The sequence below is a fragment of the Pleurodeles waltl genome, chromosome 12, assembly GCF_031143425.1.
Source record: "Pleurodeles waltl isolate 20211129_DDA chromosome 12, aPleWal1.hap1.20221129, whole genome shotgun sequence".
In the NCBI taxonomy this organism is placed as follows: Eukaryota; Metazoa; Chordata; class Amphibia; order Caudata; family Salamandridae; genus Pleurodeles; species Pleurodeles waltl.
In genome coordinates this window covers 516,844,299-517,132,656 of record NC_090451.1, presented here as the reverse complement: position 1 = coordinate 517,132,656, position 288,358 = coordinate 516,844,299, and the positions used below count along the sequence as shown (strand labels likewise).

General features: G+C 45.3%; 1 protein-coding gene across 1 annotated transcript; it reads right to left on the bottom strand.

The window, feature by feature from the left end:
* Nucleotides 1-115,311: 115,311 nt before the first annotated feature.
* SPMIP8 (sperm microtubule inner protein 8) lies at nucleotides 115,312-270,929 on the bottom strand. Its single transcript, XM_069217389.1, has 8 exons — nucleotides 270,523-270,929; nucleotides 267,349-267,636; nucleotides 254,191-254,252; nucleotides 235,637-235,811; nucleotides 170,496-170,557; nucleotides 145,669-145,733; nucleotides 145,538-145,570; nucleotides 115,312-115,434 (listed from the first exon to the last, which is right to left on the bottom strand). The coding sequence occupies exons 2-8, from the start codon at nucleotides 267,551-267,553 to the stop codon at nucleotides 115,404-115,406; spliced, it is 633 nt and encodes a 210-aa protein (XP_069073490.1). The 5' UTR covers nucleotides 267,554-267,636; nucleotides 270,523-270,929; the 3' UTR covers nucleotides 115,312-115,403.
* Between the last annotated feature and the right edge of the window lie 17,429 nt (nucleotides 270,930-288,358).

Sequence of the window (288,358 nt, the reverse complement as noted above, 5' to 3'; positions counted from 1 at the left end):
AGATTCAATGTTGCCTTACTCTGCTGTGTAGGCCGCGATGTCGTTTAACAGCCATTTTGGTAAATGGTGACCGTTCCCTACTTGATGACAAAACCAGGTTTTCGTGACCATTTGACACGCTTCGCTTATTACAAATTCTTTATTGCTGAATATGCTTGACCTAAACAAATGAAATCTTAATATTTTTTGTTTTTATGATGGTCTCTGAGTTTAAAGAAAAAATACCACAGTAGAGTCACACTAGCAGACCTGGCCTGATTGACACTGATTTGCAAACAGATCAGAAGTGCTAAGAGAGAAAATCGGGAATATGTAAGGTGGTTAGTGCATATCCACATAGTCTGCAGTCATCAATAGGAGGTTGTTCTGGAAGTGCCTGAACTGCAGAGTAGGTAACCTGGGGTAATGCTGCCTTGATCTATGTGGGAGGAGTACCTTACTGACCCGCAGCATAAACTCTGCAACCAGTACTCACTTTCAGGGGATGCCGCAGGCTTGTATTCTGGCTCTACGGCTCCTTGTTAAATATGTCTCTACCGCCTCTTATAAAGCTGAGAACTCAGTGGGAGGGTGCAGTTTGGAGAGATTTGAGTGTTAAGGAATGGACTTCGATACTGCAACATCACCGGCTGGTGTCCGGAAACACCAGGGGGCATATTTATGAGAGTTTTGCACCAGCTTTGCTGGAGTGATGGCACAAGCAGTACTCTATAGCTATAAGATGATGCAGTTGCCAAAATGCGTCATTTTTTAAGGCTTGCATCGGGAAAAAGCTGTGCCTAAACCAGCTGTGCATCGCACATATTAAAATATGCAAGGTAGGCGCTCCCCCGCAAAATCGAACAAAAGTCTATTGGAGTGATATTTATGGGTTTGCTAATCTGTGCGCTAAGGTGAACCTTCCTGCACAAAAAACATTGCCCTCTCGCAAGTCCTGAAGGGAGTTTTGGGAAGAGAAAAAGAGAAAATACCAGCGTCTGCTTAGTGGACTGCAGAATCAGACTGGTGGACTCTGTACTGTGTGTCGTGTCGTGTTGAGCGTCAGAACTTCTGGTTTCTCCAAAAACTGGTGTGAACGGTCTGTTGGTGGAAGTCCGTTTTCAGTGCAAATGATGAAGCATAAAAGCTTTTAGGGTTACTCTTGTATTTATTTGGGGCTTTTTTGGAATGTTAGGTATATAACTGTTATGGTTGTAGGTGGTCTCCTCAGGCTCCCCTTCACTTTCAGCAACTTGTCTTCTCTCTTTCCAGGTAGAGTAGCTGGTGTATTTTTTTTTTTGAGCGCATTTGTACCTTGGCCAGAACAGCACAGGAAAAGAATCAGGTAAGTGTTTCCTTTTCTCCCAGGGGTTGGGATTAGGGAGGAGTATAGTGCTTGTGAGGGGAGAATGGAGGTGAGAGCTGTTCACCCGTGTAAAACTTCTGACTCCTTTGTGCTCCCAAATTTCTAAATCCATGTAGGGTGTCGGGTATTGTCTTAGTGCCCTTCTATACCGTCCTTTCTCTGTTCTGCTTTCCTTCCCACTCCCGTTTCAGTCTCTCCCTCTCTCTCTCCCTCTTTCTCACAGCACTTTTGTGTGACCTGGCAGACGGCCTCTCCCAAATATGGACCTACCTTGGACAGCCACGTCCCTCCTGCAAAGTGGCCAGAAGCGTGCGCCTGCCATCCCTCTCTTGTTCCTTGGACTCCTCCGCTTCACCTATCTTCGTCTGCACCAATCCTCCTTGCCTCTGTCATCTTTCTGAAAGTCCAGGTCTCCACTCCTCCGTCCTCCTGTGGTGTTTCTCTTGTCGCGGTCTCCTCCTCCTCCTTCTTCTTCTGGAGTCCGCCGTCGTCTTTTTCACTGCCTCCACTAACCCGGAAGTTGCAGAGACTTCTGGGTGACGGCCCATCCGTAGTCCTCAAGTGGGACAGGGGAAACGACCAGTTGCTGTCCGAGGCTCACGCCTCGTCCTTCCTCTCCGCGGCTCCCCTGCTGAAACGGGGTTCTTGGTTTTTTAGGATTACGGCTGCAAAAGAATTACTTCATTAATACATTGAACTTGCATAAACTATTGTACATTACATAATGTCAGGTATTGTTGACACATTGTGCATACGTTTCTACAAGGCTGAACAAGTCTCTTGCTCTTTTCACAATACTTTCAGAGTCTCTGAAGCAATGTCCAAACTCAAAAACAATCAACTTGACTAAAGGGCTTCTTTGTGTTCTGGCCTAATCTCTTGCCAATAATAGTTCTGATAAACTTGTTCTATTTTCAATCTCTTAATTCTCAGGGGAGTGCTTGTTACAGGAAATATGTCTTTCCTTAATGTCTGTTTAGCTGGATCTTGGATTCCCACCTAAACGATAAATCATGTTAGTTCTTAATGTCATAAATTATTTAAAAGACAGAGCTCTGTTTTGTTTCATATAAGCGATTAATCTTTCTTTACCTTGAAATGAAGTTACTCGCTTGAAATTTTCAAAAGAATCCAAACTGGGGTTTTTCACCTTTCTTATTTTCTCTCTTTTATTGGAAATCCGGTATTGTCAGCAGACGGTGGAAGAGGAGAGCCGGGGCTTTGCAGGAAGAAGACCGGAGGGCGAGTGTTGCCGGAATTTGAATGGGGGCTGTCCGGAGGACGAGAAATGCTGGAACTCAACTGGAGGCTGGTCGGAGAATGAGGAACACTGGAACTCGACTGAAGGCAGGCTGGAGAACAAGTAACTTGACTTGCACAGGAACTCGACTGGAATTAGGCTGGAGAACAAGGAACTCAACTTGACTGGAACCAGGTGAGCAGAGCAATAAGTATGAAGCCAAGTAAGGCCTCAGACACTCAAGCATCCTTAAATAATAAAATGTGTGCATGTGCCTTTTGGCAGCTGATTGCTTGTTAGGGAAATTAGCAATTATCCTCCTGATTGTGGCACATGTTCAATACAGATCACCTTGTGAAGAGCACATGTTTTAGCAGTTACAGTTAGAGCAAGTGGAAAGGCAGTTGGTTGCTTGTTAAGGAAATGAACAATAATCCTCCTGATTGTGGCACATGTTCAATACATATCACATTGTGAAGAGCACATGTTTTGGCAGTTACAGTTGGAGCATGTGGCAAACAGCTTGCACAACCAAGGCATTGGTTGTTGCAAACTTGATATTCAAGGATGTAATAAATATATACCCAAATAATCTGAATGTTGCAAGCAACAGCATCTTACTGTAATCAAGCTCTTGGATATGGTAGTGTACCCACAGGTATCATGCCACACTGACATATGTAACCAATGTGATTGATCACTAGATTTGTGTTGTAAGTTGACCAAATATCCTGCATATGAATCCATCAATGTTAAACTCACAAACCCAAAAACAATGCTGTCAAACCTGTCACACACCAGTAATTAGCATAGAATAAAATGCAACCAGAGCAAGTTGTCACAATGTATGACAGATTCAAGGTATACAATGTGAAAACCTAAAGTATTGTGTCGATGTCTGTAGTATACAGCTACTTGTATCTACATCAGTGTGTCCTATATAAAAGTGGCCCACATTGCCATACATATGTGTCAATCTAAGTTTAGCATGACATGTCTGACAAATAAAACATTAGCTGAAAGCTGACAACAAAATACATAACTATCCATGTCACATGTCGGAAATGCACTACATGTACGCAGCAAATTCCCATGCTAAAGTAAGTGAACAAATCAAAGGCTATGTCAGTGTCACGTAGGTAAGAAACAACATCAGATGTTTCAAAAGGACATACGTATGAGTGAGTGTCAAACAGGTTGGCACTGTCAGAACCTAGCAAGGGATGAGTATATGCCATAAAATCAGATCACTACTTTGTCACTTTGCACATGTAGTGAGTGCACATAACCTAAAGAGGTCAAGAACATTTAAAAATACCTATCACAGAAATCTAGTGCCCGAAAATGAAAGTCAGCATGTAGAAGTGTCCAAAGTATCAGGACATAGTCAACATTTGCAATGACATAGAGAACGTGAAGAGACATATGTAAACCAATGGTCAACTGTATATTGAAGATATATTGTTTATACCGTAGGAAATGTGTATGTGTTAGACAGTATATGTTAGAAATCGGGTTTTTAGTTGTCAAGGGTAGGCACCCATTCCAGGTAGGGGCCACTACTCTGGTCAAGGTAAGTCATATACACACTAAAAGAGAACTTGAGCTCACCCTCTGGTAGCTTGGCACAGAGCAGTCACGCTTATCTAATGAGGCAATGTGTAAAGTATTTTTGCAAGAGACGCAGAGTAACACAATGAAAACAACACAAAAAGACTCTGCACAGGTTTTGGAAAAACAAACAATTTAATTAAAAAACCAAGACCAAAAAAACAAAAATCCAATGAGTAGAAGTCGAGATATGAATTTTAGAAGAATAAAAGAGTTCTAGCACTTAGAAGCAAATAGCGCTTTATGTGTTACTTGAGGTTGTGCTGGACTAGGCAAAGTAAACCGTTCAAGCCAACCGCAGAGGAGCACAGGCCGGGTACCACATCGGCCAGTGGAATAGAGTACCTAGAACTGGGTCGCATTGATTTTTCCCATGCGTTGATGGCAGTGCACTGGTTTCCGAAGAAGAGCATCGAAGCAGAGATGCGTTTATCCATGCTATTGAAGGGATGTGTTGATTGTCCTTCGGCGATGGTAGTGATGTGGTGGTTTTCAGTACTGCATCAAAGCCTATGCGCAGGGAATTGCTTCCAGCAGGCCAGGGATGCGCCAGTCCATATGGCGGTTCCGTAAGTGCTGCTCAGACCCCAAGTGTGATGTGCTGGTTTTCTTCTCGCAACAGGGTCGATGCATTGGTTGTCACTTCCAGCTGGCAGGAAATACGTTGATTTCAGTGGTAGAAGTATCTGGGTCCGTGTCCAGTAAACCAGGCACAGGAGCGGGAGTAGAGACTTTGATATCCCTGAGTCTTTAGCAACAGGAGGCACGCCAGCAAGCTCTTGGAGATCACTTTGGGTTGCCTGGTAGAGTGCAGCTGTCCCATGAAATGGTAATAGAGCGGCAGGACAGAACAGCACAGCAGAAAAGCAGGCCTTGTCTTGCAGGGTGACGGTCCTTGATGCAGCACAGTAGTTCTTCTGACAGAGTCCAGTTTTAGGTCCAGAGGTATCTGATTTGGTAGGGTCAGAGAGCCAGTACTATACCAAAATGTGCCTTTGAAGTGGGGGTAACTTCAAAGAAGGGTCTTTGAAGTACACAAGTATCCTTTCTTCCTCAGCCCTGGCTCACGTCTATTAGTAGGAGATAATCAGCCCTTTGTGTGGGGACAGACCCTGCATATTGAGGTGTGTCATCCCTTCCCGCAATTCCTGCCCAGGAAGGGCCATCATAAGGCTTATGAATGCAGATGAGCACTAAGACACATCTAACCTTCCTGAGTTTGTGGCTGTCTAGAGGGAATGAACAAAGAGTAGCTGTCACCCACGCCAGACAGACAGGCTGCAGGCACACTGAGCTGTAAGAGCAGAGAAATGTACACTTTCTAAAAGGTGGCATTTCCAAATAGTAAGGTTAAATCCAACTTTACCAGTAAAGCGGATTTATCATTATCATTACAAAGATATGACACATGGTACAACTACTCCTTTATAATCAAGAATTATAGCTTAAAAGTATATTAAGGAATTCCCAATGTTAACCTATGAGAGGAGTAGGCTTCACAGTAGTGAAAAACAACTTTGGGAGTTTTCACTACCAACACATGTAAAATTTAAAGGTACTTGGCCTACATTTTAGTTACATAGCACCCTGCCCATTGGGCTACTTAGAGCCTACCTTAGGGGTGACATATGTAATAAAGAGGGATTTTAAAGCTTGGCAATGACTTTTAATGCCAAGTCGAGTGGCAGTCAAACTGCACACACAGGCTCTGCAGTGGCAGGCCCGAGACATGTTTAAAGAGGTATTTCAGTGGGTGGCACAATCATTGCTGCAGACCCACTAGCATCATTTAATTTACAGGCCCCAGGTATATGGTATACCACTTTACAAGCGACTTATAAGTAAATTAAATATTCCAATTGTGTATACACCAATGTTACCATGTTTAGGGGAGAAGCACATGTACGTTAGTGCTAGTCAGCAGTGGTAAAGTGCTCAGAGTCCTAAGGCCAACAAAAAGAGTCAGCAAAAATATGAGGCAAGGAGGCAAAATCTTTGGAGGAAGACCACCCTAAGGCTGACGGTTCTAACAGTATACATAACAGACATGGACAGGTATGTCTCTGTAGCAATGTGCATAATCATTAACAGTTGGATTTTTTCTACTTTCAGCTGGCCAAGGGAATGGTTTGCAGCCATGGGTCATGACCCCAATTGTTCATCCCCAGAAAAACAGTCACTGATCAAGACAAGGAATGTGCTTGAACAGACATTTGGGGCACTAAAGTCCAGGTTCCGATGCATGAACATGTTAGGGGGAAGATTGTTATACTCGCCCTCCCCCATGGTGTGCAAAATTATACTTGTGTGTGTGATCCTCCATAACAGAGGTGCAAGAACTAATGTCCCATGGGATTCTGATCCTGAAGAGACTGACAAAATGGAGAAGGGGGAGCTAAAGTGGGGTTGGCAGCATGATGTTTAGTGAACAGCACTAGTGCACATGACCATGTGGCCCTGCCTCACTGCAGGAAGCCTACTGGCCCACTCACCTCTTTAAAAGGTGTGTTGCTGTGTGTTACGCTCACCCCTAACCAACATCCTGTTGATCAAACTATGAGTGCATTAGACAAGCAAGTACAGAAAGCACGTGCTTGTGCAAGATATACACAACACATAGGTTCAAATTTGAAACAGTGTGCAAATGGTGAATGTGTGCATGCTGGTAGTGTGTGTTCACCTTCACACACTCTAGCACAGTCCAAAGGGATTGTAGAACCAAATAGTGTGCCGTGCCTGAGTATGTGGACTGCACATCATGATGTTGGTGGTAGCCTGATACATGTGGTTCACGGTATTGCTCCTCTAATGTCTTGTGACTATAAATAGAGAGGCATATAATGAGCATGGCCATACAGTGCAGGGCAGATAGTCACTCTTCTGCACGACTATGTGTGAAAGCAAAAGGGAAGTAATGTGCTGTATCTAATGGAATTCAAATAAATTTTGTCGTTTCCCCCGCGCCGGGGCTGTTTTGCCTGCCTAGGGCCAACGGAGGCATCTTTGCACCGTGGAGCAAGGATGCTTGTGTCACATGCAGGAACGTATTTGGGCATAAAGGTGCACGTTCCTGCTAAGTAAAATATCATCTGAGCCATATTCTGCCATTTATGTGTGCTGCAGAACACAGCACACATTGAAAAATGAAGCAACAAGGAGATTTAAAGGGCTAACTCCTTGTAATGCCACTCCTGGGTACGTTGTACTTCCTGGAGCATTCCCAGGTTTACTTGGCCTGGTAAGTCTGGGAATGTGCAATTTGTGTTTTTCTGTGTATTTTTGTTGTTAATTGTATCTGTTTTATCACTGTCTTGTCGAGTGTCTGTCAATTTAGGGGTTTCATATTTTAGGGGTAGGGTTTAGGTTAAGGGGTCTTATATTGGGGTATAGTTAGTAGTATTGCATTTGCCATGTCGGAAAAGGGTAGGGCCAAGAACTTGTCAGATGAGTTGGGGACCTGCTATCCCTCCTGACCCATTACCATGGTCACTGAAATCATGTGGCAGGAGAGGGCCAACTTATGCTGCAGGGTTGAGTGAATTAGGTGGCACGTAATGGCAAATTATGCTCTATAATGTGTCACATTTTGTAATAGTATTACTTCATTAGTTCTTTATTTTTAAACTTGGTAACACTCTGTGCATTGGTTGCACCTCATTAGTACCAGTTTAATACCCCAAATATAGCAATAATCAACTTAAAGGTGTCCAGTACAGCTTTGCAAAGGGCCTTCGTCTAAGAGGCAACATGTGTCACTGCATTTTCAGTAACTTTTGAACACTTTGAGCTAGAAACAATTTTTTTGGTAAAATCTGCAGATTATGCTGCAGATGATGGATTATGTGGAAAATGCGGCAAATCAATAGTTGGGTGAAACAGCCACTGTCGCATAGTTGCGGTGGCCCTGCCCATCACCTACCAAACATGCTGGCATCGGGGTAGGGTCAGCCAGGGATACCCTGCCAAGGCGCATAAGGAGTGCTGGGGGAGAAGGTGCGTAGGCACATGTCGAAGGCGTTTGAGACAGAGCGCACTGTCCACCAGCTCAAACATCGCTGGGCTGATGTGGTGTCTCAAGAGGGCGATCTGGTGGACCACTCTGGATTGGAGATTAGCTGCCCCATAGGTATGTATGTGTATACCATCTGCATGTATTTATGTTACTATCAAATTTAAAACATGGTGCACATGTACGGACGGGGCAGATCATTTATTGTGCTGGTTACAATAATCCAGTGTAATGCTATGCGATTTCCATCCCCCACCCCAAGGGGCTGTTCAATGGGTTGTGGGTGGTGTTTTGGAATTAATATGCATGTCTTTTGAAACATTACCTGATTTCACATATGTGTTGTGCAGGGTATGATCCAAACATTTTGTAACCCTGCAGAGGTGATGTAAAAGGAGGAATGTAATGTTCCATCTCCTCTAATGTGAACCTTTTTATGTGTGCTGAATTGTTCGGCACACATAGACTGAAATAATTGCCTCTGGCAGTTATATTTGTTCAGGAAAGTAGCCCTTTCATGACAAAATATTTACACCTTCTTCCAATGCATGCACCCCTTCACCTTGTGGCAAGTAGTGTGATTTGCGGCTAGTCAGCACTCTGTGCACCAGTGCCATGAATAATCTGATATGGTCCTTACAATGTTACATACAACGTAAACCTGTCCTTTTCCATCACAGCACTGCTTTGGTCTGCCTAGAGCCAATAGTTTCTCCCTGTGTCGTGGTGTAAGGGGGTCTGAGATGGTGCTGCCATCAGTACACATAACATCACCTGCATAAGGCATGCTTCAGGTATGTGATGTTAGATATCTATGAGCTTCAACATCCAGCCACCTCTACCATGCAAGGTGACTAGCTGCATCACCTTTTCAGACAATATATGCATATATGTGTCCAGCGTGTTGAATCTCCCAAATCACTGGGATGTCTTAGTACAGTTAATGTTAATGTGTGTATTTGCACTATTCACAAAGCAATATTCCAATTATTATCTTGTAGGTGGACCTGCCTCATACACCAGGAGCAAAGTTGACACCTTCCGGGATCCCAGCATTAGCAGTAAGTGTAAAGTACATGGTTGCAGCTCTGTAACGTTTGTGGGTTATCCATGATAGTGGTACCATTGTGATGTATATGGCGATGTATCAATCACCTGCCACCAAATTACACTTGGTGTACAAAAACAACTAAACTTGTACACAGAATAATGTTAAACAGAGAAGGACATATGTCAATGTGCATATAGAGTCAATGTATGCAGGCACAAAGGTAATATGCAGCTTTATTAGCTGTGGTGATGTTTGCACACTCACTGTTTTGATGCTTATAGCACATGTCCCATCATCTGGCGCAAAATCAACAGATGGTCAACATAATCTAAATTTGATAGGCAAAACATGGCACAGACATTACATACAAGGTTTCAAAATAAGTTGCAGCAAAGCTTACCACATACAGGGTTTCAAAATAAGTTGCAGCAAAGCTTACCTGGACATGGTTTGGTTGCCTATGTCCCTAATTGAGTGTGACACTGGTGCTGATGAGGTGTACCCAGACACTGTTACCAAGTGTAAACATTACTGTCTCATGATATCTTGTTTAGAGTAGGTATGTATCTAAATGCCACATATATTGCTTCATTTTGCATTATACTATACTCATGCATGCTGCATATGTTTAACCTATCCTGCAACATACGTTCAGTGTGGATGACTATAGGTGTGGTCAGACATTCATGCAGATCAATACTTAAAATGTCTGGTGACACCTAGCTGTTTGTGTATTAGTGTGTAAAATCAAAATCCAACTTGTTAAAGCTTGTATGACTGTCAGCAGACTAGCCGTTACAAACAAACAAACAATTCCTATGGCAGATGTTGCAAATATTGCTGTGATAGGCCACAGTATTTCCTAATCATTGATTTGAGGCATGACAGAGGACATATGACATATCAACATGTATGCCTGTAGTGGTGTGAGTACATTATCAGTACTATTTTTGTTTCATCAGTTACACAATTTAACCTGAGGTGTAGGTGCTATATTCCAGCTTCAGGAGTACTTGAGCATCACAGTAGTCTGTCATTCTTATGTGAAATGGAGTGACAGAGAAACATTAACACAGATGCCCTGAAGGTTGTAAGGATGTCGGCCTGCAACTCTGACTAACCATAGTGTTAGACAAATCATTACCACACTGACTGATGCACTTTGTGAGGGTAGGTGTCCAGATATGAGGGTTAAGGTCATATTGCTTGGCAGATCATAACAGGACATCAGGATTCCTATTTCTGTGCAAACAGAATTATTTGGAGCACATTGGGCAAAGGTCACTGATTTGCACATGGATTTGCATTGAAATGCCAAACTCATTGCCTTATATACCCTATGTCCCCTTTCTCAGAGGCATTCATCTAATGCAAGGTATGTAGTAATGTTGCTGCACTGTGTGAAAGTTCACATGCAGGAATTTACCCTGTAAGCAGCATACCGTCCATTACACTGTTCATCTACTGGTGGGCTAACTTATACTGGCTAGCAACAACACAGTCACCTTTGCCTCATGGTGCAGCGTTTCCTGCCTCATACCCCATAGTTCCTCTACAGATGGGTACTCCAGCATGCTTACACACACTTCGTTGATGCATTGCCAAATTTAAAATGTGTAGGAAAGCAGCTTTGGGAGAATGTGTGTACAGGCATTTGAAAATGTTGAGGTCACCATAGTATTGCTTCAACTGTATACAAGAAGCTATTTGTCTGCTTTCCTGGAATTTGTCTGAGGCTAAATTGTTGAGGTCTACTGCAGTTATGTCTTGCAGAAGGTAGTCAACCACCCTCTATGTATTGGCTACCTGGCAATGAGTAAATCAAGACAGCAATATCTGTTACCTTGTGTTACTCCATATGAATTATGCAATGTAGAAGCACACTACCTGGGCTTGCTTAACTTATCACAGTTCCCATATGTTATGAGCAAATTGCATACACACTTGCATGATGCAATTATAACACTAAAATGTCCATATTTGGACCATGTGTCCTATTACCTATGGACACATCATCAAGATTGCGACACATTGGTCATAAGTGAAACGGTAGTGAACAACTGTGAGACTACATTTCAGTATTGTATACCTACAATGCCAGCACATGAGTCAGTTTGCATTGTTTGATTAGGATAGGTATTTGTACAGAAGGCATATTGTCGGAATCCCTTTCTCCATATTTGGTGTTGGTCAGGGCTACCACATGTAATTGTATGACAATGTAAGCCTAGTCTTGCAGACTCAAGGTACATTTCCGAATGGAGCTGATACATTCTTCCTTTACCTCCCTAGATAACATGACAGCTGAGGAGGCAAAACACCACTCATTGCACTTAGAGTGTTACCGCCACATCAGGCATGCAGCCAAAGATTGCGGGAAGATGGGGGGGGGGAGGGGTGCTTTACGAAAAGGCCAAGTCAGAGGGGACATAGCATGCAGGAAAGTGAGCACACTTAGAGCTATCCAGTGACCCCACACATCTGGAGAGAGCCTAACTGCTGGCGAACACTACACAGCCCATTCCAGGCCAGCCTAATGGCTCTCATTTGGCAGCCACTCAGCTCATGCTTTCAACACCTGCAAATGGTTATTTGTTCAAGACCCAGGTCCTAAAGTGCTTACAGGAGCTGAAGGTCCTCATGCATGGCATTGAAGCTGAAATGACAAGCCTGCGTGCCATGATGGTGAATTTGCAAAAGTGCCTGGAGCACATCAGTGAGCAAATGTGAACTCTCCCTTGGACAGTCCCGTTTCCCTGTTCTTTACCTGTTGTTTTCATAGTTGTATTAATAGTGTATTGTATTAAATTATATTAATATAGGCATACTGTTTGGATTTAACAGGGGTATAATGTAGTTTAGTGTCAGTTTTTTTTTTTACAGATTTTATTAGGTAGTGCATTTTAAGTGTGTTTTTTTATAGTGTTCGATTTTTAAGCGGGAGGGGGAGTTAATGTTTAGTCTGCACTATAAAAAAAAAGACCAAAAATATATCTTTGTTTAGGATTACATATATAGATAGTGCATGTTTAGGATGTGCATGTTGTATGTATTGTGCTTATCTATGTGTATTAACCCCTTCGCTGCCAGGCCTTTTCCCCCCTCAGGTGCCAAGCCTTTTTTTGGCTATTTGGGGCAGGGCGCGCTTAGGCCCTCATAACATTTTGTCCTCATAAGCTACCCACGCCAAATTTGCGTCCTTTTTTTCCAACATCCCAGGAATTCTAGAGGTACCCAGACTTTGTGGGTTCCCCTGAAGGAGGCCAAGAAATTAGCCAAAATACAGTGAAAATTTCGTTTTTTATAAAAAACAAAAATGGGAAAAAAGGGCTGAAGAAGGCTTGTGGTTTTTTCCCTGAAAATGGCATCAACAAAGGGTTTGCGGTGCTAAAATCACCAGCTTCCCAGCTTTCAGGAACAGGCAGACTTGAATCAGAAAACCCAATTTTTCAACACAATTTTGGCATTTTACTGGGACATACCCCATTTTTACGATTTTTTTGTGCTTTCGGCCTCCTTCCAATCAGTGACAGAAGTGGGCGTGAAACCAATGCTGGATCCCAGAAACCTAAACATTTCTGAAAAGTAGACAAAATTCTGAATTCAGCAAGGGGTAATTTGTGTAGATCCTACAAGGGTTTCCTACAGAAAATAACAGATGAAATAAAAAAAAAAATGAAATTGAGGTGAAAAAAACAGCAATTTTTCTATACGTTTTACTCTGTAACTTTTTCCTGCGATGTCAGATTTTTTAAAGCAATATACCGTTACGTCTGCTGGACTCTTCTGGTTGCGAGGATATATAGGGCTTGTAGGTTCATCAAGAACCCTAGGTACCCAGAGCCAATAAATGAGCTGCACCCTGCAGTGGGTTTTCATTCTATACCGGGTATACAGCAATTCATTTGGTGAAATATAAAGAGTGAAAAATAGGTATCAAGAAAACCTTTGTATTTCCCAAATGGGCACAAGATAAGGTGTTGAGGAGCAGTGGTTATTTGCACATCTCTGAATTCCGGGGTGCCCGTACTAGCATGTGAATTACAGGGCATTTCTCAAATAGATGTCTTTTTTACACACACTCTTATATTTGGAAGGAAAAAATTTAGAGAAAGACAATGGACAATAACACTTGTTTTGCTATTCTATGTTCCCCAAGTCTCTCGATTAAAATGGTACCTCACTTGTGTGGGTAGGCCTAGCGCCCCAAAACACAACGTGGACACATCACATTTTTCCACAGAAAACAGAGGTGTTTTTTGCAAAGTGCCTAGCTGTGGATTTTGGCCCCTAGCTCAGCCGGCAACTAGGGAAACCTACCAATCCTGTGCATTTTTGAAAACTAGAGACCTAGGGGAATCCAAGATGGGGTGACTTGTGGCACTCTCATCAGGTTCTGTTAACCAGAATCCTTTGCAAACCTCAAAATTTGGCTAAAAAAACACTTTTTCCTCACATTTCGGTGACAGAAAGGTCTGGAAACTGAGAGGAGCCACAAATTTCCTTCCACCCAGCGTTCACCCAAGTCTCCTGATAAAAATTATACCTCACTTGTGTGGGTAGGCCTAGTGCCCGTGACAGGAAATTCCCCAAAACACAACGTGGACACATCACATTTTTCCACAGAAAACAGAGGTGTTTTTTGCAAAGTGCCTACCTGTGGATTTTGGCCTCTAGCTCAGTCGGCACCTACAGAAACCTACCAATCCTGTGCATTTTTTAAAACTAGAGACCTAGAGGAATCCAAGATGGGGTGACTTGTGGGGCTCTCGCCAGGTTCTGTTACCCAGAATCCTTTGCAAACCTCAAAATATGGCTAAAAAAACACTTTTTCCTAACATTTCGATGACAGAAGGTTCTGGAAACTGAGAGGAGCCACACATTTCCTTCCACCCCCCACACAAAGCACACACACACACACACATGATCCCTGGCGCTAAGTGCATTCTGCCCCTCTTGGGGCAGATGGGCCTAAAAGAACTGCCCAATAGTACTTTTTGTCCCTTTGGGGCGACCCTTACCCAAGGGGGTGCCCCAACACACAAAAGAAAAAAAAATCCCTGGCGTCGTCATGGTTTCTGCCCCCTCGGGCGACAGAAAGGCCAACAAAAAAATAGGCCAATCTGCCCCCAAGGGGGGGCAGAAATCGCCCTGATTACATTGCCCCCTTTGGGAAGCGACCCTTGCCCAAGGGGCCACCCCCCCACACTAAGCACACACACACATGATCGCTGGCGCTAAGTGGATTCTGCCCCCCTAAAAAAAAAGGCCGATCTGCCCCCAAGGGGGGGCACAACTGCCCAATAGTACTTTTTGCTCCTTGGGGGTGACCCTTGCCCAAGGGGGCGCCCCCACCCCAACACAAAAAAAAAATCCCTGGCTTCTTCATGGTTTCTGCCCCCCCTGGGGGCAGAAGGGCCTACAAAAACTAGGCCAGTCTTCCCCCAAAGGGGGCAGAAATGGCCTACATCACATTGCCCCCTTTGGGGGGGCGACCCTCACCCAAGGGGCCACCCCCACACAAAGCACACACACACAAATACATTATCCCATGTGCTATGGGGATTCTGCCCCCCTTGGGGGCAGAAAGGCCTAAAACAAATAGGCCTATCTGCCCCACAAGGGGGGCAGAACTACCCAATAATATATTTGGGCCCATGGGGTGACACTTGCCCAAGGGGCCGCCCCCCAACACAAGAAAATGATACCTGGTGTCTAGTGGCTATCGACCTAAAAATAAGGCCAATCTAAACGGCGTACCTAATCCTTGGGGGAGCGGCCCTTGCCCAAGGGGCCACCCCTGCACAAAACACACGCACACAGAACACATTCCCTGGTGCCTAGTGGGCATTCCTGCTGCCCGATCGCATCACGACCGGGCATCAGGAATGCTCCAAGAGACATTGAGGGAAAGGAAAACCCTTTCCTTTCCCTCAATGCCTCTTTCAGAGGCATATCCCACCTCCCCCCCCCCCAGCCCGGAGGTGAAAACTCACCTTCTTGTAGATGCGCTGGAAGCAAATGGCTTCCATAGCGTCTTTCACCCTTTCATGATGTCAGCACGCAAATGTGCGCTGTTGCCATGAAGGGGTGGGGGGAGGGGAAGGGACTCCCCTTGTAGCCCTGGCCTTAGGCCCTCGGGGGAGCGCTAGCGCTTCCCCCGAGGGCCGGTACACTGACGTAATGGTTACGTCTGTGGCACCTGAGAGGCGCAGCCATGGACGTAACCATTACGTCCGTGGCGGGGAAAGGGTTAAAGGGAAGGAGGCGTTGAAGTTTAACTTGTCATTTGTACATAGTAGGGAAGATAGTTTAGGGTAAGTTAAGATAGTGTAGGCCAGAGTTAAGGTTAGTTAGGACAGGCTAGGTAGGTGTAGGTAGTGTTAGGTTAGTAAAGATAGTGTAAGGTAATGTTAAGGTTAGTTAGTTTAGACTAGGTAGGTGTAGCTAGGTTAGATACCTTATATAAATCAAAATTCTTTAAACTTTCACTACTTCATCATAATTTCATAATTGAGTTGGTAGCATGGAGTAAGTTGAGTACATGATGTAGCTGTTATCCTGCATTCTTTGTAGGTACATTTTGGAGTGGCCTATGGAGATGTGTTAGTCTACCTTACATCTGAGTCACGTGTGGCACATTTTCCAACATTAGGCAATGTGAGTTATGTTATTCACAGCACAACACAGGTAGCATACTACTGTTGCACTCAGTATGAAAGTGATAGGGTGAGCATAGTGGGATGTGTTTGTCACTACAGATTACAGATTCCTGGTTGTGCTGGGACAAACTGGTGCCTACCACTACTACATACACATTTGAACCATTGTGCAAGTGGGTCGTTGTTGCTGGCTGGTTACAAATCATGAATGTGCCACACCTGCATGTAGAACCTCCATCACCACTGGCATTGAGTACTTGTTAAGTGTGGCACTTCATGCATGTGACCTTGTTTAACTGCTTGCAAAGTTTCAAGCCCATAAGTCTCCCATGTCCTCCTCCCATGGGGAGGTGTTGCTTTGTTCCTGGTTCTGTGCTCTGGATCCTATTCAGTTATATGTGTGTATATTGTACAATAGATGTCTTGTGATGTTGCACTTACACTCAAAACGTGAGACTTCTCGGGGGCAAAGGAATACATTTACCCATTGTAGCTTTGTACACCATTTATCAGTTGACACCACAGAACCCCAACAGTAATCTCTTGCATTTCTAGCATACTGACATCCAAGGTATTGGATTGCCCTTGTACACCCTTGTGTGTCAAGGGTAAGAAGCACATTTTGAAGGTGTCTGGCCATTAGTATCTGCCTATTATCAGTGCAACCATGATAATTTCTGTACTTTAGGATCCCTTCAGTGAGAGCCTTAAGGCTATTGTATGTGTTTGATCACAGTGTCATGTCCACTGAGCTAGATATATCTGGATGAGTGGAACAGTGTTATTGGCTCACATGTCTCACAGACCCATTTGTAGCAGGTAGGTGTATCAGGGTTTAGGTTTTAGGGGTGGGTTGGGGAGTTGGGGTGCTTAGGTTTTAGGGGAGAGGGTGGGGACTCAGGGTATTAGGTTTAAGGGGTGGGTTGGGGTGGTTTAGTTTTCAGGGGAGCGGGGTTGGGGTTGTGGTAATTTTGGGGTCAAGGGGTTGGGGTGGTTGTGGAGGTGGGAGGGTCGCGGTCATTTTTGGGGGTGGGGGGCTGGGGGGCTGGGGGGGAAGCATGCTAGAACCGTGCATGCTGATCACTAATGCCTTTACCAGGAATGCGTTTACAACTAAAAATCATTGTAAAGGCATTTGTGTTAAAGCCGTTAGTGATACCAACAAGTTTGTTGTTCTGAACTCGTTGTTGAGCCATGGGTGCTTGAAGCACTCATGGTTTCGAGATATAACCCACACCCTGACATTCCATTGGGAGACAACACATTCCACATTATGCCAACACAGTGGATGTACTTGTAGTAGGTGCATATCCAAAGAGAGCAGGTGATTGTGACTTTAGCTCTCTTCTTGAGGTGCTAAGAAGTGGATTCTGTTGATACACATCCACCATGGTATGAGTTGTCCTTTCTGCAAGAGACATATTATACTCTGTTTATAGGCGTGAATTTATTTACAAATGTGGATAGGTCAGCATGATCATTTTTGCAGGGCACCAACACCAACATTGATTGTGAGGAATGGATCTCCAGACAGAGTCCATTTGAAAGAGATGGCAAGCAACATGTAGAGGTGAGGAGACTTTCTGTGAAGAGGTACAAATTGCCAATAGGGAAAGTAGGCTTCTTCAACAGTCCACAAGTGGATAAGATTAACAGATGCACAACAAAAGGGTACAGTACTGGATGACAAAGGAGGTGGCATAATGATAGACACAGGACCACTGGGAGACTGGCCAGGGGGCACAGATATATATTACCTGGCAGTTCCACAGCAGAAACAGGGGAAGTCCACATTTTCCTCTCCTGATGGGTGTTGTGCCTCCTCTGCAGTTGGTGGTGTTTGTGTTGGAAGCATCTGAGAAAAAAACTTTAGGGCTGAAGATGTGGCTCCGCTGTCCCCTCCAGCATTTGTCTGTGCCGGATGGAAGGCAGCACAGCGCTAACAAAGGTCCGATGTTTTCTGAACAATACAACAATGTCGCTATGGAGGGCACCCGTTGTTGCTATGTAGGAGTCCAACTTGCGCTCCATATATCCCATGATCTTTAAAATGGGCCCCAGCTTTGTGGCAACCTCAATCTGGTGTCAGATGTTTAGGCCTGCTTTTCTTACCTCTGGCTCATGACACCAGCAATGTCAGCTAGTGAGTCATCTATACTATGGAGCCAAGGGTAAGAGCCTTTAATTGAATCACATGTATCCTTATTAGGACTGAGGCACCTACGGACTCCTTCAATGGTGCCTGCTATGGTCTCCATCCCCGCCCGCACCTTATCAACCGTTTGCTGCTGGACTCCTACCACTCGCCGCTGGAAGACAACTTGGGGGTCCTCGGAGTCCACAGCTGGGCTTGGATTGGCAGATGGGGCATGTCCTGTCGGAGGCGGTTCCTCTGGAGAACATGTGATGCTGTCACCCTTTGCCATGACCGGGGAAGGTGATTCTTTGGACTCCAGGAGTTGTTGGAAGGTGTCTTCCTACGTGGGGGGCAAGATGTCATCACCAACAGGTTGGTCATCCAGGACAGGCTGCTAGACAGCAGGTGATGTTTGTCCCTATACAATGAAATTGGAATATTTTAATGATGATCTATGATAGATGTTGACATAAGTAGTTTGGGTGACACACAGAGTTCATTTTCATTCACTTTGTTACACATAGATGTGTAGAACATGCTACTATAAGTAAATGAGGCCAAGTTACACTGTTGTCTTTCACATGTCAATATCTTTACAAACTTGCCATGCCACTGCTAATGTAGTTATGGAGCTAATCACAGTCAATGCAGATTATTGTATAGTATTGTCTCTTTGTTGTGACAGGTATTTATTTAATGGGTCCCGTATATTGCTTAGCCTGGGTGTTGATGGGAGCGAAGTTGCATATACTTCTGCCTGTATATTACACATTACTAAACACTTTGGGGGTTATTCTAACTTTGGAGGAGTGTTAATCCGTCCCAAAAGTGACGGTAAAGTGACGGATATACCAGCAGCCGTATTACGAGTTCCATAGAATATAATGGACTCGTAATACGGCTGGTGGTAAATCCGTCACTTTTCCGTCACTTTTGGGACGGATTAACACCTCCTCCAAAGTTAGAATAACCCCCTTTATCCATTGCTCTACCTTTGGGGATGGGCCCCTCCCTCATCTCCTACCCACCCTACTCTTGGTGAGAAGCATTGCAAGAGCTATACATCTATGCAGTGTCAGAAAATCCCTCACGTATACCAACAGTGCCACCCAGGGTTGACTTGAGCGCATAATCTATCATGTTGACACAGTATGATGTATATCTGTCCAATAGTTCTCTATGTATGGACAATTCTATGCCAAATGCCATGGGAAGTCTGTATCTCTTGCATCCTGTCTCAAAATTCTGCCATATGACTCAATGCTTGTGGTATGTAGTAGCATCTCTGGGTATACTGATAATGAATTAATCTGTGCCGCCCAATTATAGAGAATTTAATTGTCTGTAAGTTGCAATATGACCACTGGTCATCTGTGGTGTCCATCAGGAAATCTCTTTCCTATGTACCCCGTGGAATCAATATAATGTCCTCTTTTCATTATAGAAAAACATCACTAATCTAGTGAGAGCCCACATTGAAATGACTGTAGAAAGCAGCAGCATTGCTGGTAGGACAATGTACTCCTCAATTTGTAACACAGAAATTCATGAAGTGGTGAGCAGCTCACCCAATTCTTGATCCTTTGTATGGTTATGGATCTCCCTTCTTCACACACATTCCCAAAAGTATTTATCTTCATTCTGTCTAGCTGTACAATCCCCTTTGGTTCTTCTGCGAGTGGTGTAGCAGAGTGACCCACCATCATTGTCAGTGACAAATATATCCCATCTGTACCAGTGAGCTCCACAAACCTATGCCACATCCAAGTGCTGCAACTGTCCAGATATACAAATATTTGTGTTCCTTAATTTCTAAAATACTACTGAATTGATTTATGCCAAATGAAACAAAACACAATCTAAGGACCAAGGTGCAGCTTCCTGTCAAACTTGATGTAATTTCGATCAGCAGTTTTTGCTGTAGGCCTGCCTAAGAAGTCTATGGAAAATGCAGTAAGATTTTACCCCCCTTTGTTCTCGGACTCACTTAATGGATCAACCCCAAAACTTTCCAAGCACAAACTAGTCAAAAAGTAGCACACTTTAAGAAAGTTCCACGGAGGTCCGTGAAATGGGGTCAAAGTTATTAGCAGCACAAAAAATGCATTTCCTATTGAACAGCTAGTCTAGCTATAACTACATAGTGGTCACTGCCACCGGGTAATCCAGAATAACATAATTATTAAAAATATTTATTTTACATTATATTATTTTGAAAAAATATTTTAAATGTATATACGTGTACGAGATAAGGAATAATATGGCATTCCTCAAGTGAGAAAGGCTGAATAGACAGACAGTGAACATTGTGATGGGGCAGGCCATGGAGGCCCCTGTACTGCCCATGCCAAGTGCCTTGGGCCCACTGCGGTGCAACTGCTCATAAAAACCAAACAACCCGCTACAACACTATAAATTACTAATAACATTAAAAATTAAAAATAAATCACTTAAACTTAGAAACTACATTTTTTAAAATTAATAACAATTATACCATCAATACTGACAACTAAAATTAATATAACTAAAACTCATTAATAAAACAATACTTTTCACAACTATGATACTGAAAACAATATTAAAAACAACAATATTCTTAAAAGGGTATTACCTACTAAGAATTGATATTCTTTACATCAACATTCTATACCATGATATTTTTGCATCACTATATTTTCTGATATTTTTGAGCTTTTATCTAAATAGCCCCACTAGACGGCTTACCTCCAGCATGGTTGTCCTGGGGCTCAGAGATATGGCTCCTACCTGTCTTCTATGTTGTCCATCTTCTATTCGTAAGACAGCTGATTTGACTGATGTCCAATTACAGTTACGTGCCATGTGGAAAGCACTTCCCATGTTTCATGTGTCTAACACTTGCATCTCATCCATTACTTCTCTGGAGATGGCACATGGTCAGTAAGAATATGAAGTACACTGTATTTTGGGCTCAAGACTATAACATGATTGTTAATTGTATCTTGCAGACTGGTTGTAGATAGTCAAGAAGAGCATTCTTGGATACCAACTACCTGTGTTCTTATAGTGCAACTGGCATCATGTTTTCATCACTCCAGCTCTGAGAGGCCTAAAGTAGTGAAGGTTACTGGAAGGGTGAATACACTACTCCAAGGCTTTCCTCTGCAAGTGGAGGGGGTGATGTAGTCCTGAGGTGCAGTGCCCATCTTTGTTGCTGATTGGGACCTGCACACCATTGTGGAAAACACTAGAGATTACTTTATGTGAAACAATGCATAGTGTGCCCTCTTTGTGCTAGGATCATCAGCTGCAGCACAGGGTCTAGCAGGGCACTATTTTGAGGCCATCCAATTGATTAGGTATCAGATTGCATTCTTGAGGAAACCAGTACACTAAGATGCTTCCTTATCTCTGAAACTTAGAAATCAAGCATGTCGCATGAACTAGACAACTGCAGAGTTTTCTTTACTACCACCATTTCACTCAACAAAAAGCGGCACCTTTTCAAATCAAACAAAAGAGATTGTCACAGAGACATCAAATTATATAAAAGTTCATTTTACTTTCCAGTTACCCCACTTCTTTCGAAGACCATATAGATATTGTCAAAAAGGTCAAAATGCATTGACAACCCAATTCACTTACATCTTGTCTGTGGTGGTAAGGTTGTTGGTGTCATTCTCGCAGGTGGTGCCTCTTTCTCTGATGATACTGGCACTGTCGCAGGTGGTGTCTCTCCGCTGATAGTGGCACTGTTGATTGTGCTGTTGTTGCCGGAGCTACTAGCGCTGTTTCTATCTTTGATGATGTTGTTGGTGGAGTTGATATTGGAGCTGTTGCTGATTTTGGAGTCACTGCTGGGACTCTGGCTAGCATCCATGGCTTGCGAAGTAGGAGAAGGAATAGTTCTTCCTCCCGCATGTAACAATGCTGTCAAAGGTTATCCTGATGACTGCCTGACTGTGGAATATGGGGCAGTTCCTTCTGTGTTGAAGCAGGTGTGGCTGTTACCACTGTGAGACCAAAGCCCTTGAACAGTGATATCGAGGACAAAACAATAGAGGATGCTGACAGTGACTACTCCTGCTGCTGTGGTACTTCTCCGTGTTGAGTCATCATAACATCAGGAAGCTGCCTGTGCAGGTGACAGGACTTGGCACTAGCAGCGAGCTAGTGTCTGCTTGTCCAGAGCATGACTGTGATAACTGCAGTGGTGCTGATGAGGGTACTGCTGAGTTTGCTGTGGTAGTAGTAGTAGTGGAATCAATGGAACTGCAGCGAGAAGAAAAAAGATGAAAAAGGGAAAAAGCAGAACCTGATATTGTAACTAAAAGGAGGAGGGAGAAATGGGTCAGTAGGTTGTAGAAGAGGGACGGAATTTGGAACAGTCCTAGTCCTGGATGAGCTTCAGCTGCTGGCTAGCAGCTGAGCCTCCTGTCCTGAGTTGCTGTGGGCTTGATTCGGGCCCTAGTCATAGCCCCTGATGCAGGTGGCAATTGGGGAAGAAAATTGTCTTTTTAGAGCATCATAAATGGGATGATTGCTAGGAACCGATTGAATGACAAAAAGCGAAGTGTGATTGACATAGGATCAGAACGCCTAGCAGCGCAAAGAGCTCAGAATGAGGAAAGTGCACTGAATGAATGCTACGAAGCAAAGGAGTGACCTAGGATGACGGTCTCAAGGAGCGCCAGAAGGGCGAAGAACATGGAAAAAAGGTACATGCAATGATTGAATGCCATAAATCGGTGTATGAACTACACCGATAAGCACGAGGCACATAGATGCGGGAATGGGCCACACAAATGACAACGAGCCCCAGGGATCCTGAGAAGTGCATAGATGAGAAGTGAGTTGACAGTAAGAGATGATGGAGATAGTGAAAAACATATGAAAGGCCCAAAAATGGCTGCTTCCTTGCCTGCAGTAAAAGAATCCTGGCTTGCGAATCTGTAAAAATGGGTGGAAAAGAGTCAAATTTCGCTCTCACAGATATGAAAAGGGCAATTTCACCCTCCCCTATTCCTAGCATTCACCCCTACAGAAGTGACATCACTGATTTCCCAGCCGCCATCCTTACCTGATGTAACATCACTGCATTTCCTTGCAGCCACCTCTACATGAAGTGACCTCTCTGTTTTTCAGATATTGGGATGGAACGTCCCCTGCATGGCAAACTGGCATCTACTTGGAGTGTCCAGCTACATGTGAAATGCATTTCCTGACAATTATGTTGGATCTGGCTTTAAGATAGTTGTGCACAGACACCAAGGCCTAGGCCTCTCAGTAGTAATGCAAGATTCAGAACCTATTCTGTGACTTGAAGCGGCACTGGGCTACTGCGCGTATGCCCTGGGTGTATCACATACAACTTTGGTGGCAGAGCACAATATTACCATATTATGTGACTCAGTACTGTGACTTGACTTTTTCCTCTGTCAAGGAAAGGCAAGCCTATTAACTCCTTCCATGTAAAGTTCTGCTATACACTGTGCTGGCATCACATTTGCATGGAAAGTGCATGTATGTGCAGTAAGCGAGGACTACATGTGTGGTAGAAGGACTCTGTGTTGAGTAAGCCTGAGAACGGGGCTCAGGGGGTCCATTTTGGATACCCCTGGTTTAGCAAGGCAAAAGATGGAGGAGGAGAACTGCTTCTCCAGGCAGTGTAAGTGTATTACCTCTATCCCTGTGGCTCGAGGGTGAAGACCAAGACATTGAAGTAAGGGAGGATGGTTCCTCCTGCCAACTAAGAGGTGTAAACAATTTATAACAAGGCGGCAGACCTTCTCCATATATGCACCCAGGATCTGAAATAACATGCCCCTGTCCGTCAGAACTTCCCCCAGTGCTGCTCCAATTTATGAAAGAGTTGAACACTTACCTCTTTAAAGAACACTCCAGCACAATTAATTAAGTCCACAAACCAGCTACCTCTCCTATCACTCGTTAGCCGTATGCTTGTCTTTGAATCTATGCATAGCTACGCTGTTTTTTGGCTACATTCACTCTCTAGAACTATCATGTGTATACATACTTGAAGAAAGGGCAACATTTAGAAATTAAAAGATGAGCTTATGAGCAAAGACCTGTTATTTTATTTCCTCCTGGGCACTGCTATTTGATAGGTGTTAGGGGTGAGGATTGTGATAGCTTTTTATGTTGTTCAAGGTGACTACATTTCTATACAAGGCCTGCCCTTTTGTCTATTTCTGATTACTCTTCAGGAAGGCTGATTAGAGTGATCTCACACTTCACCGTGTCCATGTTTTAGATACTTGTGCGTAGCACTAGCCCCTCTGCTACCTGCTTTGAAACCATCACTAAGCAATAGACTGGGATTGAGGAGCAGTCTGAGAAAGACATTTGAAAGAGATGTGACCTAAATAAAAATCTGTATAAAAGTGGGATCCAAACCATCCCGCTTTGTTTCAGTCCCAAGTGCTTCTTGACCAGGGAGTGCTCTGAATAGCTGTTGTGTAACCAGGGCTGGTGTCTGCCTAGCAGCCAGTCTGCCACGTAAAGGGATCTCACCTGAAGTCTGCATTTTCTGTGGGAGAACCTGAGGCCCTGCCTGAAGTGCCTAGAAGCCTGTTTGCAAGCTGAGAGAGGGAGGGAGTATTCCTGTCTCTGCAGAAGAACAAGGACTTCATTGAAAAATGTTCAGATCTCCTCACCTTTTTATTCACCTGAAACACTCACACCCCCATGCAGAGTGTCCGCAACTTCCCAGACACTGCAAGGCTATAAAAGACAACCAACCACCACCAAGTTCATCAACTCACTCAACGTGGTATAGCAGGTCATCCCACCAATACACTCAAGAGGCCATTCTCCACCTCCTCTTGATGTGGACAACATTGCTTAGTGAAATGTAGAGCTAAGGAGGTAAACATTTTGATTGTCAAAAATTATGTGAAATTCAAGGGCTTTGTTTTGACAAATCATTCAAAAGATTGCTGGAAGTTAAAGAATTTTAACATAATCTAAATTGTGAATCTGGAGAGTGTCAAATAAAAATAAATGTATGGTTGATGACAAAAACGTACATTCCAAAACATAAAAGACTAAGAATAAAACTATATTTCATTGTGGATCAACAGCACACTTCCGTGAAGGCCACGGAGCCGCTAAGAGCCATCAGCTTTCCCTTCCAAAAGCCTGTGTTGGGCAGGCCTCTGTGGCCATGTGTACTCCTTTACGCCACACGCTGCCGGCTCCTGTGCCAAGCACAATGCACAAGTTATATGAGGCTTTTTAAAAAATATATATAAACTGCTTGCTGTGTGCTGCTAACTTCAACCCAGTCTTTTATCTGGGCTTTTACACTGCCCTAACGCACTGTATCTTGAATTATATTTGGGTTTCACTAATTGCCTGAGATGGTGACTGTATTGCTGCATTTATTCTCCCCTCTACCAGGGTGATTTAATTATGTATTGCCTCCATTAAAGTAGTTAGCTAGTTAGGAATTGGGGCAGCGGTTTCGCTAAGGTGTCTTTTCTATTATTTACTAAAGATATTTTCCTTCTACCCATGGTCAAGCAGATTGTTGATCACTACCAACAAAGAACAGGAATGAAGAGTATGAAGCAGATCTTTACTTAAGGGACCAAGAAGGGCCTGGTCTTAGCCTGGTCCACCCGGGTGTGTGCCTGGGTACGTCCTGCGCCATGGGCTTCTTGGCACGGTTGTATGCACCAGAGAGGTGCAGCTAGGCCAAAGCCACACTTCCTTCAGACCAGCAGAATTCCTTGGAGTCCTTGCCTCTTGTGTGCTCTTTAGCGTTCCACGATGCAGGCTACTTGGAATAGTTTTATGTGTCTGACCAGTGCAGCTGAAACAGGCCCGCCTCCTTCATGCCTGCCGGCTAATGGGCAATGGAGTCCTTGCCCATTGGGTGTCATAGAGCGTTCTGGCCGTGGGCTTCCTTGCATGGTTTTATGCATCCAAGGAGTACAGCTGAAACATGCCCCACCTCCTTCAGGACAGTGGGATTATGGCCATTGGAGTCATTGCCCTTTCAAGAGTCTGTGAGGGCAGTCATTAACCCCTACCTAGAGTTTTAGGTCTGTCTTGACTGTGCGACTGACACCTGACTTTTTAACCTACACCAATGTTATTCTCCCGTTCTTTGCTTCCACTCAAATCTGTTCCTATTCTATCTACATGTAACGCTTCACATTACCATACAACATTCCTTGAAAGCCAGACCAGCTGGTATTGCCAATGCTTGTTATTGTTAGTCTACACATAATGGGTTATTAACTTCATTTCTATTGTGGTGTCATGCATATGCAGTATTACACTTTTGGCACTTGCCTCTTCAACTTTAGAAGAAGCAACTACTTCCACATGCCGACCAAAAAGCCAGGAGCGTGTCATACAAGACTGCATGTATGATCTTTTGCGAGATGCCTGTGTTGCCCTGATAGCAGACAATGTTTTGCATTGTAAGACCCCGTTTAGGGGACCACAGGGCAGAGAGAGATACAGGGTGCCAACTATGGCAGTTGTGGCTGTTTGCCACTGGTGTCCTCGGGCCTGTCCTACTATGGCTCTGCAAACTGACTCTCAAGGTTGCAAGGGTGAGCACTCATAGGCCATTAAGGGAGGCAATTTCCGTGGCAACAAGCCAGAACTCTAAACCTAACCAACAGACACAATAACTCAAGGTCCAGCCAAGTGCTTGTCTTTTTTGCAAAAGAAAGTACTTTTCATCACACAACAGAACTAAATAATATACATTCCAGTTGTGAACATAGAGTAATACCACTGATCATGATCCCCTCTTCTTGGCACTACACCCTTTCTCTCCTGATACTCTCCACCTGAGTGACCCTCAGGTGCAGATTGTGTTCTTCCAGAGGTTCAAATGAGCAATCCGTTTTTTTATTACCTGTGATCCTTACACGTAGAAACAGTCTGAAGTCCTTGTGTTTGCTTGAACAGGTTGCATCTCCTCTGTCCTGACCATACACAGGGCCCCACAGTGATCATGAGTTGCTCCTGTAGTGGATGCAAGGGAGGTCAGGCACAGCCTCCATCTTCGTGTGCACATCTCCCTGAGTTAGATGAGTGCAACTTGATGGGATCTTGCTGAAGTGATTTGCTTCATCAACAGTAATGGCTCACATCTTGGATTGTGCAGTCAAGTCTGACAATAAGGCATTTGTTGCCTACCTCCAGGCTTATGCAGATGGGTTCCAAGGCAAAGCAATGACATTCCCTCTCCAAGCCAGTGCAAGAGGATGTGTATTCTTAGCAGCTGCAGCTTTCATAGGCTTATCGCCTCAACCTCCATGACTGAATATGCTGGGCGTCTCTTCCTGGACAGACTCTCTTCTTGCAGGGCCAGGCAGACTCCTTTCCTTTCACAGCAAGCAGGCAAACTCTAGATATTAGGGAGACCATCTGCAAAAACTACAGACTTCAGGTGGTGTACCCCCACGTATGAAAAACTGGCTGTCAGGCAGGCACCAGCCAAATACTTCGAGTACTCTGTGGGGCACTTCCTTCCATGGTCATGAAGAACATGGAACTGGAACAAAAGGAGGTGATTTGGTTCCCACTTTTATACACATCTTCGAGACAGGGGATATAAATCCATTGTCTCAACCTAAAGTACCAGTCTGGGGTGGTTCTCTTTTAAAGTGTCTTTGCCAGGCTGCTCCCCAGGAACAGTAGTTGTGTAAAGTTCTTCTCACAGCATATGGCGATGGGGCTGTCTTCAAGCAGAAGGACCGACAGCATGAACATAATGAGGTGTGAAGTTTCTGCACCTGCCTAATAGCCTTAGAGAGCACTAATCAGGGGCTGACAAAAAGTCAGGCCTGACCTAGAAATCTCCTTGTCTTGCACAACAGAAACTACAATTACCCTCTCACTCCTATCAGCAATGTTCAGGAGCCAAATAATCAACAGACCTTCGCTAACAGAACCTTCACGTAATGACTAAAGGTAGCTATGTATCTCCCTCCTCACTTCAGTGACTGGTTCTCACAGTCTAGGCACAAGAATGCAGGCATTACCCTTCTGTTGTTTGGAGAAGATGTCCTAATCTTCCAACTTCTTGTGATGAATATCAGTTGTTACAATGCAAGTCATTACATAGCAGTACATTACAACATGGTTTTTACTATACATGCCTTTACAATGTATAGTAATGAACCACAATGTAGGTTACCTGCAGTGCTTTAAATGGAAAAATAGAAGTGCAAGTACTCTGTAATAGAGTACCTGCTTGTTTCTGAGAAGTGCCGGTACTCTCCAATTAAAAGTATTACGATTTTCTTGAGATATGCCGGTACTCTCCCTCTCAAAATAAAAAAGTGCTGGTACTCAGTACCGGAGAGTACCGGCCCATTTAAAGCACTGGTTACCTGTACTACACAAGTTTTTGTAGCGTGTTTTATTAGAACATGTAGTAAAGAAAGGTGATCATTTTTAAATGGAATACAATTAAATTTCTAGGTCGCTCTTCCATGAAGATACTGCAGATATCTGACAACGTCTGTTGACTGTCCCCACCCCACCCCTACACTTTTGCCTCCGCATGCTCCTACATGCCCCAGAGTGGCCTCTCCTCCAATACAATTCCGATGCTCCAGGGGCACCTCCCCACACCAGGGGAACCAAGATTCCGACTGTGCTTTCATTTTTGTCTTTCTGCAAGTGTGGAATTGTGTATCGGTATTGTACTACAACTATAGTGTCCCCTAAACATTTACAGTCTTAGTTCATGATATGCTGATGTACTGCTATCCCATACTCCCTTTTCAGTGTCTCTCCCTTTGTTTGTATTGTATTGTGTTGCCGTTTTAAGATAAGATAAAAAAAAAAAAACTAATATAGCAATACCATTTCCACAAAAAAGGGCAAATGTTTTTTTGCAAAAAAATATTAAAATAGGTTTCTGTCACACAATAACTTGCTAAATTAAACACATTTTATAAATAAAAACACATTTACCACTGAAGTGCCTTAACACCTTTGTCCATCATTTTATCATCCGTATGAGAAGCCTGAAGTTTGTGAAGGGTGAAGAACAAAAGTGCACTTTGGTCTCTCCTAATAGTCTTGCACTCTATGCAGCCAAATTCTCTAAAAGTGGAAATGAAAACAAAATCAAACAGTAATAATACACTCGGTAGTTACAGATAGGATTGTGTTTCAATAGGAAATGCATTTTATGTGTTGCTAATAACTTTGGTGCTGTCTGACAAATCTCCACAAAACTTTCCAAAAACGCGTTTTTTGCTTTTTTGTCTAGTGTGCGCATGGAAAGTTGCAGGGTGATCTGTCAAGCAGGGGCTGAGAAAAAAGGTGCGCTCCCAAAACGCATTTTCCCTTTTTGTTAGACACAGCAACAGTCTAAAGTGATGAACAGATTTACACCAGATTTGGTAGAAAGCTAGAGTTAGGTCCGGGAAGAGTGTTGTTTGTGTTCTGGTGTAAATCCGTTCAGTAGTTTTTGAGCAATCAGTGCTCAAAAACGTTGTATATCTAGTGATGCAGAGCCTCTGTAGATCCCGACAGATCTCAATCTGAGATCTGATTGGCTGCCACCACCTCAACCAGGAAGTGGAGGCAGCTATTGTATGACTTGTGGCTCAGTCCTGAGTCCTCAAAAAAAGTTTTTTTAAAAAGAAAAGAAAAAACACAAGGGGGCAGGCTAGGGGTACATTACCCCTAGGCCTGGCGATAGGGTCCCAGATTGACCCTGCCTGAGGCAAAATACATTTTTTTTTTTTTTATTCTGAAGCAAATTTGCAGGGAATCTGCTGTAAAATAAAATAAAAAATACAGGCTTCCACCCGTTTCTATTAAAAGACCCTTTGGTGGGACAGGTCTGGAGGAGGTGCGGGATATTTTTTGATGCAGTTCCCATCTCCTCATGCCTCCACAATGCCCCGGGCACCCCACCCCCTGGTGCCGAAAACTTAAATAAAGGGGAGAGGGGCCGCATGGCCACCCTCCCCGAGCACCAGGAGGCCAGGGGGAGCCCTTCCTCAGGGGCCGATAACATAGGTAAAGGGAGGGGGCCTGCGCACCCCCCTCCTCAAATCAGGAGAGGCCAGGGGACCCATACCCCAATACCGTCTTCCAATTAAAGAGAAGGCGAGCCACCTAGAGACCCCATGGACCCCATACCCCTGGGCTGATAGCTCAAGTAAAGGGGAGGGGGGCTGCACTGCTCCAACCCCGGTCCAGGAGAGGCCCCTGAGACCCCATTCCCAGGGGACATCTTTCAATTAGAGGGGAGGTGGGCCGCACGGCCTCCCTCTTTGAGCCATGCTGCACCCCAAGGGACACCATACCCCTGGTGGGCTCAGTGACGTGTACTGGGGTCCCCAACCCCTGAGACACAGACTGATTGTTCTCCAAGCAATTATGACATCTATCCTCAAATATGTGTAATGCAGGGTTGAGTAGTATGTAAACTCAGGAGCAGAGGGATAACAGTGTCATCATCCATCTTTAAGTCCATGCAGACTTATAATGTGCATCACAGCTTCTCTAGTGTGTTTTATGCACATAGATCTTAACCCACCTGACATATCAGTCCCGGGGTCTAAGGGAAGCTTAATGTCCTATAAATTATAATATGGCCATGCCACCCTGCATGTTGTAAAAATAGCTAATTACACACTGAAAGACCATCCACATTACACCCATATATGTTGCATATAATCAATAAATAGTTACCTGCATTATACGGGCCAGAAACCAACAGCCCATCTTATCCTTTTTGATGTGTTGACACAGATAACCTGGTGATTTACCCAACAGGGCCGCTCCCCTGACTGGTCTTTCCTTTTCTGTGGCACCTAAAATGCCAACAGCCAGGACGTGCAGTCTATACAGCCTCCTTTTATAAGGTGTGTTTCTTGGAGACAGACTATCTCAGCCTCAACATAACACAGCTCCTCCCCTCTGAAGCTGCCCTTATGTTTAGACATCCTGTTTTCCTCTACTCTACCACCTCCCATCTTACTGGACCATAACCCTCTCTATCCTTCCTCCTGAACCCCGCAGGACATCTGGCCCTACTTAGGCTGATATCTACACCCTCCCGCTGCTATATGTGAAGGTCATACTCATTCCTACCCTTGCTTGCCGGCCTACTCATCCTTCCGCCCTACTACTTGCTAAATCTCACCTCTCAATTGATACTTATACAATCAGTAGTCTATCATAGACAATCAATATCAGAGGCACCCCATGTTTCAATTTGGTCAGTTTCTGTATTATTAATTTGGTAGGTTGCTGTAAAAACACCAAAGCCCCCACCACGTGGAGTGGGGTAATCATTTGTTACAGTTACCATTATCTCTCCATTGTAGCATGGCTAAAGTCTTACTGAACAAAGATACAGATCTGGTAGGTCATGCAGTTTGAAAGACTGGTTATCAAAAAATTAAGTTGAAGGGTATCCCCTCTTCTAATATATTTCAAAACCCTAAAAATATATGCCCATGCCCCAAAAAAATAACTAACCTAAAAATAATACACTCCGCACCCTTATTCATTATAACCATAGCAACCCTCCTCTAAAACTGTGCATGCAGTCAAGTTGCAATTGAAATTATAATACATTTCAAAACCTTAAAAACAAATACTTGCATACCTAAACAATAAATGCCCACATCCCAAAAATTAAATTTATTTACTCCAACTTCCTCTGACCCATCTCTGAAGCCTCAAACTCCTTACTAGCCCTGACCCATCTCTGAAACATGAAAAGCCTTTACTACTTTTTACCCCTACACATTCTCGAAACCTAAAATATCCTAACCACTACCCACCCATAAACTCAAAAAAGCCCTTACACCAACTCTACCCTGAACCTTAAAAATCCCTTATTACCTCTACCCATCCCTGAAACCTAAAAACCACTTTAGTACCCTTTAATCCTCCCATCCCAGAAGCTTAAAAACCCATTAAATCTACCAATCCCATAACTCTAAAATCTGCTTACCTACCTCTTACCCATACCTGAACCCTAAATACCCCTTACGAACCCTTACCCCTCCTCTACTCATCTCTGAACCCTAAAAACCGCTTACTTGTCGGACATGCCACCTGCACGGTGTCCCGGCTGTGCAGTCCCTTAAAGGGGTGGAGCACGTAGCCTTTAAGGCTGCGCGCAGCACCGGGATGCTTGCTCGTCGTCTATGAGTTAGCTCTTCCCCCGCTTACTCACTTTTATTTACCTGTTGGCGTCTCCTTTCTGCTCCCGGTGGTGTACTCTTGCCTACCTCTTCAACCTTCATCCTGAGTGCTTGGCAATCTCCATCCCTTCAGGACTGCTGCGGGTTTGTCCTCTGGCGTCTGGTTCATTGGGTTTCCTTTTTCCTTGAAGTACTTGTTAACAAACTCTTGTCGACCTGCAAAACACAAAGAAACATCACATTAAAGCTGCAATCTCTTCACGCTGGGTGATAGGTGTTTAATGACCTTAGTCATATATATTTTGTGTATGTTCTCTTGTAAGAGTTTTAAGCAATTAACAGTTCTCAGTTCTGTTTCATAGATATAGTGAGTAGCGAAATCAGCCAAAAGAAAACACCTATTAACTAAGGAGGAATAGACATTAGGTAATACAGGACAGGGTCACAATATTATGGAAAACCATATTGGTGAAAGTTCAAAGCTCTAAAATTGAGTTTTTTATTTTATAGAAGCTGGAAAGACAACCCTGACGTAGTCATGTGGGAGGCTGGTGTCTGCCTTGATTAAGCTTTGTCCGGGTGGGTCAGGCTTGACCATTTTTGTGGTCTACTTGATTCACAAGGAAGCAGGGAATTACTTTGTGCCCATTTCACTCCTGCGAAAAGGTAATAGCCTGAAAAGCCTGACATTACTTACCCCAACCTATCCTTACTATTTTTTGTGTTTTAACAACATATGTAGTAAAGGAATGCGCTTCAACAGCTTGTGTTACATCTGCATTTGTTTTAAAAACTATGTGCTAAAGGCTGCATGGTAAAGGTAACATACCTTTTGTGCTATGTCAAACCGGTTCATTCAAAATAGATCCCACTTTTCAGTATTCAGACTTACACACAGAGTCCTTTTAGAATTCATGCGCCGTATGTGCAAACTGTCCTCTCCCACATAAACACTTAACATGCATACTTGAAGTGAGCGAAAGTTTCAAAGTCTCAGATAGCAGAAGACCTTTACATGTGAGGGGTCAGAGCCACGCTCACACTGACACAGATAAAAAGTTCTGGTCACACTAAGAATCACAAAGTACAGTATACCTCTACCACCGCTTTATGTGCTAAATCCAGGACAGGAATAGTAGCTCACTATCTCTACGAGGTCACACTTGGTGGGTCCTTCAAGGTCACAAGACAGGTTCTGAACCTTTCATTGTCAGAGACAAGCCTGGCCATCTGCACACACACTAGTTTAGGGTGACGCAGGGGCAAAAATAAAAGTCAGGATATCAGATTCACAAGCAGGCTGTAGGGCACGTAGGACAGGGACACACACCTTTTTACCATGCATGGGACATTCCTGTTCACCATTCATTATCTTCTTTTTCAATGTCTTTCTACTGGAATTTTATGTCCAGTACTTCTTGGTGTGTGTCTGTAACACTGCTGATTATTTTTGGAACTTGCCAGGATACAGACGCTCTGTATAGATTCTTGCTGCTGGTTTCATTGATTTTGCATCATTGTATCCTTTGGGGTGTCTGGTGCACTGGGGACTCCAGTGATTTCAATTGCTTTTAGATGTTCTGGCATCTGGTGTCACGCCTCTCACACTCTGAGGAAACTGTGATGATTGAAGAGTACTTATCATCTGCTACTGCCTGAGTATATCTGCAGATGTCCTGTTGCTGACTTTGACCCCTTCCTTCTTTGAGGCTTGCCTGCTGTTACCACTTTCAATGTGTAGTTAGGTTCTTTATTAGTTCACATAACAAGTTGATCCACATCACTGTTAGCACATTTCCACCGCACATGCAGTGTACATATACCAATCAAAGGATTTCCTCACATTCCAAGTGTTTGGTCTCATCCAGTAAATCCTTCCTGGTTGTCAGTATCCACTATCACTGTTCATCCTAGTTGTAGTATACATCTGTAAGAGTCCATCACTGTGGTAGTATGCCTTCCCATACTCATCAATGCAGCCTTAATGAGGATCCCCCTGGTAACACATCTGCCATGGACCTCATATTTTACTGTGCTTATTAGAGCATCCCCTCACCAAATGCACTTCTTTTTCTATACATGCAGTGGTCCTTTCTTGGCCTGATGCTTAGTTTCCATAGTCTTTCTGGAGTATAATGGGTCATATGCAAGTAATTCAATTGGCAAAGACAAAGCGGTGCTGAGATTGCAAGGACCCGGGGTCCCTTCAAAACCTCCCTCTGCTTATCATCCTGTGCCCCTACATCTTCCTTTCATTTTGCTCGTAGAGCTGTCATTTGATCTGAGGCATTACCCACCAGAGAACAATACACCCCCAAAGTTCTGTGGAATCCTCTGTTAGCAGGTCCTCCAGTGAACTTAACTCAGCAAGGGGCCCAAGGGATCTTCTTAATGTGTCCAACATGCGACACAGATGGAGGAACCTATAAACTCGTTGTGTAATTCACAGTCTTCCCTAAGGTCTGCAAACAATTTCATGTGGATGCCTGACCACAGAGTGAACATGGAAGTGCTATCATTTTACATGAGGCACTCCTGCCTAGAATAGAGAAGCAATGTGAAGTCCACATCTTTAGGTCCTGACCCTTTCCGGGTATGGGAGGGTTTATATTATGCTCCCAGTAGGTAAATTCATCAAGGGATATCTGCATGCCCAGATATTTAAACCTGTCTTTTTAGGATTTCAGCTGTCAGTCCATTCCAGTCCTTTCCTCGAAGTGGTACCTTGAATGTGTACTTTTTTTGTCCCAATTCCACCATCAGTTTCACACTGCATCTACTGAAGAAACTGGCTAAGTTATTTTGATGAGTAGCCATCTAATGCAGCAAATAGGGTGTGATTACTGGATTTACTAGGCCAGATTGCCAATTAACTTAATCCTTCCAAGCTTTCTCTAAATTTTCTGGGTCACATGCTATATCCAACTGACATATATAATTAACGTACTTAATCCATTCTGCACAAGATCGGATTATACCCATTTTGTACATGTTTCTCTTCTTGCCAATGGTACCATGTAAAATAAAACTTTAATCTGAATCTCGTTAGGTGCTCAATTTAACCCCAGATTTTTCACGAACAATAAAATAGGCTAGCTTACCTTGGTCTGCTGTCCATTGACTTCTGCTAATCCCCCTACGTACATCCTCCCAGAAGGGCGATAATACAGGGCAATCTACAAACATATATATGTCATCCACTTTTAGTGATTTACACCTCAGGCATCTCTGTACCTCATGTATGAACTCAGCTAGATTCTGTGGAGTCCAGTAAGCCCTATGGAGAGTAAAACAATTAATCCTCTTTAATACAGCAGGTTTCACTATAGAATAAAGAGTATTCAAAGACACTTGCCACAATTATTTTAGCTCCATCAAGTCATCTTTCCACATTTTATACGGTTCTGGACAGTGATTGTCTTCAGCTTCAAGGACATCCCAGTACAATAGTGCTCCCTTTTTCTTCAATTTAGACCTATATTTAGTGAGATCTCCATGCACTCCACTGTCCTTCACAGACCATATTTGTGAGGACCACCATGACTGAAGAAGGAGGTACTTGAATCTAGACAGTTCTCCACTGATTAGTGCCAAGATTCTATCCCAGTCTATCAAGTCAGTTACATTTCTTAAGCCCCCTCCGTGGTTAAATCCTGCTTGTCTCTGCAATATGAAATACCCTCCTTAATTAGACCTATGTTTTGTAGAGCTGCCACTAACGTCTTTAGTCATAGTTTGTGAAGATATTTTGTATTCCCAAACTTATTTAAGAAATGGCTTTGATCTAAATTAGTCAACAATGCTGCATAGGCTACATTGCTAACATCCAACTGTTCCTAAACTGAAATGTACAGCAATATATCTGAAAATCAGGTAAGTCCAGGCCCCCTACAGCTAACGTCCTCCTAAGTTATTTTCAAGACAACCTAATGCCTTTGGATGCCTAACTAAAACTGCTTACTTTGCTCAAGATCTTGCTAATTTGATCCTTCGGAAACACTAACGGTATGGTGTTGAATATAAAAGTCAGTTTGGGAAGAATCATCTTTACCAAGTTAGCTCCTCCATAGATCTTTAATGGCAGATTGTCCCTTCTCCACTAACCGTTCTCACATGTTTAACGGGGAGGTCCTCTAAATTGGACATTACTTGAACACCCAAATATCCTACCTCTTCCTTAGAGTTCTGAAGTTTCTCCTTGATCTTCCATGACATAACCTCTGCCTTCCCTTTATTAAAGAAATAACCAAACATTTTCCCAAAATCTTCAGTGTAATCTTCTAATTTAGCTATTGAATAAAAAGGGTTACTAGCGTACAACTGTGAGAAGGAAGTGTGGAAATATGGCTTTGGAGGCTTGGTGAATTTGCATGTTTTCACTTTTTATTGTGTGAGTTTTGTCTTAATGTTCAGGGGTCCACTTGTATTATCCTTTTGAACAATTGACAGGCGCAGTGATAGAGTCTTGTTTCTTTCTCTTTCAGGGCTCAGAAGATGGCCAGCACCCTTAAAAAGGAATAAGAACAATGCAGTAATTAGTGTGTTTAATATCATAGTTTTACTGTCACCAAAGCACCCGTGTGTCACTGAAATTCATGGTTTCTATTTTCTCATCCTTTAGATCAAGTTATCTCTACCTATATGGCGTAGTCATAGAAAGTGCTGAGAGAGAGAGAACACCCCCCCCCCACTTTGCAAACACCACCAACAAAAAAATGCCCAAAATGTCTTCTGATCTCTTTGCGCTTGCTCTAAGTTCAGTCTAGCTATATCTGTATCATTAGTTTAGAGGTAAAAGGGGTTCCTTATATGGCAATATTTCTTTGGGAAAACCAACCCGTGAGACGAGCTCATGCATAGCTTTAAGCATTAAGGGTGGCGGTTAGGTAGCATATGGGAACAGCCTCAGGATAACGAGTGACGTAATCCACTAATACTAGTACATATTGACATCCGCTCAAAGAGGGTATCAACGGACCAATGATATCCATCTCAACCCGGGAGAAAGGTTCATCAATTATCGGTAGGAAAGTAAGGGGACCTTACAAGGTGTAGCCTAGCTATGTTTTTGATAAACTGGGCATTCTCTGCAGTATTTCTTCACATGGCTATAAACGCCTCACCAATAAAAAAATGTTCTAGGACTGCTTTCTCTGTTTTTTTCTGGCCCAAATTGATCCCCCAGTAGATGACTATGGGCCAAAAATAAGACTTTAACTCTGAAGGAGGTGGGAATGAGTAATTGCTTAGGCTAGGTATCTCCCCCTTTCTGATATAACAACCCTTATGTTTGAAAAGCTCAGGACCTACCACTTAGGGATCTTCTTCTACTTTAGCCACATTCCATGCCTCTCGGAACTGTGGTTCCTCCCTCTGGGCTGCACAAAAGCTTCTATCAGATCCCCAGATATACTATTCCCAAAGACTGGCAGCACCCTTGATATGCTTTGCTTTTCTGGTTTCTTTTGTTTCCTACTTTTCCGCTCCTTCAGAACAGGCCATTGGTTATCTTTCATTTGTGAAAACGAGTAGTCTCCCACCACGATTCTCCCTCCTTCCAAGTTTCCAGTACCAGATTTTCCAGGTTGGGGTAATCAGTGCTCACAATAAGGGGTTCAGGTAGCTGGGGTATCATCCCTACTTGTAAGGGTACAATCAGATTATTTCCATGTTGTAGTGTAATCCCAGCAAAAGGATACTTCTTTTTGTCCCAGTGGACCCACTGAATGTTCACTACCCCTATTGGTTCTGCGGATCCACTGGCAATGATCTTCAGTCCAATCACACTCTTGTGATAGTCGGTGTCCAAAAGAGTTGTAACAAGGTCCCCATTTACTTTCATTAGACAATGGTATAATAGTTTGGTTCATGAAGTGGTGTAGTGGAATTATCTTGCTATGCCAATATCCACTGGCTCCTCCTTTGAGGACAAAGCTGGGCAATGTGTCCCATACCCCCACAGTTATAACACTGGGATCTGGGTTGCATTAGGTCTTGAACTGGGTCTGGGCCTTATGGGAACAACCTCCAGTTTCCATGGGTCTACTAGGTCTCACAACCCCAGAACTCTTGCCTCTCCACCAGTTTTCCTCCTGTTCCTTTGGGTGATCTTGGGCCCAGCTGTAGGTGCTAGGGATTTCTAATTCTACCTCCAGAAATACATTACCATGCTGCTGTACCCATTTCTGTATGGGTGGATGCAATGAATCAAGGATCTGTTCCAAATAAATATTTTCATTATCTCATCCTTGGTGGCAGTCTCCTGGTTATGCCATCTATCCGTCATATCTGTCACCCACTAGTATAGGGCTCTGGGGGTTTCACAGATACCTTCCTTATTGCGTCCCAGGCTGACCAGGCATGCTTCGCTATCTACCCCAGCCTCTCTAAGATACTGTTTTTGTTATTGGGATATGGGGTAGTCCCTCGAAGATTGGTGGCCTTATAAGAAGTATGTAGATCTCCTGTGAGTAGGGGTCCTAAATAGTGGCCCCACCTGTCCACAGGCCGTGCTACCAACTGGGCCAAGAGCTTAAAGTTATTGAGGAAAAAATCGGGGTCTTCACCCTCTACATATTTTTGTAACACTACTGAGCGGCGGGCAGTGTGACCCATTTGTTGGCCTCACATGTCTGCCAGTCTTCTGATAGCCGCCTTCTGTGACTGTGCCACCTTATCAATTTTCTCTGCTTGACTTGTCATAGCTTTTTGGAGGTTCCCCCTGTTCTCAGTCGCTGCTGTTTGGAAACGCTCCATTACTTGCTGCAACCGTTGGTGTCCTTCTGCCGTCTTGGTCATCATAGCCTCCATTTCCACGAATTCCACTTCTGACACCACTTGTGAAAGGGAAGGGCAGAAATACGGCTTTGGAGGCTTGGTGAATGTGTGAATGATTACTTTTTATAATGCACTAAACTAAATAAAACACCAGAGTTTTGGCTTAGATTTCAGGGGTTCCATTGTATTACCTTCTTGAACAATTGATAGGTGAAGTGATGAATTCTTGTTCCTTTCTTTTTCAGGGCTCAGAAGATGGCTGCTGCCGCCAGCACCATCAATAAGGAATATGAACAGTGCAGTAAATAGGGTGTTTCTTAATATCGTAGATTTACTGTCACCAAAGCACCAGTGTCTCACCGGAATTTGTGGTTTCTCCCTCCTTTGACCGAGGTATCACTACCTTTATGGCAACGTCATAGAAAGTGCAGAGAGAGAGTGAAGCTCCCCACTGCTTAGTTAACACCACCAACTAAAAAATGGCCAAAATATCCCATGAGGAATGAGGTCAGGGAATTACAATGGGTTGTATTGCCTGGTTGTTTTTCTATAGTTGAGTACCCTGAGTGTCCTTTCTCCATTCTAGGCTTGGGGATTGTTAGCTCCAGAACAAGCTTCTGTTCATTAGGGGAATATGAGTCTAGTATTTATATAGTTGAGTGCCCTTTCTCCAGCCTAACTGACAGCAAGAGGGGAATTCCCTATTACCCCACTGGATCAGGGACAAAAGCAATAATATAAACAAAGGGGTATCCAGAAGGGATGAATATAAACTTAACTAACACAGTGAAAAGCTCAATTATTCACTAGAAAATGATTTCTTTTATTTCCAATTAACCAATTAAACTATAGTGTCCACAAGTACCTGTGCACCCAGGGAAATCTTATATACAACTAGTAAAAATATACAATATATACATATTATACATCACATAAATCAACGAACAAAAAATTCATTACAGCACCGTGAGAAAATATGATCTGCAAAGCCATACAATGACCAGCAGTCACAAAAGAAGGAGATGACGGTTATCCATGGAGCGTATCTTGCCTCAGTGAGAAAGAGCAATCACCGAGAAAGAGTCCGATACAATCTGTAATTTCTCAGCTCATAGTTCATAAATTCTAAGAGTCACTCCTCGAAAAATACAGTTGACACGTTTCGGCCTTAACAAATCCGGCCTCCTCAGGACAATAAAGACAGTGCCTGTATATACAACATACAAAACATTACCAAAACCATTATGGTTCATAACAGCTATACACACAACCAGGTGATAAAATACCACACCTGTTCACCAAAGAAACACCCAAGGTGCACAAAAGCAGATTAATGCCAAGTGAATGATGACCATGATGAATAAAAGTGCTTCCCAGCGCAAGAACCTTAACTACTAACAAAGTGGTTGCAAACAAATTACATATAGTCCCAGAGAAGGAAACAAAACCTAGTTATTAAAACACTTAAAACCTATGAAAGATATAGATAAGATATACAAAAATACGGAAAGTAACACATGCAACCATATATTTAAAAGGGATACATATGAGGGGCATATCTTTCTCCAGTCTAGGCTTGGAGATTGTTAGCTCCAGAACAACCGTCTGTTCATTAGGGGAGTATGAGTCTAGTAGTTATATGCACAGAGAATACATCGCTGTGGTCCATTTCTGATGCCAAAAAGAGTCTCCTAAAGTACTCGTGCCCCTTTCCTCCCCAGTCACACTTGTCCAACCCCTTCTCACTCACCGCACTAGCCACAACTCTCCAGAGTTGTGGCAGTCTGCTGTGTCCCGTCTAGTGGTGTCCACCACTCTTCAAACCAGACCTCCGGAGCCTTCTCTGTCTCTCTCTCCCTCTCTATTCACCAGACCTCTCTGTCTCCTGATCGGGGTTGCTCTGGGCATTCTCTATTTCGTCCTCTCGGCTGCACTGTTCCGTTGGCTCCCTTTAGGCAGGCAATATTCTGGAATGGAACCCGGCAGTCTGTGGTGCTCTGAACAGCCAATCCCCATCCTTTTTCAGTGGCATGGTCTCGTCCCCCCTCCTACTGAAAGGAGAAGTTTGTTGTCATTGTCAGGGGCTGGGTGCCTGCCTGCCATTTCTTCTCAAACTGGTTGTCCCTCTTTTGTTTAAGTTGCCGGCATTTGTGGTGCACTGAGGACAGAAGGGGGAAGTTGCCCCTGTGTTTATGCGATAAGAACAAGGTGCGGGGGAGGTCCATTCATAACATAATATTATCTCTATATAATGATAGTTTTACCCATATTTCAAATGCCTTAAATGAGGTGATGGTATTATTGAATCTGAACTGTTTGGTGAAAGGTTCGATATATAAATGGTTCAATCATAGTGAGAGGGGACAGCCTTGTCTAGTTCCACTCGAGACAGGGAAACTCTATTATTACCCTATTTATTAACACCCTGGCAGACAAAGCTTTATAGAGAGTCTGTAAAGTTTGCATTGTACTGTGATTGAACTCAGAAAATCCTAAGGACTTCCCACAAAGAGGTCCAGTTCACCCTATCAAAAGCCTTAGCAGCATCTAAGGCCACGACTGTCAAGGGAATATTAAACGCTTCTGCAATATCTATCATCCTAATCAAGAGATGCATTAACTCATTTATTACCGTCTTGGAAAGAAGCCCTTTGGTCAGGATGAACTATAGTTTGAACTACCCCCGCTACTCTTTTGGCTATAATACCCCTGGAGATCTTGCAATCACAATTTAAGAGTGATAGGTCTAGAAGAATCTGACCTTTTTGGACGTTTGTTGGGCTGAGATCCATAAAAGTGAAGATACAGGAAGATGGCTCTTAGCTATTTCTGGGATCAGTAAATTATCTTTGTCATGTGCAGCCTATTACTGTCCCAATTGCGATGACCCAACCTACTTAGGCACCTCAGAATACCACTTATTAGACCTTCCTACACCTATATTAGTTGGAGGATATTTCAATATAATATGAGACAAAGAGAAAGACAGGACATTCAAATCTAATTATATAAATTACCCCAAAACAGGGCGTCAATTAAGGGATATGATGAGAGAGCTAGCTTGACAGATAATTGGCGTAGAAAGTTTGGCACCCAGAAACGTTTCACTTTCTACAGTGAGAAACATGGGCACCGTTCTAGAATTGATTGGTTCATCCCTTTTTTATTTAATCATTTAGATAAAAAGGTCTAGCAGCATTACATCTTATAATCACATACTTAATAATGCAAGATCCAAGGTGATTGACCATTACTCCCCGACTCCCCCAATTCTTTAACTCCATATTATTAATCTATGTTTCGTGAGGTTCATGCTCCCAAATGGACTGTTGTTTCTGAATTGCCCCAAGTCTTTGTGCATATAATTTCTCTCTTGTTTACCCTTTCCCATTTTATGCAACCATGATCCGAAAGAAGGAAGCTCTACTGATTTCCAGTTTTGTAAAATTAAAGATTTGGCCACCAAGGATGCTATGAAGAACAGCTGTCGCTGTCTAACCTATAAGGTCTGTGTCGTTAAAATCCCCAAAAGGGCTCCATAGGAATCCGGAATTATTTACTTGAAGCTTCTCACTGGATCATTGAAATATTTTTAGCCAAAATTGTTCTAAGGTGGGACAAGTGAAGCACGTGTGCAGTCAATTCCCTAGACTGCTACCGCACTTGAAACACTCCCCGGAAATTGATGGACACCACTTGTGGATACTAGGAGGTGTATAATAGAGCATCCATTTTGCAAAGAAGGCCATTCTCCTAAGGTTGGCCACCTAATGGCTTTGTGTGCTAGCTGATTATAAAAATGGCATGTTCGCTGTTCTTAATCAATTAATCTTTATTTCGGCCAATTTGGCCATAAAAGATGTACACAAAAAACACACATATGAACATGTAAAACCATCAAGGAAGAGTAAACAGGAAACACATCAGATAAAAGACCATACAATTAAAATAAAAACTTAAAGTTAGATAGGAGCCTGCAACTTTAAAATACGGGTACGAATATGCCAGACATTGGTAAGGAATTTGGCTAGTGCAAACACAATTGGACCTGAAACATCAGTTTTTAAAATTCTGTACACCGGGAGGTACTCCCTAAAACCAAGGTTTCTAATAAGTGGTAGGAGCCAATATTTCCTGGCGGCCTTGTAAGTTGAACAAAACAAGACCACATGCAGATCGCTTTCCTCTGCTCCCACACATGTCGGACATAGCTTGGTAGATGGCAGTGTTGACCAGGAGCAGGTGTAAGATCGCAGAGGCAATGTGCCATATCTCCATTGGAGAAATAGCTTCCTGGCCAGCACAGGAGACATAGCATCCAGAACCCTCTCCAGGCGGTATGAGTCCTTGCTTTGCGCGAATACAGATGTTAATGACCCCTCATTCTTGCAGTCTAGGGCCATAGCTAATTTCTGCTCGTGGTAAGCACTGACCAAAGCTCTTCGTGGGATCCTTAGTGAGGCGTTAGCTGGATCCGACCACAGGTCAGGGAGGCCCAATTCCATACAGGATTTTTTATATATTTTATCCACGGGATCAGTAGAGCTTTAGGGTGGGTTAAAAACTCCCTCAGTTCCGCCCTATAAGAAGAGAGTTCTCCGGTGCTCCATATCCTTCGCCAGAAGACTATGGGTCTGAGACCTAATTCATCTGCTATTGGTCTCAGACCCAGATCCATCCTCAGGGGGAGGAGCGGAGTACTGGACGGGAGTGCTACTATCTGTCTAATGAAGTTGTTCTCAGTTATAGACAAACTGCAGGAAGCTGTGTGACCCCACAGTTCCGCCCCGTACATCAGAGCTCCTCTAGCCTGTGCCTTGTATATCTGGATAAGCGGCCCCAGCGGTCGATATGTGGAGCTTCTCATCAACCGAGCAATGCCGCCAGTGGTCTGCACTAATTTAAGATTAACCCTAGTCTGGTGAGTTCCCCAGGACATGGTTTCATTCAACGTTACACCTAGATATTCAAAGGTGGAGACTCTCTCTAAACGTGAAGCTCCCAGTAAGGGGTTCGGGCGTGATCTTGGGGTTGGGTTCATAAATATAAACTTGGTTTTGTTAGCATTGATTTCTAACCCCCTATCTGTGCAAAAAGCCACAAGAGAATCAAGGATCCTCTGTATCCCCATGGGGGTTTTGGACAGCAGCAGGGTGTCATCTGCAAACATGATTGCAGGCACCCTGCTGCCATTCAATTTTGGGGCATCAGTGTATTCAGTTCCATTGAGATGGGCGATTACCCCGTTGACGAAGGGGCAGAACAGGGTCGGTGCCAATACACAGCCCTGTCTAACCCCCCTGTCAACGGGGAATCTGTCCGTTAATTCCCTGTGTTTCCCGCACCTGACCCGGGCATAGTTATTATGGTGCAATCTCTTTAAAATTATCAGGATGTCTGGGGGGACCCCCATCTCAGCCAGAACACTCCAGAGTTTCCCTCTGGGCACGAGGTCGAACGCAGCCCTCAGGTCCACAAATATAGTGTATAAACTACCCCCTTCCAATATTGCTGCCCTCCAATAGATAACGTTCAGACGAAAAACCTGGTCCACTGTAGAAACTCCCTTTCTAAATCCCGCCTGATACGGACTGAGGGCACCCGTTTCTTCCACCCAGTCCTGAAGCCGATTCAGCAGTATCCTGCCAAACAGCTTCTGTGACACGTCAATTAGACTGATTGGTCTGTAGTTGGCAGGGAGCAGGGGCGAGCCCTTTTTAAATATAGGAACCACCTCTGCCCCCAGCCAAGTACTCGGAATTTCCATGCCACACAAAACTCCATTAAACACTGCAGCCAGATAGGGGGCCCAAACACCGGGCTCCTGCTTGAACAGGTCCCCGGGCAGGCCGTCCAATCCTGGCGCCTTTCCAGCTTTAAGTCCCATTAGTGCTACCTTCACCTCCCTCACTGTTATCAAATCCCCACCATACTCTACCAGTCCAGTACCGAAATCAATCTTAGTTTCTCCCTGCTCGGAGCTGTAGAGAGACTGGAAGTGTGCCTGCCACACCCCAGCTGCAATATTTGGTTCTATTGCCGAATGGAGGTTCCCCGACCCCCCGTTTACTACTCTCCAAAACATTCGGTGGTCTCTTGTTGCGAGGGAAGAGGTAAGCTCCTCCCACTGGTTCTCCTCCCATTCGGTTTTAGCATGGATGACCAGTTTTTTGTAAGCCCGTCTACTTTCTCGCAGCGTCTCTCTATCTGTTCCCTCCTTGATGCATCTGAGGAGTTCTCCCTTTGCCTTCCTGCAGACTGCATTGTACCATAAGGAGTTATGTTGTTGGATCCTCTTCTGATTCTGGACCCTGGTAAAAAGCTCAGAGGCCGCTCCCTTTATAAGGTCCTCATGAGCCTGATATAATTTCTCATGGTGGACTATATTGCCCACATCGTTGGCTAGCTCTCCCACTTTTTCCAAAATGGGGATTAAACCTGCGTAGAGCTTCGAAAGTTTCACTTGGCTCATAGCTAGTTTATCCCACCTGATTCTTCTCCTGTTATTGTCTAATAGTAGTTCAGGTTTGGACTTCCCCATGGTTGTTATGGAGGCCTTTGGCCCAGGATGGCTAAGATCGAGTTCAAGGGCGTTATGGTCACTATCCAGTCTCTCCACCACCCTAAAGTCCAGGATAGAAGACCAGTTCACTATCTGTACAAGAGCATAGTCCAAGCGGGACTCTCTTCCCACTCTGTTGTACGTGGTTTTGCTTGGTACATCAGACTTAATACGTCCATTGCAGGCTCTAATTCCATGCTTTAGGGTGAGAGCAGTAATCTGCAAAGCCACAGGCGTCCATGCCTTTGGGGAAGGTGCTACAACAGAGGGTACTGACCACCTGAACTCTTCTTCCATAGGAAATCCCTCTACGAGACCGACCAACGGCTCGAAATGGGAATTTAAATCCCCTCCCACTATGTAAGGGATATCTCTTGGCATTTCCGCTAAATATACTGAAAGCTCCTCTATAGTGGGGGATTCACGCGAAGCTCCCACTGGCCTGGAGTAAATATTTATCAGGGCAAGTTTCGCTAGGTTCGGCCAGGCTAATAAAACCACTAGGATATCATCTGATGGCACCGGTAGGCGTGAAGCCTGACATCCTAAGTGGGAAGCCACCCAAGTTGTGAGTCCACCAGAGGGGCGGCCCTTACCCTCCCACCTAGCCGAGATGGAAAATGACTCGTAACCTTGATGATTATAATCTTCCCTTGCCCAAGTCTCTTGGAACATGCAAACATCCCCGGACTCAATGTAAGTTATCCAATCTTGGGTGCCCAGTTTGCTGGCTAAACCAGCCACATTCCACCAAATTAGTCTCATGTGCGCTGGAGAAGCCACAGAACAGATTGCAGGGATGGAGTGGGGGGAAGAGCCAGTACCAAAGCCAGAAACTACACCAATTACTCTAACAGGGTCATTTTCAGAAGTGGATTCAGCCAGATCAGGCAGTTTACTGGGACCATTATCCAAGGTCACAGGATTTAAGTTCGAGTTTGGGGGCAGTCAGTCCACACCATCCAGACCATTCAGACAATTAAAACGATTGTGGTCCAAAAAGGGAGTCTCCGAAGGTCGATAAACTGGACGTGGAGCATATCCCCTGTATCTAGATCTTCGTTCCACCCTTGTCCAGTTACCTTGTGACAAGTCATGGTGCAAGCAAATGGGAGGGAAAAAGAAAGAAACTGGCAAAGTCTGTATGGTAGAATCCAGTGATCTATTTGACCCAGCACAAATGTATAGTACTGTTCCAGGGTCTCGAAAAGACACAATGATACAGTCCCCTGCTATTGATTTCCCCGACTTCCCCAACCATGGTACCCTTCTTACCATAATGATCTCATTGTTGAGGTGAGCTGGAAGAGGTCTGTTCCAATTCAACCATTTAATGGTTTTCCTCTTGAGTGAGTGATAGTTCTCATTTTCACCCAATTCTAGAGAAGGAACACCAGCCAACACCACCATGAGGCTGTTAGCCTCTGGTGGTAGGTCGGGTCCTCGTGGTCTATGGGCAGGCTTACCAGGGAGTATACGTTGGAGTGCTGGGCCATCTGTTTCTGATGGTAGGATGTTAGAGTTAGTAGGTAAAATTGGAACTGGGATAGCCATAAGTGGCTGTAAAAGAGGGGCGGCAGTAGTGCCCAAGGGAGACCCCGTGTGGATCGGTGGGTTTTGTATATTGGGGAAGGTTCCTATTGGTAGAATGGATTCAGTGGTTCTACTCTGTTTGTTGTCCAAAATTTTCAGGGTGGTTAAAGTTGCCTCCAGAGTGGTCAGCCTGAATTCTATTTTCTGCAAGCTCTCGCTAATGGGCAACAAGAGTGATCTAATTAAAGATTCAATGCTCCCCAAAGAGCTACCGGGAAGTAATGTGTTAAGTGGGCTCTTCCCTTTGTCGCTAATGGAAGCAGTGGTAATAATATTAGTACCCTTGAGGGGAGTAGCCCTCTGCACATTAACTAAAGGCCTGTCTAACATAGGTACGGACTTGAGTGACTTTCCAAAATCAGAGTGGGGGATCTTTTTCTTCCCCTGACCACCCCTCATCTTCCTTCTGCGTTTATTTGGTGGTAGGTCATACACCTCTGCCACCACAGTTTGCTTTAGCTTATTAATCTTGATTTTGGCTCTGGTGTGTGTTTGGGTGAATAAGTCAACTGCCGAACTACTGGCAACTAATAGTGGAGTGATGTCCGTAGTTTGTTTAGGAGGTGGGCCAGAAATGGGAGAACTATCCCGGAGTAATAGGGGAACGTCTTCTTGGGATGAAAGATCCGGGCTGCCATTGAGGGAACCTTCCTCTTGGGAGATAGGATAGGGAGTTATGTCACTGAGGGGCCTATTTTTCATATGTTCAATCGAGCGACGACGCTCTGTCCTACGCATCTCCAAAGAGGTTTCGATTCCCCCATCACCCTTTGCCGATTTAAAGTAATTGTCCAGAGTCCCAATGTTGGCTCCCCCCTCCTTCGCTGCTGTTCCACCTAGGGCTGATGATGGCATACCCAGAACCTTTTTCGTATACCAAGTAGGATCAAGGAAATGCAGGTGAAAGAGAGTGGGCCCAGCCCAGCCTCCTGCGTGCCCTGACGGCCACAGACGGTCCCGCCCTTGTCCCGGGCTTATCCCCGGGCGCTCCCGCGCGCTCCCGCGACGCGGAAGTAGCAGATTGAATTTATAAGAGAAAAGTTAAGCTATGAGTGGGGCGGGGCTTGCAGGGAGAGCGGCCAGGTGACAGGAGGCACGGGTTAACAGGACTACTGGGAAACGTAGTCCTGTCCCGACGCTCGCAGCCCTGCACTCGCCCAGTCCCTCACTGAAACTGTCCGTAGGTTTTGCACAAGCGGCTCTCACGCCGCAGCGGGACCCGCGAAGCGGGTTCCGCAAGAAGTAGAGGAGAGTCCAAAGGCAAACCAGCAGCAAACAGCAAGTCCGACGGTATCCCAGGGGAGTGGAGCTCAGAGGTGGTTTTTCAGGCTGTGAGTGGGGCGGGGCTTGCGGGGACTGCTGGGAGACGTAGTCCTGTCCTGACGCTCGCAGCCCCTGCACTCGCCCAGTCCCTCACTGAAACTGTCCGTAGGTTTTGCACAAGCGGCTCTCACGCCACAGCGGGACCCGCGAAGAGGAGAGTCCAAGGCAAACCAGCAGCAAACAGCAAGTCCGACGGTATCCCAGAGGAGTGAAGCTCAGAGGTTTTGCACAAGCGGGACCCGCGAAGTAGAGGAGAGTCCAAAGGCAAACCAGCAGCAAACAGCGATATTATACTCCGTGCGGTCGGATCGCTTTCAGCAGTCCAAGTGGTAGCACCACCTCATACAGCCCGGCATACAGCTCTAGCACTGAAGGAACCACTGTCAAGACTTCCTGTCAATGCATTCTAAATTTGAGACTGCCTGGTGAATAACTTGGGGAGGAGCAGCGAAAAGCGTTAACCGTTTACTTATGAGGCCTGCAATTTGTAGTGTCAGCAGGGATTCATGATGCTAGGGAGGTGTAGATTTGACGCTTCCAGACTAGGTAGAAGCAGTGATTGTTCTAGATGTCTTGGGTTTTAAGGAGATTCTTAGCGTAGTAGTAAGTTGCGAACCGAAGAGTGTCGCCAAGAGGCTCACCTTATGTTATTGTCTGCACCCGTTTTGTGCTTGGGATCCGTCCGCAATTTATTCTTCTGCTGCCTCTCTTCTCCTGAGGAGTGGCGTGTGACAGATTGATGTAGACCCAGGATGTCTGTGCAGGCAGTCCAATCTTTGCAGACTCTGTCTTCCTGGGGGCCACAGGGGACTTGGGGTGATGCTGTTGCTCAAATGCGCTCTTGTGGAGGGCATCCATGCAGTCTGGGCCTCCTTACAGGTGGAGTCGGCTCTCCGGGACTGCAGAACCGCGGCCCGTCGGGGATTTGTAGCTCCAAGATGGCGGCCTCCACTTGTGCGGCCGTCCGACAGGATTGTATACACGGCCCGGTCTTCGGGCCGGCAGAGGCACTTACTTTTGGCTCCGGAGGTCACGGATGCAAGCCAGGTCTTCAGCCGTCCCCTCGGAGCTGTTCTATCTTGCATCCTTTGGTTGCTTCTATTCTGGCTAGAGTGGCTGGGACCTGTGTTATGGAAATCTGTTGTAGCAGTGTATGATACCAATAGCCCATACCAGTTAATCCGCTTATAAAGTATGCTTAAGGAATATTGTTGGCTGTGGCATTCCTTGCTGGCTGAGTGTTTTAGATAAAATGATAAATCTGTATATATGAAAGGTGCAATGATGATGAGATCTCGGAATTCCCTCCCACCAAGTGTTCCCAAGATGTTGGGTTCCCTGCGACTATGAAATCCCTGAATTGACTAATTCCTACCTTTTCCCATTTCTTGATAATCTTGGTCCCTAACTGTAAACCTAGCAAGCCAGATTGCCTCAATTGCATAGAGAGGTGAAGCTGAGGAAAACAGTATTCATTCTTGAGTTGGGCATATTGATAAAGTATCATATGGGGAAGCTTATACCTGTTACGCTTTGGAAGTCTGGGCATCTTAAGGAAAGTGGAAAGTTGGACATTAACTTCTGAAAGCATTAACTTGAAATAGAAATAATTAGAGGTGTCAGAAGTCCTTGCCGCTCACGTCATTGAATCTAGAAATGCGGTCTGGTATTATTTTTTAAAATAGGGCCACGCTACCCCCCTCCCCACCCCTCCATCTTGTATACTCAGTTGTAGTGTGTGTAATTTGATGCAGGCTTTCTTTCTTTGACACATGAATTGGCGCAGCATCTGGTATACTTCTTTGAAATATTTTTGGGAACTTTGATTTTGACATTAGCAAAGACAAAAAGAAACATTGGAAGAATCATAATTTGGACCAAGGCTGTTCGTCCAATGATTGTAAGGGGGAGGTTTTCCCACTTGTTGAGAAGTCCCAGTGCTTTGTGCAAGGTAATTACATAGTTAGGCTGGTATACCTCAGAGAGGTTGCGCAATACGAATACCCCCAAGTACCTAACTACCTTTGAGGGTGCATAATGAGTCTGCATTGCACACGGAAGAACTGACGTAGAACTATTAAAAAGAGGAGCTTTTGACTTTCCATGATTCACTCTGTATCCCCCTAGATCTGTAAATATTTGGATTTTATTGAATGCGCTGGCAATAATCTGTTCTTCTGCGAATAATTATAGTATCATATTGTCTGCAAATAATTTGACCTTGGGTGCATCCTTAATGGCGACCTTGATCTGAATGTCCTGACGGAGAGCGTCTACCAAAGTTTCAATAAATAGGATGGAAAGGTCAGGAGACATAGGGCAGCCTTCACGTGGGCCCCGTCCGATTTATATACTTCCCGCCCTGATCCTATTCACTACTACTCTAGCCTCCATCCTACGATATATTTTCCAGCAACTGCACCGGTTTCATGGGGAAATTAAAATGATGTGAGCTCGCAAACAGGGCTTCCCATTGGACCATATCAAACACTTTTTCTGTATCCAGCATAATTATGGCCACCTTGATTTTATTATTTTAAAAGTAGTCTATCGTTTGTAATAAACAATTTGTGTCAGTTGATAAACTCCTCCTTGGGGAGAAACCCGGATTTGTCTTGATAGACTACTGCCTGCGCTAAGGGAGTTAGCCTGAATGCTGAATGTTGGCGAAAACATTTTAGTCACTGTTTAACAAAGTAATGGGACGATATGAACCCGGTCTCTCTACAGGCTTATCTTGTTTTAAAAAGCTTACAATCATGGCCTCGATAAAAAAAGTTTGGTATTACAGCACCTTCAAGTATTTCATTAAATAATGTTACTAGAAGTTCTGCAGTTTGAGCCACGAATACTGTATAGATTTCAACTGGCGGCCCGTCGCTCCGTCAAGCCTTCCCATTGGGAGATGTTTTAATGGCATCCTTTACTTCCTGTAAGGTTATTGGTGCTGTTGCTATGGCGTGAAGCTTGTTACTAACTAGCCGTAATCTTGCTGAATCTAGACACTCATTTACTTGCTCTAAGGAGGCCTGTGATGTAGCAGTATATAGATTGGTGTAGTGCTCTAAAAACACCCTAGGGGGAAAGCTAGGGCTGGGGGTTAAAAACACAGGTAGAAAGGATAAGCAATGGACAGGTGTTAGAGCTGATTTTGTTATGGAATATTTACGAGAGAACAAGATGATATTAGGATGAGTACCGAAACAATCAAAATAGCCTTGTGTAATACTAACAGGGCAAATAATAGCATCAAGCTCTGATCTGCGCTTCAGTAGCTCATGGGGTTGGGATCACAAGTAATTCTGCTTTAAGTAACCCAATTTAAGGCTCAATCGAAAGTTTGCCTCCCATGTGTTTTTCTCTCCTGCTGATGTGGTGGTACGAGAGGTGGCAGTGCTGATTTTTCACAGTGCAGGAGGGCAGATACAACAGGTGGTTAGGGACAAAAAGCTAGATGGATACTAGTTAGCCTGAGGATAGAGAACCAATTGCTTAATTTAGTCAGTTTCTGCAGACCAATTGAAGATTATATAACTTCTCTTGATGATGTATATAATCTCTTATCTATGCTGCAGGGTTTTATTGTCATAGGGGGGTGACTTTAATATTATACAAGATGTTAAGCGCCATTCTTCATGCAGAACCAAAGTTCAAAACAAACCCAGGGCAACTAGTCTTTTAGCTAATATGATAAGGGATTTAGCACTAGTAGATCCATGGCGCCAGGAGCACCCGTCTGTACAAGAATTTACCTGTTTCTCCAAGCTGTTCAACTTGGCATCCTGGATCGATTTTTTACTAACATCCTCTCAATGTCAAGGAAAAATTTGTCAATACTGACAAATCCCTTTTCCGATCATTTAGTTCTTCTACTAGATATAGTTATCACAAAAGGGGAGCTAGATAGGACACAATGGGTATGCAAATCATTAATAGTAGATCCTAATTGGTTGGCAATCATGCACCCCACTATTGAGGTTTTTCTTGATAGGAATAGAGGATCTGCTTCTACATTTGTGATCCGGGGAGCATGTGAAGCTTACATCAGGTGGGAAGCTACTGCATACCGGGCTCAAACCTATAAAGTAAGAAAGGCACGGACAGGCGCCTTGCAGCAGGAATTAGATCACGCAGCAGCAGCCCATATGACATTACACACCCAAATGTCTGGTGCCAGGTTATTACAAGCAAGGCAGGCACTAAAAGAACACTACATGTCTCAAGAACTATTAAACCATAATACATGCTTTCCAAAATTATTATGAGGAAAATCAGCATGTAGGAAGGTTCCTAGCCTGGACAACCAAGATAAGCAGAAACAATGTGTTAGTTAAGCCATATACGATGAGGTGGGGTGCCGGATGATGAATCAGCCTGAGGAATTAGTTCATTCTTGAAAAAGCCATAGATAATATGGTATTGTTCACCTTACAACTTTGCTGTAGGACCATTCAACTGTTGCGCTATGCCTGAAATTCCCAGCCAGGATTGGTGGGATGAGGTGGACACTGAATAAAGGGGGTCATTCTGACCCTGGCGGTCGGTGATAAAGCGGCGGCCAACCCGCCAACAGGCTGGCGGTTAAAAAAATGGAATTCTGACCCTGGCGGGAACCGCCAACAGAGCCCGCCACTTTAACACTCCGACTGCCACGGCGGGACAGACAAACAGCGCGGCGGTCACCGCCAACAGGCAGGCGGCAGACAATGTACCGCCCACCCTATCACAACTCACCAATCCGCCACCTTTTCTGGGGCGGGAGCCCCGCTGATAAAAACACGGCGGAAACAGACTACGAACGGGAAAACGCTCACCTCTATACACTCCACGAGGACGGAGGACAGCATGGAGCCCGAATTACACATCCTACCCACTCTCGTCTACCTGCATATCTACCACGAGTACGAACTCCGGCGCAGACGACAACGGTGAGTACCGCACCTACGACACAGGGGAGGGGGGGAGGAGGAAGGGTTACGGGCACACACATACGCATCACACCCACCCCCCAACTATCTACACACCAATTCAGAGCACCAAGTCAAAGAGACCCCACCCAAACCCCCCGGAATAACGAAAAGATATGATTCAAGTGAGAAACAACATTTATGTAAAAAATAGGTTCATTGAAGACATGGTAAAATAGGAAAATGATGCAAAAAAATTCAAATGTAAACATTGCGTGACCGAGAAATAGAGGCAGAAAGTCCCGCACAGTCACAGAAATTGCAAATGTCCGTGGGCCAAAGTGTATCAACACATGGGCAAAGCCCACACAGGAGACCTGAGTCCGTTGGAGAGAACACTGCAGGGGCATCAGATGACAAAACTACAGGCACCTCAGGGGGAAGGGAAGGGGGGGCACCACAGCCACATGAGTCCACGACGCCAGATCCAAGAAGGGGCCACCATGCCCACTGTTCAATCCTGGGGAGTGCAAAGCCACAGTCTCTCAAGTCTCTACAGTGGGTGGCTTGCCCACTGTCATATCCTGGGGAGTGCAAAGCCACAGTCTCTCAAGTCTCTACAGTGGGTGGCTTGCCCACTGTCATATCCTGGGGAGTGCAAAGCCACAGTCTCTCAAGTCTCTACAGTGGGTGGCTTGCCCACTGTCATATCCTGGGGAGTGCAAAGTCACAGTCCATCAAGTGGATAACAGTCTCCACAGGCAATGGAGGAGGCAGGGTGGCCCGAGTGCAGCGTGAACATTAGCACGACACAGAACCGGCACAGTCATTGGGCCAGCGGTGCTTGAGACGGCGGGGCCCAGCGGAGCGGTGCTTGACAGGAAGGGCCCAGCGGAGCGGTGCCTGAGACGGCGGGGCCCAGCGGAGCGGTGCTTGACAGGAAGGGCCCAGCAGAGCGGTGCTTGACAGGAAGGGCCCAGCGGAGCGGTGCCTGAGATGAAGGGCCCAGCGGAGCGGTGCTTGAGACGGCGGGGCCCAGCGGAGCGGTGCTTGACAGGAAGGGCCCAGCGGAGCGGTGCTTGACAGGAAGGGCCCAGCGGAGCGGTGCTTGAGACGGCGGGGCCCAGCGGAGCGGTGCTTGACAGGAAGGGCCCAGCGGAGCGGTGCTTGACAGGAAGGGCCCAGCGGTGCTTGAGACGGCGGGGCCCAGCGGAGCGGTGCTTGACAGGAAGGGCCCAGCGGAGCGGTGCTTGACAGAAAGGGCCCAGCGGAGCGGTGCTTGAGATGGCGGGGCCCAGCGGAGCGGTGCTTGACAGGAAGGGCCCAGCGGAGCGGTGCTTGACAGGAAGGGCCCAGCGGAGCGGTGCCTGAGATGAAGGGCCCAGCGGAGCGGTGCTTGAGACGGCGGGGCCCAGCGGAGCGGTGCTTGAGACGGCGGGGCCCAGCGGAGCGGTGCTTGACAGGAAGGGCCCAGCGGAGCGGTGCTTGACAGGAAGGGCCCAGCGGAGCGGTGCTTGAGACGGCGTGCCCTCTTCAGCGGTGCCTTTCTGGACGGCGGGGCCCTCTTCAGCGGTGCCTTTCTGGACGGCGGGGCCCTCTTCAGCGGTGCCTTCCTGCACGGCGGGGCCCTCTTCAGCGGTGCCTTCCTGCACGGCGGGGCCCTCTTCAGCGGTGCCTTCCTGCACGGCGGGGCCCTCTTCAGCGGTGCCTTCCTGCACGGCGGGGCCCTCTTCAGCGGTGCCTTCCTGCACGGCGGGGCCCTCTTCAGCGGTGCCTTCCTGCACGGCGGGGCCCTCTTCAGCGGTGCCTTCCTGCACGGCGGGGCCCTCTTCAGCGGTGCCTTCCTGCACGGCGGGGCCCTCTTCAGCGGTGCCTTTCTGGACGGCGGGGCCCTCTTCAGCGGTGCCTTCCTGCACGGTGGGGCCCTCTTCAGCGGTGCCTTCCTGCACGGCGGGGCCCTCTTCAGCGGTGCCTTCCTGCACGGCGGGGCCCTCTTCAGCGGTGCCTTCCTGGACGGCGGGGCCCTCTTCAGCGGTGCCTTTCTGGACGGCGGGGCCCTCTTCAGCGGTGCCTTTCTGGACGGCGGGGCCCTCTTCAGCGGTGCCTTTCTGGACGGCGGGGCCCTCTTCAGCGGTGCCTTTCTGGATGGCGGGGCCCTCTTCAGCGGTGCCTTTCTGGATGGCGGGGCCCTCTTCAGCGGTGCCTTTCTGGACGGCGGGGCCCTCTTCAGCGGTGCCTTCCTGCACGGCGGGGCCCTCTTCAGTGGTGCCTGTCCTGTCATTCCAGGGAGTCAGACCTGGGCAGGACTCCCTGCTCAGTCGCCCTCCGACCGTGCAGTTGCTGGACCCTTCGGTAACGGTGTCCTGGGCCCTTGGGTGTCCTCCCTCACACCCGGGATGGGGCTTGTGGGGCCCTCCTGGTACGCGCTCCTGCTGCCTGACTTCTCCGCCCTGCTGCCCTTGCCCTCCTTCGCTGTGGCTCTCTGGGCCTTGCCTCCCCTGGATGTTGTGGCAGGTGAAGTGTCCGAACTTTGGTCCTTGGGGGCAGCCGTGGCACTCCTCCCGTTGCGGCCCCTCACTTTCCGGGTCCTCTTTCCAGGGGGGGGCTGGCTGTCCCCTTGCTGCTGACCGATGTCTCACTGCTGGCAAAGGGGGGACTCCAAAATCCATGGACTACGCTGACACGTGAACCCGGGCTGGTGGTGGCTGAGGTGCTCTTGGGACTCTTAGCAGATGGAGGGGGTGGGTCAGGTGAGGGAAAGAGGTCAAGATTGGAGAGGTAAAACTTTAGGACCAAGGTAAACGGTAGGTGCAGTGGTTATGGGAGTGGAGGAAGAGGAGGTGGTTGCAGGAGAGTCAGGTGTGCTGTCCTTGGGGGAAGGTGCATGGGCTGCAGGCTGTCGTGAGGTGGTTGGCTGTTGGGTGGGTGGCTGCCGGCGTTTGTGTGTCTTGGAAGAGGGGGTGACAGACACAGTGGGAGAGGACACAGGGGACGTGTAAATGGCAGTGGGGGTGGTGACTGCACGTGTGCGGACTGTACTGGAGGGTGTGCTGGTGATGGGTGTACTGGCTGTTGGTGGTGTGCATGCAGGTGTGAGTGTAGACGTCACAGGGAGGGAGGAGGGAGACGAGGAGGTGGGGGACACAGAGGTGGTAGTGGCTGTTGGCATGTCTGCATCTGGGTGTTGCTTGGGTGAATGTTTGTGTGATCTGTGGTGCTTATGTCTGGGTGAGCTGCCCTTGGGTGTTGAGGTGTGTGCAGGCTGGTCTGATGGTGTGGATGGGATAGGCAGAGGAACAGGAGACAGAGACAGGGTGGAGGCAGTTAGAAGAGGGAGGCTGGAAACAGGGACAATGGCTGCCGTCAGTGCTGAGGCCAGAGAATTGAACGATCGTTGATGGGCAGACTGACCCGAATGAATGCCCTCCAGGTATGCATTGCTACGATGCACCTCCCTCTCTACCCCCTGGATGGCATTCAAAAGGGTAGTCTGCCCAACAATGATGGTCCTCAGGAGGTCAATGACCTCCTCACTGAGGGCAGCAGGGGTAACAGGGGCAGGGGCTGAGGTGCCTGGGGCGAAGGAGATGCCCGCCTTCTTAGGCGAGCGGGCACGGAGCGTAGGCTGAGGGGCTGCTGGGAGGGCGGAGCTGGTGCGCTGGGTGGCGGCTGTACCTTTAGAGGCGGGGGGCACGGATGTTGCCGCCACCGCTAGGGAGCTCCCATCCGAGGACGTGTCGGTGTCGCTGGTTTCACCACGGCTCCCCGTTGTGAAGCTCCCCTCGCCCTCCGTATCACTGGTGGCCTCGGTGTCTGTGCCATGGCCCACCGGGGCCTTGTGAGTCGCAGCTCCCTCGTGCTCCGGTGCCAAGTCTCCTCCGCCTGATGATGCTGAAGCACACATGCAAAAGAAGATAAAGAAAAAGGGTGGGGGGAGACATAATAAAAGGTTGAGTACATGCATTGTCAACACCGTTGGCGGAGAGGACAGACACAGGAGCCTCATGCACTAAGCCACGCAATCGGGGTACACTACTGAGTACTTGTGACTGGGCCAACAGGTCTAGGGACAACAAACGCGCACATGGGTGATGCAGGACCATGGCTAGCTGTACCTGTCATCGTACAGAGGTGGGGTGCGGGGGCACAGGGACATGGCTAAAGGAGAGGAATACAATACAGAAAGCGCCCTGGCCTAATGTCACCCACAGCCCTCCTCCCCCACCCAGGCACCTCCACTGCGCGTAAAGATAGCTGAATGTGCTGGTACTCACCCCCTTGTGTCTGCTGTGATGTCGTCACGCGCCCATCCAAATCGGGGTAGGCCACCCCCAGGATCCGGGACATCAGGGGGGCCAGGGTACGACTGGCACCCCTCCTAGGTTGGGAGGCCATCCCCGGCAGTGACTCGGCGGTCTTCCTGGTCCCGCGGCGGATGTCCTCCCACCTCTTGCGGCAGTGGGTGCCCCGTCTGTTGTGGACCCCCAGGGTCCGGACTTCCTTGGGGATGGCACGCCAAATGTCGATCTTCTGATGGGCGCTGACCTATTTGACATGTACAGGGTGGAAATTGAACTATCATCAATTTTCCGCATGATAGATGCGATTGGCCCCCCCTCCCCAACCTTGCCATGTGGCACATGCTCTCATCTGTCGTGCCTTGCACTCGTCATTGTCCCCCCACCCCACCATCTTACATCCACCATACACAACCCAGGCATAGCCCATTCAACGCGCACACAGTGTACTTACCTGTTGGTCTGGAGGACCGTAGAGTCGCGCATACTGGGGCAGTACCCCGTCCACAAGTTTCTCCAACTCTTCTGTAGTGAAGGCAGGGGCCCTTTCCCCAGTCGCAGCAGCCATTGTATCTCCCAGACCGAGGTCACAGCAGCACTTGCAGTATAGTTCCTCTCCTGTGGATGATCAGGTCTCGAGTGATTAACCAGATAGAAAATGGCGGTCACGCCCGCGGCGGCGCGTACCGCCACGGTGCGTTCCGCGACCGCCGGCGCAGCTAGTCATTGGCTCGTGAAACCCATAGGGTTCGATGTTAACCAATGCGGCTTTGCGCCGCGGTCTTCGACCGCCTACCGCCACGGTGTGTCACGCCAGGGCATTGACCTCACATCCCACTGTCACACTTCTCAGGTCAGGCAGCCGCCATTACAAGGGACCACAGGGCTTAATTACTACTGCGTCACACAGGCCTAGGCCTTGCATTGACACTCATACAAGCCATTCAATGCATTGACAATCGTGTACTGTGCAAGCTGGAGTTACGTACCTGTGGGTTGCTTGACTCTGTGCTCCATGTTGTCCTTCCTAGGCACCGTCCGCTGGGACTTGCGAGGAGAAGGATGAATCCTCCTGTGTACCGACCGCTGGTGGACCTGTCGACAATGGAGGAACGTCATATAATACTTCACTACCGACTTGACAGAGCCACTATACATGAACTGTGTGCCCAGCTGGAGACAGCACTGATGTCCCCCATCCGCCAACCCACAGGAATTCCCCCTCTGGTGCAGGTTCTGTCAGTCCCCCATTTTTTAGCAAGTGGGTCTTTTCAGACAACAGTGGCCATGTCATCAGGGATGTCTCAGCCTATGTTTTCTAAGATTTTGTCCAGAGTGTTGTCTGCCCTGACGAAATACATGCGGAGCTACATTATTTTCCCTGAGGAGGGTGATTTGGCCACTGTGAAGGCTGACTTCTATGCCCTTGGACATATCCCCAACATCATTGGTGCCATTGATGGGACCCATGTGGCCTTAGTACCCCCAAAAGACGATGAGCAGGTGTACAGAAACAGGAAAAGTTACCATTCGATGAATGTCCAGGTGGTCTGTTTGGCTGACCAGTACATCTCCCATGTAAATGCCATGTTCCCTGGGTCAGTGCATGACGCGTATGTTATGCGAAATAGCAGCATCCCCTATGTGATGGAACAGCTACAGAGACACCGTGTGTGGCTAATAGGTGACTCTGGCTACCCCAACCTGCCTTGGCTACTGACCCCAGTGAGGAATCCCCGGACCAGGGTAGAGGAACGGTACAATGAGGCCCATGGGCGATCTAGGAGGATCATAGAAAGGACCTTCGGCCTCCTGAAGGCCAGGTTTAGGTGCCTGCATATGACAGGGGGATCCCTAATGTACTCACCCAAGAAGGTGTGCCAGATCATCGTGGCCTGCTGTATGCTTCACAATCTTGCATTGCGACGCCAGGTGCCTTTTCTGCAGGAGGATGGTCCAGATGGTGGTGTTGTAGCAGCTGTGGAGCCTGTGGAGAGTGAAGAGGAGGAAGACGACGGGGACGACACGGACAACAGGGACACGGTCATACAACAGTATTTTCAGTAGCACCCAGGTAAGAATCCCTCACAGCATTTTACATTTACTTCTGGCCTCCTGCATCTCTACTTTCTGTGTTTCCCCCCAGTTCCTTTCAACTGAATTGTGACTTTCCCTTGGCTTTTCAGAGCTGTATGACCCACTGCGTGACTTCTGGTTTGTTCGGCCATGGAGTAAAGCAAATTGACATTGGTATGTTGTCATCACAATGTAACTGTACATTTTTGACCCGTTATGTGTAATACATTTGTTAAGAATACAAGCAGACTCCTGAGTGTTTTAAGTGCAATAAGTGATTTATTTAAAGTGCTACATATAGGTCCATGATAGTAAAACGGTGATGGGTGGGGGTGGAGTGATGTCCATGGCAGAGTCCAGTTCTCGGTCGCACAGGTGCATTGTCCATATGCCTGTGGAAGGATGGAGCAGGGGCAGTTCAAGGTTGGACAGGGTGACGATGTGGGACAGTGGAATGACATCCGGGGGGATCTTAGGCTGGCGGGGGTCTAGGCATCCTACTCTGTCTTCCTTTGTGATCTCAGGCTCCTCTTGCGGGGTGGTTGATCTTCAGCAGGAGGTGGGGTTCTGGTGGCCCGTCGTTGTGTGGGGGCCTCCTGTCCACTAGCGCCGGCGGAGGTGGTAGGCTGTTCCTGGTCCGGGCTGGTGACAGGGGCCCTTTGGGGTGCCACATGGTCCCGCAATGTGGTGACTATTAGGTTCAGGGCCTGGACGATGTTCCTGAGCTCCTCTCTGTACCCCATGTACCGTTCCTCCTGCTGTGCCTGGATCTCCTGGAACCTGGCCATTACCGTTGCCATCGTCTCCTGGGAGCGGTGGTATGCTCCCATGATGGTGGTGAGGGCCTCTTGGAGAGTCGGTTCCCTGGGCCTGTCCTCCCCCCCCCCCCCTGTTGCACTCCCTCCCAGTTGCCCTGTTTCCCCGGGCCTCTGTCCCCTGGACGGTGTGCCCACTACCACTGCCCCCAGGTCCCTGTTGTTGTTGGGGTGTTGGGTCAGCCTGGGTGCCCTGTAGTGGCGGACACATCGCTGATTGACCTGTCCTGGAGACAGAGGCATGGGCCCGCTGGGTGGGAGCGGTGCTGATATTCCCAGAGGGGGTTAGGTCTGCTGTGGCCTGTGTCTGTGTGTGGGGAACCGACTGTCCAGAGGTCCCCGATGGTCCGGGCTGGTCATCAGGTTCCAGGTCGACAGAGCTGCTGTCCTCACTGCGGGCCTGTTCTGGGGGTGGGATGGACATATCTGGACCCTCCTGGCCGGTGTGTTGGCGTTCGGGCCCTGAAGGGGTGAAAGAGTATGGTTATTGCTTCTGTGTGTTCCATGGTGTGCGATTTGTGGGTGCCCTTGTCCCCCAGTGCTGGCATTCCCTTGTGGCAGGAGTTGTGAGGGTGGTTTGTGGGGGGGATGGGTATGTGCAGTGGTCATGCATAGGTGATGGGTGTCCATGGTTTGTGCTGGCATTCAGGGTTTGGTTTTGGGTTGGGTGGGTTGTGCTGGTGAGACATTGGCAGGGAGGCTGTGTGCTGGGGGGTTAGGGGTGAGGGTGGGGGTGTGGGTTGGCATGCTGGTGGTTGGGGGGGGGGAGTAGTTGAGACTAGACTTACTAGAGTCCATTCCTCCGCCTACTCCGGCGAGGCCCGCAGGATGCAGGATGTTAAGGACCTCTTGCTCCCATGCTGTGAATTCGGGAGGGGTAGGTGGTGGTCCGCCGCCAGTCCTCTGCACAGCGATGTTGTGTCTGGAGACCATCGACCGTACCTTCCCCCGTAGGTCGTTCCAGCGCTTTCTGATGTCTTCACGGTTTCTGGGATGCTGTCCCACAGCGTTGACCCTGTCGACAATCCTCTGCCATAGCTCCGCCTTTCTGGCTATTGTGGTGTGTTGCACCTGTGTGCCGAAGAGCTGGGGCTCTACCCTTATGATTTCCTCCACCATGACCCGGAGTTCTTGGTCCGAAAACCTGGGGTGTCTTTGGGGTGCCATGGGGTGGTGTGGATGAGGTGTGGGGTGGTGTTTGCGGTGATGTGAGTGGTGGTGTGTGGTGATGTGTGCGTAGATGTGGTGTGGTTGATGATGTTGGGTTCCTGTGTGTGTTGGGGTTTTCGATTGCTGTGCTCGCTCGCTCGCTCTCTCTCGCCTTCTCTCCGATTTCCAACTAGTGGGGGTTTGTGGGTGATGTGGGTGTGTGTTTTATAGTTGCTTGGATGTGTGGGGGTGGTGTTTGTATGTGTATCAGGTGTGTGTATTTCAAATTGTCCAATGTGGCTGGGTTTTGGAGCTGGGTGTGTATTTTGACCGCGGCGGTGTGTACCGCCAATGGAATACCGCGGTTGAATGACCGCCGCGTGGATTCGTGGGTCGTAATGGCATGGGCGTGTTTGTGTTGGCGTGGCGGTGGAGGTTTGGTCATCTCCAGTTTATCGCTGCCCGCTGATGAGGCGGCCTTCCGTGGATGTCGGGTTTTTGGCGGCTTGGCAGTTGTGGGTCAGAATGACCGTGGCGGGTTACCGCGGCCGTAGAATGGCGGTCTTCTGACCGGCGGTAAGAGCCTTTTACCGCCGGGGTCAGAATGACCCCCAAAGTTTTATTGCTTGAAGAGAGCATCTGCAGGAAATTAATAGATAAGACCAAGGATTGTTTGGCCAAGAAAGGGGTTCAGCGAGTCAGCCTATTGTTTGGGACGCATATAAGGCCTATCTTAGGGACATAGTATGCAGAGTGTCACACAGACCGATCTTAGCATTACAAGGAGAGGAAGAGGCCCTGATGGATAACATTTGAAAAAAAGAAAGAAAATTCAGATGTATTCTGCAGCCAACCCTGGTAAACTAGCAATTTTACAGTCAGAATTAGATAATATGCAAGGCGACTATGAGGGAAGGCTGGTAGGGAAGGGACGAGATAGATGGAGAGCCAGTATCGTGTAACACTGTGAATATGGGGAGAATCGTGGAGCTCTGTTAACTAAGAAGACTAAGAGGAATAGATCCAGAAACGTTATAGACACACTAATAGAAGTTGACACAGAATGCGTTAACCTCCACAGGAGAAATAGAACATGAGATGCTGAAGTAGCTAGGATCACTATAGAAGGAAGACACCAGTCCAGCTGTAAATTACATTAAAGAATGGTTGCAAAACAAAGACCACCCAGTGCTAATCAGACCTCAGGCCAAAGCTACTGGTTCCGAAATTACTGAGGAAGAAACAAGCAGACATATTATGAGCCTTAAAAAAATGGTAAAGCATCAGGACGTGACGAGATACATGTAGAGCTTTATAAATAAGTTACTGGTTCCCCTGATCCTGGCATTGAAACTATAGTTTAACTCGATTTACCTTAAGAGCAAGGAAATTCCACCTTCCTGGTATGACGCAACCATAATGAATGCGTACTTTCCTATCTACTGACATTTCTCCTGCATTTTCGTTTATCAGGATATGCCCTTTAAACCCACCGTTCTGTTTGTGGAGAGAGATGGAGGCACCCCTACTTGTGAACTCATCATTTGCAAGGGAGAAATTCATATTTATTTATAAATTTGTGCATCACTTTGCTTGCCTTTGCTTTCTTTTTAGGTTAGTCTATCAGAGAGTGCAAGCTGACAGGCTGTAAAAGGCTTAACGTCCTTTCATTGTTTCACATTGGTTGGCTTTACTGTCACTCTCATGTGTATCTTCTTATTCAGTAGCTTTCTTGTGCATCTTGTGTTTGTCTGCCTCTGGAGAATAGCCTCTTTATCAACTCTGATTAGCTGGCTTCTGACCTTCCACTGCTCACAATGAGGGAACTTTTTTCTTTCTGGTTAAGCAGTCCATGAAAGTGCATCTGTTTTTCAGTTCTTTCATTGTCTCCCCTGTGTGCTTCCCCCAAATGTCCACCCCAGTGGTCTTTTTTAGGTTGAATATAGCAGTGAGCAAGCGCTGCTTGTCTCAACTTGTTGTAATCTATTCTGTGGGCATTAACCACGCCCATCTCAGGCCCATCACTTTCATTCGTTCCTGGGCCAAAATCCCTTTATGTTGTTGTAAATGCTTTACGTTTGTCTCGCCTTGAGGCTGGTTTGTTACCGCCTTGGAGACTCACCCTGGTACATGGATTATTGCACAATCGGCCATGTAACTTAGTGTGGTGCACTATTTTTCTCTTTTGCCTCGCTGCTTCACACTGCGTGGCCATATATTGTTTCTTCCTTTTCCTTGTTTTCGGGCATCTTGCTGTTTCTTTGCGATGTCTACGGGGTCTTTTTTATTTATTGCATTTTTATGTAACGCAACTTGACACTAAGGCATTGGAGCGCTTTATTTTTTTTCAGTTTTATATAGTGCAAACCTGATACACAGGTATTACATCGCTTTACATGAGCACAGGTTACATGAGCACAAAAACACACGCATTTTTGGTAGCAAGGGGAGATACGTGATTTGCCCAGAATCACAGGATGTTGAGCCAGCGCCGACAATCAAACCATGTTCCTTAGCTCCAAAGTCAGCACCCCTGGCCCTTACGCCACATCCCCTCCCCTAGTGTTCTTTGTCTGGTGAAAGTTGGGGCAGTCTGGGAATAACTCATTTTTTTTAATATAGTGCTTTGTAATACATGTTCTGCCATTTCATAGCACTGCAAAGCAGGTGCCTGTGACAGTCCCGTCACATACAGAAACATGGACACACACGACGGAGTTCGCAAGATACCCCGGGACACCATAGAGAGTGAGTTTCGAGGCCCAGCGCCTGCAGAAAAGTAGATGGAAGACGCTGACAGGGTGTGCTTGTGGCAGAAGAGAGGGGAAGCAGACGAAGCGGAAGAGGAGGACGATGGGAGGAAGGAGACGTCTGAAAAGACGCAGGACAGAGGAGTACAGAGAATGAGGTCGGAGGACTGACCGCCGCTGTCTATGCCTAAGGAGGACGTCGTGCAACCGACATATGGGGACGGACAGGCAGAATCCTGCACTTGCCCTGAGAGAGGAGGAGAAGGTGTGTCAGCTAGCCACATCCCTGGAGGGACGTGGCTCCACAAGGTACAGAGCTGCATATATGGTCAAACTGATCGGTTCTGGGGAAATAAAAAGAGGAGGGGGATGAGAGGAAAGGGGTGGAAAGACAGGAGCGTGATAGGGACATAAGAACGGGCAACAATGGTGATGGGCACTGACCTGATTGGTGAACCTCACAGAGTGGGAATACCAAGAAAGGGGCACCTAAGGAGTTACTGCACTGACCTAATGACCAGCCACCTTCCATTTGTCCCGGACCTTGCACTCCAAGAACCCTCCTTTCACAAGCCCCCTTTCATTATTAAGAAATCCCCGAAATCATGAAGAGGACATGTACTTAAAATTCCTTTTATTCCCCTGCTCCCATTTCTTGTGTTCCAGAGCTAAGGACTCAGCAAACAACCTCTACTTGAGAAAGAAGAGATTCGGAGCGAGGAAAAGAAACATCTAAGACAAGAAGATGCCTCATCCTGCGAGAGAGAGAGAAAGAGAGAGAGGGAAATCCAAATCATGAGACGGAGAAAGGAACAGTGAGAGATCAGACTGTGAACTAAGAAGCCCATAGACAGAATGAAAGCATACTAAAACAGTGTCCCTAACTTTCATTCTAGCCTCAAGGGTTGTTTTTCCTAGAGAAAAGACTGCAACACAGCTAATAAGGGAACGGCCCCCGCGACAGTGGTGTCAGAAGTGGGATTATGGAGGAAACAGAAGGGGCGATGGAGCATAAAGTAACCCTTGAAGATATGATTACACAGATAGAAGGGCAGAGACATTTACAGTTAATATTCGAAGGGCAAGTGAAGGAAGTCCAACAGGAATGGGAGAACCTGCAGAATGCTCTGAAAAGCCAAGCTACCTTGTTATACAAACAACCAATGGGCACACAAGACGGCCATCTAGCGACTTACGGACACCATTGCCAGTACCAAGGTCAATCCTAGTGTCCGGATCTCAGTATTATAAAAATACCAGCCAGGTGATGATCCGGACGTCTTCTTTACAAATTTTGACAGGGTGGCCACCTCCGCTACATGGCCCCATGAATGGTGGGGACAGTACGTAGCACAACTCCTCACAGGAGAACTGAAAACTGCCTACCAGGCCGTGAATCCTGGAGGAAACCACCCCTTATGACGAGGTTAAAAGGTCAATACTCTAACGACTGGCACATGATGTTGAGCACTACTGGGTAACCTTTTGTAAACTAAAATGGACTTCTCCAGAAAATCTTAGGTCCCTTTTCTGTCAGGTCCGGGGTATGGCGATATGGTGGTTAAAACCAGCTACGTCTACCTAGGGAGACATTATGAATAAAATATTACTAGAACTGTATCTAGAAGCCCTTCCTACCTCCACTCGAAACTGGATAAGACAACACCCAGATGTCACGGTATCCATGGCCATCGATTTGGCGTGTGCTTTTCATAGAACTACTAAGATGAAATAGGAAATGGGACCGGGACCCCAATGTTATGCCTGTTGAGAATGGGGACATATAGCCAGACACTGCCCTTAGAATCTCCCCAGTCCCAGCCCAGGGGGCTCCACAACACAGGAAGAAACGGGGCAGGTAGGGCCCTATTTTGTTATAACAAAAGGTTTATTGTATAGAATGGTGCAAAGGAAAGGGGAAACCATAAAACAACTACTAGTATCCACACCTTTTTGGCCTAAGGCATTGCATCTAGCTCATAGTCAAACAAGGGGAGCCCACTACCGGAGACATAAAACAGAAAAATATCTGTTGCAACAGTTTTATTGGCCAGGGTTTTTTCGGACATTAGGAAGTTTTGTTCTGCATGCCAAAGTTGCAAGCTCGTAAATGCTCCACAGATAAAGAAGGCACCACTACAACCCTTACCTATCATCGAGATACCTTTCTCAAGGGTGGGAATGAACCTTATAGGTCCACTAAGACGCTCCTCTCATGGATACAAATATATTCTTGTTTTAGTCGATTATGCCACCCGATATCTCGAAGTCATTCCCCTAACGGGTATGGCTACTAAGACAATTGCTCAAGGAATGATAGAATTATTATCTCAGGTGGGATTTCCACGGGAGCTGTTAACCGACCACGGGACTCCTTTTATGTCAAAACTGATGTCACAGATATGCCAACTCCTAGCGATCTCACAGATACGTGCGTCAGTCTATTATCCCCAGATGGATGGCCTCGTATAAAAATATAAATAAACTATTAAGTCCACCCTCAAGAAGATCACGTCAGAATAAGAAAGATACTGAGATAAAAAATAACTCCTGCTAGCCATATATGCCATCCAAACTCGCTCCCAGTCCTCCGCGGGTTACAGCCCTGTTGAACTAGTATTCGAATGCCAGCCCTTGACAGGGCCGCTGAGCAGTGGGAAGAAGAGGAATATGAAGGGTTGTTTTTCCTAGAGAAAAGACTGCAACATAGCTACTAAGGGAACGCTAAAATTATAAAAATATATATATACATATATATAAATAACCTAATAATTCATACACAAGTCCCGGAATACAGGAGCTCCATACAGCGGTCCTGGATGGGCTCCGAGAGGCCCTAATAAATCCTCCAACACTCCCTTATAATATCAGGAGAACCAGGACACCTCCAAAATGGAAATATTTCTTGAATTAATTTATTCCAGCATAGACATCCAACGCGTTTCGGCAACCGCCTTACTCATGGATAGATTTCAGCTAAAGTGCTCACCTTAAAAAACCAAATTAATCACAAACATAAATGACAGACAATTCTTAAATACAACAACCATAAAACACATAGTGCGGCGGCCATCTTAGAGTGTCCAAAAGAGCTAATTCGCACAGTAGTTTGTACCCCACTCTTACACAAGGTTAATCCAGTTTGTTCTAATTTCAATTCACATTCTATTGTACAATTCATCATGGTGTCATTAACCAACACATAAAATCTAATAGAAAGAGAAATACAATATTATAAAATTGGTTAATCCAACATTGAGGTATACAAAATATAAATATTTTCAAAATTTTAAAATTTAAAATTTCCATATATTTCTTATAAACCTTAAATAGTCTCAAATATTATAAATATATTATCTATTAGTACCCAAATTGGAATTGCTACCATTAAATCCTATAACGCCCAAGTGGGCATACATAAATTAGGATAACACAGTATTTCTTATAAACCTTCAATATTTTGAATGTATTGAATATTTGTACCCTTGTTGGAATTATTAACATTGAGTCTCATACCACCCAAATGGGCATATATACTTCCAAAAGGATTTCCTTAGAAAATATCTTGCTGCTCTAGATGTTATACAGCAGATCTAATTCATGTACTGGATCTTTTCAACCCACATAATTAAAGGTACACATTCTTCTACTGTGGTAATTAATAAAAAACCCAATAAATAATCACTTAAACCAATTTTACAAAAAAAAAAAAAAGAATTTTACACATTTTTTTTCTCATACATGTCACCATCACTCAAAGTGTTATTCTAAAAAAAAAGGGCCGCCTTGCCCCTTCACCTCATGTTAAAGAATATATACAAAATATCTACCCTAGATGGATACTCAACTCTTCACTTGAATTCAGCCCGATAGGGTCCAGTGTCTCAAAGTCTATTATATATCTAGACTCTAAAATGCGCAGCAGCTTCTCTCTGTCTCCACCCCTTTTGCTGATCTTTACTTGGTCAAGAACTACAAACTTTAGCAGATTCTCATTGCCAAAGTGTTGGCTATAGAAATGCCTAGCTACTGGATAATTCTTATCATAGTTTTTAATAGCTCGTCTATGCTCCAGAACTCTCTTTTTCGCATTGTGAATTGTACTGCCCACATACAACTTATTGCACGGGCATATCAGACAATACACACAATAGGACGTATTGCAATTGTAACTTCCCCTAATTACAAAAGTGTCTGATCTTCCTGGAACAGTCAATGTCTTGCAGCTATTGCTAGTCTTACAAGCTTTGCATTTCATACAGCAAACAAAACCATCCACTTTGGTGTTCTGTGGGCGACCTCCCAATGTCACGTCATTCCGGCATAAATTATCCTTGAGAGATCTACTCCTCCTAAAGGTTATTTGAGGATTATCTTCGATCCAATTTGTCTGAAGAGGGTCAGTCTGTAAAATATGCCAACTCTTACTTAAAATAGTGCGAACACCAAAGTGGATGGTTTTGTTTGCTGTATGAAATGCAAAGCTTGTAAGACTAGCAATAGCTGCAAGACATTGACTGTTCCAGGAAGATCAGACACTTTTGTAATTAGGGGAAGTTACAATTGCAATACGTCCTATTGTGTGTATTGTCTGATATGCCCGTGCAATAAGTTGTATGTGGGCAGTACAATTCACAATGCGAAAAAGAGAGTTCTGGAGCATAGACGAGCTATTAAAAACTATGATAAGAATTATCCAGTAGCTAGGCATTTCTATAACCAACACTTTGGCAATGAGAATCTGCTAAAGTTTGTAGTTCTTGACCAAATAAAGATCAGCAAAAGGGGTGGAGACAGAGAGAAGCTGCTGCGCATTTTAGAGTCTAGATATATAATAGACTTTGAGACACTGGAACCTATCGGGCTGAATTCAAGTGAAGAGTTGAGTATCCATCTAGGGTAGATATTTTGTATATATTCTTTAACATGAGGTGAAGGGGCAAGGCGGCCCTTTTTTTTTAGAATAACACTTTGAGTGATGGTGACATGTATGAGAAAAAAAATGTTTGTAAAATTATTATTATTTTTGTAAAATTGGTTTAAGTGATTATTTATTGTTTTTTTTTTATTAATTACCACAGTAGAAGAATGTGTACCTTTAATTATGTGGGTTGAAAAGGTCCAGTACATGAATTAGATCTGCTGTATAACATCTAGAGCAGCAAGATATTTTCTAAGGAAATCCTTTTGGAAGTATATATGCCCATTTGGGTGGTATGAGACTCAATGTTAATAATTCCAACATGGGTACAAATATTCAATACATTCAAAATATTGAAGGTTAATAAGAAATACAGTGTTATCCTAATTTATGTATGCCCACTTGGGCGTTATAGGATTTAATGGTAGCAATTCCAATTTGGGTACTAATAGATAATATATTTATAATATTTGAGACTATTTAAGGTTTATAAGAAATATATGGAAATTTTAAAATTTGAAATTTTAAATTTTGAAAATATTTATATTTTGTATACCTCAATGTTGGATTAACCAATTTTATAATATTGTATTTCTCTTTCTATTAGATTTTATGTGTTGGGTAATGACACCATGATGAATTGTACAATAGAATGTGAATTAATATTAGAACAAACTGGATTAACCTTGTGTAAGAGTGGGGTACAAACTACTGTGCGAATTAGCTCTTTTGGACACTCTAAGATGGCCGCCGTGCTCTGTGTTTTATGGTTGTTGTATTTAAGAATTGTCTGTCATTTATGTTTGTGATTAATTTGGTTTTTTAAGGTGAGCACTTTAGCAGAAATCTATCCATGAGTAAGGCGGTTGCCGAAACGCGTTGGATGTCTATGCTGGAATAAATTAATTCAAGAAATATTTTCATTTTGGAGGTGTCCTGGTTCTCCTGATATTTTAAGGGAGTGTTGGAGGATATATAAATATATTTAAAAAATATATAAATGCTATAAATAGGGAAAATCTCTATAATTAATTTACATCGACCTTGCCGAGATGAAGAAGTGAAAAAGCTGTGACATTCTCGTTCTGTCAAGACCTCTGCAGTGGGTATATTAACCAACTGACTTGAGTAGAGCTTAATAGTAAGCAATAGCATGTGCTCTTGATAACCTACGGAGGCTCACCAACCAAGCACACAGCTTAGTTCTAGGCAAGAAGATGGCGAAAGCTGTTGTCTCCAAAATGCTGGAACAGAGTTGTGACTCTATACTCAAGCACTTCATGACCTCAAGCTGGATAGCAAAATAAATCTAGCCTGTGGATGTAAATTGGGCCTCTTCAAATATAGTTCAGTTAGTGCAAACTCAATTCAAAGGCACTACAGCGCTTTACATGATCACCGGTTACATTACACAAAAACACATTCAGTTTTGGTAAGAAGGGGAGATTAAGTGATTTGCCCAGAATCGCAGGATGTTGAGCTGGCGCAAGACTTGAACCATGTTCCCAAGCTCCAAGATCGGCAGCTCTGGCCCTTACGCCATATCCTCTCCCCTAGGGTTCTTTATCTGGTATGTGTTGGTGTAGTCTCGAAATAACTCTTTTTTTTGTTTTTCTTTTTTTTTACATAGCGCTTGGTAATACAGGTTCTGTCATTTCAAAGCACCACAAAGCAGGTGCCATTCTTAACAAAATTGCTATAATTCATTAGCATTTGATAAAAAAGCTATGTCAGGAATGTAATCTGTGACATTTTCGTTCTGTCAAGACCTCTGCAGTGGGTGCATTAACCAACTGACTCGAGTAGAGCTTAACACTAGGCGACAGCACGTGTTCTTGATAACCTCCAGAGGGTCACCAAGCAAGCACATAGGTTAGTTTTAGGCAAGAAAATGGTGAAAGGTGTTGCCTCCAAAATGGTGGAAAAAGAGTTGCAACTCCAGATCCAAGCACTTCATGGCCTCAAGCTTGATAGGAAAAAACATCTAGGCTTTGGATGTAAATTGGGCCTCTTCAAATAGAGTTGTTAGTAGAGGCAGCCATTTTCCTAACCCTGTAGCGTGAAGAAGCTAACACAAGAGTGCCAGTGAGAGGAGCAGCATATCCTAGGGCACAAAAGTAGAGCAAACTCCATCAGTTCCTTCTCTCAGAATTCACTGGTGAACATGGCTTTGACAGTCTTTTCATGCTATTGCAACCTTGCAGATGCCACTTCCAGAAATGCTTTCTAAAACAGCACTCGAATAGCACTGTTTCCTGTTTGAAGAGGCCCCACCTCGAATACCCCCTCCACAGTCGCTGTCACAGGTAAGATGGAGAGCGCTTTCCCATCACCCTCTGGACTCCTGCGTGTAATATCATAGCCAGTTTGTAGGAGTGAAGCAAAAAACACTCCCAAGATGCCGGCCTTGTTGTGTCCTCTCTCCTGCCGTGACAGACCTGGTTGGGTTGCTGTGGCACCTGGCATACATCCACTACACTCCAAGCCAAAACACATAGGTAAAATACATTGTCATTTACAACACAAATAGCTCTATCACAAATGCAAGACCTATTGCATTGCAAAAGCTTGTTTACAATTTGCGCTATTGCACTATAATTTTTTTACCAACCCACTTAGCATCTGCTTCTGTGAATCAGTAAATAAAAAATTTTAAGCAAATGGTACCCATGTCATTCAGCTGGCACAAGCATGCATTCTAACACATACATGTGCATGCCATTGCACCTGGACCCCAGTGGAATGATGCACTATTGCATTCATTTAAATATACTTATGATGCTGTAGAGCAAAGCCATTAGGCCCCAAAGTCAAGACTTACTGGCTTTGCTAATACTTGTCATTATTATGACTTGCTATTCATCCATTCAGCACTAAACATTTATTCCGCCTTTGTGTAATTTTGTAAAGTGATATTAATAAAAATATTTAGCAAGTACACTAAAATAATAAGTATCTGCAAGTGTAGCTTGCTTACATATGATGAAACGTTTGTGAACAATTTGTGCTTTATCCCCTTACCTGCTGAAGCCTTCATCACCACACTGATGAGCCCCTTTATTGGGGGGTTTAGGACACTTTAAGCTTGAGCCTACATGATGTTTGCCCACAAAAGGTATCCAGGCCAATTTGCATCCCCTTTTCCCCAAAATCTTGGGGATTCTAAAGGTACCCAGGGTTTATGGATTCTCCTGGACAGAACTAAAAAAATACAAAATAGTGCATTTGTTCTGGAAAAATGGGAAAAAGTGTTGTGCAAGAAACTGTGTTTTCTCCTACCAATGGCATCAGCACAATGCTTGCTGTGCTAATATCACCATCTTCCTGCCTTTTAGGAACTAGCTGAGTTTTAAAAGAGAAACTTTTTGCCACTGTGTTTGCATTTTTCTAATTGGGGGCCCATGTTGCTATTTTTTGTGGTTCCCTTGCTTGTGTGGTGGTAACAAGAGCAAAACCTATGGATAAACCCAACAACTATACGTTTATGAAAAACAGGCACAATTTACAATTCAGCAAGGGGTCATCTGGTGAGATTGCTAATGGTTTTCAGAAAAGAAAAGAAAATGAAAATAATGAAAATAAGTAGAAAATAATAATTGCTGACAATTGTTTACTTTAGTCCCAATGGCTGATTTACAAAAGTAACATAGCTTAACATCTGTCAGATCCTTGTGGTTTCAAGGATGCATAACCTTTTTTTGTTGTTCATAAAATATGATACTCAGAGCCAGCAAGAGAGCTGCAGCTCATAATTATTTTTCATTGTATACTGACCATGCAGCAATTCATATGGTAAAATCAAATGAATGAAAAATGGGTATAAAGGAACCCTAGCTATTTTTTTAAATGTGAACAAGATATTTAGTTTAGTGCTAGTGGGTATCTGTATGGGATTACCACATACTATTGTGATTCATAGGGCATTCTGCAAAAAGTGATCTTTCTAACCGCTGCGTGACATTTGGAAATGAAAAACTGAGAGAATTCAAATTGGTAATAACAAATGTTCTATTATTTTGTGTCCCCACACTTCTCCCAATACAAATGGTACCCCACTTGTGCGAGTGGGTCCATCGCCCATGATAGGAAAGGAGACAAAACGCGACATACCAAGAGAACATTTTTTCATTAAAAAATTACCCTTTTGGCAATATGTATTGCACCAGAATGATGGCTTTGGCTTGGCTGCCATGGAAGGACACCTAACAAACTCAGGCATTTCTGAAAACTAGACACCAAGAGGAGTCAGGGTGTGATGACGTTCGTGGATTCCATTACTTTTTATTACCTCAGTACCCTCTAAAGCTAAAGCTCTGGCTAATAATATACATTTTCCTCAAATTTCTGTGAGCGAAATTTCTAGAATCTGTGGAGATCTACAAAATTACTAACATCCAGCATATTCACACTTCTGATTAAAAAATGATACCCCACTTGTGTGGCTGGGCTTAGCGCCCGCGACAGGGAGCCCCAAAACAAGACATAGAAATATCAAATTTTAGGCATGAAAATCAACCCTTTTTTGGTGATGTGGGAAACTGCAGAATTTGGACTTGGGCTTGGCCGCCAACAAAGGAATTTTCCTCAACCTGCCTAAACAGGCCCGCATGACCCAACACCCAGACCACTGGCTCCCCGTCCAGAAAAGGCACCTATTTAAGTTACTGACACATGCCAACAAAGCCCCCCGTGACCATGGACCAGCAAACATGAACCACTGCCTGAACTTCCACTAACCATCCAGAAACATTTGCTCCGCCTCCCTCACACTGACATTGTGCGTCCGCCACATCCACAGGGGAGGAAGCTCCTTTTCCCACCTAGTTGCCAGAGCCTGGAATGCCCTTCCTCTCTACTTACGAACATCACCCTCGCTGACGGACTTCATGAAGAGACTCAAATACCCTACTTTTGTTGCACAGCCAAGAGCCTGCAACAGGAACAAAGGAAAACTGTGACCATATGAAGTCAATGTGGTCTCTACATGGACCTTGGTTTGGTCAGTTCTTATCACAGGTGATAGGGCCATCCACACAAGCAGGGTACTGTGATTGGATAAGTGTGGGAAATAATATAAAGGTATTGTGTTCTCAGAAAGACAGTAGGAACAGAATAGAAAAAGAAATTGGCTTAATCTGCACCATTTTGGCTCAAAATTACCAAACATCCATTGGAAGGAAAATGCCTAAATATGATGTAAGTTTTGTTTTGAAGGTCTCCAGTTTTTGAGGGCCCCAAGCTCAGCTCTCCTTGTGCTGCTGAATCACTCTTCTTGTGCTTCTGTCTTCTCCTTGCTTTTCCCCTGTTTTTTGTGTGTCTTTTTCTTGCTTTTCCCTAGTTTTCACTGCTTTCTCCTTGCTTTTTCCTCCATTTATCTGCAGCCTCCTCATGCAAATCTGGACCATCACATCAACTCACTTCTGGAATTCTGAAGGGCCCTCAAGATCTGGCTGTTTGAATCAGCCTCTGGGACTTGCAAGCGCCTGGATACCCTGTTGGGTGATTAGCTGCACTTTACAAATCCTGATTGACCTAATATGTTGAAACCAACGTAATTTTTGCATTAAGTTTTGGAATGTGTTCTATGCATCCCTGAAACTAAAACTAGAAATTTCAAATGTTACTAATCTAGCAGACCAATGGGCATTTCCAATTTTTTCTGCTAAAATTCCTTGAGGGAAAACACTTAACTCACTGTAAAGGACATGTGGTATCTTAGTCTGTTGTCTAGGTCATTGTATTCGTTCTTAGCCTTGCAGTTATGACATATGTATGACACGTTTGTTCTAGATTCTTTATTGATTCTGTCTGTGATGGAAGAGAGGACACTGGGAGGTTGGTGAAGACCAACTGTTCTCTCCTGGACTTTGTAATTATATGTCTTGAAATTATATTGTTGGACAAATAAACGGAAGTATATCTTATGAATACTTCAGCCTTCGTGTCCATATGTAGAGCCACTTCAAATTTGGTGACGCAGATGGGACAAGGATGTGCTGGATCGTTACTTCACATCTTTTAATGTGGACTTGTGAGCCCAGGAGACCGTTTTTTTCTCCCTTCACGTGTTTCACCTGACCTTGGGATTTCAGGATCGTGTTCGGAGGTGAAATTTGGTAACCTGGTAACTGTACATCTGAAGCGCTGTGTGTGGCCATTAAAAGAATAATTGTCAAGGTTATCAGCGCGTGAACTGTAGGAGTTCATTCAATTAGCACTATGTAGTGTTAGCACGTGCTCCTGGCTCCCCAGCGTGTGATGCAGCGTCAGTTAAATACGCTTTCTGAAAAGGCTTCGGAACTTTTATAAAGAAGGCCGTGCTCGGCTAGTGACATAACCTTACGTAAAGGCCATTTCGGAAGTTTGCCTACCTTTACTCGTTTTGCCCCCGTGGGACAACGTCCTTGAGGATTATTGGATATCTTCTTGCCGAATCGTCTTCTTCAATTCTTTGGTGGATCGTCTATAGCATGGGTACTCGCAAACATTTTCCCAGCGGCCAAAAAGTTTGGTCTGTGACGTGCCTGGGGGCCGCATTGATGCCAGGGCGGTGGCAGTCGGGTGGGGTGACTAGGGGGATTGGTGGCAAGGTAGGTGTAGGGGAAGCAAAGGATATACATCTAGTGGCTGAAATAAACAATGGGAAACCAGAAAACCTGGAATTAATCCCGGCTTACCCACTTTTTCACATTTTGTGATCCTAGGCAGTTGTTTAGTGTCACTTTCCCTCCTTTTTCTGCATTATCACATTTAACATGACCTCGAAATACATGATTCATGGTGTGCACTGCCAAAACCTGCTTCTATGTTTGATTTAATAAACTATAATGTTGTTTATGTATGATAGGAACCCAGGCCACCCATAAAGTGCGCATACCAAGTGACTTGCCTCTTTAATTTACTATTGGTGGTGTTCTCAGGGTAAGGGAAATAATTAATGTTTCCAAATTTATGTTTGAAAACTATCACTTTAAAATGAATACATCTCAATGCACTGATAAAATTAATTGTACTAAGGCGAAAAGGTTCTGCATGTTAACCAAATACACTTAATTAATTTTGAAGAGACTTAGTTTTACACTTATGCGCCAAGATGTCTTTAAATTGAAGGCATTTCTAAAGTTAAGTGCAAGAGTCCCTAGTTACTTCCTTTCTTTAACACCAGTTAAGTTTGAAATAAATGATTGTGTGTGTATTTATTATGTGTGTATTTAATATTTTTGTTAGTGCGGAGTCGAGCAAACAGCTTCCCAGTGCTCCTGTTGCTTCAGGGGCCGCATGTAAAGGTCAGAGGGGCCGCATGAGGCCCGCGGGCCGTACTTTGAGTATCCCTGGTCTATAGTCAGTGCAGCTGACGGCCGTCTTGTGTTGCAGGAAAGACTAGTGTTGTCAATTGTTAATGCACCAGTGCCATCTTCAGGTTAACCTAGTGCTTGCAGCGATGGGTACACTTTTCTTCCTTTAGATTAGAATCTATTCTAGGGTGTTTATTATTAGTGCTCAGCAAAGTGTCGATCAACACACTTTAAAGACAATTTTTCGGCTAATCTCAGTGATTAGCATGCTTCAATTTCATCTGCACGCCTCAATTTCATCTGCACATCAACGATTAGCACGCTCTTTAGTCAAAGTGCTAATTTATTTTCGGTGTATTTTTGCGTTTCACTTACTACCTGCGTTTATTGGTGTGGTGGTAATTTCACCATTTGTTTTTGTTTTTCACTTTCTTTCTTCTCTTCTCTCTGTTGTATAGTATACATTTCAGTGTTACATTTAACTAGTTTATTCTTTGGTTAGTGAGAGTCATTATGATGCAATTAGTTACACCACCTACACCATTTCTCCAAGAGCCAGGGTAACCACCACTTAGATGGAGATTGTGTGTGGCTCAGATCATTAAATGCTTATTTAGGGGCCAAAGGTTTCTGCCTGATAGAAAAAATAAATTGTTGTACTATTATCTTGGTGTTGAGGAAAAAATGTATTTGATCATTTAACGGAAAATAATCCTGGAGAAGCTGAAGAGTTAGATGAATTTCAGATTGCAGTGAGACAGTTAGAAGTTCATTTTGAGGGCTGAGTTAATCTGGTAGTACGCAGACATACATTTTTCACTAGAGTACAAGCACCCTCTGAATCCATTGATGCATACATTACATCTCATAAGATGTTAGCCTCTTACTGCGAATTAGATAATTTTACATCACAGTTCATTAGGGATCAGTTAGTGTCTAGGTGCAGTTAAAAAAAAAAAATACAAGAAAGATTATTAGCATGTAAACATCCTACCCTGGATTAAGCGATTGACATTGCAAAAAGTATTGAGTCCTCCAGGGAAGACTCCAAACAATTGGAGTCTAACACACAACAGGTAGCCAGTGTAAATCAGAATATTAGCAAAGGACCAAATAGCAAGTTACAGCAGTCCGGACCAGCGCAGTTTAGATCAGCATTATCATTTGCAAATAGCCAAAGTATCACTAGACCTCATTGTTTGAGATGTGGTTCTCAAAATCATGTCCTCATTTAAAAACTGTCATTTACTTTCACAAGAATGTTGGAAATGCAACAAGATTGGACATTTTGGCAAAGTTTGTAGAGCAGCTAAATATTCTTGTATCTATAGTAGCAAAGGTGGTTCCAGAGGGATGCCCATTTGTACAGTCCAAAGTATAAAACCAAGTGATGATATGCATGAAACAGAAAATGTATTGAAAGAACTAGTTTTATCTGTTAATATTGTTGAGACAAGTGATGAAAGTTACACTAAACGTTACAGAGACCCATTGGTAGAATTTACCATCAATGATATAAGCATTCCTTTGCTTATTGACTCTGGTGCCAGAATAACCATTATTGACTTCAACAAATTTAATGAAAAATGGCATGATCAAGTATTACTACCTCCTGATGTAATAACTACAGCTTTTGAGGGGAGCAGAATTAATTTGCAAGGGTATGTTTGGGCTAGTATTGGCTTTTCCAACAAAACAATAAAAGGAAAAGTTTATGTAACAAAAAAAGGCATAAATGTACTTGGGTGGTGGCACCATGCTGATGTTTGCATTGTCATAAGACCTGGAAAATAACCACCTGTTTCTTTGGATAATTGTCTTGATATTGGTGGCGTAGTTTCTAAACAAAAGATACAAAGGATTTCTGAGTTTTCTAAAATTTTCAGTGACAAAGTAGGTGAAATTAAAAATGTCAGACATGTCATTAAGGTTAAAATGAGATCTGTGCCTGTCAAGCACGAACTGCATAGTGCCCCTTTCAGTGTAAGAGCCAAGTTAACAAACATTTTGTCCAAAATGCAAGAAGATGGAATAATTGAACCAGTAGATGCTACTTTGTGGTTATCTCCAGTGGTTCTGGTAAAGAAAAGTTTGGGAGAATTAAGACCTTTGTATAGATTTAAGAGCTCTTAATGATGCCATTTGGGTGGAAACCTTTCCACTGCCTTGTATTAATGATTTAATCACAACAGTAGGTCAGGCCATGGTACACAAAATTGAATTTGAAAGCAGCATACCATCACGTGGTATTGGGAGATGGATCTCGTCATCAAACTGCTTTCATAACGCAGGATGGTACTTTTCAGTTTGCTGCATCCGTTTTCCAGAAGATCATGGTCAAGATTTTGAAAGGGATAAATAATGTGGCGTTTCAGGATGATATTTTAGTATTTGCTGACACCGTAGGAGAACATGACAGCACATTAAGATTGGTACTGGAATCTTTGAATGAAAATTTTGTAACATTGAGGAAATAGAAATGAGTTTTTGCAGTCATGGGAGTGGAATATTTGGGACACATTCTCTCATCTGAAGGTGTCAAACCTAAACCAGGTTTCTTTGAGGCAATTCTGAAAGCTCCATGTCCCAAAGATAAAGATCAGCTGAGGTCTTTCTTGGGGATGTGCAAATTTTAGCCCAACTTTGTAAGGAATCACTCAGATTTGACAGAATGTGTCAGGAATTTATTGAAGAAGAACACGCATTTCATTTGGTCACCTTCATGCCAACACAATTTTGACCTTATTAAATCACATATGGTATCTGCACCTGCATTACAGCCTTATGTTGTGGTCGCAAAACATTGGTAACTGCAGATGCGAGTGCATATGGCATTGGAGCTGTCCTTTCACAAAAGGATGGAAACAAAGAAACAACCATTGGCTTTGCTTCCCGAAGACTAACTGAAGTAGCGACACCATACTCTATAATTGAAAAGAAGATGCTAGCTTGCACCTGAGGAGTGGAGAAATGTAAGCCATACTTATGGGGGAGATCTTTTTATCTTCAAACGGACCATCATCCTCTTGTATACATTCTCAGAGGTACCAAGATAACGAAATCTACTGTTAGGCTTGCCAGATTATCAGTGAGATTACTTGAATTTAATTTTAAAGTAGTATATATTCCTGGGGAAAAAATTGTAAAGCAGGCTGTTTGTCAAGGTTACCAATTGTAGTGGGTTCTTGTTACGACTTAGGGCTATGGTTATAAATGATTCCGATTACACCAGGGACTGTCGTACGTGCTCTTTATTTAACTTCTTGATAAAGGTGAACGTATAGATATAAGTTTGTTTAGATACTGTTTCTCTCTTTAGGTAATATCCTGGGGTTTTCCTTGATTTTTGCCACAGGGAATATGATATTTTCTTCTTCTTAAAGGTCTTCTTCGTCATGATATGGTGGCCTTCAGGGTGATACTGGACCTCTCCGTCCCAGGATAATGGTGGCCGTTCCCCAAAGAAAAGGAAAAGAACAGGTGAGTGTGGGTCTTTGGGGACTATTTATTATAGGAGGGTTAGTAGGCGGGTGTGCGAGGGTAGTGGTGGTGCAGGGTGTGTGAGGGTCAGGCTTTTAAGTGTACCGCAATCTCCACAGTGAGCTTAATCTTTACTGCAGGGCAATTCACTTTCTTTTGGGGGAGGGTGGTTATTTTCACCACTCCCTCCTCGTGAAATTAAAGGTAAGTGTGCACTCTGGCAAAGGTCCCTTTTTTCCATCCCTTCCTCCCGATCCCTCCCCTGCGTTCCCTTCTCGCTCCCGCCCCGCAACCACCTGGGTAAGAAATTTACCCGGAGGCACGATCATACCTGTGCTAGCCACACCCATCCAGGGATGTGGCGGCGCTGGTCGTGTCTCCCGTAGGTCTCTGTGGACGCCTCTAGGTTTCCTTTGCGGCTTCCCCGAATGGCTGGATTCCCTCGTCGTTCCTCTGACTCCTCACAACGTTTCTCCTTCGGCTCTGCTCCTTTTCTCTCCTCCATCTCCGTACTCCTTGTGTCCTCTGGCTCCATTCCTTCTCCGTCCTCCAACTCGAGCGGACCTTTCCTCTCCGGCTCCCCGCCTTCTGCTCTCTACGCGTCGCGTCGGGAAGCACTTTCGGGTGTGCGATTCCCAAGACGGTACCCCCGGGGCACTTTCTAGCCAGCTTAGGGGTGTGGCTCTGAACCGCTGCGGTGATCGCCCGGTTACACCAATAGATAACCAAAGAGAATATGAGGAGGAAGAAATCGAAGAGTATATGATTGCTATGGTTGAAGATCACAAAGTGTGTGAGTGTGTGCATGAATGGTGTAATGCTATGAGGAAAGATGAAGAACTACAGGAGGTTATGAAATTTGTGGTAGATGGTTGGCCCAAAGAAAAAAGTTTGAAATCCAACTTACAACCATATTGGAAAATTTCAGAAGAGTTGTGCATAGAAAGTGGTGTACTTGTTAGAGGTAAAAACCTTTGTTTTATAAGAAAAGAATCATTGAAACTGCTCATGCTGGTCATTTGGGCATGACAGATACCAAGAGATGGAGTGGCCTTTCATGAAATAGGGCAGTAGATGGATTGGTATGAGGATGTAGTCAATGTTGTATGAGTGACATTTGGTTACTTTTTTTCCAGAACCCAAAGTTGTATTAAGTCCAGAGAAGGTATGGCATAAAGATTGATTGATTTAATGGGACCGTTTCATGTGTTACTGTGCAAATGAAATACTTCATTTTAATGATTAATCAGTTGTCTACATGGGTGGAGGTGAAAGTAGTTGCTGAGCCTAATACAGCTAGTGTGTTAAAAAAAAATTAGGGAAGTATTTTACAGAGAAGGTAGTCCAGCTGAAGATTTTTGGGATAATTGGGGTCCAGTTTCTTTCGGCAATCAGGAATACAATTTGGGTGTATCGTACCACACCACACTCGATTATAAGGCAAATTACTTTTTAATTAATGAGAGGGAGGAAGGTGAGATCTTGTCTGTGTCCTGAATGGATGTTGTGTGTAGTTGGAGGTGGAATTGATGTACTGTCAAATACTGATAAAGCAAGAGTGGCGAGTGATCAAGCCAGCAGGAGGAGAGTTGATGGTGTTGTGGGGAAAAAAAGAAGATGTAAGAATGTAGCAGTAGTGAGAGTAGGTGATTTGATTTGCATTGAGGATCCTTTAGTTGTGAAGAAAGGTTTGTCTAAGTTCAAGGAACCCATTCAACTAAGAAGAGTGAGTGGAAATTCTGTGCAAATATCCAATGGCCAATGGTGGGATTTATCTTGTGTGGCTAACATGGATGGAAATGTGGAGAAATGTGGACATATTAAAACGAGGGACACAGGAGAGGAGCAAGAGGGTTCTCTCAGTGGTGGGAATACTCAAAGTAGACTGAAATGTAATTAACACTCCGAGGAGGAGTTCTCAAACTAAAGAATTACCCAAAAGACTCAGTGATTGAATATGTTTTCTTTAGTTTCTGTCTTGTGTGTTAAGGGGAAGATGTGTGGTATCTAAGTCTGTTGTCTAGTTCATTCTATTAGTTCTTAGCGTTGTAATTATGACATATGTATGCCATATATGTGTGTTCTAGATTCTTTATTGATTCTGCCTGTGATGGGAGATAGGACACTGGGGGAGGTTGATGGAGACCAACTGTTCTCTCCTGGGCATGGGCATGTCTTATAATTATATTGTTGGACAAATAAACAGAAGTATATCTTATCAATACTTCAGCCTTCGTCTCCATATGTAGAGCCTCTTCAGTACAGTAGACTAAAGCCTGTCTTAGAGGCCCAAGGTGGTAAAATAAAATGCACACTTGGCAGTTGTCCAAAAAAGTCTCTACATATTATGCATCTTACAACAAAAAATGAATTGATTTTGACTCTAAATCCGAAGATGCCTCTGTCTCTAGTGTTTTCAATGTTATTCACTTCGACCTCCACCCCTAAAAAACGAGGAGTCTATTTGCACCCGTAGATAGCAATGGTACCACCGGTGAAGTGCCACAGTGGGCCCAATAACGTGAGGCGGTCCAGTACTGGACCATCTCTTCGAGGATGTTGTGAAGAGGCACACGGGGAAGGACCGACAGCAAGAGTGAGCTCCGAGTGTAGTATGTTACACTGCTCTGCGCCGTAAACCCATTATGCACCAGTAAGCGGACCGGTACCCCTTTCGAAATTTTGTACTAGGGTTAGGTCCCCTCATTAAGTCATGGGAGCTGACAACTGGGAAACCACAATCTTCTATGAGCAAGCTCTCGTATGCCTATGCCCTAAGTCTTTCGTCGCTGCCATTCAGACACTACAGAACGCTCACTCTGTTATTAGCGTCAGCTCCCCCCCCCCCCCCCCATGGAATCACAGCCTCTTTCGCCGATTGGCTGCGATGTTATTGACGCCTGTTGATAGGCTCAGGGCTGGTATCTGTGAGCGTGCGGCATGGAAACGCGCCATAGACGCATTTTTGTAGCTCGTGCAGTCATTCTGGAAGTGTGTATAAGTGACTCGGAAGCACCCAGTTTATTAAATCTTTATGGTCTATCCGTTCGCTGTCCTCGCCACTGGTTCTTTAATGCCAACGGAAAGCCCGGTGGTGCTGGTACAGCAGTGTTCCTAGTGCCGCCCCTGTCTGCTCAGGTAAGGCAGGGAAATACTGCGATTCCTTTGTAAAGGTGTCCCGTTACCGCTCATGATTAAGGAATTCATCCCCAGCTACCAGTGATACATTTAACTTTGAGTTTTGGGATAAACTCTAGTTTCGATGCAAACCACAGGAACGCGGAGAGAGACAACAATATAAAAAAATGGTGTTTCTTAAAAGCCAACATCTTGGCAGAATTTATGAAATTCTATTAAAGTGTTCTGGCACACAGAGAACATCAGATTCCCTTTTCGGCAAAGTGCTGACGGTCAAGATAGTTGTTTTAAAACAAACCTACCAAGTTTCTCAGGTCCATGCGTAATGTGTTGATCCAATCCAGTTTTTTTTTTACTTTGAATTCTGGATCTTGTAGTTCCGTTTTATAATGGAATAAATTCAAGTTCCAGAATGCAAAGGAAAAACCTGGGCTTGAGCAGTACATCACGCAAGGACCTGAGAAACGTGACAGGGCTGGAATGATATGCGATATCACAATATTAAAGGGAGTGGGTTTTGGAGAGTAAATAATTAAATTTACTGGCCGATTTGTGACCGTAGCCATACTGGAGTATTAAGGGTTCCCCCAGCAAGGACAGAAGTAACAGATCTACATGGGGTCTGTCGAATGACACAGCACATGGCGCTGAATTTTAGTACCGGATTAGCAGTGAGAGCACAAGATCAAAAGTGTTGTTGAGGCGACTTGGGATCACAGTCCTGGAATAGCAGTGGGCACGAAAGATATAAATAAATGGAAGGAGGTGCACCATGCACATCAATGTCTCTATTGAGTATACATAATTGTACGTTTTTTTTTCTTCAGGTCTGGGTTTTGGAAAGGGCTCTTTTCTACTCCTGTGTAGGAGTTTGACCATGCACTGGTGGCTGGCAAAGCTCTCAAGTTGGGATATGTCAGACACGAGTAAAGTGCCCAGTTCATGATTTTGTACTTTTGTTTTTCTTATAAGTGCAGGGCTACATGTAGCTGTATATAACATTTTAATCTTAAATAGATGAGCTACTTACCATATTTATCACCATCTTCATGAATGTTGACAGAATTAAAATAACTATCTTTTTTCCTCCTAGAGCCTGCTTGCGCTTACCAAGGTGGGTGGGGTAGGGTAGTAGAGAGAGAGCGAGCGAGGGAGAGAAAAGCGTTCTAAAGTTTCACATGTTCATCTGTGATTAACTAATCCATTCCACATATTTTCCTTTGTAATTTTGTATAATGGGATAAAGAGGACTGCAGGTCCCAGTTTGCAAGGCAAAAACATAGACTGCAAGACTTATGCATATAACAGGGAGATCGAAGGACCATGCAGGTGATTCCTTGAGTGCAAGGTCTGAGTGGCAGGGAATATGGTGGCTGGTCTTGCATATGGTTGGTAGCATTGGCGTATGGTAGTCTTGTTTCCCATCTGGTGTCGGTTAGGCATAGGATGCCTCTTAATCATAAGGCGGTCTTCATCTCACCTGCAGTCTATCCATTTTCATGTGTCCATCACTCCAGGCATACTGGAACCATCCCTGACATGCATTGGACATCCTTGGCCTATGATGCCAGTACATGACATTCTGAACCTGTACATGTCCAGGTGAGGTGTAACAGTTGCAAATGATACTGCTTTTTTGGGGAATGTACACAGTATCTGTCCATGCCAGGCAGTAGTACATTAAGGTATTGAAAGAATGCAGTTTAATTTTGGGACAGAATGTGCATAATAGTAAAAGATAATTTCTGGTATTTAAGGCAAAGATTTTTAGTTTCAGGCTGTTTCAAGTTAATCTGAAGAGACACATTTTTAGTAAAAGGTAACATCTTATATTTAGAAAAATATTTTTTTTCTTCATAAAATTAAAAACTTCTGCCTGGAAAACTATGAATTTGTTCCAAAGTAAGTGGGGGACAAAGTAAATGCACATATTGCCAAGTACCACCATTACTTATATTACAGCGCCATGTTCTTGCTGTCAAAGTCCACAAATCTGCTTCTGTGATAGTTGTTTCTTCACTCGTGGAATTATTTCAGAATCAGTGGTGAATATCTTTTCATTACATTAGTATCTCTGTATGTAACCGTTTGCTGGGCCTGTGTTTACGTGATTGGTTTAACCTTTGGAATATGCCTGCTGACTGAGAACTGATTTTGTAAAATCTGTACCGTTTTATTATGGGGCTGAGGCTTTTGTTTTGACTTATGAGGCTTTCCAAATGTAATAACCAAATTTGTTCAACTGCCTGTGAAACCTAGAAAGTCATCTTTGGATTCCTTTCCCAAATTCCCACACAACTAGGAGGAGAGTCGAGCTCACTCAGAAAATGATTAATAATTTGAATATTTAAAGAGTGCTTTTTCGGAGTGGTGGTCTGTAAAACCCAGCACCTTTAGTTCTTCTTAAATAATTTGGGTTGCTAGATCCAGCAGTGAGCTCAGTATTCAGAATTTTTGTGGCAGGAGGAGAGGAGTAGGTCGATGTCTCTTTCAAGGTATGTCTTCTTATGCTCACATAGTGCTGGTTGTCATCTTGTTTACATTAGGGCCCGTGACATCCTTGTTATGCCGTTGGCGCCACAGTACCGAGTTCTTCTGATGGCTGAGTCTATACGCAGTGATCAGGGTTTCTGTTCTGATATTTCTTCCTGCACTGTAGGATTCATTCTCCTCAATGTCTGCTAGCCTCTTCGTGGTGGCATCAGGGTCCTGCTCCTCAATCTTGGGCTCTTTCTCTTGTGGCACTTACATCTTTTCTCTCCTGTCCTCCTGATCTGTGTCTTTAATAGCTTCCATTGTCGGGTTGCTGTTGAGTGCTTTTGGCTGCTTACATCTTTGATTTTGGCAATAAGCTTCCAGGTTCCAATCCTTTCCTGTGGTAAGGCTAGTCTTCGAATTCTGTATTTCCTAATTTTCACCAGGCTTAATTCCTGATCCTGCAATTAGGTAACAGAAATTCACAAACGAAAAGACACCCCCATACCACTAGGGAATACATTATTAATGTGTCCCTTGGTCAGTTGCCATATCAAGCCAGGTTCCCACCAGGGGAAGTTTAGTCAGTTATTTCTTAAAACAACCTTGAACCAGATAACACAGAAGATGTAACCCGTGTGCAGAAAGCTATGCAAAATCCTTCATGACTTAATTTAATAATTCTCTCGGTTTTAGATTCCCCACAGCCTGGATTACTTGGGTATTCATAGACATCTTACATGTACTCCCAACTTTAGGATCTAGTAGTAGTAATGACATTAATAGTTGACCAGCAGGGGAGTTCCTGAGGGGTGCAGTAACTCTGTCATACTCATAGAGACAGTCGACCACACAAATCTTCTGATCACCAGGAAGGGCTGGGATTGGAACACGTCTAGTATCAGATCTAGTTTTTCTTGAATTTACAAAAACACTTTGGAAAACAATAGAGGGCCGGATAAGATCATGTAAAGGGCCTGCAGGTTGTAGTTTGCAGACCTCTGCATTAGATCAAAAGAAGAAAGCATAGCATGAGAAACGGTATGTCAAGAATAAACAAAGAATAGACCAAGATGGGCCAGAGAAAGAGGATCGATGCAGGCCAGAGTCTAAAGGACAAAAAGTAGGTGAGGGACTGTCAAGAGAGGAATGGCTAGTGCAAAATAAAGAGATGGGAGGCCAGCAAGAAAGTCTGGGGAGGGAACAGAGGAAGAGAACGAAGTTAATATGTGAGAAGGTACATGGATGAACAAAGTACAGAGCCAAGGAAATAAAACAAGCAGGGACTGACTATATGGAGGAGGGGGCAGAACATGAGAAGGTAGGACAGAGGGCAGAGCAAAACAAATGGGTCTATATGTGGAGGAAAAATAGCTAGGGCTGGCGATTGTGGACTTAAGACAGAAAAGGTAGGCAAGGAACAGCACAAGATAGAGGACCAAGTGTAGAATAAGGAAACATAGAGCAAGAAAAGATAGACTAGGGCGACATAAGTGAAGATAGGCTGAAGTGTAACAAAAGTATATAAAGCTTGGGGTCTGATCAAACAGAAAGCAGTAGAAGGCAGGTTAGCTAGATACACAGGAGCCCTTCTGTTATTAGAAAACAATAAACATCCAACTTTTCTACAGGAATCAGAAAAAAGTCTACTGTTTTTTTAGGTACAACCCTCACCCACCAGGGTTACTCCTTGGTGGCATGTTTCATCACAGGGTTTCTTCCCAGTCCCTTTCAGAAAAGGGTGTGCTACTACCTGTGAGAGACACAGGAACACTTTTAAGTTTCTCATGGGATGACATTACACCATAGAGAAAGAGGGAAAGGTTCTTTATAGTTAAAAATATCTACCTGATGGAGTCCTGTCTAGTTTATTCCTGCCCTGAGGTGATGTGATTAAAAAAAAAAGAAAAAAAATGAAGAAAATCTAGAAACTAGTGGTTCAAATGGCCTCTGTTTCTATTGGTCGACATGTTTCTGGCCACTCTCCCCTGTGGCCGTCATCAGGACCTAGGGACTAAATCCATAGTATAAAGGATCCCCACCAACAGGATAAGGGACCAGTTTTTTTCCTATCACTTTTAAAGGGGTGATTAGTTATTCATTTATCATCCTTGCAATATATGGTTAGGGTAGAGATAAAAAGGGATTAAGGGCCAGATGTATGAAAGGATTTTACCCATTCTGTGTCTATGGCAAAAAGCTTTAGTACATATGGCCCTTGGTTCCTAGGTCCTGATGATGGCCACAGAGGAGAGAGGCCAGAAACATGTTGACCTATAGAAAAAGAGGCCATTATAACCACTAGTTTCTAGTGTTTCTTCCCTTTTTTAATCATATCACTCAAGGGCAGGAATAAACTAGACAGGGCTCCATCGGGTAGATATTTTTAACTAAAACGAAGCTTTCCATCTTTATCTAGGGTGTAATGTCATCCCATTAATCATACTAGTGAGAAACTTAAAGGGCTCCTGTGTCTCTCAAAAGTAGTAGCACGCCTGTTCCCAAAGAGGAACGGTAAGAAACCCTATGATGAAGCATGCCACCAAGGGGTAACCATGTTGGGTGAGGGGCTTACTTTAAAAAAAGAAAAAAAGAAAAAGCCTTACGATTTTTTTCGGATTCCTGTAGAAAAGTTGAATGTTTATTGTTTTCATCTAGCAGAAGGGCTCCTGTGTATGTAGTTTATCTTGAGGAGGATGAGCCCTTCTGGAAAAACATCTTTTGACCTCCCTTAGCGAAGTAGAAGGTAGATTAGCAACAAAGTGAGGGAAGGAAGATTGGAGAAGAGAGGAAAGTAACTAAGGCCAAGAACTGAGGAAGAGAAGGTACAGTTGGAACAGAGCAGCAGAATGTAGGCCATTGACAGAACAAGAAAAGGTTAGGGCTAGACTTGAAGCAAAAAGGCAGCTCTAGAAATCTTTAAAGACAAGCTACATACAACAGCAAGATAGAAAAGTAAAAAAGGCTTACCATTTACAGGGCAAATTGGTGTTCTGTCACCTATACAAATGTAGCCAAAGGGTACATTTTACAACACTATTCTGGTGGTAAAGTACGTACCTAGGAGCACTGTCTCTCAATAGCAGAAAATCATGTGTGCATCTATAAAGTAATTGTTTGCCCAATGTAAAACAGTATAGGGGTATATTTACTAATATTTCACGCAACCCAGCAGGGGATTCTACAAGGAGCTTTGATTTATGCTCGGTCTCTGAGCAAGCATGCTCAAGAAACCCATGATCTTATTTGCGACTTGCCATCAGTTTTAAAGAAACTCTGCAACTTGACGCAATCAATAGTAGCCCCTTAGATGGCGCTGAGAGCCTAGGATTCTGCTTAAGGGTCCTTCACAATCTTTTCCAGGCATCCTGATTTATCATCCTCCAGGAGTAGGCTCCAAGTTTTTAGCTTCACCTGGTTATAACCTGCCCCCCCCCCCAAGTTTTACGATATTCATATTTTACTATCTTAGGGGACTTTAATTTTCATTTGGTGTGCCTCAGTGATTCTGAAGTCATACATTATTTTTTTTTGACACCATGAGTCTTTTGGGCTTGCACAATTTAGTATCAAGTCCGACTCATGAACGAGGCCACTCTCTCGATGGCATCTGCACAAACAATCCTTTGCTTTTCACAGTTAACCCTAGACCAGTGAGTTGGTCAGACCACTCACTTATTTTCTTTTCTCTTGTTTGTGATTCAGAGAAGTCCATTCTAACTGAAGGTTCCATGACTATCACTACCACCTATAAATGGGGAAATAGTTATCTAATCCCAAGTTCCCAGTAGCTCAAGATAACTCTTTACCCCCCCCCCCCACTTCACAGGCCTTGTAATGGACAATGTGGAGATTTTTAATTGGTGGATAACTCTGGCTGCTGATAGTGTTTCCATTGATATTCCACCAAAGAGAAAGCCGAAATCACGCCCTTCAGCTCCCTGGTTTGATTCAGCTCTGAGAGAGCTACACCTCCGATGTAAGCAACTGGAGAAAAAATGGCGGAAAGCCTACCATCCCAAGGATCTAGATGTTTTCACGTCATCACTTAAGGACTACCAGAAACAGATAAAATTATCTAAAAGGTCATACTTCTCAGCACAAATAGTATTAGTTAAATTCAATCTAAAAGCAATTTGTAAAATTTCCAACTCATTTCTTAAACCTAAGACTATGGAGGGTCAATTTTCACCTTCACAAGATTTATGTAATGAGATTTCTCATTTATTTGGCAAAGATACAGGAGATTTGTATGATTTCAATCCCCCCTCCTCTTCCTCTGATTAATTCCGAAGTAAAAATGGCCTTAACAAAAGATTCTAACACGCTGACAGTATTTCACACCATTTCACTGGAACAGTCTCGCCAAGCTATTCTGGCATGTAAATCTAGTTCACCCAATGATCCCAGCCCTCCTATGGTCCTACACAATTTGGTGGCTATAGTCAACCTTGTAATCAATTGGATGTTGAACAACTCTTTGAGTCTAGCAGAAGTCCCAGAGGTCTGGAAGATGGCAGTGGTGAGACAACTTAAGAAGAAACCGTCACTTAGTGCAACTAACTTGTCCAACCTGAGACCTATCTCTTTACCAGCACTGAGCAAAATGTTAGAGAAAATCGTAAACTGCCAATTAATCTTGTTTCTAGAGACAACAAATGTACTTTATGCCTTTCAGTCAGGCTTCTGCCCAAAACATTCTACGGAAACTGCTTTGCTGCAGGTGGTTGATACCCTAAAACTTACACTTGACGAAGGGAAGAATGCAGTACTGGGCCTATTGGACCTGTCAGCGGATTGCAATACAATCTCCCATGATATCCTTTTACATTGAATTCAAGAGTGTAGAATATCTGGACCTGCATATCTCTGGCTGAAATAATTTCTTATCGCTTGCAAACAGATGGTGAAATTAGGACCCTAGACCTCAAAAGTAACTTGGGTTGCTGCTGGGGTGCCGCAGGGCTCATCGCTGAGTCCGGCCATGTTTAATATCTATATGGCACCACTAATTTCTTTTATATTATCTTTTGGAATTCATACTATTTCCTATGCTGATGATCTTGCCTATTGATAAATCTTCCTTGGGTTCAAAGCTGAACTTTAAAAACTGTTAAAGTGCGCTCAATAAATGGATGCAGCCCACCCATCATGTTATTGGGTGAAGCCAACAAATTTGCTCCCTCACTTCGGTAGCTGGAGAACATTCCTCCATCCCCTTCAACAGTAGGTATGGTTAGAAACCTTAAGAGTTAAGTTTGATCCGTAGCTGTCATTTCTCCCCCATGCTCTGGCAACTGCAGGTATTTGCTTTAACTTAATAAAATCGTTAAAGAAATGCTTTGTTCTTTTACCGTTAGCAGCCAGGGAAACAGTGGTGTACGCCTCTGTCACCTCCAGGCTAGATTATTGTCATAGCCTGTTTCCTGACTCCTCAAAACAAGTCCTTCATAAACTTCAGATTGTTCAGCCAGCGGCTGCAAAAGTGGTACTTAAACTCCCTAAGAGAACTTCTGCTTCAGCAGCCTTAAACTCTCTTCATTGGCTGCCAATCCATAAGAGAGTATGCTTTAAAATTATTTTGTTTACTTTCAGAGCCTACATAGGGATTGGTTCAAACATCACCCCACTAATAGACCATTAAGATCATCACAGGCCAGCCTACTGAAACTGTTTTATTTCAGACTGAAAACTAAAAGTGGCATATCCTTTACAGCTCTTGGAACGAAAGTCGGGAATTCTCTACCAAGATGTTTGAGGTTCATTGACACCAAACTTGTTTTTAGGAAATATCTTAATACCTGGGTCTGTGGGATCTCTGACTGCCTCTGCTACTCTTTCATCCTGTAAGATTCCCCAGATTCTATGTCAGGACCAGAGGCTCAGATTATGCTTTCTCTTTCTTTTACTGTTCCAAACAGCAGCCAGTCAAATAACAGTAAAACAAAAACGTCAATACCCATGAAGCTCATGATAATGTCACATGGTCCAATAGAATCCCAGGACCTATACACATAAAAGCCATGACCTCGACAGTCACTTCCTCTTTCATTGCTGCTCCGTAGCAGATAAGTACATTCTTACATTTCTCTTCTTATTGCTTGCATTTGTGCCGCGTTTATTTCTCTTTACTCACGCCATATTCGGCCAAGTTTATTGATTTTGCAAAGCTGTGGAGCGGGAGCGGACTACACGTTCTTCGTGTAGTCCTTTTTCCATTTCTACCGTCGCATTGTGTCGCGTGCGTGAGACGGCTTTTTTCACTTTCACTTTCAGGGAAAAGCTGGCTTGTTTTTCCTGCGACACAACGGTGATTTAGTCCTCCTGCCCTGCGGCCCATATTGTGCTCCCTAGACCCCCTATAGCTTAGCTTAGGGTTGTATAAATTGAAGAAGCTCAGCCTAGAGTGCTTTTACTATCCAGGCTGCTCCCTCCACTTCTTATAACAACGCTTTTTCAGTTTAGCCTGGCAGGGGTTTTCGCACTCCCCCCTTTGACCTCCTGAATACCTTTATTTTTACATATTTCTAATTATTTTCAGAGACATTTTTCTCTTACTTCAGGAGAATGGCTCAATGGCAGGGCGAGGAAGCAGGATATTATCCTGAAGATAACTTTGACCAGTTGGAAATGAACCTGGTCGAGGCCCTTGACACCAGGGTACAGCAATCTGTAAATGACGCTCTTGTTAAGGCAATAGGCCCCTTTTCCGGTCAGTTACTTGATTACGAGCGTAATCAAGGTTGGATGCCGTGTCCTCCTGCCCCTTCGAGCTCCCTAAATCCAGGGACAAGGGGAAACAGAGTGATTCCACAACTCCTAATGAGCAGGCTGATGCCTTTGAGAAATTACGCCGCAAAAGAACCAGCAAACATAATTATAGCACCAAAACAGATGCTGATACCTCTTCATCCTCTCATAACGACACCTCTTCTGATTCAGATGTGCCAGGACCCAGTAAAAAAGCTAAAAGACATTTGTCTCCTCCCAAGGTTTCAGATTTTGACCCCACCAAAATTGTTCACCTGAGGGCATCTAACTGGGTTCCTCCACCTGAAGTGGCCACTTTTGTACAATCACATTTGCGCAAAAGTTTTGACAAAGAGGTTTGTGCTCTTCTCCGAGCCGAATGTCCTAGACCTGATTTAGATGGCAAGGTGGCTGACACACCGGAAGTGGATCCCACTATGGTGATGTTTATGAAGAAAGTTTCTAAAGACCCAAAAAAGGGTTTAGACAGGGCTTGGTGTAATTGGCAAGATAAGCTTTTGGACATGTCTGGCCCACTCACTAAAGTTCTTGAGTTAGCCTCCCTCTCTAAGGCTTCTGGTCTGGCTGTGGATAGTGATATCCTTATTGGATGGGCACAGAGAGCTATTTGCCAACTGGGCAATACCAACTGTGTGATCTCTACCGAGCGCCGAGGTACCTTTTTGATTCGAATCGATATGAAACTCGATGATCTGGCTACTTCGGAAGCAGGTCCCGCAGCTGATGACATGTTATTTGGATCACCCTTCGTTAAGGAACTTTCAAGGTTTTGCTCTACCTACTCTTCCCTCGACAAAGCCCAGATATCCCTAAAAAATGTTTTTAAGCGTGGCCTTTTTCTCAGGGCCAGTCGTTACGGACCGCGTATGCCCGGCTGAGGAGCCTTCACGAGCCCTCCAGTTTACTATCCCAGAGGCAGAGGAGGCTGGTATGGAGAACCTTCAGAGGCCACCTTCTATCCCACCTGGTCTCAGACAGACGGGCCAGATTCCGCAGACATCCCAGGCGGGGACAACAAGGTACAATCCAGGACGCAGGATATTCTGGTGAGTGTTATTCCCTCTTCTCGAGTAACTTTGGGGGGCAAGGTCAGTTCTTTCCTTCACAATTGGAAACTGATTTCTGAAGATCCTTGGGTTCTTCAAATGGTGAATGGTTTCAGGCTGGAGTTTTTCAGTATTTCGAGGCAAATTCAGCCTCCTGCTCCAGTGTATTTTTCCCTAGCAGATCTGGCCATTATAGATCAAGAAGTGCAATCTCTGCTGGACAAAGGTGCTGTGGAATTTTCTTCCCCTCATCCAAGGGGTTTCATCAGCCCTATTTTGCTTGTGGACAAGAAAGGGGGAGGTCACCGCCTTGTTCTAAATCTCAAAGAGTTCAATGGCTGGATTTTATACAGACACTTCAAAATGGAAGGGATTCACATGTTGAGGGACATTTTGTTGGAAGGAGATTGGATGGTGCATCTGGATCTGAAGGACGCTTACCTTTCATTTCCAATTTTAGCCTCCTCCAGTTTCTGTGGAGGGGTCATTGTCTAGAATTCAGAGCTCTCCCTTCTGATCTGTCATCCGCCCCTTGATGCTTCACAAAGCTGTTGAGACCAGTAGTGGAGTCTCCTCGTGCCATAGGGGTACGTCTGATAGATTATCTCGACAACATTTTGCTGATGGCTGAGGACCCTCAGACTCTCCGGAATCATTTGTCGTGGACTATTCAGCTGTTGCAGGATCTGGGATTTAGCATCAATGTGCAGAAGTCATTGTTGAATCCCTCTCAGTTGATAGATTTTCTGGGTTTTCAAATAGATTCAGTGCGAGTCCAACTCATTCTTCCCTCTCCCAAGATTCGCAATATCAAATGGGAGTTGAGATCAGCTTTGGCAAATCAGACAGTGTCATTGAGGGCCATTGCCAGGATAGTGGGGCTTCTGTCCTCTTCAATTCAAGCCATTTTTCCGTCTCCCCTTCACTACCGGGCTCTTCAGAGGTTGAAAATTCAACATCTACGCAAGGGTCTTTCCTATTCGGAGCAGTTTCCCTTAACTGAGGAGGTACGTTCGGAAATCCTTTGGTGGTTGAACCATATGGAGGCCTGGAATGGCAGAGCCATATTCAGTTCTCTCTTGGACGTAGTAATAGAATCGGATGCCAGTCAGTGGGGCTGGGGAGTACGTTGTGGTCTGATTACGACAGGAGGTCGCTGGTCTCAGACAGAGATGAGTCTTCATATCAATTGTACAGAACTGTTAGCAGGTTCCTTTGCCATAAAGAGTCTCTCTCCCCTCAGGGGATTGTTGCATCTTGTTGAGGATGGACAATATATCGGCAGTGAGATATGTCAACAAGCTGGGGGGAACTCAGAGAGGGGGCGTGGCCTGGGACCAATGGAGCTGCACGCGTAGTGCGGCTCTCTCGGACCACAATCCAGGCCCGAAGCTTAAATCCTGCCATAATAACGACCGGAGGTCTTAAAAGTTGAAGAGAAGTGATTGGAGAATATACAGCAGGAGTAGAGACCGAGGCGATACATTTTGGGGCAGAGTTTACCAAGAAAACTCCCCCCGACAACTCCGCGGCTGCCGTGACCTAAAATGGCGGCAGCGACAGAGCAGTGAACCCGCTGCAGCCGCAGCCCGCGGCTGAGAAGGTACGAAGGTCCCGTGGAGGTGAGGGCCCCCACATCATTCGTTGGAGGGTACGAGGGGCTCAGACACCTTCGCCACAAACGGCGAGAGCAACAGTATGAAGCGGAACATCAGCGAAAGCGGCATAGCGTGGGGCCTTTGGGCCACAATCCAGGCCGAAGTTTAAATCCTGCCATAGTGACGACCGGAGGTCTTGGGGATTGAAGAGAAGCGATCGGAGAATATACAGCACAAGTAGGAACCGCTGCGCCCCACCCTGGAGCAGAGATCACCCGGAAATCTCTCCCCGAAAACTTTGTGGCTGCCGCAACCCAAAATGGCAGCCGCGACAGAACAGAGAGCTCGCTGCGGCCGCGGCCCTCGGTTGTGAGGACACGAGGGTCTCGTGGAGGTGGGGACCCTCACGCCATCCATCGAGGAACACAAGGGGCTCAGACACCTTCACCACCAACGGCGAGAACAACATTACGAAGCGGAACATCCGCGAATGCGGGTAAGGTGGCGCCCTCAGGCCACAATCCAGGCCCGAAGCTTAAATCCTGCCATAATAACGACCGGAGGTCTTAAAAATTGTAGAGAAGCGATTGGAGAATATACAGCACAAGTAGGAACCGCGGCGCTCCACTTTGGGGCAGAGATCGCCCCCAAAAAACTCCCCCCGACAAGTTCACGGCTGCCGCGACATAAAATGGCGGCCGCGACGGAGTAGGAAACCAGCTACAGCCGCGGCCCTCGATCCATTGAAGAGCACAAAGGACTCAGACACTTTTGCCACTAACGCCGAGAGCAACAGTACGGAGCATCAGCGAATACAGTGTAGGGCAGCGCCCTCGGGCCACAATCCAGGCCCAAAGCTTAGATACTGCCATAATAGCAACCTAAGATCCCAAAAAGTGAAGAGAAGCGTCTGAGACCTGTTACAATGGTAAAACCAAAAAAACAAGACAAATCACCAGCGGGGGACTCCTCGCACACTGAGAATCCACCCCCAACGTCCACCAGAGAATCGCAAATGGGGCACGAACAACAAGAAACAACTCTGGGCACTGTGCTGCTGGCCATTAAAGATTCCCGGGAAGCGCTTGAGCGTAAAATCGATAACCTCACCACAGATCTTTCCCTTTTGCGAGACGACCACCGTAAATGAAAGGAAACGGTGGGTTTGCACAAGACCACGTTGACAGGAGTGTTAGCGGGGCACAAAGGCTCATACTCAGAAATTAAAGACCTGACCACCCGGCTGAAAACATTGGAGGCAAAGGTGGAGGATGCAGAAAACCGAGCCCGACGGAACAACATCAGTCTAGGAATTTTGAATTCTTTAATTTCTGAGTATGAGCCTTTGCTTAAGCATTAAGCGGGGGAGACTTCCACAGACGCCGGACCCCAGATGCTACATCAGACGTTGACTCAAACTGCAAACAGTCCTCAATATCCTCCCAGGACCCTCTCGTCGGCTTGCCTTTGATCACCCCAGGAACGGCGGACGAGATTATCTGACCTCGCTAAAAGAACAAGTAAGCAAGTGAGCGGACAATTGTGGGGGAACCTCAATCTGTTTAGGGACATTGATAAGACCCAACCGTAAATATAGAGCTATAGGAACCTAGATGTCATTTCTTAACCGGCACATTACATATAATCGGGCCTGGGGGAGAGTCCGGGACGCTGCCTCTTGGTCTCTGGCACGCCTCCCTCCAATAGGTTGATAATTAGGATTACAATAGTTGGTTTGGACGGGGAGAGTTGTAGGTACCGGTCCTGGGGAGAGGGAGTTACAAAGGGGGTTTGATTTTGGTTGTTTTGTCTTCAGGGTTTATCAGGCACATCTATCTCGCAGCCCAAACGGTTCACACCTTAGATTACGAAACTCAATAGGTTTGTCCAGTAGTAGTAATAGAGCGGTGTTAGCGGACCACCTCCACACCCCTCCCTAAACTATGACCACAGAATACAAGATAATCACATGGAATGTCAGGGGCCTAAATAACATGTCCAAGAGGTACAAGGTTCACAGCTTTCTTAAACGAAGGGGAGTGCACATAGCTATCTTACAAGAAACTCACTTGTTGGAGCAAGAGATGAAGGCCTTGAAAAAGCGCTGGAGGGGACAAATATTTGCCACTAACCACTCAGCATTTGCGAGGGGAGTGTTGATATGGATCAGACCAGGCGTTCCATTACAGGTTCTTCATACCTTGATCGACACTGAGGGGAGATACGTAGTGATATCTGGTAGATTGGACGGGAGAGAGATAACTCTTGCGGGACTATACGCCCCAAATCACGAACAGGGAAAATTCCTAGACAGATTATCACTGATCATGAGCACACTTCTCACTAGCACTACATTAATAGGAGGAGACTTTAATTGTGTAGTGGATACCGCAATGGATAGATCGCACCCACCATTGTCACAATCCGTAACTCATAAAACAGCACTGCACTTCCAGCAGTGGCAAAAACACTGGCAATTAACAGATTGTTGGCGCAAACTTAATCCCCCAATAGAGAATACTCTTTTTATTCAGCAGTTCACGACCTGCATGTACGACTGGACACCGTTTTGGCATCTCCAGAGGTGCAATCTGTGGTGGCGAAGGCCGAGTATCTTGGCCGCACCATCTCGGATCATAATCCCTTATTGATCTCTTTGGCCTGGTGTGGCGAAAGACCTTTGATTCCCACTTGGCGCCTGAGAGCAGAGTCACTTGAAGACGAAGCTTTTAGAACCCAACTGGGCACGCAGATTACGGAATTCTTCGAGAACAATGCTGGAACTGCCTCGTCCAGATCTGTCCAATGGGAATCCTTTAAAACAGTGATCAGGGGATATTGTATTAGCACTACTGTGGGAGTACGGAAGGTGCTAGAGACAGAACTAACCGATCTCGAGAACTCCCTTAGGGAACTCGAACGTAAGCACCCATCACAACCCGACCTCTCAACACAACTAGAAGAGACAAGGACTAGAATAATAGAAACTAACACTAGATTGTCATGTTTCGATTACAAACAATTCTTGCAGAAGCAACATACAGAGGGTGACAGAGCAGGCGCCCTACTGGCATGGCTGGCCAAACCGCCCCAGCTTCAAACCATAGTGGTGGAGTTAGAGACCACCCCGGGTATAAAAGTATAGGGACAGAAGGAGATCAATACCACCTTTCTTAAATATTACTCAGAGTTGTATGCGCCTCCCTCTGAAGTACTCAGCGACGCTCAATTACAAGATCTGGGGAACCTCAACCTCCCGGCATTGAAAGGGGAAGATAGAATAGCCCTGGCGACTCCCATATCACTCACAGAAATAAAGGCTGCAATCCAGAGTATGGCAAGGGGCAAGGTACCGGGAGCAGATGGTCTCCCTCTGGAGTTCTACCTTACATATCAGGACTCATTAACCTCCCAGCTCAGCATCTTATATGCAGAGGCATGGAATAACAACAGCTTGCCTACTTCCATTACAGAGGCAATAATGATTCCCCTTCTGAAACCTACCAAACCCCCCACAGAAGTTCGATCATACCGCCCACTATCAATGTTGAACTTAGATTATAAAATACTAAGCAGGGTACTAGCTAATAGACTTCTACCATATATGTCCTCATTAATCCATCAGGACCAATCGGGATTCATCCCAAAGAGAAGCACTGCCCAAAATATCCGTCGATTGATCTCACTCCTTCATGCCCTACCCTCTGACGCAAATAGAGCAGTAATCATCTCGATAGATGTCGAGAAGGCTTTTGATAGCCTACGATGGGACTACCTCGAACAAGTGATGCTGCAGCTAGGACTAGGAGAAGGGTTTGTCAAATGGATGAGGCTTCTCTACACAAACCCCACAGCGAGAGTACGCACTGGCCGTACAATATCCCCTTCCTTTACCATAGGTAGGGGTACAAGACAGGGATGCCCGCTTTCACCTTTGCTTTTTGCATTGGCAGTTGAACCTCTCGCCCAATCAGCTAGGTCCCAGAGGTTCTACGAAGGCATTACAATCAATGCTTGGACGCATCATATTGCTCTCTATGCGGATGACATGTTACTCTTCCTCCGGAACGCAGAGACCGATCTACCAGGAGCAATGACAATGTTAGACAACTTTGGAGCTGCATCTGGACTCCGGATAAACTGGGGGAAGTCGTCCATTTTTCCAGCTGCTAGGGGTATCGAAGAACCAATGGACAATCGGGGTCTTCCGTGGTCCCCGTCCACATTCAAATATTTAGGGGTCAATATCTATCACTTCGCTGAGGATTTACTAGAAGGGAACATTCAGAGCACGATTAGGAGTATCAAAAACAGCATGATATTCTGGCAGACACTCCCGCTAGCGGTTACTGGGAGAGTTGCACTGATTAAGATGATAGTGTTACCTAGAATGTTATATTATTTTGCAAGCATCCCACTCATTATACAGAGGGTGGTATTTAAAACAATTTCGTCCTTGATTACAGGATTTATATGGGGAACCAACAGACAAAGGATAGCATTGCGCACCCTCCAGAGAACAACAGCAGAGGGTGGTTTGGCTGTTCCTGACTTTGAATTATACTATTGGGCGAGCCAACTCCAATGGCTGGCGCGATTCATCAGAGCACCCCCAGTGGGAGAAGCACTGAGAACCCCTCTCCACTGCCCCTGTGATAGAAATCTGGGCATTCTACTAAACCCCAAGAAACAGAATAAAACACTTCCGATAGAATGGGAAGCATCACATCACTGCTGGGAACAATACCTAAAACGAACACACACCAGAACACCGTACTCGCCAGAGGCCCCCCTGATCTGTATAGGAACTGTCACAGGAAATCATGTAATAGGGGGTATCACCCAATTCATGGCACTTCAGATTGACACCATAGGGGCTCTATATAATAACGGTAAACTGTGTACTTATGCAGAACTGCAGGAAAGGTTCCAGATACCACCAGGGCTGTTCCTAACCTTTAACGCAATTGCTAGGACTCTTCGTAGACAATGGGGTACAGGACTAGAAGAGCCCCCCAGACATAACACCTGTGACCAAATATGCACTATAGGAGACCAAGGGACGTTGATTTCACGGATATATACATCTCTACTAACCAGCATATGTCTTCCCTTAAATAAACTTAAGACCAAATGGCAGGGGGAACTGGATGTTACAATAGATGACACACAGTGGACCAGAATAACCACACACATATATACAGTTTCCAGAAATGCCAGGTTTAAATTAATAAACATATATGTTTATCACAGAGCTTACTTAACCCCCTATATGATATCAAAGATTTATGGTGTAGAAAATGCCAGCTGCCCCCGATGTGCAGAACTAACAGCAGGGTTGCTGCACATGCTCTGGAGTTTCCCACTAATCGGGGACTACTGGATGGGGATATTTGAAGCACTCTCCACTTGCACGGGCAGAACATTATCCCGATCAGCCATGGTGGTGGTTTTGGGAGATTTCCCTCGCCCCAGCAAGCATAAAATCACAAACAGATTCATAGACCTGGTTTTGATACTTGCAAGGAGAGAAATAACTTCACACTGGAAAGATTTGAAGGGACCACAGATAAATCGTTGGAGAAATGCATTAATCAAGTGGGCGGAAACTGAAGGGACAGTATTACTAAGGGAAACACTCAGGGGCCTAGGAACTAGAGACAATGCTCAGCACTGGAACATGATACTGGACAATTTTAGAACACCTGACACTTTTAACTCTGATGCAGAGGCAGATTTACCAGAATCAGATCATGTATAATTGATCAAGACATTCCTGTTGAAGATTGTACAAGAGACCAAATAAGTGATTAATTTGTGAACCGAACAAATACCTCTGTATAATTGATGGGAAGTACGAAAGGGGAGAGGGAGGAGGAGGGGGAGTTATAAAAAGATGGGAAGTTATTTTGTTTTTGTGTGCGTTTCATGCAATTATAAAGCAATAAAAGAGATCTTAAAAAAAAAAGCTGAGGGGAACTCAGTCCAAAATGTTGGCGGAGATAGCAAAGGAATTTTGGCATTATTGCCTTCTTCATCACCTGACTGTCACGGCAGTGTATCTCCCGGGGGCTCAGAACGCAATTGCGGACTGGAACTCCAGATATTTGAGGGACGCCAGCGATTGGAGATTGAATCAGGATTTCTTTCACTAGATCATTCTGGAACGGGGTACTTGCGACAGACCTTTTTGCCTCACGTCTCAATTTCAAGATTCTGATATTCTTCAGCTGGCGTCCAGAGCCGAAGGCTCTGGCGACAGATGCTTTTCTTCAGGATTGGAGACAATTTCGAGGATATGCCTTGCCGCCATTTGTGATGATTCCCTGGGTGTTAGCACAAGTGAGAAGACAGAAAGTAGAGATTGTGCTTCTAATCCCCCCTTTGGAGGGCTCAGCCTTTGTTTCCGGTAGCCCTGCAGTTAGCTTGCTCTCTCCCTCTTCTCATTCCGCCTCGTCGGAATCTGCTGACGAGTCCGGAGGGCGTTCAACATCCCTTGGTTCTTTCTAACCAACTTTGGCTGATGGCCTGGACGGTTTCAGGGCAAGATGGAATTCCCCAGGGATTTCACACCAAGCTGCAGATTTCATTAAACAAGCCTGGTCTTCAAACACGCATAAATGGTATGCTTCAGCCTGGCGTAGATGGGCCAGTTGGTGTGATAGACTGAATATCAATCCCATGGGTTCGGATGTTGACATGATTGTGAACTTTCTAGCAGAACTTGCCAGTTCGGGCCTTGCCTATGGTACCGTGAATAATTTTAGGTCAGCTATTTCTGCAGGTCATTCCAAGGTAGAGGGCAAATCAGTAACGGAACACCCTCTTCTCTGTAAGGTCATTAAAGGGATTCGTATGGGAGAGACCAGAAATGCTCTATATTAAAAGAAGTATAAATCATTTCTGCTCTCTCCTTGTGCTGACGTACTGTGTGCAGAATAGTACCATAGCATTACAGGCAGGATTGTTTTTGTGCAGGAAGGTAGGATTGTTTATGTGCAGTAAGTGACACCTCCTACACAAAAACAATCCATAGAGGCATTTTCCTCTTTCTGTGTGTGCTGCAGAATGCACCTCACATGGAAAGAGGAAATAACCAAGATAAATAAAGATATTTCTCCTCCTTATTCCTCACTGGGGAAGGCGTAGCATTTTGATTTGTTCCTAGGTTTACTAGCTTTAGTAAATCTGGGAATGTGCCATAATCTATTGGTGGATGCATAGGAGCACCCATGGAAAACCTCCTAGCTTGAAATGTAACGTAACACAGAGCAAGCAGCTGTGTAAATATTACTGAAGCTTTTATGTGTCCTTGAGAAAAACAAGGACATCAGAGGCTTGATAAATCTGGGCCTAGATGTATAGTCTTCACATATTTGTGCCACGAGACGCAGTGCCGATCTGATGCACCTTGACTCAATAGTAAAATGTGCACTGTCCATGAATAAATAATAACAGTTTTAAACATTGATCCAGGACTCTGCTAAATGCTATGGTGTGGCTGACCTAATGCCCTTTACTATACCTCTGCCTGCTGATAGACCATCTAAAGGTCCGTATCAAAAAATAAAATACTCTGTACCGATGCTGTCATATGCCTGGGTACTTCTGATAGGTATGTGAATGCTGGTTAAGCATTTTAGATTGTAACCAATGTAGAACAGTGCTGATTACCTATTAAAGGTAGTTGGTAACTGTATGAAGCACAATGGTAATTGCATTTATATAGCGCTTACTACCCCTGATGAGGCGTTGAAGTGCTTTTCGGCAAATAGCACGCTACTCTGGAACCCAGAAGGATTAGTGGTGGATTAGTATAGGGAAAAATGTTACAGTATTAGTTAATTTGAGCGGAGGTTATGCAAGTTTATTAGGTTTGAATAGAAAAGTGGAGGGATAGAGGAGGGACAAATCCAGAAGTGTTAATTGGGGGGCTCATAGTAACAGGATGAGGCTTGGGATGAGTTAAGGAGAGATGGCGGAGGAAGAGTCTGTAGAAAAGGGTTATGGAGATCATAGTAGTAGAAGGGGTTTTGGATGAGTCAAAGGTGAGATAAGTAAGGGAGAATTTAGTAGGGTTGTTTGGGAGATCATAGTAGTAAACTGAGGTTTGGCGTGAGCCAGGAGCAGTAGAGGAAGGAAGAGCCTAGGCAGAGCTATTCTGGAGATCACAGTAGTAGAATGGGCATGGGATGAGTCAGAGAGTGGGGATGGAGGATAGATTGATAGAGGTATAGGGTGATGGGGATACAAAGCAGAGCTTACAAGAGAATATTTCCCCCCCTTGTACAGTAGGACTAAAGTAATAAATATGTACATATATAGTAAGGAAATATGTGTAAGAAATAGAATAATGGATATTATATTTTGAGATTTAAAGTTGTGTTGTATAAACAGACTTTCAAGATTTGCAATGTTTGTAGTTAATTTATCTGTGTACTTCTCTAACATTATTTTATCTTTCCTCAGTTTTCAATAGCAAAGTGCTTGCTGATAAAACAGTTAAGATAACATTTGCTCATTGTGATAAAATGAAAGCAAGGATTCTTAAGTATCTAATCTAACAATTTATCTAGAAACTATGCAATGACCCATGAACATGTTAAACATAGAGTAATATACATATATATATGTATATACACACACATACACACCTACAGTGTATGCATACTTATGTGTACATATATATATACACGTACATTTATCCGTGAGTAAATATACATTTGTTAAACAGTATGTATATCTGGATATATATACATAATCAGATTATAAATGTTTACCATCACAGGTATATGTAGTCCATTGCTGTTTGGATATGATGGTTATGAAGGAAAGAGGCAACTCTTAAGTAGTCTTCTGAAGACAAGATAGTAATCTGTGGATCTTATATTTGGGGGTAATAAATTCCATAGTTTGGCTGCTTGAACAGAAAATGATGTACCACCTATTGTCTTTTTCTTGTATGGTGGTGTTTTGAGGTGGGGTGCAAATCTTGAGCTGAGGTTTATTTGTTAAATGTATTTGGTGATTTATTTTTTTCTTGATGAAAAGTGGTTCTATTGTAGTGAATCCTAGTTCGTTTTAATGGGATAACAGGAGTTAGCTTAGCTTCTGGCGTGCAGACTTGTGCCCCCATCGCCTAGTGACTTTTAACCTACTTAGCTTGCTCTGTTTTAGCTCATTTAATTATTTAATTCTTCTAAGATGGCTGCCTTGTTTATAGTTAGGCCACTTGTTATGCTTTGCATTATCAGTGTCACTGCGCTAAGGCATCAAGATCAAGCAACAAAGACAAACAAACAGTAGGTGTTCACACTTAGGGATTTTCCCTCTCTATACTTTCGAGGGACAGTTTATATTAATTGCCGTCCCAAGCATGTCTGTTATCTATTGTTTGGGGACACACCTACGTCAGGGGTCCTTGTAGATCTGTATAAATACATCGCACTTTAAACAGATAATCAGAGGGATTCCGACCAGAGGGCATCGCCACCATCGCTGATATCTATGCTGCACGTCGTCTTGACGCTGACCCAGCCTTCGTGTCCCTGCGGAGTCTGAGATAGAGACCTCATTCCAAGGTAACGAGGGTTGGGGGCTCCTCTCATGGACATGGCATTGGCAGATTAGGATTAGCAAACCCAGCTCTCCTTTAGGTAGGAGGTTAGGCCTCTCACATTAGGGTATTAGGGCATATTACATCTTGTATGTCTTGCTTATGCATTGCAAGATGGTGGGGGTCTTTGTAATAATGACTCTCGTCTTCAAAATTCTGTTTCTTGCATTATTCATTATCCTAATCATTGCAGCCCATGCAACTTATCGCAAATTGCAGTTATGTTAAATAAAATCTATTGAAACTCTACTGCATCGTTGTCATTGCCTGTGTTTGTATGAGACATGATCTATCTCTGAGAAAGGGGTAATCTCTGTTTAACCACGACACTCCCTGAGATGTCTTATTCTCAAGTCCATGCGTAAAGGCTGCCACAAATCCCCTTTTACTATTGTGTTTTTGTGAGGTGCTGCTATTGAGCCGGTAAGGTTGGGACAACAGTTGCGACTTGTTGTAGGGTAGGCATGGTGGATCCTCTGGCATCCGGTAACCAATGTAGTGCCCTCATAGCAGGGGAGATGTGGGCATGTGGCTTTACATGTAGTAATAGTCTGGCAGCCGAGTTCTGAATGTTATTGTTTTTTTCATAGTAGATAGTGATGATCCATGGTAGAGGCCATTGGCGTAATCTAGTGTAGATAGTACAAGAGCGATAGTAGCCTGGAACTTGTGTGGAAATCCGAGGTGGGGGAAGATGCGTTGCAGAGTTACAAGGTGCTGAAGCTTGATCATGCTAATTTGTCCACTCGGGCATTCATTGTTAACTTGGAGTCCATGGTAATTCCAAGGTTTTTAACTTCCTTACATACCTGAGGAGGTGGTCCCAGATCATCAGGGCAGGCGCACAGTGGGTCATAATTTTTCCAGTTGCTACATGTGAGTATTTCCGTTTTGGAAACATTCTGTTTGAGATAGCTCCAAGTCATCCACTGATAAATGACTCTCAGGCAACTGAAGATTTGTGAGTTTTCAATATTTTTGGGGCATTCCAATTTGAGGAGTATTTGTGTGTCATCTGCATAGTTGTAGCATGTGAGTTGAAATTAATTGATCAGTTCCGGTAATGACATCTTGTAGATGTTGAAAAGCATAGGTGAGATGATTGATCCTTGAGGGACCCCCTGCTTTTGTGAAGTAGGGTTTGGACAAGAAAGGGGTAGAATAGATGACATTTGTTTTGAAGATAGGATGTGATCCAGTTGAGAGCAGTCCCTTCTATGCTGGCTCAGTGGGGTCTTTGAATTAGGGTGTCATAGTCAACAGTGTCAAAGGTAGCTGAGAGATCCAAGAGAAGTAGTGCAGCAACTCCATAGCTGTCAACTATGTTTTTAAAATCATCCCAGATTGCGATGAGTGCAGTTTCAGTGGCCCTTCCTGGGCAGAATCCGGTTTGGTAGTTTGAAAGTATGGGGTTTTCTTCAATGAATTGTGACATGTGTGCGAATGCCGCTCTTTCTATCAGTTTGCCCAGGAAAGGTCTATTTAAAATTGTAAATGTAATTGGTCTGTAGTTGTTGTAGTCATGTGGGTCCAGGTTTGTTTTCTTTAATAACAGGCTTATGTATGCCTTTTAATGTCTTCAGGAAAGGTTCCCGTAGTTAAAGAATTATTGATGATTCTTCTTACTTGTGTGGCAGCAGAAGTAGATAAAAGAATGTTTTTGAAGATGTGTGCTGGACAAGGGTCAGAAAGGCAGCAGGAAGGCCTGCTTGTTTTGACAAAATCCATAAATTCACTTTGTGACATTTGTTTGAAGGAGTGCTGAGGCTAGGTTGGCTTACTCTTGGAGGGGATTTTAGGAAACAGGTTGGTGCTGGTGGTTTTCCTTTGTTTTAAATAGGAGTCCAATGTGTCTGCCTTGGTTGTGTAATGATTTGCCAGTTTGTTTGTGAATTCTTGAGTAATGGGATGAGTTCCTTCCATGCATTTAGGTTTTCGAAATTTGTTGAGAATTTTATAAAGTTCTTTATTTGCAGATTTAGCATTTTGAATTCTGTCTGAGTAGTACCTTTTTTTAGCTTTTTTGATTGATTTGTATAATCTGTTAAGTTTGTGTAGGTGAAGTTTGTCTTGAATGTTTTGTTATGAGCCACGTTCGTTACAGCCTTCTGATTTGCTGTATTATCTTTTTCAGTACTGTATTTCTCCAAGGTGTTGGTTTTCTTTTCTCCTGTGTATTTTATTTGAGTGGTATTTGGATATTGAAAGCTTCCTCTAGCCACTCAAGGTTTTTGAACAGTATTTCTTGTGTCTAGATCTGAATTGGCTGTTAGTTGTGCGTCTAATTCTTCAAAATTGAGTTTGTTCCTTGGTCGAAAGATTGATGTAGATAAGGTGGTCTTGGGTGTGTTAATTTGTGGTGTTTTATGTTGGAAAGTTACCAAATGGTGGTCTGACCATGCGACTGGTGTGATGCTTTGAATGGTAACTAGTTCTGGGTTTGCAAAAAATTACATCTAGGATGTGTACAGAGATGTGTGTGGCATTGTGTACAGTCTGATGTAGGTTCAATGTGACTAGGCCAGTGGTGATAGTTTTTGGATGTGGCATACAGGGTTGCCAACCCAAATGTTTAGGTCCCCAAGAATGCAGAAGTTGAATTATAAACTTATAAGGTTTGAAACTGTCTAGAAATGTGTCTGGGAATGTTGAATTGTTAGACAGAGGTCTGTAAAGGAGGAGACAATTACATGAGGAAGGTGTAGGGTTGCATCTAGTGATGAGGGCCTCACAACCTTGTATCAAAATGTTTTCTGTTTTGCTGAGATTTATTGCTTGTTTGAACATAATAGCAAGTCCACACCCTTTTTTGCCTATACGGTTTTGTGCAATGGTTTGATAGCCTGGAGGAAAGACTTCATGCAACACTATGGCCATGTCATCTCCCAACCATGATTCTGTTATGAATAGTAAGTCAGGTTGTGTGCCTGTGAGCAGGTCGATGATGTGATGCTTGTTTTGTGAGAGTGATCAAGGTACCGTTAAGTCATAGGAGCTGCTCAAATTTATCAAAGTTTAGCTCAGCACTACTCAATAGTTCCAGAGTGTAACTAGCTATATTGCTGTGCTCATTAACGTTTGAAGAGGAGCAGTAATCATATGATGGACAAGCTACTTGTCTGTCAGGGGCACTGTTCAATGCTGCCCCATTTTAGGAGGTAGCCAGTTCCAACAATGCCCAAATATATAAAACAGTTGAAGATCCTGATAACTATTCTGATTTCCATACCAGTTCTGCAGTACCCCAGTATGTTACCGCAGCAAGGTATGTTATGATTATTTGTAGTACTCCAGTCTTATCCGGGAGGGTATCTAGATGCTTGTAAGGTGGGGGCTGCACTGGCCAAGTCTGAGGTCTAGGTCAAGAGCCATGTCTTTGATTTCTAATGTTACAAGGACTCAGGAGGCTCCTCTGATGTGTAGAGGGTGGTCATTCTAGGGCTTGGGTGCAAGGGACAAGAAGGTGCAGCTGCCTCTTCCTCTGCAGATGCACGAGATGTGAGCAAGCAAGCAGTAAACTGACCAATTGTAGGTTCTGGACAGGGTGTGAAAAATTAAGCGGCTGTTGAAGTAAGTGGGGCCTAGGTTGTGCAAGGCTTTGTACATGTGAGGGGAGGAGCTTGAAGAGTGACTGTTTATGGACAGGGAGCCAGTGGGGCTCTTTAAGGGTCAAGGTGATGTGTGTGCAGGGTAGGAGTCTGAATGTGAGGCAGGCAGCTCATTTTGTATGATCTGAAGTTGTCTGGTCGATTAGGAGGTGATAGTGACAGAGTGTATTGCCGAAGTCCAGTTTGCTGGTGATAAGGGCACAGGTGGTGGTTGTTGATTGGGAGTCATTTGAAGATTTTTTTTCTGAGGATCTTTAGGGTGTAAAAACAGGCTGAGGCAACTGCATTGACTTAGCTGGTCATCGAGAGTTGGTTGTTGGAAATGGCTCTTTCTGCATGGTAATCCCCAAACCTTTTGCCTTTCTCCATCTAATTTTCTGACCATCCTTTTGTTGGCTTTAGGACTCTGGGCACTTTACCACTGTTAATCAGTGCTAAAGTGCATGTGTTTTCTCCCCTAAAACTTATTACAATTGGCTTACACCTATTTGGCTTATTTAATTTACCTGTAAGTCCCTTGTAAAGTGGTATACCATGTACCCAGTGCCTGTAAATTAAATACTACTAGTAGACCTGCAGCATAGATTGCACCACCCACAGCAGTAGCCTTTCCAACTTGTCTCAGGCCTGCCACTGCAGTGTCAGCGTGCACAGTTTACTGCCACACTGACTTGGCAAGTAAAACTACTTGCCAAGGCCTAATCTCCCTTTTTACTACAGCTAGGAGAGCCCCAAGGTAGGCCCTAGATAGCCCTATGGGCAGGGTGCTGTGTATGTAAAAGAAAGGACATATAATTGTATGTGTTACATGTCCTAGTAGTGACAAACAGTCTATTTCGTTTTTCACTGATGTGAGTGCTGTTCCTCTCATAGGTTTGCATTGGGAATTCCCTTATATATGTAGTGGTAATTTCTGACCTGTAAGGAGTACCGTGGGCATGTTTGAAGTGGTAGTGAGAAATCCTGCTTGTTGTTGTAGGCGGATTTTACATTACTATTTTAGAAATGCAAAGTGGGAATTTCTCTGCGCTTATAACTTTAGTGGTTTGCAGCCTGACTCCAATCCACGTCTAGGGCAGGGTGATGGCTCCACTTTGTGCATGCTCTCCAGACAGCCATCCATCAGAGTTAGGTGTGACAGGGTTACATCTGCATTCACCTTTCTCCTGTCTTCTCAACAAGGAGGGTGCCCTGCGCCACGAGGAGAATTACAACCAATTTGCAGCCCATGCTTGCGGGCAGCAGCCCCTCGTGGAAGCTCACATGCAGAGAAATCAAGCAGGGTTGCCCCGCCATTCTAACCCTAAGCCTCCACCCCCACCATATTCTTCTTTTGCTCCAAGTACACACCTTGGCGGGAGCGTGTTCTGCAGGACCCTGCGTCCCTATGTCCCAAATATGGAGCGATTCCTTGGCAGAGGCCCCTGGTATTTGTTATATTGAGGAAATCCCTTATATATGATTTGTAGTAGGCACACATGTACTCCTGCCGCCTATGTCTCTAAGCCTCCATCTAATAAGTCCAGAAGTGCCCCCAAGTATTACTGTAACCCTTCTGATAGGGACGACAGGATCTCTGTATTTATGAGAACCTACTACTGCAGGTTGTTTTGTTTTTGTGTTGAAATATGTGATGTGCATGGTCATGATCCTCTAGGTACCTATGGTGGGATGTAGTGGCCAATCCACTTAAACCTATAGTGGAGGACCTTTGGGTTGATTATCATGCCTTACTGTTGCACGACCTGAGGCCATAATACATGTCATGTTGATACTTGCATAATAATTATGCTAGCTAATGGTACATGGTGTTTGTGAGATTGCTGTGATAGTCTACCCGCTGTGCCCCATCCCCTGATGTATGAGATGTTTTTCTTACCCAACCAAAATAATTAGTACTGACCCAGGATTGGCATAGTGCCTGCAGTGGTTTATGAATACGGTCACTTTGTCTATGTTTTATGCACAAGATTCAATATACATATATTTGTATATATTTCAGTGTGGTGTCTCTTTTGTGGTGAATTTATTGTGTCACTGGTGTGAGTGTGTTGCGCAAACGCTTTAAGCATGACCTCTGGGATAAGCCTGACATCTCTGGCCAAGCTACCAAGGGGGTGAGAAGAGGTTATCTTTAGTGTGTAACTTACTCACTCTGACTAGAGTGGTGGTTCCTGCCTGGCTAATGTGCAATCCCTAGCCAACCAGAAACCCCATATCTAACAGTTGTCCACCACTATGCCCAGCTTTTTTGCTTGATTGGCAAGGCTGAGTGTTGGTCTGAGATCAGATGGCCTGTAGGGACAGTTCCATAGGGAAGGGTTCTTACCGAAGAATAGCACTTCTGTTTTGTCTGTGTTGAGTTTCAGGCAGTTGGTCTTCATCTAGCTGGTGACTTTGGATATTCAGGAGGTGTAGTTGGTCTAGGTGTTGGATGTTTTATTGGAGAGGGAAAGGATGAGATGAGTGTCCTTTGTCTAGGAGATGATATTGATTTCTCCTGAAAAGAGCAAAACAAAGATGAGGCACTAGTGTGGCCAGGTGCAGAGAGGCACAGAGCCATGAAGTGCCCCTCAGTTTTACCAGGGTAGCAGGCAACAATGTGACAGAAGGTACACTGAAGGAGAGTACAGGAGTAGAAAGGGTGAGGACACATCGAGATGAGGTGTACCTTTGCTCGTTAGGCCACTGTTTAGGCCTCCCAGCAACTAGTGAAGAAACATGAATCGGTCTTGGGTGCATATTCAGGTGTTTCGTAAGTCAAATGTGCATTTCGTTTATTCATATCGTGTGCAGACTCTTGATGGTGTAATGGGTAGGAAATACGTTTTGGAGTCTTGCTTGCTTAACCAGTGCAGATCCGGGAGCCTTTTCTTCCCCCCTCAGGTGGAGCCCCCTATGGTTAAGAGCAGTGCAACTGTCTTCTAACGTGGCCCCTGGGTTCAGTCCATTGTCAGTCAACAGCCCTGGTGCTTCTGCTTAGGTGCAGAATAGGCTCTTGTGCACTGTTCGGCTGGTGACAAAAATGCAGTCCTGTTTGAGCTGTTGGCCAAAGCAGATGTCGGCCTGACCAAGCTGAGACAATCACTAGGGCAGTTGCAGCCTCACCTTATCTGACACAATCACCAAAGCAGTTGCTGCCGTGACCAGTGGTCACAATCACAAAGGTAGTTTCAGCACTGACTTGTTCACCAAGGCAGTTGCGTTCATGTAGGCTTTTCGCTGTTCCCAACAGGAACCTCCTCCTAGATAGGAGGACCCTCTACGACATGGGTTGCTTCTGGTGTCCTTCTCAGCCCGTCCGCTTTGAGCTATTACATATAAGTTGTCCTGACAATTGACATGAATCTACTGTCACAACCTTCAGACACGTTTTGTTTGGTTCTCTTTTCAAATGCCCTTCACAGGCTGCTTTTCAAACACAGTCTTTGTTGTGAGTGATCCTTCTCCCAAAAGTTAGCACGGGCAGACACCAAACTGGTGCACTCCCAACATGGGCACAAAGAAGTATGAGGTTCCTGCACCTGGCTGTCTTTAGTCTCTCTGAAGCTGTAATCAGGAGTAGAAAAAAGTGCAGGCCTGACCTGGAAACTTCCTCTCTGTGCATAAAAGTAACTGCAGTTCCAGCCCACACTCCTCTCATCAACCAGATGGCAGTGCTCAGTAAGAACTAGTGAGCAGCCACTAGCTAACAAAAGCCTTCATGAAATTTCTACAAGTAGCCCTAGCTCCGTCATCCTCACTTCGGAGTCTGGATCTCCACAGTGTAGCCACAGAAATGCAGGGTATACACCTCCTGGGGAAGTTGTTGTGATACTTCAGTGTGTGTCATGCCAAACTAGGGGCTTCTAAAACGAATCCCAGTGGCATCAGCACTCAGACTAACTCATTCAATGTGTACTACTACTGCACACATGCTACATACACTACACATGGGCGAGGTATACCCACAGGATGTCTGCGCAGTGTACTGGGCATTCGCATCACATCAGACCTTTAATCTGTTGGCCCCACTCTTAGTAACACAAAAATAAGAATGATTGGCCACCCTCTCAATCTGAAAACATGTTTTGCTGTCACCAGCGTTTTATGTGGTACACCCAGGACAAGGACAGTAGTCCTCTCTCAATTATGAGGGCACTTTTGGTGTGCCTCTCAAGGTCACAGGAACAGGTACAGGGCCTGGCACAATTGGAGGGAGGCCTTAGGCATTGTACTCAAGCTTAGATTATTGCAATGCTATAGCCACAATTATTCAGAATACCAGATACACAGGTAGTCAAGCACCCAGGGAAGGGAAACACACCTGTATACCATGCATGGGACATTCCACTCACAACCTTGGGTCTGCTCTTTCCCATTTATGACTGTTCCCCTTAACTGTCACTGGTGCCATTTTTCCCAGTTCCCCCACCTTCTTTGAAACAATTGCTGAAAGCTGCGGTCCCCTACGCCTGGTGCATTTATGCCATAATCTACCTCTTTTCCCATTAAATAACTGGCTGGAGTTAAATGGCAGAAGACTCCTTTTTTTCTTAGACATAGACCCACTCTTATCTCCCAGAGGCCCATGAAGAGGGACTGTTGATAAAGGGCAAACTCATCTTGTTCCAGGAGTCAATCCAGCTTTCATGGTACCTCTTTCCCTAACGTATTTGCGGTTTCTTCTATTTCCACCTCCTGAATGTTTCTTCATACATGGACCAACTAACATTTGTTACTCACATCAAGTTTTTAGGTGTCATCCCCATATTGCACAGGCCAAATAAATGCCAAGAATGGCTTATTCTGATAAGGATGAAGTTCACAATAGCAAGATCCGAGTTCCATTTTAGGAAGGTCTAATGGACCTTCTTCATAGGTGGCTTCTTTTCAGGGTGATCCAGATGTCCCAAAAATGTGATGCATATTTCTCCTCTACCGGCAGTAATTTCAGGGTGTTAAGATAATGCATTTTAACTCAAATCTTGAGGCAGGTGCTCTGATATATCCACATTCTCCTTTGGCCACCAACCACAGTGGAACCAACCACTCCTCCAAATGGTAGGTAAAATCTCAATATGCCTCCTTACCTAGTTTCCTGTGCTCTGTGATTAACTTTTTAGTGTCATCCTTACCTTCTTTAGGGCCGTATCCTCCTTGTCCATCACCTTTCCTATTTGTGATTACTAGTAGTATTGGTAATGCTGCCTGCACAGCATCTGCCTCTTCTCCTTTTTTTACCTTTATCACCAACATCCCTTTTGCTTCACTACCTCACCAGACTACCCTTCTTCCGAGCCACTATTCCCCATATTTTCCCCTGCTTACTTTTCTGCGTCTCACCCTCTGATAATCATGGTACGCCACCTTTCATTCCTTTGTAACCCTACCCCTGCACACCCTAACTCGTGATGACTTTCCCTCCCCTTTCTCATCCTCCTCCAGCCATTAAAGGCTTCAAAATACTTCTCTTCATCAAAAGTTGTCCTTGGACTCCCTGCTGCTACAATCCACATTCCGCTCTTAGGCAAACCACTCCCTCCCCTTAACCCTCTATGCGCTTGCTGGTCCGTTGCCCTTTTGCCTTCCTTCTTTACCACATCTACCCAATGCCATGCACTTTACTTGGCTCCCTACCCCATACTCACCTGCACACTAGTTTGTTACTGGTAGCAGCCCCCACTGTTTTTGCAAACCCTTGCTTCCTTTTTCCCCAGTTTCCTGTTAATTGCTTCCACTAAAATGCTGCTGGTCTTCTTCCGATGATGGTATCTGTGTCTGTGGGATCTCAGTAATCTCATCATCTCCAGTACCCCTATTCGTTGCTCTCATGCTTCGTCTCCAAAATAACCTTCTTCATTAGGTTCTTCCTTGCATTTAATTTCCTACTACATGCCTGTTCCATCATGGCTCAGTCTTTTCCACCTACGCTTCCACTCTCTCCTCCTCACTGACTGCTTCTTCACCACTCTTCGGCCTTCTCGGCCATCCTTACCAACTTCCCAACAACTCCCTCAAAGGAGGTGGATTCTGCACTTGACCACCCTGATGTATTCCAGATACACCACAAAGTCCTTTCTTGAGGGTTTACCTGACAGGATTGAAAACCCACTGCACCCGCTCCCTAGCAGAAACAGACCCATAGTGAGCCCCCACTGCATATGCCCACTTGTATTCCCCCCCCTTTACAACCTTCCTGTCTCCAGCTGCTTCCTAATTTTGATTGCAACCCATGCTTCTTTATCCCACCACCCTAATCATCCTACTCCTTTACCTCCTCCTTGCAGGTTTTTGATGATTGCCTTTTCCTCCTTTTGGGAGCCTGAAAAAGATCTGTTGAGCACCCCATATAGGCTCCTGCTCGGGCCCCCTCATAAATCCCTCGGCCAGTACCTGTCCCAGAATGTAATGCGACCTGACCCTCTCACGGGCCTGCACTGCACAGGAAGTAGGACATGAGTGTGTGAAATTAGCATTCAATACTTTTGTATAATTACTCATTTGTTTTAATTTATGCGAAAATATGCATGATTACAGGAGAAGCAAATCTTACTGCAAAATGCACACTTGTGTTCATTTTGAATGCAAGGACGCATTCTGTGGTAAAACTATAGTGCAGAATAGACAAGCACCACAAATGGCAGCTGCGTACGTTCTGGTCATTTGTGGTGTTCCTGTGTGCGCTACTTTTCTTGCCGGTGTGTAACTGCACTTACTCCATCTGTCTTGCCCACCTGAGCGTCCCGGACCTTGGCAAGCACCTGCGGAGAGTAGAACAAGAGATGGTAGACAGGGGGCACAGTGAGAGGTCCTTGGTCTTGACCAGATGATAGAAAGTAATTTGGACAGAACATCAGAGAGGGTAGTAAGGCAGTGTGCATATTGGTAAAGGATTAAGTAATCACATGAAGCAAGGAACCATGTTTCAGTATTAGAAGTGTTAGTTATATTTTTTTTTTTTTGTCACAGTTTCTCAGTCTAGATGAATACAGCACTCTTAATTCATAACAAATCTTCAGCGCCATGGTTTGAGATAGGATAAACGGCTGTAAAAGGAAGAAAAACACATCAGTATAAAGAAAGTGTACTGTTAACAGATTAATAGCACATACAACATATTTACCATAACTCACTCAAGTAAAGGCAAACTAACGATGGGGACTGAAAGAAAATACACCATGATATGAAAGCACTCCTACATAAGAATATGTTCTACTGTTTAAAAAAAAAAAAAATTGAACACACTTTATAATTTATCATCAAATATCAACATAGATTCAGTAATAAACTAACATCGTATGAGAACATCATGGCTACATATTTTGGGTACATTAGTCTTGGACCTTTTTGATGAACAAGATTTTTTGACACTTCTTGCCCCCTCTTCCAGGTCAACTTCCTCATTCCCTCTCTTTGAAAAGTCATCTAGACACAGCAGTCTGTGACTTCCAATGGTATCCCTGACCATATCCCTCCTATGGTGTACATCTAATCCCGTTCATATAATTCTATCCAGGAACCCCATACTTTTGCGAACTTATGTGGACACCCTCTTGCTTTGCAAACCGCCTCTTCCGCCTGCATACACCAGTCCATATCATGACCCCCATTGTACTGCATTGGGTACTTCTTCACTTCCCCAGAGTCGAATCACATCATGCTTCGCAACTTTGAGCTGAATTACAATACAGCAGGGTGAATCTTGACGATGTTTAGTCACCCCAGATCCCTTGGCACACCACTTGTCAGCTCAACTCTCACTTCAGAGCAATAGATCTTGACACTGTAGCTCCGACCAAAAATATTGTAACTTGGGACATTCCTATAGTGTATATAATAAAGTGCCCTGTTATTATCCTCTGTGATAATGATCTGAGGCTGTTTTACCACCCTAAAAAGTCGTTTGTTGGTATAGCAGGTGAAGAATTATATAATTAGGGCTCCTGGTTTTCTGATATTTTTTATTTTTTTACATTTTAGTCTGTATTTATCCATATTTATTTTTTGGTATTTGTTCATAGTTATTTATTTTGTTTTTCGGGAACAAATGGAGTGACAAAGTGGTATGTTTCCACATTTATTTGACTGATGAACATTAATTTCTTTGAAGCCTGTCACATTTTAGCAAATTAAGCAGCCAAATATAAAAAAACACTACACCCCAGGTACATTTTACCATAATACTTCATTTATTTATATTAACGTAGGCCTGTATTTAAGGAATTCCTATCCTATTTTTCAGTTTCCAACTCTGTCTATCTGCTGCACTGTTGGCCCATAATTCAGTCCTGATTGCATGAGGGAGCTTGGTTGAGCTCACCACATATATACACTATACCACCATGCCCATGATACTCTCTTGGAATGTTAATGGCACGCTAGAGTGCATCAAGAGATCAGCTATTCTGCAGTATTTTAAAAGATACTGCCCTGGTGTTGTTCTGCAGGAGACCCACTTGGTTGGTACCCAGTGTACACTTTTCAGTCGTTTTGGCTATGACCAGGTGTATCATGCTAGATTTTCCAAAGGCTCGAGAGGGGAGCCCTCATGCTCCAGAAGTCGCTGCCCATGTCAGTGGCCAGGACCCACGTTGACCCCCAGGATAGATACGTTGGCATAGATAGCCATCTGGCCAGCAAACAGGTCAACTTGCTTTACTGTAATGTCCCTCTACAGTTGCTATGCCCCACTTTGACTGAGCTGCAGAACTTACTGTTGACCATTCCACAGGGTACTACAATTATAGGGGGCGAATTATAGCAGACTCTCTGGGCCTATGTGACAAGTGGTGTTCTTGGCACTCTCCGATGAGAGCGTTCACTCATCAGTCTGCATCCCACCACACAGAGGCGCGGATGGATCTCATATGGCTCCTGGCGGTGGATCTCTTGACCTTGACTTTGGTCCAGATTCTTGCCCATGGTATCTCTGACCATGCTTCCATTTTGATGGGCTAGGGCGCTTCCTAACAAACCCAGCGCCTGATGAGGTGCTTTAGCGCATGGTACTTGAAAGACCCTGAGTGTGTTGACTTCATAGACCAAGCGCTAAAGAACTACTTCAGGGAAAATTCCGGGTCAGTGGCCTGACACTCTGGGCATCTGTAAACCCTGCCTGAGGGGAATTATCAAAGGAGATGTCAGGTGGCAGAAGCCCGGCAGGCCCAACTGAAAACTGGGTTGGAGAGCAGGATAGCGGACCTGGAGTGTTGGGATCTGCGGTCAGACTGGGGAGAACTAGGACAACAGCTGGCGCTCCTACACACAGAGTTCGGACAGGTGTCCCTCGGGGAGGCTAGACAGTGTTGGCCGGCCTTGACAAAGAGAGTATACGAGCTGGGTGACAAGAACGGGAGGCTGCTGTATTGGTGGGCAACCCTTGACGTCTTGCCCGGGTGGTGCTGCTCATCAGGGACCAGACTGATTCTATACATGAGGAGGCGCAGATGATCGCTCATACTTTCACCTCCTATTACAAAGATCTCCATGTGTTGGTCCCTCAACCCCTAGAGGAACAGGAGAACCCCCATCCTGAGGGATATCCCACCGCTCTCCATCCCACCTGCGCTGGCTAAAGAGTAGATCTACGTTTCACAAAGGAGGAGGTTGAAGACAACATTTCAGGCCTTCATTCTGGGAAAACCTCTGGCCCGGATAGGTACCCCATTGAGTATTAAGTTTCACTCACACCTAGTGCCCCATATGTTGAGTGCGTATGAGGAGGCCCTTCAATGTGGCTTCTTCGCCCCGGGTCTTGATTGCGCCACGAACGTTGTCATACTCAAAGGTGACTTACCCCGGGATTAATGTTTATCCTTTTGCCCCATTTAATTGATAACGTAGATTTAAAATATACGTGAAGATTCTGGTGCCCTGACTAGCCCACATGTTGCCCCATTTGATCCATCCTGATCAGTGCGGGTTTATGCTGGGCAGGAGTACAAGTCATTGTGTACAGCTGGTCCACCTGGTGATGTCACAGAAGGAGAGACTGGGGCGGATTGGCACTCCTGTTGGTAGACTTCCATAAGGCTTTTGAAACCCTGGCCAGGAACTTCCTTGAAGATGTCCTGGTGCGAATGGGCTTTGGTCCGACATTTCAGAAAATGGTCTACCTCCTTTACCATGACACGTTGACGCAGGTGCGGGTTAATGGCGTAATGTCATACCCCTTACTGATATGATGTGGGATGCACCAGGGATGCCCTCTCTCCCCTCTGCTATTTGCCCTGGCCATCGAGCCATAGGCTTGCTTTCTACACTGTGACCCTCTCATCTGTGGTTGGAGATGTGGGGGTCAGTTATGAGGATTGCGTGTCCCTATAGACTGACAACATATTGGTGTTCCTGGGGGAGCTCCAGGATTCGTTGTCTAGAGCTCTTGATGCTGTACAGCGAAGCCTCTGGGTTGAGATTGAATCTCAGGAAGTCGCTACTAGTGGAGGTGCGAGGAAACGTTGGGGGCAGTGCCTGGTGCCCGGATATTCCTGTGAGGCAGAATGCATTTAAATATTTGGGAGTCCACCTATCCCCTCTCCAATATCTGGCTTGGAAGCTAAACTTTCAGCCCCTATTCCGGGCTCTCGCCGGGGAGCTGACTTGCTGGCGTCGCCTGCCGCTGAACCCATTGGGCCATAATGCCCTCTTCAAGATCTGTCTCCCTCACTATTTGTATGTCCTGACAAACGTCCCACATTTGGTGCCTCGTACCTGGTTCAAGTTCCTCACCTCCAAACTCGCCTCCAATTATATGTGCAGGAGGGCTACAGAAAGTGGCTTTTTGCTCTGCAAGGAAATCTCCCTATGAAGGTGGATTTGGGACCAGAAATCTACATATACTATCTGGCTGCTCAATTAGTGCTGGTCAATGAATGGTTTACTGGTAGGTGGGATGACCCAGCTTATTGTCTGGAGCTCTATTGTCTGGGGTTCGACGGCTTGCTGTACAGCGGTCGAACCCCACTGGCCATCCCCCTGACAGCACGCGGGTGGCTGTGCAGTGCTGGAGGGTGGACTTATGGCTAACGGGGTGGGACCGGCTTTACCAAGTTGAGGCCCTTGTGGCAGGGCACATGGTTGTGGCAGGTATCCCAACTGAGGGGCTTTAGGCAGTGGGACACCATTGGGATTACCTAGCTGGGGGACGTGTATGATGATGACCACCTGACATCCTTCCAGCAGTTGAAGGATCAATATGCCCTGGCCAATACCCAGTTCTTTCGCATACCCCAGCGGCGCCATGCCCCACGGGCCCATCTGCTGTCTGACCTGTCCCTTCCGGATCATAGCCCTCGTGAGGCAAACTTTTTATGGGCCACCTTGGGAAGACAGCCATTACCCAAGTCCACCGCTCACTGCATACAAATGCTCCTGACGGCCTTGCCAGCTCTGGAACAGGTGGGCAGCCTGGGTGGAGGAGCTGGATGAGGACAATTGAAGAGAGGTTTATCTTCCACCCAGAGAACTGGCCATATCCGTATGCCTACGGATGGTGTAGATCCAACTACTTACATATGACATACTTGTCCCCAGTATGCCTTCAATGCATATGCCTGGCGACATCCCCTGGCTGTCTGAGGTGTAGTCACCTGGAGGCGCACCTAATGCACGTTGCCAGGGAATGTTGGGAGGTGCGTCCCTTTTGGGAAGCGGTGGAGCGAGAGATTTCTGAGGGTTTGGGGTGCTTGGTGGAACTGACTGTTAAGGTGGCGCTGCTAGGACTTTTGGAGGAGTTTGGGAGGGGGACCGAGAACTGATCGAACCTTTGTGGGGGTTGCATGCCTGGTGACCAAAAGAGACATTCCACAGTCAGGGAGAAGCCTGGTGTCACCATTGGGGTCAAAATGGCAAGCTGGGGTGGACTGGTGCTATCAATTAAAAAAACAAAACACAATATATGAAGTGGGTGGTTACTCTTGGAAATATGGCAAAAAGACCTATCCAGCAGGTTAAAGACAGTGTCGGGTTGAGAGACAAAAATAAAATCCTCAAAATGAGATCATGCTATAGATGATTTGAGGAAAAACATGAAGATTTAGAGGTGAGGTGATGTCATAATCTGCGCATCATTGCTGTGCACGAATCTACGAACACTTGAAAGATGGAAATTTATATAGAAGACATGCTGACCACACTATTTGGCAGGAGACTGCTCTCAGCAGCGTATATATATATATATATATATATATATATATATATATATATATATATATATATATTAACCTTTCTATTGTTTATGCAGTGGGAAAAAAAGTTAAAAGAAAACACTGGCATAAGCAGAGCACACCCTTGGTAGGTCTTTATAAACTACATGATCATATTGTGCAGCCTTCATGACGGCACGGTGAGTCAAGCAGTTATCACAGTTAAGTGGACAGATCTGTCCCTGGCACCAAGACTGGTGCCTGGAGCCGCTCTGAGACGTATGGGTGGACGAATCCTCAGTTACAGGGATTGGTTTGTGATCCTGCACATGGCAGAGAAGAGAAAAGATCTTCAATATGATGACATCTGTTTTAGGGGGTCATTACAACCCTGGCGGTCGGTGTTAAACCGGCAGTAAGACCGCCAACAGGCTGGCGGTCTTACTTTGTGGAATTATGACCATGGCGGTTACCGCCTTGGTCATCCGCCGGTTCTCCGTTCCACCCGCCAGGGCGGAGACGATTGCTGGGCTGGAGACCTGGGTCTCCAGCCCGGCGGCCGTCACAATACCGCCGCCGGTATTCTGACCCGGCTTACCGCCGTGGATTCCCAGCGGTAGGAACCGCCATGAAATCCATGGCGGTAAGCACTATCAGTGCCAGGAATTTCCTTCCCTGGCACTGATAGGGGTCTCCCCCACCCCTCACCCCCACCCCGACTCCCTCCCCTACACCCCCCACCACCCCTGCCACTCCCCAAAGGTGGCAGAGCCCCCCTCCCCACCCCGACATTACCATACACATACACACCCGACACGCACACAGGTATCACAAACACACACACGCGCACACACCGACATACATGCCAACATCCACACACACAGTCAGACACGTACACCCACATTCAAACATTCACGCAAACATCCATACAGACATACCTACAGACATACACGCACTCATTCCCAAAACACGCAACACCCCCGCAAGCATACACGCTCTCACACACCCCCTCTACATACACAGACGCACACCCCCATGCACCCACACAACACCCCCCACCCCTCTCCCCTAACGGACGATCGACTTACCTGTTCCGTCGATCCGCTGGGAGGGGACGGGAGCCATGGGGGCAGCTCCGCCGACACCACACCGCCAACAGAACACCGCCGCGCAGAATCACAGGACGTGATTAGCTGGGCGGTGTTCTGTTGGCATGGTAGTGGAGGTGGAGCAACCTCCACTTCCCCGCCGCCCGCAAGTATGGCTGTTGGCGGCTCTCCGTCAGAAAAACGACGGAGGGCAGCCAACGGTCATAATACGCTGAGCGGCAAACCGCCACTACTGGCGGTCTTCCGCACGGCGGTCCCTTACCACCGAGGTTGTAATGACCCCCTTAGTCTTCCTGGATTTTACAGTTGTGGTGCAGAAACCATGGAGAGTCTACATTGCAGAGTAAAAGGGGCTCCATCAACTGGGCTGGGTCTATGCCATACTGCACCCAGCCAAACTGCAGATCCACTATGGAGGCAAAGCACATATCTGTACCAATCTCTAGGTCGTCAAGAAAAACTTCAAGTCCAGCAGTGCAACTAAGCCTAGATAAAATGAGTGATCTTTGCAGGATAAAGCATTGTCCTTCATGGACGGCAGTGACTAATAGCATGATAATACCCCCTGCACAGGGGAGATGGGAGTTGGGTATTGTCTACTTGAAGTGGTAGGCTGACACCCTTCCGATACACGATGTCGAACTTCTAAACTTTGTGAAAGCACTAATTTCTGCTAGGCTATTTAGATAACTAGATTTTCACTATAATAGATCTATATGCATAATGTGATACTGAACTTAATATAAGGCTAGGAATATTCTAGATTGTGTAGCCCACTGGGATTCCGAAGAATCTGGGATTGGTGCGCCCTCCTCCTGGCCTTTACTCCATCCTTTCTTTTCCAGGCATAGGCCATGTAATTTATAGTGTGATGCTCTGATTTGAAATATTTAGCTGTGAGTTCAGTCACAAATAGGACTCCTAATGATACTAGAGGCCGTGACTTGTAAGGAAATGGTACATACAAGTGGGTGGGCCAGAGAGTGCTGGCATGGATGTGTCCCCTCACCCTCTTCTGTGTAATGCAGTACATTGTACGTTACAGTGTTTTTTCTTGTGGAGTTTGTTCGAAGTCTGAGTAAAGGGGGCTATTCAGTGACATTTGGATCTTTCAGTGTGGGAGAGATATAGGACTTGTTTGTTTGGGGACTGGTACAGAGGCTACTTGAAAAATTCTGGAAATATAGTAATATGGTACTAAAAGGGCTGGTGTGACCATTGTTTCTATTCAGCAAACAATACATACTCCAGAATGATGCCCTCATACTCGGGGGAGGCCTGCAGTTCCAGCCCAGGTGCACAATGAGATAGAGAGGGTAGATATAGTGCAAGTGATATTAGAGGGCAGCCAAGTGATACTGGTTAACATTTGTGACCCTAACATTAACTACCCGAGTTTTTAACAAGTTATTGGCTGCATGTGTTCTTGACCCTACATTAAACCTGTTCATTACTACCACCAGACGACCTCCAGACACTGTACATGTGCTGAACATATTTCAACATTACAAACTATTGGACTGGTGGTCAACAGAAACCCAGATGGGAGGGGGTACACATTTCACTTCTCTGTACACTAATCAGAATCTTCAATTGACTAACACCTTCTCACGTGTGATGTTTGCACTTGAGTGCCTGAGACAAGAATGCAGACACACACATGCTATCAGACCACTCCCTCTGACCCTAGTGCTAACATTTCCCACTAGTAGTAAAACATGGAAGTTCCCCTCGGAGACACTCATGTATGTAGTGCTTAAATAGGAGAAGAGACAAGCTATTAAATATTTTGAGCTGAATGTGGGATTGGTCTTGAGCACTGGGGTGGAGTGAGACACCTTCAAGGCCTATATTAGAGGGGTGTGAATCTCAAAACATTCCAGAGAATTCTGACAGCTATGTAAACGGCTTTTGATAGGCTAGAAATGGATCTTAAAACTCTGAAAGAACTGCATACAAATTGGATTTCCAAGAAGTAGTTTAGTAAATATGCTAATGCAGTGGTTCTTAACCTTTTGACTTCTGTGGACCCCCACGTAATCATTATTGGAATCTGGGGACTCCCACTGAGTCCTGGAAGCCAGAGACCCCGGCTTAAGCAATTTCGATTATTTGAAACTCAATAAATACACAAAAATAGAGAAACAAACATTCATCAAAGAAAAACACAAATGATTACATTTTATTTTATTCACAAACAATTAAAACATTTTAAAAAAATCATATTAATGGGAAGGTATGGGCTCTTCTAAATTCAACTGAGGCCACTCATTGTCCATACCATAGTCTGTTTGATGCATTTGCACTGCTCTCACGAATCAATCTGAGGACACCAACTTAAATTTCAGCCTTTAAATGCAAATTTCTCATATTTACTGTTTAATGCTTTAAAAGTTTTAATATTACAAACTACTTATTTCTTTACCTACACATTATTAATGTGTTGGTATTTAATTTTACAAATGCAGACCCTCTGAGTAGGCGTTCCAGACCCCGAGGAGTCCCCGGACCACAGGTTAAGAACCACTGTGCTAAAGTAAGGAGATACGGAGAAGATGAGCATCCAGGTCAGATGCTAGCCAGATTGATAAACCCTCAGTGGGCTACCCGAGAGAGCCTGTAAACAGAGGATGGCAAGAAGAGTGTATGTAGTACAACTGCAGAAACCTTAACAGTATTTACTGAGTATTACTGGTGGTTATATGATGCTCAGGGGGACATGTCAAAGAGCGACATTACAAACTGTTTGGATAGTGTGACAATGGCATGGCTGTTATCAGTAGCTCACATAAGAGGCCATAAAAGCTACAGCTGGAGGCAAGGCGCCTGGCAGTGATGGCCTAACAGTGGAATTATATAATAAAATATTCCGATCTACCAAGCCCTCGCCCCCCCCAAACTATTAGATGTGTTTGAAGAGCGGCTAGAGAGTCTGGAATTCTTCCTTCTTCCGTGAGCGAGAGACTACGACACCAATTCTCTAACTGAATAAGCATCCTACCTTTTCCTCCTCATCCTAAAGGCTGCTATGGCTAAAGAACATTGACAAACATACTTACTAAACTGACAGCACTAGGATGAATGCATTACATCTTGGGACTGGTGCTTTTGAAGCAGACCAGTTTTATTCCTTGTCATTCCACATCCAATAATCTTCATATATTTTTCGTCCTAATGTATCAGATCTTCCTGTTTCTCTCAGCAGCAGTGATGATACTACACATGTAAATGATGGTTGATTCTTTAGAGTGGCTTTATATGTTTGCAGTAATTCGGAGTTTGGGATTGGGGAGGGTATAGTGGGATAAGGTTCCATCCTGTACAAGGCCCCCGTGGAGACCATGTGAGCGTGAATGGGAGTATATTGCACCTCTGGAAATTATAAGAGGCAGTAGACATGGGTCTCTACTTCTATACCACTCCTGTTAGTCATCGCCAGGGAGCCACTGGCTTTTACCCATTGGGAACACCATACTAATAGGGGACTCTGGTTTGGTGGTAGAAACTACTTGGTTTCCCTGCATTCTGATGTTATATTGCTATATTTTAGGGAACCAGCAGATAACATTTTCCCTGTAGTGAGAGATGTCCTCAGATTTGGAAGGATATCTGTATTGCAAATTATTTGGGTTCCTATTGCTATATTTTAGGGAACCAGCAGATTACATTCCCCCTTAGTGAGAGATGTTCTCAGCTTTGGAGGGATATCTGTATTGCAGATTATTTGGGGTGAGTCCGAGCTACTTCCCCTGATGCTGAGCATAACTAGACCTACCATAGGTTTCCCACTGCAGTGCAGGACTCGGTGAAGTATTTGGGAATTGAGATACATACATAGGAGTGCTACTGGGAGATAACTATGCTCCTGTAGTCTATAAAATGTAGGTAATGGTGGGAAGGTGGATAACTCTGCCTCTGTGGTATTATGCAGTGAGACTGGTTAGGCTTCACTATGTAATACCTTCACGTAACCCCCAATAGGTCCTTTGGATTCACACTAATAAATCCTTAGAGCAGTCCGGGTAGTGTGACACTGAGCAATCAGGCTTTTCTAGAAGAACATATGTTAGGCATTTCAAAGTACTATCATGGAAGATTAGTACTTGATACAACTCGAAAGAAATCAGACACCAATTTATAAAAATAAAGCAGAATTTTATTTAAAATTCGGACAGACAGTTGATTTTTACATGGCTTGTAGGGCCCGGGTGTAGAGTTGTCCTGGCTGTCTGTGGTTCTGAACGCGCAAGCTGGTTTTGCCGCTTGGACGGTGCTGGTGAGGGAACGGGTGCAAAATCTCAACAATGGAGCCACTGGGGCATCGGGCTGAAGATGCTGCTGTGTTCCTTTGAGGTATAGCATCAAACAAAGTTATTGGTAGCCCGACTGGCCACCAACAAGCCTTGCAGTAGCAAATTCAGCATTTAGTTACTTTGACGTCCTAGAGTCCGGGGGGGAAACAGTATCCTCCTGAAACTTGCTGGAGGTCAGGACTAAATTTCCCACAATGCACTAGAACATTTATTTTTGAGAGATCCCCTGGCGGGCCTGATGAGCAGTGATTCTTTGATTCTGAGAGGGCATTTCTTGCACGCTGCTACAGGGGACTAGTACCTCTAGTCAAAGGGAGTTCTGGTGCAGCCTTTTGTGTGTACAGGGGTTCCTCTTTACTTTGGAGCTGGTCTCTGGGCCACGATAAGTTGTATTTGTGTAGTTGCAAGTTGGTAGCCACAGGTGCAGTCTTTGATGATTTTCCTTTGGGCTGGACATGAGGTCGCAGGCTCGGGTCTCTTCTTTGTCTTTTGTTGCAAGTTGATCAGATCCCATGTTCTGGTGCCAGGGGAGCACTTTAAATCCTAGATTTAGGGGCCTTGGGGGTGTGGGTGCTGGTAGCCAATGGGCTACTAGCTCCAGTGGCGAATCTGCGCCTGAGGTGACCACTTCCTTTGGAAGGTAGCACCTTTTCTAAGCAGTGACCTCTGTTCTGCCACTTTTAAAAATGGCTGAACCATCTTTGGCTTTACAGACCATGTAGCCCACCATAGGGGCGTTGTTAGCCTTCTGGGGGTGTATGCCTCCCAACTACCTACTTTTCCTGGTTGCCGGGGTTGCAAATGTGCCCGGGGCGGGGGTGTGGCTTTGTCCTCCTCTGGGAGGTAGCCCACTTGTATATCAGAGGAGATGTGGCCTTTCAAGCTCTCCGCCTTGATGTGCCACTTCACTAGCCATCCTGCCAGGGAGGGAGGTGGCACCTCCTGTCCAGGCAGGCATTTGTTTCTGACTCCTGGCGTGTTCACACCTCCTGGCAGGGGGTCATATTCCTATCTAGGTGGCAGCACCTGCAGGCTGTCAGCAAGGGCACAGGAAAGGCTGGAGAAGCCAGATGGGAAACCTCTAAGGTAGCCATCTGGGTGCATGGTGCATTAAATCTGACTTGGGTAAAAAGTTGGGTTTGATGAGACAAGTTGTTTGATACCAAACATGACACTTTTCAGTGGGACCATAATGGAGTTGTCAACCTTGGAATGCCCAGGTGCCAGCCCATATTTTCCTCTGGTTCCCTGAACACTTATAGTAGCCCTCAATGGAAAGAGGCTACTGTAGAGACATATAAGCTTGCACTGATACGTCCACACCTTTAACATAAAGCCCCTGCCTCCTGAGCTAAGGAGGCTTACCTTAGGGGTGAGCGTCATATATTACAGATAGTACTGTGACCTTGGCACTCTTGGCTAGGGTAAAGTCACGTTTGGGCAGTTTACACTGTTCATGCAGTCAGCAATGGCAAGACTGTTGTCATCTCTTTACTTGGGTCACTCAGAGTGGCACAATCAGTGCTTCAGGCCATGGTGACCCCTTTAACTCCTATGCCCTGGGTACCACTGGTACCATTTACCAGGGACTTACTAGGGAGTTAAAGTCCTTACAAATTGGGGTTACCAATTTTCATGTATCATATTTTAGGGAGACACCACTGGTACTGGGGCATGGTAAGCAGACTCCAGTGCACTTTGAGTCATAACCATCAGCACTGGAGAAATAAGTGTGGTGGTGACCATACAAAAAGGGCACTTTTCTACACTGTAAATGGCTGGCAGGGCGGTGCTGATTAAAATTGTTCTGCTCCCCGAAGATATTCTATCTCTCTTAATATCCCAATATTTGTAAATAGATCATTATTGTAAATTCTGTGTACACTGCTTGTAAAGTTAGTATGGGTGGGTAAGCAGCCACGCCCTCAGTCAGGACCTTCCAATGTTATTCTATGACAGGGGAAGATTCTCTCTTCCCTACTTGGAGCTGTATTTTTGGGGGGTTCATGCACAATATACAAATCACTGGTATCACAGAGCCAAACTGCTGCTACATGCAATAGTAGAAATAAGATGGTTTCCCTATATCCGTTAAACACTTGGGGCCTGATGTTCGAAATTTCTATTCTCAAAAAGTGGTTGCAAATTGTGTGTTTACATTTTGCGAATGGAAAGGAATTTTGCGAACTACTAATAGGTTGGTTCACAAAATTCCAAATTATATTGGCACACAATCCTTACTATCAAATCAGTTTTATGAGATAGATAACTTGCAACTCGCTATGATTGGATGCGTTCACATGGATGGTTTTTATTTTATTTAAATCTTGATATTTAACCCCTTCGTCGACATGGACGTAATGGTTACGTCCATGGCAGCGCCCGTGTGGCGCCATGGACGTAACCATTACGTCCTGGGACTGGGCCTCGGGGGAAGCGCTAGCGCTCCCCCCGAGGGCCACCCCCCCAGGCCAGGGCTGAAAGGGGAATCACTTCCCCTTTCACCCCCGCCCCCCCATGACATCAGCGCGCGATCGCGCACTGATATCATGAAAGGGTGAAAGACGCGCTGGAAGCCATTTGCTTCCAGCGCATCTAAGGAGAAGGTGAGTTTTTCACCTTTGTGCGGGGGGATGCCTCTTTGAGCATTCCTGCTGCCCGATCGCGATGCGATCGGGCAGCAGGAATACCCACTAGACACCAGGGATTTCTGTGTGTGTTTTTAGTGTGGGGGAGCGACCCCTTGGGCAAGGGTCGCTCCCCTTTGGGGGCCAATGTATTTTTCGTCGTTTCTGCCCCCCTTGGGGGCAGATTGGCCTTATTTTTAGGCCGATCTGCCCCCAAGGGTGGCAGAAAGCCACTAGACACCAGGGATTTTTTTTTTTGTGTTGGGGGCGGCCCTTTGGGCAAGGGTCGCCCCCAGGGGCCCATATGTATTATTGGGCAGTTCTGCCCCCTTCGGGGCAGATAGGCCTATTTTTTTAGGCCTTTCTGCCCCCAAGGGGGGCAGAATCCCCATAGCGCCAGGGATACTATATGTGTGTGTGTGTGTGTGCTTTGAGTGGGGATGTGGCCCCTAAGGCATGGGTCGCTCCCCTTGGGGGGGGGGGGCAATGTATTTATCGTCGTTTCTGCCCCCCTTGGGGGCAGATTGGCCTTATTTTTAGGCCGATCTGCCCCAAGGGGGGCAGAAAGCCACTAGACACCAGGGATTTTATTTTAATTTTAATTTTTTTGTGTTGGGGGGCGGCACCTTGGGCAAGGGTCGGCCCCATGGGCACAAATGCATTATTGGGCAGTTCTGCACCCCTTGGGGGCACATAGGCCAATTATTTTTTAGGCCTTTGGGGCAGAATCCCCATAGCTCCAGGGATAATGTATGTGTGTGTGTGTGTGTGCGCAATGTAATCTGGGCGATTTCTGACCCCCCTCCCCCCCCTTTGGGGCAGATTGGTCTATTTTTTGTAGGCCCTTCTGTCCCCCGGCGGGGGGGGCAGAAACCATGAAGATGCCAGTGATTTTTTTTTCTTTCTTTTGTTCTTTTTTGTGTTGGGGGGTGCCCCCTTGGGCAAGGGTCGCGCCCAAAGCCCAAAAAGCACTATTGGTCAGTTCTGCCCCTCTTGGGTTCAGATCGGCCCAAGGGGGGTAGAATCCACTTAGCGCCAGGGATCATGTGTGTGCTATGTGTGGGGGGGGTTGGCCCCTTGGGCAAGGGTCACCCCCAAAGGGGGCAATATATTCTATGGCATTTCTGCCCCCCCTTGGGGGTAGATTGGCCTATTTTGTTTTAGGCCCATCTTCCCCCAAGCAGAGAACACTAGACACAAGGAAAAATTTACAAATGGTTGGTGGCGGGGTGTTTGTCAACTGGCGAAGTATTTGCTTTTATGATAATAACAGTTTTTCTCCTTTTTGTTCTAGTTCAAAGCTTTTGCTTTTGCTGACTTTGCTGTGGCTTGTTGTAGTTTTGGCAGTAGTTGTCCTGCGGTTTGCGTAGTTGCATGTTTTAGGTAAGTAAATAAATTTACTCCAAGTGAGTATTGTTGTCATGCATGAATGACATGTTTGTAGGTGGTGTACTGAATGCAGGACTGTGTGTGAAATTGTCCTTAGATTTATGCACAATGATTATTGTGTTGTCTTATGTCTAATTTGCTTTTTTTATTTTTTCTCTTTTTAGTGGGATATCATTGGTGATTGCTGTCGCTGTGCAGAGTAGTTGCTGGTGAGTCAAGCTTTTTCAAGCAAGTGAGCAGTATAGTTTTTGAGTTTATAACTCTTAGTGATAAAGCTACACTTTGTTACTTATCTTACACAGTGCTGGTTGTTGGTGGTGTATTTGTCCAGTTAATTTTTGTAGGAAGGATCATGGCTAGCCGTAGGATGACCGCTCAGCAGGTTGTTAGTGTGCTTTTTGAGTCATCTTCTGACCATGAATATGAGACTGACTCTGCATCTGAGGCAGAGGAGGAAGTGCAGGATTCTGGAAGTTAATTTTCTGTCAGAGATGAATCATCTGATGATGAAGCCATTCTCAGTGCTGATGAAGGGCCTGTTTTAGAGGAGGACACTGATGTGCCGATGGTGCAGGAGCCAGCGGCTGAAAGGCTTCCCATTGGAAGACCTGACACGTGGGTTGCACCAAACATGGAGCAGCCACAGTTGCCTGCGTTTACTGGTTTTAATCTGGAAGAGTTGAAAAAGTTCTTGGGTTTAACTTTTTTGATGGGGCTGATAAGGAAGCCATCACTGTCTTTATATTGGTCTACTAGTCCCTTGATGGCAACTGCTATATTTCCTGCCATCATGAGTCGTAACCGGTATGAGCTTCTTCTTCGGATGTTGCATTTTGTAGATAATGCTTTAGCCTTGCCACGAGATCATCCTGATTCTGACCGTCTTTTTAAGATTAGACCTGTCCTTGATCATTTGGTAGTTCGGTTTTCAGAGATCTATGTTCCAGGCAAAGAAATATCTGTAGATGAGTCTTTGGTCCTGCTAAAGGGTCGTTTGGTTTTTAGGCTGTACATTCCTAGCAAGAGGGCACGGTATGGAAATAAATTTTATATGCTGTCTGAAAGTAGTACAGGATATGTTTATAATTTCCGGGTCTACACTGGCAGGGATTCCAATATTGACCCCCCTGGTTGTCCACCCACTTTTGGAGTTAGTGAGAAAATTGTGTGGGAACTTGGTAGACGACTGTTTAACAAAGGTCACCATTTATATGTAGATAACTTCTACACTGGAGTTCAGTTGTTCAAGGAGTTGTCCAGAGTGGACACTGTTGCTTCTGGCACAATCTGCTCTAATCAGAAAGGCTATCCAAGAGAGCTTGTATGTAAAAAACTTGAAAACGGACAGTGCAGTGCCTTGCGGAATGATGAGCTGCTAGCTCTGAAATTTGTAGACAAGAGGGATGTATACATGCTAAGTACCATCCAAAGTGTTTATTTGGCCAAATGTTGAGGTTTGCAAAGGATTCTGGGTAACAGACCCTGGTCAGAGCTCCACAAGTTACCCCATCTTGGATTCCCCTAGGTGTCTAGTTTTCAAAAATGCGCAGGTTTGCTAGGTTTCCCCAGGTGCCGGCTGAGCTAGAGGCCAAAATCCACAGCTAGGCACTTTGTAAAAAAAAGCTCTGTTTTCATTCTGAAAATGTGATGTGTCCACGTCGTGTTTTGGGGCATATCCGGTCACGGGCGCTAGGCCTACCCACACAAGTGAGGTACCATTTTTATCGGGAGACTTGGGGGAACGCTGGGTGGAAGGAAATTTGTGGCTCCTCTCAGATCCCAGAACTTTCTGTCACCGAAATGTGAGGAAAAATTGTTTTTTGGGCCAAATTTTGAGGTTTGCAAAGGATTCTGGGTAACAGAACCTGGTCAGAGCCCCACAAGTCACCCCATCCTGGATTCCCCTAGGTGTCTAGTTTTCAAAAATGCGCAGATTTGCTAGGTTTCCCCAGGTGCCGGCTGAGCTAGAGGCCAAAATCCACAGCTAGGCACTTTGTAAAAAACAGCTCTGTTTTCTTTCTGAAAATGTGATGTGTCCACGTCGTGTTTTGGGGCATATCCGGTCACGGGCGCTAGGCCTACCCACACAAGTGAGGTACCATTTTTATCGGGAGACTTGGGGGAACACAGAACAGCAAAACAAGTGTTATTGTCCCTTGTCTTTCTCTACATTTTTCCTTCCAAATGTAAGACAGTGTGTAAAAAAAACGTCTATTTGAGAAATGCCCTGTAATTCACATGCTAGTATGGGGACCCCAGAATTCAGAGATGTGCAAATAACCACTGCTTCTCAACACCTTATCTTGTGGCCTTTTTGGAAATACAAAGGTTTTCTTGATACCTATTTTTCACTTTTTATATTTCAGCAAATGAATTGCTGTATACCCGGTATAGAATGAAAAGCCATTGCAAGGTGCAGCTCATTTATTGGCTCTGGGTACCTAGGGTTCTTGATTAACCTACAAGCCCTGTATATCCCCGCAACCAGAAGAGTCCAGTTGACGTAACAGTATATTGCTTTAAAAAATCTGACATCGCAGGAAAAAGTTACAGAGTAATACGTGGAGAAAAATGGCTGTTTTTTTCACCTCAATTTCAATATTTCTTTTATTTCAGCTGTTGTTTTCTGTAGGAAACCCTTGTAGGATCTACACAAATGACCCCTTGCTGAATTCAGAATTTTGGCTACTTTTCAGAAATGTTTAGCTTTCTGGGATCCAGCATTGGTTTCACAACCATTTCTGTCACTAACTGGAAGAAGGCTGAATGTGCAAAAAATAGTAAAAATGGGGTATGTCCCAGTAAAATTCCAAAATTGTGTTGAAAAATGTGGTTTTCTGATTCAAGTCTGCTTGTTCCTGAAAGCTGGGAAGATGGTGATTTTACTACCACAACCCCTTTGTTGATGCCCTTTTCAGGGGAAAAACCACGAGCCTTCTTCTGCAGCCCTTTTTCCCATTTCTTTTTAAAAAAAACGAAAATTCCACTGTATTTTGTCTAATTTCTTGGTCTCCTTCAGGGGAACCCACAAAGTCTGGGTACCTCTGGAATCCCTAGGATGTTGGAAAAAAAAAGGATGCAAATTTGGCGTGGGTAGCTTATGTGGACAAAAAGTTATGAGCTAATATTGATTCTCATGTTAGATTTCTTTTAAGGTTCTATGTCAAATTCAGCATTCCTTTTAGAGCATAGACCCGAATTAGTCAGGATGAGATCGGAGCTGGTTGAAGATTTTTATAGCGTTGACCATAATAAGATCAGTAAAATTCTGGAAAAATTAGACTCGATGAAGTAAATGAGGTGGCTTAATTTCCAAGAATGGCCCAGAAATGGCAAGCAACCAAGAACCTGACTGTCTCAATTGAAAGATGGAACACAATAAACCACTATAATTTTTCCATCCTTGAAGGATTACATTTTTGTAGAATGCAGTTTTTTAACCAAATAGTTATTATGAAGGACACCAGTGTTTTTAAAATAAAAACAAGCCACAAATTCCATCAGTTTTCTTTAGATGCTCATCGCAGGTGGAGGAGGGTCTGGACCCATATCACATGGCTGTGCCCGAAATTGTAGAATTACTGGATAGAGATACTGTAATACACTCAGAACATGCCAGGCTTAAACCTATTAAATGACCCTCAATTAATTCTACTAGGCTTGACTTCTTGCACAGGGTTGAGCTCGAAGCATTACAAAAAGCTGTAGATAGCAACACCTGGAGCATTGTCTTTGATACTACAAAATTGGAAAACAAAATTAGTAACCTTGTTTGAATAAGAAAAAGGTAAAATATTGAAAGTAAACGGATACAAACATCTTTATGCATTATGGTCTGGATCAATGAAGAAATTGTACGCTTTATGGGAAAACTTGTTTAAGAAAGCAGAACCAACTGATTTTAAGGTGAGAGGTTATGGGACACCGGGAGTCTTCCACTCCTCCTTTGGTTTTATAATGTATTAAGGTGCTAAATCAGTGGTTCCCAACCTGTGGTCCGGTGACTCCTGAGGGTCCACGACTGCTTAGAAAATGAAATATTAACAGATTAATAAAGTGTATATAAATAAAATGCCTAAGTGACAGTTGAAAATTTTAAAATGTACTGTAAATGTCAAGGAATTTGAAATTGGAGGCTAAAAATGTAATTGGTATCCTCAGATTGATTAGTGGGAGCAGTGCACGTGCATCAAACAAAATATAGTATGGACAATGTGTGGCTTAAATTAAATTTAGAAAAGCTCCAACCTTCCTATTATAAGTTTTTATTTTATTTGTTTGCACATTAAATAAAACGTGTTATCATTTGTGTATGTGTTTAACGCAATGCTTGTTTCCGTATTTTGTGTGTGTATTGTTTTGTGGTTCAAATCATCAACACTGTTTAGGCTTGAGTCCCTGGCTTCCAGTAATGACTCACTAGAGCGTCCCTGGACTTCAATAACGATTCAGTGGGGGTTCCTGGTTTCCAATAATGATAAAGTGGGGGGTCCACAGAAGTTAAAAGGTTGGGAACCACTGTGCTAAATCATTATGGATTTGTGCAAGGGATGAAAAATATGAAGACGCATGGTGGGCAAGGTCCATAAATTGGTTACCTTTGATCTCTGTGATATGGAGAGAAGCTTTCATTATTTTGTGTGTGTGTGTGTGTGTATATGTGTGTGTGTATATGTATATGTGTATATATATATATATATATATATACACACACACACAAATATACAATTGTAATGAAAGTTATGGCTGTGATCTAGCCAGTTTTCCTTAAATGTCACAGGGCTGCATTTAAAATAAGTTTGTCACCTCAAAACTTTTTTTTTAACAGTCACAGAGGAGGAAGGGGTCTCAAGGGACTGACTCAAGTTTTCAAAATATTTGGTTTTCTTAACGACTAAAATGGGTGCAAACCTTGAGCCTGCTTCCTTGATGACACTGTTGGATTTTGTCCTCTGAGAGCTTTTGCTCTAATATTAGCAAAGAAATGGGTAGCTGTTTGCTGGAGTAGAGAACCTGTATCTACCAACAATGGCTGGATAAAAGACTTGGGGCCTGAATCAGAGTTAGGCGGACGGGTGCATCTTCACAAATGTGATGGATATCCCATGTCCTTTTTTATAAGTGCAATACAATATGATGCAATTTTAATAAGAAAGGCAGCACATCTGTGCTATTTGTGATGCTGTACACATCTGACAAACTCTAAATCAGGCTCTTAGTCTACCATGGTGACAGGTGGAGTTATATGGTGGGGTATTAATTATATAAAAACTCAAAATAAATTACAAAACAAATATTAAAATCAATCTACCAATTATAAAAAGATGAAATAAGGAGCCCTGTTTAGGGGAACAAAGGAAAGCTGATACAGCAGCCAGCCGCAAATTAATACTGCTTGAGCAAGAGATATGGATACAAAATTAAATATACCAGCACTATTTGCTACAAGTGGGGTCAGTTTAATGGTCTCTGCACCACTTAGCAAAAGCTCTCCAACTACTTACATTGCTATGTTTTCCTGGTCTCTGCCACTGTTTCAGAAGACAAAGAAATATGAGTCTAACAACCTATCCTCAGTTCCCATCTTTGCATATTTAGGATTAAGACTGGCTTTAACTGTTGATCTAACAGATCCTCTGCCACGGATAGAAGTCCTAGTAGTTCTAAAATGTGTTCCAACAAGTCTGGGAATCAAATGCCCCTTTCTGAGACTGTACATTTAGAATGACTTGAGCTGCAGGCCTCCTTATCTTCTGTATCACCCTCTGTATCAGAGTGAAGGAAATGTTTAAAATATATAGAATTTCCAGTCTGTGTGCCCAACCAGAGATCCATTTTGAGGAAATTCTATTGAGCACAGGAAGGAGACTCTTCGTGTTATATCAGATTGCAAATAGATTTCCCACTCGAGAACCACAACTTGGGAAGTGTCAGTGTCTTTATCAGGGTCTGAGGCTTGAGGGCTCTAACCAAAAGCATGTTGCCGGATGGGCCAATGATCAGAGAAGTTGTACAATGGCTTGTGACTCATTGTGAGAGAGATTTGTATGCTATTTGTAAGGTTCCTAAAAATTGGTTTAACTGTGGTCTTAGATTACATTACAGACAACACAGGTAACTGCAAACACCCAAGGCCATGAGGTTGACCAGATTGAGACTGTCCAAACTTTCTGGATGAAGTTTGGTTGATTGTGGATGGACTGTATTCATTTCTGTAGATGAAATGTCAGTGACCAAACTGGTTCAAAGAACAGACCAATTAACTGTTGGGTTGATATCAGCAAGGAACTTTCCCTGTTGATGGAAAAGCCCAATTCAAGCAAAAGGGTGACTATAACATAATAACTTAATTGTTCTTTGGTTCTGTATGTATGTGTGTGTGTATGTATATATTCACTGAAAAATCAAAGGTTACAGGAACGTTATAGTTAGGTTGACGTTTTACCCATCCTTACCACTTATGTCAGTTTTTTATTGTTCCTCTCCCCGGCCCAGTGTCAGAAAGAAAATGTCAGCATCGACTTTCCTCTCTGGTTGCGGCCAGCCAATCAGGGCCTTGCTTTTCCCTCAGATCTGTGGATCCGCGTGCCTAGAGATCCATATTTCTTTTTTCCTTTTAATATCTAAAAGTACTGAACAGACGTATACCATATCACAAAAAATGCTCATTCTGGACCAAGTGCTAGCTTTTAGCCAAATTTAGTGTAATTTTGTTTAGCGGTTCAGGCTGTAGTCCTGTTCAAAATCCCCATGGGAAATTGCATGGAGAAAACACTTTTTTTGGGAATGCCCCCCCACACTTTGTTTTCTCAGCCTTTTTTTCACGGATCACCCAGAAACTTTCAAAACAGAAGCTGAAGTGACCAGGCCACTACTTTAAAAAAAATGTTGTGAAGATTTGTCAAACAGTGCCAAAGTCATTAGCAAAATAAAAACACACTTTGTCTATGCAAATTAGGTCTGGAGTATAACTATATTAATATATCCTTTCCTTTTCCTTTCCTTTGAATGTCCTTTGGTTTCTTCATCTTTCTCTCCTAAAAAGAAACTTTAATCACTGCAATCTGAACTATATTCCCAATTAACAAATCTTTGACTTTGTAACAAAAGGTCGTTCCATCATCAATTTGATGTTTTTTTATGAGTCTAAAACATGTTTATGGGTCGTTTTCAAAGGAAACATTTCTTCTCTCAGTAAATTTCTGACCTTATCCATTCGTATACAACATATCTGTCATGCAGCTCAAAAAAACACCTGCCACACCCAGTCATTTTTCCCTCACATTTTTGTTATTGTTTTATCACCATCGCCTGGTCTACTTTCCCATTCGTTTTCTACCTTCTCCTATTTTTCTCTCTAAATTCTAAGTAAGGTTCCCTGTTTTGCAATTTTACAGATAAATACAGATAGAACATTTTCTTTCCTGTCTATATTTGTGGGAAAATAAAGATAATTTAACTTCTTTTGAGTGACTCACCATGGTGAGATTAATTTCGTTCAGGCCAATAGCCGTACATATTGGCAGCATGGAGAGTTACAAAGCTCAATGAGATTTGCTTAGAGTACTGCATATCTCAACATGTATTTGTGCTATTATACTATTTTTTAAATGTGGGTTTATTATTTTATTATTTTTGACTGTGTAATGTGCTAAAACCTGACAGGCCTTAAAGTACGAGTGCACATTTATCTATTAAATGCAGAAATATACGACTTATTACCTCATCTGTTCACAAAACACAAAATAAATATCGCTAAATACCAATAAGACTGCAAAAAAGCATGGATAAATACAGACGGACATGTTAAAAAAATAAATACCATAAAACCAGCAGCCCTAATTATAATCCTTAAAATTACAACAGCTCCTTAAGAATCTGCAACATCTCCATTCGGATGTTTAAAAACAAATACTCATCACTGTGCTACTTTTCTTCGGAATTGATTGTGTCTGATTACTGTTCAATTATCCTGTCTAATCTGATGCTTCCCAATACCACAGAAAGAAAAAAAACATAATCCCACAACTGAAGAAACATTGTATCACAGACTAGTGCCCCCTCCATTTCAATAGATCAACTGACATCATCAAATCTAAACTCCTACATTCTTCCTGGCCATATATTTACACCACTCTAAGTCTCCTCAAAACTTTGTTTCACATCAGAAATAACTGCCTTTGTCCTTGTTTTCCTACATTCTCACCTCACTGAAGTAAACAAATTTGCTTGCATCTTGAATAAATGAGGTACAAAATTGGTTCTTCGCCCACCACTCTTCTAGCTCCCGCTTTACCTCTGTGTGTACTATCCCCAATTATCTTTTCCTTCAATTTTTGTACATCAACCTCATTACTCAGCAACCAGACCTCATATCCCAGCAGTGTAGTTCCAACTCACTTTAACAGTCAATTCCCTGAAACACACTGTGAACTAAGGCTGTCCATTTAAACATCTGTCTACCTCTGGTATTTTTTTAAGCTACCTAATCAGATTTTTTAGTTAAAAAAAAAAAAAAAACTCTCTCAAAATCCATGACTCAATCAACGTTTGCCTCAACAGTGAACTTCTGTTCTAAAGCAAGCTCAATGAATTGTGTGTCACTGTCCAACTGCATAAACCATGTGAATTCCCTAGCCTCCTCTGAAATTTCCAGTCTGGTCCTCAAATTGTTCACAGTGCTTTTTCAGTTATCAACAACAAAGCCTTTGTCTACTTGCACTCCTGTTTTTGATAGTCTTTAAAACCATTTACCACAGGATATTTACCTGCCCCCTAGTAAGAAAATCTTGTAAGAACAGAAGAACGTTTTTAAAATTGTAGAAGAACAAAAGAGACATCTTCTGTGATTCTTACACTGCTTTTCTCCTAAGATTTTTTATGAGAAACGATCTAGCTATTATAGTACTAGCAAAATCTCTTTCCTTCTAGAAATTACTCTGACATACATGTTTTCGTTTCGACCAGTACATACTCTTCTACCTCCAATGTGGGAATATTTCCTTCCTTTGACCTACTAAAGGCCCTTTCTCAAAGCGAATCAACCCCTCCTTTAGACCTTCCACCTGGTCTTCTTTCCACCACAGTGGCTCCAATACTCTTACTCGACCTAGTTCCTTATCTAACACTTCGGTCTTTAGGCACTGTACCCAGCCAGCTTTAACAATAATGGCGGTTGGACAGACCAAAGTCAAACTTCTGATTTAAGTGGAGTGCTTGGAGCTATGGACAAAACATTTTTCACAAATCATCTTTTAATTAGTTTTAATTTACATTTACTGGCATGAGTGAAAACATTTTGTCCAGTTAATCTCCGATGATTCATAGCTAGGGTTTCCACCTGGCATTTTTGTTACTGGCATGACCAATATTTTAATGTCCCAGCAGGCACAAACATTTAGAACATCAGGTAAAGCCATTATCTTTTCCTCTTATCAATACATACTTTAAGCAGTACGTATAGAAAACAAGCACATCAAACATCTTCTGGAGCTGCCTTAATGACTCCTAACCGATAATTAAAGAAAGCAGAGACAAAAAGGACATGTTCAAATGAATACAGACGATTTAATGTAAATCTCTATTTAGGTATCATGTCTGATTTTTGAAGGATCGTAAATGTGAATAAAAGGGAGGTATGTTTCTCTGGGAAAAATGGCAACCACGATTAACTAGTACTTGGCCTGCACATCTAATGTTCTTTCCTTTTAGAGAACGTTTCTAAGCATCAGTTCTGGGGACCAGTAAAGATTATACCTATAGTGTATTGCTGGGGCACAGCTCCTAAATAGAAGCCCTACCATGCTAAATTCCAGACAGATGGAAATACTCTCTTACAGATACATTTCATTTATACGTCTTCCCCTCTTATTTCTCCATTATACCTAAGGTTTTTGCATCGAGATTAAACTCCATACAGCAAGATTGGAGGTATTTTTCTTTGTAAACTTTATATAAGGGATCAAGATTACAGCTTTCAAAAGAATTACAAACTTAAGTACAGTGAAACCCACAGATGTCACTTTGGCTAGCTGGAAAGACAAGTGATACTCTAGTGTCAGATTACTCAATAACCACAGGCCTAAGTAAAAAACGTTCACATACTGGTTCAATTTTTTAATAGTGTTCATTTTCCAGGAGAACACGTTTCTGTCAGTCTAAGGCTCAGATGCCTTTACCTTGGTCTTTGTAAGATTTATCTTTAACCAGTGACTTTGTGCAAAATTATTGCCTTTGGAAATCAGTGGCCATCCAAACTAATACAGCAGTATGATTGGCATATATAAATATACCAAGTGATTGCCCTCTCAGATACAGAGCAAAAGAACACATTTTTGCTAAATATGACAGTCAATTAGCTATATAAATGGAAAATAAGAGGGAAGCCAGGACACAGCCCTGCTCAAGGAGTTTTTTTTACCTTAATTTGTATATTCATTCCGGAACCAGGGCGAACTTTGACCCCCGTTATTAGATCGGAAGGCTATTCAAATTTCTAAGAGTTCTTGGAGTATCCCCCATCTCTATCTTACTTCATAGAATTTCATGATCCACACAGTCATGTGGAAAAAGTGTACTAGATGGCATACATTCTTTCCACCTGCCAGCACATTTTTCAATTAACTCGTTCAGTAGGTTGTCAGCAGTAGAATGGTTTGATCAAAACCTATAAAGCTCAAAGAAAAGCATATTTGTCTCCTATCAGTCCAGGTTTGGAGATGTTTCAAGACAATTTTGGCACAGGTCTTGCCTTTGGCATTTAGCTAAGCGATGCAATGATAGTTTTCAACCTCACTTCTTAATCCCTTCTTTTATATTGGGAGTATTCAAGTATTTAATGCCCTTTCCAGGGTGGTGGAATTGCTTGAATATTAATAAATGCTTGCTATTCCACTACGAGTGTTTAGGCTCTGATTTTAGGGGCATGTTGATACACAGTAACCGGTACATCATTAGGTCCAAATCCACAAGAAGAATGATTTGAGCACTAAGGCTGTCACGTACGGTTCTCATTTTTCACCCTGTATTTGTTATTGTGGTTAACTGATCATTATTTGCTCTATAAAGACAAGCAAAGTATTCTACCAAACCTGATTTGCAGGTAGGTATAGCTTTCTTTGTGACTTCTTTACCTCAGACGTGAGCAACACAGGACTAAAGATCTCTCATATATCCTCTCATTAGGACATTCTTAATGGAGTACCAGCATGATGCCGACTGCAATGCTTGGGCCATTTACTGATGATCACCTGACAAGTTACTAGGAGTCTTCCTTTAGCAGGACTGAAAAGTCTTCCATGAGGCATAAAATCTGGGTTGCATATTTGTATTGCGGGTTAAGAGGTAGTTTCTGACTGTAGCACTTAAAGTAGCATTGGACATTGGATTTGCAGAGATGTCTAAGGGGTTGGACATTGACCATCTAATCATTTCGACAGGTGTGTGGACATTCTGTGAGTTTATTTTATAGAACACCTCTTGTTAGCAATGCATGTGCTGTTTAATTGGCCAAATGGAGCACAAGCAAGACAGATTAAATCAGCTGTTACTAAAATCTGTTTATGATCACTTGGGAAGTTATCTGACTTTGACACTCAAGATCAGATGGGTCATCTCATAGTAGTTCATAAAATAGCCAATAGTTGAGCTAGAGGTTTTGTTACTCCTAGCTGGATAAACAGGTTTATCATCCTTCAAGCAATTTCAGTTTGGTACAGTCAAGTACAATTTTATAACTCATTGTAACAGTAGCAGTCCTCTGTTGTCACACCTGGCATTATTTAATTGGACACGATCAAGGCCTCAGCATTTGTCTAGATGAGGTAAGCCTGTGAATGGATACTTATGAGAAATGACCTGGGCAATGGAGTCCCCCATAAGCACTGAGGAGATGAGTGATTTGTGCTGTGTGTGTGAGTTCCGTAGTCTTAAGCAGAGAAGATGAGGAGGAGGGTCTGGTTAGAGGGTAGACATTAGACATGCTAATCTTTATTCTTAAGTCAACATAAACATTCCAGGCCACATCCATATATTCCCATTGCATACCATATCTAATTGGGATAGACCTACCACAGACCTTTGCTGTTGGAATTGCTGGAGAGATAAATACAATAAAGTCTTTGAGGTCAAAATATTGAGTCAGACACATTTCTTGGAGACAGAAGAGGTTATCTTCAGAAGAAGCTAGCATCAGTACAAAAGGATAAATCAATATTCTTAAGACATGTGCAGTAGTTGATGTTATAATGGAAAAAAAACTAGGTGAAATTTTGAAACGGGCAAGACAGAAGACGTTGTAGTCCTCTTCAGGGAACAATTGCTGGGCTGGAACTCTTGCCCTCAGTTTATAGGCCAACATCTTGTCTTCCTGAAGTGGTGAAAATCCTTAATGTTGACAGTCACATCTCCTCTTTGCTAGAAGAGAACAGTCCACTTGAAGATACTCAGGCCAGCTTCTGGCCGGGCATCAGCACCATGTTAGTGGAAGTAGTAGTATCCTGCAACATTTGCAATGCATTTATTTGCAATAGCATTTTCTTTGCTTAGCTCCAACTCTGGCAATGTCAGAGCCATGATGTTACTCAGTCTATCAGCAGCATTCAACACGGTTAACCAGTACCAGTTGCAGGACGGATTACGCAAGATTCTGACTGTGAGGCCATGTACTTGCCTATTTTACTCCATTTTTGTTTGTCACAAAATGCTCTGCGCTATCCTCCTTTCTCTTCAACTACTATGTCAAATCATAAACCTCTTTCTACCAGTCCTATGGCTTTCAATTTTACACATTCACAAGTTGCTCCTTAGGACTCCTCTACAATCGTGTATTTTGGATTTCAGGAACTGGATGGGAAGAAACAGACCCAAGCTAAACATTGACAAAAATGAGTTTTTGTTTGTGAGAGATGTAGTAGACCTCTGGGCTCACTCCTCATGGCTGCTTCAATTAGGACCTTGCCTTGAGCTTCAAAAATCAATTAAGTTAAACTCAAACCTGCCTTAAAATAGTCTGCTTCAGTGCCTGACAAGTCTCTCTCATGTACCTTTTTCCACCTTGCACATGTGAATACTTAGGAAAATTGCCCCCTTACTTAGGATTTCGTGTAGAAGTTTTATTAAATGTGCAATTTTGGGTGACAAATTATATGTGTGAATTAGTAATTTTAATGACGCATATGGTTGTGCCAATTAACTAATAATGTCACACTTAAAATAACTTGATAATTTTGTTTAGAAGTGAGATGAATAATGTAATATAGTCATGCCACATTTTCGTGGGAAACACTATTTATTTAAAATGGATGCAGGTTCTGGTGTTCTGCTCATCTTGCCCCTGCTCATTCCCCCTCCCAGTCAGACTTCTGTCATCACTGTTTCTGTAAAGCATCCTGTGCTATGGCTTAAAAAGGGAAATTGTATTAGAAAGCATGTATTGTGAATTAAACTTTCCATTGTGTAACTTTTATGTATCATTTTGAAGGATTTCCCCTGAAAATTCTGATGTAGGTGTGCAGAAGAACATAATTCTATGAACTATTGTTTGAGAAATGTTTCTTATTATGAACACTTCCAAGGTGCAGTTGCTGAGGAACCAAGTGGAAGATTTCTCATACCTTAAAAAGGGGGTAGTGTTAAATGGCTTTAATTGTAGCTAGGTTGTTTTTGATTTGCCAATGCAGTCTAACCATAATACGATGCTGAGTTTGCAGTCTTTGATAATTGTTCAGAGTATATTGTGTATAAAAACCCCTGGTTTTGAATTTTCGAAGGAGACTTCTCATTTTCCTCCCAAGTCTCTGTTTATTTTGAGACTTTCTTTTTCTCACCTAAGATGATATCAGTACTCCTAATGAGTTTGACACTTGGAATCCAGAGAGATTTAATTACCTAATTAGGGATTTTATTATGATTTTATGATCCTGTATTGGAGCCTTCACAGCAAGCAGTGCATTTTTCCTGTATCATTCTATTAATGATTCTGTATTAAACCTTTTAAACTTAATTCAGATTCAAAAAACTGTTAATGGCTTCTCTTTAAGGGCCAGATTTAGCAAAGTAAAATTTTGCGAGTTGCAAATTGTGAGTCATACCGACTCTCAATTTGCAACTCGCAAAATGTTATGCAGAAAGGTGTCTCAGACACCTTCTGCGACTCGCTATGGGGTCGCAAAGACCCACCTCATGAATATTAATGAGGTGGGTCGCATTTTGCGACCCCCATAGTGAGTCCATGCACTCACAGGGATGGTGGCCTGCTGGAGACAGCAGCCCTCCATGTCTGTGACTGCTTTTTTAATAAAGCAGATTTTTTTTCTTTTTGCAGCCCGTTTTCCTTAAAGGAAAACGAGTTGCAAAAAGAAAGACTTCCGAAACCATTTGCTCTGAAAAAACATTTTTTTCGGCATTCACAAAGGGGAAGGGGTCCCATGGGGACCCCTTCCCTTTTGCGAATGAGTTACCACCCACTTCGTGGGTGGTAACTGCGAGTTGGTTTGCGACCGCATTTGCGGTCACAAAGCAACTCAGCATGGCGATGCGGTCGCAAATAGGAAGGGAACACCCCTTCCTATTTGCGAGTCGCATCCCCAAATTGCGAGTCGGAACCGACTCGCAATTTGGGGATGAGCATCGCGTTAGGCTGTTTGCATGGCGCAAACTGCGTTTTTCGCAGTTTACGACATGCAAACAGCTACCTACATCTGGCCCTAAGTCTCTGGGGACTTCTTTTGCCAACCTGCTGTGCCGAGCGCTGAGATGCTCCTCAGGTAGTGAGTTGTGTCCGATAGCAAGTTTCTAAAAGGTAACTTTAGTTTAGAAGAGTAAAATTCAAAATAGAAACTGGGACCACACAACTGAGTTATTGATGGGAGGGGAGTAGCAAGATAATTGAAAACTTTCAGGGCTAAAGTGCTTCAGGTAAAAATTGGGGTGCTTAAGATACTGGGATTCAGACAAGTATTGGGGTTCGGATCCCACATTCGCTCTACTGTAGATGCCTTCTTAGGCTGTCACTTAGATCACTAAAATGCAGTTTATCTTGGAATCAACACCTCCAATAAGGTGTGGCTTAGCACAAGTTACCGAAAAAAGGACATAATATTTTGTGAAACAGATCTAAAGACTTGCTGTAGGTGACTTTCTAAATCCCAAAGGCAGTTCCTGCGAAAAGAAGGTAAAAGCGCCTTTCTATAAAAGCACTTAATAACATTTGATCATATCCTGTCGGGCAACCAAGGTTGTCACCTAAGATCCTCTATGCATACCCGGCAAGGCGAGCACCTGTTGGCTGATTATTTCTGTTTTGATTTAAGGGCATCCAACTGAAAGACCAAAGTGTAAAAGGCCTATGCTTTGGAAATGGGAATCTTACACCGTTGTGGCACCTTGGGCCATCTGGGGATGTACTTGTATGCATCCACTGTATTAGTTCTAGTTTTCATTACTTCATTCCTCTGCTATCTCTGTACCTTGTGGCATTCTGGAAACACTCAGATGCAAGACCTCCAAGCTCCTTAGTTATGCTTAAGAATTCAGTAACCATACAAAGCTGTTTTCCCAAAGCCATTACCTGTATGTAGAGCCGAAACTGCGGAACACGTTTCTGCAGAGCAAAGGACAGACAGAGCGTGAGATGGGAAACTCAGACAATAGGAAGTCATAGGCTTTTATTCCTGAAGTTGAGTGGACTTGAACACTTACGTCGCCTCCATTGGCAGTGGACGCTGCCCATACATGTCCAGGCTGGGATTCTGCTGCAGGCAGTACTGAAAGGACAAATATAAACGGTCAGAACATGCTTACACCCCTTATTCTAACACTTCTTCACTCACTCTGCCATTCCTCTCCATCCAAAGCCTTTCTCAGATTTGTACACTACAAATCTATCTAGAATCCCGAAGTGAAGAAGTCAATCAGTTTCTTTTACTTGAATGCAAAACTTTTATGAAACTGGAAGAAGTTATGAAACTGGAAGAAGCTGCTGTTTTCAAATTAAGTTTCTTTTTGCCTTAATTGAGCACATGATTTGCAGTATAGTGATTCCTTCCTACGGAGTGTGGGATGGCTGCCCTGCACAATGGGACTAGACCAGAGTATTTATGCACAACATAAAGTACAAAGTTTTGAAAGTCTGAGATAGGCTGAGCGTGGAACCGCCTTTTCCTATGTACAGGAAGCTAGTGTGAGCAAGGCAGAATTAATTTCTTGATAAAGCAATTCTCCATGTGTGTAAAATCAAGCAATGCAGTACAGGTCAGGAATTGCCCGCCATTGTGTGTCTTGTTATATATGAGCCAAGGAATGGTCTATGATGGTATTTGAAATGTCAACTGCTTCAGTTACAAAGATCTCGTCCTTGTTTTACAGAGTAATATCCTTTGATAGAATAAGATGTCAGTCCTTGCTGCTCCTAAATTGGGAAGGAATGTTGTAAGGTAGATGAGATGCAAGTACAAAGGGCACTGGAGCCATTTCTCCTAAGATGTCTTGCGTGCTGGCTTTAGTGGCTGTTGCTGTGTGCATGAGTAAGACCTGTGGTAGCAACTGGGTTGTACCGGGATACGCGCTTTGAGGAGTGTCTCAGACCGAGTTGTCATCTCATGTTGGCAACAATCAGATGTTCTACAACAATCTCATATTGCAGATGTAATGTAATGTGTATGAGATGCAGTGAATGATGTCTCATGGTGTAAGGCTGCTATATAATTTTGATTGCTTTTTTTTCTACACTAAGTTAGTGCGGGCTGCTGGCAGTAACTTGTATGGGACTACAGATGACATTGTACGAGCATACATGAACAGGGACTGCAAATGGTGCAATTTATGGTGATATTATAGCCTTCTATTAATAATTTCCACCAACCAGTTTATTGTAGGGAGAGGAGATAGAACATGAAAACAACTGCATTGAGTATTATGTGTATCTAGAAATAGCTACTATATTGATTTTATCACTTGATAGCCTTCTGAACACAGGAAGTAGTCGGTTAGTAAATTTGTTTTCTTAGCTCACGCCTTCCGTTTGCATTAAAGACCTCCATGTGATTGTTTGTGTTTTACCTCTAATGGTACATTTTCTATCCAGATTACCCATGCATTGTCAGTTACAATCCATTTTGGGTTTCATTTTTATTTTCAGTCAGTCATGCCCTGTTAGGCTATATTCTTAGGGGTCTAAACTCCAGTTGCAGCAATTTAAAATGGAGAATGAATGTAAATCAAACTGTGTTTTCATGCCTCAAATGTACCTAAAGCTATCTAGTCAGTGCCCATCAGTGCCTGAAACAACCAAGAAGAGAGGCATGTTGCTTTCTTATGTTATGTGGATTTGTATAGTGTATAATCACCAAGACCGTTTCCAGGCACTTGAGCAGGTGTGTAGGTGTATGGTCCCCAACGTGCTTATACCATGAGCCAGGTCTTCAGCTTTGTGCAGAACTCAAGAAGTGATGAGGAGGCTCTGATATGTTGAGAATGGTTGTTCCATGTCTTGAGTGCTATGTAGAAGAATGAGAGATCTCCAGTTTTGTGGTTGTGGGGAGTATGTGAGAGTGAGGCAGGGCCTAGGTGTCTGGTGGGTTGGTGAAAGTGTATGCGGCTGTTTAGGTATTCTGATCCTTTGTTGTGTATTGCTTTGTGTGTGTGCATGAGAAGTCTAAATTGGCTGTGATTGTGAATGGGGAGCCAGTGGAACTTCCTGAGGAGCAGTGTGATGCAAGTGTTGCGTCTTGCGGAGTTGTTCTGGTTGGTTTGGAGTCTTTGTAGGAGTTGGTTAGAGATTTCAGTGGAGAAAGTGTTGTTGTAGCTCAGCCTACTGGTGATGAGTGGTTGTGTGATGGTTTGTATGGAGTTCGGAGGCAACCATTTGAAGATCTTTCGCAGCATCCATAGGATATGGAAACAGGAGGTGCACACTGCTTTGACTTGAGCTGTAATTTTGAGTTTGTCATCTAGGATGATCCCTAGATTTCTTGTGTGGTCTGTGGATGGAAAATAATGGTCATAGTTGCATCATCTTTAATTAGTTTCAGCATCTGTGTTTGTGATGCAGGAAAGGAGCAACAGGAATGTGTTCTCAGACATGAACATAAAGAGTTCCTAACTGTAGGAAGCTGGCTCTATATATACTATATCAAAGTGAGATATAGTGTGCACCGAGTCCAGGGGTTCCTCAGAGGCTTGACAGAGGCAATAATAGATAATACTAATGCTGTATTTGTGGTAGTGTGGTCGAGCAGTTAGGCTTATCAGAGGGTAGAGTTAAGCATTTGTTGTACACACACAAGCAATAGAAGAAACACACACTCAATGACTAAACTCCAGACCAATAGGATTTTATATCAAAAAATATATTTTGTTAATTTATTCCTAGAACCTCAAGATTCACTTTACAGATAGGTACATCAACTGGAAGGTACTTTGCACAGGTAAGTTCAGGACTTTGACTCAAATTGATAGGACATACAGTTTTCTATAAAATTGCAAAAAGCGATTTTAAAAATACACTGCAATTTTCAACAGTTCCTGGGGGAGGGAAATAAAGAACAGTTTTTCAGTTAAGTAACTTACAGATTTAGTCTCCAGGGCATAGGTAGCCCACCGTTGGGGGGTTCAAGATAAATCCAAACACCCAGCACCAGCAACATGGGGTGGGTTAGGTGCAGTGGTCAAACAGGAGCCAAAATAACGTGGGCCCCTATGGAGACAGGGGGTACTCCAGTTCCGGTCTGCTTGCAGGTAAGTACCCGTGTTGTCGGAGGGCAGACCCAGGGGGGTTTAGAGGAGCACTGGCGGGGCCCCAAATAGGCACCAATCCCACACCCTCAGTGGTACAGGGGCGGCAGGGTGCAAACAGGGCATTGGGTTTCCAATTAAACTCTATGAGGGGAACCCGGGGGTCACTTAGGGGCTGCAGACAAGGCACAGGTGGGCTCCTCTGGCATACCACTGACTGAATAGGGAGGAGGGCCACCTGCTGGTAGTTGCTGCATCGGTGGCCGATTTCTCTGTAGTCGGGGCGGCTGCGGGTGCAGTGCTTCTCCGGGTGTCGGATATGTTTGTCCTGGGCAGTCGCGGTCGGGGGGGTCCTAAGGATCCCCTCTGCAGATGTCATGGTGGGGGTTTGGAAGGGACAACCCGGGTGGGCTCTTGTTCCCAATCACCTGGGGACCCTTTCTTGCTGGGTGGACCACCTGGACAGAGCCATGGGTATCGGGTGCGCAGGGGGTCAGGACTCAAGCATCCGGAGTGAGATGGAAGTCCTTGATAGTTTCTTTGGGACAGAACCGCTGTCCTCAGGAGTTCTTGGTCCTTTTGGCTGCAGTACAGTCCTCCGGAGTTGGCAGAGGTTGCTGGGCCCGCTGGATGCGTCGCTGGTCTTGTAGCAGGTTCTCTGAAGCAGGAGTCAGGCCGGTAGGGGTAGGGCCAAAGCAGTTGTCGTCTTCCTCCTTCTCTGCTGGGGTTTCAACTTGGCAATCCTTCGCCTTCTTGTAGGGCGCCAGAAATCTGATGACTAGGATCAGGGAAGCTCTTATATACTAAATTTAGGGGCATTTTTAGGGGTCAGAGGGCAGTAGCCCACGGCTACTGTCCCTAAGGGTGGCTACATCCTCCTTGTGTCCACTCACCTTGGAGGGAGGGGGGCACATTCCTATCCCTATTGGTCCCTGGCCTCCAAACCAAGATGGAGGATTCTGCAGGGAGGGGGTCACCTCAGCTCTGGACACCTGAGGAGTGGTCCTAGCTGGGGGTCACTCCTCCCTGCATTCCCTAATTTTCCCGCCAGACTTGCCGCCAAAAAGTGGGGCTGTGTCCGGGGGGTGGGCAACTCCACTAGCTGGGGTGCCCTGGGGCACTGTAATCTGAGGCTTGAGCCTTTGAGGCTCACTGCCAGGTTTTACAGTTCCTGCAGGGGGACATGTGAAGCACCTCTACCCAGGACAGGCTTTGTTTCTGAACACAGAGTGCACAAAGGCACTCACCCCATGTGGTCAGAAACTTGTCTGAAAGTGGCTGGAACAGACCGGTCAGTCCTACACTAGTAGTTTGGCTAACATACAGGGGGCATCTCTAAGATGCCCTCTGTGTGCATTTTTCAATAAATCCCACACTGGCATCAGTGTGGGTTTATTGTGCTGAGAAGTTTGATACCAAACTTCCCAGTATTCAGTGTAGCCATTATAGTGCGGTGGAGTTCGTAATGACAAGCTCCCAGACCATATACTCAATATGGCTACCCTGCACTTACAATGTCTAAGAATTGATTTAGACACTGTAGGGGCATATTGCTCATGCAGCTATGCCCTCACTTGTGGTACAGTGCACCATGCCTTAGGGCTGTGAGGCCTACTGGGGAGGTGACTTATCTATGCCGTAGGCAGTGGTTTAGGGACAGGGCACCCTGAGAGGGGTGCCATGTTGATTTTGTCCTTTTCTCCCCACCAGCACACACAAGCTGCTAGGCAGTGTCTACGGGCTGAGTGAGGGGTCCCTTAGGGTGGCATAATACATGTTGCAGCCCTTTCAGACCTTCCCTGGCCACAGGGCCCTTGGTACCATGGGCACCTCTTACAAGGGACTTAACTGTGTGCCAGGGCTGTGCCAGTTGTGGAAACAAAGGTACAGTTTGGGGAAATAACACTGGTGCTGGGGCCTAGTTAGCAAGATCCCAGCATACTTCCAATCACAGCTGGCATCAAAACTAGGCAAAAAGTGGGGGTAACCATGCCAACAGTGGCATTTTCCTACACTAACTCTTTACAGAGCAGAAAGGGATATATCTGTGGTGTCCTACTGCAGCTTTGTTGGCCTATTTGACCATGGAGTGGTCCCAGGTAACATGAAACAAGCAGCAAACATATCTGCCAGCTGAAAAGGTTTATTGTGAAACTGCCATGGAAATTTTATAAAAATTGCAAAAGTCCATATCCCGCAAATTGTCAGTCAGGAAGCTACTCCCACCTTATATAGGAGACAGCTATTTACTGTATTCTTATTTAGTGCAATGCGTCTTTACTAAGTCAGTTTTAGTATCTATTCTGGACAAACTTACACAAGATGTAAATGGTAGCCATGTCTTCTGGACCAGTTCACTTTGCCACGTACAGTAAATTCTGTGGACAAGATGGCTAGTACTCGGATACAAGGAACAATACTAGCTTAGTGCAAACGCTTCCTTGCAGATCATCAGGAATCCAGGTTTCCCAATTGAGCAAGAACTGACAATGGAATCGCCAAGTTCTGTACTGCAGAAGGAGGTCCATTTCCATTTGTGGGCCTCATGAAATCTATTTCTATGTCTGGTCTAATCGTAGAAAATGAATCCCTGGCAATTTTATTTTTTCTATAAAGGTGAGACTGTACGAACAATATTTTTTACGGATCTGCCACAATAGTCTTCCAGCCACCTACAGAGACTGCATAGCAATTAACAGAAGAGAAGTTGTTGCAGGTGCTATTCCACTGGCTTCCTGTTTCTCAAGAGGATAGAGTTTACAATAAACCTGTATCTAGAATCATGCCTTTTATCATCAGGGTCTGCCTTTCTTATATTATTCTTTACAGTCTATCTAGATCGTTGAGATCCTCTGGTGCTTCCCGTATGGTGGTTCCAAGATTTTAAAAAGTATGCATGAGATGGGTGTGAAGCCCAGAGAAAGCATATGTCTGTTGTCACTAATATTGTGCTCTTAAAATCACCCCATAAACCAGGCCTACAGGCCATTGCAGCATTGCCTTCACTCTATAGGCTTCGAACTAGGTATCAGGCAAACCTAGGGTCTAATTAAAAAAGAAATGGGTGCTGCAACCTGACATCATTTATATTGCTCCTGAAAGCTCACAAACTATACACTTGGGCAGAAGAATAAGTCTGTGCTGCGAGATAACATCTCACTGCACCGATACCAAACATCTAATTCACTGAAGTTTTAGAATTCCACCTGATGCGTGAGCCAGTGTCAGCCAGTTTATGGCTAGTTGGGCAATCCATCTGCCATTGCAGCTGAACCCAGCTGTCAGATATTTTAATGTGTTTATAGCCTCTACTTTGTGACCATGCATAACACAATATTGTAGTTTACAGGGTCTCACCCTGGGCTCCCTTAACTTTTTGAAATTGTTGAGCAATGTCTTCTCTGGCTTAATATATTTGAACTAGGGCTACAGTGAGGTCTTGTGCGGCAGTATAAATGTACTGTGCGTTGGTTATAAGATAATGGGCACTGCGAGTTATGTCTGTTGTGGTACCATAGATGATCTGATTGTAAGGGATTTTCCAATTTTAGGGATGCCTTGTGGTTTCACAGGTTCCCCCCTCACTGCTTATGAGTTATAAGGTAAAATGTTATGCCAGGGACACCAGGTGAGATAGTATGGATATTCTTCTGCACTGATAGTAAGTTGAGGGCACTGCCAGTGACAACCCTTAATGTGTAATTGATTGTTTGCACTGTTTGTAAGTTGTTGAGCTGTGGAGGGCATAGGTGGACATTCTGAAATTAGTCTGCTTCAGCTTAATAGGTGGGAATGGAATCATAAAACATTGTAGTCCTCATTGACATCTGGTGATGCAAAGGACTGGTTTTAAGATGTTGTATATCCCCCACTAGGTACCAGTAGAGAAGGGGATGATAATGATACCATATAGCCTAGGTGACTCTGCAATGCCTGGTGGTCTGAAATACAGAAAACCAGGAGTGTAAAACTGGGGGGTGGCAGCTTTTCAATGCAGGCAATGCAAGTCTAAACAAATTCCTACATGTCTTTAATATTCACAACCATGTGCTTTTTTTCTTATCAAAGCTAAAACAAAGTTCTTATTTCCTACATAAGATGATTACTGTTATGTTATTGATGAAAACTACATAGCTCAGTATTGGTTACTCTCAGTTCCTTAGTGCCATGAGGCCCTTTCTGTGCCTACGTTCCCAGTTTATAAAAATTTATGACGTAACTCACAAAGCAAAATTCTTCATAGAACAACTTATTTCATAAAGTTCAAAGTATTTTGCGGGAAGAATTTGTTGTTTCTGTGTATGCACATGCCAGAAAAAAAAAAAAAATCAAGGGCCAGATATACGTACGTTTTGAATTACAAGTTCCTAATTGTTATTCTATGCGAATCGCAATTAGGACATCGCAATTTCAAATAATCGAAACTCTTCTGAATTTCATTTGCGATTCCAGTGGGTCGCAAATACCCACTGCGAATTGCAAAAAAAATCACAGTTGATGGTGGCATACTGGGGTCAGCAGACCACCATGTCTGTGATTGTTTTTAAATAGAGCAATATTTTTTTTTTTTAAATGCAGCCCTTAAAGGAAAACGGGCTGCGTTTAAAAAAGAAAATGAAAAGATTTAATTTCATTTTTTAAGAGTAGGCTCTGGTCCGTGGGACCACTGCCTGCACTTAAGAAATGTTTTTACAGACATTCACAAAGGGGAAGGCATCCCTAGGGGACTCTTTCCCATTTGCGAAAGGGTTACCACCAATTTGGGATTGGTGGTAACCTGTGAATTTTCTGCAATCACTTTTGGTTGTAAAACATTCGAACATACCACTGCGATTCGGATTTAGAAAGGGGTGCCTTAAAAATGCCCCTTCCTAATACTGAATCGCAATGCCAAATTGTGATTTGGTAACAAGTTACCAAACTGCAATTTTGCATTGAACATGCCAGACAGCTTTTTAGTGGTTGCTAACGGCCCGATTCTGCTAATCAGACCATTTGCTACCGCCAAAAAGCTGTGATCATCTAGCCACTAGTTTTTTGTCTGCATATTTATAGGGCATTATAGTGGTCATTACAACCCTGGCGGTCGGTGTTAAAGCGGCGGTAAGACAGCCAACAGGCAGGTGGAAAACAAAATGTAATCACGACCGTGGTGGAAACCGCCAACAAAGACAGCCACTTTGACACTCCGACCGCCACGGCGGTACAAACAAACAGCATGGCGGTCACCGCCAACAGACAGACGGAGGACAATGTACCGCCCACAGTATCACAACCAACCAATCCGCCACCTTTTCCGGGGTGGATTCACCACAAACAAAAACACGGCGGAAACAGGACTTCGAAGGGAAAACGCTCACCTCTGCACACCCCACAAGGAACCAGGACGCCATGGAACCAGAGCTCCACATTTTCCCAGCCTTTATTTTCTTGCTCCTCTACCAGGTGACCACGGTGAGTACTGCACCTACGACACAGGGGAGGGGGGAGGGAAAAAACAGTAACACACACACGCAACACCCCCACCCTCACCCACGACAACACACACACTAATACATCATGATACATTACAGGTACACCTCCCCCAACCTCCCCAGAAGAACGCAAAGACAAAAGGAGATGAGGTGAACGATTGTAATATATTAAAATTCAGTAGTCAAATAATATACAGACACTATTTACAAATTTATACACCAAGAATATTAGTCCAAGGTATTCCACCCTTAAAGTCCGTGGACTACTGGGCCCACACTGCATGGGCGAGGCCCACACAAGATACCCGAACAAGACAAAGAGAACACTGCAGGGGTATCAGATAGAAATAAAACAGGCACCCCAGGGGGAAGGGAAAGGGTGGGCACCTCAGCCGGTTGTGTGCACGACGCCAAATCCACGAGGGGGCCCCATGCCCACTGTTCAATCCTGGGGAGTGCAAAGCCACAGTCTCTCAAGTCTCTACAGTGGGTGGTTTGCCCACTGCTATATCCTGGGGAGTGCAAAGCCACAGTCTCACAAGTCTCTACAGTGGGTGGTTTGCCCACTGTTCAATCCTGGGAGTCCAAAGCCACAGTCTCTCAAGTGGATAACATTCTCCACTGGTTTCTGGAGGGTGCTTTGTGCCCAGAGTGCTTCATCCTGCCAAGGACAGAGGTAGTGGATGTGAATCTCCACTGGTTCTGGAGGGGGCTTTGTGCCCAGAGTGCTTCATCCTGCCAAGGACAGAGGTAGTGGATGTCTTTCTCCACTGGTTCTGGAGGGGGCTTTGTGCCCAGAGTGCTTCATCCTGCCAAGGACAGAGGTAGTGGATGTGAATCTCCACTGGTTCTAGAGGGGGCTTTGTGCCCAGAGTGCTTCATCCTGCTTGTGGCGGCCTCAGTAGCATCAGCGCTTTTGGCGCTCATGGGCCTGCGGTGCTTGTGGCGGCGGTGTCTTTGGCAGCGGTGCTTGTGGCGGCGGTGTCCTTGGCAGCGGTGCTTGTGGCGGCGGTGTCTTGACAGCGGTGCTTGTGGCGGCGGTGTCCTTGGCAACACTGCTTGTTGCGGCGGTGTCCTTGGCAGCGCTTCAGCTGCTGGCGGTCCTGTCTTGTGCAGCGAGGCTGCTGGCGGTCGCCTCCTGGGCTGTGGGGCTGCTGCTGGCGGTCCTGTCTAGGGCAGCGGGGCTGCTGGCGGTTGCCTCTTGGGCAGCGGGCTGCTGCTGGCGGTCCTGTCTGGGGCAGCGGGCTGCTGGCGGTCGCCTCTTGGGCAGCGGGGCTGCTGCTGGCGGTCCTGTGTGTGGCAGCGGGGCTGCTGCTGGCGGTCCTGTCTGGGGCAGCGGGAATGCTGGAGGTCGCCTCCTGGGCAACGGGGCTGCTGCTGGCAGTCTTGTCTGGGGCAGCGGGGCTGCTGCTGGCGGTCCTGTCTGGGGCAGCGGGGCTGCTGCTGGCGGTCCTGTCTGGGGCAGCGGGGCTGCTGCTGGCGGTCCTGTCTGGGGCAGCGGGGCTGATGGCGGTCTTCTCAGCCGTGCTGATCTTCCCAGGCTTGCCGGGTTTCTTGTGCCCCTTCCCCACCTTGGCAGGTGTCGCAGCTGACTCCACACTCCCACCTGTACCCCTGGGAGCGGCTTTGGTGACTGGTGTCTTTTCCCTCTCCCGCCGGGCACTGGACAACTTTTGATGCTTGACAGGTGGGGGACTGTCCGTGCTGTGGCTCCTTGCCACACTGCCCTGCTGCCTGGTGCACTCTAGAATCTGGTGACTACTGGCACCACTGGTCCCACCGATGTTGTGGCTGAGGTGCTTAGGTTGGGACCTGGAGAGTCGGGCCCTAGGAGACTGACGGGGTGGGGAGGTGAGGGAAAGAGATCAAGGGTGGCCAGGAAAAGTTTCTTAGGAACACTGGAACAGGTAGATGAAGGGGGTTTGGGGGTGGAGGAAGAGGTTGTGGCTGTAGGAGGTGTCCGTTTGGTGACTTTGGGTGAAGGTGCATCCGCTGGAGGCTGTCGTGAGGTGGATGGCTGTTCGGTGGGTGTGTGGCTGCGTTTGTGTACCTTGGGAGGTGGTGTCACAGACACACTTATAGAGGACACAGTGAATGGTAGTGGGGGTGGTGAGTGCACGTGAGCGGGGTGTGGTGGTGGGTGTGCTGGTGATGGAAGTAGTGGCTGTAGATGTAGTGCATGCAGGTGTGAGTGGAGACGAGACTAAGAGGGAGGAGGGAGACGAGGAGGAGGGGGACACAGTGGAGGCAGTGGATGTTGCTCTGTCTGCATGTGTGTGATGCTTGCGTGAGTGCCTGTGGGATGTGTGGTGCTTATGTTTGCCTGAGCTTCCTTTGTGTGTTGAGGTGTGTGCATGCTGGTCTGATGGTGTGCTTGGGATAGGCTGAGGTATAGGGGTTTGGGTGGAGGAAGTTGGAGGGGGGAGGCTAGATACAGGAACAATGGCTGCCATCAGTGCTGAGGCCAGAGTCTGAAAAGCTCGCTGAAGGGCTGCCTGACCAGAATGAATGCCCTCCAGGAATGCATTGGTTTGTTGCAACTGCCTCTCTACACCCTGGATGGCATTCAAAATGGTAGACTGCCCAACAGTGAGGGACCTGACGAGGTCAATGGCCGCCTCACTGAGGGCAGCAGGGGTGACTGGGGAAGGACCTGAGATGCCTGGGGTGAAGGAGATGCCCACCCTCCTGGGTGAGCGGGCACGGGGCAAAGGCTGAGGGGCTGCTGGGAGGGTGGTGCTGGAGGGGGAGTGGCGGCTGTACCTGTAGATGCGGGGGCACAGATGGGCCCGCCACCACAAGGGAGCTCCCATCAGAGGACGAGTCCGTATTACTGGTGTCAGCTCCTGTCCCCACTGTGGAGCTCCCCTCGCCCTCCGTCCCACTGGTGAGATCATACGCCGTAGTGTCGCCCTCCAGGGCCATGTGGGATGCAGCTCCCTCCTGCTCCGGTGCCACTGCTCCTCCACCTGATGATGCTAATGCACACATGTACAAGGAGACCACAAAAAGGGGGGGAAGACAGAAGAAAGACATGTTGAGTGCATGCATTACCGCTACCGTTGGCGGACACGACAGACACAGAAGCCCCCTGCACTACGCCGCGCACTTGGGGTCCACTATTCAATCCCTGGGACATGGCCTACAAGGCTATGGCCGATATCTGCACACATGGATGTCACAGGAGCCTGACTAGATGTAGTTGGCACTGTACCCAGGTGGGGTGCCACAGGGTCTGCCTGAAAAAAGGGACTTAACTAGCAAACTCGCCCTGGCCTAGGGAAACCCCACCCAGACACCTCCACTGCGCGCTGAATCAGCAGAATGAGAGTGTACTCACCCCCTTGTTGCTGCTGTGATGCCCTCAAGCGCCCATCCAAGTCCGGATACGCCACAGCCAGGATCCTGAACATCAGGGGGGTCATGGTGCAACGGGCACCCCTCCCACGTTGGGAGGCCATCCCAAGCTTGGCCTCCGCCGTCATCTTGCTCCAGTGGCAAATGTCCTCCCATCTTTTACGACAGTGGGTGCTCCGTCTGTGGTAGACCCCCAGGGTCCGGACGTCCTTGGCGATGGCACACCAAATATCCTCCTTCTGGTGGGCGCTGACCTACATGAATTGTACAGGGGAAAAAGAGAAGTTATTACCAACTGCACCGTCACAGTCATTGGCCTGCATCCCTACCCTTGCCATGTGGGACATGCACTCACCGTCGTTTCATGCACGCATCATCCCCCCCCCTATCTTTCATCCACACCACTCCACACAGGCATTGCCCATACAGCATGCTTACAGTGTACACACCTGTTTGTCTGGAGGACCGTAGAGTAGCGTGTACTGGGGGAGGACCCCATCCACAAGTTTCTCCATCTCCTCCGTGCTGAAGGCAGGGGCCCTTTCCCCAGATGCACGAGCCATTGTCTCTTCCAGACTGAGGTCACAGCAGCAGTTGGAGTGTAGGTCCTCTCCTGTCGAAGATCAGGTATCGAGTGATTGAACAGATAGAAAATGGCGGTCACGTCCGCGGCGGTGCGTACCGTCACCGCCAGCGTACATCGTCATTGGCTCCTGGGACCCATGGGGTCCATTGTTAACAAATACAGAATTGCACTGCGGTCTTCGACCGCCTACCGCGACGGTGAACAACGCCAGCGCAGTTACCTCACATCCCATTGTCCCACTTTACAGGTCAGGCAGCCGCCATTTCAGGGGCCCACATGGCTTTATTTTTAACTGAGTCACACATACCTAGGCCTTGGCTCAACACTCATACAGGCAAAAATCGTGTTATGAATGGTTTTCTGAGTAAGCTGTGTTTACGTACCTCTGAGTTGGTTGACTCTGTGCTCGCTGTTGTCCTCCATAGGCACCGTCCGCTGGGACATGTGAGGAGATGGCAGCATCCTCCGGTGTACAGACCGCTGGTGGACCTGTCGACAATGGAGGAAAGACATGTAATCATCACCTGCAGGCTTGTTCGTGTCACAATCCTGGAACTGTGTGCCCAGTTGGAGCCAGACCTGATGTCAGCTATCCGCCATCCCACAGAAATCCCCCCTCAAGTGCAGGTGCTGTCAGTACTCCATTTCCTTGCAAGTAGGTCTTTTCAAACTACAGTGGCCATAGCATCAGGGATGTCCCAGCCTATGTTTTCCAACGTGTTGTCCAGAGTGTTGTCTGCCCTGCTGAAACACATGCGGAGCTATGTCGTTTTCCCTCAGGTGGAGGATTTGCCTACAGTGAAAGGTGACTTCTATGCCCTGGGACATATCCCCAACATCATAGGTGCCATTGATGGGACACATGTGGCCTTGGTCCCCCCTGCAGAAGTGAACAGGTGTACAGAAACCGGAAGAGTTACCATTCGATGAATGTGCAGATGGTGTGTTTGGCAGACCAGTACATCTCCCATGTTAATGCCAAATTCCCTGGCTCAGTGCATGACGCTTCCATCCTGTGGAATAGCAGCATCCCTTATGTGATGGGGCAACTCCAGAGGCACTGTGTGTGGCTATTAGGTGAGCACCTGGAACCAAATCATTGGGTATAGTTGTCTGGGTCTGGGGATATCCCTAAGAGTTAGTGTGTGTCTAACAGTTGTCCCTCGCCATTTGCAGGTGACTCTGGTTACCCCAAACCTGTCATGGCTACTGACCCCAGTGAGGAATCCCAGGACAAGGGCAGAGGAACGATACAATGAGGCCCATGGGCGAACTAGGAGGATTATAGAACGGACATTCGGCCTCCTGAAGGCCAGGTTCAGGTGCCTCCATGACAGGTGGTTCCCTATTCTACTCACCAAAGAAGGTGTGCCAGATCATCGTGGCCTGCTGTATGTTTCACAACTTGGCTTTGCGACAACAGGTGCCTTTTCTGCAGGAGGATGGTCCAGATGGAGGTGTTGTGGCAGCTGTGGAGCCTGTGGACAGCGAAGACGAGGAAGCAGAAGATGAGGACATCGACAACAGGAACTCTGTGATCCTGGAATACTTCCAGTGAGACACAGGTAAGAAGACAAACCTCCCTACTACATGTACTTTAACACTACTACCTCTCTACTGTCTGTCCTTTTCACCCAGTGTATGGTAACTGAGTTGTCCCTTTCCCTTACGATTTCACAGATGTGGGTCCCACTGTGTGACATCGTCTTTGTTTCCTCATGGACTAGAGCTGTGTGACATAGGTATGTTGACATTACAATTGAAAGATCATTTTGTCACTGTAATTGCTAATACACATTTTTGAAATCACAGACAGACTCCTGATTGTTTTGTGCTTTAAGGGTGTTTATTTAAGTGCTCAATATTGGAGGGGGTTGTAAAATGGTGAGGGGTGATGGTGGAGGAATGTCCATGGCAGAGTCCAGACTATTAGTCTCACAGGTGCATTGTCCAAAGGGGCATAGGAAGTGGAGCTGCGGCAGTTTGAGGATGGATGACAGGGTGACAATGTGGGACAAAAGGATGACATTCAGGGTGGTCTCATATCTTGGCGGGGGTCTTGGCATCGTTCTCTGTCTTTGTCCTGGATCTCAGGGACCGTTTGCTGGTTAGTTCCCCCTCTGCAGGGGGTGGGGTGCTGGTGTGGTGGTCCTGTGGCGGTGCCCCCTGTCCACTAGCGCTGGCGGAGGTGGTGGGCAGTTCATCATCCAGGCTAGTGTCAGGGGCCCCTTGTTGTGCCTCAGTGTCCCTCCTGGTGTTGAGGACTTCCTTCAGCACCCCTATGATGGTGCCCAGGGTGGAATTGATGGATCTGAGTTCCTCCCTGAACCCCAAATACTGTTCCTCCTGCAGCCGCTGGGTCTCCTGAAACTTGGCCAGTACTGTTGCCATCGTCTCCTGGGAATGATGGTATGCTCTCATGATGTTGGAGAGGGCCTCGTGGAAGTGGGTTCCCTGGGCCTGTCCTCCCCCTGTCGCACAGCAGCCCTCCCAGTTCCCCTGTTTCCCTGGGCCTCTGTCCCCTGAACGGTGTGCCCACTGCCCCCAGGTCCTTGTTGTTGTTGTTGTTGTCGGGGTGGTGGGTTAGCCTCGGTTCCCTGTAGTGGTGGACACACTGTTGCTTGACGTGTCCTGGGGACAGAGGTATGGGCCCGCTGGGTGGGTGCTGTGCTGGTGTTTCCAGCGGGAGGAAGCTCTGTGGTGGCCTGTGCCAGGGTGAGGGGAACCGACTTTCCTGAGATCCCAGATGGGCCGGGCTGGTCATCTAGATCCAGTTGGACAGAGCTGCTGTCATCACTGTGGGCCTCTTCTGTTGGTGGTGTGAACATGTCTGGACCCTCCTGTGCGGTGGCGTTGGGTAGGGGTCCTGCAGGGGTGTAAAAGCATGATTATTGCATCTGTGTGTGCCATGGTGTGCAATGAGTGGGTGACCGTGTACCCCAGTGCTTGCATTCTTGTGTGGGACCTTGTGTGATGATGGTTTAGGGGGGTGTATGGGTATGTGCAGTGGCCATGCATTGGTGATGGGTGTCCATGCTTTGGTGTTCCATGCAGAGCTTGGTGTTGGGATGGTTGGGTTGTGATAGTGGGACATTTTGTGAGGTGTTGGAGTGATGGGGGTGAGGGTGAGGGTGGGGTATGTGATAGCATGCAGGTAGGGTGGGGGATATAGTAGTTCAGCTTTGACTTACCAGAGTCCATTCCTCCATCTACTCCTGCGAGGCCCTCAGGATGCAGAATAGCCAAGACTTGCTCCTCCCATGTTGTTAGTTGTGGGGGAGGAGGTGGGGGTCCGCTGCCAGTCCTCTGAACCGCAAGGTGGTGTCTTGAGACCACGGAACACACCTTCCCCGTAGGTCGTTCCACCTCTTCCTGATGTCATCCCTATTTCTTGGGTGCTGTCCCACTGCGTTGACCCTGTCCACTATTCTTCGCCATAGCTCCATCTTCCTAGCTATGGAGGTGTGCTGCACCTGTGATCCGAATAGCTGTGGCTCTACCCGGATGATTTCCTCCACCATGACCCTGAGCTCCTCCTCAGAGAACCTGGGGGGTCTTTGCCGTGCTATGGGGTGGTGTGTTGTGATGTGTGGGGTGGTGTGTGTTGTGATGTGTGGGGTGATATTTAGTGGTGTGTTGTATGAGGTGCGTGGATGTTATGTGGGTGATGGTATTGTGTGCCTGTGGAAGCTTGGTTGTAGATTGTGGTGTCTCTCTCTGGCCTTCTGTCGCAATTGTGGTCGTAGGGGTCTGTGGGTGTGTGTTTTATATTGTATTGGGCGTGTGGGAGTGGTGTGTGTATGTGTATCAGGTGTGTGTATTTGGAATTGTCCAATGTGGTAGTTTTTTGTAAAGGTGTGTGTATTTTGAGCGTGGCGGTGTGTACCGCCAATGGAATACCGCGGTTGAAAGACCGCCGAGTGAATTCGCGGGTCGTGATAGTGTGGGCGTATTTCTGTTGGTGTGACGGTGGAGGTTTTGTTTTCGCCAGTTTATCACTGACCTTTGGTGTGGTGGACTTGTGTGGGTGTCTAAATTTTGGCGGATTCCGAGCTGTGGGTCATAATGACCGTGGCGGAATTCCGCTGCCGCGGCGGTGTGTTAGCGGTCTTCTGCACGGCGGTAAGCGTCTTTTACCGCCAATGTTGTAATGAGGGCCTATATCAGTTAAATATCAAAATATCTGAATTTTGGACCCACCCGCCCCAATCAAATTTGATGACATAGATCACGTGGCATGATCCATGGCAGACCGAGCACCAACAGCCGAAAAGGCGTAATATATTAACTGTATCGCAGGGATGCAGTCTATGTAAATGGAGCTTTTCAGAATGTTACAGGACTTTAGCATAGCACAGCATTTGTGTTGCAATCTTCTGTAAGAATTTAGAGACTGTCTTTTAGAGTGATATTTATTCAAAATTCAGACCATTAGCTAAATCAGCCCTTTTTTTGGCAAGCCTATCATTGTAGTCTGTGCCCCGTACTGAAGAAACTGGGGCTCAGTGTTGCATCATCTTTGATGGCTGTCTCTTAAATCTCACCAGTCCTTAAAAAATTGTGTAAAGGGAGAAAGAAGGGACATGAAGTGAGGATTTAATTTTCTCTCTCTGAACCCAAGGCATCACATTCTACTGCGTTTTATTGTGCCTGATGGCCAGCATTTTGCGAAGCGAGTCAGATTTGGTAAAATGTCCCATGAAAGGTTCACAGGTTGCTTCGTCATTAAACTATTAACCAGTTGCGAAATACTTAGGCCCAACTTATTAGCTGTTTCATGAGCTTTATTTGCACTTTAGTAGGAGGCGCAGGGAATGTCCACAGTGCCGCCTACATCTACAGTTTCACTCGTCGAAGGTAAAGGGAGCAGCCTACACATTTCCTTTCACAGCACTGATATCTTTTTGCTGTGCCATACAAATTTGAATTAAAATGGAAATTGACAACTTCTACATCCATTTTTCAAAAACACTCGTACTCGGCCCATGCACGAAAACAAACATGGTTGTTCATAAATATTTATAGATTTAAACCAATTTATTGTTTAACAAACACTATATTTAACTACGTACACTATTGAAAACAATAATGTAATTCTTAGTGAAACTGAGTAGTTGGTAGTTGTACTAATAGTGACCAAATAGAACGCCAAAAATATTTTTGTCGTTTAAGTTGCACACACATTCATGCAAACTGATAATCCTATTTAAAGAGGTGTTAATGAAGTTAATTGGTCTCATCAGTATACAAGTACAAATCTGGCAGATCATCAACTAAGTCCCAACTGTTCCACCCAAACAGCAAGGCAATGCTCCATTCCCTTCCTAGCACATTAATTTTGTGCTCATCCAGTACACCACTGCTGAAAAACATCCTTCATGCTTACTTACACAGGTCACAACATACATACACCTTTAATTATTACTGCAAGCTCACGACAACATAGTGCTCTCTGATCACAATATCATTTAGGTCCACAGGATGGTGTCTGATACAGACTAAATATCGTGTACTGTGCCATTACTGTATTTCATACTGTGTGTTTTCTATTGTGATTGCCTTTAATTTTGCTCGTTTTTTGTGCTTTTTGCCCCTTGTGCGCTCCCCCAAGCGTTCCGATCCCTGCCGCTGCCTCCCTGCGGCCCCGCCCCCCTCGCGCCCCCATTCGCCGCTCCCTCCCGCCTCCCAGCTGCTCCTCCCTCCCCCCTCCCTTCTTAATGGCTGGCGCTGCGCGTCGCGAGTGAGCGACCTCTGACCTGTTTCAGGTCCTGAGCTCGTCCCCCACGACCGCAGCACCAACCTGCTGCCTCCTGCCTCTGTCCCCCGACCACGCTGCTGTTTGCGTGTTCGAGGCCCTCCTCCACCCGCAGGCATCCTCCTGCGCCTCATCCCTGGTGTCTAGTGGGCTCTGCCTAGCTCCACTTGACCCGTGTGCCGCTTCCGCCGTCCTGTAAGTTGTTTTTTCTGATTGTTTTTCCGATTTTTCTGCGCCTCGCCGCCGGCGCTTCTGCCCCCGTTGTGCCCCCCTGATTTCTGTCTCCCCGATCGTGTACTGTGCCATTACTGTATTTCATACTGTGTGTTTTCTATTGTGATTGCCTTTAATTTTGCTAGTTTTTTGTGCTTTTTGCCCCTTGTGTGCTCCCCCAAGCGTTCCGATCCCTGCCGCTGCCTCCCTGCGGCCCCGCCCCCTCGCGCCCCCATTCGCCGCTCCCGCCTCCCAGCTGCTCCTCCCTCCCCCCTCCCTTCTTAATGGCTGGCGCTGCGCGTCGCAAGTGAGCGACCTCTGACCTGTTTCAGGTCCTGAGCTCGCCCCCCACGACCGCAGCACCAACCTGCTGCCTCCTGCCTCTGTCCCCCGACCACGCTGCTGTTTGCGTGTTCAAGGCCCTCCTCCACCCGCAGGCATCCTCCTGCGCCTCATCCCTGGTGTCTAGTGGGCTCTGCCTAGCTCCACTTGACCCGTGTGCCGCTTCCGCCGTCCTGTAAGTTGTTTTTTCTGATTGTTTTTCCGATTTTTCTGCGCCTCACCGCCGGCGCTTCTGCCCCTGTTGTGCCCCCCTGATTGCTGTCTCCCCGATCGTGTACTGTGCCATTACTGTATTTCATAATGTGTGTTTTCTATTGTGATTGCCTTTAATTTTGCTTGTTTTTTGTGCTTTTTGCCCCTTGTGCGCTCCCCCAAGCGTTCCGATCCCTGCCGCTGCCTCCCTGCGGCCCCGCCCCCCTCGCGCCCCCATTCGCCGCTCCCTCCCGCCTCCCGCCTCCCAGCTGCTCCTCCCTCCCCCCTTCCCTTCTTAATGGCTGGCGCTGCGCGTCCGCGCCGCTGGCGCGCCAGAGGCGCACCAGAGGCAAGCCCGTCTGCGCCCGTCCGCGCCTGGACCGCGCCCAGCGCCACCCCCCCTGGTCCTCACGCCCCCCGCATCACCCGCGTCCGCTACTCAACCAACGAACTCCGCGCACTCAACCCCGGCCCCTCCGCAGAGTGCTTCCTTGCAACCCCGAAGCACACAAAAGGACCTTTCTCCTGCCGCACCTGCAACTTCTCCTGCGACAGAACGGCGAAGCCAACAACAAGAACTTCCAACACCAACCACCTGAACTGCATCCTCATCAACACACGCTCCGCACGAAAACACGCCATCGAACTCTGGGACTTACTCGACACCACCGCCCCTGACGTGGCCTTCCTGACCGAAACCTGGTAGAACGACTCCTCGGCCCCAGACATCGCAATCGCCATACCGGAGGGATACAAAATCACCAGAAGAGATCGAACCAACGGAATCGGCGGAGGAATAGCCATCGCCCACAAATCTACCCTCAAAATCCACACCCACACGGACGACACCCTCAAAACAGCCGAACACCTCCACTTCCAGATCCACACGGACCCCAACACGACCCTCAGAGGAACCCTCATATACCGCCCTCCAGGACCAAGAGCCCCCTTCAGCGACACCGTCGCCGACCTCGCGAGCACCCACGCCCTCGCGTCCCCAGACTACATCCTCCTGGGAGATCTAAACTACCACCTGGAAAATAACAACGACGTCAACACCGCATCTCTGACCTCCAACCTCCTCAACCTCGGACTCCGTCAACTGGTCAACACTCCCACCCACATCGCCGGACACACTCTTGACCCCCTCTTCACCTCAAGCAACCACATCTCTTTCAGCCACACCTCCGAACTCCACTGGACCGACCATCACTGCGTCCACTTCTCTTATACGAAAATCACCGAACACCACCGCATCCCTCGACCTCCTCACCGCCGCTGGGGAAAAATCACCCAAGTCCAACTAACCAGCACCCTCGTCAAAGACCCTCCACCCGGCTCAACCGACCCAAGCACTGCCGCCATCAACCTCCATCAATGGATCCTCGACTGCGCCAACACCTTAGCCCCACTCAAGAAACCCACCGCCAACCAAGGAAAGAAAAAACCAGCCTGGTTCACAGACGAACTGACCGCCTCCAAAAGCCTCTGCCAGAAGCTCAAGAAGAAGTGGATCCTAGAGCGCACACCCGACAACCTCGCCTCCCTCAAAAACGCCAACCGTGAACACCACCAACGGATCCGAGTCGCCAAGCGCGCCCACTTCACTGAACGCATCAACAACAACGCCCACGACTGCAAAGAACTCTTCGGCATCGTGAAGGAACTCTCAAACCCCAACGCCAACTCCAACGACATCCCGCCCTCCCAGAAACTCTGCGACGACCTCTCCACCTTCTTCCACCAGAAAATCACAACCATCCACGACAGCTTCAACGCCACTCCGCCGCCAGACCCCACCCCTGACATCTCCACAGACGCCTGCCACCTCACCGCCTGGACCCACGTGGACGACACCGAAACAATAACAACCATGAACACAATCCACTCAGGCTCCCCCACGGACCCATGCCCCCATCACGTGTTCAACAAAGCCAACGCCATCATCGCCCCCAAACTCCGCGAGATCATCAACCTCTCCTTCGACTCCGCCACCTTCCCAGACAGCTGGAAACACGCAGAAATCCAACCCCTCCTCAAGAAACCCAAGGCTGACCCCAACGACCTCAAAAACTTCTGACCGATCTCTCTCCTCCCTTTTCCAGCAAAAGTCATCGAGAAGATCGTCAACACACAGCTCGCCCACTTCCTCGAAGACAACTCCATCCTAGACCCCTCTCAATCCGGTTTCAGACGAAACCACAGCACGAGACTGCTCTCCTCGCCGCCACAGATGACATCAGAACCCAAATGGACAACGGCGAAACCTCGGCCCTCATCCTCCTCGACCTATCAGCCGCTTTTGACACAGTCTGCCACCGCACCCTACTGACCTGCCTCCATGGAGCCGGCATCCAGGATAAAGCCCTCAACTGGATCTCATCCTTCCTCTCCGACAGAACCCAGAGAGTCCGACTCTCCCCTTTCCGCTCCAAAGCCACAAACCTCATCTGCGGCGTCCCCCAAGGATCCTCCCTCAGCCCTACGTTGTTCAACGTCTACATGGCCCCCCTCGCCAAACTGGCCCGCCAACATCACCTCAGCATCATCTCCTACGCCGACGACACCCAGCTCGTCCTCTCCCTGACCAAAGACCCACTCACTGCCAAAACCAACCTCCACGAGGGACTAAAAGCCATCGCCGAGTGGATGAACGACAGCCGCCTGAAGCTCAACTCCGACAAGACGGAAGTCCTCATCCTCGGGCGCACCCCTTCGGCCTGGAACGACTCCTGGTGGCCCACCGATTTCGGACCCCCACCCACCCCAGCCAGCCACGCAAGAAACCTCAGCTTCATCCTGGACTCAGCCCTCACCATGTCCAAACAGGTCAGCGCCGTCTCCTCTTCCTGCTTCAACACCCTTCGAGTGCTCCGCAGAATTTTCAAGTGGATCCCAACAGGAACCAGAAAGACGGTGACCCAAGCCCTCGTCAGTAGCAGACTTGACTACGGCAACGCACTCTACACAGGCATCCCAACAAAAGACATCAAACGACTCCAGCGTATCCAAAATGCATCCGCCCGCCTGATCATTGACATACCCCGCCGATGTCACATCTCCCCTCACCTGAAGGACCTCCACTGGCTCCCCGTGGACAAGAGGATCACCTTTAAACTCCTCACCCACGCTCACAAGGCTCTACACAACACCGGACCTACCTACCTCAACTCCAGACTCAACTTTTACGCCCCCACTCGTCAACTCCGCTCTGCCAATCTCGCCCTCGCCATCGTCCCCAGGATCCAGCGCAAGACCGCCGGCGGCAGATCCTTCTCCTTCCTCGCCGCCAAGACCTGGAACTCTCTCCCCACCTCACTGCGCCAGACCCAGGACCTCCTCGCCTTCAGGAGACTCCTCAAGACCTGGCTCTTCGACCGCTAACAGCTCACCCACCCCCCCCACCCCCCCACCCTCCCCACCAGCGCCTCGAAACCCTGACGGGTACATAGTGCGCTTTACAAATGTTATGATTGATTGATTGATTGATGGAAACCCTGTTGAATGTCAGACCAAATATTTGGTCCGATCCCTTTTACGGTTTTCTTTTTCTGTCTTCACATACACTGTCCGTTCAGTTTGTCCCATGTTCAGTTTAGCTCCATTTTTAACTCCCATATTTGATCCCCCACTTGCTCAGTCTTCCAATGCCAAGTGTTTACTGACATTCCCTTATGATGCCTTTTGGGATTCTTAAATTTAATTAATCACCCATTATGAAATGCATCGCCTTAATACACTTTTGAGCATCACAAAATTGCTTTTGATAGTCCTTTGTGTGTGTCACTTTATCCAGTAACATGAGAAATTCACTTTCAGTAGCACACACATCCCAAACCACCATGGATTGACTTTGCAAGCGTTCCATTTGCGCTCTCACCTTATTTATTCCAGTCTCAGTGAGAAATAATAGTCAACTGTGCTTCCTAATTGGCCTATAAAGGTTTTAACTACAAATGTCCTCTGGGTAAGTGTACTGTGTGACTGTTCTTTATGGTAGGTATGCTTGTCACATATTTCTGACTAACTTGTCCTTTTCTTTAGAATGTTATCTGGGATTGTCCTTTCTTTTTTTGCTTGAGCTGTGCTGGGCACTTGTATGACAGTTGTAGCATATGTCTGTGGTAAATGTGTTTGAATGCTTGTATTTATATATCCCACTCATCTTTTGACTTTAGCCCCGTCCCATTCCTTGCCATGTCTTGCTTGATACTTTTCCAAACAGGTTTCCGTGCATTTTACTAGTTGGATTAAATTAATTGTCTTACACTCTTCAGGGATATTTCTTTTTGGTTATTTATTGCTTTATCAGTCTTGGAAAGACTACGTTCTCTGGAACTAAATTATCTTCCTAACTATTTTGTGCTGCATTTGTAATCACATTTACAGGATTGTGACCATTTGCAAGAATATATCAGTCCTAATGAAGTCCTCTATCAATGGATGAACTAGTATCGAAACACCAGCTATCTATAAAATATATGTAACACTTTTTTTTACTACCTAATGCCCTTTATAACTTTAATATTGGACGCTGATGCTACAGATAATTTATTTTGTTTATAGGATTAAAGTGTGTATAGTCATTTCATTTTATGACCTTTCATCTAAATATTTCTTTTTGATATTTAAGATTGGTCTACTGTTGTATTATGATATAAATATTTATACAGTGAACACGTTAGTTGAAAAATTACTTTTGGGTATTATCAATATTAATTACTGTCTTGGTGAACATTGGTTCTCCAAATTCATATTACAGTACTCTGAAAATGCTTAAGTGCTCATTCCGAGTCTGACGATCTTGAGACCGCAAGACCCGGGGTGGCCATTGGATCGCTGCGATAGTGGCAGTCCGATCCGCCACATTCTGACCGCAGCCGAAACGCCACGGGAGATGGACTCCAGCCTTGCAGTCCCAGCAGTTGTAATCCGCCAGGGCAGCGCTGCAAGCAGTGCTTCCCGCCGGATTACGAGTTCCATTCCGCCAGCCTTTCCATGGCGCTTCACACTGCGGTGGAAAAGTTGGCGGAATGGGGGTGCCGGGGGCCCCCATGCACAGCCCTGTTGCACATTTCCCTGCCCAAAGCACCCACTGCAACGCCACATGGGCACCGGCTCAATTACAAGCTGCATCAATATTAAGGCCCTCTTCACCGCAGGGACGGCATGTGGAAACACTGACGGCGCCAGCGGTCAGGTGGCAGTTTGAGTTTGGCGGGCGGCCCCTGCTGCCCGCCAAACTCAGAATGAGGGCCCTAATGTCTCGGTGTTGAGGAAAGTGTGAGGGGAAATGATCTAGCATGACAGAGCAATAGGACAAATAGTAAGGAAAGGTCTCAGAAAGTGAACCGATCAAAGCAGAGCAGAGCAGAGCATTTTTCTGATACTTTGATAAAAAGACATCTCTCACTACAGCTGGACTGAGTTGTGATGGCTAGTTTACCCTGTTTTATGTAAAGTTCTTCAGATTCCATATGGCAAATTCATAAGCATTAATGCATCATTGATGTTGAGTAGCACAAACCAGGATCTCCAAGCCATATTCAGCACTTCACGCACAAGAACCAAAAATGTCCTAGTTTTAGCTGGGTCCTACAATTAAGGTGTAATGGAACAGACTTGAGTCTCAAAACTGGAGTCTACTTAGCCACTAAAAATCACTGTTCAGGCAACAGCTAAAGAGTAGTCGTAAAAGGTTTTTTTTCTATGGATACATTTTCTACAAGTGTCATTTTTCACAGTTTGATAGTTAACATATATATATTTTTTTTACTTTTGTTACAGCACTTCTTTCTTCTAGACATGGCACATTCATCATAATCTGATTTACTTAAATGCATCTTGTCTCATTAAGTATGTTTTTAAGACTTACCCTCCAAGCCTGTGTGACTCCTGGCTTTAGGTAGCGCACAGCATAGCCACTATAGCCCAAAACTGTTGAGAGAGATCGAGAAAGAAATGTTTGCGATGAAGTCTCTTCAACTTAAGCCAGCCAGATACCCACCCACTGTTTAGTCGTTAAAAAGCATCACAAAAATTCAAACATGTCTATAACTTTCTTGCACTGACTTGTACATTCCTTTTGTAGCAGCTCGCAGATACCCAACACTTGCACCCAGTGGGTGTATTCATACTACGGTATGCATGTCTTTTCTCTGCATTTCATATTCTACACCCAAATTGGTATATTGATTTGTACAACTTAATGATTCATCCTAATTCTAGTTAGGAACAATCAGTATCATGTTTAGAGTTGCTCCCTAACCTTTCTCCTAAACTCACAACTCTTTAAAAAACGGGTAACCACTTATAGATTTGACATAAGTTCATAGCACAAAATGATTCTCAGTATTCATCATCAGGGACATTGCTTCATTCAAGAACATGGGAAGAGTATTTTTTTGTTTAGAGTTGTGCACAATCCAGGTCCTTAGTCCTATATCGTGAAATTTGGTAAGTGACTCCTTTGGTTCACACGGGTGGATTTCATTCAGTCACATGCACTTTCTTTCCATCCTCAGTCGTACAACAGGTATTTGGTGCGAGAATCTGTGGAATAATCACATCTTTAATTTGATTCTGTTTTGCAAAATGTTTCACTGACTACCGGTCGTTGGCATCAAGCATCAAGCTATACTTATATTCACATTCAGTAGTACATGATCAGTTACTTTCCGGACCTCTTAACTTTCCCTCCTTCAACTATGACCTCTTTGCTGAGTGCCGAACACCTAGGATTTTGATGCTTTTTAAAAAAAATATGTTTTACGTCTTTTGGAGGCTTTAGCTTCAATAATTAGGTTGTGTTTTCTTAGCACTCTAATTTGATATTTTTTTTTACTTTCGACCATTTGCTTTAAAATCACGTAAATTAGATCTCCTACACAATAGACAAATTAGGTCTTCTACACAGTAGACATTTTAACAGTTAAATCTGCTATTTTACTACAGTAAGATTCTAAATCTTAGTTGTGCTTCCAAGAACTTAACCCCTACCATGCTGAGGATGGCTTGGAGCTGCCCTCAGCCACAATGGTTGTGTGCTGAGGACGGCTCCAAGCCGTCCTAGTACCCACCCACGAGGGAAGTGCTGGCACTCCCACGTGCCCCCGCAATATACTCCCCCATAGGATGGCGGTGGAAACGCTTCTGCTGCCACCTCTGACCCCCGCCTCCCCCCCCCCACTCCCGTCAGCACACGTGCCACACACCGATGTCATCAAAAAGCCCCGGGATGCGCTGGAAGCCATTTACTTCCTGCGTGTCGGACAAAACAGGAGAATTTTTCCTCCGCAGAGGGAAGACAGCACATGGAGAAAGGAAAGTTTTTGCTTTTCCCCGGTGTCTCTCTGAAGTGTATTACTGATTCGGGATCGCAGGTGGGCCTGTGATCGCGCAACAGGAATGCACCCACTAGCTACCTGGGATTTTCTTTTCTTTTGGGGAGTGTCCCCATGGTTAAAGGTTGCTACCCCTTCTTAGCACACCTATTTGGGTTGTTTCTGTCCTCCACTAACCCCCGGTGGGCATATTAGCCATATTTTTAGGCTGATCTGCCCCCAAGGGGGCAGATAGCCACTAGACACCGGGGATTAATTTATGTGCATTTCTGGGAGCGGCCTCTTGTGCAAAGGTCGCTCCCCACTAATGAGTGCATTTATTTTGGCCATTTTCTGCCCCCTGGGGGCATATCAGTCATATTCTTAGGCCGATCTGCCCTAAAGTGGGGCAGAAAGCCACTAGACACCAGTGATTAATGTGCATTTTTTTTCAGTGGTGGCCCCTTGGGCAAGTGTCGCTCGCCACCAATTGGGGCATTTATTTTGGCTGTTTTCTGCCCCCCCATGGGCAGATCAGGCATTTTTTAGGTCAATCTGACCCCAAGACTGGGCGGGCAGAAAGCCACTGGACACCAGGGATTAATTGATGTTTATGCCAGGGAATGGCCCTTTGGGTAAGGGTCACTCCCCATTAATGGTGGCATCATTTAAGCCATTTTCTGACCCCATGGGGGCAGGTTGGACATATTTTTAGGCTGATCTGCCACCTAGGGGAGCACAAAACCACTCAACACCAGGGATTAGATTATTTGCACATCGCTTAGCGGCCCCTTGGGCAAAGGTCGTTCCCCATTATTGGGGCTGTATTTTGGCCATTTTCTGCCCCACCTGGGGGCAGCTTGGACATACCTTTAGACCCATCTGCCACCAAGGGTTGTGGAAAACCACTAGACACCAGTGAATACGTTCCTGCGTGTATGTGAACTGGAGTTTGGCTGACGGTCTGCGTGTAGTGGTGTTTGTCTGGCTGTGTGTGCACAGACATTTCGCGGGTGGTGTGTGTTGATTGGCATTTGCCTGATGGGGTGTTTGAATTGGGGATTTTGCTGGTGGTGTGGTTGGACTGACTTGGCGATGTGTGTGGTTGGTGTTTGATGTTTCATAATGTTAACTGTTTTATTTCTTGTCATCATTTGCATTTGTGATCTTGGTATTTTATTTCTCTTTTTTATTTTTTGTGCAAAGCTTTGATTTCCTTGGTAGCAGCTCCTGCTTGTGGTTTCAGCACTGGTAAATCTGGAGTTTCTGTAGTGGCATGTGTTTGGTAAGTACACATTTTTGTACTGTTTACTTCAAATGAGTTGCCCAGCATGAGTGATTTTTTTTTTATCGTGTAATATTTGCAGCACATTTAACTTCAGTCTTATTGTGTCATATTCTTTTTGGATTTGTGGAAGATGTATATTGTTTTGTCTTGTGTGTAGTTTTCTTTTGTTTTTCTTTTCTAGTGGAATATCATTGGTGCTTGCTGTATCTGTGCAGTGTAGGTGCAGTGATCCTCAGTCTAGCTGACTCTGGTAAGTGTTATTGTTTTTGAGAATATAGGTCTTTGTGTGCTTTTATTAATTGACTTTTCCTTTCAGATTAATATATATTCCAGTAGTTTTATTATCTGTTTCATAAAGGCAGTTTGCTTATTACTTATTTTACACAGTGTTGGTTATTGTTGACTTATTTGTTGTGTTACTTTTTATTAGTAAGGATTATGGCTAGCTGCAGGATTACCGCTCAGCAGGTTGCTAGTTTGCTTTTCAAATCTTCCTCTGACCATGTTTTTGAGACTGCCTCTGCCTCCGAGGAGGAAGTCCAAGATTCTGGTAGTGAATTTTCTGTCCGAAAGGAATCATCTGATGATTGTCTCATTTAGAGGAGGACAATGATATGCTGATACTGCTGCAAGAGGAATCTGGATTGCAGCCCAGGGCTAAAAGGCTTCGCATTGAAAATGCTGAACTCTGGGTTGTCTCAAACATGATGCAGCCTGTTTTTGCATGATTTTAGCAGTGTCAAAGGGTGCAGAGTCAATACAAAAAACTTTTTGCCTATACATTTCTTTCAGTTGCTTATGGATGATGTATTTTTGGATGAAATTGTTGACCAGACTAATTTGTATGCTGAACAATATTTGTATGACAACAGTGTCAGACTTAAGTCCCACTCTAGAGCTACCCGGTGGACTTCCACAAATCTGGATGAGTCGCAGAAGCGTTTTTTTTACTACGGCAGAGGGGACTCAACCCTCCTCCCAATGCCAGCTTGCTGCCTCTATAATATCTGTGTGCATGACATTGTATTATATTTTTATACAAAATTAGTTCCTCACCGTCCGTCCAAGGACAGGCAGGGAGACACACTTTCAGCAGTGTGCATAAATTTCAGAATTAAGTCATTATATAGGGTCTACCTTTCCCAAGCCCATCGGTTCCATAGAAAGAAGAGGAGTTAAGTTAAATTGTAGCTGTTGTGATTTAATCCAACCTTGGGCATCAAAAGGCTAAAGCCCAGTATAAAAGCTTTACACCACTCTCTTACAGTAACCCCACCCTTCCCCACACTGTGACATGTCTGAAAGAGTAGTGTCAAATTGTGACGGCGTGTAAAGGAGCCACTTGATACTCCTTCCCGGGAAGAATTAGATTGTGCTTTGCTGCCCTGCTAGCTGTACGGGCCTGAGCAGGAATCATACCAAACCCAGCTTCTACGTGTCTTGGAGTCAGGGTCTCTGAGTCCACCATGCTAACAAAGGTGATGAGGTATTTACAAGGCAGGGGCCCACATTTTGCCAAGGTGTTTAGATAATTCTCCTTTGTGTTAACTTTTGTAAACTTGCTGTTTTGCTTTTTTCTGTGTGTTTTTCTTGACCATCATTTCATTTCAATCTCTATTTCTCGTCGGCCTCACTCTGTCTCCTTCTATTTTACTCTTACACAGCTCTGGCACAAAAAGTAAGACCAGAAACCAAAAAAAGTTCCTTTAGTGCCCTCTCTTCTGTGCCTCCATCCTTCCTCACTCTCATCCTGTAGCTTTCTGTTTGTCAGTCTCGTCTCTTTCAGACTCTTTCTCCCTACTTTCAATTTCCCTCTTCTCTCTGCCCCCTGTATTATCAGTTCCTCTTCTCTCTGCAGCCCTGTATTACCCTGAAAGGATCACCCTGATTGTGTCTGTCTCCTCAAGATTTGGCATGTCCTTCATGATTTTGTAGATCGTTTTTCAGAGATCTCTGTTCCAGGGAAAGAAATAGTTGTGGACGAGTCTTTGGTCCTGTTCGAGGGCCGTTTGGTTTTTAGGTAGTACATTCCTAGCAAGAAGGCACGGCATGGAATTAAGATGTATATGCTATCAGAGAGTAGTACTGGATATGTCTATAATTTTAGGGTGTACCCTGGTAGTGATTTTTCTATTGATCTCCCCACCACCACACCCCCTAGTTGTCTGCCCACTTTTGGAGTCTGTGAGAAAACTGTGTGGGAACTTGGTAGAGAAAGGTCGTCATTCTTTCATTTGCTGCTGATGCCTCCACGGGACACTTCATGGGCTAATGCCTGTGGTGGCAGATTACAGAAAAAATGTATAAACCAGTACTTGCGCTAATTTACTGATTTAACAAAGCACTGAAAAGAACTTAGCAAAGAAACATGAAGAAGCCATCAAAGTACTGTGCTATTTTTCACTGTATGTGCACACCGGCCTGCCATTGGTGGGGGTGGAAGGGGGTAGGTACCGGCCACAAGGAGTGCATTTATTTGTAAGGAACTCCCTAAAACTCCTCAATTCTCCTTCTGAAGGATGTCCTCTTGAAAGGGAGGAAGGAGTGGTTTGCCCCTATCAATGCCGCACAGTTAATGTGCTGCACTCCTCCCACCCTAAGGACATGCTATCCGCTCATATAGACAAAAGCTTTCTTGCATTTGTATGGGGCTGGTGTACTGAACACGCTTGATGGTATTCTCTTACAGCTGGTCAATTAGGCAAACCTTTGATAATCAGATGCTTCTTGTGCAAAATAGCAAAAGTGAATAAAAGAAACCTGATCACTTGTTTTTTCTCGCCAGGGGTGCTGGATACAACAAGACTAGGCCCAACTTCTTGACATGGATCTTGGCCAGGCACCTACGTCCATCTACTGGGATGAAACTCAGTGGCCTATGGTCAGATACATTTATTTAAAATGGGGAATTAGGCAAGGTTGCCCCATTTCACTGTTTTTGATAGTCTTCTCCCTTTACCCACACATCCAAACAATTTGAGAAGACAAGCCCATCAAGGGATTAAAATGTGGAGATCACATTTTTCAGGTGTTGTGCTGCTATCTTCAGGATGTCCCATGACATTGATGCCTGAAGGAACAGATGGCACAAGAAAAGGCATCAGGAGTGAAAATTAAATGGCCTAAAGGAGAGCTCATGATTCTAAACTCAGAACAAAATGTAGCTATGATGTTGGGAATTTCTCCATTTGATAGGACTGAGAAAGTCATTATGTCAGTTCTGTTCAATATAGTTTATTTCAGATTCAGAATCCTTAAAACACACCAATTGTGATAAAACAGTCAACTACATGGCATTACAATCAGAGTAAAATCACGTAACAATAAAATGGCAGGTAACACGCTGTCTTTTGCACACAAATAAAGGGACAATAAGTCACCATTAAAGGGGTGGACACAGTTCATACAGATATAACGAGATTGATATGTCCCAATCAGCAAATATAAGAATCACCTACAAGTACTGTACTTGAATATCATAAAGTGCAAGTGCAACAACTAATCGAGTTGTGAACAGCCTTGCTCATCTAAAATAATGCACAATAATAATATAAAGTGCCACTATACAATAAGTGGAAACCAAGGATACTACTCCATAGAATCCACTAAATTAGAACATCACACAAGGTTGATCATCAAACAGTAGTGTGATAATAAGATAGTCAGGATTTGAGCATCACCAATCAATGGGAATAAACACATAGACTTCTAAAGTACATTAGATGCAAAACAAGCAAGGTTTAAAAAAATGCAAATCATAGCTATTGATTAGTCGCAGTAGCGTAAAAATCAGATTTGAGCACTAATGATATTCCTAAACTTAGAAATGCCTATAAAAATAATTTCCAATCCCATTCTCAACGCGTGGTCCATTTGTCTAACACCTAGAGAGCGACACATAGGTCTAATCCACTTCTTGCAGAGGATTAAATAGGCATTACAGAAAAAAAGTTGTGATGTAAAGTTTCAGCCTCCAATTTGCAAGATGGGCATAATGTACTGTCATAGTAAGCAGTTTCCCAACGGATACAGAGACTGTTTATAGGTAGCGTTCCATATCTAAATCTCATAAACAACTGCTTGGCTAAAGGATAAATAATCTTGTGCAAAAAAGACTCAAAAGATGGTATCGGTTTAAAATCTAGGAAACTATCCAACTGACTGCTATTTACCTAACTCCTCATCTCACAAATAAACCTTGAGTCCATCTTTTACCACAGATTTGGAGATAGGAGCTGGGTTAGTGGGGGAGACCCAAAGGGGAGCTAAATTGAGCTTCAAAATCATATCCGAACAAATCTTAGCCAATACATTTTTAAGCAGACATTGGGGCACCTTAATTCCATAAGAGAATGCATACACGGCGCCAGCTCATCATTAGTCCACAGTCTATGCCAATAAAGTAGAAGTCTTTATTTGCTTACTAGGGCAATAGGAAAAATACCAACATCTAGAAATTGTGGTAAAGAAGGGGTGCTTTGCGGAAGACTCAGCAGGAACTTAATTCATTTCTTTTCTATTACAGAAATACTCCAGACCGTAGCATGGCCCCAAAGTTCTGCGGCATAAAGGGTAGGTCCTTTGGCCTTAGTGATGTATATCTCAACCGCTGGTAACACTGATCTAGTCGTAGTCTTCTTTATCATCATTAAGATCCCCTTGCTTTCCTGCTGCACTCTTCTCTATCTGCGAAGACCAGGCAAGCTTGTTAGAGTCTGACTACAAAATAATCAAAATCTTTTACCTGCTCAAGAAGTTCATTATGTGTCCGTATAGTACACCTATTGGATGTGTATGGATTAAAGGACGTCAATTTTTTTTTTTTTAAATATTTGATTTCAGTCCTCTCTCAGCACGGAAGGATAAAAAACGGTCCATTAGGGCCTGTAGTCCAGATGGAATTTTAGATATAAGCAATGTATCGTCGAAAAACAATGTCAGGACATTAACTCCCCCAATTTTAGGAGCATCATTTCCAGCAAAGCCCAGATAGCACACAAAATTATTTATATAAAGTAAAAAGTGTGTTGAAGCAAGCATACGGCCTAAAACCTTTGGTCAAGTCCCCTTCCTGCTACACCTGACGGGGCGAAATTAAGCTCATATAGCCTAACCGAAATTGATAAAATTCCGTCCGGGACCCCCATGTTGCCCAGTACGCTGTGTCTAGGGATAGAGTCAAAGGACGATTTTCAGGTGCACAAAGACCTCATACAGATGTCCTTCTCCACTAATACTGTTTTCCAATCTAAGTTGCAGAAGCAAAAGATCTGGACCACAGTGCTGACCTTCTGGCAGAAGCCAGCCTGGAGATCAGGTAAAATATTATTTTGGGCCCAATCAGCAGAGTTTCCCCAAAATCTGGTGACAGAAAAGTTTTTGCATCCCATCTTATCAGACTGATAGGCCTATAACTGCGTGGGTCTTATCGACTACCCTTTTTAAATTTGGGAACTATTTCATCTTAATGCCATGATTTCGGGAGCGGATCTCCCTGCAAAAATGATTTAGTAAGTAGATTTAAATAAGGACCCCATATAGTGGGTTCTGCAGCAAATAAGTCACACGGTATACCATTGGGGTCAGGGGGCTTTCCCAGGGACAATATCTGCCAGGGCTGCAAGGGACTCTTGAAGAAATATTTCAAGAGGACGGGACAGTTTTTAGGGTTAAATAGCCCTAGGTTACAGGTATTATCTGATGTCATGGTGGAATCAGAATAAAGCTCTTTGAAATGCTCAACTCAGAAATGAGGCTGAAAAAAAAGTCAACATGGTTTACAGCCGATTTGCTCTTGTGGGTGACAATGTTCCAAAAAGACTTTTTGTCCCCAACTCTCACTCCATTAACCAGATCTTCCCAGACATCCGTCTCCATATTGGACCTAGCATACGTAAGCTGGTACTTATAATCCGTTCTGGCTTGCACAATTTTCCCTCGATTATTTAATTTGATAGACTGTACTAAGGCTATCTTAGCGCATCTACATTGCTTGTTAAACCAAGGACGCTTAAGTCTTCCTTTGTGTGGCCATTTTACAATCCCTAAAGAAAAATTCACCTATGTGGGCAAATAGGTCATCATGCTGGTAAGACACTGGATTACACCACCCAGTCTAGATCAGTACTTAACATCAGCTCGATTGACCCTGCAACTTTGCGATATATTTGGGCCATACTGTTGCAATCACCAGAAACAAGGGCCCACCTTATGGACTTTTTGTTAGTGAGTCAAGGTTCCCTCTGGTATCCAGAATACTGCAAATTACTTTCGGTTAACAAGTGTCCTTTCAGTGTCAATTGGAGAGCATTGTGATCCCTATCATTCTAGAGATGATATTCATGTCTACCGTGTATTGTCATAAGTGCAAGGAAAACAAAATATAATCAGTTCTACTGGATTTAATAAATTGCTTAAACGTGTGTGCACCATCCATATCAGGGGGGTTTCTGCCATTGCAGGCTCTAATGCCAAGGTTCAAAATAAGCACCAAAAGTTGGGTAGCTTGGGCAGACCACCTCTTCAACTGAACCAGATCTAATTGTGGCATACCCCAGGCATTGTCTTCCTCTTCAGTACTACCCATATCAAAGTTGTCGAACAGTTCAAAGCTGACGTTAAAGTCTCGGGCAACATGGCCAAACCCACAGGCAGAATGACATTGGTGAATTCCTCATGTCTAATGAGTGCCTGGCTCTCGGTTTGGACCGATGGGCCTATTATACACATTAAATATAAAGAGAGACATATTATTAGCAGCAGAAATCAACAGCGCAAGAATGTCAGATTAATTTACAGAAAGCCTTTTGATACCTCAATTGAGTGTGGTATTGACCCAAACTGTGAGACTTTCGGCAGGGTACCCCTTGCCCCAAGAAATTGCCTCACAATAGTAATTCGTAAACCCCAATCTGAAAACTGGATCAACACACCAATCCTTTTTGAAAATGCAAATATCAAGAGTCAACAAATTACCCCCAATCAGAATCTACAAATCTGGATGTTAACCTTGCAACCTTCCAAGAGAGAACTTTCCAATCATCAAAGGGTGTCAGAGAGTATGTGACAGCATTTTAGGCACAAATATCCTTTTTAAGTCACGCTATATTGTTTGCAGCCTGAGGTTGGCACCCCGTAGAATCCAGCATTGGGTTAGTTACCACTAGACCTGGATCTAGCCTGGTCACAGGAGGAGTATACTTTAATTTGACATTAGTGGAAGCCATACAAGAGGATTAAACTTGCCAAACTATCAAGTCCTTTGCAATCTCTGGGGAATGTAATGTAATTTCAACATAATCATAGCTATCACCTGGAACCTAATGGCGAATCACTCACAATATCTGAGCATACTACAGAAAGACAATTACGCACATTGCAAAACCAATGGATTACTTTGTTAGTCAGTGAGGACATCTCTGTTTGCCAACACCCCTTGTGCTGAATCATCATGGCCCAGGAGGGGATCCTGTTCCAGCTGTATTGCAAATCGATTCTCACAGTGCACCATAATGTAGGAACAGTATCGGTATTACTTCGACCCGAAGATGTTCCTGTTGAACACAGCCCTTGATAACTGGTTGGGGGCACTTAGCCTGGATCTTTAGTGATCTGCGTGCGTTGCCATTTTTTTGTCAAATATTTATGCCAGTGTTTTTTTTTTTTCTATGGTCTTAGATGGTGCAGGGGAGGGTTTAAAAATAGACTCCACTTCGTCTAAGAGCTCATCAATTTCTTTCAATCTATCGTCATCAGGAGGCTGCTTATATGGTTTCTTAGGCAAAGGCACCTGCCGGGGAGTCTCAATTGCCTTTCTTTTCCCCTTTGTGCTAAGGGAGACAAGAACTATACAATTAACTATACACTGGTGCCACAAAAGAGAATTGCCTCATAAAATCCCTACTTCTGCTTACTGAGCCAAGGGAGGTAGCCCAGCCCAGCCTCTTTCGGGTGATGACGGATGAAGACAGGTCTGCTCCTAGCCCGGGCACCTTCCTGCACACATTAAGCTCCACAGTAGCTTGTCACACTTAAGAGCGCTTTAGATGGTCCAGACCCTCCTCCTAGGGTTGCTGCTGAATGCTGGGGTTGCAGTCTCCCCGGTGGTGGTGGCGGAGGCGGAAAGTGGGTTTATGGCGCCCGGCACTGTTATTGCTTGTCGCGATTAAGAGCACTCTGGATAGTCCGGGCTCCTCATACTTGGCTTGCTGCTGAATGCTGGGGGTTGCATTTCGCCGCAGGGATGGCGGCGGAAAGTGGGTTTATGGCGTAACCATTATATATTTAAGGATAAATATAATTCCACACAGGCACTATGATGAATGCCACTCTTCCAAAAAAGACACCACTAAAAGTAATCTTAACAAGTGGTGACTCCTCAACATAGCCCCGCTAAAAATAATTATACTTCGAAGATTTCAGTGTCTTTTTCAGGCACCCTGTCTATGCTCCATGCAAAATTATATTAACAACTGGATTTTATTATTATGTTCACGTTTGGCAGTGGTGGGGAAGCTGAGATTGAGGGGAGGTATGCAGCAAGGGTTTTGCAGAAGAATCACCTTGTAGATCTAAGGCTTATGGGTGTTCTGGCCCCATCTAATCTGAGATACTGTTATCATGAGGCTGAACTGTGGCAGTGGTTGAGATGTGAAAGCAAAAAGATCTGGACCCATTTAGAGGAGGTGGCGTGTGAATGTAATCTTTGTGTCTATTCATTCATCAAAATACTGGAGGTGTGGGATTTGGTCACACTCATGGAAGGGCTCCCTGCTTTTACTTCATCACAAACGTATGTTCTTTTCGAAAAAGGAGTTTATGCTAGCACACCAGCGACAGGGCATCCGACGATAGCTAGGTCATTGCTTGATGATCTGCGACATGCTCTCAGGGAGTTGGGGGATTACAAAAGTGCAAGCCGTAAAGTAAAGACTGGTGTAATTGAGTTTGGCAACTCGGGATATAACTCTGTATTCTTTATTCAGTTGTGATACAGAGATACCCACAAGGGAATATTCATCACCTGCAAAGTGGGTTCTTGGATCTAATTCTTGTTATTTCTGATCGATTACATTCGCTGCCTATTCCATTCAGGCTAATCCACTGTAGATATTGGGAAACAATCCTGCCAAGCAGTTTGACTTGCAGGCATGGCAAAACCTGCCCAGAGTTTGACACACACAGTGCACATATAAGTCCGATATGGTGTACACAGTACTACACTCCCATCAAATTTAAAGAAATATACCCTGCTGTTAGAGGGACACTAGAGATGCGTGACAGTCTCCACATTTGGAGGCCATGCCCAAAAATCCCAATATTTTTGGGATACTCGTTGACTTCCTTTTTTTAGTTTGCTGGATCGTGTCCATTTGCATATGAATCTACTGTGGCACCTTCTTCCTGTCAAATTTGGCAATTTCTGAATTTGGTGCGTACTCTGTGTTACCACACACTATGGAGCCTATTAGCAATGAAACATATTGCGCTCCCCAGAAGGTGTTCTTAACTTACGGACGCCATTAATAGATTTTTGTGGGGTGGAATGCATGGAACCCGTTTACCTGATAAGGTTCAAGTCCTTAGACTCGGTTTAAATAGTGGAAGGGGCCTATGCGGGGAACTGGATGTAGCCTACCACTTATTGTTAAAATTGTTTTAAGTCAATATGTTTCTAGTGCCCCGCTCCACTACTTTTTATCGACAAGGGACAGTGAAGGATTTTAAAGCCTCTGACATCCTTTCTTCATTATTATTATTTTTTTTGACCGACATTAATCCTTCAGTACCGATTGCTTATAGTTCTACTAAGCAGGGAAACCTGTTTGGAGCCACTTTTGAGGCAGATGTCTTTTCAAAATGTACAGAATCCATCTGTGCTTTATGAAGATTACATTACAGAAGTGCAATTGAACCTCTATAGTTAAGGTTGACACCCCACTTACTTTTGAATCATGTGTTGCATCCTTAATAACTTGGTCCTGCCTTCAACGTGGAAAAACAGAGTTCAAAGTTCATTCTTAGGGCTAGCTACATTTGGTGCACACTGATCAAACGGTTCAAAGAGTGCAGGGGGGTCCCAATATATGGAAATGTAATTTACTAAACAAATTTCCACCAAGCTTAATTCCACAGCTGTTGGATATATTCCAATGGCACGGCATTTTTTCCATAATTTGCTGCATTTTCTTGGTTTGGTGAGTTTTTGTTCAGCTGCTTTTCAGTAAAATTAACAAGCGTTGGCAAAACCAACCTGTCTTGTTTAAATGTGTGAAACTCTGAAATAGCATTTGTGCATGTCTGTGTTGGTCAGTTAGAACAATAGCTATTGGTTTTGCTGTTGCTTGTTTATCAGTCTGTTTGGAATGCTCTCACGCAACAAACGTGAGTCATGGCTGGAACATTTTAAAAGTCTGCTGCAATAAAAAAACAGAACAATAAAAGATTGCCGTCTGTAGCAACTGCATGTATGTCCCACAAAATTTAGGGCCATATGTACGAACACATTTTCCCATTGAGACAGAATGGGAAAAACCCTTTGCTACATCTGGCCCTTAACGTGCACAGAATCTGTGTACTTTTGAGATGTATAGTAGTTCATAGAGTATTGCATTGCAAGCACTCTATAACTGGTGGAATGATGCAACAAGACACCAATAGCATGAGGTGCGAGAGAAATACTTCCCTGGTTAGAGCCAAACCCCAGACTAGGTACATTTCTTACAACTGCTAATAAGTTGTGCAGAATTTGGTATAGCCCCGCCCCTCTTCAACTGAGTTACACTGCTGTACTGGGCCCAGCTTGCAAGGGTAATAATGGGACGACACAACTTGGCCACTTATGTAGTGGCTCAGGGTGCACAAAAGAGATGCCCCTTTTTATTTGCCCTTGCTATTGAACCACTGGCGATAAAATTATGTCAGAGTAGTCCATCCTGGGAAATACTGATCTCTGGGACCATACATTCAGTCTCATTGAATACCGATGACACGCTAATCTATGTCCAAGACATTATGACGGACCACACCGTGATCTCTAATACCCTAACAGCTTTTGGCACCATTCCTGGCTTGAAAGTCAGTCATAACAAATCTCATGTTTTTCATTTGGCACCTGATGAGCCCCAGGAAGTGGTCCTCCTGGGAATCCGACCAATACTTTGGGCCTCAATCACCTTATGGTATCTGGGTATTAACGTTTATCATACATTCATAGACTTAATAGATGGTAACCTAGAGAGGGCCGTGAGCTCCTTAATATCTCATGTGACCTTCCGGTCCTTATTACCCCTGTCTATCCCGAGCTGAATAACCATCTCAAAAATTGTGATGCTAACACCAACCTCTTTATTATTTTGTAAACCTCCCCCTTGTTCTGCCCAACAGCTACTTTTGCCAATTGGATACTCCACTGACAACCTTCATATGGGGCTCAGACAGGTAGCGGATAAACCTGGCGAAATTAAGACTACCTCCCTGAGAAGGGAGAATGGGAAGCCCCGAATTCTATAAATACTATTTAGCCACCCAACTCAAATGGCTGGCTTACCGGTTAGCTGGACTTCACGTTAAGGAAACTGGATTCACGAACCACTCAGGCACAAGATGGCACCCTATTGTATTGTATTGTAATCGTATTTATATAGCGCTTACTACCCCTGACGAGGCGTTGAAGCGCTTTTTTTTTAGTAGCACGGTACTCTGGAACCCAATAAGAATTAGTGATGGATTAGTATCGGGAAATAATGAGTACAGTTTTAGTATTATTATGAGTTAATTTGAGCCACGGATATGAGAGTTTGTTAGTTAGATTGACTGGAGTAATGGAGGGGTGGAGGAGGAAAGAAATCCAGAAGTGTTAATTGGGAGTATTTCCTTAATGTACTCAACCCAAAGGCTTGGGATGAGTAAAGGGGGATGAAGGAGGGAAGAGTATGTGGAAGGGTTAGGCAGAGCATAGTAGCAGGGTGAGATAAATGCGGGAGAATTTAGTAGGGTTGTGTGGGAGGTCACGGTAGTAGAGTGAGGTTTGGTGAGTTAGATGTGGAAGCGGAGGGAAGAGCTTAGGCAGAGTTATTTAGGAGATGAAAGTAGTAGAAAGGATTTGAGATGAGTCAGAGTGAGAATGGAGGATAGTTTGATAGAGACATGACATATGATGATGGGTAGATAAGTGTGATAAGATGAGAGCAGGAATTCATAGATATCTAGTATAAGAACCCACCCAGGAGCCATGCAATGACCCCGAACATGCCAAGCACAGAAACAACATATACACATACATATACATATATATATATATATATATATATATATATATATATATATATATATACATACACACCCACACACACACACATACATGAATACACACACATATGCACATACAATAAACCATGGGTAAAATATACTTAGTCAAACCGGTTTAAAGAGTGTGTGTGTATTTTGTTATGACATAGTAGTGATACATATTTTCAATAGAAACTATACATAACTAGAAATATACACATAATCCGAAAAAAATATTTATCAACATAGGCATATGCAATTCATAGTTGTTTGAATATGGTGGTTATGAAGGAAAGAGCCAACTCTTGAGTAGTTTTCTGAAGACAAGAAAGTTATCTGTGGCTCTTATAGTTGGGGGTAATGAATGCCATAGTTTGGCTGCTTGAATGGAGAAGGATGTACCACCCATAGTCTTTTTCTTGTATGGTGGTGTTCTAAGGTGGGGTGCAAATCTTGTGCGGAGGTTTCTTTGTTGGATGTATTTGGTTATTTTGTTTCTGATAAAAAGCAGTCCTGTTCCATGTATAGCTTTGTGGGTGATACAGAGCAGCTTGAAAGTGCATCTTCTGGCAACGGGTAACCAGTGTAGTGCTCTCAAGGCAGGGCAGATGTGGACTTGCGGCTTTACATGTAATAGTAGCTTGGCTGCGGAATTCTGGATACGTTATAGTGTTTACATAACAGTTAGAGATGATCCATGGTAGAGGCCATTGGCATAATCCAGTTTGGATAGTACAAGCGAGATAGTAGCTTGCATCTTGTGTGGAAATCCGAGGTGGGGGAAGATGCGTGGTAAAGTCTTCAAGATGATAAAGCTTGTTCATGCTAATTTGTCCACTTGGGCATTCATAGTTAACTTGGAATCCATGGTGAGTCTTAGGTTTTTAACTTCCTTGGATAATTGAGGAGGTGGTCCGAGATCGTCCGGCCAGACGCACAGAGGGTCATAACTTTCCCAGTCACCACATATGAGTATTTCTGTCTTGGAGGTATTTAGTTTGAGATGGCTCCAGGTCATCCACTGATCAACGGCTCTGAGGCAACTGAAGATTTTTGAGTTTTCAATGTTTTTGGGGCATTCTAATTTAAGTAGTATTTGTGTGTCATCTGCATAGTTGTAGCATGTGCAATGGAAATCATTGATCAGTTCTTGTAAAGACATCATGTAGATGTTGAAAAGCAAAGGTGAGATGATTGACCCTTGGGGGACCCCTGCTTTTGTGAAGTAGGGTTCGGACGAGAAGGGGGGCGAGTGGATAATATTTGATCTTTTTTGAAGATAGAAAGTAATCCAGTCAAGAGCAATCCCTTGTATGCCGGCTTCGTGGAGTCTTTGAATTAGGGTGTCTTGGTCAACCATATCAAAGGCAGCTGAGAGGTCCAAGAGAAGTAGTGCAGCAACTCCATTTCGGTCGACTGTGTTTTTAAGATCATCCCAGATTGCTGTGAGTGCTGATTCAGTGCTTCTTCCTGGGCGGAATCCAGTTTGGAAGTCTGAAAGTGTAGAATTGTCTTCAATGAATTGTGACATCTGGGCGAAAGCTGCTCTTTCTATCAATTTGCCCAGGAAAGGTCCATTTGTGAATGGTCTGTAGTTGTTGGGGTCTTGCGGGTCTAGGTTTGTTTTCTTTAATAAAGGTCGTATGTATGCCTTTTTCAGGTCTACAGGAAAAGTTCCTGAAGTTAAAGAGTTGTTGATGATTCTTCTTACAGGCGTGGCAGCAGAAGTAGATAGAAGAATGTTCTTGACTATTTGTGGTGGGCAAGGGTCAGAAGGGCAACCAGAAGGTCTGCTTGCTTTGACCAAATCCATAAATTCATCCTGGGATATTTGTTTGAAGGACTGTAGAGGTTGGGTTGGTTTATTCTTAGAGGGTATTTTAGGAAAGGGGTTGGTGCTGATGGTTTTCTTCTGTTTTAAATAGGAGTCCAATGTGTCTGTCTTGGTTGTGTAGTGAGTTGCCAATTTGTTTGTGAAATCTTGAGTAGTGGAATGACTTCCTTCCATGCATGTAGGTTTTAGAAATTCATTGAGAATTTTATAAAATTCCTTGGTTGTAGATTGAGCATTTTGAATTCTGTCTGAGTAGTACCTTTTTTTTTAGCTTTTTTGATTGATGATTTGTATATCCTGTTAAGTTTGTGTAGCTGCAGTTTGTCTTGACCGTTGTTTGTTTTGAGCCAGGTCCGCTGCAACTTTATGATTTGTTACTTTATCTTTTTAAGTTCTGAGTTTCTCCAAGGTGTTGGTTTTCTTTTGTTGTGTTGAGTTTTTCTGAGTGGTATTAGGATATCAAAAGCTTCCTGTAGCCACTCAAAGTTTTGGCACAGAATTAATTGTATCTAGATCTGTGTTGGCTGTTAGTTGTGTTTCTAAGTCATCCAAATTGAGTTTGCTCCATGGTCGATAGGTGTATGTATGTAAGTAGTTGTGGTGATTTGTGGAGTTTTGTATGTTGGAAAGTTATCAAATGGTGGTCTGACCAAGTGATTGGCGTGATGCTATGAATAGTAACTAGTATAGGCTTAGCAAAAATGACATCTAGGATGTGACCTGCGATGTGTGTGGGATTGTGTACAATCTGATGTAGGTTCAATGCGACTAGGCCAGTGGTGATAGCTTTTGGATGGGGCATATTGGGTTTGTCAAACCAAATGTTTAGATCCCCAAGAATGCATAGGTTGGAGTATAGTGTAATAAGGTTTGAGACTGTGTCTAAAAAAGCATCTGGGAATATGGAGTTGTTAGGTGGAGGTCTGTAAAGGAGGAGAAAGTTACAGGAGGAAGTTGGAGTAGGGTGGCATCTGGTAAGGAGGGCTTCACAACCTTGTATGGAGATATTGTCTGTTTTACTGAGGTTCAATGCCTATTTGAATATAATAGCTAGTCCACCTCCTCTCTTGCCTATACGGTTTTGTGCGATGGTTTGATAGCCTTGAGGAATGGCTTCGTGCAACACTGGGGCCATGTCATCTCTCAACCAAGATTCAGTTATGAATAGTAAGTCAGGTTGTGTGTCTGTGAGAAGGTCGTAGATGTGGTGCTTGTTTTTTTAGAGTGATCGAGCATTTATGAGCTGGCAGTTTAGAAAAGGTGTGTTAGTGGTAGTGTTGTTTTGTTTAGGAGAAGGGTAAGTAGTATAATGTGAGCTTGAAGCAGGAGTGTTGTTAGTTGTGATAACTGTTTGAGGCTCACAATAGTCTTGGTTTTCAATATAGTGTTCCTCTTCCAGCAGGTTAAGGAGGCATTTTGTTGGGTCTGTGTGTGTGGGTGGTGGACTTGGTGGCTGAGGGAGCCATGAGGAGTGTACTGTTTTTTTGTAGGGTAGTTTTATTATGTAATAGACAAGGGGATGCGAGGTTGCTATGAGTGGCATGTTTTTTATTTTGTTTGCGTTTGTTTAGTGTGGATGGAGTATGGGTTAGGGGTGGTGGAGGAGCATCTGGATCATGATGTAAGGCTCTAAACTGTGCAATGGAGGAGAGGCGAGTGAATTAAAGTTGCTGGGTTGGGGTGCTTGTGGTAGGTGTTTGTGAAGAGTGAGAAAGTAGGGGTGGAGATAGGATGGAATTTGTATTCTTTGTGTAGTCCTGAGGGTGGGTATGATGATAAGTGTAATGTAAGTTTGTGTTGCTTTGAGGTGCTGATGTTTGTGGTCGGTATTGTTTTTGTGGAATAGTGAGAGGGGATATTGGTGTAGTTGTTTTTGGTGAGGGATTTGTATGTGAGTTCATGCTGGTGAGTGGAATTTGAGTGTTAGATGGGGTGTTGATGTGTTTTGGAGATGAATGTACGAGGTGTGTAAGAGGTGTTGGATGTGTGCCAGGGGAGTTAGTGTTAGTTGCGATGATTGGAAGAGGTAAATATGTGTGGCGGAGTGAAATGTGGGGATTGTATGGTTGTGTGTAATTGGTGAAGAGAGGGGAAGAGTATTTGTAGATGGTGTGTTTGAAGGCAGGGTTTGGGCATTGTTATGATGACAGGTGGTCTGTGTGGGGCAAACAGTGGATAGTGTTGTTGGTTAGTAAGAGCAGAAAGTGTGTATCTGAAAGGCTGAGACTGAGAGAAATGTATACTCTAGTTTTGTGTTGTGTGGGTGATGGCCGGTTGTGTTAGTGGGAGTGGACAGAGTAGTGTTTGCAGTGAGAATGCAGGTGTTTGACTGTTGTAGTTGTGGGGGATATGTGTATATGTGTTGTATAAAGGGTATTGTGTTGGGTGATGGGACATTGCAATCTGTCTGTGGTCAGTTTGTGATGCATGAGTTGATGTCTTTGTAGATAATGTGTTTGCATGTTGAGGGATGTGTAGGGGCTGAAACCATTCCTGGTCAATTGAGAATTGGGCAGCATTTCTGTCCCTAGTCCCAGCTGTCCCAAACAGGCCCAAACAGGCAGCTGCTCTTGTCCTCTCTGCCATTTGCCACGACGCCCGGGCTGAGACGCCCTGAGTCCTAGCCTTTTATAGCACTACTGGCCAATAAGAAGCTGGTCCTAACCCCCGCCAATCCAATTTCAAGCCCTGATTCAAACAACTAATGGGAGACCCAGGCCTAATCACCAATCATAGCCCTATTCCTGACCACCAATCACAGCCCCAGCCCTAAAACCAGCAACCAATCAGAATCTCAGCCCTGTCTACCAATCACAGCCCTAGAACCAACAGCCAATTAGAATCTCAGCCCTATCCACCAATCACAGCCCCAGCCCTAGAACCAACAGCCAATCAGAATCTCAACCCTATCCACCAATCACAGCCCTAGAACCAACAGCCAATCAGATTCTCAGCCCTATCCACCAATCACAGCCCTACAACCAACAGCCAATCAGATTCTCAGCCCTATCCACAAATCACAGCCCTAGAACCAACAGCCAATCATATTCTCAGCCCTATCCACCAATCACAGCCCTAGAACCAACAGCCAATCAGAATCTCAGCCCTAGAACCAACAGCCAAACAGATTCCCAGCCCTATCCACCAATCATAACCCCAGCCCTGGAGCCAGAAACCAATGAAAGACCATCTCCCAACAACCTATCACAACAACATATGCAACAACCAATAGGAACTTATATAAGGAGCAAGTTAACTGAAGTCCAGTCCCTGTAGTCAGGATCAGGACACAGGGGAGATGCACATAGGCTCACAAAATGGAGGTGGCTGTCTTGGGCTTCCCTCCACAAACTTAAGGGGCCAGAGCAGGTGTGGGGGCGGGTCTCAGGTGCAGCAGGGACTCAGGGAGCCAATCAGCTAAGTCCAGTCCCTGTGGTCAGGGGGAAAGGCAACTGCTGCTCTATTCAGAATCTCCTTGGATACAGACAGGCTGAATCCACACTTTCAAGCTAGCAGAGTCTACTTTCCAGGTAAGGGAGAGATTGTTTAAGAAACAAAACACTGGAATACTGCTGGGCGCGCACTCTGAAATCGGGCTTTTTAAAGGCAAAAATACAGGGGGGCAGACAGTTTTTAAGCACAATTCAAATCACAGAAACAGATTAAAACAGTCTCCTAAAAACACACTCTGCTAGATGTATGTAGCCTTTTTACTTAGAAGACAAAAAGGGGGGGGTGCCACAAACTAGCAAGGCAATTCACACAGTCACAGCATAAACAAATTTAAAAAAAAACACCACTTTAAAAGAGGCCAGGCTGCCTGATGAAACACAGAGAGTCCACAGTAAAACAGGTAGCTGAAATAAACACTTTTGAACAAATATTACTATTTTACCCAGAAAACTCTCAGGCTCCTTACCTAGGTCTTTTTGTAATCCTTGAACACTGGGCTGTATCAGGACACAGGGGAGATGCACAGAGACTCACAAAATGGATGTTCTGTCATGTTTCCCAGGCCGAGGCTTAAGGAGGATGTACCACTTTTACTATGTCAGGCCTGTGAACTCCTGAAAAAAGGCTCCATACATACAGGTATTGAACGACAATATGTCCTGGCTATACCCCGGTGTGCCCTCCTAACTGAATCTGGATAGCTTTCAGCCCGAGATATAAAGCAGTGGGGAAAAACGGGCCTCCACACCCTAGGTGGCATCTGTGAGGAGAGAATCCTCCTCGAATTTCCTACACTACTTGAAACATGCAGCTTACCGCTCAGTCAGTTTCTATTATACGGTGTAATTTGAGGTTACCGCGGCGCGGCACGTTTATTCTGCCGTGGCCGGCGCCCGAGTCGCGGAGAGCGCCGCGGCCGACGCTCAGGTCGCGGGGGTTGCTGCGGCCCGGGCGGGAGCCATGGAGGCTCCAGGGAGCCGGTCGAGGGGTCGCGGCACTCGCCGCTTGCCCTATTTTAAGTTCTGCCGTAAAGGCAGAAGCGGCAGAGCCTGAGACCCCGAGGGGGTTCAGGCATGGCTGCATCAGCGCTGTTTGCGCTTAACATTCTTCTTGCATGTCCTTTTCCTGCCAACCACTTACCGATGTTCCTGGATCAAACCGAACCCTTACACTTGGGGTACTTTATACTTGTCTCTCTTTTTCCCAGCATGCTGACCACTTCCTGTCTGCCCAGCATGCATTGTTAAACACACATACCTCATTCACTATTGTTGTCTTCTCCCCAATCCAAGATGGTGGTGTTCTACTTCTTGTTTCCTACTTCCTGTCCAGGGGTATATAAGGGGATTCCAACTGCTTGTCCATTGCGTTGCAACACTCCTTGGTGGTAGTCACGCTACGATTGATCTCCTCCTGCGAATCCTGTCTGTTCCTGTCCTGCCTTGTTTTCCAGTCTTCCTGATCCTCGATTCTAACGCCCTGGTGTCCTCCTTTCATTTCAGGGAGTTCCTGTGGAGGTTTTTTACCCTACTGGGGTTTTTCCTCTGGGACTCCTTCTGGAAGGCACGGACTGTAGTGGTTTGCTCATACCAAACAGCACCGTGGCTACTGGAAGGGGTCGCCCCTACCTCGGCCAGAGCAGAACCTACCGGAACAAAGATCGTTCCCCTACGCCTCTCAGCTTCGACGGTAAGACCATTGAAAACCGTGACAGATTGCAACGCCAAAAATTCCAGTTGCAGTCCGGTACTATGGATAACCCAGTGGCAAACACGGAACCTACTAACCAGGACCTACTGGCGCCGCTACAACAACAGGCTCAAGAACTCCAGCAATTACGTACTGAGAATACTGATTTTATAGACAAGCCTTTGCCTCCAGGACCACAGATGTCCCTGCAGTAGCCGCCTCTACACCTCGATTTTCCGGGGATCCCACCACATTAAAAGAATTCCTGGACGCCTTGACGGTGTACTTTGCCTTTCGCCCCTCGCAATTTGTACAAGATAAGACCAAGGTGGGGTATTTGATTAGTGCCTTATCAGGGCCAGCCTTGGCTTGGGCCACACCTCTAGTAACCAGAAACGATCCCTGTCTATCTAATTATTCCACCTTTATCCACTACTTTTAAACAGATGTTTGAACGCCCTGGACTCGAGGCGTCAGCAGAAGAGGCTCTTTGCGAAGTCCAACAAGGGAGTCAAGATGTATTACAATACATCACCCGTTTCAGACAATTAGCAGCAGAAACAACCTGGGTGGAACGTACCTTGGTGACACTCTTCCGTAGAGGTCTCAGAGAGGACATCAAGGATGAACTAGTGCATTCTGCCAGAATAGAAAACCTCAAAGGATTGATGGACCAGGCACTAACGATAGAATATCGGTTGAATGAACGAAGAATGGAGAAAAAGAAGAGTCGTTTGCCTTCTCACTCAGTACCATCTCGTCCCTTCGCCCATCGTACAGAGGAAGTCCGTCCTGAATCCAAAGGGAATACCGAGGAAGAGCCCATGCAGATTGACACAGCTCGCGGACCTTTATCCGCCAGTGAAAGGGAACATAGACGAAGGAAGGGGCTTTGTCTATATTGTGGTGCAGCTGGTCACCTAATTCGCGCTTGCCCCATTCGTCCAACCAAGCCCTTGGGAAACGCCAACTCCTGTCCTCAGTAAGAAGGGTGAGGACGGGATATCGTGATATACCTTCTATTTGCTCTTCCAGGGAGGAAGGAACTGCTCTTTTTCTCTTACCAGTTACCCTCCATTTAACTGATGGCCGGGAAGAAAGAACTTTGGCCTTATTGGACTGCGGAGCCAGTGGCCTCTATTTAGATGAAACCTGGGCCAAAGAACGACAGATAACACAAATACCCAAAGAAGTACCAGAACAGGTACATACCGTTGATGGGTCACTCTTGGCCTCTGGACCTGTACAATATACCACCCCTACCTTCTGTTTACAGTTTGGAAAACACCAGGAGATTCTCTCGTTTGACTTAATTTCATCACCACACCACGTCATGATCCTGGGGATTCCATGGCTTGTACGGCACAATCCTTACATCAACTGGGAAACGAAAACCATTTCGTTATCCTCCCATTTTTGTCAACACCACTGCTATCCGGCCGGGGATTATTGGTCCCCAAAAAGTCTCTCAACAGCACCTTCTCAGGTGGGAGGATCCATTAATGTCCTACAGGGAGTTCCCAGACATTATCAGGACTATATCGATGTATTCCAGAAGCCAGAAAAGGCTGAACTGCCACCCCACAGAGAATACCACTGTGCCATTCCTTTAGAACCAGACACAGTAGTTCCTTTTGGGCGGATGTACTCTCTCACAGAACCAGAGAAACAAATTTTGAAAGAGTACCTAGATGAGAATCTACAAAGTGGGTTGATAACTCCCTCCTCTTCACCCGCCGGGGCTCCTCTTTTCTTTGTACCAAAGAAAACCAAAGATTTGCGTCCCTGTATTGATTTCGGAGGGTTAAACAGGATCACTATTAAAGACCGGTATCCGTTACCCCTCATAAAGGACATCTTAGAGGCAGTCAGAGGAGCCAAGAGGTTCACCAAGTTGGATCTCTGAGGAGCTTATCATCTACTACGAATCAGATAAGGTGATGAGTGGAAGACCGCCTTTAGAACACCTTTTGGTCACTACGAATATAGAGTAATGCCATTCGGACTCACTAATGCCCCGTCCATCTTTCAAAGATTCATGGATTCTATCTTTTCTGATCTTTTGCAACAAACAGTGGTGGTGTATCTTGACGATATCCTAATCTATTCGGTTCATCCAGAGGAACATTCCAAGCACGTTCGCCAAGTCTTAGAGAGACTCCGACGACATAATTTGTTCTGTAAGCCTGAAAAATGCGAGTTTGATCAGATAGAAGTAAAATACCTGGGATACTGTATAAACCAGATCGGAGTTGCCATGGACTCAGACAAAGTACAGGCTATATTGAATTGGCCATCTCCTTCTTCCATCAAGGAGACTCAATGTTTTCTGGGGCTAGCCAACTTCTACCGACAGTTCATAGCAGACTTTGCCCAGAGAACCAGTTTCATTACTCAAACCCTCAAAAAGGAACATCTAAAGAAAGGGTTTTGTTGGACACCAGGCGCTGAGTCAGCCTTTCAGGACTTAAAGAAAGCCTTTATTCAAGCCCCTATTCTTCGACACCCAGACACCAGCAAACAATTCATTGTTGTCACAGACGCCTCAGAAAGAGCCATTGGGGCTGCCCTATTACAAAAACAAGACGATGATGACCTAGAACACCCTGTATTTTATCTATCACACACTCTATCTGATTCTGAGCGAAACTATTCCGTGCTAGAACGCGAATTACTCGCCTTAAAAGTCGCGTGCACCGAATGGAGACACTTCTTGATGGGATCAAAGGAACCCTTTGAAGCCCGGACCGATCACAGAAATCTACAGTGCTTAAGAAATTTTCAGTGCCAAAATAGCCGGCAGGCTCGATGGGCCTTCTTCTTCAGCCAATATGACTTCTATATCACCTACATCCCTGGTTCTCAGAACATCCTAGCGGATGCCCTGTCCCGACGTTACCCTGGGTGCGGTGATTCCGCGGTTCAAAACTTATTTGACAACAACAAAATCATAGGGGTAGCACAGACTTTTTTAGATCCAGTCAAGTCCGAATATGCCCGTCTACACGAAACAGAACTAAAAAAGTTACGTCCGCAGCTGCACACAGATCATGACTATTATTATCGTGATAAGGCCCTGTTTTTACCCACTAAAGCAGTGCAAATCGAAGCTTTACGCATGTGCCATGATTCCCCTATCGCAGGTCATCGAGGAATGAAAGCCACTCAAGATCTTTTGCTTCGCTCTTTCTGGTGGCCAACTCTCAAGGCTGACACTGAGGCATATGTGTTATCCTGTCCTATGTGTGCTCAAGCCAAGACACCCCGAACCAGACCTGTGGGGTTACTTCGCCCATTACCTGTTCCCCCAGGCCCATGGCATACCATATCCACCGATTTTATGTGCGCATTACCTTCCTCAATGGGAAACCACGTCTTAATGGTAACTGTGGACTCCTTCACCAAGATGGCCCACTTCACGGCCTTGAGAAAGTTACCAACGGCAAAGGAGTTAAGTCAGATCTTTACTCAAGAGATCTTCAGGCTACATGGGTTACCCCAAATTATTATATCGGACAGGGGTCCTCAATATATCTCCCGATTCTGGAATCAATTCTGCAAGACCTTGGGGATCCAGGTGGCCTTATCATCCGGGTTCCACCCACAAACCAATGGACAAACGGAACGACTCAATCAAGGTCTTGAACAGTACTTACGTAGCTTCTGTAACGCTACACAAAGTAATTGGGCTCCCTACTTACCGCTTGCAGAATTCTCTTATAACAACTCTCTACACAGAGCCTCTAAAGTCTCTCCTTTCTATGGCTCTTACGGTTTCCATCCCAGGGCCTTCCCAACTCCCCTGAGAGACAACTCCAATCTTCCCGCCATCTCCTCCTACGTTCGACAGCTACGGGGTATACAACAAATTATCCATTCCAACCTTGTGTCCTCCAAGACCCGCATGAAGAAGATAGCAGATAGGAGACGCTGTGCAGCTCCTCTATATCAGGTCCATGATAAGGTCTGGCTCTCCTCTAGATTCCTACCTCTCCGACTCACCCAAAACAAATTCAAACCCCGCTTTTATGGTCCCTTTCTAATTCTCAAAAGAATCAACCCAGTGTCTGTGCGTCTTTGCCTACCTCGGACATGGAAGATCCACCCGGTATTTCATGTCTCGCAATTGAAACCTTACCGTCCTGATCTTTTTCATAGGCAGTTGCCCTGTCCCCCTCCTCTGTTGGTTGACAATGTGCCTGAGTACGAAGTTCAGGAGGTCTGTGACTCTCGGTTTTTCCATGGGCGCCTCCAATACCTTATTCATTGGAAGGGATACCCTTTGAGTGAGTGTTCTTGGGAGGATGCCTCTTCAGTCCATGCTCCTCTTTTGCTCTGCCGCTTTTTTCGGCTCTTCCCTCACAAACCCGGGGCCTCGGGGGGCATACTGTTATGCCGCGACGCTCCCCGCGACCGCGGGCTCCGGTTACCGCGGCGCGGCACATTTATTCTGCCGTGGCCGGCGCCCGGGTCGCGGAGAGCGCCGCGGCCGACGCTCAGGTCGCGGGGGTTGCCGCGGCCTGGGCGGGAGCCATGGAGGCTCCAGGGAGCCGGTCGAGGGGTCGCGGCACTCGCCGCTTGCCCTATTTTAAGTTCTGCCGTAAAGGCAGAAGCGGCAGAGCCTGAGACCCCGAGGGGGTTCAGGCATGGCCGCATCAGCGCTGTTTGCGCTTAACATTCTTCTTGCATGTCCTTTTCCTGCCAACCACTTACCGATGTTCCTGGATCAAACCGAACCCTTACACTTGGGGTACTTTATACTTGTCTCTCTTTTTCCCAGCATGCTGACCACTTCCTGTCTGCCCAGCATGCATTGTTAAACACACATACCTCATTCACTATTGTTGTCTTCTCCCCAATCCAAGATGGTGGTGTTCTACTTCTTGTTTCCTACTTCCTGTCCAGGGGTATATAAGGGGATTCCAACTGCTTGTCCATTGCGTTGCAACACTCCTTGGTGGTAGTCACGCTACGATTGATCTCCTCCTGCGAATCCTGTCTGTTCCTGTCCTGCCTTGTTTTCCAGTCTTCCTGATCCTCGATTCTAACGCCCTGGTGTCCTCCTTTCATTTCAGGGAGTTCCTGTGGAGGTTTTTTACCCTACTGGGGTTTTTCCTCTGGGACTCCTTCTGGAGGGCACGGACTGTAGTGGTTTGCTCATACCAAACAGCACCGTGGCTACTGGAAGGGGTCGCCCCTACCTCGGCCAGAGCAGAACCTACCGGAACAAGGATCGTTCCCCTACGCCTCTCAGCTTCGACGGTAAGACCATTGAAAACCGTGACAGTATCCACAAAAAGTTTCAAGTGATGCCTTGTTTAGATTTATCCAGCTAAACATTCTCCGCAAGACATGCATTACGCCTCAAAAAATTTATTAATCTGTAGCCAGTATTTAAGGGTGCACTTTGACTGTGCTCGGTGTCATCAGTGACCAGCAGACTTCTGTCACATCATGTGGGATTACTGTGCCACTAGGGACTTCTAGAGCACTATAAAGGCCTCAATTGTGATGGTCACAAGTAGGCCACAGTTAGCAACACTGGAGGCCTGTCCTTTAGGCAGGTAGCCCAGATCCTCCAGGACTAAAGTAACAACTAGATTCACAGATCTCTTGCTGCTCTTAGTCAAACACAGTACAACAATGGGATGGAGATCAGAAGGTCCCCCAACCAAAGCAGCCTGGGAGGCATGTGGCGCTCTTCTGCGCTGAAGCTAAGAGCAAGGCCCTACATAAGGATCAACAGTAGGACCTGAAAAGATAATCTGTAGCTTCCCATTGGGGCGCCTTTTTACTGGACCTGAAAGAATATGGAGAAGGTTGAGTAGGCCCTTTGTACCGTCTGAAATTCACTTATAGGTTAACCACACTGAAGAAGAGGACCACTTGTGCGAGAATGCTTCTACTATCATGTTTTCTTTCTGGTGCTCCAATGACTAAGGATACTCAAGTGGCCCCTATAGCTAACTGTGGCCCAAATCGCCCTCTCTGAGTTACACATCCACAACTAATGCACTTAGGACAAAGAATCCCCATAGGCTATAAATGCCATCTTCCTGTGCAAATTTCTGGGTGGAATAAGATAGGGAAAAGTTGCGAAATGTTTTGTTCATAAATGCTTTGCTATTCTACCTATACATACTTACGTTCTTTGACTTCACCCTGTCAGTCGGGCGATGCAGGAGAAGGAGCGTCCTTGCTCTAAGCCTCCGCCTATAAAACTTGTTTCTGGGTCAGTTCCATGCCTCCCAGAGTTTCCAAGAGCTGGAGCCACCCTTGCCCTATTAAGGGAATTTTACGAGGCCATGCGCCTCATCTTTGAACAGCTTGACCCTCTCAGGAGCCTTCAGGCCCGCAGGGTTGGAAGGTGCCCCTTTGGGTCCACACGGTGGCTTTGGCTCTGAGAGGCACCCATTGATTAGCTTCCAGATATGGATCAACGTCAGTCATACATTTGCGACCTTCCCCAACTACAGTTCCAGCGTCGATGCTCCTGACGTCGCCTGGGCCTGTGTGCGTCGTCGATTCTATACTCCTCGCCGACTCCGACACGGAGCCGGAGCAGTGTCGCTGGGCGCCAGTTTCGAATTCGGCTTGGGCCTTGACCCTAGATCGGATCCTGACCTGTCTTTTTATGGGGAATACTTTGGTGAGAGTATGGAGGGGTAACTGGACCCTCTAGAATTCCAGCTTGAAGACCCTACGGACTGGGCTCAGGAAGTGGGAGAAGCCAGCGTTCTGGATACCTCCCCTGATTCTGGTATGCTTTCTCCCCCTACCGTGGCTACAGAGGAGGGTGCTTCTTATTCCATGTTGGTGTGGAGAGAAGCCAAGGTCTTGGGCCTCGAGCTGCCTTCGGTGACTGAGGTGTTTCAGCCTGGGGCTTCCACATCAGAACTCCCTTTGCCCTTCAATGAAGTGGATGCCCTGCTGGGGACCTGGTCCAAACCCAGCACAGGGGCTCCTGTTAATAGGACAATAGCCCGCCTCCATAAGCCTGCTCCTACCGTCCCGGCTTTCCTGATCCACCACCTTATCCCTAGGAGCTTGGTCATCCAAGCCTCAACATCCCATGGCCCGTACCCTCTGCTTCCCCGAATAGGGAATCAAAGGGGCTTGATCACTTTGGGAAGAAGTTATATTCTTCCACCCTGGCATTGCGGTCTGTGAACATTGCATGCCTTTTGGGCCGTTACACCCACACATTGTAGGAAAGTAGCCTCTTTCTAGCCTTGTTACCCCCACTTTTGGCCTGTTTGTGAGTATATGTCAGGGTGTTTTCACTGTCTCACTGGGATCCTGCTAGCCAGGGCCCAGTGCTTATAGTGAAAACCCTATGTTGTCAGTATGTTTGTTATGTGTCACTGGGATCCTGTTATCCAGGACCCCAGTGCTCATAAGTTTGTGGCCCAAATGTGTTGGTGCCTAACTGTCTCACTGAGGCTCTGCTAACCAGAACCTCAGTGGTTATGCTCTCTCTGCTTTCCAAATTTGTCACTAACAGGCTAGTGACTAAATTTACCAATTCACATTGGCATACTGGTACACCCATATAATTCCCTTGTATATGGTACTGAGGTACCCAGGGTATTGGGGTTCCAGGAGATCCCTATGGGCTGCAGCATTTCTTTTGCCACCCATTGGGAGCTCTGACAATTCTTACACAGGCCTGCCACTGCAGCCTGTGTGAAATAACGTCCACGTTATTTCACAGGCATTTACCACTGCACATAAGTAACTTATAAGTCACCTATATGTCTAACCTTCACCTGGTGAAGGTTGGGTGCAAAGTTACTTAGTGTGTGGGCACCCTGGCACTAGCCAAGGTGCCCCCACATCGTTCAGGGCAAATTCCCCGGACTTTGTGAGTGCGGGGACACCATTACATGCGTGCACTATACATAGGTCACTACCTACGTATAGCGTCACAATGGTAACTCCGAACATGGCCATGGAACATGTCTAAGATCATGGAATTGTCACCCCAATACCATTCTGGTATTGTGACAATTCCATGCTCTCCCGGGTCTCTAGCACAGAACCCAGGTACTGCCAAACTGCCTTTCCGGGGTCTCCACTGCAGCTGCTGCCAACCCCTCAGACAGGTTTCTGCCCTCCTGGGGTCCAGGCAGCCCTGGCCCCGGAAGGCAGAACAAAGGATTTCCTCTGAGAGAGGGTGTTACACCCTCTCCCTTTGGAAATAGGTGTGAAGGGCTGGGAGGAGTAGCCTCCCCCAGCCTCTGGAAATGCATCTCTGCATAAGCCAGTCTACACCGGTTCAGGGATCCCCCAGCCCTGCTCTGGTGTGAAACTGGACAAAGGAAAGGGGAGTGACCACTCTCCTGACCAGTACCTCCCAGGGGAGGTGCCCAGAGCTCCTCCAGTGTGTCCCAGACCTCTGCCGTCTTGGAAACAGAGGTGTTGGGGGCACACTGGACTGCTCTGAGTGTCCAGTGCCAGCAGGTGACGTCAGAGGCTCCTTCTGATAGGCTCTTACCTCTCTTGGTAGCCAATCCTCCTTCCTTAGTAGCCAAGCCTCCTTTTCTGGCTATTTAGGGTCTCTGCTTTGGGGAATTCTTCAGATAAAGAATGCAAGAGCTCACCAGAGTTCCTCTGCATCTCCCTCTTCACCTTCTACCAAGGGATCGACCGCTGACTGCTCCAGGACGCCTGCAAAACCGCAAAAAAGTAGCAAAGACGACTACCAGCAACATTGTAGCGCCTAATCCTGCCGGCTTTCTCAACTGTTTCCAGGTGGTGCATGCACTGGGGGTAGCCTGCCTGCACCAGAAGCTCCAAAGAAATCTCCTGTGGGTCGACGGAATCTTCCCCCTGCTAACGCAGGCACCAAAAGACTGCAACACTGGTCCTCTGGGTCCCCTCTCATCTGACGAGCGTGGTCCCTGGAACCCAGCAACTCTGTCCAAGTGACTCCCACAGTCCAGTGACTCTTCAGTCCAAGTTAGGTGGAGGTAAGTCCTTGCCTCCCCACGCTAGATTGCAAAGCTGCATACCGTGTGATTTGCAGATGCTCCGGCTCCTGTGCAGTCTTCCAGGATTTCCTTCGTGCACAGCCAAGCCTGGGTCCCCAGCACTCCGTCCTGCAGTGCACAACCTTCTGAGTTGTCCTCCGGCATCGTGGGACTCCCTTTTGTGACTTCGCATGGACTCCGGTTCACTTTTCTTCTAAGTGACTGTTGGGGTACTTCTGCGGGTGCTGCCTGCTTCTGTGAGGGCTCTCTGAGTTGCTGAGTGCCACCTCTGTCTCCTTCTCCAAAAGGCGACATCCTGGTCCTCAGCAGCACCCAAAAACCTCTACTGTGACCATTGCAGCTAGCAAGGCTTGTTTGTGGTCTTTCTGCGTGGGAACACCTCTGCAAGCTACATCGCGACGTGGGACATCCGTCTTCTATAGGAGAAGTCCCTAGTCCTCTTATTTCTTGCAGAACTCCAAGCTTCTTCCAACCAGTGGCAGCTTCCTTGCACCTTCAGCTGGGGTTTCCTGCCCCCCTGGACACTGTCGTGACTATTGGACTTGGACCCCTTGTCTTACAGGTACTCAGGTCCGGAAATCCATTGTCAGTGCACTGCTGGTGTTTGTTCTTCCTGCAGAATCCCCCTATCACGACTTCTGTGCTCTCTAGGGGTAGTAGATGCACTTTACTCCTACTTTTCAGGGTCTTGGGGTGGGGTATTTTTCTAACCCTCACTGTTTTCTTACAGTCCCAGCGACCCTCTACAAGCTCACATAGGTCTGGGGTCCATTCGTGGTTCGCATTCCACTTTTGGAGTATATGGTTTGTGTTGCCCCTATACCTATGTGCTCCTATTGCAATCTATTGTAATTCTACACTGTTTGCATTACTTTTCTTGCTATTACTTACCTCACTTTGGTTTATGTACATATAACTTGTGTATAGTACTTACCTTCTTACTGAGGGTACTCACTGAGATACTTTTGGCATATTGTCATAAAAATAAAGTACCTTTATTTTTAGTAACTGTGTATTGTGTTTTCTTAAGATATTGTGCATATGATATAAGTGGTATAGTAGGAGCTTTGCATGTCTCCTAGTTCAGACTAAGCTGCTTTTCCATAGCTACCTTCTATCAGCCTAAGCTGTTAGAAACACCTCTTTTACACTAATAAGGGATAACAGGACCTGGAACAAGGTGTAAGTACCTCTGGTACCCACTACAAGCCAGCCCAGCCTCCTACACACATTACGGGACACAGTCACACAAGTGCTGCCACAGGTCCCGGAGGAGGCCCGGGCCTTTCTCTCTGAGGCTGTTGCTGATGAGAGAGACGCAGTGAAGTTCACAATCAGATGTGGGCTGGATACGACCAACTCTGAGTTACACATCCACAGCTAATGCACTTAGGACAAGGAATCCACATAGGCTATAAATGCCATCTTCCTATGCAAATTTCTGGGTGGAACAGTGGGGTGAGATAGGGAAAAGTTGCAAAATGTTTTGTTCATAAATGCTTTGCTATTCTATCTATACATACTTACGTTCTTTGACTTCACCCTGTTAGTCGGGCGATGCAGGAGAAGGAGCGTCCTTGTGCTAAGCCTCCGCCTTCAGAGCTTGTTTCTGGGTCAGTTTCATGCCTCCCTGAGTTTCCAAGAGATGGAGCCACCCTTGCCCTATTAAGGGAATTTTACGAGGCCATGCGCCTCATCTTTGAACAGCTTGACCCTCTAAGGAGCCTTCAGGCCCCGCAGGGTTGGAAGGTGCCCCTTCGGGGTCCACGCCGGTGGCTTCGGCTCTGAGGGGCACCCATGGATTAGCTTCCAGATATGGATCAACTTCACTCAGACATTTGCGACCTTCCCCAACTACAGTTCCAGCGTCAATGCTCCTGACGACGCCTGGGTCTGTGTGCATCGTCGATTCTATACTCCTCGCCGACTCCAACACGGAGCTGGAGCAGAGTCGCTGGACGCCAGTTTCGAATTCAGCTTGGGCCTTGGTCCCTAGATCGGATCCTGACCTGTCTTTTTATGGGGAAGACTTTGGTGAGAGTATGGAGGGGTCGCTAGACCCTCTAGGATTCCAGCTTGAAGACCCTACGGACTGGGCTCAGGAAGTGGGTGAAGCCAGCGTTCTGGATACCTCCCCTGATGCTGGTATGCTTTCTCTCCGTACCGTGGCTACAGAGGAGGGGGCTTCTTATTCCATGTTGGTGTGGAGAGGAGCCAAGGTCTTGGGCCCCGAGCTACCTTCGGTGGCTGTCAGAACCAGTCTCCTGACTGAGGTGCTTCAGCCTGGGGTTTCCACATCAGAACTCCCTTTGCCCTTCAATGAAGTGGATGCCCTGCTGGGGACCTGGTCCAAACCCAGCACAAGGGATCCTGTTAATAGGACAATAGCCCGCCGCCATAAGCCTGCTCCTACCGTCCCGGCTTTCCTGATCCAGCATCTTATCCCTAAGAGCTTGGTCATCCAAGCCTCAACATCCCATGGCTCGTACCCTCCGCTTCCCCAGATAGGGAATCAAAGGGGCTTGATCACTTTGGGAAGAAATTATCTTCTTCCACCCTGGTATTGCGGTCTGTGAACAGCGCATGCCTTTTGGGCCGTTACACCCACACATTATGGGACACAGTCACACAAGTGCTGCCACAGGTCCCGGAGGAGGCCCGGGCCTTTCTCTCTGAGGCTGTTGCTGATGAGAGAGACCCAGTGAAGTTCACAATCAGATGTTGGCTGGATATGACCAACTCTCTGGGTAGATTGGATTCTTCGAAGGTGGCCTTGAGGCGCCACACCCAGTTAAGGACACCTAGCTTTTCAGGGGAAGTCCATTCTAATTTGATGGACGTGCCCTTTGATGGCACCTGTCTCTTTGGGAACAGCGCTTTAAGAAGTCCTGGGCTACGGCCGGGTTCCTTGGCCTCCCTGCTGCCATTTGCCCCCCTCAGTCTGCTTTTCACCCCTTTCGTGGCTACGGAAGGGGTGCCCAGCCACGTCCGTTCCCCATAAGACCCCGTGCTGCGCATGCTGCTCAGCCTCTGCATGGCCGGGGACGTAGGATGCAGCGCCAGCATGGGTCAGCGGTCTAGCCTGTCTACCTTCCCCCTCTTAGCTGCAGCCTCCAAACCATTCTATTCTGATTCTTCCCCATCAGGAACCAGTCAGTGGAAGGATTTGCCATCACCTGCCCTGCTGGAGCACCATCACGTCAGACAGGTGGGTTTTGCAAATAGTTCGAAGTGGTTACTCCCTCCTGTAAGATGCTGGCCCAGTGTGTGGTAGACACCTGTGGTGTTAAACCTTATACTGGGTCCAGGAAACCCTTATTAGATAGTGTTACAGTGTCCAGATAGCCAGGCCTCTCCTGTGGTAGCTGTGGTGAGCAGCCAAGACTTATCTAGAAGGACTGTGAAGCACTTGCAATACCACAGTAGTCACACAGTATCTTATCACACATGAAAGGAACCACATGGTATTGCAAAAATAAAGATACTTAATCACAAACTAGATTACTATAGGCAAACCCCCTTCTGGAGGTAAATACACCCAAAATATACACAGGTTAGTATTAGGAAATAGCATAAAATAGCAAGGGCCCTATAGAGGGGCCAAACCATATCCTAAAAAAGTGAAATGCGAGAGTGGGCTGGGAGGGTGTGGAACCCCAAGAGATAAGTATCTAGAAGACCCCCCAGCGACTAGGAGAGGAGAGGTATGTTACCTGGTCATCCCATAGGCTAACATGGGGACTCGTAAATGAAATATTGCAGATGCAGGACCAAGCTGGGGGAAACCAACAATTGATTCTGGATGAAGAGGACCTGCAAAAGAAGGGGGCAGAGTCCAGTCCATGCAGGAGTGTCCAGGTGGGGCAGGAGGCAATGCCCACCCTTCTGTGGGTGAAGATCCGGGTCTATGGTGATGATGAAGTCCAGCTACGTAGCCGAGGAGCTGCAGGGAGGTCCCTGAAGTCATCTAGGAGCTCTCCCTCGCCGGTTGCCGGATTGCAGACAGTTCAGTAATCAGGAGGACCACCAACAAGCAACAGCAAATGAAACTGGAGCTGTAGGAGATTTCCAGAGCTGAAGAGGAACAACAAGGTCCAGGGGACTTGATCTTTGGAAGGGACCCGGGTTGATCCTGGGAAGACAGGAGAGCCAGCAGAAGCAGTTGGAGCCCCCATGAGCAACTCACTGGCAGCAGGCACAGTAAGTCCCAGTGAGGGCCGGTCAGCACACCTGAAGAGGAGTCCACGTTGTTGGAGCAGCAGAGAGGAGACTGATCTTCCAGAGTTGGAGTTCTGGGAGCTGAGGCTACTTGGAGCCCGAAGATCCCTTGGAGCAGGAGTCAACAAGCCTTTGTTGCTGCAACAGTCACAGTGCACAGGGGTTCTGTCTTAGAGAAAGAGGCAAGGGCTCACCATCTCCCAAGTTGGACAGAAGGAGGAGAGGACCCCTCAGAACCACCACCTGTGTTGGAGAATCTTCGTAAGTCCAGAGGTCAGCAGATCCTAGCATCCAGACGTAATTGACTTAGGTGCCTGCGGATCCAGAGGTGTAACTCCTTCACTCCATGGGAGAGTCCTTCTTGCTTCTTTGGTGCAGTTGAAGTCTTGCCAACCCCAGAGGATGCACAGCTGTGGACATGTTGGAAGTTGCTGACATGAGCCACAGAAACAATGTTGCAAGGATAGATAGACCCAGTGTTGCAGTCTTGTTCAGTTCCTGTGAAGTCCAGCAGCGGTTCAGGTGGCCAGGAGCAGTAGAGGTCTCTGCAGAGGATTCCTGGTGGAATCTTGCACAGCAAAGCTAGAGACCCACCCTCAAGGAAGTCCCTAAATAGCCCAAAAAGAGGCTTGTTCACTCTGCAAGGTGACCACCTTTCAGAGTGGGATCACTGACGTCAGCTGTGTACCCTGACCAGTCAGATGCTTCCAGGGGCCACAGCACATATTGATTCCAAGAAGGCTGAACCAAGTGGCCACCTGGAGGAGCTCTGGGTACCACCCCTGGGGTGGTGATGGACAGGGGAGTGTTCACTCCCCTTTCCTTTGCCCATTTTCGCAGCAGAGCAGGACCCAGGGGTCCCTGGACAGGTGTAAACTGGATCGTGTGAGGAGGGCATCCAAATGCACCGTTCACAGCAAACCGGTGGCGTTTGGGAGGCTACCTATCCCCAGCCCTGTAATACCTATTTCCAAAGGATAGGAGGTTGCAGCCCTTTCCTACAGGAAATCCGTCATTCTGCCTTCCCCTGCTTGAGCTGGTCAATTAGTAGGAGGGCAGAAGCCTGTATGAGGGGCTGCAGCAGCATGGGCTGCTCGCAGATCCTGAAAGGCTGGTAGGAGCAGTTCTCGAGGGGGGTCCTCTAAGGAGCCCCTAGAGTGCATGGAATCATGCCACCAATACTGGCATCAGTATTGAGGTATGATTCCAACATGTTTGATATCAAACATGCCTAGGTTCGGAGTTACCATTATGTAGCTGGACCACAGCTAGTGAGTGACCTGTGGCCAGTACATAGCTAAAATTGCTTCCCCAAACTTACAAAGGCTAGGGAATTGTAACTGGAGCTCGTAGGGGCACCTCTGCTCATGCAGTTGTGCCCAGACACTCAGAGACCTGCACCCTGCCCTTTGGGCTGGAAGGGCCTACCATAGGTTTGACTTACAGTGCAGTGACCAGCAGTGAAAGGGTGTATGCACCTTTTCACACAGTCTGCAAATAGCAGGCCTGCAGACACAGTTTATATGGGCTCCCATGGGTGGCATAATACATGCTGCAGCCCATGGAGGACCCCTGGTGTACCAATGCCTTGGGTACCTAGATACCATATACTAGGGACTTACAGGGTACACCAGCATGCCAGTTGTGGGTTGTAAGATGTACCAAAGCAACTAAATTTGAAGGAGAGCGCACTTTCACTGGGGTCCTGGTTAGCAGGATCCAAGTGAAAACCGTCTAAGCATACTGACATCAGGCAAAAAGTGGGGGGTAACCATGCCAGAAAGAGGGGACTTTTCTACACCTCTCCTTCAAGACTACCCCTCCATCCATACCACCAATCATACGATCAGGTGACAGAGGATCATCTGGCACTTCTCCATGAGGAGGTTATGGCTCTCTTGGCAAAGAGAGCCATGGAGAGGGAACCTGTGCCAGAAGTGCGTTGTGGTTGTTATTCCCGCTACTTTCTGGTGCCCGAAAAGGACAGGGGCCCTCCACCCTATCCTCAACCTCCGGTCCCTCAATCTCTTCTTCAGGAATGAGAAGTTCAAAATGCTCACTCTGGCTCAGGTCCTATCTGCCCTGGAGCCAGGAGACTGGATGGTAGCGTTGAACTTGAAGGACGCTTATTTCCATATTCCCGTCCTGCCTGCCCACAAACGTTACTTGCAGTTCGTGGAAGGTCACGAGCATTTTCAATTCACTGTGCTCCCCTTTGGCCTTACCAGCACCCCTCGGGTGTTCACCAAAATTATGGCGGTGATCGCAGCACATCTGCGCAGGTTAGGGATGTAGGAAAGTAGCATCTTTCTGACATAGTTACCCCCCTCATTTTGCCTGGTGTCAGTATGTTTAGACTGTAGTATACTGTGATCCTGCTGATCAGGACCCAAGTGCTTGTGGTCTCTCCTCTAAATTTGGTTGCTGGTAAACTTCTCACACCCCATAATTGGTATACTGCTGCACCCATGTAAGTTTCTTGTAGATGGTACAAGGCATTGGTACACCAGGAGTACCCCATGGGCTGCAGCATGTATTATGCCACACGTGGGATTCCCATGCAAACCGTGTCTGCAGGCCTGCCATAGCAATCTGCGTGAAATGGTACATGCCCTTTCACTTCAGGTATAAGGCTGCCTTATATCACAGTAACTGCACTTGGATACTGTAAGTCAGCCCTCTGGTAGGTCCTACAGCGCAAGGGCGGGGTTCCTCCTTCCTGAGCACGGTACCCCTACAAACCCCAGACTCCATTTCCAGGTCTTTTTTAGTGCGGGTAAGCCATCTTAAGGTATGTAGTGGACACTGGTCAACATGAGTTGTCCAACTACGTAATAGCTTCTCAGAACCTAGACATGTTCGGTGTCAAACATGTTGAAATCATGCAACTACACAGATTCCAGTGCTGGTTGCATGATCCCTGTACTCTGGGGGTTTCTTAGAGGATTCCCCAGTTCTGCCTGTGCAGCCTTACGGGGTCTGGCTGACAGACACGGTTTTGCTTTCCTGCTGATAAACCTAACTCAAGCAGGGGAAAGCAGAAGAAATTATTTCCTGCAAGAGACCGGTGTGACACCACTCCTTTTAAAACAAGTGTCTCTAGGCTTGGGTGGGGTCGTCTCTTAGCACCACCAGACTGCTTTGAAGGGCACATTTGGGGCCCTTTTTGCATACTCCGGTTTGCACCAGTTCAGGAACCCTCGGTTCCCGCTCTGGCGCGAAACCACACAAAGGACAGGGGAGTGACCACCCCTCTGTCCATTTCCTCCCCTATGGAAGTGCACTGAGCTCTGCCAGGTGGCCAGTTGATTCTGCCATCTTGGAAACAAGGTGAGCAGAGGCCCCTGGGAGCATCTGACTGGTTAGGTCAGGTAGATGACGTCTGATAGGTTGGTCACTACAGAGAGTGACCAACCCCCATTTAGGGTTACTTAAGGGCTGCCCAAAGGTGGGTCCTCAGATTTGTCAAGCAAGACTCTTCAATGAACTCTCTGCAAGACAGCTTCTGCTCCTGGCCTGCAGAACCGCTGCTAGTCTGCTTTTGGAACTGAAACAAGACTATCCAGTTGGGAGGGCTCCCAAGGGAACATTGTTTCTCCAGCTCCTGCAAGATTTCTGCAACATCCGTGGCTGTGCATCCACCACGGTCACAAGGACTCTGCCTGCACGCAAGAAGGAATCTCCCTTAGAGTAAAGGAGTCATTCACATGCATCCGCAGGCACCTCAAGATGAAGAGGACGGGCTGGTGGATCCTGCTGTTCCGCGGACAGTGAAAAGGCTCTGCTCACAGGTGGTAGTTCTGTGGTCCTCTCTAGGTCCAACTTGTCTGCTGACCAACTTGGGAACTGTGGACTCTTGCTGCAGCCACTGCAACTGTACCCCCGTGCACTGAAACTGTTGCCCTTGCCAAGGCTTATTGACTTTTCCTCCAAGTAGATCTTCAGGCTCCAAGAAGCCCCAGCCTCCAACACTCTGCAACTCCAAGATCAGCTTCGACTCTGCAGCTCCTGCGACGTAGGACTCCTCTTTTGTTGTGCTGCTGAGGTCTCTCTGTCTCCCCCTGTGCCTACTGCCAGTGGATCTCTTGTGGGGGCTCCTCCTACTCCGGCTGGCTTTCCTTCCTTTGAAGGCCTGCCTGACTCTCTTCCAAGGGTTGAGTCACCGGGACCTTGCTAGTCCTTAAAAAACTACAGTCTTCCTTGCATCAGTTATTTGCACTAGCCAAGGCTTGTTGGTGGTCCTGCTGGGCACAGACTCTCTTGCAATCTGGTGACTGACATAAGACAGCTTGTGGGTGACTCCAAGGATCTCCTGCACCCCCCTGGACTCTTCAGCTGGACTTCTTACTTTACCGTCCTGCAGAGACCTTTGCCTACCTGCACTGCCTGGACATCTGAGTGGTCTACACTGCCCCCTTCTTTTTCAGGTTCTTCACATCTGAAATCCACCCTTGGGTTCCACCAGCCTGGCCCATGGGTCAGGACAGCAGCTGGACAACCGAGGCTTCCATTGGCTTCCATTGACTCCCAGCTAGTGTTTCCGGCGCCATTTCACCCCTATGCACCTGGGCTCTCTGGCATAGGTCCTCTGGTCTCCTGGGTATTCACGGGTGGGGGCACTATCCAACCTTCTTTGTGCCAGCTTTTTTTCCTTGGGGTCCACTGTGAAGGGTCCTGAATCCATAAAAATCCAACTGCGATGGTCCTGTGTTAGCCTATGGGACACCCAGCTTGATAACGGCTCTGCACCCGGGCGCCTGTGAGATTTCTGGTACTTACCTCTGGTAATTACTTACTCCCCAGCTCCTGGGATTCTAACACACTTACCTGGGTTGGGCACCTCCATTCTTATACCACTTTCTTAGTATATGGTTTGGTCCCCCCATGGGGCCCCATGTATTGCTATGCTATTTCTTTTTGTTTCCAAGTGTATATTTTGTGTGTAGATATCGCTAAGTGGAGATATAACAATGTTAGTATAGCAGTAGTGTTGTAATAAAGAATATTTTTGCAACACCTGGTGTGGTTGTTTTTTGAGTGAGAGTTACTGACTGACTATTGTGGTATTGCATATGCTTTACACTCCTCCTAGATAAGCTTTAAATGCTCACCACAGCTACCCCTAGAGAGCTTTTGCTATCTGGAAACCTCTACACTATCACTAAAAGTTTCTTGAACTCAGTATAGGGTGCCATACCATAGGTATACACCAGAAACTGAGCCAGCCTCCTACAAGGGGTTTCAGTCTTCCCCTACCTCCACGACTGGCTGTTGAAGGTGTGCTCACCCCCAGGCTGTTGTTTCCCACCTCCAGACAACAGTTGACTGCTTGCATTTACTGGGGATCACTATGAACATGCCAACGTCACACCTGACTCCCTCTCAGGTGCTCCCTTTTATCTGAGCCTTTCTAGACACAGTGGACTTTCGGGTCTATCCATCCTCCCAAGCGGTGAATTTCAGTGAGAATGACTTTGAGGCTGCTGGGCCTCGTGGCCTCCTGCATCCTGCTGGTGGCACATGCCAGATGGCATATGCGAGCTCTGCAGTGGGACCAGAAGTTCCAGTGGGCACAGCATCAGTGAAATCTCTCTGACATGGTCTAGGTCCCAGAAGAACTGTGCAAGATCTTCAGTGATGGCTTTTGACCTGTAATTGGGTCAGAGGCATACCCCTCCCTCTTCTCCACCCAGATGTGACTGTAGAGGCAGATGTGTCACTCCTGAGATGGGCTGGCCACATGGGATAGGCGGAGATCAGAGGCGTCTGGTCTCCGGCGGAGTTTGAGCTCCATATCAACCTTTTGGAACTCAGGGCGATCAGACTGGCATTAAAGGCATTCTTTCAAAGGGAAAGTGGTGCAGCTGTTCACCAACAACACCACCGCCATGTGGTACTGCAGCAAGCAGGGTGGGGTTGGGTCATGGACCCTTTGTCAGGAGGCTCTCTGCCTATGGACATGGCTGGAACATCAGGGCATATCCCTGGTAGTTCAACATCTGGCGGGCTCTCTGTAAGTCAGATCGGACAAACTCAGCCATCAGTGCCTGGTTGATCACTAATGGCATCTCCATCGGGAGGTGACGCAAGGTCTCTTTCAGCAGTGAGGAGAGCCTTGGTTAGATCTGTTTGCCTCCGCAGAGAACACATAATGTCAGCTGTTTTGCACGTTGGAGTTTCCAAGGTGGCACATGCCTGGCGATACTTTTTGTCTCAAGTGCAGCTCGGGCCCCCTTTCTGCCAAAACCTCTTCTGTCCAGAGTTCTGAAGAAGCTCAAGAATGTCATTCTTGTGGCTCCGGCCTGGGCACAAAGAGTATGATATCCTGAGGTATTGAACATGGCCATTGATCCTCCGATTGGAGTGCCCCTTCGGGAGGATCTTCCGTCGCAGCAGCAGGGGACAGTTCTCCCAACAAAGCTGTCCATTCTCTGCCTTCTTACGTGGAGATTGAGCGGCGGCAGTTGACAGCTTTTGACCTTCCACCAGAAGTCTGCAATGTTATCTTGACAGTCAGGCGCCCCTCCACCAAAACGGTATATGTGCCTGTAAATGGAACAAATTTGTGGCATGGTGTACAGACAAACCTGACCCCCTTTCTACCCCTCTTTCTGAGGTTCTTTAGTTTATTCTTCCTTTGGCCCACCAGGACTCTGCTCTGGACACCCTAAAGAGTCATTTGTCTGCCATCTCAGCATTCCTCCGATTACCTTACCAACCCTCTTTGCTTAAATCTCCCATTGTTGGTCTATTTCTTAAAGGCCTTACTCATCTCTTTCCTCCTTCCTCATTGATTATGCCCCAATGGGATTTAAACTTCGTTCTTACATATCTAATTTGCACTCCCTTTGAGCTGCTTCAAAACTGTCCACTTTGCCTGCTTGGTTGTATGAAGTTACTATGTGTGGTTTTACCACTCATGTCTTTACATCATAGTTTTTAACATGCATACCAAAACCATGCTTTAAGATCAAATCTGTTTATTGTTTTATAAGAATCTAAACATACAAAACACCGCTCAGCACAGGGCCGAAATGATATATATCAGCACAATGGCAAATCGTAGTTTCATACAGAGGTTCCTCTCATGAGTCCCAAAACCATGCTAATATGGACCCCCGAAGGGTCTCCTCCTTGCTGAGCCGTGTGTCCACTGGCGATGACCTATAGTCCGCCATAATATCAGCCCGCAGCTGAGAACCACAACAACATATATAAAAATAAAAAAATAAAACATTTCAACAGCGCTTCCCTAAGAGAGACCGTGTCATCCATCTATCCATCCCCTCCTTAACCCCACATTATCAATCGCACTTCCCATATAGTGCCCCCCCTCACTCCAGTCTATGATTCAAATCAGCCTCAAAACTCTCAGGTAGGTCGGGCATGTCAGCTCAGTAAATTCTGCAGAGAGAAGCCGAATAAAAGGCTTCCACAGTGTGCCCAAATCTTCTGACTGGGCGGCTAACGTAAGTTTCTCCATTGCAAGGATAAACCAGAGCTTCTGGAGCCATGAGACGCGAGTCGGAACCCTATCTGTTCCCCAAAGAGCTAGAATCAATTGCAACGCTACATTGAGTGCCAAGGCTATCTGCCTCCCTTTTAGACATCGTAAAGGAAAAGTAAGGGGGTTGGGCAGCCCCAATAGGATATACGATGGGAACCTCGGGATCGTGACCTGGAACGCCACATCTATCTCATCTATAATATTTCCCCAATAACAGTGTAACTTGGGGCAATGCCAAAGCAAATGTACCAGTGTGCCTGTAGCTCCACAACCTCTCCAGCAAAGGTCTGTCTTAGCATGATCCCATGTGTGCAACCGCGCCGGAGTGTAGTACCAGTAGGAGGCGATTTTATATGATGTCTCTGTCCCTGCCGCACTATATGCTGTATGGTGTGTTCTATAAAATATGCTGTCCCATTCCTCGTCCAAGAGCTCTCTCTCTAGCTCCCTCTCCCATCTCAGCTGGCCCTTTGACTTGGGCGGGCGGCATGCTCCTTGCAGAAGGCGATAGAGCTCCGAGATAAGTCTCTTATCATCCTTCTTTAGGAACATTAATTTCTCAAATGGCGTGAGAGGTCTATCCATCAACACTCTGTTCGTCAGCAAGAGAGCCCAGTGCCGAACCTGGTAATACAGCAACCTATCCGCCTCCACTAGGCCATAGTATAGGCCTCTCTCATCTGGTCAAAGGACAAAACCCCATGTTCGTCAAAGAGACTTCCCACTCTCCTACAACCCCCTTCATACCAAAGTCTAAGGCCTTCCAGGCGTAGTCCAGGCTCAAAATCAGGGTTCGCACCTATGGGGGTCATCGGGGAGGGAAAATAAGTCTGCTCTAAACGGCAAGCCACTGCATCCCACACTCGCAGCGTTGTCCCAGTAATCGGGGAAGTATAGAGACCTCCAGCCCTATGTCTACGCCGGAGCCAAGGCTCCTTCCAAATATGAGAGCCAGCCACCGCCTGGTCCATAAAACACCAGTGTTTCTCCGTGAGTGGGCGGCTCCACTCTACAAGAAAGCGCAGCTGGGCTGCCTGGAAATATCTCAGAAGACACAGGATCGCCAGCCCCCCACTGCTCTTGGGACGGTATAGAACCTACCTCGCTAAGCGCGCCGGGCGACCCTCCCATATAAATCTCAAGACCGCGGATTGTAGGGTAGCAATCGTCCGGGGGGGTGGGGTCAACGGGAGCACCTGAAATATATATAAATTCGCAGCAATACCGTCATCTTAATCGCAGCAACCCTTCTCAGCCAAGATAGCTTGTGCTTCACCCATACCTCCAGATCCCGCTGTATATCGCGTACCAGTTTCTTGTAATTTAGGCAAAACCACGCTTTAGCATTTGCTTACATTAAAAATACACTTACCACGCAAACAATTAGCATGCACACTTACACCACGCATACCATTACTTCAGATTTTTTATAATATTATAAATAAACAGTGTTGGAGTTTCACTACAGTGTAACACTGCCACCTACTGACAAACTGAGTAATAATTCAAATAGCAACTTAAATACACAAACCTAAATACGTAATAAACCCTAATACTTTGAATAAAAATAAAAATATATATATATATGTTAGATGGCATGTGTAGCTGCAGATACACATGCTGTGCACTGTTCCTGCCATCTAGTGTTGGGCTCGGAGTGTTACAAGTTGTTTTTCTTCGAAGAAGTATTTTCGAGTCACGGGACCGAGTGACTCCTCCCTTTCGGCTCCATTGCGCATGGGCATCGAATCCATGTTAGATTGTTTTCTTTCCGCCATCGGGTTCGGACGTGTTCCTCTTAGCTCCGTGATTCGAATCGGGAAAGTATTACAATCCTTGAAAAAAGCGTTGTTATTGTTTGCGTTCGGAAAATCTTCTATCGAAAAATCAACACCGACGAGACAACCATTTCGGTGGCCCTACGGGGCTTCCGCGCCCAGCTGAGGCCTGGTCGGCCCGACCACACGCGTTGTCGAAGCCTCATGGACTGGATCCCCTTCCGTTTCTGTCCGACGTGCCACGCTAAGTATCCATATACAGACCAGCATCGGGTCTGTAATCTGTGTCTGTCACCGGAGCACAGAGAAGATACTTGCGAGGCCTGCAAGGCCTTTCGGTCGAAAAAGACCTTGAGAGATCGGAGGGCGAGGCGCATGCAGATGGCGTCGAAATCATCGCAACATCTCGACGTCGAAGAGGAGGAGATGGCTATCTCCATCCAGGGATCGGACTCGGACGACTCCGACGGAGACCGACTGCCTACAGCAGGCCAAAAAGTGAGTACACCTGCCCCTACCCAACACCAAAGTCAAGCGAAAAAACATAAGGCCTCGGGGACGCCACTGCCTGAAGGCCATGGCTCGACCCATAAAGAAAGCGGTGACCAAGCAACAGCTTCGGCACCGAAAAAGGCCAAAATTGTGCCTAAGTCTTCCGACTCGAGCCGAGAACCCGGCGTCGGAAAAAAAGTCGACATCACCTTGTCGAACCGACTAAGCCTTGAAAGAGCCTTTCGGAGCCGAGGCCAACCATCACCATGGGCATTTCGGTGCTGAGAAAACTGGCTTCGGAGACGAAAAAAAACTCTTACACAGAGGAACATGGGCTTTCCAAACAACTAAAGGAGAGGCACAGATTTGAAGAGGAGCTGGACACTGAATAGTTTGACCAAACGCAGGCACGGATACAGATCCATAAGGATACTGGAAAGATCCAAACTGCCCCTCCTCTCAAATTTAAGAGAAAGCTGGCTTTTCAACCACAAACAGAGACTGAGACTAATCAGCCAAGAGCTAAAGTGGCTAGAGACAAATCACCAACTCGCCATTTCTTGCCAGAAATTTCTCCCCCACATTCGCCACAAAGGACAGGGTCACTAATTGGCACGCCCACTGCACAGTCACCCACACATACTGTGCAAACGCAAGATGATGTAGACCCCTGGGACCTCTACGATCCCCCTGTCTCGGACAATAGCCCTGAGTGCTACCTCTCTAAACCATCTCCACCAGAGGACAGCACCTCGTACACCCAAGTCTTGGCCAGGGCTGCTGCATTCCATAATGTCAGTATGCATTCTGAACCATTGGAGGATGACTTCCTCTTCAATACCCTGGCCTCCACGCATGCGTCATACCAGAGCCTGCCTATGCTACCAGGCATGCTTAAGCATGCACAGCAAGTGTTTCAAGAGCCGGTAAAGGGAAGAGCCATCACACCGCTGGTGGAAAAAAAGTACAAACCACCCCGTCGGACCCAGTGTTCATTACGCAGCAGCTCCCACCGGACTCTGTAGTGGTTGGTGCCGCAAGGAAACGAGCAAACTCACAATCATCGGGAGATGCACCACCTCCGGATAAAGAGAGACGCAAATTTGACGCAGCGGGAAAAAGAGTGGCGTCTCAAGCTGCCAACCAATGATGTATTGCAAATTCACAGGCCCTCCTCGACCGTTACGACCGAGCTCACTGGGATGAAATTAGTGACATCATTCAGCATCTACCTAAAGAGTATAAAAAACGGGCACAACAAGTGGTAGAGGAAGGGCAAGCAATTTCGAACAATCAGATTCGTTCAGCACTGCATTCCGCTGACACTGCCGCAAGAACTGTGAACACAGCAGTCACAATTAGGAGACATGCTTGGTTAAGATCCTCAGGATTCAAACCTGAGATACAGCAGGCAGTACTGAACATGCCATTTAACCAGCAACAACTGTTTGGGCCAGAAGTGGACACAGCCATCGAAAAGATGAAGAAAGACGCTGACACAGCCAAAGCCATGGGCGCGCTCTATTCGTCCCAGTATAGATGGACATTTAGGAAACCGCAATTTAGGGGAGGTTTCAGACAGCAACCTTCAGAGGCATCCACCTCTCAAGCAAAACCCACCTACCAATCCCAATAAGAGAGAGGGGGGTTTTGCGGATCCTTCAGGGGATAATTCCCAAGATCAAGGGGAAAGTTTCAGCCCATCAAGCAGGCCCCCAACAACAAACAGTGACTTCACTGTCTTCCTTCCCCAACACGTCACTAGTAGGGGGAAGACTAACACTTTACCACAAACATTGGTCAGACATAACCACGGACACATGGTCCTATCAATTATCCAACATGGTTACTGCATAGAATTCACACATTTCCCTCCAGATGTTCCCCCAACAGCGCACAAACTGTCAGCACAACATCTAGGCCTGTTACAAATAGAGGTATAAGCACTATTAACAAAACAAGCCATAGAACTAGTACCTCACCAGCAAAAAGGAACAGGGGTTTACTCCCTATATTTCCTTATTCCCAAAAAAAGCCAAAACACTAAGACCAATTTTAGATCTCAGGACATTAAACCTCTTCATCAAATCAGAACACTTCCACATGGTCACACTACAAGATGTAGTACCCTTACTAAAACATGGAGAATACATGGCAACACTGGATCTAAAAGATGCATATTTCCATATACCCATCCATCCATCTCACAGAAAGTACCTCAGATTCGTCATACAGGGCAAACATTACCAATTCAAGGTACTGCCCTTCGGGATAACAACAGTACCCAGAGTATTTACAAAATTCCTCGCTGTAGTAGCAGCTCATATAAGGAGACATCACATGCACGTATTCCCGTATCTTGACGATTGGCTAATAAAAGCCAACACTCAACACCGGTGTCAAAATCACACGCTGTAAGTAATAGATACCCTACACAGACTAGGCTTCTCTATAAATTACCAAAAATCTCACTTACAACCATCCCAACTACAACAATAATTGGGAGCAACACTCGACACACCGAGAGAAATTGCCACTCCAAGCCTGCAGAGAGTTCAATCATTTCAAACTATGTTGTCAAACATACAACCAAATCTCCGTTACACAGTCAGATTTGTCATGAAACTCCTAGGCATGATGGCATCGTGCATCGCTATTGTCCCAAACGCGCGGCTACACATGCGGCCCTTACAGCAGTGCCTAGCAAAACCATGGACGCAGGCACAGGGTCAACTTCAAGATCTAGTGTTGATAGACCGCCAAACACACTATTGGCTTCAATGGTGGAACCCTGTAAATTTAAACAAAGGGCGGCCATTTCAAGACCCTGTGCCTCACGCCATTCTCACAACAGACGCTTTGATGATTGGGTGGGGAGCACACCTCAACAATCACAATATACAAGGACAATGGTACAATCAACAAAGACAACTACATATAAATGACTTAGAACTGCTAGCGGTCTCCCTAGCACTAAAAGCCTTTCAACCCCTTCTAGTTCACAAACACATTCTTGTCAAGACAAACAATATGACAACAATGTACTACCTAAACAAACGGGGGGGACACACTCGTCACAACTATGCCTCCTAGCACAAAAAAATTGGCATTAGGCAATTCACAACAACATTCGCCTCATAGCGCAATATATATACCAGGCATTCACAATCAGTTAGCAGACAATCTCAGTTAAGATCACCAGCAAACTCACGAGAGGGGAAATACATCCCCAGATTCTACAACAATACTTTTACCACTGGGGAACACCAGACATAGATCTGTTTGCAACAAAACAAAACGCAAAATGCCAAAACTTCGCATCCAGGTACCCACCCCCTCAGTCCAAGGGCAATTGTCTATGGATCAGTTAGTCAGGGACATTTGCTTAACCTTTTCCCCCTCTCCCACTCATCCCTTTCCTAGTCAACAAACTGAGTCAAAACAAACTCAAACTAATACTCATAGCACCAACGTGGGCTCGCCAACTGTGGAACACCACACTGTTGGACCTCTCAGTAGTACCTCACATCAAACACCCAAACAGACCAGATTTGTTAACACAACACAAACAACAGATCAGACACCCCAATCCAGCATCGCTCAACCTAGCAATCTGGCTCCTGAAGTCTTAGAATTTGGCTACCTAAACCTTTCAAATGAGTGTATGGAAGTCATTAAACAGGCAAGGAAACCGACAACATGGCATTGTTATGCTAATAAATGGAAAAGGTTTGTTTCCTACTGCCAAGCAAACCAAATCACACAGTTAGATGCCTCCATACAAAACATTGTGAGTTATTTACTACACCTACAAAAAGCAAATCTCGCTTTTTCTTCCATCAAAATTCATCTCACTGCAATCTCTGCTTACCTGCAGATTAAACATACAAAGTTGCTTTTTAGAATACCAGTTATTAAAGCCTTTATGGAAGGACTAAAAAGAAGCATACCTCCAAGAACCCCACCAGTGCCCTTGTGGAATCTTAATATTGTACATACACGACTCGTGGGCCCACCTTTCAAATCCATGCAATATTGCCAAATCCAATTCTTAACTTGGAAGGTAGCATTTCTAATAGCATCACTTCACTACGAAGAGTTAGAGAAATACAGACGTTCACTATCGAAGAACCATTTATACAGGTACACAAACATAAAGTGGTTCTCCGCACACATCCAAAATTTCTGCTAAAAGTAATTTCACTGTTTCATTTAAACCAAACTGTGGAACTCCCTGTCTTCTTCCCACAGCCAGACTCAGTAGCAGAAAGAACACTGCATACATTAGACATAAAAAGAGCACTAATGTATTAAATAGACAGAACAAAACCATATCGTAAAACTAAGCAATTGTTCGTTGCTTTCCAAAAACCCCATGGTGGTAACCCTATATCCAAACAGGGCATAGCCAGATGGATAGTCAAATGCATACAAACCTGTTACCTCAAAGCTAAAAGAGAGTTACTCATTACACCAAAGGCACATTCCACTAGAAAGTAAGGAGCAACAATGGCCTTTCTAGGTAACATACCAATGACAGAGATTTGTAAGGCAGCCACTTGGTCTACACCTCATACGTTTACCAAACACTACTTTGTAGATGTGTAGCAACACAACAAGCCACAGTAGGACAGGCTGTACTAAGAACATTATTTCAAACGACTTCAACTCCTACAGGCTGACCACCGCTTTGGGAGGATTACTGCTTTGTAGTCTATGCACAGCATGTGTATCTGCAGCTACACATGCCATCGAACAGAAAATGAAACTTACCCAGTGTAGATCTGTTCGTGGCATGTTCCGCTGCAGATTCACATGCGCCCTCCCACTTCCTCGGGAGCCTGTAGCCGTTTAAGTTGCAATTGTAAATTGTATATATGTAAATCAACATTCCTTTAGCACAAACTATGTACATACATATCTATTCCATTGCATGGACATCTTTAGTATTCTCATTCTACCACTCCTACCTCACCCTATTCAGGAAAACGGTCTAACATGGAGTCGATGCCCATGCGCAATGGAGCCGAAAGGGAGGAGTCCCGTGACTCGAAAATACTTCTTCGAAGAAAAACAACTTGTAACTCTCCGAGCCCAACACTAGATGGCAGGAACAGTGCACAGAATGTGAATCTGCAGCGGAACATGCCACGAACAGATGTACACTGGGTAAGTGACATTTTCCATATATATATGTTCGATGGCATATGTTGCTGCAGATACACATGTTTGGCACAGTCCGCTGCCTGGTGTTGGGCTCGGAGTATTACAAGTTGTTATCATGCCAGTTTTATCATTTACATGTTTGTCTCATTGGGAAACAAATTACTGGACTTTGAAGTTTCAAAATACTTATCAAACGTTTGCCCCCCAAGCCCCCTACATCGTGTCCCAAGAGTATATTGTTTGAATGCAACATATAAATTGCTATTAAATTGATAGTATGGTATTACAAATAATACCTAAGTATTAACAAACGTACTCACCCATTGCCCCAAATCCTAAAAACACAGTTTGCACCCTATACCATTACCCACTTCTAAACCCTAATAATAAATGTTGCACCCTATAGCCTTTTCCCACCCCTAAACCCTAAAAAACACCTTGACAACCCAGTACCCTTACCCTCCACTAATACCAAAGAAACTCCCTTACTACCCAGTTCCCTTACCCACCCCTAAATGTTGAAATCACCCTTACCAGCCATATCCCTTACCCACCCATCAACGGTAAAAATACTTTTACAACTCAATATCCATACCCATCCCAGAACCCTAAAATTACCCCTACCACTGTATAGCCATACCCACCCTTAAACGTTAAAATCACCCTTACCACCCAATTCCCTTTCCCACCCCTAAACCCCCAAAACACCCTTATAACTAAATATACTTACCCACCTCTAAACGTGTGTGTATATCTCTCTCTACATAATAATTTATGTAATAATTATTGTAATAATTGTAATAATTGCATTAATATAATTGATATACGATTGTTATGTTTTATATATATTACTAAAAGTAAAAATCATGCTTTAAACATTATATATATCTTTTTTTTTTATCCAACCACCAATGTCACATTTGTAATATGAACAAAAATAATTATTATTAAATCAACACGTGTTTTAAAAAATAATAAGACAATCGGAATACTGCAGTTTCACCCACAGGGTAACACTCCCACCTACTGTAAAGAATTGCGTGGTAAAGAACTGCAATGTAAACATTTGTCTGATAAGTCATTCGGTTGTAAAAGATGCATGGTAATTGTACCACTTTGTAAAAACTGTAGAATAAAAGCTGTTCCCCACCTGCTTACTCTGAAAACAGTCTTCCTCGTGGCTATTACCTCTGCCTGCAGAATGAGTGAGCTGCAGGCTTCTTTTCTGCCTAAAGTGGTCACACCCTTTCATGTAGGCCAATCCGTCACTTTGCCCACTTATTATACGTCCCCACATTCTTCTAAGGAAGAGGAGCGACTGCATCCTCTGGACCCAAAAAGAGCGTTTGCATTCTATCTTGATCCTACAAAAGAGTTCCGGGTGGATGGTCAACTCTGTGTGGGTAATGTGGGTGCGAAGAAAGGTCGGGCAGTGCAGAAGAAAACTATTGCTAGGTGTGTTGTTCTCTGAAGCAACCCGCTGCGGGCTTGCACGCTCATTCTACCAGAGAAATTGCTGCATCCACTGCATTAGCACACGGAGTTCCAGTCCTGGACATCTGCCAGGCAGCAACTTGGGTGCCCTTGCACACGTTTACTAAACACTACTACCTGGACAGTCAGGTCTGAAGGTACAGGTACTTTGCCTGTTCGGTCCTGCAGGACTTCCTTGTATGACCTTGGTTCGCAGACCAGCCTTGGGGATGGTATTGCCTGGGTATCTATTCTAAGGCAAGGAATCCGATGAACAAGTTAGTTACCTTCTGTAACGATTTATCTGGTAGAGACATAATCTAGTTGCAGATTCCTTACCAACCCACCCATCCTCCCTGCTCTGCTAACTGATTTCTAGGGACAGGAACTTCCCTTTCAGGGCCCTAATTCTGGCACACCAGAGTGTGTTCTTAATGGCTCTATGCTTCTGGCATGGAAAGTTGTGAAAAGAAACTGATGTTATTGCACCAGGGTGGTGGTGCCAATATACAACCCGTGATGTCATATCCGGTGACCACGACGCCAACGACTGACGCGGAGTCGAGCGGCGCCACCTAATGGCATGCAAGGGTACTGCTTGAAGGAAAAATCCCTGAATCCAAACTGACACCTTGGGGAAATTCTAAGGTAAGGAATCTGTAACTCGAATATCTCTACCCGATAGATTGTTACCGAAGGTGAGTAACTTGTTCAACAATGTTACTGTAATTGTTTCTTCATCCTATTGCGACTTAGCCATCATTTAGATGATTTTGCCAAATACACCAGAGTAAATACACATTTTGTTCAAGGGGAAACTCACCTGGTGTATATTTACATTGTTTTTATTATGCTTTCTTTTGACATCTTATATGTGAAAAGATGTCGGTGAGCTCTTATATGGGAGTCAAATTTATCAAATTTGGTACACTGTCAGACAGGCCAAGTGGCCAAATTAAGAATTAGTTACGTGGGTTTTATTGGCCTGATTAACCATCAGTAGTAAAACAAATATTATGCCGATTTTACATGTAGTAACTTTTTTCTCCCTGGTCAGTTGGGCTGTGGTACAAACAAACCTTTGTGAACCTCACCTCTTGTGTGGGTTAGGAATGTGTGCCGATGGCATACCCTTATACTGCATCTGTAGGGGCATCCTGGAAAAGTATGGTTAGGCATCGAAACAGACTGCTAGAAGAGACTTGGAAAAGCGTGTCATTGTTTCTCGTGCATAAACTCTTTAAGGTGCAGTTTGAATGTTTTTCTAATTAGATGTCCTATGTGGATCAGAGCCTATGGGCTGAAGTATCTGGTTCGTGAATTTTCCCTCTGATCCCACAACAACCATGAATGATTTGTATTCGCTCTATTTTTCTGTGTTAAAAAAGCAACAAAAAAACTCAGCAGCCTAAGAGTAACACAAACAGTGGAAGTGTATTGCCTGCATTTATGTGGCTTAGTAGTGGAGACCAGACACTGAAAAGTCCAAAATAAAAACAGGACTCCCCTTAGAAATTAATTGAGGACCTTGTTAGGAACAGGCTGCTGTTTACTTGTTTTCCTGAGCAGCGCAGGTTTAGCCTATGGTAAGTGTGAAGGTTGAAAGTGCAGTTTTTATTATTCAGGTGAGGAAATTTCGAGACACGGCCTTTCCTTTGGTGTGTCTGATTACTGCTACAAGAAGGCTGAATGATGCACAGTTGTATTTTCGTTTTGCCTATGTTGTGGTTGCTTTAGATTGGATACAGCATTAGTGCTACCTGGCCTGTAAAGCATTACTTATCACAAATTCGCTAAAATAGACTCTGCTCACCTTCATCCTGCCCTGATCATCGGAGAAAAGGGGAAGCACATCTCTTGTAAAAATATTTAAAATACAACATCCTTGTTTTGCATTTTCCTTCCATCGGATTTTATGGACATATGAAAACCTATATATTTTAATTCTAGTTCCGCTGTGCCAGTTTTCTCATGGCCTCGGTGGTATTGCAACAATGCAAATAATGTTCTTTATGTTTTTATGCAATCTCAAATATACACCACAATATTCCTAAACAAACCCGCATGAAAACTGACTTTGGCTTAATATTTGATTGTCGACCCTCCCCTTTTTTTGAGTGAGTTTTTGAGTGACTCTCTCCTTCCATTTCAAAGATCACAACTTCTCCATTAAGTTGGATCTCTGCACCCTAACAATACTTAATCTCCTGTAGCCTATCTATTCATATTGCCAACCAATACACAAATTCACATATCCGCCACTCCCACTAAAGATCACACAACTCTTAGTGATTTAATTTCCCACATAGAAATTGTAGTAAATGCATTGCATAGTTTTCTGAAGAGCGCACCTCTAATCAGAATACCCAACAGTAACCAAAAAAGAAAACTACTAATCCTAGGTTCCAGGACATTGGGATGCTCAGTGTAATCTCCCCAACTCCTCGTCTGCTGTAGTAAGTGCTATATACGTGCAATTACAATACAATATATTTAACCTACACTAATACTAATACCATAGCACTCAGCAGTTGGGCAGTCAATTGTAGTTCATACAGACCGCATAATGACCTGCTTGAAAGTCTTAAACTCACATAAGGTGTTACTGCGAAGTGTCTTGTCCCTCACCCAGTACTGTGCCTGTCCGCAGCAAATAAACCACAAATGGCCAACTGAACAGGCATGGAATAACTGGAAAAATCTGCCACATGCTGTTGGCCAACAGGGGATTTTAAATGAGTCCACCACTATCAGGAATGTGATATTAACAAAGTCCATTTCAGCAGACCTCTCCACAATTTCTCCCTTTAACCTAGGTCTCCTCAGGACCATAAACTTTGAACAAAATATCTCAAAATGCACAACCCAGTGCAGTAACCAGCTAAGGAGTTTATGAACATAAGTACTATAAAGGGATCTGGAAAGCTGCTCAAGGCTGTCCGCTCACTGAAAAATAAACTGCACGTCTGTCTCTCTTACTTACTAATCTAGCACACTGCTAAGTGCTGCGTGACATAACACGATAACCACACCTTGGTGGTCTTCTCGCCCAACATGGAAATACTTCCCATGCAGGATCAAAACAAAGACAGTTCCAACCACAAATTCTACAAAATGTAGCGTGCCACCCTTATAGGCAAGCACTTCAGCACAACATATAGTTAGTCGGCGCTGTATGAAAGTTACAATACATCCTGACAGAAATGAGGGTATAAGAACACCAGTACAGCAAGCTGTCCTGCTGGTGAGGTCACCAGTTCAAAACACAAAAGTTGGTCTGTCGGGGAGCAGCCCCAGGCCTGGGGGGCAGCTCTGTTTGCAAATGTGTAGAGGGCAATGAGGCTGCTGTTAGCTGACTTGTGTGTGCTTGTAACCCACCTCACCCTAGGCAAGATATGGTATGGGTGCCAATTTACATTCCTCCGCTCCCAACCATGTGTGATAAGGTACGGTTTTGTTGCAGTGTTGTGTACTGACTGCTCTTAGGGAAGGGCTCCAAGCCCAGAATGTACACTTTTAATTAAGTTTGTAATAATCTGCCTGTTTTAAAAATGTCACAGTTGAATGTTAACTGCCTATTTAGATATAGGTTGGTGCTAATTCACGTTTGGGAACTCGGGTGGAATCTGCTGCTGTTTGTATCTTTCTTGTCAGTCATTTACTGCTTGAACATTGCATGTTCCGTTGTATTTTAAGACTTGCTGCCATTGTTTAATGCACACTGCACTTCATGGGAGCATATTTTTTCTGAGGGCATAACTCGTGGTTCTCATGCAGCGAAGCACACTTTTTCAGCACCATTTTTGATTGGGCGAGCGATCTAGTGCTTGTTAACTTGCTCTCACTCACCTACTTAAGGTGACCCGTGTTGGGGACTCTCAGCAGATGTGCCACTGGTATGCAAAAGGCAAGCCCGTTTGTGCCTGTCCACGTCTGGACCTTGTCCATCGCCAGCCATCCTGCTAGCTTAACTCCACCCCTGGGGTGCCCCACAATGTGGCTGGTTTCAACGCCTGCCTTATAATTGCTTGTCCCTTCCCAGGTATGCCACTGACTTCTTGCTTTTACTGTCTGATTACACAAGGGATTTCATTTTTCAAACTGAAACCTAGTTAAAGGAAGGTTACAATCCAGACCTCGCCTCTGCAATCCTTCCTTGCTACAGGATCCTGTGTGCCAACTGGGGTGGAGATAAGATGGGAGGAGGGGTAACCATCATTCTTAGGGGTTCTTTGGAGGTCTTACCTTCTCTAGTGGGCAAAATTGGGAATATTGAAGGCATCAGCTTCATTATCAAATTAACCACCACATTTTCTTTCTCCGGCCAGCTAATCTATAGGCTCTCAGATTGCCCTAATAGCTGTCTTCCCCTGTTGTGTGATACCATTGCCCAATTATCTCTCCAATATGCCAATTTCACTGTTTTGGGAGACTTTAACATCCATGCGGACGTCCCTAACTGTTCCCGGGCTTTTCAGCTGATTCAGGCCATGGCAGGTATTTACCTGCTTCAACACGTTACTGCCCCCACCCACAAAGCTGGTCATACATTGGACTTCATTTTTTCCAATATGAACGGTCTTCAAGCCGGGGCTCCTATTCGCTTGGTGTGGTCTGATCATTTCTTAGTCCCATTTATCTTATATGGCCCTTCAAACCGGTCAGAGACTGGGACTCTGCCAGAAATGAAGAGAAACTGGTGCAAGGTGTTGAAGGAGTTGCTTGTTTCGTCTATGCAATCATCTCTTCCCGCATTCTCAGGCAATCCTGATAGCGATGCAACACTATTTAATCCTTGGATCTCCAAGGCTGTATATCTCCTTGCACCCTTGAAAATGCACATTGCTAATAGATCCAATCCTTCTGCGCCTTGGTTCTCTCCTGCCTTAAGTGCAGAGAAAAGCTGCTGTAAAAAGCTTGAGCGTAGCTGGAGAAAGTCATATGACCCCGAGGCAAAGCAGTTATATATGGCAGCTCTCAGAAATTTCCGTAAATTCACTTGCACCTCCATGACAGCACTTTTCGCCTCTTATTGAGACAGCTGGCAATTCTACTAGAGGCGTTTTTAACATTAAGTCCCTCATCTCCCCTGTTGCAGTTAAAAGCGCTTTCACTCCTTGCCAGATCTTTGAATCAGGCTCTGTGACTTTTTCGATGAGAAAATACAACAGCTTTACTCCACTTTCTCGGGAGAAGACGGCACAATTGACCGTTTGACGCTGCCTGCTAGTCACATACATGTGATCTCTAAGTTCTGCTTAATATCCGAAGATGACTCACTGGAAGAACTTCTGAAGTGTAAATCAGGCTCTCCGGAGGACCCTTGTCCCCCTTCATATCTTCAGACTGGTTGCACAATCTGTGAACCCCTAATATGATTTGGAATGACTCTGAAATCTGGTATTTTCCTAGCTATCTGGACACAGGCGTTCCTTCTGCCTCTCCTAAACAAACCCAGAATGTGCTCAGCAACTTAAGGCCCATTTCGTTGCTGCCAGCTCCGCCTAAAGTCCTGGAGAAGGAGGTAAATCCCCAATTTTAATCCTTCGTTGAGGCAAACGGCTTGTTACATGACACTCAATCTGGCTTTTGGGCAGGATTCAGCACTGAAACAGCCCTTTTGAAGGTGTTGGGAGTCCATAAGAGAAACTTTAGACGCTGGGGACTCTGCTATGGTAGTATTGCTTGACCTGTTGGCCATGTTTGAATAAGTGGCACACTCCACCTTGCTGAAAAGACTAAGGCGGTCATTCTGACCACGGCGGGCGGCGGTCGCCGCCCGCCATGCGGTCACCGCCGAATGAACGCCCCGCGGTCAAAAGACCGCGGCGGCCATTCCAACTTTCCCGCTGGGCCGGCGGGCGCCCTCCAAAAGAGCACCCGCCTGCCCAGCGGGAAAGCCCCTGCAACAATGAAGCCGGAACCGAATGGAGCCGGCGGAGTTGCAGGGGTGCGACGGGTGCAGTGGCACCCGTCGCGATTTTCACTGTCTGCTAAGCAGACAGTGAAAATCTTTGTGGGGCCCTGTTAGGGGGCCCCACGACACCCGTTCCCGCCAGCCTGGTTCTGGCGGTGAAAACCGCCCAGGGTGATTCCCTGGGCCAGGGGAAAACCGGCGGGAAACCGCCGGTTCCCCTTTTCTGACCACGGCTTTACCGCCGCGGTCAGAATAGCCCAGGAAGCACCTTCAGCCTGTTGGTGGTGCTTCCGCTGCAGGGCCTAAGTGCTTTCGTTTTTTGCGGTACAGTTCTGGCCTGGATCCAATCTTATTTAGGAAAAGCACTCGCAGTTGGTCTTCCTCCATCCTTTTTCATCGTCCCCAAACCCCTGGTCTGTGTGGTGCCTCCGGGTTCGACACTGTCTATTGCCCTTTAACCTCTTCTTGGCCCCTTTGGCCGCCCTCGTTGAAACGTGGGGAGTGAAGGTGGTCTCCTATGCGGATGAGACGCAACTGTTCTCATCCAGAGAACACTCTGAAGCGGCCTTCCTTAAATTTAAAGTGTGTTTAAAAGGGATAGCTATTCGGATGGACTCTAGTTATCTAAAATGTAATGCAGATAAACCAAAGTGGTTGTCTTCAGCCAGATAGCACCCCACCAACCTGCTAATCTCTGGTGGCTGGCCGACTTGAACTCGCCACCGGTGCTGGCCCGAATGCTGAAAAATCTAGGCATTGTTTGATATTGACCTCTCTTTTGCGGCCGCGGTTAAACCGATCTCTTCAACATGCTCTATGAAGCTTATGTCAGGAAGCTACTACATCTGCTCCCGGAAGAGACCTGAAATGCTCTTGTGACATCTCACCTGGATTATGCCAACAGCCTCCATCTGGGTCTCCCGGCTTTCCTGATCTATAGACTCCAGATCCTACAGAATGCAGCTTCTAGGCTACCACGGCAGGTCCTGTTTTGCCAAAACATTGCACCTCATCTGAAGCAGCTCCATTGGTTCACCATGGAAAAAAGGATTCAATTTAAGGTCCTCACTTTAGCTTTTAGAGCGCTGGAGGGCAAAGGCCCCCGTTACCTGTGAAACAGACTTGATGGGTACCAACAGGAGAGATCCCTGCGATCTAATCACTTTCAGTCTATGCATATCTGCAGGTTCTCTAAAGTCTGTTGTGGTGGTAGGTCTTTTTCGGTATTAACGGCGACGCTCTGGAATTCTTTGCCATTCAAACTTCGAATGGCTAGGTCCAAACCCACTGCTTTAGGAGGGAATTAAAAAACTGGCTCTTTGATCAAAAGTAGTCAGGTTAAAACTGGCTTTTGCTCTCAGTCTCTGCTTTTAAGCACCAGGATTCTTTGGTCAAAGCAGCCAGGCGCTTTACAAATGTCATCAATTGATTAATTAAAGGAGTTAATTATACTTCCCATGCCCTTAAGGGAGGGGTGGGATTGCAGCTGAATACTGTTGCACTTGCGTTGGAGTTACAGGAACTAATGCCATCCGTTTGTCATTAGGCAGGGTGTGAAGAAAGTGACCTCAACACTTCTTTCCTTCCCTTTTTTCAATGCTGAAGAATGTTTGACGAGAGTACGGGCAGGTGGGCCAAAAACTTATCATCGCCTTTGTCCTTTTGCAAGCTGCTGATGGGGGGATTGATGCATACCCCTCCCACTACCCCCACCATCGGACAAATTGTGGAGCAGTATGGCAAGCCTGCTGTCAACAAAATTGTGTTTTTAAATGTCTCTATATCTGTATAGCATGAACCTAGGCGAAAGGCAGTGGATCACTGTGAAGGGTTAAATGCAAACATACAGTTACTAAGTGATAACTGGATTTTGATAGTAGAAGTGTATTGTCACTGCTATAGGGTATAGTGTTCTTTAAAAAGGTGCGTCTTCATCACTTTGGTTAATTGGGCAGCACTAGAGCAGCCCTGAGCGATACAGGGATTTTGTTTCATATTTTGTATGGTGAGCTTGTCTGCAAGAAAAGTGGGGGTGCTGGTCTCAATGGGTTAGCAATATGCAGCTGCTTTTGAAGATGGTGGAGACCCGAAAGTGAAGCCAATGTAAGGCATATGACAATGGAGGTGATGTGATCACATTACGTAAAGCCCCGGATGAGACATACTGCAGTAGGGTGGCAGTATAGAGTCTGGGAGCGGTACCACCATCCAGATGTGAGAGCCCTAGAGCTTGAACAGTTCTGTAGTAGCTGTATTGAAGAAATGCCTCACTTTCTTTAGAAAAGAGAGCTGGTACCATTCCGTATTTGTTTTTGTTGACATGTGTTCCACATGGTTGAGGTGGCATTCAGGTTGAAGCCAAGTGACTTGGCATTAAGTGAAAGTAGGGTTCAGACTATGAAGGTTCAGGTCATTGAGCCAAGTTTGTACTTTTTATTGTTTGTTTTTCTTGGAGAAATAACAGGAAATCTGTCTTTGTGGAGTTGAGCTTCAGGGAGATGCTTGACATCGAGGTCTGGAAAAGTTAAAGTCAGTGTCTGAGGCATTGGATGTCTGGAGCAGACAAGACTTTCAAGTAGAGTTTTGATTTGTCTGCATATTGGGGAGGTCTGATTATGGTATTTACTATCTGAGTAGAGCTTCAGTGAGCTCCACAAAGAGATTGAAGATGAAAGTGGATAGTATGAAACCCTAGGGAATTCTGCAGTTGATGGGGGTCTTTTGGAATCCGGAGGTGGCCATGTGAACGAACTGGTGTAGGCTGGATTTCAGGTTGTGAGTGAGATGATCAAATGTGTTAAAGGCATGGTCATTTTCATGTGTCTACAAGCATATCATCTATGATGTGTGAAGTAGGGGTCTCTGTGCTGGAACGTGATTGAAGCCAGATATGCACCCTTAAACCTTCTAAAAGCTCTTTACCAACCCACACATTGTAAAGTCTCTTGAAGGGAAATAGTACCTCAGAGTGTTGGTAGCTACTTTGCTAGCTTTTAGTCTACCCTTTGGTCTCACTGCATCAAACTCCAATGGATCCAAATAGGACTTTTTAATCCATAGAACTCCTTGTGTTGGATAATATATACTGTAGGGTTTATATCACCCTTTTATGTTATCACACTGCATGGATTAAAGAACTCCTCAAAGTGCTTCTGCGTACACCATTTGACTGTTATTAAATGATATAAAGAGTGCAAAGATATGTCTACAATTAATTTCTTACAGTTTATATTGGGTTTATTGTACTGATTATAAAATCAACTACAGAGTCGATCCTTCACTACTGAAATGTGCACCTAATGTAAACCCTTAAAATAATAATCCTAAAATAGTGGCCATTGAAAAGAATACATCATTAATCATAATCTCTCAATTCCCCATATAGCAGAAACGGGAAGATTTAGATTTTTAAATGTTGCCACTGTCTGACCTAAAGCACCTCCACTGAAAGTATTTAAGAACTTCTTAATCCCATATATCAGGCTAAGTTTTAAGAGTGGCGTAGCAAGTGATTTCCATTTCAATTTGCCGCGTATCTGAGTTCCAAGATATGGGTTATCTGAGACGCTTTTGATCACTTCACTCTCGAGCATCCTCTTATAAAACTTGTTGTTTTGCTTTCAAAACACTTTTTTTATTTCTAGCAAGATTTACACACAGAGTTGGTTGGCTCTGTTATATTAATTCATAAGATTTAGCAATCTTTGGAGTCCATTTTGAGTCTGATCACCAAATTGCGGATGGTGAACATCCAGTAAATCTAGTGTTTCCAATAAATCTGCCATACAAAAGAGGAAAAGCACTGGTGCTTAAATGCACCCCAGATTTAGTGTGTTTTTAGGTCTCAGTTCTAGATAAGTCCTGTGATTAAAGACTTTAACACAAACCCAGATCTCGGTGAGCAGCTCTAGTGGTATTTCTAACAGCAGTTGGTTAAGTCCCCATCTAAGTTTATTAATGAGCCTAGATTGATCTACTTGATTGAATGCCGACAAATAATTAATATGGCAGACATAAGGTTTGCCTTCTGAGCTGATTGTAACCTAAATGGGAAGTAGGGAAAGTTCAAGAATGTTATGCCTTATACCACGTTTTTACCTAGCATTGTCTGTGCAAAATGGAGTTGTTTTTTCTTCAGCGCCCAATTTCTCCAGTCAGTCTGAGGCCATAATTGCAAACAATGTCCCTTCTGAGTTCTATCAAAGTTGTAAGCCTATAGTCAGCTGGAATATCTGCAACTTTCTGTCAAGGAGTGGATGTAGGAGTCGATCCTTCACCTCTGTCTTAGAGGCTCTGTGGAGAGGGTGACCTATTGAAGAAGCTGCACTGTTTGTTCCAATTGTGATGTGGGTGACCGAGAGGATGCTCTCTGGAAAGTAGTGCCTGAAAGTCTGAGGAGGAAGAATAAAAGGACACAAAAAACCTCCAAAGTGCTTGGTCTCAACAGTGGAAAAGTTCTTGCAAGCCTAAGGTTTTGGATCTGGGTAAGAGTAGGACTCGAAAGGCACTGCAGGGCTGGAAAGGCCTGGAACACAGCTGGAGTAACACCATGGCAGGAGCAGAGCTGAAATAAGGTCACAACTGGACCAGAGCTGGAGCTAGCCGGCCTCAAGCAGAGATGAAGACACTGGAGCTCTGCTCTAGTCCAAGAATAATACCAGGACCGGAGCACAGCTGAGGCTGAAAGGCCTGGATGAGAGCTGGAGTAATACCAAAACTGAAGCAGAGCTGAATATAGCAGGGCTCGAACACAGCTGGAGATGGATCAGGCAAGGTTGGAGCAAGCAGAAATTGGAGTAGGATATGAGCCAAAACAGGAACAGGAGCTGGGGTGAAGAATCAACGGCAGGAGCAAGCCAGAGGAGTTGCAGTGCACTGGTACTCTGAATAGAGGCCCTTTAAAACTGTTAGGTTAGGAACCACCAACCCAACATGAAGGAGCTGGGCTATGAACAGGAAGCACCAGAAAGGAAACATATTGAAACAGTGTTGAAGTTTGGTGGCTATCTTAGAGCAGTCTCTGCGTTTGGTGACCATCTTGGAATGGAGTCTAACTAAAAGGTAGCTGGATCCTATCCTCTTTGCTGGTCCAAAACCAAAAAGGCACTCCCTGGTTTGGGGCTTTGAGTTGTTTTGAAATGCTGAGAATCAGGGAATCTAGGGTGTAATTAACTTGGTAATAAGACAACCAGTATTGATTTATTCTTACAAGGGTGTTGGAACCAGGATGGGCTTTCAGAGGCACAAGACAAGTGGGCAATAAACTTTGGCTTGGCTCTTGGTAGTCCCAGGACTAGCTATTCAGATCTCTTGGAAATGGCAGTACTCTTTTAGGCAATAGTTTTCTTCTTGTACAGCTTCAATAGACAAGGTATCTGGGTAGGAACTGGCCACTGCTTCTAAGACTCACATTGTAGAATCAGAAAGGCCCGCAATTAAATATTCAGACTGCAACATTTTAATCCTCACAAGAGTGTACACAGTAATACCAAGCTTTTATCTGAATATTTTGCACAAGGGGGTTGTCTACATGATAGTAGCACGCCTCTTGTTCCCTTGTCACCTTCAAATGAAAGATTGTTGAAAGCTTTACCTTCTGTGCGTCTCAAACTAAGGTGCTGATCTTCAGTCGGCTCATGGGTGTCAGGCCCAACATCTCCGCTATCTTCTTCAATAGATTCAGGAGGGAGCCAATAAACCAGACGAGGACCTACAATTCTCATGGCAGAAGGTGGCACTAGTAACTATGGTCCGAGGCGCCCTATTAATATCTAGGTTATGGTGTATGAACAAAGGCAGTCCAAAAATCACAGGATGACTGGGTGTACCAATGACATCAAATCAGAATATTTCCTTGTGGTCCCAAAATGTTACACTTGAAGTCTTTTTTGACATAAACAGGACCTGACGTTAAGTTTAGGCCATCCACTGCCTGCTTTTTTCCTTCTGACAGTTGGAATAGACTGTTAGTTCACCCAGGCCCGACTGATATTCATGCCAGGAGCTCCTGAGTCTAAAGTGCTAGCACTTGCAGACCGTGCCCAGAATCCATTTCAATAGACACACCAATGAGAAATAACATACTAGCACCATTATAATGGATATAGTCTTGCCCACATATTTATTCTCTAGATGTTTTCACAGGCCTTACCAAACAAGAAGGAAAATATGTCCCTGCTGACTACACTACAGACGGATCCCTAAGTGATGATGCAAGCTTGTTCTTCAGCATATTACCTTTTCTTAGTAGTTCACTTTTACAAAGGTGTAATTCAGGTGAAGAGACAGGAAAATCAGGGATTTTGGCTGCCTGGGTACTGGGGACCAGGATGGTCTGAGCTTATGCTTTATTGGCTCATGCTTTTTTATTTTCTAAACTTCTTTCGTTTATTCTGTGCTCTTTTTGTAAAATTAAGACAGTCTATTCAGTCAAGGAAGCAGGGTGAGGCACACATGCAAATTCATACTGGATTCCTTCTTGAAGACGTCTTCTGAGAAGTGTGATCTTGGTCATTTCAACCTAAATGGTCCCTTTAGCTACTTACTTGAAATGGGTACTATATGTCAGGGTGTCAATAGTGCCTTGCCGGAGATCACAAAGTGCTTCTCCCGCAGAAGCTTTGGCATCACATCGAACAAACACGTTTAAACTTTGCCAAGAAGGTATCATAATCATTTAGAGAAGGGTCATTAGTGACCACTAAAAGTGTAGACAAGGATAAAGTTGAGCCTATAATGCTGCTTACAAATTAGCCTGCTTTAGAATGATCTGCATGAAATTGGACTTGACGAAAAGTAAACTGAAGCAATACGGCTTGCAGGAACCTCTCTAGTGAAATCATTGAGCCACTGATTAGTAAACCCTAGTCTGGTTACGAGAATGACGAACATGAAAATGATCACTGTTGACATTTGCTAAATGCAGACGTATCTGATTCATATTCATTGTGGAAATCATGAAAGAGTAGCTGGATTTTATAATTTGGTGGGTCAACAAGTAAAGCCATATTCCTATTTGTTATGTGGGATTAACTACCGTTCCTTACTATACCTGGCAAACACTTACTTTGTTTTTACTGTGGCATAGCCATTGTGTAACTGCCTAAAATCTTGTTTTACCATATTCTTATTTATATTCCTTTACAAATAGCAGACCATCATCGTAGTGTCTGCAAAGCCAGGACGATTTTTGGGTGCTTGAAGCCTCATCTGTACTTTTATGTTCAAGAACAATTTTGAAATGCACTTTTAGGCAAATTTAGGCAGCTTGTTCTGCTCTAAGGAATCCGGTTTCAGATTATCTTAATATGAAACCTTCCATTGCTTCTATTTACACTCCCTAAACGTACATTAGAGTTTTAAAACAATTCAATTTATGGTGATCATTATACAACAAAACTCAATCGCTGTACCTCTCTGCTAATTGCTCTGCATGAAAAGAGGACATCCTGAAGACCCTTTACTACTGTCTGAATTCACAGAATACTTAGGCAGTTTAAATTTTCACCTCGTCATACTAATGGACGACTATTGTACTGTATGAAATAAAGACTGTGCTCTGCATCATGTATCCTATCATAAGTCCCACATTTTCTTACCGCTCCTTTTGGGATCGGGTAGCGTGAATTCTTTTGCCGTAGAGATGAAGTGAGACCAGTCTGAAGCAGCTTGGGTGTAGCTGGGCCATTCCTCGCTGGTGATGCCGGGCGGTAGAGGAGCCATTGTTCCCATCCCATACCTCTTTGAGAACTGACGGCCTGTCTCTGTGGCTTCCTGAAAGGCAAAAGCCAAATCAGAAGCTATCACCTTATTGGTTGCCAATTGCTGTGGCCATGGGAGAGATACATGTATTCATATCTAGAAGAGAAGGTCAGGGACATTAGATTAGTGAAAGTGTATACGGCAGGTTGTCCCTTTTTGTCACCACAGAAACCAAGTGTTACTTGCATCTCCAGATATTGGCAACTCAAATATTGCCAGATGTTTTAAAATGTTTTTTCTTGTGGAACACTTTCCACAAAGTAAAGTGGGGTTTAAATGCACCCACCAATGGCCAGGGCCTCTGGAATTATGTGATGCACATAATCCATCATCTGCTGCAAACTGCAGATTTGATTAAAAAAAAAATTAGTTTCTAGGTCAAACGGATCAAAAGCTACTAAAAACACAGCAACCTGTTAAAGCTCAGCGGGAGACCTCTCACAGTGCGACTCGTCATCTTTCCATTGTCTATTGCTATTGTTGAGTGTTCTAATGTGACTAATAAAAACTGATATCATCCAGGGCAATACTTTCTTTCAATTCAATGTTTTTCCTTTGCTACTGCCACCACATCAGCACAGAAGGTAATCACTGTTGGAATCACAAGGTTCAATAGTCTTTGGTTAGAAAATCATTACATTGGTGTTCGAATTTTATCTCTATGTCTAACTCACAAATTCCTAATCACACTTGCCTCCTTATTTCAGATAGATTTCATCCTGAATAACTGAGGGTACAGCACTGGTTGGATACATTATTTTCCAGTATCATACTTTTCAACTCTGCTCTACAGTCAAGAGAAACCGAAGAACGAACATATGTGCATCAAAAAATAAATACTGTAACTGGAGAAGTTCTACGGGTATTGCAGTCAGAGCCTTATCAAGGTATAAATGAAAGGAAGTTCTTGTAAAGTTGTGATCAGGGTCTTGTTGATGCTAGATCAAAAAACAAAATTAATAAATGCAAAATAAATTAATGCTTAGAAAGAAAAAGAGATGGGAGTAAAACTAATGGGGACACCTCATTTGGTTGGGGGTGGCCTTGAAATCAGTTCATATACTACTCTCTAGCCTGATTTTAATATTGTCTAAATCAAATCATCTCGGGTGGTGTCCTTGAAAATGAAATGAACAAAGTATTGAATGTGAAATCAGAGATGAGGTCAATGAAATCAGTGGTATGTCCCATTAAATCAGCAGTACTGCTCCCGAAGTCAGTTCAAATACTGCCAGAAAATCCTTTCCAAGACAATCCCTTAAATCAGACTGTATATTACTAATGACATCTGCTCAGCTAATTTCTATGAAATAGCAATATTTCCTTCAAAAGTACCTGTGACGCACTTCAGGCTGTATTGCATCAAGATTTATTTAAATGTATTTAGGAATTTGTTTAGTGTTACGTTAAATGCATAGTGTGGCTCACCACTGACCAATAATCAAATAAGTTAGTGCCTTGATGGCTATTAGATAAGTTTCCAATGTGAGGCCTGGTTCTTTTGAAACTATCTGAAGAGTGTAGTGATCTCTTAGGCGTATCAGAGCTGTAGGCAGACCCATTTTCCACAAAGCTCAGTGCATAAGATTTTAATATTGTTTATGTCTTGCGAATGGGAGCCAGTTAAGATGTTTGAGAACAATAGGAATTTGAGTTATTTCTGTTGTTTTTTGTTGTGAGGGATAGACTGCTTCGTTTTTTTTGTTTTTGTTTTGCTTTTGTGGAGATGTTTCAGTAAAGAGTTTTGCAGTAGTTAAGTCTTGGCATGCTTATGGCCATAATGGAGTCTTTTATTTGCTAGATTCAGGGGAGATAGTCATATATTTTTCTATCTTATTTAGTAGAGGGTATTTCAAACACCTCATTGAAGCTGTTGTTTGATGGCCAAAGATTGTATCCAGGTTCCTCACAATGGTGTATAATAGAGGAGAGGGCCAAGGAAGAATTGCTAGATGAATGACAATAAATCATTGCTTAATTTGAGCCGGTGGTTTCCAGAGCTAGTCACCGGCACTTAATTGTCAACACCTGCACTTATAATAGTTTACCACATGGTGGCACTCTGTAATTTTGAGATGAGCACAATAACAGTTCTTTAATAATTCAATGTACATTAATAATGACTAATACCTGCCACCCAAGCCATTCGTATAGCTTTGGGGGCCTAGAATAATGTATTGTCACACTTGTAGGAGTGTGATGGTTAGTTTTTTTTTTTGGCACAGTCATTGGCAGCACTGGCAGGGGCAATGGGTGGCGCAAGCTGCAGTGGCCTCCTGACAAGGGCCTTGGCACTTATTTTCTTACAAATTATGCACTGCAGTGGATGTGTCCGTTACATCACTGGGGAAGATGTATGTTTTAAGCCACTGAGGACAAGACTGTTTTATTTCATTTACAGTTTCATCTTCTAGACTTATCCCTCTCTGCATGGGAAGGCAAACAACTCCAGGAATGTTTTCCACCTTAGCAATTCTTTGTACTACCAACCTTATAAACCAAACCTAAAGTACGAAACCCAAATTAAATGAGAGAAAATGTTTTTTCTAAACCAGACTCCTCGTCTTATTGGGAGTCATCTACACAAAGACTTTGTGAAAATCCTAAATGGCAGGAACAAATTTGAGTGAAGAAAGAATACCTAAAAAATGACAGCAAATACTGGATTTAAAGTTTACTCTGTAATGGAATCATTCAAATTGTTACAGATCTTTCATTTTGTGTATAAGGAAGGAGTTAGTCACAGTTAATCATGGTATTGCTCTTACACAAGCACTTAGTGCAGCCACTTGGAAATTTTGATATTTCACACAATCTCTGCTAGAGTAAGCTCAGTCAGCCAAAGCCATATTTTCCATGGTTATCAAAAGACCTACATGTGGAGAGAAAATGGTTGTGAAAGCTTGAAAAAGAACTGAAACAACCTCCATCTTCTTCAAGGATGATAATACAATCTAACATCAAGTTTTCTAAGACCACGACGACTGTGCCAGAAACCAAATCTGAGTACTTTTGGTCTACAAATCTATCTTTCCCCCAAATCTTAACAACATCACTGATTTCATGCTGGCTCATAAGGCACAATGTTCCTGGTCACATTTTAACATTGTCTTAGAGACGGAACTCCTAAATACCTCATTAAGGTTAAAACCTCTAACCACTTCTTGAATACCATATCTGGTTCCATAAGCACAAATCTTACAAAAAAAGTCTTGCTTACTAGTCGATCTTGGTTAAGTCTTCTCTTAAACCAGGTGTTTTTTTTTAACTTATAAAACCTTAAGTGCACAGGTTCCCCTTTCAACCCAGCCCTGTCTGCCAGGAGCCCTGTGGGGGGTATCAATCCTTTGTGTGAGGGCAGGCCACTGGCAGTTGAAGTGCGAGAGCCCCTCCACCCTTTCTGTCCAGGAAGACCCATCAGTATGTAGATGAATGTAGATGCAGCTGTCTGTCCTGGGTTTATGGCTGTCTGGGTGGAATGCACAAGGGGAGCTGTCAACCAGCACAGACCAGGTGTGGATTGGATACAGGCTGTAAGGCACAGAGAGCAGTAAGTGCAGAGAACTGCCTACTTTCTAAAAGTGGCATTTCTAAAGTAGAAATGTAGAATCCAACTTCAGCAATAAGCAGATTTCTCACCACCATTCCAGACATATCAAACATGAAAAGTCTATTCCTCCCAGATTTGAAATTGCCACTTAAAAGCACATAAGGGAATTTTTAATGCTGGCCTATGAGAGGAGCAGGCTTCACAGTAGTGAAAAACAACTTTGGGGGGGTTTCTCTACCAGGACATGTAAAACATATAAGTACATGTCCTGCCTTTTACTTACATAGCACCCTGCCCAATGGGTTAATTAGGGCCTCCTTAGGGGTGAATTAAATGTAAAAAAGGGGGAATTGAAGGCTAGGCAAGCAGTTTTAAATGCCAAGTCGAGGTGGCAGTGAAACTGCACACACAGGCCTTGCAAAGGCAGACCTGAGACATGGTTAAAGGGCTACTTATGTGGGTGGCTCAATCAGTGCTGCAAGCCCACTAGTAGCATTTAACTTACAGTCCTTGGTCACATCTAGTGCACTGTACTAGGGATTTGTAGGTAAATTAAATACGCCATTTGGGTATGAGCCAATATTACCATACTTAAGGGAGAGAGCACAAGAACTTTAGCATTCGTCAGCAGTGGTAAAGTGTGCAGAGTCCTAAAACCAGCATAAATTTGATCAGAAAAATGGAGGGAGGGAGGCTGGCAAAAAGTTCGGGGAAGACCACCCTAAAGGCTGTCAGGTCTAACACACACACACATACTTTTTTTTAAAGGGCTTTTCCCTCCAGAGCAAAATGGTGACTTTACCCCCAAAAAGAATAATCTCTCTCTCGTCAAAAAAAAAATATATATATGTATATATTTATATATAATACATGTTGTAGCCTCCTGCCAAATGTAGTATAATTGGGTTCTTTTTCTCTCACCCCGATTAACAGATCACTCCTTAACATGAAGGAGCTGAGTAAAAAAGAGCACTGTTTTAGAAAGTTTTGTGAGGATTCGTCAAATGGCGCCAAATTTATTAACAAATCAAACAAGTAATTTCCTATGGAAAGGTAATCCTAACTGTTACTACCCAGGTATACATATATATATAACCTGGAAAGACATGCTCACTCAGAGAACCGGTGTAGAGATCTTCATTGTATCATCCCCATGATGGGTACACATGCTACACTGCTCTGAGGCTCGTGAGTGTATGTGTATATATTTATATATTACAGTGGCAATAGCCACTCTGTAGTTATAGTCAGGATTCAGAGAGAAGGGAATTCCTCTGATTTTTGATTGGTAATAACTTAGCCTCCATTTGACGTATTTCCACAAAACTTTGCAGGCCTATTCCTTTTTCTAAATTGGCTGATGATGCAAAGTTTTGTAGTGATTAGTGAAGAGGTGCAAAGAAAAATGGGGGATATAACTGTGCTCTCTAACATGCACACTATTCTGAATGTAATTTGAGATGTCATGAGTCTTGTTATGAATACTATTATTTAACATGCTATAAGTGATGCAATATGAAAAGTAATAAGCAGTGCATTTGGAAGGTGTGTTATAGTTAATGTAGTGTCGCTAGTGAGTTGACAACACTGTGTACGGAGGTGCGCGAGGTATAGTACGTTTAAACTGGGCCACAAATTATAACTGTCAGTTTTAGCTATAACTTTAAAATTTCTAATGTGTGTAGTTTAAGTTGGTTTTGTTTACAAAAAAAATAAGTTTTACTAACTATAGCTTATCCATGAAATATATAAATATATATATATTTTTTTTATTATAAGTGAAAAAAGAGGTTATTGTGACATTATAGTTAGGTGTTCAAATGGGTTAAAAACGTTAATAGCCCGCTCCCCAGGGGACCATATAATATCAGTTCCTACAACACACAATGTGTTGTAAAATACCACATTGTAAAACGCATTGTAAATGACAACGTATTGTAAAAACATCTGTAGTAAACACATGCATTATAAATGTTGAGTTCTTGTTCTAACAACTCATATTTCCTTGAACCACTTGGAGAGCAGCAGATGATATCCAGATCTGTCTAAAGTTCTTCCCCAAAGTACGTCTGCGTGCTCTCCAACGCCTTGACCACAAATTCAGGCGAGGATTTTGCTCTACCATCTAAAACTCAACCTATCCAAAATAGAATTTGTGCTCCTTTTACCTAAACTTCCGGTCTTCCTGTTCAAGAGTGGATGGATTCTTCCCCTCCCTCCCTAAAGTAAATCAGCTATTGAGAAGAGCTCCAAATTTCTAGGCTTTATCTTCAGTACCCAGCTTAACCTTAATAGGCAAATCTTTGCCATGTCTAAATGCACTCATGAGCAACCGAGACTCCTCTAGGGCATTAGACAGTTTATTTCAGATTGAGACTTAAGACTTGGTGCTGGTCCAGGCTATACGTCCTTCCCAGACTGGACTATGGGAATTTACTCCCCTGTTGTACCAAATATATTTTTGCTACACCCTCCTCAGCACCCTGAGGTGCTGTATACGGTGACACATTTTGTCACAAGCCATGAAAAATATAATCCCATAACCCCTATTCTAACTCCTAAATGGCTCCCATATTGAAACTGGAACTAAATTCAAGACTACCTGTATCACTCCTAAAGCTGGTCACAAATATTTCCCTCCTCCTATGTGACTGACAACTGAAAAGCGCTGGTGCCCAGTGGGGATGGAGGAATGCTGAATCCCTCCCCAGAAGCCTCCTGCATTCAAGTATGAACGTTACATGAAACAGGCCTTCTCTGTTAGTGCAAGAAGGTTTCAGAACTCGACCACGAGTTCAAAAGGAAGCCAAAATTCTCCTGTTTGAAAAACGTTTTGTCTAATCCTCACAAGCTCTGACCATTTGAAAGACAATCTGACTAAGGCCATGGTAACTTATTTTTTTCCTCTCCCTAGGAAGCTGCCTAATTTCTAATCTAACTTGGTTTGCTGTCCTGCCCTATTTGCTTATTTGTTTATCTTGCCCGAACTGTTATCCTAATATCCATGTCGTCTTGGAATGCGCTCCAGTGCCCTTGGGCCATGGTTGTTCTACAGAAAACCCCAAGTATGTAATAAATATTAAATAGTGGCTACAAGTGGCTGGTTCTTCAAGCTCAGTGGCATGATGGTTCCGATTGACAATCTGTGGCCAGATTAGACTACAGTGGTAGAGACAATCTGTGACAAATGCCATAGGATATAATGTACTTGTAATAGGGTGGCTGTCACGTTTTTGATGGCGCATCCCATCCACTGAAGCCTAAGGGCCTCATTACAAGGACAGCCAGCCTCGCAGAGACGTCAGACAGCCACAACTGTGGCAGTCTGACTGCCACATTACAACCCTGGTGGGCGGACACACCAGGGGACCGCCATCCCCGCAAGGGGACATGGTTCCCGACATGGTGTTGGCGGCCACAGTTGTAACTAGCCACGGTGGTGCTGAACTCATCACTGCCCAGTTGATTACAACCCCACTTTCCACCAGCCTTTCCATGACAGGGACTCTGCGAGTATAGGGGGGCCCATGCACTGACCATGCCTATGGCATGGGCCATTCAGAGGCCCCCCTGCCAAGCACCGCCGGAATGTGCACTGTCTGCTTTGCAGATAGTGCGCATTCTGAGGGTTCTGGAGTGCTAGGATACTGGCCCGACGGGAATGTGTATTACATTGTTCCCGCCAATCAGCCGGGCAGGAGCACTGTAATAAGCTTGAGTGGGAGTGAGGGGTGGCACCGCCATGGCAGTGTCAGAGTCCTCTCTGTGGCTTTGGTAGTCCCGTGGCGGGACTGCCAAAGTCGTAATTAGGCCCTAAATCATGTCCTCGGTCTAGTTCATTGGGGTCGATAGAGATATACCGCCACTTACTGTCCCATTTCGATACTGCAGGCAATATAAAATATAACTGCTTTTTTTAAAAAGAGATTTACAGACATTCCTCTCTCTTTAATAACATTGTCGCGCTGTTTTACCTTACACATTGCACAGTAGTTAGCTAGGCCTAATATGATAAGCAATAGAACGTAAATGGCAGAGGAGAAAGGCTACGAGGTAGAGAGTGAAAGAGACAGGTGGAAGAAGATAGAAGGAAAATTGGAGGAAACCGGAGGAAAAGGGAAGGAAAGAGTGGACAAAGGAGGGAAAGAGCAGGTGGGGTGGCGACAATGAGGAGGGAAAGGTGAGCACGTAAGAGTGATCAAATGGAGAAGCAATGAAGCAGAAGCACGGAGAGGTTGAACGGATGAAGTATGCTGGTGGGAAAAATTTGATGAAGTTGGCAAGTTCATATTTATGCGGGGTAAGGTGTAGTCGTGGAATCCTGATTTTCAGTGGCCATTGGAATAGCTATGAGCTGTGCTCAGTAAAATGAACAATCACGTGCAGATTGATCGTCTGATGGATCCGCAAATGAAGAAGCCCGGATCTGAGTTAGCCGGTAGAAACAGACAAATCACGGGACTGGAAACATGCACTCGTCTGACTTAGACTTGCAAAACCTAAAGTTTTGACCTAAAGTCTTACTGACTTTGCTACTTGCATCAGTATAAGCGGAGTGGTTGTCTGTGAAAGAATTACAGTTGTGCATTTCAACTAATTTGTTGCTTATTTAATACATGTTGTGTTTGTCTTAGTTGTTGCAATAAAATGCAGTTACCTTTCACCTAGTTCTCATTGGATTGTGATTTTTTCGTACAGAATTCTGGTTCGCACGATGGCCTATTTATTACATTCTATGCATTGGCCCTCATTACAAGGAACCCAGTAATGGACATATTAAAAAGAACTTGAGTTTTTCTGAGGAATGATTTGAATAATTGAGATCCGACCATGGCCATGCTGCCTTTCTGTCTCCTTTGGCTGCTTAGGGTACTGTATATTTGAATATTTTAAATGGTTGTGTTGGATGTTTATGATTTGCAAAGTGCAACAGCACTGGCTTAGCTCGTGTTTTGGCAGTCAGAGCTCATTTAAACCGCTGACCCAGGCCTAATAGCTCGTACTAATTAGGTCTTACTCGGACTACAAGCACTCTTGGCATTACTAACCCCTCTGGGATAGCTCTGGCATATCAGACTCTAAGCTCACAAGACTGGAATTTGGGTGGCAATAAGAAGGCGGATTTTGGAGGACCACTTCAGACCGAAAAAGGATTCACTTTCAGGAGAGGTTTACTATATCTTCGGTCATATGTATTATGTCAAAAGAGCTCAAGAACACTTTGTTTCAATTATTACTTTATGCGTTTCCCACAGAAACCAAACTGATGAAAAAGAGGACAGCTGTATGTGCGACACAACCACGAACTAGAAATCTAAACGCTATTATAAACTCTTATAAATATATTCAGAAATATGTAAGAACATAAAAAAAAATCTCCAATTTTCAACAAGGGGCAGAAAATCAGATATATGACTAAAGTGTTTTCATTAATGACAACTGAAAACCGCAAATCAGAAATCAGCAGATTACATCACTGTTCCAGTCCAGTAGTAAACAATGGCAACATGCAATCTCAGAAATAACAAATCTCACATGGACAAGACTTAAAGGTTGATACCTCTTTCCTCGAAATATTGAAAAATTGTCCAAATTCAGCCAATTAGTTTCACCCATGGGTCTGCATCCTAGAAGGCTATATCTCCTCGGGTGCAGGCAGAGATCAAGAGCTGGTCACAAAGAAAACTAAGAAACCTGCTCTCCCTCTTCAAAAAAGTAAAATCCTACCAATCCATAACTGACTTTAAAACATCAGTGCAACCGCCTAGCACGTTCCCCCACCAGCATCGTGTCAGTGCTCTGCTCAGTGGTCTGTCTGACACAACACTGATTCTTTGAAAACCATCTTACAAACTGCAGCTCTTTTCATACGAAGCCTGAAGAATTTCAACCGTCTCACCCCAGCACTGAGGAACTATATTGACTCCCACAGCGATAGGGTTTTATGAAATCACGCTTTTTGCACCAGATGTCAAGAAAATTACAAGAAACTTGCTTTGCCAGATCATGAGGGAAAATTTCACACAAGGAATACCGTGCATAAAAAAGTCATGCAAGACACAATAGGGCATTGTTCCCCCGAGCTAGACATTTTCATATGATCCACTCTACCATAACTGAAAATTACACAAATTGCATAATTTAAAATTTCAGAAAATGTCACACATTTTGAGTAATCTGAATTTTGCATCTTTTGCAGGTTTTGCCTGACCATAATACGACTAGTTTCTGCTTAGCAAATGATTACAGTTATGTGAAGTCGACTGAGTCATAAATGTGGATTCTTTACTCCTAATTTACAACACAGCTGTACCTCACATAGACTGCTTTACCACAGTTAATGATTGCTCGCGATTAAGGACCCACACTGAACTGTTTAATGCAATTATTCATTTTTAACCCACATTATAAAGCATTAATAGACTCTACCAACAAAGTGCAACCCCTGGCATGATGAAAATTGCAAGAAAGCAAACCGAAACCTATTACCTGCTCTGAGGAATAGAGAAATATCTGAAAATAATTCCACATACAAATCTTAGAAACATATTTCGAAAGGAAATGATGGGAATTAAAACAGTGGTGTGAACTAATGACTGTGACCAAGAATAAAGATGTGTGTGGGTTTTGGTATCATTTCTCATAGACATTTAGCGTTTTCCAGTAAACGAGAATATGCCTTAAACCCTGCCCTTCTTTTCATTTTGTATTAATAGCAAACTAGGTAATCAGGAGCTGAGTAATGAAAGTGACAGTGTGTATGCTCAGCAAACGCCTGATGACACTTATGATTATTTTACATTAGAAGATGTCAAAAATTCCTTCATGGGCTTGAAAACTGGAAAAGCGAAAGGCTTAGGTAAAATTCCATCTGATGTATTTAGCTCTGGGATGAGGATATGTACTCTGTACATCAAAGTGTTACTTACAGCTACAGCTAAACAAGCATCTATTCCTTGCACTTAGCTTGGTGCAGAGATAATCCTAGTTTCTAAAAAAGGCCTATAGTGTGAGTTGATTACTGGCCAGAAAGCCTCAGGGACCAGTAGGCATGATCAATAACATATGGATTGTTTTTTGTAAATTGGGTTTAGTCAAACCAAAGTTTCGAATTGATGACTCCAAAGGAAAAGTGCTTTGTGAACCTCTGATTTTGCAACAGCAGGCTCCTGATTTCTTTATATTTGGGTTGGGACAGCACAGCAAAGATCATCAGATTTAAAGATCGGCTGTATTATCTAGTACCTCTTCATTTCACTGCTGTAGTGTCATTAGTGGCATAGCGCACTCGCTGAATGTGCTCTGCTGCTGGAGGGTCCCATCCTGCTATTCCACCCTGCCCTCCGGCTTCTTCAGTCGTTCTCTAGCCCACCCACTTTGGCCTCCATTTGGGCCATGCTGCTTTTCAGTTCTTCCAGGCTGTCCTTCATTGTGGTCATCTTCTCAATGTTCTTGGCAGCAGCTTCCCTTTTAAGGAGCTGGGCCACTTTGCTAAGGCACCATCTCAATCAAGTTTTAGTTATTGGAGGAAAGGTGGCTGCCGCTGCTCCATCTTAGGCAGGTGAACCTAGAGGTGACAGAGCACTCTTACTCAAGTCCCCAGAAGTTCCAACTGGCAGGTCTGCCCCCATTGGTCGCCAACCTCGATGTAAGAGCTGCTCCAAAGCCCTGCAGATCAATTCTACCCAGGAGCCTGACAAACTAATCCCCTGCTGCCGCCTTTTTAGAACCTGTTTCCTTAATGGCTGTTTCCAAAAGCAAGATGGCCATGATTGACTTACAGGTTGCGCTGGTTTGTGAAGCCTGGGGCAGGGAGGAGCCCTTCTTCAAAGAACTGTGTAGCGCACCCGCTTCGTGGGTCGCGCTAATTGATTCCTGCTGCTGCCGGGCCAGAGGAAAGGCCCTTTAAAATCAAAGGAGCGCTCCCACCTCACGGGACGAGCTGGTTTTTGAAGCCTGGGGCAGGGAGGAGCCCTTCTTCAAAGAACTGTGTAGCGCCCGCTTCGCGGGTTGCACTAATTGATTCCTCCTGCTGCTGGGCCAGAGGAAAGGCCTTTTAAAATCAAAGGAGCGCTCCCGACTCGCGGGACACGCTGGTCTGTGAAGCCTGGGGCAGGGAGGAGCCCTTCTTCAAAGAACTGTGTAGCGTACTCGCTTCGCTGGTCGCGCTAATTGATTCCTGCTGCTGCCGAGCCAGAGGAAAGGCTCTTTAAAATCAAAGGCGCGCTCCTGCCTTGCGGGACGCGTGCGGGTGGCGCCTGGGCCAAGGGCGGGCCCGTCCTTCGCCTGTCAGCACCTGGCAAAGGGTGGGCTGGGCCACCCCCCTGACATTTTCTCTGTGATCACTGGATTGGGTCACTAAGCCTCCAAGCAAGCAGGTACTTTCTATTTTTTTGACTTCTTGCAGCAGGGTTTTAACTTTGCATTTTTTGACGACCCAGCAAAACAGTTTTTTAGTACTGTGAGAAGGCATTTTTATTTTACAATATTATTTTCAATCTGTATTGCCACAGTCAAATAGAGATTGTCTTATTTGTGTTAGCTTTTCCTTTTTTACTAATAAGGAGTGTTGCTAGAGCATCACTGCTGAAACCTCTTTTAGGATTAAATAATTAGTAAGAATGGGCAAAAGGAAGCAATCTAGTGCAAAAGATACTACCTCTCAGAAAGATCATTCATCAATAATAAAATTTATCTCAGGAGCCATGGGGGCAATTGACAAACAGATTACTAATGTTGAGGAAAAGATATTGGGCCCCCCTCATTTGCCCCGTCAGCAATAATCTCTCCAAAACCGACCAACCTTTCGGCAAGCGGAATCCAAACTAGAGGTATAAATGGATGTATCCAAGACACAATTGATTTTATTTCAGATGATGACGATCACTCACCTTCTCCTAAACGTTTAAGGAAACCTAAATTAGCTAGGAAGGATAAAGTCTCCAGTCAAGAGCCACTTGATAAGACCAGAAGTGGTACTTCTGAAGCTCCACTCAGGGAACCTACGGAACACGTACAAATCGTCTGTGAGAACATAAAACCTGGCCAGAGGAATAAACAACCCATAGCGAAAGTGAAAATCAGTCCCCTAGAGTCAACTAATGCCTTGGAACATCTAGTTAGGTCATTTTTTGACCAACTGATAAAAGGTATAACCCAATTGGAGAAAAATGTGGAGACAATGTTTAACTTAATGAAGGCACCGTTTTCAAGCTTAACAGCTGCCACTACTCAACATCGTGACGATCCAGATCCAGATCCAAACAGTAATCCCCTAATAGAGCACCAACAGCCATCACTTATTCCTCAGACTATCCAAAGATGTGTAGACCCACGTACTCCACCAGTTAGCACCAGAAGTCCCTAATACCAAAAAGCGAAGATAAACAGAGGGGAAACACCGAATAGTTTGAAATTTTCCCGGGATTTTTCGTCAACATCAAGAGATATATTAGATCTTCCTCCTACGGCAACTCCCTAGGTGATAGTCCTTGCAAATGTTCCTACCCTTTCTGGGGATTACAGGGAATCATGGACAGCGTTGAGGAACAAATCCCTGAACTGGATAGGAACTCGTATGAAATCTGGCATGACAGATGTTCTCTTTCAGGATATTAAGATGGTTAGAAGGCTAAAATGGGTGGGCAAGAACCACAAAATATTCAGGGGCAACTGTGTGGTACTCTCGTTTAAAACTACAGAATTGGTCGAAGACATTCTGAGAAACTTAGGCCCGCGGGAGATCACGGACCATGGCATTGTACTGCTCCCTTTGGGCTTTTTCTATACCCGTAATTTAGGCCATGATCGTTTCGGTCCTAATCCTGAAAATCAAATAAGCAGGTTTGAGAGATATTACACGATCCCTACTAAGAATAGATTTAATGCTCTTTGTTCGGATGGAGTCGATTGACTACCATTCGATCAGGAAGTGGGTGGGTCTAAGTCTATTATGTTAACCCCAGTCCCTGACCTATTGAAGGGTGGCGATGGTCTGGTGGAGAGCATCAGAGATGAACGGATGAACATGGAATCTTCACTGAGACAAATTGTCAACGATGAAGTGCCAACAAGCGGACTTCCTGCCCAATCAAAAGATAAAGCAATAAAACAGCCTCTTGCGGGGCAAGGTACTAATACTCGGGGTGAGGTTTTTTCATTTTTATTTTGGAATGTGGCGGGCCTGCATTCTAAAATCAAGAATGAGGATTGGCTAGAATATATTCGATCTTTTCCTTGGGTGTGTTTACAAGAGACTTGGTCTGTGGATCCTATTCACATAAACGGTTTCAGGACATTTCATATCCCCGCTGTTCCTTGTTCACGGGGCAGGGCAAAAGGTGGCTTGTGCACTTTTATCTCTAATAAGCTCAGTTTAATTAAGGACGTTAGCTTAATTTCCAATACGTTTTATCAATTGATTACATGTGAACTAAAAAACATTGCACAATTGGTGATTATTAATTTTTATAACAATGCTCTTCAAAAAAGATTTCTATCTGTACTCAAGCTGTTGCAGGAAGACCTGGATCAAGCATGTAATTCATCGCATAAAGAGACCTTTATTGTGTGGGGGGGGTGATTTTAATACACATTTGTGCCCTCAAACCGTTGAGAAATCTTGCTCCTTCGGCACAGGTGGAGATGATGATTCATTCCATTTCACACATAATTATTATGACAACTTGCTGAATAAAGCACTATTTAAATTTGATCTCCTCTTGCGTAATAGTTTAAATCACAGTAAATCACAGTCAAAACCTACATTTAATGGCAGACACGCCAACACAATAATCGACTTTATATTATTATCCAATAATTTCATTTTTTATGTATCTGAGTATAAAATTCAAGATGACATGTTCAGTGACCATTACCCTCAAAGTCTAAGTCTTGCATTGCCACAAGCCACTACCAAACACAAGTAACCAGTGGAGGAGGTAGTGAACATTGAATTGGGAGCAAGAAATGGCTATACTATCCGGTGGTCACAGATCAAAACTATGGGTTTCATGAAACAATTAATGAGTAAATTTTCCAACGAGTTTGAAACCTCAACATCAGTCCGCAGGATTGTATTAAAGCTTTCATTGCAATCACCATCGGAATTAAACAGTCCCTTACAGTTAGTTTTGGCAAACCTAGGCCTCATGTAGTCAAAGGATGGTTTGATAGCGAATGTACACTAGCACATAAGAACTTAAAACAGTATTTACAAAGACAAAATCCTGACAAACATGGTATAAGTCTTCGGAGGAAGGAGTATAAAAAGGCCATAAAAATAAGGAAACGGAACCTAAAAAATGAGGCATGGCATTCTCTTCATGAAGCAAGTCTTCAGAATGACAATGTCAAATTCTGGAAAATTGTGAACTCTCCTCTCCTATGTGATGGTATGTCACCAACAATTGAAATAGCCATCATGGAATAGTATTGGGTCACTTTTTTTTTCCAGTATTTACTCCGCAAAAAATTTGGCCCTGGGATCAAATCCTCTGAAACTAGATTCCCATCCCATCACTCCACCATTTCGTTTAAAAGATGTCACTGACGCTATTAACGCTAGTAAAAGCGGGAAAGCACCAGGCCCAGATGGAGTCCCAATTGATATTTACAAGTCTAATGTTTCACTATGGGGCCCATTACTAACACAGGTTTTACGTGCCTGCTGTGCCACAGCCTTTACCCCGTCCTGGGCCGAGTCCATTATTGTTCCAATCTTTAAAAAGGAAGATCGTCAAAACCATGCATGTTACCGCCCAATCTCCCTGCTTGATACTCTTGCAAAGATTGCTAGACGAATTGTTTTAAATAGGTTACGAGATTGGACGGAAGAAAATCACATCCTTTCGGACTTGCAATATGGCTTTAGGGCTGGGATAGGGACCATGGAGCCGGCTTTGAACTTAGATATCATACTTGGCAAACTTACAAGGGCCAAGGCAGGAGCCTTATACCTAGTGTTTGATGACTTGACTTCAGCATTTGACTGCATGGTTCACAGCAAATTACGGCCTATCTTATTGGACATGGGGGTTGATACAACTATAGTTCATTTCATTAGGGTACTATATGCCGGAGCTAATGCCAAGGTGCGTTATGGGCCTCAGGGGGAATGTACCTCAGCTTTTCCCATTGAGCTGGGGGTAGGTCAAGGCTGTGTACTAGCTCCCTTATTGTTTGCTTTATATATTAACAATCTAGAGGGGGTGTTATCTGACGTTTGCAGTGATCTCCCACAAGTTGGTTCTCGAAAGATCCCAGCACTCTTGTATGCGGATGACGCTGTTCTGATGGCCCACACTCCAGTAGCCTTGCAGCGGCTACTAACAACTTCTGATAAGTATATGGAAGCCTTAGGTCTTAGAATCAACCATTCTAAAACCTTCTCAATGATATGTGGTAGGAACTCTACAAAGAAACCCCAGATCATGCTAAAAGGCACGAAATTAGATGGCACAGGAACCTTTTCATACTTAGGCATCATGTTTGATAATGAAGGCATATGGTCACAAGCCATAAAATTGAGGAAACTGTTATTTACAAAAACTATTATGGCTATAAAAAACTTTTCTAAAAAGGTTGGTAGAGCGACCCCTAAGGACATGATGACATTGTACAATGTAAAATGTGTTTCTGTTGCATTGTATGGGGCAGGACTCTGGGGATATAGGAACTGTAACATCTTACAGCTAGTCGAAAACGATTTTTTAAAGTCTATTTTAAGTGTTCCAAAATCTACCTCAACATTGGTATGCCATATAGAAATGGGGGCAACATACCTCATAGACTTAATTCGTATTCAAGTTACCACAAACGGTATGGGGTTCACCAATAATGTGGAGCTCTAATCACGAGAGATTATCCGGGGGCTCCTAGACCTAGCTGGGTGTAGAAAATGCGTAATGTGGGTGCTGGGTAGGGTGAGTGCGGGAAGGGGGGATTTCCTTTTACGGACTCGGTGGTCTCACACACTATATAGTGTCATGCTTCATCATTTGACCACCTAGCTCCACCCAGGTAGGATAGTACCACCTGGGCGGACTCAACCTCACCGTTAAAAGAACGGGAGGGAGTACGTTATTGGTGAACCCACACATGACATCAACATCTTCTCCTATGCTGACGACATTCAACTCATACTCTCCATCTCAGACAAGACCCTCTACGCAAAGGTAAACAAGCGATTGGCTAGTAGACCACAAACTATCCATAAGTCAGCAGGCAAATTCATCCACTACCTTCCACACAAACCTGCACACCACAGGGTGCTCCACTGACTTCCTATATAGAAACGTGCTAATTTTAAACTCCTTTCACACACATTCAAGTCATCACATTTCCTTCTACCCACTACACAGACACCTCGCTTCCCAGGACTATTAATTGCACACATACTCAGAACAAGATCAGGAGGTTAACATTCTCTCACATTGCTCCTAAAGCAGAGAACAGCTTCCCACTCCACATCAGACACTTCTCCTCTCTTCTTGATTCTGCAAGAAGCTGAAGACCTGCCTTCTCAGTTAACCAACTTAACATTGGCAGGGCTAGGCACACATACCTGCACCTGAGGATACCTTCATTGGTGATTGTGTGCTTTACAAATACGCATAACATATCAGTATGTTGCAGTAACTGTGAATGGCCCTTTGTGGTGCTTGACATTCTCTAAAGCTAATCTAGAATATAAGGACATTTGTGTTATCATATCTAGGACTGTAGTAACTTTAGAAGTGTAGTTTGTGAATAATGTTTTTACTCTTTGGAGGTGTGTATTTGTATTAGCATGTCACTCCTTAAACCAGTCTTTAATTTTCTCTAAACCTCACCAATGTACTAGTAAGTATTCCCCATTTTCCAGCCACTCTCCTGTGTCCCTCCCAAATTTACTACTAAAATGTATACTTAAGTGTGAGGATACGTCTGCCACTTTGGTGGAGACATCTGCACAGAAAGGATAAGGGAAGGGGGTGGAGGTCTGTAGGTTTAGGAAGAGAATTTTTTGTGTGCAAGAGTAGTAAACTGTAATACTACTTTATGTACTACTTAATGCAGGTTTTGAAATTACCCCTAAATTAATGTTTTATAGTTTTTTTAACCAAAATAAACGGTTGTGTTGATTTTATAAAAAATGGAACCTGGGAGTGTGGCTACTCCCATGAGCAGGTAATAGTAATAAGACCTGATGGGTTGTGAACTTGAATGTGAAGTAAGCAGAGGCTATTGTATAAACGTGGTAGGGTTAAATAAGCAAATTGGTAGAAAAACAATTATTTAAGAGCTACTATGTGCAAATGATTCTAGTTGAAGAGAAAATGACTCATGGTAGAGTTACTCCTTGCTGCTAGTGTTTCTCTTTGAAGCCAACTGATTGAAACAGCTTAAAATACGAATTCTATGTGGAAAAGCAGGATTGGTTAATTTTCCTCTGGAAAGCGATTGCTTGTGGATACCAGCATGTCAAGGACTGGTTGACCACTGTTAATATATTATGAAAAATATCAGTGGGTTTTCATTCTCTCACTCTTCCTCCCAAACCAACTCTCCTTTCCTCATAAAAATAAAAAAATACTTTGGGCAGCCTATGATAAAATAAAATAGAACTGCCTTTCTTTGAGCAAATACTGAGCTTCCTTTACTCTTTTGTCTCTTACTGAGTCTGAAACTCCAGATTATACTTCCAAGATAACTCTTAGATTGCACATTGATTGATTGGAATGTTGTGATGTGTTTAGCTGTACTGTCTGTCAAAGTGATTCAGTTAAGATAAATATTTCACTTGTGTCCTGGGATGATCTACAGGGCTAATAATGCTCATGTTCAACAAATGTCACTCACCAGGGAAGCAAAGTGCCGTTTGGGAACATCCAGAACTGTGAAAGTCGAGCGTTCAAAATCCTCTGCAGGAAACAGAAATAAAAGTCAAGGAGGTTACAGTGGATACGAATGTTCTTCCAAGAGACTGCAATCTTTTTTTTTTTAAAAACACTGTTTCTTATTAAGTGAGTATTCAATGAAAATCAGGCACAATCACATTAATCTCGAAGCAGGAGAAAGATCAGCAGAAGAGGCAGTCTCAATTAAAAATGAATAAAGTCAAAAATTGTGATCAGTTTCCAAACCAATATATTTGCACAAGGTCCATATATAATTGTGAATGTCCCAAAAGTCATGGAACCTATAAATTAAAAAATAAAAACACAAAAACAAAAGAAACAGGTACACATTACGGCAAACACAAAAGGTTACCAAAAATATGGCCAAAACAATCCAAATTAATAAATGCCCATGCACGTGACCCAGTTAGATTCAAATGGGTCACAATATTAGGCTTGTTAATGCCCAGTCGATAACGTTTCGACCCTCTAACCAACATGGGGTCTTACCAGGACTAAACAATAAATGGGACACCTGAAAATCTAGCCCCAAGTGCTAAACACCAACAATGCAATCATATAGAACCTACTTACATGGGTACAGTTGCGCCCCATGTAAAAGGGAAGTGCTTGAACAACATATAATCCTAGCTGCTGTGTACTTGTCTTCGGTCCGCTCCTGTGCAAGGCCTGCAAATCATTGTGCAGTGTTGTCAGCGTAAAGAAACAATTGGTGCATATTGTTCGCCATATACAGCGGGCTGCAAGAACAATGTACCTCATAAGCGTCCAATGGTGGAATAGAAGAGGTGGGCTATTATTTACAAAGTGATCCAAAGTAGTTCTCGTGGCACGCCATGATAACAAGAATATAGCAGGCCGTGAAAAATGTATATATCATAAACACCCTATGGCGGGATAGAGAAAGCGGGCTGTGATGACCACACCGCATACCCACTAGAGATAGCTATCAAGTGGCAGTTTTTCAAAAAAAGATTGTTGTAGCCTGGGTTCTTATTGGACAGGGCTGCCTTTGTTGGGTTATCTAAATCCAGGAGACTTCAGCAACCAGTAGTCAAAGATTCTATCACCATAAATAAATCATTCCCTCATTACCGGCCTTTCAGCCTCACAAGAGTCAAAGGGTGCTCTCTCCTGCTAGCAACAGGCACAATTTCAATCAACTCATCAGATTAAAGAACCCTTGGAGATCAACTCTAGTTGCTGGCAGATGGGACCTTACTAATACTCGCACACATCCAGACTCATCAAGAGACCCTTGCCCCAGGTCAGTAAAACAGTAGAAAGCCAAAGTATCCCTAAGGATAAATTTAAACCAAGGACTTATCTCTAGAGCAATCACACTAAAAATATTTTACACCTGCGAATCAAAAAGGTTTCAAGACCGCTCAAAATAATGTATTCTTTTAAAGCTATAATAGAGGTTGGAGCTTGCAGATGGCTGCATATGGCTGAGGGTCAGGCATAGGTCTGGCCTCTGACTACTCTCTGCAGTTGGTGACCTGATGCAGGATAGGGAATGGAGGAAGGTCGAAGCACTGGACCTGCATCACCCAAACGGGTATCTAGGCAGCCTTGGGCCCAACAGTTGCCACACAGTGGTAGAGAAATATGAGGCCCAAGACATGGCTAGAGGGTGTGATCTGCCATATGTTATTGCGGTGAACTGTAGGGGGTATTTGCTGCCCCAGGAGCCAGAGGAGATCCTTTCAGCAAAAATAGATACTGGGATACCTGCAGAAGATCTCACTGCTCAGCATGATTTGGGGAGGCCATGGGGCTCAAACTAAAAAATAATTTAGAACAAAAACCCTAGCAATCAAGGAAGATTTTCTTCCTATTAGTCTGCTGCCTCATGCTCCTGGGGTGCAATTTATGATCAACCAGGGACGGGGCGCATAACTTACAGGTGGAGACTTTACAGGTCTTGTAGGTGATCCAAACAGCGAATTCAGTCACAGCAGTCATTTCACAACATTAAAAGCAGTGTGACTGCTACAGAGGAGGATTTGGGTGCTTTTCAGTAGATTACCAGATATGGAGTGCAGCGTCCTAAATTCACAAAAAGCTGTATAGACGTCACAGAAATTCCAAGGCTGTATGTTCATGTCATTGACAAATCTGAAGAACAAACTGGATTTTTTTAAAAATGAGACGAGAGTCACCTTAGTGTCTCAGTTCTTTCCGAAGGCAGTGATATGAAGGCGGAGGTTCAGCAATTTGTGATGTTGGTAATTCTTGGTGAGAACCGGGTGCGCCTGATTTTGAGTAAGAATTCGGCCACTGCAGCACTTTTGATGGAACTGGGAGATAGTAGATTAAAGTGGCTGACCACTAAATTTGTGGCGAAGAAGAGGGTCGTCATACTGGGCGGCTTCAGAAAAAATATTTTGCCGAATGAGTTTGGCCATCAGCAAGCACTTCAGACTGTCAAGAAGTGGTTTCTCTCTCTGGATTGCAGCCGTGTTGAGGTTCCTGGTTTCCTTGAGGGTTTGTGATGGAGGCAAGGTGTCTGTGTTCTCAGATACTGAGGCCACCAAAGCATTCCTTGCATCAGTGAAGTGGCAGTGTGGTGGCTCGAAATAGAGTTCTACCCTGGTACCCTCTATTTTTCCCACTGATCTCCCGTAGGTTATGGACTGAACCCTTCTCATGTGAAGGCCAGCGATAGGTCATACATTCTATATTTTGTATCATCACACTGCAAATATGTTAAGTGGGTCATAAAGGTCAATGACTTTGACGTCGGTTGATTACACTTTGTGCTTCTTTTCTCTGCTTTTCACCCTGACGATTAACTGGAGTGCTCTTTTGGTAGGACAGAGTTGCCATACATACTAGACAAAGCAAGGTGATAAATGTTTAATAATAGCTTCCGGTGAGATTTAAGATAAAGGAGAGATGTTCTCTGCTCTGTAGATGTTTTCTATTTTAAAACTGTATGTCGTGTGTTTATGAACTGTAGTGAATGGTTGCGATGTAAACCTAAAATTATGGCCGGCAAAACAAGGGAGTGAAAAGGACATGTGAAGTACAGTTCTCAAAGTGTCAATATATTCAATATGCACATATTGGTTACAGGATTGAGACCATAGGCTGTAGGTGCTGGCTTACCCGACAGCTACAAAAAAGCGGTTCTTAACCTTTTGACTTCTGTGGACCACCACTTAAAATATTATTAGAATCTGAGGACCCCCACTGAGTCATTTACTGAAGCTAGGGACCCCCAATCTAAGCATTTGCTGTGACTGCTATGATTTGAACCTAAAAAATAATACACATAAATGCAAAAACAAGTATACACCAAGTTATCATATAGAAAAAGTTTTCACATTTGCATTGTTGCTTCTTTATTTGAATGTGCTTTATTATTTTTAATTTATTAATTTTAATATTTACTTTTGTAAAACAGTTCTCTTCCAGGGGATCCTCATCAATAGTCATAAACATTGAATATTCCTGCCCTTGTGCGGGGACCCTGGAGCATGTATAAAATACACACATATAAAGTATGAAATATGCACGAAAAAATATATATAGCATTTTTAGTAGACATATCTTTCAAACTAAATTCATATATACATGTGTAAAACAGCAATGCAGACTATAATCATAAACAAGCTAAAATGCTTTATTTCTATGGATTTTTTTTTTTTTTTTTAAACATTATAAATTTACAAAAGAGAATAAATATCCACCCAAGCCCCCAAAACTGGGCTTAGGGAAATAAGCAGCAGCAATATCTAGAGAAAAAAGAGAAAAACTACATTGAAAAACAATGGAGCATTCTTAGCCAATAGGCTGCATGCAGGTTAACACAGAAGAACCATAAAAACTTTGGCACCGTGCCTTTAAGACCCTGAGCACCTCCAGTATCCCACCATGCCTCAGGGGTGAAGGAAAGTTGACAGTTGGTTCACAGTTAGGTCAGTTCTTTTTTCCGGCTTCTTCTGAGAGGATCCTGGAGCCTTGAGCTCTCTGTTTTTCTGAGTTTTTCTCAGAAAAATCCTTTAAAACAGCGTTTTTCCTGTTTCACTCGACAGATAACATCTTTGTCTGAGTTTGGCAGTTTTTTCCTGACAGAAAAATGCCTTCACTTTTTGTCAAATGCCCTTCTTGTGGAAAGAAGAAAGCCCAGTCAGACCCACACTCTCTTTGTATTGTGTGCCTGCCTCAGAGTCACTGCCCTGACACTTGCAAGCCCTGCAAGAATATGTCAAAGAGGACTCTGAAGGACAGAGAGAAGATCAGGCTACATGGGCTTCATGAGAGGCAAAAGACATCGTCCTCTTCACTTCCCAGGCAACCAGCAGGCCATTCTCAGGAGAGAATGGCCAGGTCGACGTCAACAGGTAGGAAAGTACCTGTTTGTTCACCGTCGACGCTGACACCGTCTCACCGGCATAGATCGCCGTCGACGGCGACCCCCCCTACGTCGAAAGATACGGCGAAGGAACATGGTCATCGCAGGGGCATATCTCCGTCGACGGCAGCCCACTGATCGACGTCGAGCCATCACCGGCGCGCCCGTTCGCCGCCGAAGACTTCACGCCCCTTGACGTCAAGAGACACGACGTCGAAATCGCCACGACGGCATGAGCGACATCCGCCGTCGGCCACTCGCCGCTCCACGTCAAGGCACACAACGGCGAGTAGGTCAAGGTCCAGAGATCGCCGCTCGACGTCGAGACACTCTACGTCGAGGCATTCAGCGTCGAGGCATTCAGCGTCGAGGCCAGACCAACCAGTGTGCCCTTCGACGTCGGCACAGCCGTCTACGTCAACACAGGTTTTACCTGTCTCGCAGGGAGTAGAGCATCGTGCTCCAGCAGATAAGGCACCATCTCCAGTGGTCTCCATACGGAGCGACTCATCTCATTCGAGAGCGGCATCATCGGGGCATGTTTCTCCCATCAATTTATCACCTAGATGGTTGGAGAGCCTGAATAGACCAGCGGCCTTCCCGGATTCACAATACTCTCGAATGTACTCTCCTACTGCCTCTCTCCCGAGAACACCATCGCCGACAGCGCGGGCAGGACGGGCTCGTTCTGCTCCTCGTCAGCCGACTGCGAGGCCTGGGCGCTCTGTTACAGCCTCTCGCAGCAGGTCTCGTTCCCAAAGGAGATCCAGGTCACGATCACGACACAGAAGATCACCCTCTTGGTCGTCGTCAGGATCATCTGTTGGGCGTTACTCCCCCACCCTAACAGATTCTCCACCTGCTAGGATCTCACCAGTGGATGACATTACCACGTTTAACGAGGTGCTGTTAAGGGGAGCGCAGAAATTGAGTATAGAGGTTCCGGAGCCAACTACCTCCTCGTCAGTCATCTTTGAGACTCTGCAGCACAGATCAGTGTCGAAAAAGCTACTACCACTAGTACCTGGCTTATTGCAGCCAACCATGGACACTTTTCTGACCCCAGCCACACTCAAGTCTTCCCCGGCTAGGATTCAAAAGAAATACAAGGCTCCCGAACAGGATCCTTTATTCCTAAGAAAGGATCCGCCACCGGATTCTGTTATATTAGCCGCAGCCCGAAAAACCCACTCGGTGGCATCATCCTTCACGGTTCCCCCCGGATAAAGAGAGCAGGCATCTAGACTCTCTGGGGAGAAAGATGTGCGGTACGGCGGCATCTGCAATGAAAGTCTCCAGCGCTTCTGCACTTCTGGGCAGGTATGACTGTTCTCTGTGGGACTCCCTCCACAGATTCACAAAAAAATTGCCCAGAGAAGACAGACAGGACTTTCAAGAAATCCTGCAAGAAGGATGCCTGGTATCCAACCAGATTATCAGCGCGGCAGCGGATGGGGCGGACTTAGCTGCGCATGGGTACGCGCATGGAATATGTGCTAGAAGGTCTTCCTGGATGAGACTGACTGGTTTAAAGCAGGAAGCACAGCAGCGCATCCTAAACCTCCCATTCAGCGGGAACTCGCTGTTCGGTACCCATGCAGATGAAGAGATGGCCCGCATGAAGACAGAGGTGGACACCATGAGGGCAGTAGGCCTGGAAAGAAAGAAAGATTTCAGGCGGAGGTACAGGCCTTATGACAGGCGCCCATTCCAGCAGAGGGTTCAAACCCCTCACTGGTCCCAAAGGCCACAACAACGGCAAGGACGCCCCCTTTTTCAGGCTCGTAAGCCCACAAGGGAGCAAGGGTCAAGTAGACCTCAACAGTCCACACCGAAAGCGCCGGCCAAACAATGAGATCTCGCTTCCCTCGACACTGTACACCACTCCGGTGGGGGGAAGTATCACGGGTTATCTTCACGAGTGGCACCCTATCACAAAAGACAAATGGGTGCTCAACATTGTCGAAAATGGCTACTCTCTTCTTTTTAGACAGCCTCCACCACACTTGCCACCAGCCAGATGCATTCCATCTCATCTCAGCCTGCTGCGCAAAGAGGCTCTCGCCCTCTTACAAAAGAAAGCAATAGAAAAGGTTCCACCTGCGGACAGAGGAAAGGGGGTTTACTCCTGTTATTTTCTGGTGGCGAAGAAGGGTCGAGAGGGCGTTTTCAGACCAATTCTGGACTTACGGCTGCTGAACAAGTACATAAGAAAACAGAAGTTCAGGATGCTAGCCCTTCACCAGATTTTCCCGCAACTACATCAGGGAGACTGGATGTGCTCCATCGACCTGCAGGATGCATATTTTCACATCCCAATAGCTCCCAAGCATCGGAAATTCTTGCGTTTCCAAATAGCTTCACAACACTATCAGTTCAGAGTTCTACCATTCGGCCTGAAATCTGCCCCCCGCGTCTTCTCGAAATGTGTGGCAGTGGTAGCGGCACATCTTCGAAAACAAAAGATCTTCGTCTACCCATACCTAGACGACTGGTTACTGAAGGCTTCCTCTCCGGATCAGGCGAGAAGCCATCGGGACATTGTGCTCAGGATTTTCGAGTCTCTAGGTCTTCAAATCAATTACCAAAAGTCAACCTTGATTCCAACACAGAACCTTCACTACCTGGGAGCTATACTAAACACAGAGCTCCAAAGAGTGTATCCTTCGGAGGAACGACTTATCGATACACAGGAAGTGTCAAGACCTGTTAAAAGCTGACGTACCTACTGCCCGTCAGGTGACATCGCTACTGGGCTCCATGGCTTCATGCATTTTCATTGTCCCAAATGCCAGGCGGCACATGAGGCCCCTTCAAGAGGCATTGGAGAACAACTGGAGTCAAAGGACAGGTCGCTGGGAGAACAGAGTGCGACTACCGACAGCGGCACTTCAGTCATTGCAATGGTGGATGCACAGACCTCACCTGTCAGTAGGTTCTCCGTTTCACCAGGTAGTTCCATCCGACACTCTGGTAACGGATGCGTCTCTTCAGGGATGGGGGGCTCATCTGGGTCCCCTCCAAGCTCAGGGCCTGTGGTCCGACAAGGAAAGGAACTACCACATCAATCTGCTGGAACTCAGAGCGGTCCATCTGGCTCTCAAGTCTTTCTCTCCATTGGTTCAGGGGAAATCTCTCCTGATACAAACGGACAATACAACCACAATGTATTATTTGAACAGACAGGGGGGAACGAGATCCCTAACCCTATCTCGAGAGTCCCAAACGATATGGCATTGGCTCCTGGCCAGAGGAATGTCAATTACAGCGGTTCACCTGCCAGGTCAACAAAACGTGGAAGCAGATTTCCTGAGCAGACACCTAGAGAACGCACACGATTGGGTCCTACACGGCGAAGTCGTCGAGGACATCTTCGCTCAATGGGGTCGACCTCAATTGGATCTCTTCGCAGACGAAGTGAACAAGAAATGCCCAGACTTCGCATCCAGGTTCTACCGTCCGGGATCTCGAGGGAATGCCCTGTTGATCGACTGGTCAGGGATATTTCTCTACGCTTTTCCACCGATTCCCCTCATACCGGCAGTGATCAACAAACTTTACAAATCCAGAACCAGAATGATTCTCATAGCGCCACAATGGCCCCGTCAATTCTGGTACACGTATCTCCTCAACCTTTCAGAAAAACCTCACAGGAGGCTGCCGTGCAGACCGGATCTTCTGAGCAGGATGGAGGGCAGGATTCTAAATCCCAACCTACCCTCTCTGAGCTTAACAGCATGGCTCCTGAATTCCTGCAGTATGGACACCTAGGGCTCTCGCAGGAGTGTATGAACATCTTGAAAGAGTCCAAACGGCCTTCCACGCGGCGTTCTTACGCTTTTAAGTGGAAGAGATTCTACATATGGTGCTGTCAACAAGGGCACAATCCCATACGGGCTCAGGAGGATGTCATACTGTCTTATTTACTTAATCTGGCAAAGTCCGGTCTGCAGGTATCATCTATTAAGGTACATTTGTCTGCCATTACAGCCTATCGTAAGTCACCTTCTCAGGAATCCTTCTTTACGAAACCAGTAGTCAAGGATTTCTTAGAAGGTTTGAAGAAAGTTTTTCCTCCTATTCGGAGACCCTCTCCTCCATGGGAACTGAACATAGTACTGTCAAAACTTATGGGCCCTCCTTTCGAACCCATACACAAGGCCTCTTTACAACACCTTACGTGGAAGACGGCTTTTTTGGTAGCCATTACTTCCGCGAGGAGGGTCAGTGAGATTCAGGCTTTGTCTTCCAAAGAACCGTACACAGTTTTTCACGACAATAGAGTGGTTCTGCGAACTCACCCATCTTTCCTTCCGAAGGTGGTGTCAGAATTCCACATCAATTAAACTATATCTTTACCGACTTTCTTTCCCAATCCGGAGACTCCGGCGGAGAAAGCATTGCACTCCTTAGACTTGAAAAGAGTGCTGAAATTTTATTTGGATAAGACAAAATCGATTAGACATTCCAACCACTTGTTTGTAAATTATGGTCATTTGAGGACAGGAGAGGCAGCATCTAAACGAACGATATCAAGATGGATAGTTTCTTGTATTGTTAATACTTACCAGCTGGCTAATAAACAATTACTAGCTAGGCCTAAAGCGCATTCCACAAGGGGAAAAGCGGCTACTGCTGCCCTCCTTAACAATGTCCCAATCTCTGAGATTTGTAAGGCTGCTACATGGAAGTCTGTACATACATTTACTAGACATTACTGTTTAGATTCAGATGCAAGAGCAGACGCCCAGGTTGGGCAGGCCTCTCTGAGAAATTTATTTGCATAATACATATCTATTCCTGCTCTTCTATTAGACAGTCCGCAGAGTTTAGGGATGGGCTTGCTAATCTATTCAATGTTTATGACTATTGATGAGGATCCCCTGGAAGAGAAGGATTAGTTACTTACCTGTAAATCCTAGTTCTCTTCCAGGGGTATCCTCATCAAAGTCATAAACAACCCACCCTCCTCCCCGGACGCACGTCTCCTAGAAGTGCAGGACAGACTGTCTTTCGAATCAGTTTCACAGATTGTCACCGTAAAAAAGTACTGACCTAACTGTGAACCAACTGTCACCTTTCCTTCACCCCTGAGGCATGGTGGGATACTGGAGGTGCTCGGGGTCTTAAAGGCACGGTCCCAAAGTTTTTATGGTTCTCCTGTGTTAACCTGCATGCAGCCTATTGGCTAAGAATGCTCCATTGTTTTTCAATGTCGTTTTTCTCTTTTTTCTCTAGATATTGCTGCTGCTTATTTCCCTAAGCTCAGTTTTGGGGGCTTGGGTGGATATTTATTCTCTTTTGTAAATTTATAATGTTTAAAAAAAAATTAAAAAAAATACCCCATAGAAATAAAGCATTTTAGCTTGTTTATGATTATAGTCTGCATTGCTGTTTTACACATGTATATATGAATTTAGTATGAAAGATATGTCTACTACAAATGCTATATATATTTTTTCGTGCATATTTCATACTTTATATGTGTGTATTTTATACGTGCTCCGGGGTCCCCGCACAAAGGCGGGAATATTCAATGTTTATGACTTTGATGAGGATATCCCTGGAAGAGAACTAGGATTTACAGGTAAGTAACTAATCCTTACGGACCCTCAGGGTAGGCCTTGCGGATCCCCAGGGGTCCTCGGACCAAAGGTTAAGAACCGCAGCTATAGAGAATAGAATGCTAGCCGAGGGTAAGTTGACTTTTTGGTCCTTGTGGAGCCAAATCAAGTATTTAGTAATATATCCCACAATCCTGTAACATAAACATGAGGGTTTGATTAGAATTTACAAAGCACAAACAGCCATGGTAAAAAGAAATCATGAAATAATAAATTCTTATGAATCCTGAAATTATAGGAACATCAATTATTGAATAAATGACTGTTTGCCTAATTTTATTAGGAACTTCTCTCAAACCTGTATAATTAGTTAAGGTGCTAGTCCCACAGCGTGAACTACTCGGTCATCTATGAACGTGGTCATGCATGTACTGGCTTACTAATTAGCAGTTATCCGGCACAGAGATCCAAGAAGCACGCCTGTTAACGTCAGTAATGAGTGTCGGGCATTACTGACGTCCTGTAAATAATGTGTATAACTAATGTACTCAAATCATCTGAACACTGTACTTTACACCATACTTTTAGTCTCATTTTGATAGCTATAATTACATATGGAATAAATGTATGTTTTGAACAGTTTTGCAGACTTTGCTTTGTGAAGCAGTGATTGAGTAGTGGACACTCTGGGATTAACATTGTAACTCCCACTCTTACCTTGACATCTTAGGTCCTTGCTCAAGCCCTTGTATGGGATGTATTCCGCAGCAGATAGTCTTGTAACTCTATGGATTTGTCTCGTAACTCTATGGATTTATCTCTCACTAGATAAGAATGTGTTCTATCACACTTGTTCACCATGGCTTCCTTCATGCAGGATTTTTCACCAACACTTCCTGTCCATGTTGCAAGATTTTGGGTAATATTACTTTATATATTGTCTTGATAATGCTCACTCTCCTCTTTATAAGGATAAACAAGCATTTGCAATGGGTCTTGCGTTAGTTAGAGTAGTTAATGTTGTAAATTCCTAACTGGACTTTTCCTGCCACATAAATTGAAAATGAAAGATAAAACAGTTGACATAAGCAAGATGATTCAAAGCTCCATGGCTGTCATGAGCGTGTGCGCAAAGGAGAGACACAAAAGGAAAAAAGTTTGCTCACAGTCAAGCGTATCAGCAATCATGCATTTATCCATCTAACAGGGCTGATGCAGTAGGCGGTAACCAAACCGTTGCAAGGAGGGACAAACGTAAAGCATTTACCAATGATAACAAAGGATTTTTGAAAGGCAAGCCCAAGAACGAGTGATGTGATGGGTTTGAGGTGGGTGTGGTTAAAAGCCCACAGAGAGATTACAACAGGCCACCAGAGTGCTTGCGCGCTCGACCTAAAAATGTTCATTTGCTGTTGGCTAGCAAAGAATATATGTGTATACGGCTATTCTGTGAGCCACCTGCTATATAACTTGTTCGTTTCTGTAAATAACAATTGTATAACAAATGAGGGCTGTAGTCAAGCCAGCTAGGAACAGTACTTCTCACCAAGCTTACACTTCCTTGTTTTGTTTTCAGTACTCTAATGTGCATGGAATAAACGCATGTTTTGAGCACTCTTCAAGACGCGTTTTGTGAAACCAAAGTATTTTACAATAGGATTGTTAAGGAGTTGGAGTGAGCTACTGAATTTAAGACATTTCTTTAATTCAACTGAGCTTGCTTGCAGTAATTATCCCTAGACATCCTTTATTCTCTATAACGATGGACAGATTCCTGAGGGGATATTGAGTTCCCCTATAATTCTAACTGTACCAATCAGTCCATCATAACAGAGATTAAAACCATCTCTGTATATTTCCTCTATCCCCAGCAGTCAGTTACTCATCAGACATGGTGGCCCTAATAGTCACCCCAGCCCCCCGACCTACAACTTAGCCAAGAAACGAGCTACCACTACATGTCCCAGGCAGATTAGCTCTTAATATCAACTAACCACAACCCATGCACTCTTACGAAACAACCAGTTAAGATTTTGCCATTGCCACCCCCTTGTCAAACAGATCTTCACCACATTTCCCTACCTCATGTCACAGGATCCTTGATACTAACCAAGGGGTGATGTTAATCCATCCTCACAGTACCTGCAACTCCCTACCCCAGAAAAAAGCTATAAAACCTGTTCCCAACCCTCTGCATCTCTCTTCACCTCTATATTCTGTGCTTTGGTAGATCGGGTGTCCTGCAATGGGAATATTTATGGTTTTTTTTAGGTATGTGCCATGTTGTTCGTGGAGGAAATTTAAGTGGGCTGCCGTTCAATAATTTGAGAAGATTGCGTAGGTGGGATGCACCATTCAGCCAGATGGATTTTAAGAACTGGAACAGGCCAACTTGCTCTAAATGGTGTTTACTGCTGGATTACATTTAGGGGAGAGGGTAAATTAATCCACTCTTCTAAAGGGAAGCAATAGCTGTAAAATCTGTGTTTGAGTGTCCTGAGTTGGCAGCAGTTGTTTAAGAATAAATGTGTTTTCTCTAGTGATTTCCGTTTTTGGTTGTAAGGACGAGGATGTGACGGGCCTTAGCTGGTGCTGCGGGTATCTGCATATGTTGTGGTAGTGTGTTGTGGAAGTGGCGTGTGTATTTTTGTGGGCACCAGGAAGTTATACAGTTGAAGAGGCTGAAGAAAGAGCCTGGGAGCTCTCACTTCACGCGAGCTGTGTCATGTGGTTGCAATAATAGGGAGGGGAGAGGTGCGTCTTGGCAGAGTTCTGCTATTGTCTGTATATACGAAGATGCCATAGAGTGTTAATGGTATTGGATAGTGAGATGATACGTATAGGATTTATTTTGTATTTTTGTGAGAACTGTAGGAAGAGACTGCATGAAAAACCCGTGTGCTCCAGGTGGCACGTGTAACTTCCAATGGGAAGAGAATAAAGATGATTGTGCTATATAAATTTGCATGGCAGTCATGTTAATAAATCTAATTATTGTGCTAAAACCTCTTTTCAGTTCACTGCTCACCACCTGTCTTCTCTGTCCTTTCTGACTACCGCAACCTCTACTTATCTTTTCTCTTGCTCTCTGCACATACCAGCCACATCCTAGATCTCTCTTCTGCTCTTCCAACTATTTGACTCCTTCAAAGACCATATGACCCTTTCTTACCTTTCGTGCAGCAGGTGGTCGTTCTTGAGTGCTCGTCACTAAGTTTTCCAGACATGGTATCAGCTTCCATGCGTCGTATGGTGGGCAGGAGCGGGTGGTACAGCACTTCTTTCACCCCAGCAAGCATGTGAGTCTTGCACTTGGGCTGTAGTTTTTGCCTGCCTCCCCACTGTCCCCATCGTCCATCCATCTGGTACTCAGCCATCTTTGCAGATCACCCAAAGTGATGGATTCTGCTTTATCCAAAGACTAGTTTTCCAGAGAATGTGCTGTCTTGACTCCTGGGATCTATCAAAAAGAACAACATGTGCTACTGCAAGCTTGTATCATTCAGAGCTGACAAGCAAGTTGGCCCTCCCACACACTGCCTTCATAAGACGCTTATCCTCAGTTATGACATCACAATATGGCTTGCACAGCTGCAACACTTGGCACAAGCAGAAGATGAGCAATATTTGTTTTACAAGAGAATTCAAACAAGGTGCTAAGCAGACATTTTGAAAACAGCTGTGTGCCTGGAACAATAGGTGTCTTTTACCAGAGAGAAAAGAAAAATGTAGATAAGAGGCAGAGAGCAAGAGTAGGCGGAGGAAAGTGTAAGCAGTGTACAGGAACGAAGGTAGTGGAAAAGTGGAGAGGAGCTCACATGAGACTGGAGAGAACATAATTCACCAGTAAGGTGGAAAATCCCATAGCGGGACAGTTTACAGTAACATTACATCTCCCAAACACATTCACAGTTAGGAGTCCAGTTGTGCCCCCGTCTTAAATTATCCTTAGTCTTGAGCATCAGCCAGTCACGAGTCCTTCCACTCTACCAGGGTGAGACAACAGAGTCATGTAAATTTTAATATATTTTCAGATGTCTTTAATGATTATGACCTAGTTTTTAGAACCACTTTAGGAACGTTGGTTTCACTTTTATTTTAGAGCTCATCGGTTTTTGAATAAGGGATATTTGGCCTGGAATACCCTTGAATGAAGACATGGGCAAAGTAGCTGCTGTCAAAGGTTGGAGTGATGCTCTTGTGATGTTATTGAATTAGGGACTCAGATATAAATGGTGAAAGGAAACGTGCAGGAGGAAAGGCGTTACAATGCTTGAGTATTAACTTTCACATTCAGAATAGTGTCAGTGAAACCTTTTTGAGAGCAGCTGTCTATAGCTAACAGGGTGACATATTCACTAGGGCCGTCTTCTCATTTTGTTAAGAGGACACCAAGAGCTATAAATTGACTCGGCCTCAACCCTAACAACTGGGAAGAAGGGTGGGACAACTGGCAGTTAAGAACCTGAGCTCAGGGGTTGAGAGTTTAAGTTGTATCAATGTATCACATCTGGCTCCAAGTATTAGACGCTGGCTTCAACCTGTCACGGTATGGAAAGCCCTTCCATACTGCTGATTTGCGATGCACACTGCTTTGAAGGTGATGGGTTGAGCCACAGGCAGCCAGTCTACTGATATAAGGGCTGTGTGATGCAAGTCAAATTTGGCAGATTAAATAGCTTTCTGACCATTGTGTTCTATATGTATTTTCTGGAGTTTTTGAAGAATTAAGAGGGAGCTTCAAGTCAATACTCCTGATTTAGGCGGGAGACCTGTGATTTTTAATCTGAAATTGTGTTATTTCAGTTTTCTCCCTCTTGAACATCTTCCTGCAGTACAATGCAAGTGTAATTAGGAAAGGCCCACCAAGGATCAACGTTTGAGTCCTCTACAAACAGAAATGCACAACATAAAAGGACACACACATTCAAGCAAACAAAAACTGTTACAAGTTCACTGCTCACCTGTCCAACACACCTAACCATACAGACAACATGCATGCATAGACACGCAAGCAACACACAGAGGCAAAGGCTCTCGACTTACATTCAGGCATATCAGTGTAGCTTCAAAATCATTTTGCTTGCTGGGACATTAGAGCCCATGTTTATGGCTGCATTGTGGGACTATTATCTTGAAAACTAAAGCCGGTTGAGGGTGATATGATTTCGTCCATCTGCCAGCTATGCTTATGGATACAGGTTTAAATGAATGGATCAGTGGAAGATTAAAAAAACGTTTAACTATGAACTTCACGGAGTTGTCAATTTAACTTGTTTTATGTTGCTGCTTTTAAGAGATTTAATATGTTTTAATGTTGAGAAACCCTTACTAATTAAATGTGTGTCTGCTTTTGGTGTCCAGCTTTATGAACAAAATGGCTGTCTTAGAACCTTACTTGGGTTTGTAATAAGAAGACCCGTGTTAGATTTTTCTCCAGAAAACCCGTCTCATGCATTAAGACTAATTACAATGAGCCACAGCAGTGATATTTATTCTGAAAACACAGATACCTTTAAAGTACGTGGCTGATTATTTAAAAAAAAAATCGAGTTTTAAACGTGCCATCACTGAAAATATTAGACGGCTCATTATTGCGGAGAAAGGTAAATGAAATTTGTGGCGCTTTCATTCCTCACTCACAACGCTGGCAGTTACACAAAGCATGCATGGGCCCCTTATTCTAATATCTCCAAGGGAATTGGCGAGTGGCATTCACAGCAACAAAGCTAAAAAAGAACGAGCTAGGCATGTGACTAGGTGACAAACCTGGGGACTCTGAACAGCTTCTAGTGTCTTGGCTGGTATGGAAAGGAGAAGACTGGATAGGACTGGCAGTCTTTACCTACTCTCGAAACATACGCACCATGAAATGTTTTAATAAAAAGGTACATTTTATCTCCGAAATGCGATAGACTTTGTCTTTATAGAACGGAATTAAATTCAAAGGTAAAGTACATAGACAAAATATCAATTATGGGTTCAAAATCGAAACTGTACAACAAATAGTCCTTGTGAGGTGCCGGACTTACTTTGGCCATCATAAATCAGAGAAACCAACGTTACAGGAAAGACGGGCATCGTGAAACGTATCGTACACAGAAAGGTGGCAGTGTGAAAAGTGTTGTTTGTACATTACATCAGCAGACTTTAACGACATTCACATCAGTCCTTTCAGCACAGTGCTGAGAAAACCACAACCGGTTGTGCACGGGGCTGCAAAACGATAGCAGGTTTTACAGAGTTTGCTTGTAAGTGAAGCTTCTTTTGTGGCATGGAAAGAGCGGGTTAGCATACATTTTGTTTTCGCAGACAACGAGCTTCGCAAGAAAAAAATACAAGTTACCTGTGTTCTCCAGGGACCTTCTGACGCACGACCCCTTTCATTCAGCCCTAAGTCCCGCCTCCTGTGTACGGCTCCCATGGCAGCACGGTCTGTATAGACTGTTCCCATGGCTGCGTTTCAAGGCCCGGACTACATGAGCTGGACAAAGACAGTGGGCTTAGCACTCCGTGAAGGGTCCAGCTGACACCTATGCCGTACTCGAGACTACCACATCCATCTGACAGGGAACGGTTCTGGAACACAAATGTTAAATGCTGCACTGACAAGTTGTCCTTACCTCAAACACATTTGTTCACACTGCTTAACTTTTAGGTAGCCGCTCCTACAGAAGGCCGCTTACACTAGCTATCTTTCAAGCGTTGTCCTCTACACATAACCCCTGGAGGGGCCAGAGCAGTATAACAGCGACAGTCTGAAAATAACTGCAAAGGCGCAAATATTCTAAAATATTTTGGTGACTGGGAAATGTGTAACATTCTGCCGTCATTACCTATTTCGGATCGCAATTCTCACCCAAACCGTTAAAAGTATCAGTAACGGGTCAATAGTAAGCGCTATGGCTGTGTATCCTGTTCATTTCAATACAGTTAATACCATACCATCGTGCTCCATTTAATGCAGTCTAACAGGCCATTAATATTCCACATCAGAGCAGTAAACTACCTTGGGGGTCATTCTGACCCCGGCGGTCTTAGACCGCCGGGGCCAGGGTCGGCGGGAGCACCGCCGAAAGGCCTGCGGTGCCCCGCAGGGCATTCTGACCGCGGCGGTAAAGCCGCGGTCAGACCGGCAACACTGGCGGTCTCCCGCCAGTGTCCCGCCGCCCTATTGAATCCTCCAAGGCGGCGCAGCTAGCTGCGCCGCCGAGGGGATTCCGACCCCCCCCTACCGCCATCCAGTTCCCGGTGGTCCGCCCGCCGGGAACCGGATGGCGGTAGGGGGGGTCGCGGGGCCCCTGGGGGCCCCTGCAGTGCCCATGCCACTGGCATGGGCACTGCAGGGGCCCCCGTAAGAGGGCCCCTACAAGTATTTCACTGTCTGCTTGGCAGACAGTGAAATACGCGACGGGTGCAACAGCACCCGTCGCACCTTCCCACTCCGCCGGCTCGATTACGAGCCGGCATCCTCGTGGGAAGGGAGTTTTTCCCTGGGCTGGCGGGCGGTCTTTTGGCGACCGCCCGCCAGCCCAGGGAAAAACGTAGAATACCCTCCGCGGTCTTTCGACCGCGGAGCGGTATTTCGGAGGGGGAAGTCTGGCGGGCGGCCTCCGCCAGACTTAGAATGACCCCCCTTATGTTGGGTCTAGTGATAACATGATTAAGGGTCGGTGTACAATAAATCTGGGGTCTCTGAGACCTCCAAGAGGCCCAATTATGTGGATCTGGATGGTAGAGGGCCCCTAAGATGAGCCATGCTGCATGGCGTGTGCACCAAGTATAATGGTTAATCCTGTGGTACTCATAGTATGGCCCGTGGCCCGGCAGAACTTCCATGGCGGCCTTTTTCCTAAACGTAGACTCTATGACTATGTCCCGTTTGGTAAACACAAAAGAGGTCCGCTGGAGCATGCGCGATAGCAGCTTTGCTGCGCATGACTCCCATTCCAGAGACCCCCTTCTGTGTTTCCTGCCCTGGAGCCGGAGCCGGGGTGACGTCACACACTTGCGGTAGTGGGATGCAAAGTCAGCTGACTTTTAAATGGTCTTTTGGAAGCTTCCCGCTACCTTCGCCGCCTGCATCAATGTCTCTTCACTCTCCCTGATTTAAAGGTAAGCCCCCACGATCTGCTCCCCAATGGATGGTCGGTGGTTCGGGGGGTGGTCGAGGGTTCAGGGGGGTGGGGGGGATCATAATCAGTGCTTAATTTGTAAATACAAATGTGCCGGTGCCCAAATCCCTCCTCTTAAACTTTCGGCTGCTGCAATTAAATGTGCGAACATGGAATACTGAGGCAGTGTAATCCTGAAGCCATCTTGGCCTCTTCAATCCATATAAAGCCACTGCCTGCCTCCTTCAGCTCACTCTTGCAGCTTTCTGCTTTTCCCTTTGTGACTCTTTTTCGTTTTTTTCATTCCTCTGTCTTTCCCATATGTGTCTTTTGCTAGGAATAAATGCCTGAGGCAGAAAAATAAGCGCTGGCCCTCAAAAATAAGTGGTGGTTCTCCGCACTGGAAACAACAAGCACAAATTAAGCACTGATCGTAATTCTAGTCTGCCTAATTTTCATTTATTTGCATTCCTAAAAACTGAAGCCTAACGGTAGTAATGGTGGTTGAAGTGCACAGCAACTGCCGGGGTTCTAATGGGTTAAGCTGCCAGTTTCATGCATCAGGTTGCGCTGCAATAAGCATGACTTTGTGGGTGTAATTATGTTTGAGTTTGCATGCCCCTGATGTGCTTATATGTGTGTGCTTTGTGTATGTGGAGTGGGAAGAGATATGTATACCTGTGCTTCTGTTTCTGTGGGATTCCCGAGCACTGCATCTTTCCTACGATATTTATGTATAGTGTTTTCCACCTGAAGTCCCATGAAAGCGGTAGCAACCAGCAGGGCCTTCCCTGCCTCTCCTCATTATTATATGTGAAGCGCCCCTCCGCTCCTGTGGCTCCTGGTCATGGCTCCTAAACACTGATTGAGTTATCAGGGCAGAGTAATGTTAGTGGGATGCTGTGTTAATTTGCGCAAACACAGAGTGCAGTGGTAAAGTGTGAACAGCTCATCAAAACCTTAATGGAAATAATGTTCGGCTCTTTTGGCGATAAGCCCAGCAGACTGCACTCAAAATGTACATTTGATTAGAGCACAAACCTTTAGTGGGGGCATACATCAAAGGAGCCGAGACAGTGTAGAGTTGAATGTGTAATGCACAGAATGTTTGCGTGCTCGCATTTGTGTGGCAATAATGTGTGTGCATTCACATATGTATTTGTGGTTCTGTTGGGTATGTGCCTATGTGTGTATAGTCTGTCTGTCTGTGTGTTTATGTTAGGCATGTGTGTATATGCCGGAGGCTTGTGGAATGTGTTTGTGGGGCGTGTGTAGGTGCCTAAGTGTATAGTATGTGTGCGAGTTTGGCATATGTGTTTGCGTGTATTGTGTGTGTGTGTGTGTGTGTGTGTTTCTTTGTTTCTGGGCTATTGGGGGATTGATGGTGTGAGTTCGTGCAAGGGTTAAGTATAGGGAAGCCCTGACAGTATGGTCATTACAGTGAACATCAGTGTGTATGAGCAGCATGGAAGCCAGGTTCACAAACTTATTGGTGTGGCCCAGTTTATATGGGTGGAGGTTGGTACTTTGAGAGTAGTGATGCATAAAAATTGCTAAACAAGGGGGGAAGCCCAGATAGCGGTTATATTTTCTCCAGATGCATCCTGCGGCCCTCATAATAGGTATTATGGAATTTGGTTTGGGGATACTGTTGGGCTCTAATCTACAATTCTGAATAGTATCCGTGCATCAATGTCGGCTAGTTAAGAGGTTTTCCCTGGAATGGGGATAACTGCTCAGACCCCGTAATATGGGGTCCTTTTCCAGGCAGTTTTCACCAATTCTAGGGAAAAACTTCTGACATTTTACATTTCCTCAGAACAGGCGAAAAGCACCAGCGGGAAGGCTGGTGGGGTGGAGGTTGGTTTTGCTGGGCAGGCTTGTGCCTGTCTGGGGTAGCACTGTCTACAGGGGTTGGTGGGGACTGGACGTTTGTAAGTAAAATAGTTGAGTGATTAAAATACCACACCCAACCCTGACCTACAGAACCCTAGCCAACACTGGCTCCACCTCGGGTTTGGGTACACATTTGCGGCTTAGGAATGTTTTAGCATTGTGTATCACAGAGCAGCCTCTTCTGGAGCCATGCTTTGTATGCAGATTCAGCTTCAGTGCGGTGCCTCTGGAAATAAGCTGGTGAGGGCATGGTGGCAATCTTAAAAATCTCAGGAGACAAAGCATTTAGTCCTTCTCCCACTCTGAGCTGGAGGGTGGCTGGTCTCTTTAAGGTCCTGCAGCCAATCTCAAAGGGGGTTTGGGGCGCGTTGGGCAGGTGCAAGGAGTTTGGTACAAGGAAGAGAAAGGTTAGTGAAGTTAGGGGAAAATTTTAGTTAAACCGTAACGTTTTGAACTCAAACAATTGGAATTCACCAGATATAGTTAGCTCAAGTAGATTTCTATTGCTGCATCCCCTAGCATTCCGGAAAAATAATCTTAAAAAAAAAAGGGCCTACTTACCAGTCATTGGCCTTCTTATCACTGTATGATGCCTAGCAAGTTGCAAGCATAATTTCGAAAAATCTTTTTTATAACATGCCCCTCTGAGAATGGACAAAGACCAGCATGCTAATAATTGCATGTTTAATCATACTTGTGAGGAAATGCCTCCTTGGCATGGTTACCCCCTAACTTGTTGCTTTTGCTGATGCTAAGTTATGATTTGAAAGTGTGCTGGGACCCTGCTAACCAGGCCCCAGCACCAGTGTTCTTTCCCTAAACTGTACTTTTGTCTCCACAATTGGCACAACCCTGGCACTCAGGTAAGTCCCTTATAACTGGTACCAAGGGCCCTGGTGCCAGGGAAGGTCTATAAGGGCTGCAGCATGTCTTATGCCACCCTAGGGACCCCTCACTCAGCACATGCACACTGCCTCACAGCTTGTGTGTGCTGGTGGGGAGAAAATGGCTAAGTCGACGTGGCACTCCCCTCAGAGTGCCATGACAACCTCACTCTGCCGGTGGCATAGGTAAGTCACCCCACTAGCAGGCCTTACAGCCCTAAGGCAGGGTGCACTATACCACAGGTGAGGGCATATGCGCATGAGCACTATGCCCCTACAGTGTCTAAGCAAAACCTTAGACATTGTAGGTGGAGGGTAGCCATAAGAGTATATGGTCTGAGAGTTTGTCAAACACGAACTTCACAGTTCCATAATGGCTACAATGAAAACTGGGAAGTTTGGTATCAAACGTCTCAGCACAATAAATGCACACTGATGCCAGTGTGCAATTTATTGTAAAATACACCCAGAGGGCATCTTAGACATACCCCCTGAAAACATACCGACTTCTAGTGTAGGCTGACCAGCTCCTGCCAGCCTGCCACACACCAGACATGGTACTGGCCACATGGGGAAAGTGCCTTTGTCACTCTGTGGCCTGGAACAAAGCCTGTACTGTGTGGAGGTGCTTCTCACCTCCCCCTGCAGGAACTGTAACACCTGGCGGTGAGCCTCAAAGGCTCACCCCTTTTGTTACAGCACCCCAGGGCATCCCAGCTAGTGGAGATGCCCGCCCCTCCGGCCACTGCCCCCACTTTTGGCGGCAAGGCTGGAGGAGATAATGAGAAAAACAAGGAGGATTCACCCATCAGTCAGGACAGCTCCTAAGGTATCCTGAGCTGAGGTGACCCCTGCCTTGAGAAATCCTCCATTTTGAGTTTGGAGGATTCCCCCAAAAGGGTTAGGGATGTGCCCCCCTCCCCACAGGGAGGAGGCACAAAGAGGGTGTAGCCACCCTCAAGGACAGTAGCCATTGGCTACTGCCCTCCCAGACCTAAACACACCCCTAAATTCAGTATTTAGGGGCTCCAAAGATCCCAGGAAATCAGATTCCTCCAACCTGAAAAAAGAAGAAGGACTGCTGACCTACAAGCCTGCAGAGAAGGAGGAAGACGACAACTGATTTGGCCCCAGCCCTACCGGCCTGCTCCAACTTGGAAAACCTGCTCCAGCGACGCATCCGACAGGGACCAGCGACCTCTGAAGCCTCAGAGGACTGCCCTGGACTAAAGGACCAAGAAACTCCTGTGAACAGCAGCCCTGTTCAAAACCAGCTACTTCTTTGCAACAAAGAAGCAACTTTCAAAGACTGCCCGTTTCCCGCCGGAAGCGTGAGACTTCACACTCTGCACCTGACGCCCCCGGCTCGACCTGCAGAAGTCAAACACCACAGGGAGGACTCCCCGGTGACTGCGACTCCGTGAGTAACCAGAGATGACCCCCCCTGAGCCCCCACAGCGAGGCCTGCAGAGAGAATCCAGATGCTCCCCCTGACCGGGACTGCCTGTAACAAGAGACCCGACGCCTGGAACCAACACTGCACCGGCAGCCCCCAGGACCTGAAGGAATCGAACTTCAGTGCAAGAGCGACCCCCAGGCAACCCTCTGCCTAGCCCAGGTGGTGGTTGTCCCGAGAAGCCCCCCCTGTGCCTGTCTGCAACGCTAGAGTGACCCCCGGGTCTCTCCATTGTTTTCAACCTAAAACCCGGCACCTGCTTTGCTCACTGCACCCGGCCGCCCCTGTGCCGCTGAGCGTGTACTTTGTGTGCCTTCTCGTGTCCCCCCTGGTGCTCTACAAAACCCCCCTGGTCTGCCCATCGAGGACGCAAGTAATTACCTGCTGGCAGACTGGAACCGGAGCACCCCTGTTCCCCGTAGGCACCTATGTGTTTTGGGCACCTCTTTGACCTCTGCACCTGACCGGCCCTGAGCTGCTGGTGTGGTTAACTTTGGAGTTGCCTTGAACCTCCAATGGTTGGCTACCTATGCCCCAAACTTGAGACTCGTAAGTGTTTAACTTACCTTCCAAACTAACCTTTACTTACCTCCCCCAGGAACTGTTGATTTTTGCACAGTGTCCACTGTGAAAATAGCTTATTGCCATTTTTACAAAGACTGTACATGATATTGTTTTCATTCAAAGTTCCTAAAGTAGCTAAGTGAGGTACCTTACATTTAAAGTATTAACTGTAAATCTTGAACCTGTGGTTCTTAAAATAAACTAAGAAAATATATTTTTCAATATAAAAACCTATTGGCCTGGAGTAAGTCTTTGAGTGTGTTTGTTCCTCATTTATTGCCTGTGTGTGTACAACAAATGCTTAACACTACCCTCTGATAAGCCTACTGCTCGACCACACTACCACAAAATAGAACATTAGAATTATCTACTTTCGCCACTATCTTACCTCTAAGGGGAACCCTTGGACTCTGTGCACACAATTTCTTTCTCTGAAATAGTATATACAGAGCCAACTTCCTACAATACTGTGCATCCTTTCCCTTTTACACATCACTTTGTATGGTTAAACAAAACATTACTTTGGTGTTGCACACAGAGGTCTGCAGCGAGACGCAGTGTCGGTCCATTGTTCGTAAGGAGGTGTCGGTCTATCACTCGTGAAGCAGTTTCGGTCCATCGATCGTGAGGTGGTGTCGGTCCATCGATCGTGAGGCAGTGTCGGTCCATTGCTTGTGAGGTGGTGTTGGTCTATCGCTCGTGAAGCAGTGTTGGTCCATCGGTCATGAGGTGGTGTTTGACCATCAGTCGTGAGGTGGTGTCGGTTCATTTGTCGTGAGGCGGTGTCAGTCCATCGGTCGTGAGAGAGAAATCTGATTCCTGGTCGTTGTTACTCATTACACAGTAACAAACCCGCCTGAGAGCTCTGCAAGGCCTATAGTCCAGTTACCAAGCCTTTTAAACGACCCAGATCCATACAGAGATCATTCCACTTAACACAGGTAATTCCAGGCACCATGGGAAGAAGACTACTTGTCTGTTGAATGGTCAAAAGAGAAAGCCATCTGTTTGCTTCGCAAAGAGAAAGTAAATGTTCTTAAGGGATATACGCCCTCATTATGACATTGGCGGTAAGTCCCGCTTACCGCCATGCTGACTGCCGCCAACATACCACTGGTGTGGCGGATTACTGCTACCCATATTCTGACACACACATAGCTATCTGTCACTATACAGCCACACACACACACAAGTTCGCCAGCCCAAATGTCAGTGATAAACTGGTGGTAGCAAAACCCACACTGTTACACCAACAGAACTACGCCCACAGCATTATGACCCACGAATCACTGCAGCAGACTTTCAGCCGTGGTAAACCATTGGCGGTACATACTGCCGCGCTCAAAATACACACACACACACACACAAAACATCACTACATTGGACAGTTCAAACTACACACCTGACACACATACACACACCACACCCACACAATATAAAACACACCCCCACACTACCCACAACCCTTTACGACAAAAAAAAAATTGACAACAGAGAGAGAGAGACACCAAGAGCAACCACAGCCACAGAACACCATCACCCATACACCATCCACGTACCTTACATCACACACCCCAACACATCACCCCACACACCCTCACACACACCACACACACTACATCCATGGCACCACAAAGACACCCCAGGTTCTCAGAGGAGGAGCTAAGGGTCATGGTGGAGGAAATCATCCGGGTAGAGCCACAGCTATTCGAATCGCAGGTGCAGCAGATATCCATTGCTAGGAAGATGGAGCTATGGCAGAGAATCGTGGACAGGGTCAACGCCGTGGGATAGCACCCAAGAACAAGGGATGACATCAGGAAGAGGTGGAACGACCTATGGGGAAAGTTGTGTTCCGTGGTAGCAAGACACCAGATAGCAGTACAGAGGACTGGCAGTGGACCCCCACCTCCTCCCCCACAACTAACAACATGGGAGGAGCAAGTCTGGGCAATCATGCATCCTGAGGGCCTGGCAGGAGTAGCAGGAGGACTGGACTCTGGTAAGTCAACTCTTTACTATTTTCACCCTCCCCTACCTGCATGCTATCACATACCACCACCCCTACCCTCACCCCTATCACTCCACCACCTCACATACACCCCACCATCACAACCCACCCCTCCCAATACCAAGCCCTGCACGTAATACCAATGCACGGACCCCCATCACAGACCTGCATGGGCACACATCACTAAAGCATGCACTTTAGAGAGAATCACCTAGCTCACAAAACCCTACAAGGCAAAGCTGACAGGGCAATCACAACCATAGAAGGCAACACAACCATGCACAAGATGTCACACGCAGAAACAATAACACTGCATTTACATCCCCACAGGTTCCCCACCCAGCATCACTGCAGAGGAGGTGCCAGCAACATCCAGTCCCCCCACATAAGAGGCCCCCAGTGATGACAGCAGCTCTGGACATCTGGATCTGAATGACCAACCTGGCCCATCAGGGATCTCCAGACAGTCGGTTACCCAGGCTCAGTCCCATATCACCACAGAGCCTCCCCCCCTCAGGAAACACCAGCACAGGGCCAATACCTCTGTCCCCAGGACACGTCAATCAGCTGTGTGTCCACCACTACAGGGACCCCAGGGCACACCATAAACACAGGACGATCAGGGACCTGGGGTCAGTGACAGTGGGCACACGGTTCAGGGGACAGAGGCACAGGACAACAGGGAAGTTGGGAGGACATCTGTGCGACAGGGGGAGGACTGGCCCAGGAACCGACTCTCCAGGAGGCACTACAACCATTCCAAGGAGACGATGGGCCAGATACTGGACAAGTTGCAGGAGACCCAGCGGCTGCAGGAGGGATAGTACCTGGGGATCAGGGAGAACCTGAAGGACATCCACACCACACTGGTCACCATTGCAGGGGTGCTGGCAGACATGGTTACCTGTTACCTGACCCTTAAGGCCAACATCATACCCATACACCAACATCCACTAGGTGGGAACCAGGGCTCACCTATTAGCCACACCCGGTGCCTCTGGAGTTGAGCCATCACATATGGGATGCTGTTATTCCTCAGGATAAAGGCATCATGCATAGACCCAGGATACTTTGCAATGACATGGGAGATGTACTGGTCCACCAGGCACACTATCTGCACATTCATGGGGTGAAAGCTCTTTCGATTTCTGAACACCTGTTCATTTCTCTGGGGGTGGGGGGGGCTGTAAATGCAATATGTGTTCAGTCGATTGCCCCAATGATGTTGGGTATATGTCCCATTGCATAGAAGTCAGCTTTCACTGTGGCCAAATCCTCCACCTGGGAGAAAAACATGTAGCTGCACATGTGTTTAATCAGGGCAGACAACACTCTGGTCAGCACTGTTGAGAACATTGGCTGTGACATTCCTGCTGCCAAGCCCACTGTCACTTGGAAGGAGCCAGTTGCCAAGAAATGGAGCACAGATAGGACTTTCACAAGAGGGGGGATCCCGGTGGGCTGACGGATAGCAGATAACAGGTCAGGCTCCAATTGGGCTAGCAGCTCTGTGATTGTGGCCCTGTCCAGTCTATAGGTGTGGATAATTTGCCTGTCCTGCATTGTTGGCAAGTCCACCAGGGGTCTGTACACGGAGGATGTCTCCATCTCCTATTCATCCGCAGTGGTTGTAATCTAGGGGGCAAAGCGGGGAGAAGCTGGTCAGTATTCCACATTTCCAAACACTACACTGCATTGCATGTTGTGACTATAACAGTATATTGTTGGATAGGCCCAAATGGTGCCTATGTGTACTGTGATGCAGTTAGGTGCCATGGCCTCGCCCCACCCCCTCCGAAATGGCTTTTGCCTGTCCTGTGTGGATGGACATGTGGAAATGAGATAATGCCGCTGACGTTGTGCGCTGTTGCGGAAGGCGGTTGAGTACCGCTGTGCAACTCCTCATTGGTTGTCATTGGCCCCATGGGTTACAGTGGCCAATGGTGATGTACGCTGGCGGTGATGGTACGCACCACCGCGGACGTGACCGCCATTTTCTATCTGTTCACTCACTTTCTACCTGACCTTCAACAGGAAAGGACCTACACTGCAAGTACTGCTGTGACCTGTGTCTGGAAGCGACCATGGCTCGTATCACTGGGGAAAGGGTGGATGGGGTCCTACCCCAGTACTGAATGCTGTATGGGCCTCCAGACCAACAGGTGAGTATACTGTGAGCACGATGCATGGGGCATGAATGCATGGAGTGCTGTGTGTGAGGGCATCATGTAGGGGGGGTTGAGGGAAGGGTCCTGGGCAGCATGATGCTTGTATGGTGGGCAATGTGTGTGCGTAAGGGGATGTGAGGGCTATGGTGGGACATGAGTGTAACAGGCTGGACGGTCTGATTGATACCTTTTTCTATGTGTATTTTTCTGCAGGTCAGCGCCCATCAGGAAAAGGGAATATGGTGTGCCATTGCCAAGGACGTGCGGACCCTGGGGGTCTACGGCAGGCAGAGCACCCACTGTCGCAAATGGTAGGAGGACCTGAGACGCTGGGCAAGGAAGACAGCTGAGGCCCAGCTGGGGATGGCCTCCCTACGAGGAAGGGGTGCCCATCGAACCCTGACCCCCCCCCAATTGCCCACATGCTGGCCGATCCGGAGCTGGATGTGCGCTTGAGGGCATCGCAGTAGCCACAAGGGGGTGAGTACAGTTTCCCAATATACTACTTGCGCGTGGTGGGGTGGTCTCTGGGTGGGAGATGTGGGCCTGTGGGTGCCCCTAGGCCAGGCTGGACGTTGCAGGGTAGGTCCCATGTTAGGCAGCGTTTGATGAACACTACTTCCTACCAAGCTAGTAGACATCCACTACTGGGCAGGGGACTGTGGGTTTCAGGTATGCTGCTTTTGGTGTTAGGTATTCCTGTCCATGGCCTGGTGACTATCATTGCGACTGGTTGTGCATTGCCTAGTGCGTAGGGCTGTTCCGTGTGTGTGGGGCATTCACTCTGGCATGGCGGCCCCACAGAGATCAATCCAGACTCTGGCCTCCTCTCTGATGGTAGCCATTGTCCCTGTCTCTAGCCTCCCCCCTCCAACTTCCTCTACCCAATCCCATTCCCCTCAACCCCAACCTATCCCAAGCACACAGGCTGACCAGCATGCACACAAGACAACCCACAGGAGTGGGTCAGCCAAACACAAGCACCACACATCATCCCACAGGCACTCACACAAACACCATCCAGATGCAGACATACAAACATCCACTGCCTCCACTGTGGCCCCCTCCTCCTTGTCCTCCACCTCCCTCCCAGTAGCGTCTCCACTCACACCTGCATGCACTACATCCTCATCCACTACCTCCATCACTATCACGCCTATCACTACACACCCCTCACTGGCAATCACCACCCCCACATCCATGCACACGTCCCCTGTATCCTCTCCCACTGTGTCTGTGCCCCCTACTCCCAAAGTACACAAACGCAAGGACTCAGACCCCCAACAGCCATTCACCTCACAACAGCATCCTGCCCATGCACCTGCACCCAAAATCAGCAGACATACACCTCCTACAACCACTCCCTCTGCCTCCACTCCCAAACCTCAGTGTCCCTAAGAAGCTTTTCCTCTCCACCGTTGACCTCTTTCACTACCACTACCCACTCCCCCGTCCCCGCCCTTCACGTCGGGTCAGGGTGGTCAGAACCCAGGCGAGCACCTCAGCCACCCAGGCCACGGCCACAGTAGTGACGACAGCTACTGCAGGTGGGAAAGGCTCCATTGAACCAGGCATCAGCACTGAAAGTGTGCCTGCACCAGGTGCGTCAAGGAAGGGCAAGGAGGCACCACCAGCTGCCAAAGGGAAAGGCAAGGAGGCACCACCAGCTGCCAAAGGGAAGGGCAAGGAAGGCACCACCAGCTGCCAAAGGAAAGGGCAAGGGGCTTGCACCAGCAGGCAGGAAGGACAGGAGGCCTGGTTCTGGGACTGATTCTGAGCTCCCACCACCTACCATGTCTGAGGCTGCAGGGAAAGGGCTGGAGCCTCCCCCCACCACTGCCTGCACCGCCACCAGCACCACTGCCAGCAGCAGCAGCCCCAGTGCGCAGCCATCCAAGGCTGCAGGGGATGAGCTGGAGCCTCCCCCCACCACTGCATGCACCTCCACCAGCACCACTGCCAGCAGTAGCAGCCCCAGTGGGCAGCCGTCTGAGGCTGCAGGGGATGGGCTGGAGCCTCCCCCACCACTGCCAGCCCCGACACCAGCCCCACCACTGAGCAGCCATCACCGCCGGTGGGCAGTGTGTAGTCCTGCCTCCATATGCTGTAGTGTGTCCTGGACCCTGCAAATCCTGTAGGTGTGAGACCCAGGTGAGAGACTTTGACCTTGCACTCCCCAAGTGCTGCATTACTGGGCATAAGGCCCCCTCCAGAACCAGTGGAAGAAGCCATCCACTCGCCCCATCCTTGCCAGGATGAAGCACACTGGGCACAAGGCCCCCTCCAAAACCAATGGAGAAGCCATCCACTCACCGCATCCTTCCCAGGATGAAGCACACTAGGCACAAGGCCCCCTCTAGAACCAGTGGATAAGCCATCCACGAGACTGTGGCCTTGCACTCCCCAGGACCAAGTAGTGGGCAAACACTAGAGAGACTGGCCTTGCACTCCCCAGGACCAAGCAGTGGGCAAACCACCCACTTGAGAGACTGTGGCCTTGCACTCACCAGGACAGAGTAATGGGCATGTTGGCCCCTCCAGGACCAGTGGTGTTGTACCATCTTCCGGCTGAGGTGCCCCCCTTCCCCGTCCCCCTGAGGTGCCTGTGTATTTTCGACCTGATGCCCCTGCAGTGTTCTCTCCGTGTTGTTGCAGGAGTGAGGCGGGGCCTTGGCCTATGTGTAGTGGCCCTGTGGTCCACGGTCATTGAGGACTGGGCAGTCTCCCCCCTTTTGTAAATATGTATATACATTTTGTATTTGAAGAACGTATTTATACTATTTTGTCTTATTACACTCACTTTAATCACTTCCTTTTGTCCTTGCTTTATTCCTTAGGGGCACGGGGTGTATATGTAATGTTACTGCATCTGGTTGTGTGTATGGTGGTGAGAGTGGAGGTGTTGGGTGTTGTGTGTGTCACTCTCTTTCTCCCCCCCCCCCCCCCCTTGTGTGCTAGGCGGCAGTACTCACTGTGGTCGTCTTCGCCGGTGTTGATTTTCGTAATGCAGGAAGAGGTATACAAGCATGGGGAAGAGGAGCAACTTGGGCTCCAATGGCGTTGTGGTTGTTCCCTGAGTCTCCAGAGGTGAGTCCTATGACTTCTGTGTTCTGTTTCCGCCGTGCTTTTGATGTCGTTGGTACTGCCCCGGAAAAGGTGGCGGATTGGTGTGTCATAATTCAATGGGCAGTACATTGTCTTCCGTCTGGCTGTTGCGGTTATTGCTGTGGTGCTTGTTGCTACCGCAGTAGCGGTCGGTGTGTTACAGTGGCTGTTTGTATGAGCAGTTTCCGCCGTGGTCATAATTTCATTTTTTTACCGCTGGCCTGTTGGCAGTATTACCGGCACTTTATCACCGACCGCCAGGGTTGTAATGAGGGCCATAATCTGAAACGGCACTACAAAACTCGACACACAGGATATACTGAGAACTTCCCATTGCACTCAGAACTGCGTTCAGCAAAAGTGGCTTAGTTAAAGCAATCGCTTCTTTCCCAGCAGAAGCTCTTCCTTTGCCAAATGAAGGAATCTGAGGCTGTAACAGAAGGATCATTCAAAATATGCTACTTGCTTGCCAAACATAAGAAGCCATTCACAGAAGCAGAGCTGGTGAAGAAATGTTTCCTTTCAGCAGCTGAAATTTTGTTTGAAAACTATAGCAACAGAGCCAGCATTGTAAAAGAAATCAATGCATTACAGCTATCGGATTCCACTTGTGAACACAGACTAGAGGCAGGGGGTAACAATGTCCAGGAACAGGTGATCAAAGCAGTCAGAGAGTCACTGTTCTTTAATATTCCCATAGATGAGTCCACAGATATAGGCAACGTGGTTATTAGTTTGGGTGAGGTATTTGGACTAACTGTTTCACCCCAAAGAGGAGCTTCTGTGCCTTCTACCACTGCAATGGCACACAAGAGGAGAAGATACACTGGACAGCATATGCAACTACTTTGAAACATATCCCATACTATTGGAAACTCTTGTCAGCATCATAACAGATGAGGCTCCTGGCATAGTAGGCCATGACAGAGGCTTTTGATCTCTGCTTAAAAAAAAAAGCTTACCGGACAGACTGTTAAAGACTACCACTGCATTATTCATCAGGAAGTTTTGTGTGCAAAATTAATGCATGGAGACCTGAGTAACGTCCTAAAACTTGCAGTGAAAATTGTTAATTTTATTTGTGCCAAAGCCCTTAACCATAGACTTTTCAAAGCTATGGGCAGGATTCTGAAGCTGAATATACAGACCTCCTGATGCGTACTGAAGTGCGATGACAAAGTGAAAGTTCTGGAGCGGTTCATTGCTTTGCTTCCTGAAATTGAACACTTTGTAAACAGTACAGGTCAATCATTCCCAGAAATAAAGGATGTGAAATGACTTTTATTGCTCCATTTTCTTTCAGATCTATTTGCACACTTTAGTGCTCTCAATTTGATGCTGCAAGGCAAACAACAGCTTGTGTGGTCCATGATGAACGGTATTTACTCATTTGAAAGTAAGCTTGTGCTATTCGTAGAACAACTGGATGTTGCTGACTTCACCCACTTCCCAACACTGTTGGCTGTGGGATTTTCCAAATGCACAAGAAATGCTGCCTACTCTAAACCTTGGTGCATATCTTGCAGAGATTTCTGAGGAGATAAAAAGGCAATTTTCCCAATTCATCGCCCTCGCCCCTCTGTTCTGGCCGGTTAAAAATCCTGGATGGTGAATGCACGGAATCTTGATGTGGTTGAACTTATTGGCATGAAAAGGGCGAAAGCACAAATAGAGCTGATAGACATGCAGCACAATTCAGCTCTCGAAGCATCTTTTTTGGGCAGGCACCAGAAGAATTCTGGAACATTGTGCCTTCTGACAAATTTCCTGTTCTTTTTACAGTGGCCCAGAAAGTAATTTGTATGTTTGGATCAACATATGTTTGTGAAAGTTTGTTTTCTACAATGGGACTTTTGAAGAGTAAACTCAGATTGGACTGCTGCTCAGACACAACACTGGGGTCTGTGCATTTTCTCCAGCCTGGCTGTGTAGTCAGCCGGGTTGGAGAAACCTAGATGCGCATGTGTGTTTTGCTAGCATAAGACATCCGACTAAACACTCATACACACTTAGGTGCCCTCTCTCTTCATCCCACCTCCCGTGGCTCAGCCCCGCCCCTCCCTGCAATGGCTGAACCAGCAGGTTAAAAATAAAACGATAATAAGCTATCATTTTATTTTTCAACTCCTGGCTCTTAGCCGGGGGGCAACGCCCCTCCGCCATTGCAGAGGAGCCACCCTTGTTCATACCGTTAAATTGCATAAACATAAACAAACCCTTTCTCTCTCTTTCTCCATGTTTGGGTGCTTTCATTGCACAAAATGCAGTGCTATAAAAACCCGCAGTCAACCATGAAATATGGGAAAAACGGAATGGTGCCCTGTGAAATACAGATTTCTTCATCATAATGAGAGCTCACAAACCACTCTGCAGAGCTTTAACATTATCTGTGCTATTAGGATTGTACTGTGTGGAGGACCAAATTCTACAGCAAAGTTTTATGAATTATGCAACAAAAATGCAAATTATGTGGCACATTCTGTGAGAGTACTATTTTGATTCATTTTAGCTAGCAAGAATTTTTTTCTGTAAAATATTTACATTTTGCTGTAAATTATGTGGAAATCCGTAATGATGTGGTAAAGGCTAAACCACAGAAATAAATCCTCTAGCCAGCGCAACTGTCCATTGTTTTATGAAAAGTTATGAAAGGTAAACCTAAAAATTATAATTGCAGTCACTGCCCATTGTTAGCTCCTATTTGGAAAGAAAATAGTTTTTTCAAGATAACTACTCCAAAATAAACATGTAACATATAACATACATAATGGCAGCAATTGTAATATGGCCCTATGTTGCCATCCCGGGTTCTGCTGATATTTACAAATTAATCGTCCTTCGGGCTCATGGTCTATGATGTTACAAAAACTCCTTGATGTCAATATTGCACCATATTACAAGGTTACTAGCTATGTGTACTCCATGTATTACATGTTTGTGTGTTTTTATTGCTGAGGCATAAAAGCCCATATTTCACAGGTAAATGTGAAATGTGGAAACTACCTCATTGTTGAAATATGGATTGTGACAGCCATCAAACCACTCATCAGAGTTTTACCATTGTTACGAGTAGTGGGATTATGTAGCTTTGAAGACCAAATTATGCAGCAAGGTTATCTACATTTTACAGCAAAAAACAAATTATGTAACCCATTCTCCGGCAGTGCTATTTTACACTGAGCTTGAAACAACATTTTTGTGAAATCTGACAATTATGTAGCGAATTTTGCAGCTTTTGTTGAAACCAATAATTATGTGGTAAATACTGCAACCAAAGAATCGCATAAATTCACTGGCCCGCACTAGTGTCCATTGTTTTATCAACAATCTATTTTGAGAGGTATAAACAGCCTAATTTCCTCTATAGCGAGAGAGGGAGGATCCCTAACAGTTGTCTGTGTAATATAGTCCAGTATTGCCATTTAGGGGTTCTTGTGATATCAAAAATCATGAATACGAAGGCCAAGTTGTTTGTAAACGACACCAGAAGCCATAGGTCACCATTTTGTATTTTGTTATACTGCAGGTTTATTTTCGGGTAGTGAGCTCGAAAATCTAAATAATTATTTGAAATTGTGATATACAACTTAATTTCTGGCTGTCTACAATAAAAATAAAAACAGCATTTATTTGTGTACTTAAGAGTGTATATAATGTTAGTAAATAACACCCTTTATATTGTTAGAAGATCATTCGTTTCAAAAGGAAGCGATTGTAAAAGTTATTCTGTTTATGGTGCAGTTACCAATGGGCACTGGTAGGAATCAGAATGCTTAGATACTATTTATCTTCAGTGCCAGTGAAATTATTAGTGATTGTGGCTGCTACTTTTCCACCATAATTATGGCCTGCCTGGAATTATCAGCTAATTTGCAGATTTCAAAGCAAAATGTTTGAGCACAAATTGATCAAAATAGTTCATAAAAGTGCCAGATAATGCCATATAATTTGCCTTTTCTTGCTTCATATTGTAGGTACACCTTC

Bases quoted from the DNA above. Each gene is read 5' to 3' on its own strand.
- SPMIP8 (XM_069217389.1), bottom strand. From the start codon at position 267,553: ATGGCTGAGTACCAGATGGATGGACGATGGGGACAGTGGGGAGGCAGG. The intron at 145,734-170,495 runs GTAAGTCTTAAA...TTGTCCTTTCAG, and splicing joins GAGTCACACAGGCTTGGAGG to TACTGCCTGCAGCAGAATCC. The intron at 145,571-145,668 runs GTAAGTGTTCAA...TTTGCTCTGCAG, and splicing joins CCACTGCCAATGGAGGCGAC to AAACGTGTTCCGCAGTTTCG.